At 38.3% G+C, this 288,358-nt stretch overlaps 5 protein-coding genes and 1 pseudogene across 13 annotated transcripts in view; 3 read left to right on the forward strand and 3 right to left on the reverse strand.

Annotated features, from left to right (window-relative positions):
* Positions 1-22,814: 22,814 nt before the first annotated feature.
* HERC2 (HECT and RLD domain containing E3 ubiquitin protein ligase 2) lies at positions 22,815-127,881 on the reverse strand. The gene is made up of 92 exons (XM_063305010.1): positions 127,781-127,881; positions 116,598-116,712; positions 115,012-115,149; positions 111,409-111,628; positions 110,998-111,098; positions 110,697-110,853; positions 107,881-107,991; positions 107,533-107,704; positions 106,592-106,765; positions 105,877-106,065; positions 105,118-105,269; positions 103,541-103,698; positions 102,471-102,584; positions 101,558-101,809; positions 100,076-100,269; positions 96,588-96,788; positions 95,908-96,136; positions 95,695-95,819; positions 93,853-94,031; positions 91,830-92,014; positions 91,527-91,682; positions 91,018-91,203; positions 90,174-90,344; positions 89,983-90,086; positions 88,946-89,096; positions 87,921-88,135; positions 86,210-86,342; positions 85,261-85,388; positions 84,970-85,165; positions 84,456-84,592; positions 83,462-83,635; positions 83,241-83,377; positions 82,444-82,595; positions 81,657-81,848; positions 81,276-81,463; positions 80,980-81,172; positions 79,662-79,844; positions 78,209-78,393; positions 77,155-77,302; positions 76,832-77,028; positions 76,346-76,576; positions 75,668-75,803; positions 74,240-74,383; positions 72,580-72,722; positions 70,220-70,487; positions 69,504-69,646; positions 69,253-69,345; positions 66,599-66,767; positions 66,375-66,500; positions 65,316-65,424; positions 64,940-65,079; positions 64,456-64,646; positions 64,136-64,241; positions 63,902-63,993; positions 62,739-62,914; positions 61,027-61,138; positions 60,142-60,223; positions 59,883-60,026; positions 58,185-58,275; positions 57,620-57,797; positions 57,109-57,190; positions 56,863-57,034; positions 56,057-56,201; positions 54,616-54,841; positions 52,643-52,814; positions 51,811-51,997; positions 51,231-51,371; positions 50,530-50,721; positions 48,521-48,674; positions 47,808-47,915; positions 47,043-47,174; positions 46,209-46,367; positions 46,002-46,120; positions 45,467-45,592; positions 44,816-44,971; positions 44,423-44,538; positions 44,092-44,290; positions 42,995-43,209; positions 42,075-42,252; positions 40,479-40,640; positions 39,010-39,101; positions 38,563-38,702; positions 37,345-37,532; positions 33,161-33,358; positions 32,779-32,862; positions 31,259-31,400; positions 30,482-30,676; positions 30,272-30,384; positions 28,913-29,103; positions 28,461-28,566; positions 24,955-25,167; positions 22,815-23,603 (listed from the first exon to the last, which is right to left on the reverse strand). The coding sequence occupies exons 1-92, from the start codon at positions 127,850-127,852 to the stop codon at positions 23,334-23,336; spliced, it is 14,511 nt and encodes a 4,836-aa protein (XP_063161080.1). The 5' UTR covers positions 127,853-127,881; the 3' UTR covers positions 22,815-23,333.
* A 22,586-nt stretch (positions 127,882-150,467) lies between these two features.
* Positions 150,468-162,651, forward strand: NIPA1 (NIPA magnesium transporter 1). Its single transcript, XM_063305011.1, has 5 exons — positions 150,468-150,662; positions 155,468-155,515; positions 157,500-157,590; positions 158,899-159,059; positions 160,586-162,651. Exons 1-5 carry the CDS (start codon positions 150,497-150,499, stop codon positions 161,095-161,097), a joined length of 978 nt encoding a protein of 325 aa, XP_063161081.1. The 5' UTR covers positions 150,468-150,496; the 3' UTR covers positions 161,098-162,651.
* Positions 162,652-175,461: 12,810 nt separating this feature from the next.
* Positions 175,462-198,144, forward strand: NIPA2 (NIPA magnesium transporter 2). 6 transcript variants are annotated; one of them, XM_063305013.1, is made up of 7 exons: positions 175,462-175,705; positions 176,491-176,588; positions 191,960-192,190; positions 193,075-193,131; positions 194,219-194,309; positions 195,931-196,091; positions 197,225-198,144. In XM_063305013.1, exons 2-7 carry the CDS (start codon positions 176,528-176,530, stop codon positions 197,857-197,859), a joined length of 1,236 nt encoding a protein of 411 aa, XP_063161083.1. In that variant the 5' UTR covers positions 175,462-175,705; positions 176,491-176,527; the 3' UTR covers positions 197,860-198,144. The 6 variants fall into 6 exon arrangements, with proteins under 6 accessions (XP_063161083.1, XP_063161084.1, XP_063161082.1 ...); XM_063305012.1 differs by lacking the exon at positions 175,462-175,705 and adding an exon at positions 175,734-175,977; XM_063305015.1 differs by lacking the exon at positions 175,462-175,705 and adding an exon at positions 189,344-189,411.
* A 2,372-nt stretch (positions 198,145-200,516) lies between these two features.
* Positions 200,517-262,455, reverse strand: CYFIP1 (cytoplasmic FMR1 interacting protein 1). Of its 2 annotated transcripts, none has more exons than XM_063305018.1 (31): positions 262,345-262,455; positions 254,002-254,125; positions 253,788-253,877; positions 252,059-252,136; positions 249,475-249,576; positions 248,987-249,168; positions 245,506-245,602; positions 245,174-245,302; positions 243,497-243,601; positions 242,538-242,629; positions 238,697-238,814; positions 237,704-237,826; positions 236,693-236,818; positions 236,434-236,600; positions 233,077-233,224; positions 231,418-231,571; positions 229,641-229,797; positions 228,803-228,899; positions 219,954-220,030; positions 219,610-219,718; positions 218,630-218,749; positions 217,604-217,803; positions 214,984-215,071; positions 208,877-209,020; positions 207,988-208,078; positions 206,233-206,363; positions 204,469-204,541; positions 203,622-203,716; positions 202,048-202,286; positions 201,116-201,263; positions 200,517-201,028 (listed from the first exon to the last, which is right to left on the reverse strand). In XM_063305018.1, the coding sequence occupies exons 2-31, from the start codon at positions 254,116-254,118 to the stop codon at positions 200,864-200,866; spliced, it is 3,762 nt and encodes a 1,253-aa protein (XP_063161088.1). In that variant the 5' UTR covers positions 254,119-254,125; positions 262,345-262,455; the 3' UTR covers positions 200,517-200,863. The 2 variants fall into 2 exon arrangements, with proteins under 2 accessions (XP_063161088.1, XP_063161089.1); XM_063305019.1 differs by lacking the exon at positions 231,418-231,571 and adding an exon at positions 231,801-231,948.
* On the forward strand, positions 210,069-211,788 carry LOC134498246 (uncharacterized; annotated as a pseudogene).
* Positions 262,456-264,089: 1,634 nt separating the features above from the next.
* Positions 264,090-288,358, reverse strand: part of TUBGCP5 (tubulin gamma complex component 5) — a 34,137-nt gene continuing 9,868 nt past the window's right edge. For 2 of the 3 annotated variants that reach the window (XM_063305020.1, XM_063305022.1), the window contains 16 exons: positions 288,071-288,160; positions 287,446-287,539; positions 284,394-284,640; positions 284,100-284,302; positions 282,341-282,456; positions 279,942-280,210; positions 277,686-277,884; positions 274,512-274,700; positions 274,101-274,283; positions 273,438-273,522; positions 273,229-273,349; positions 271,673-271,851; positions 270,790-270,915; positions 266,736-266,824; positions 265,539-265,639; positions 264,090-265,224 (listed from right to left, as the gene is read on the reverse strand). In XM_063305020.1, coding sequence (XP_063161090.1) covers positions 265,178-265,224; positions 265,539-265,639; positions 266,736-266,824; positions 270,790-270,915; positions 271,673-271,851; positions 273,229-273,349; positions 273,438-273,522; positions 274,101-274,283; positions 274,512-274,700; positions 277,686-277,884; positions 279,942-280,210; positions 282,341-282,456; positions 284,100-284,302; positions 284,394-284,640; positions 287,446-287,539; positions 288,071-288,160 — 2,338 coding nt within the window. In that variant the 3' untranslated portion in view covers positions 264,090-265,177. Of the gene's footprint in view, positions 265,225-265,538; positions 265,640-266,735; positions 266,825-267,753; positions 268,997-270,789; positions 270,916-271,672; positions 271,852-273,228; positions 273,350-273,437; positions 273,523-274,100; positions 274,284-274,511; positions 274,701-277,685; positions 277,885-279,941; positions 280,211-282,340; positions 282,457-284,099; positions 284,303-284,393; positions 284,641-287,445; positions 287,540-288,070; positions 288,161-288,358 lie in introns of those variants that run through there. The other variant, XM_063305021.1, reaches the window with a different exon arrangement.

Below are 288,358 nucleotides of genomic sequence, written 5' to 3' on the forward strand. Positions count from 1 at the left end.
AGGTTCATACAAATTTCTTTTTGTCTTTATTTCAATATAAGGGGAGGGAGTAACTGTACTTAATGATTTTTATAATATGCCAAAGTGGAATGATTTATAGAAATAATGTGGTTTTGGTTTAATATAGTGTAAGAGATTGATTATGGAAAAAAAATTGTATATCCTTGCTGTTAAAAGTCAGAAGTCACATCTTTCTGTAACTTTGAAAAAAAAAATCTTGTTTTTTTTACATCTTTTTAGTTTCTCTTTTTTTTTTTGTAGGTTTTGTTTTTTCGTAGCTTTTACCTTTGTCTTCAAACTTAATAAAATTCATATATATATATATATGCATGCTCCCCAGCTCTTCCTCAGTAACACGTTGAGTGCCATCCAACCAGAGGGAGCCTGTCGTCCAACACTATATTGTCAAACACTTTATATTGTATATCCATGTGATTTTCTTGTAAATCAGGGTTCCTCAACCTTGGCAAATCTAAGCTGTGAGGACTTCAACTCCCAGAATTCCCCAGCCAGCTTAGAGTTGCCAAGGTTGAGGAACCCTGTTGTAAATGAAGGAGTGGCTTACCATTGCCTTCCCCTGTGCAGTACGAAATGATCCCTTTGCTGTTGTCAGGGAAGTGATCATCTAGCATCTTCCTCTATCACTGCTGCTGAATATAGATTCCTGCTTGATTTAGCTGGACAGCTGGGAGGACCTTCACACCTTGGGTGCCCCTTCTGGGATTATACATTCTTGACATAGACTTCTGGCATTCTTTACTAATCTCCCCCAAGAACACCACACTGCTCCCCCATCCCCCACCCCTGCCATGATGAGATGGTATTCCAGGATATGAAGAGAAATAGAGTAATTAGCAAATAGCAATACCATGTTTGTGACCCTTAGCTGTAGTACTCAACTAATTTCAGTTTTAAATCATGCCTTCTCCACTTACCTGGCCTCACATTTTATATTCCAGCCAGTGGTAAGAACTGTGCAACATCCCTGAGAATTGTTGCATTTTTCTTAACTAATAGTTGCAATGTGAAACAGATATTTTTAATCTTCAGGATTAACACTAACTGCTTTCTGGTCTTAAAAGGATTTAACAATAACTTCTAATTGGTGGCTATGAGTTAATCCCTTAGATCTCAAAAGGGCTGCTAAAGCATTCCACTTAGAAAATATTTTCCCCAGCTCTTCTTTCTATACATCCCATACACACTCCATGATGTGAACGTAAAGATTTCCTGAAAGGAGTTCACGAACCAGACTTCTCCAACCCAGTGTCCTTCCAAAGAACATAACTATTAGAATCCCCATGCTTGACCATGCTAGTTGGAAAATCTGAAACTATATTCTCAACATATATGCAGTGGAAGATGTACAAGTCAGGGAAAATTCTAATAAACAATAGTTTAGACCTATTTCTTTTCTGTATCACTTTTGCATGTGCTGATTCATAATTTCCCCCACATCCTGCATTTATCTGCACATTTTTAAAATCTACATAAAATTTGTGGTTTAAATATTTTTCAATATTTAATTTAAAGATAAATATGTATCTAAATGCATCTATTCTAAAGTGGAACCACACTGCAAAATTTAGAATAGTGCCACCTCAGAAAACTGCTTGCAGTGGCATGGAACTCTGCCAGATGTTCCTCCTCTGCAAGGCTTCTTGGAATGTCCATGTGAATCGTATGCAATCATATAATTATTTGGACATTCCAGGAGAAGCTTCAGAAGTCGAAGTGCTCTAGCTTTTAAAGAACCAAAAAAACAAAAAACAAAGCCTCCAAATCTAATCCCCCACCTCCTCCTGCTGCAAGTTCCCCACATTTTTTAATGCTGTCTGAAGAGTTTTTAATCTGTGGGCCAAACACTAACATTTAGTTCCAGCAGAATCTGTGGTAGAAGACTATTGAAAACCTAAGGCACACTATAATCACCTCTTGGGCATGCTCTGACTGTGAAAATCTTCAGTGAAACTGTATTCATTGTAATTCCGATCAGCAGCATGTAAATATTGGCTAGGACATATCCCTTGACAATGGCTGAGTTGATAACTCACAGCTGAAAATATGAATCCCCTTCACTGAAAGTTACTGAGTTTGAAGAGGTGTCCGGGATGTCCAGATGTAAATGTGTATCTGTTTATTGATATACAGTACCATTTCTACTGCTGCAGGACTAGGCAACCTATTCCTGGGGGACACATGTGGCCCATAAGTTCCTTTTACGTGTGATGGGTAACAGAGAGCTTTATATAACGGAATGAACATGTGGAGAGAGAAACATTAACATTAAGAGTTAACATTTATAAGAATGTATTTTTTGAGGCTTGTGTTTGCATGAAAGAAGAACAAAGATAAGCTTCATTTAGAAAAATAAGGAGATAGGAAAGCCTGAGTTACTTAAACCTAAATCTCAGCTGGGTATTCAGCAGACTACAGTATCCACCCAATGAGATCAAAATACAAATCAACAGAGCTAGATCTAGTACAGGCACACCAAGGAAAAATACTTGCAAAAGCACTAATTGTCACCACAGCTTAGGCCACTCAAATATATCATCAATAAGCTGTAGTCTGTACTGGACAACAATACTGGGCTTTCACAGCACAGGTGTAAGGCCTGTACTTGCACTCAAACAACCACCCAATTTAAAATAGCCTCTCACTAGACAAGACAAGACAAAGCAACACAAACATGGGAACCAAATCCTGCAACAAACCCAGACACCAACTCTGTCCCATAATTGTGCCAATAACACCATCACAAGCCCCAACAATGTCACCTACACTGTTAAGGGCACCTTCACATGCTCATCCTCTAACACAGTGTTTTTCAACCTTGGCAACTTTAAGATGTGCGGACTTCAACTCCCAGAATTCCCCAGTCAACACCTGCCAACAATGCTCCTGTAGATTTTACACTGGAGAAACTAGCCAGACTCTGTGCCAGAGAATAACTAGACATCAGTTGCACTTCAGAGCTCCAAACAGTGACAATACAGGGATACAACATTTCAGCCTCTGGGGATACTCCATAACTGACCTCAAGTGGCTCAACAGATAAATTTCGCCACCACTCCACAGACCAGCTTTTTTTTAATCCATTCAATTGTGTCCAATTCTTGGAGACTGCCTGGACAAGTCCCTGCAGTTTTCTTGGCAGGGTTTTTCAGGTGTGGTTTGCCATTGCCTCCTTCCTAGGGCTGAGAGAAAGTGACTGGCCCAAGGCCAACCAGCTGGCTTTGTGCCTAAGACATCGTACCTGCCCTTGGAACAAGCTACCTCAGGGGTAAGATAGGCCCCCAACTCTCCCAGCCTTTCGGAAGGGAGTAAAAATGGTCATGCCACATGGCCTGGGATGGGAGGGGGGACAGTTATTCTTGGGGGTGGTTGGCCCTGTGAGGGTGCCAAGGTTAAGATCTTCCCATCTGGAATTTTATATTTGATATTTGATATTTGATATCTTGTATTTGTATTTTTATGTATTTATATTGAACTGTTTTAGTAATTTGCTAATTTTAATATTTGTAAGCCGCCCAAAGTCGTCGTACGTGAGATGGGCAGCAAAGAAATTTAATTAATTAATTAATTAATTAGGCAGAACTAGAACTCACAGTCTCCTGGTTTAATGTATTACAGACCAAATAACAAAACATTAAAAAAAATCTAATCCATTATAGAAGACCTGAATAGCAACAATGGGTTCTTAGCCTATTATGCATAAAATAATGCTCAGCCTCTTCCTCTCAATCTCCACTATTATGTAAATCCATTAACCTCTCACCTTGTTTTTCTCCACCGCTTCCTCCTCTTCTATTCCCTGTGTTTAAAAACCTATAATAGCACATACATTCTATGCATTTAATAAAGTGAGCTATTGCTCACAAAAGCTAATGCCCTAATACAGTTGGTTAGACTAGAAAATGCTACCAGACTCTGTATCTGCTCAGTTACTTAAGTCTATCTTCCTGTCTATATCCTTACTGACATATTCTACCCAAATCATTTTCTTTCAATGTAAAGACAAAAGCAAAATGGAAGTTGGGTTCCTCGGTTTTCTCTTGGTCATCTGTTAAGATTTCTCCATTTGAAGTAAGCAGTGAATTTACTGCCTCCTTTATGTTCTTCTTACTGTTGGTACAGTATATTCAAAGAAACCTCTCTTGCTGGATTTTGCTCTTTTACAATCCTTGGTTCATTTTCCACCTTTTCCTTCCTAGTTTTATCACTATATTTTTGAGCCAGAACTTCAGAGATTTTGCTGGTAATTACTGTAGGTCGACTTTTCATTTCCAGTAAACATTCCTCTTTAGTCTCAGTTCCATTATAAGCTGCCTATTCAACCACGTTGCTTCTGTAGATGTCTCCTAGTTTTCTTTCTCAATGGTATTGTTTGAGATTATGCCACCCTTAATTTCCTTTTCAAGACTTCACTAACCACGCCTCCTTTGCCTTTGTTTTTTTCCCTTAACATGCTCCTTATTATTTCCCTCTATTTATGAAAATCAGCCTTTCTAAAATTTATTTATTTAATTAATTTTTATCCCACCTTTATTATTTTTATAAATTACTCAAGCTGGTGAATATACCTAATACTCCTTCCTCCTCCTATTTTCCCCAGAACAACAACCACCCTGTGAGGTGAGTTGGGCTGAGACAGACTGGCCCAAGATCACCCAGCCGGCTTTCATGCCTAAGGTGGGACTAGAACTCACAGACTCCTGGTTTCTAGCCCAGCACCTTAACCACTAGACCAAACTGGCTCTAACCATGGTTTGTGTTTGTTTTTTACATTTTGTTAAAATCAAGAACTCTAACAACACATGGTCACTAGTATCCAAAGTGCAAGGAAGAAACATAAAACAAAGTCAAATAAAAGTAGTATTTATGGAATACTACCATACAGCATACACAACAGGTATTTGTTTATTTGTTTTTGGCAGTTGTTTTACCCAAGACTGTCATATTTTTGGATTGCTTTCACACACCTCATCCTGTTTTGGATTGCTTTCACACACCCCATCCCATATGTCTATCCTGGTCCTTTGATTAATTTTGCTGATTGAAACATTTACTATTTAGATGTTACTGGGTGTGACATGATTTAATGTCCTTGTTGCTCTTGGACATAAGGTGATTCCCTCCACTGAAATACTAAATGTCGGTGAATGGGACATGACCCCCAAGGTGGCTATCTAAAATCTCTGAGAGTTTCTGGAATTTGAATTTGATTCATTTGCTAAAGTAATCTCCAGCAAATAATGTTTTTCCCCATTCTTATCCTTCTAACCCAAGATTGTAATCATTCCCATTGCATCAACATACTTTTCAAAAAAAGTTTTGTTTTGTTTTTAATGTACTGATGGCTATAAAAATAAGCAGCCCAAGAGGAGAGATATTAAAACTGACTTGTGTTGTTCCCTGTCTTCCATGCAGACCTAAATTCAAAAGCTTGTGGTAAGCAAATAGTCCCAGTGCTTACATTGGTTAAAATTAAGGCAAATAATGCACACTTTATATAAAATTATTAGAAAATAAAAATAAATCTCTTTTCTTTTTTAAAAAAAAAATGCTTTGATTTATTTTGGATTATGATATTTTCATTCTTTTTAAGGCAAGTTTTCAAGGGGTCTGAAATGCTTTATGTTTATCAAAATGGGGAATGGGTTAAAAAGGTGTGCAGTTTCATGGAAAGAACCCTTCCATGTGAATATTTCTCCTATGACTGGAGATTGTCATTGTTTCTTGAATAGTTCAGAAACTATATTTACTCTGTTAGATAAAAGACTGAGCTGGAATGGGTTTATTTTCAAATGTTCTCCTAATTATTCTCTTTTGCAAATATTGGTATCAAGTATCATCCAAACTTTGCTGACTGTTTAACATTCAAAATATGTGAGATTTGATAGTTTCATCCAATTATATTTAATTTCAACATTTGATCTCATTATTTCATGTGCAGCCATATGGAGCAGATGACAGTATGAACATGCAGTAACAATAGCCAGTTTTCAAACTTACTATTTTACAGAAAAAAATAGAAAATTCTTTCTGTATCAGCATCTGTAAAAAAAAAAGCTTCTGTTTCTCGTCTAAGATCCACTGTCACAAACTCTGTGACAAATTGAACAGCTCATTAACACTTCAGGTGAAAAGCATTTGTCACCAGGGTAGGTTACATCCAGAGTAATTCAAGCAACTATTTTGAAATTTTAAACCAAAAGTAGACCTACTGTAGTATGCTTACTGTTCCATAATAACTTACTGTATTCAGCCATCTTATTTACTTAGCCATCTTATTCAGAAATAGCCCTCAATCATTAAAGGTTCCAAAGCAGCTGATGTAATCTTAGAAACAATAATTACAAAGGCCAGTAATACAATGGGAATGTATTCATGCTGCTGAATACGTAACTTATTTTCTTTATCAAATAAAGCAGTACAGATTTACTATATTCAGATTTGATTTGCATTGCTTCCTTTTTGAAACTGGAATTTCTATTAAATTGCTCACAAATTAAAATAGAACAAACTAAAATGTAATATAAAGGCAGATTTTATCATTCTAGAGAATATTTAAGATACTTTAAAGCGTCATTGCTAAATTGCTAAGTATGTAAAATACAAGTATATAGAATACTAAAATGTGAAGCTACTAGAAGGCTAAAATAGTGAAATTGTTTTGTTATTGGAGATAATTCAGATCTTAAAACTATCCTATTAACAATTATGATATTAAAATACTAGAAAGAATATGCCATAACCAAAATATGATGTGTGACTCCCTCTTTAAAACCCACTGTTTGAAAAGCTCATTCATCTTCCTCCCACAAAATTCACATTACTGTTGAAGACAAAATGTCTCTTAATTGGTTCTGAATGTTTCACAAATTAGATTAAAAGGGTTATTATACCTGGATTTTATGCATTTTATCTGTGACTTTTTCCATTAAGACTATTTCTAATGATTTAGAGTACCAAAGACCTAAAGATCAGAAAATTAGTTTCCTCTCATCACTGGGCTATGGATGCCACCAGCATAAATGTAATTCTGCCGTTATTTTTAATATTTTAATTTTATTCTTCAAACAATGATAAAAACATACTAGGACAGAGAATAAACAATAAATAGTAAGTATAGAAAACTAATTATAATTCATCCAATTTGTGTACTGGTCCAGCAAATGATAATCATATGACATGGTATTCAAAACTTTCATTGACCAGGGAAGATACAGCTATTGGAATACTTTAATTATTCCACTAACCATTTAGCAAGCATTGATAAAAATGACAGATATAAATATCAAAGCTAAAATAGAAATCAAATTTTCCCATCACCCTAGAAATGTTAATCAGCTCACCAAAGCAAGATTTTTTTTTGTGCTACATCCAGCAATACTTTTGAGAATGACTACTGCTTATAAGTAATTATCTATATCTGCATCTCGTGTGTGTTTGTGTGTGAACATACATTTTACCCTCTGCTTTGTGTGTATGCATGGACATATATGTGGTGCCCCTTTACACTATGCATCTGCTGAAGTAGATGTAGTCCATAGAAGATCATGTCATAGTAAATATGTTACTCTTTATGATATCACAAGGTCTTCAGTTTTCTGCTGCAATAGACTAAAACAGTTGCTTCTGGGAGCTGACTTAAAAATATTTACTGTTCAAAATAATTCTAAGTAGTCATCTTACTTATATAACATGAAGAAAGAATGTAATATCTGAATTTTATCACATTGGTTCAAATACCAATGTTGGAAAAGCAGTTAATTTCTTAAATATGAATCAGCACAGTGTAATTATTTATTTTTACCATTTGGCAATATCATTTTGCAGAAGTTGCCAAAGTGTTACACAACAAATTGACCAATGAAAGAACATTGTTAATATATAAAAAGAAATATAAATTGATCCTAAAACATTAAAATCAAATTTCATTTGAAATGAATCTATAAATAGAGTTCCAATAATCAAAGAGAAATAATAACTATGAAATAATTGATTATGGCAAATTATGTCCTTGAGCGCTGGTTTCAGATGTTTTAATCATACACTTTCAAGAATTTGTCACCTATATAGCAGATGAATAAAATATTTCTATGGGGTTTTTACCTGGTCTTGTAGATTTCTTGATGTCTTCTTCAAGTCCACAAAATGAAATAGATTGCATACAAGCACAGTCAGGCTTCTGCAGTGCTTCTGTAAAGCTCTAAGCTGTTAGCATTTTCCTGAAGGGAAACTTTAGGGATCTAAATGAATAGATCACAGAGAAAATGAGTTCAGCATCTACAGATCTACAAGTGCCCACTGCATGCTTGACATATATAAATGAAGCAAAAATTCTTCAGTCAATCATCATGTGATACTACCAACTTGGATGCTGGTGCTCATTTGACAGCCACTTGCAATATTCTGTGCCTTCACAAAGCCCTTTCTAATCATCCTGCAGTTCTTGACAAAGTCCAGGGAAAGAGGGAGGTGGGAGGAAGGAAAATGGATCACACACACACCCTTATATCATGATGTGTCCAGATCAGAAACTGGGAAACTGTATTGAAGAGAGCCTTAAAATTTATAGATCACTGTCAAATTATGAAGATTTTTTTTCAACCTTAACTATTCATAAAACATAAAAGCAAGTGAATATTAAGCTTCTCATGTTCACATCACATTCTTCATTTTGTAAATGATCTGTGCACACATCTTAAATCATCAAGGCTAAGAAGATGCTTTTTCAAAGAAGAAAATTGTGCTTGTAGTATTGGATCTTGAGTGAAATTGGTAACTTTTTAAAACTAGGTCGGAGACCCATGGGAAGGAACCTCCAAATCTAAGCCTTGGGGGAGGGGGTTCAGTTCAAGATCTCAGAGTGTTAAAACTCAGTTGCTGAAACTGAGAGCTGCATCTAGAGCCAGAAGTTCAATTATGTTGCCCAGCTGCATTTCTAGCAAATAAAGTTCCCACAAGAAAGAAAGTTAGCCTACAAAGGATTAGTCTGCAAGCTTTTACACAAATTTTAACCTTGGTTGGGTGTTTAGTTAGATTGTGGGGTTGCATGGTGTGTTGTTCAAAACAACAATTTTAGACTATGGTTCAATGTATTATGTGAATTAAGAACGTGGATTAACAACCAAGTGAAGATGCAATATAAACCCAGCTATAATGTAAGCCCCATCTAAACCCACTATAAGAATGAAATTGTATGGAGGGTAGTTCACCTTTCTAGGAAGAATGTTGGAAAGCTTTAATGGTCCTGCTATATTTTTTGTTTCCCTACAATTTGCTCATATCCAGTTAATTAGCCAGTCCTGTGGCAATTCAGGTTCGACCTACAGAGTCTCTATCATAACTAGAAAGCTAAAAGTCACACTGGCTGGGAATTTAGGAGTTTATCTCTTTAATCCAGTCCTACGCACCCTGCCAAACTATCACATTTTGAAGCAGTTTATAATGTAAGTTGACTGATTGCATTTAATTATTTGATTTATATCCTGCCTTTCATTCAGGAGTGCCAAGTAGTACACAGTGTGTTCCCTCCTCCTAGTTTTCCCCACAACAATGTGACATAGGTTGAACTGAGAGAAAGTGACTAGCCAGAGTCACTCAGTGTCAGCTGTCATGATCACCATTGCGATGCTTGTGACATCGCAACGGCTCACATGACAATACAGGGAAATGGGTCCCTGGCGGATAAAGGCAAAGGCAACTATGAAACACAAAGGAAAGCAACAGGTGCAGGAAACTAAGTAACAACCGAGACCGGCGGCACAGAAGACAGCGATACAAAGTTGCCAACAAGCAATTGACTAAACAACAAGAGAGGCACGCCCGAGCTGTCAAAGGATTAAGAGCCTGATTGCCCGGCAATGAATCATTACCGTTCAGGAAGGCGATCGAGGCGATGCCCGGGGCGCAGGGGGGCTTAACGACCTCTCACCTGACAGGGACGAAACCGGTGGGACTCGTGGGACGCACCTGGAATAAGGTGGGGTGGAGCGCTGACCGGCGCGGGCTATTTAAATCCCGTTCCGGCGCTCTCCCCTCACTCTCAGCTTTTCAAAGGCATGCACTCTGTTCCTCAATAAAGCCAGAACCTAAGCCTACGCTAGCGTCTGTGTCTTTACTGGATCGCAGGCAGAGCCTGACATCAGCCTTCCCAGGTAGGCCAGACAGGAAACATGATCAGATGAGCTAACTCTACTTTATTGTAAAGCTACATTAACAGAATCTTGCAAGTCTGAAAGTACAAATCTCCCACCGTCTCCTTTACAGCTCAAGAAACTAGGAAGGTTCCCTTCAGAGCCTCTTTCTCCACCTACTATCGAGCAGTGGGCTATGCCTTCTCTTATCTGACTGTTCCCTTGGCAGCATCTCTTCACCCCATCTCCCAAGGTCTTTCCCACATAACATTACATTCAGGGAGCTTCCGTAGTTGAGAGTGGATTAGAAACTGGGTCTCCCTGCTCCTAGTCCAACATTTTAACCACCATATCACGCTGGATATAGTGTGTATACCCAACACTATTAAGCCGTCAGGTTGGGAAAGGCTCTTCTATTGGTATACAATCCTGTGGAGGAGGACGACAATGCAGGAACCAGGGTTCTGTGCTGACAGAAGGCATGTTTCAGACAGTACTTTCAGCTGTGAATTGGAAACTGCTCTTGGCTGAATTTGCAAGTCTGGGGGTTGTTTGAAATGCTGAAGAGTAACAACCATCAGCAAGAAAGATTCGGGGGGGGCGTGCAAATTAGTTCCTGGCCTCCTGCTCAGAAGGTTCTATCTTATGACATGCATGTGGAGGTGAAGAGGGTAAAAACAAAATAGTTCATCTGCATTCCTGGCAGACAGAGTTCAGTGCAATGAATCAGAAGGGATAAAGTGGAGGAAAGGAAGGGAAAAACTACTCTGGGCCTCTGTCACGTTTGCATTTTTCCAGTAACTTCAAAAAAGCAATATACACGATAGCTACTCCAGAGGATGTCATTAGGACAGTCATCTAAGATACAGCTTAATGAATGAAAGCTAAACTAAATTTAGCATTGTTCTTTCTTTTCTTGGAGATCTCAGGTTCAATCCCAAGCATTACCAGATTTTTTTTAAAGGAAGCTTGAAAGTAAGAGAACAGAAAATACCCCTTTAGAGAACTGTAGACAACAGCAGCAGACTAAATTGGACTAGAATGATCAGTGTCCTGTGACAGTATAAGGCTTATTCAAATTATGTAATTAATTTATGATGTCACAGTTCAGTATAAGTATTATAAGAAAGCATTAAAAACTGTTATCTTGTGAGACTATGAATGGCAGCTCCTCCGGTGGTCATGTTGACTATGGATGATAAGAGTTGAACTCAAGCACATCTGGAGAATTCTTCCTGAACTACATATAATCTTCACTACAGCAATAAAGCATGGATGTAAAATGTTTCAGAATGAACACGTGGGAAATATTCACATTTAGGCAAACCTCCATCAGTACAACTTTTTTTCTGCATGAAAGCCTACAATTCAAGGCTGGTGGGACAAGCTGCTGTATATAAACAGTTAACAAACCTCACTTCCCCATCTCAGAGCACTGATGGTGTTACTACAGTGGTAATGAAGTATCTGTAAGAAGAAAACCAAGCTCAGAGAACACCAAGAACCCAACAACAAGGAGAACATAGTTGTGAGTATAAACCTAACTGAATTTAACAGGACTCACTTTTGAGCATAGGACTGTCCTGTAAATTAGTTTCTGAGTTCCAATTTAAATCAGTGGGGCCTAAGTAATAATTAATTTGATTCGCTAAATTTGGTGTGGTCGAAGTTCAAGATCAACCCCAAAGCCATAGGTGGTATTAATGCCTTTGGTTCATTAAACATACTTACCATCTCTTAAATATCAGCTTCTCTCAAGCTGACAAACTGCTCTGGCAGGTAGATTTTATGGGTATCAGCTGCATCATCCACAAACTGCATCTGATAATGTAAGATAACCTTGATCTGGAAGGAGCCAGCACAAAGATTATCCTACCCAATATCAAGGATTCTTAGAGGCAAGTGACTACGAATGCTGGCAATTCCCACTATAGTGTAAGGGGAGGTAGTGCTAGACCAGCATCAGGTCAAGCTTTGCCTACCCCAACACTTGATTCCTCAGAATGTTCTTACTTATAGAATCCACTTAAATTGCTTTTTAAGTGACTGCACAATACATGGCAAGACACTTGCCCTTGAGTTCTTCTTCACAATTAACTTCTTAAAAGCAGAGGTAATTATGCTAAACCAAATTTTGTCCTTGTGTTTTGTTTTAGGGAAGATCTTAGATGACCGGAGCCTTAGAAGCTCAGTTTCCCACTGGAGTTGTGCACCAGTTAAATACCATGGGTACATGTTGGAGAATTCCATTCATGTTTGCCAGTGTGTGTGACTTAAAGAGAAAAGGTAGAAAGAATACTGGGAGCAGAAGTGGCTCAGGCAGAGAAGAAAAGACTAGGCCACTTGCACAAGAAAGGATCTAGACCATCCATCAGATACAGCAGTAGCAGCCAGAGTTCTGACCTGAGTTATCTACCTAACCAGGACTGGTAAAAATGTGCTTGGCCTAAGAACAAGATTAATTAGAAGGGATTTAAACTATATCCTGTTGAGGATAAAAATGGAAAAACCGGAATTAAGGGCCTCAGAAATTAAGGACCTTGTCCTACAGAAGGGGCGAGTGTTTAGTAGGGGCTCTTAAACCAGTCAGTGAAAATTAACATAACATTGGTCCATAATCTTCATTCATGCTCCAGAGTATGGGAAGAAGAGGGGATGAGCTTGAGCAATTAGCCCAGAAAGGCCAATAGGATTCAGTAAGCATTAATAGAGACCAGGCAGGATGATTCTTGTGATAGGAATACATCAATTAAAGGATAGAATTTGTTCACAAGAAATAGATACAATGGGAAGAGAGGAGAGTTCACTGCCATCCATTCATTTATACAGGATGGTAGTAACCAGGCATAAAGCTTTCATTACAAAAGGTGCTTTATTATTCAATTAAACAAGACAACCTGTGACCTGTTGGGTCATCATTTCAGAGATATTTCCTTACCAGATTCCATAATGCCTTCAACAGTGGCAGAGCTTCCAATGTACTGCCTTCACTAGAAAAGTTCTTAAAAATTCAGGGAGATATTCAGAGATCTATCTGCCTTGAAAGTAGCCCATGTCATTCATATTGAACAGTATAGCACAGTCAAACATCAGGAGCTGACCACAGGAAATCTTTTATGACATTTTGTATTATGTCATAAAATGTTTTATGATAATTTTTATGTCATAAAAATGTTTTATAAAATTTGCCAAATTTCTATTCCACAGGAGTCATGGGTCCAGGATTTTGGACACATTCTGTAAGTCAGCCCATTTGAGGTACCTTGGTTCAAAAATTGTTGGCCTACGATGCACAGGCTGCCCAGTTAAAGGTCAGAAACAGACATGAGAGTTTTAGTAGCATATAGATGCAAAATATACTAAGTGCCAATATATTAAACACAGTAATTTCATATTTCTGTCCTTTTTAAAACTTCTCCGTGTTTCTAAGGAATGTGTTCTTTTCTATGTTACACTAATTTAATTTCCTATAGGTTTCAGTTTTGAGCCTTTAACTCCATTTTATTTATTTATTTATCTATCATACTTTTATCACCGCCCATCTCCCTCATACGGGGGACTCTGGGCGGTTCACAATAAAACAGTTTAAAATTCAATAAAATCATAAATAATATCATTAATCCATAAATATCAATATCAATATCAATATCAATCAATAAATATAAAATGTAATGAGTTCCAAGTAATGACAGATCTAATACCACCCAAAGGGGAACAAGACCGGCCTCGGCAGGACTAGGGAGCCAACCAACCCCAAGAGTGGCTCTTCCTCTCCCCACTCCAGGCATGGTGACAAAGCCAGGTCTTCAATCATTTCCTGAAGTCCAAAAGAGAGGAGGCTAGCCTCACTTCCGGGGGAAGGGTGTTCCAAAGGGTGGGAGCTACTACAGAGAAGGCCCACCTCCTGGACCCCGCCAGATGGAGTTCTCTTGCAGACGGGGTCTGCGGCATGCCCTCTCTGCATGAGCAGGTGGGACAGGCTGATGTAACGGGGATGAGATGGTCCCTTAGGTAACCTGGACCCATGCCATGTAGGGCTTTAAAGGTGATAACCAACACCTCCCACAAGGATGTATTTACCATCGACTGGGCCCAAGCACACATCACCTCCCGAGCTGCCTTCACCAGCCAGCAGGGACACGGGTCTAATTGACAGGTGGTGGCATTTACAGTCTGGAGGATCTTGTCCACTTCCTCAGGTCCAACAGGATCAAACTGTTCCAGATAACTGGGTAAGGTACGCTCCCCAGGCATCTCCCCAGACTCCGTCCCATGCTTGGAGTCCAACTTAGAGCGAATCCAAGTGATTTTATCCTGCAGATGCTCCAAAAACTCCTCAGCACGGCCCTGTAGATGATTTTCTGGGTCCCTTTTCCCCAACAGGGATTGGGTGATCCTAAACAGGGCCACTGGGTGGCATTCTGTGGATGCAATAAGAGCAGAAAAATACTGGCGTTTTGCCACTCTTACCACCACAAGGTAGGCCTTAATCACGGCTCTAGCTTGTGTCCAGTTGGTGTCATGAGCACTGATGGTGAGCAGGAAGGGGCCCCTATCCAGGGAGGAAAACACATACGTAGTAGAGAGAATTTGAGCTGTCATTCAAAGAGACACAGAACAGACCCGCCTTGACTTTTGGGGTTTATCTGTATGGGTTTTCTCACGCTTCTTCAGTTTGTTAGGATTTTCTGTCTACTGTAGCAGTAATAAAACACTAGAGACCTATTCTTCATCTCGGCGTGGTTCCTGCTTGTCAGGACAATCAGGTTCAGTCTTCATCTTTCTCCAGTGGTGCTCTAGGCGTCTCTTAAACCTCTTCAGAACCGTCAGCTCCTCCGTGAACCACGGGGAGTGTCAGGTTCGATAGGATAAGAGAGGCCACACAGGCGCAATCCTATCCAAGGCCCTGGCCATCTCCCTATTCCAGGCAGCAGCCAGGGCCTCCGCTGGACCATGCAACAGATCCTCAGGTATAACCTCCAGCTCCCTCTGAAACCACATTGGGTCCATCAGTTGTCAGAGGTGGACTGATCGAATAGGTCCTGCCTCCCTGTGGAGGGGGGTGGCATATGAGAATTCCAAGGTTACCAGGGCACGACCTGACCATGACAACGGGGAAAGATGTAACTTTCCCCTCAGGTCACATTGCCACTGCTCCAACAAGAAAACTAAGTCTGGTGTGAGGCCACTGTCTTGGGTCGGGTCCCAAATAATCTGACTCAGGGCCATGGCCGCCATGGTGGCCATGAACTCCCGAGCTGCCTCCAAGACCCGCCCCAGGGAAGGCAAATTGAAGTCTCCCAGAACCATAAGCCTGGGGAACTCCACCGCCAATCCTGAGACTGCCTCCAACAGCTCAGGCAGAGAGGTTGCTACGCAGCAGGGAGGCTGGTACAGCAGCAACACTCCCAACTGCTCTCAGGCACTCAACTCAAAAAACAGGGTCTCACAACCAGCTACTTGTGGAGCAGCGCCCCTGAAGGCCACTAGAGACTCTCTGATGACAACTGCTACCCCTCCTCCCCTGCCCCGGCATCTCAGCTGGTGCCACACCCAAAACTCAACCGGGCACATCTCCGACAAAACCACTCCCCCTTCCAGGCCCAGCTGGGTTTCAGTAATACACGTGAGGTCTACCACCTTCTCTGTGATCAAGTCACATATGAGGGGGGCCTTGTTTTCACTGACCTGGCATTGAGAAGCAGCAGCCAGAGGCCAGGGCCCCTATGAGTCTGCTGTCCAGGGCCTAGGTTTAAGCCCGGATGGTCAGAACACCCCAGAGGTAATAAACACCTGGGGCGTCTTCCTCTATGATGACTCACCCTCAGGCTTCCATCATAACATCTCCTGCCCATCACCACCTCGATGAAATGTCCCGCCCTATATCCCCCAGGCTCTACCAGTCCAGCTGCCTCCAGTTCTGGACCTCTAGAATTCCTGGCTTGAGGTAGGGGTCCCTCCATCCTCTCATACAATCATACAACCATACACACTTCGCACAACCACAAGGGGATGGTGGGTCCCCCAGCACACCAGCTCTCACTCTCAGCGCTGATAGGCCCAACCATCACCCAGATACTCACTATGCCCAAACCTCTCTCACTAGGCAACAGGGGGCATCACATCCACTACCCCTCCCCCCTGTCTCTCACTCAGGGGGGGAGTGCTCTGACACACCAGCGCATTCACACTCTGACTCCCCCCTCGTCTCTCACATGCAAGGAAGGAGCCCCCATTCACATTGGAGGGACTTGATTAATCTCTACCACACATTGTTGGGAGGATAAGGAAATTGGGAGACGATAGCCAAACTCTAGAGATTTTACAGTCTAGTGGTCAAAGGCCCCAGGCAGTTCCCCCCAGTGTTGTCCATGATGTAGCCAACAGAGATCTCAAAAAGTCCCTCTATGCAGCCAGCTGTCCAGGAAATCCAGATTAATCACAAGGTCCAGGCCAGAGTCCATCCCTCCAAGGCACCAATATGTCGTCCGCCACACCCAGCCAAATTGCTGTCACGGGGCTTGTCTGGTGGCCAAGACCGGTCCGGTCCACTGCTCCATCTCCACCAGGGCCGGCCATTCGTCATGCCATTCGTCACGCTGCCCCAACTAGCCCTCTTCATACTGCACCGCTGGGATTGATCTTCCACCCGGTGCTCGCCGGTGCTCGCTCCTGTGCTACTCAAAAGTAGCTCCAGCAGGACCGGCCCACTGCTCCGCTGTTCTGCTGCTCATTGTGCCGCCAGGCTGGAGAGGAAGAAAAACTCCAGCAAAGGCAGGGAGCTCCCGCTTCCAATGTTAGGGGTGGCAGCTACCAAGCTGCAGTCTAAAGGAGCCAACCAATCAATGTATTGTTTTCTCCACCTGAACACTAAATTCATGTCACCTCTCCTGTTCTCACTCCTTGATTATTTATGGCATTAATACTTTATCCATTTATTGTTTTACATCTTAATTCTGATACTTTATGACTTTACTATTTCACTTCTCCCCCTGAAGATGGTCTTTAAGGGCAGCCTCATGTAGAGTGTGGTGCAGTAAAAATGACAGGATACCCCCCCCCCCCCCGCATCTTCTTCTGTCCCAGGTCAGCCTATGTCAGCCTTGCAGGGTACTCCAGACAGGAAGCACACCCAGATGAACTAACTCTACTTTATTGTAAGGTTACGTTAACGGGACCTTGTAAGTCTGAAAGTACATTTCTCCCCCATCCCCTTTACAGCCCTATAAAATACAGAAATCCCTTCTGGGATGTTTGCCACACCCACATTCCTTCTGTGGGCTAAGCTGCCTCTTATCTGACCATTCCCTTGGCTGTGGTTCTTTCCTCTGTCTTCCAAGGTCATTCCCTCATACCATTACAGCCCGGGGCCTCTGAGGCTTTCTGGACAGCTGGACTAATTACCGTGTGTCTACTCCCATCTTATCTATTCATAGCCGCAGTTGCAAAACAATCTCTTTCTCATCTCTCCTTCAAACATCTTTTGAGCCTTGAAGTGCACATTTTCTATGGGCTTCATGTTTTCTGGTTTCCTTCTCCTTTTCTTCTTTGCCATCCTGCCATTTAGACACTCTCATGAATAGCATCCTTTCTTTAATACAACAGCTCTTCTCAGCTGCTAACTCTCAACTGACCCTATGTAATATTTCTCAGCTCTGCTTCCCCCATTCCAGAGGGGTACTAAAAGCCTAATTACAAACCTTTCCAGAGGGAAAAAAAATAGAGAACAGCTGAACAAGTCACTGTGGCTGCCCAAAAGGTTAATAAAATGAAGAAGTGTACAAAGTGAAAAAAGATTTATCAGAAAAGGATATATGTGTTTCAGAATTGAAGAAACTGTGACAGAAAGCTTAAAGCTTACAGGAAGCCGAGGTTGGGAAAGAATGCTAAGAACTAAAAGGGCATCTTGTATGTTCAAAATAAAAAGGAAATGAAAAGTATCAGGATACCAGCTGCTCAGTGAAGACAGCAAATATGAACTGCATACAAAGAAAATACAAAGCTACTCACCTTCTGTATTTATTTATTTATTTTCTACCCCACCTTTATTTTTCTTATAAATAACTCAAGGTGGCAAACATACCTAATACTCCTTCCTCTTTTCCCCACAACAACCACCCTGTGAGGTGAGTTGGGCTGAGAGCGAGCGACTGGCCCAAGGTCACCCAGCCGGCTTTCATGCCTAAGGCGGGACTAGAACTCAGAGTCTCCTGGTTTCTAGCCTGTTGCCTTAACCACTAGACCATACTGTATATATTCCATCAGAGCTCCTCCAGTACTAAAGGAGCTAGCTGATGAACTGCCCAAACTTTATGCATTCCCTTTGAGAAGTCTGGAGGCTAATGAAATGGCAGATGATTGACGGAAAGCAAATACAGTACTGCCCTATCTTCAAAAGTGGGTGGAAAGGAAGATCAAGCAAACTACAAGCCAGCCAACCAAACATCAACATCTGTTAAGATTCTAGACTATGATGTAGACCTCTTTATGATGTAATCTCTAAGCACTTGAAAGAAAGGCAGCAATAACCAGGAGTTAACAAAGATTTGTCAGACTAACTTATATTTTGACTGGGGAATTTCATTTATAGATTATGGAAATCCTGTAAACGTAATAACTTCAGCAAGACTTTAGGCAACTAAGGCAATGTTTATTAAGTGGCTTATTTTAAAACATTTTGAAAGAAGTTCATTTGAATCAATAAATTAACTGGTGGGGGGGTTCTGTCCAGCTGTGTGACTTTCCGGCAGCATGCTCTGCAGGAGGTAATGTGGGAGAGATTAGTATGTTCTTTTAAAAAGAACACGAAGTCTAGTTTCTCTTGACAGTCCTCTCAGTTAGAATACTCTGAGGGAGAAAGAAAAATATCTGAGTGCCAGACTAGAAGGAAAGAAATTGTTGCCATACAGTTTTTATAATGGGAGTTTTCAAATGTTTTAAACAAATCTCTTTGGCCAATTTTTCTGAAAATTGGTTGGTAGCATTAAGCATAGGCTGCCACTCTAGCTATTCTTGGGATCCTGAGGTGAAAAACAATGGAGGCTTTTTTGATTTCCCATTTCTCCCACAGCAAGAACACTTAAAATATTTCAAATTTTGTTTTAACAAAATATGGACCACGTGAGCTGCTTAAATTTATTCTGTTGATAGAGTTATCTCAGAATATTCCAGTGGAATATTTCTGGTAAAGCCATTTTGTTCAGTATTGGAAGCAAAATACATTTTTTATTTCAAGCATATCCTTGACAACAGCGTGACATCATGTTTCTGATCCCTGTTATCCGCATACCAGATTTCTGCATTTTTTTTTTAAATATAAGGTTAACACTTCTCAGGTGACAGTCATCTTGAGGACTGACTATATGTTGTGTCAAAAAAAAAAGCTCCCCCCCTCCCCAAAAAGAGAAAAACCTGAATCTACGCACCAATTTCCAAATCATGCCATGCAGCTAGCTTCCTAGCTGGACATCAGATTTTAACCAAAAGCAGAGCCACATTCAGCAAGCAGTAGTTCAAAACACCTGACAGGCAGCAGGTAGTAGTATCCTTCTAATAAAGCAATACAGTTGGAAAAGAGCATTTGTAACTGAAGCACTGTTAATGTTTAAGCTGGATACAGAGGAAGCAGGACAGATAAATTAAGTATTATAAAGCAAACCAGATAATTTCCCAAGGTTTCAGACCTATTTCTTCGTATCAACTGAGGCCAGCAGTTTCATCAGTGAGCTAATATGTACATGTTAGGTGCCCTCAGGCACAAACAGAAATTGACACATTATATTTTTAAGATTGTATCTTGTAAGATCTGTTCTTTTGCCCTTCTCTGGGCAGTGACAGTACATTCAACCTGAAGTATTTAAAGTCTTCAGGGACAGTCTCCAAATTAAGCTCAAACCTGTTTTCTCAAACTCACAAGCCATGTAATTATAGCTACCTCGAATAGCAGGGAAGTCACGTCATAAAACTGCTCTCTGAATTCTAAACACATTTCTGGCTATCACTAGATCCAAACATTATCGTAACCAATAGAATGGCTGCATGATCTAGTTTCAGTTTTTAATCTAAATAGAATTCCTACAATGGACCTCTCCTGCAGGACTGTGAGTAGGAACTTGTTAAGTGCTTTGTATAATGGGTCATGGTATTTTAGTTTCAGATTATTTTATCAGTGCTTCTATGGAGTAAAGCATGTATTTTTCATTCCAAGCTCATCCCATTAAAATGATTGGCAATTCAAGACAGACAAAAGCAACTAAACCACAACATGGAAAATTAACAGGCATTCAGAGGAAGATATTTTAAATTACCAAAAGCTAGGACAAGGGACAGCTATACCCACAATGTCTGACAAATTACTTTCCAGTTGGCCTCTCTTGAAATCCAGTAACTGTGAGTTAATTTTGGGTTAACCCAGCAAGTAAATGTTATTATGGCTAATATTCAGCAATACGGATTCCAGTTCCAACATCTCATTTGGTGTGCTAGTCCTGAATTCTCAATTCTGTATGATTAGTTATGTAAAAAATTCTTTGTCATGTGATTTTTGAACATAGTGCTCAAAACATAAGAGCAAGAGAGGTTTATTTGCAAGTCGGAAACTGAGCCGGCATTGTTTTAAAAAAAGTTAATGCAACAGCAAAGCCAAAGGAATTTGCCCTTTCAATGAACACTGAGGCCTCACACTGCTTAGTGAAATAGAAAAATACAAGATAGAATGTGATAATCTAAGATTGTTAATTAAAATCTTATTGTAGGGGTTCAGTTAGTTTTGAAAAAAACTGGACCTACTTTTGCAAAATATTCCTAGAGACAAGTCAAGGAATAGGCAGAGATTAGCAAGGTTTAAAGGAGCTTTTAGGAAACTAATTGTCAAATGCCAAAGCAAAACAAGGCAAGTATTATTAAAGCAGAAATTTGTCAGTGGACCTAACTTCTGGCTTAACATTTTGAAATATGAAGAAAAATTTGCCCTGAGATTAAGCAAATTCTACTACTAAAAACAATCAAGGGGTGATTTTCATTTTCCAACTACTGTATGCTGAGTTCTAATTGACCCAAGACTATGTTTCTTTCAAAGTATAATAGATAAAATATATAATCATGACTGACAAAAAACTGTCAAACTGTGTTAGACAGTATCTATGTATGTGCCCAGAATTCAGGACAATCCCTTAAGAAGACTGAATATACATTGCATTTTAAAGTACTTTTTCAAAATCATTTTAACACATTTTACTTATTCAGGGACCTGATCTAAATTTTTGTTAGCTGTTTCAGAATTAGAAAAATATGCTAAGCTACTAATTAAATGAAACAGTTGTTCACTTCATCAGAATAGCAGTTCAAATTTTGCCAAAAATATTCCAATACTTAAACCAGATTTAAAATTAAAGGAATGATTGGTGAAAATATAAATTAAGAAACAAAATGTAGGTTTGGAGGCTCTAAGAATATCAGAAACAAAGGCTCTTCCAAGAATATTCTGAAACGGGATGGATGGGACATAAAGTGAGAGAAAAATAAAGATTAAGCAGTGATTTGTCATGTGACTATGTTGTGGCAGATTGAATTTATATAAAATCAGATCTTACTCATCTCAAAAAGTGTTGGTGAAGTATTACTAGGAAGAACATATCAATTTGGAAGTATAAATGTTCTTAAAGGCTGCCGCCTTAGGAATGACAAATTATTTCAGTGCATAAAAAAAGCTGCTGCAACAATAGATGGGAATAAGGTGTGAAATTTCCTGATTCATAGCTAAAAACCTGAAGTTTGTCTGAGCTCAAAAGCTAAGTAGCATCAGGCCTGGCTAGTACTTGGTTGGGCAATATGAGAAGCCCAGGCAACATAGGAAGCTAAAAGTATATCCAAGAAGCAAGCAGTGGCAAATCACTTTTGTAGCATGCCAAGAAAACTGCACAGGTGTGTCCACATAAGTCAAGAGGAATCAAACTTCACTCAAAGGTGACTTTTCTTTTATCTTTTTTTAACTAATTCAGAAACAACTTTGGACTAACTAAGCCAGGGTTTCTCAACCAGGGTTCCATGGAACCCTAGAATTCCACGAGATGTCACTAAGGGTTCCCTGGGAGATCACAATTTATTTAAAAAATTATTTCAAATTCAGGCAACTTCACATTAAAGAGGTAAGTTTCAGTCTTTATTTTTAGTTTAAGAACACTGTTAATAAATATATACAGGCCTACCCAAAAAACAAATATAATAATTCTGTAACTCCTGGCCTATATTTGAGCCTGAATCTGCAGGGGTTCCCCGAGGTCTGAACAATATTTCAAGGGTTCCTCCAGGGGGAAAAAGTTGAGAAAGGTTGATGTAAGCCTTGAAATTTTAACAGAGCAACACCACTTCTTTACTGCAACTACAATGATGTTTTAGAAGTTGGAAGTCCCTGGGAAGGTTTCTCACCATAAAAAGCCCTCTTAAGCTGTTACTGGGTAGTGATGGCTGTTTTATTTAGAGAGAAACTATAATTTGGCATGGTCATGGCATAATGATGATTTTATATCTCACATTAAGAGTCCTTTTATTCAGAGAGAGAGGGAAAATGGGAGATGACATGACATTGGAAGATGGTAAACTTAATGAGATGTTGGCTAGTTATTAGTTAGTCAGCTAGTTGGCTACAATATAATGAATACTGATAACTGAGTGTTCAAAAAAGTTTTTAATAACCAAAACAACTATTAAAGTTAATTGAAATATTTATAATACTATTCAGTAATTGCACAGTAGTTCCAATATACAATCAAGAAGATGCAAAGAACACAACACTTAATTTGAAAAAAAAATCTATTGCACTGACAATTTAAAATATTTCAGTTTTTTAAATTCCATACGACCAATGTTTTATAAACATGTACAACACATCAGTAAACACCAAGTTCTATCTGCAGTGCAGCATAAAGGGGGTGAAGGGAATCTCCAGCCATCAAAACAGATGTTCAATGCCTATGTACGGCACCTGCTTATGCTAGAGAAAGTTATTTCCATTATCTGCCATTATTCCTATAATGAGTAGCACAATCTCCTTGATTAGTAATGATTAGTAGTTCTCTAGTTGCACGCCTTTGGACTGTGATCTTGAAATGACCGGTTGCATCAAAGCTACTTTGTGGCACGCTGTTCCGGGGCTGCAGCATTGTCACTGGCAAGGGGCCTTCCCTCTCAGTGGCCAGTTAAATAGTCTTGTGTGGAATCAGAAGCAAAGGAGTCAGCATCTTCATTGTCAGAATCATCACTGCTATCATCAGCAGTTGGCTCTCCCAGTGCTATCCGAGCATAGTCATCTGTGTCTATAGATTTACAGAAATGGATGGCATACTTTAGTTTTTCTTCTAGCACCTGTTTGCAAGAATACCTAGGAAGCTTCAGCAGAAAAAAACATGTGTATGACTCAGGAAGAAAATGGTCTGGAGGATTGTATTTATCCAGAACCTGTGAGAAAAAAAAAATTACAACAATTTCACCGAATGCCATTTATATAGCACAACATAATACAAAATTCAAAAACATAATACAAAATTCAAAACCTATCCATGCTTATTGAAAAAAATGTGGGAGTCCAAGAGGGCCAGGGTCTTGCTCCTAGGAAAGGGTTGCAGAAGGTAGCTATCACCTTCTTTTGCTTTCTTTCAAGTCAAATAGCAACTAATTTTGAAGTGGTTTCTGAAGTTGCTATACATGTAAAAGTAATCTAATGGAAGAAACACTGTGCAAGGGAGATTGTTAAGATGTTCTGCTATGCCATCAGCCATGCAAGCTTTAGTTAAGCATTTTGCACATTTTCTGCTAGTGCTTGTTGCAACTAATTACATACCAAGAACCCGCTTGAACTGACCAATGGGTTGTTATGGTTAGTGCTGGAAGAAGAAGTGACCTGTGCCACTGGAATGCCACCAATGTGTTCTACAGTAAAATCTCACTTTTATGCATGAATTGCGGGGAAGAGACGTCAAACCAAATATCCATCAAATTCAAATCAACATAATTGAGGTAACTAACATAATTTGTGGCAATTTATGCCATTTACCTAATTACACAAATGACATCAATTATGCTAATTACTTCAATTGTCAGGACTTCTTTGGAAACAAAGAACCTTGTCTGTTGTTTGGGGGTGAAGCCTGATCTAAAATTTTGTTTGTTGCATCTAAAGTCTGCTGAATGGCTGTCTGTAAAATCAAAGTTTTACTGTCTTCCTTAAAAATCCATCGAACATTTCACGCAAGTTTCTTGTTGAAGACTATTAATCTTTTCTTACCCAAACTACCTCACAATTTGTTATAGACTGATTTAAGCCATTAACATTAAAATAAAAATACCATCATTAAGGGTTTTTTTAATCTACCTGAAAAGAGGCAACTGTTTCTCATTTGAAGTACATCGCTATTCAGCAGAATAATCACAGGATCAAGAAAAATCTTTCTGTCCATCAGTCACAAATAATATACTGGGCATTACTTTGGGAACCATATTGGTTGCATCCAAGAAACAACATAGGAGAAAATCATGGCAAGAAAAAAATCAAGAAATGGAAATATTCAGAGAAACACCTAACAAGAACAAGCAAGCATTTAGTTGTGAACTTCCTGTTTTCTTTGAATACTCCATACCAGTGTTTCTGAACCTTGGCAACTTTAAGCTGTGTGGACTTCAACTCCCAGAATTCCCCAGCCAACATCTAAAGTTGCCAAGGTTGAGAAACACTGCTCCATACATATATAAACATTTCTTACATTGCATGAGATAGGTGGACTTTGCTCTCCTGAAGCTCTCCAAGTCTTACCTGGATGACAAAGTCCCTGCCTCTGAAATCAGCAATTGTTCTGGGAAGCCTGGTCCTGCCCCATACAAAGCGCAAAAACAGAGACCGTTCTGTGTTGGAGAAGGATTCCATCACCTCCCAGAACCACTGAATGAGAGAAGCACTGGGTTCGATCCCTTTGTAAGTAGCCACAGACTTCAAAAGGTGGAGAGGGATATCTGGACTTCCACACACCTGAAGGGGGGAAAAACAGAAACTTAGTTTAGCTTTTATTCTCATTAAAGTGTGAAAAACAGTTCTTAACAGGAATTTAATAAAAATGCTACTATTAGAGATTTCTGAATCCTCAGGTACACTTTGATATACAGGTAGTCAACTTACAACCATTTGTTTAGTGACCATTCAAAGTTATGACAGCACTGGGAAAAGTGACTTGTGACCGGTCCTCGCACATAACGATCGTTGCAGCGTCCCTGTGGACATGTGATCAAATTTCAGGCACTTGGCAACCAGCTCGCACTTACGACGGTTGCAGCGTTTCGGGGTCACATGATCGCCATTTGCAACCTTCCCAGCCAGCTTTCAACAAGCAAAGTCAATGGGGCAGGGTTTCTCAACCAGGGTTCTGTGGAACCCTAGGGTTCTGCAAGAGGTCACTAGGTGTTCCCTGGGAGATCATGATTTAAAAAATTATTTCAAATTCGGGCAACTTCACATTAAAGAGGTAAGTTTCATTCTTTATTTTTAGTTTAAAAACACTGTTCTGTTAATGCATATATACTGGCCTACCCATGAAACGAATATAATAATTTTGTAACTTCTGGCCTGTCTTTGAGCCTGAACGTGCAGGGGTTCCCCAGGGCCTGAAAAATATTTCAAGGGTTCCTCCAGGGTCAAAAAATTGAGAAAGGCTGCAATGGTGGAAGCCAGATTCGCTTCACAACCGCAGCAAATAAGGTCATAAAACTGGGTGTGAGTCACTTAGCAACTGCCTTGCTTAGCAACAGAAGTTCCAGTCCCAATTGTGGTTGTAAGTCGAGGACTACCTGTATGATGTTCTTTACCTATTAAACCAGATATGCCAATGTCCTCTTGCTTTGTTCCCTCATGTGAGTTATTAATTATCTCTCAATAGCTAAAAAAATCAGATCCAATGTTTGGAAATGGGCAGGGAATCATCTGACCAGAGGACAGAAAAATCCATCTTAACTTAGCCACCAGAACCCAAAATAATTCTGCACAAGAAAACAACAGGAGAAAAGGCAACTGAAAGACAGCTAGCTAAAAAAAATAGTAGGAGTTATCTCTTTCATCGTTTCATGTGTGAGAGACAGACAGAGAAGAGAATGTGAATTCACACAGCAGCAACAAGGAAATAACTGTGAAACTGCACCTTGGTGTTTATAGGGGAGCAGAATCAAAGGAGATATAGGGAGGGAAGGGACATGCAGTTCAAGAATTATCTCATAATTGTTGTAGTAGTAGTTTCATTTATTAGGCTCCTGTAACTAAGTGCAGTCCAACGAATAGAGCTACTGACACCATCACTTATACCTTGATAATATAAAATAAGGGGCCTCTAAACTGAAAGCTCCATGACATAAACAATACAAATCTCTATACAGTCAGAATAATGGGAAAGATATATTTATTTCTTGGAAGCAGTTTTACAGGGGCTCATGACATATATTTAGAGCTATTTAACTTTAAGTGATCTGATTCATAGTCAAATTCTGATCGGAATCTATTCCAAAAACCAACAGAGCTAGGTAAGAAGCTCGTAACTATGACAGGGCCATTTTAGAATGTGGCAGATCCAAATGAATCTGTCACAATAATCAGGTCAAGCACATAGATACATGGCCACCAATAACTGGGTGTGTGCCCATTTGCAGGGCGTGTACCTGCAGAAGACAAAAAAGATCTTGAGTCTTCTGCTTTCTAAGGTGGCAACAAATATTAGGCCCAGTAAGTCTGATACCATCAAAATTTAAATATCAGAGTTTGAAGTATTCTGGGAAAATACTGAACCCAGTCTTTCCCAACATGGGCATCCTCCAGATGTGTTGACTCCAATTCCCAGAATTATCAGCAGGCATGGCCATTACAGGTAGTCCTCACTTAATGACCGGTAGCTTAATGACCATTCAAAGTTACGACAGCCTTGGAAAGGGTGCTTTACAGCCAGTAAAGCACTTCTGGCCATCATGAAAAGTTGTACCACACACACACACCACAGTCACATGACTATTTCGGGCGCTTGGCAACCAGCTCACATTTATGACCGGTTGCCAAGTGTGCCACGATTATGTGATAGCATTTAAAATCTTCTCTGCCAGCTACCCCAAAAAGTCAATGGAAGGGAGGGGAGGGAGAGGGGAAACACTTCAGCAGGCTGAAGAAATAGAACTCAAATCCCAAAGATTTCTGCTTTGTTCCAGCAGCCCCACAAAAGACTTCCCCTCCCTGCAATATTTCACTCCATCGCTTAACAACCCAGGAGATCACTTAACGATCGCAACCGGGAATGCTGGGATTGCAGTCGTTGAGCAAAGGGGTCACATGGGCATCTACTTAACAATCAATTTTCTTAACAACCAAGATTCCAGTCCCAATTGTGGTCATTAATCAAGGACTACCTCTACTGAAAATTCTGGAAATTTAAGTCTGCACATCTGGAGGACATCCAGGTTACAGAAGACTGATCTAGCCTAAAAATGTTTGAATTGTTCTTGATCCTTGGATGTTAATTTTCACTTTAAGGCCCAGTAACTGGGAAACATTAACCATGTTTTATTGCTGTTATTTCTAGCAATTTCTTAATTTTCTCTGCCAGTAAATTCATTGTTATCAAACAAAAAAGGCTATCTTTAAGGTTCACATAGGTGCTGCAGAGGAGGAACCTGGCTCTACAGGTTCTAGGACAACTAGAATAGAGGTGGGCAAATTTCAGGATTGCAAAATCTACTACATCTAAGGGTTTCTATTTGAGTCTAAAATCTACCAAGTAGAGATCTAAAATAAAATGTCCTGAGCCCCAGAGCTCAGATTGAATAGAGTTTACAGTCTTCCTATACAAAAGATCCACTGATCCCCCCAAGATTTTTTTCTAACTTGAACAGAGCAATTTAAGGTGGGGATAAGTCATTGTTGCTATTAATAAACAAGAAAAATATCAGCAGATACACATCTATCTTCCACCAACATCTAGACAGAAAACAAAGAAAATTTTTATTCATTATCACTGCCGGTGATAATTTTTCACACATCTTCCTATTATACAGAGCTAAATGTGGTTTCACATACAAGTTCAAATTGTAAATTTACAGTTTAAATATTTTTAAAGCACAAAGTAGCTGTCTTCTTTTGCATTGTTCAGTTATGTAACTCAGCTAAACCTAACCTTTAGCAAGTAATGAGGCATAGCCTACTGTAATGCTTCTATTATGAGTAGTTATAAACCTTTTAAGTACAAATATAAGTTCTGATTTTTATTAAGTTGGCCAACAACAACTGTATATACAGACCATTGTTTCCAGTTCATATCCTGTGAAAAGTGAAAGAAGAGGAACAGGGACAACCCGGGCCATCCCTTCTCGAACAGCAGCCACTTGTTCATCAAATTCATGTAATCTGCCAAAAAAAAAAAACCACTGTATATTTGTCAGTAAGGGGAATTGCATTGCTTCATAATCATATGGGAAGACAGGAAGAGGTATTTATATATCTTCTATAATACGCTCTTGATCACTGATCACTGATCAAAGATCACTGATACTGAAGACAATACAAAGCAGTACTGAGTTTTTCAGTTATTTCAAATAAACTGAACTATAATCATCCTATCATTTTCTGGGTCACACTCTCTGTTTTCTCTGCTTGATTTCATCTCAACACCAACAGATACCAATGCACAAATTCAACAGTATAGGGCCACTTATCACAAAGGTTTTACCATAAATTTAACTATTTTACAAACCTGTAGTTTATTGCAAGTCTCACATATTCTGTTCGATTATCCAGCGTAATATGGGTATATTTGGAACTGAGTTGAATATCTTGGCCACTGGCATTTGGCACTGTAAACGGCAGGCTCATGGCTTCAAATTCTTCTGAGGTAGCTTCATTGTCTCGGATGTACATAAGTCCAGGAATAAAATCCTTATCAACCTTTCAAATATAAAACAGAACTAAGTGAAGCCTTTTCCACAGAATGTTCATACATCCAATTAGTAAATTATATGGCTAATTCATTAATTCACATTATGATCCTGCAAGCAAATATGAACACATGCTTAAAGTTAGAGATACTGGCATATGCTAACTGGAGATCCATTTATGAAACATTTAGGATTCTAAACTCTTAGGAACAATTAGAACAGGGAATGTCAAGTAGCTATGGAAGAATTAATATAAATACTCCAAAACCCATTTTCAAGCTTGGGGAAGCTATCATCTAATTTTTGGAAAGTGTGATAAACAGGAGAATGAATATACTTGAGGAAAGGAAGTAGCAAGCTAATGTTTCCCAAATTAAGTATTTTCCATACAGTATCAGTTTGCTTGTTTGTCCATTTATGCAGAAAGATCTAATACTAGAACCATCAGCAGAAATACTTGATTTTGACTATTCAAATCAGGTAGATTAAGGTTTCTCTGGAGCCCTGAGGTAGGGTGGACATAAAAAATAAATAAATAAACTAACCACTAAGAGTATACTGAATTATAGCAGGGCTGGTAATGTTTTGGGAACAGCCCTTAGAGGACTGTACAAATGTGTGAGACTGGTGGGTGGGAGCCATGACACATAAGCAGTCTGTTTCGTTTTCTCAGACACAGAGATGCACACATAGAGATAAACTCCTATTCTTGGGAGAGAAATTAAAGTCTTACTCTGCCAATAATCCTGACAACAATCAGCTGCCTTAGGTGATGGGGGAAAGGCTTTAATCTCCTCCTATGATCCAGATATAGGCTGGATTACTGTTTTCTGTCTGGGTGGACATACTTATAGCCCATTTACTTCCCTAAAATTTGAAAGTGTATTTTCCACTAAGCAAGCTTAGGGTTGTGTTGTTATCAGTCAGGCCAACATTTGTCCATTCGCTTTAAGAAGAAAGTGTGCCTTTGACTCCCACATACAGATGCTTCCTCTCTTTTGTTTTATCCTCTTATCCCTCACCACAGATGGAAAGCAACATTTTACCTAGCCAAATACAAAACATGTACTATGTCTAATACAAAAAGCATGGCCTTCTATCAGTAGTAGGATGTGACCATAACCAGGTAAGATCTTACTCTAATAAGATTATATAAATGAACATAAGCTTTTTCTTGCCTCACTGAGATCAGCAATTGTTAAGTTCATTCCTGCCAACTGTTTCCATACAGGTTCTGCCAGATTAAGGCTCAAGGGACTCCCAGTCCGAATACCTATCCCCAGCATAACTCCTAGGTAATCAAAAAAAGGAGGGGGAGGAAAACTGTTACATATATTGTACGATCAAAGCTTTGCCCAAAGTTTAAGAAACGCGACAGCACAATTTACCTAGGAAGCGAAACATGTTCATGTGCAACAAAGACTTTGCTGCAGGGTTTAGGAGAAAGCAGTCTCTGTTTGCTCCTGATTCATCCCTTCCATTAGGAGTCACTATGAGAAGTGGAGTCAGTCCATTCTGAAGTTCTTCACACATTTCTGCTATTGATTCACTGTAGCCCCCACCACAGTCATCCACAGATTCCCCTAAGAGAAAGAAAAAATGACTTTCTGGAACTGCTGTATTAGTAGTTTAAAGCTACTTAAGCCATTTTTGTAATAAACATTAAATGCAGTGAAAAGGAATACTTGCTGAATGCATTCATTTTGCCATTTGTTTAATTCCAGGCATAATAGAAAACATATTTCAAAACATTTATTGGTCTTTAAAAACATGCTTGATCCGTAAATGTACCACAGTAACAGCCAATTGAACTCCCTCAATATGGTCCATTAAATACAACATATCTTCCCTTAATCCCTCTTAAGGTTCTACCTATTTATTTTAAATTTCATAAATGTTTATTTACATGTATGTAAAAGAAAATGTCAAGGAAAAAAATATCCAGCAAGCAACATTTCTATAACTATTTTTTTTAGCCAAAGTAGCTTTCTGATTGAGAATGACAAGAGTACAATCAATCTGGGTTGAGAACCAGTTGACAACATTTAATACCAAGGAAAAATTATGGCTGGCATTTCTAATTTTTAGTACTTATTGTAATATATATTATGTGAGAGAAAAGGGAAGGTACTGTAAAATTAGATTAAGTGGAAAAAAAATACTACCAACAAACTTGACTTTCCAAACACGATGAGGTAGAAGAAGACTATCTGGACTAAATGAGCTCATTTTAGCACACATCTGTCCAAACACAGATTTTGTGCCATCAGGACCAGCCAATCCTCCTTTGCTTCTAGATCGCTTGACCTGATCGCAAAACAGAAGTAACCCAAATTAGAAAATCTAATTCTAGCAAACTTAAAAGCTTACAACGTATTGGTAATGCAAAAACACACATTCAAATGAATGGTCCTGGTAGCACGTTTCAGCAGCTGTTTTTGCAGGCACATACACAAAACTGGATGAATGTGAGAGAAAAAGACGATGTACTTGAAAGTTAGTGACGCAGTTCTAAATCTGTTCTATACTTACTCCCCCCCACTCTTAACACTGATTTTTCTTTGACGAGATAAAGTAATATGCTCCCTATTATTCCAAAACACCCATGCAATGTCTTTCATGTGTTTTGTTCAATGAAATAAAACAATACACAGTAGTATATTCAGCCTCTGAAGAAATTTCTCCTGAAAACATACATCTGGCCTAAGGCCTGACATTAGATGTGTTCACGTCACTGACATTTTTATGATAACCACTTCCTCTATGAAGTGACCACATGTGATGCCTATTTCCTGAACTTTAATGATGCCTGAAGGGTTTCTGAACAACAAGAAGTTATAGAAGTAAAGATGAGGAAAACAATAACAATGTGAGATGTTCTGTGTAGAGAGGTGTCATGTTTTTGTGATTTGAGCCTTCTCTAGATTCTGACATACAGGCAACAAAGACCTCACAGTGTCTTAGTGAGGTCTTAACAATCTGAGTTAGCATAAATATGTATTTGCTCTCTCTTCATCAGTGTCATGGTTATTAATATAACAAAAAGAAAAGTGTCCATGCCTTGTTTCTACTAGCAGCTGTTTGTGTTCCCAAAAAGCCTTTCTGGAAAGCTTAAACACGACAGTCATCAGGAAAAGAATCGCTCAGAATTAAGCCGGGCTCTGCTCAGCTGAGTTCTTTCCTCTCTCAGCTGTCATGCCCAGCATCTGTTCCACATTGTTCAGGATAGCCCTGTCTTCTTCCAGAAAGGCTTTTGACGAGGAACGTGTGGATGCAGGGAGAGTGGGAAGGAATGGAAACTCCTTCCATTCACAGAACCTATGTATAGTAGATCAGAATTACACATGCCGATCAGAGTGCAGCTGTATGCATATAGTCCACACAACTGTGAATGGTTTCACCAAAGCAGATTGGACCTTTTTAGATTAATGTTTTATTTACATATACCTTTATCTACCACAGAACCACAAAAACTTCACAGATGTCTCATGGCTAGTAAAATGTCTTATTTCTTACCTATCAAATAACACCAAGCTTTTAAAAGTAGAAAATCAATCAGCAGCTAGCCATCAGAAAAAAAAATAACAGTACTACAAGTGGTCCTTCCGATTTTCTAGCCTTCAACTTCAAACACAAGAAACACAGAAATCTCACATTCAACACAGTCATGTTATAACATTCTTACTTGTATTCTGTTGAGTTCTACAACTGGCCCATGCTGACGATCTCTCACCATAGTTGCTTGTACAACCTTTCTGAAAGCTGCCTCCTAAAAAGAGAAAATAAGAGATTTGGAACATAACTCTACGTTTAAAACATAAAATATAATTTTTGCTTGAATACTTGACATTATTCACTTTTCACTTAAAATACGAAGTCTTATATTAGCAGAAATACATTAATAGAAGCCTTATTAGTAATTCATACGTGAATTTCATGTATCTATGCCATGATCCTCATATACTATAAATCTTATACCTTGGATGAGATTTTAACAATGTGCACACTTCAAACATTATGACAGTAACTAATAAGTAATTATTAGTAGAATGTTTTGAGATACATGCCTTTCCTTGCGATATCAAAATTCCTCGTAATGCATCAAACCCCACTGAGGGACCCTGGCCAGTCTCATCAAGGCGTCCCTCAAGATCAAACATGGGAATACAAGGACAAAAGAGTTCAGAGATGTGATGCAGTAACAGCAATCTGTTTCTTAAGGCAATGATAGGAATTTCCTGTAGATGATTGTATTCCATAGGAACCTACGAAATTCACATAATTAGATTTTCATGTGCACTGTATGAGTGATCTGTCATGTAAGATAATGTAAGACGGAAAGGTCAGCTAATTAGGCACCTTATCTACTGAGTATTATATATTGCCTTTATGTGTTGTATGGTATTTCTATACCTTTACATAAGGTACAGCAAAACAAAGAATTTCTAATTAGGTACACAAAAGAGCTCCCATCAGCTCACTGGATAAATGCACAGTATGTAAAATGAGGGAACCATCCTTACATTCAACAACCCACTACCCAGAATCCACTCCTTATATTCAAGGTATTTAAGATTGCTGCAACAAAATATTATTTTCTTCAGTGGTTTTCTGCTTTATTACTAAACAAGTCTTCCTGTTTTGTTAGCTATAAGAAGGTATATTGTCATGGTCAGATCACACCCTGGTGGCCCTGAGATTCTCTTATGCCACCCCCCTCCGCAGGAACGCAGGACCCGTTCGATTGATCCGCCCCCGGTGACTGATGGACCCAGTGAGGTTTCAGAGGGAGCTGGGGGTTATACCCGAGGATCTGCTGCATGGTCCAGCAGAGGCCCTGGCTGCTGCCTGGAATAGGGAGGTGGCCAGGGCCTTGGACAGGATCGTGCCTCTTGCCTCATCCAACCCGACACTCCCCGTGGTTCATGGAGGAGCTGAGGGTTTTGAAGAGGCGTAAGAGACGCCTAGAGCACCGCTGGAGGAAGACAAAGACTGAATCTGACCAAACACAAGCTAGAGCCACTATTAAGGCCTACCTCGTGGCAGTAAGAGCGGCAAAATGGCAGTATTTCTCCGCTCTTATTGCATCCGCAGATTACCGTCCAACGGCCTGGTTTAAGATCACACGTACCCTTTTGGGGAAGGTGGGCCCAGTGACCCACCTACAGGGCCATGCGGAAGAGTTTTCTGAGCATCTGCAGGATAAAAACACTCAGATCTGTTCCAAGTTGGACTCCATGCATGAGGCAGAGTCTGAGGAGATGCCGAGGGAAAGTTTTAGCCTTGTTATCTGGAAGCAGTTTGATCCTCTTGAACCCGAGGAAGTGGACAGGATCCTCCAGTTTGTGAATGCCACCACAGTTAGATCCATGCCCCTCCTGGCTGGTGAAGGCAGCTCGGGAGGTGACGTGTGGTTGGGTCCAAGCAATGGTAAATACGTCCTTGAATGAGGGGTTGTTCCCGGTGGCCTTTAAGGAGGCACTGGTGCACCCCCTCCTCAAGAAGCCATTGCTGGACCCAACTGTGCTGGACAATTTTCATGTAGTCTCCCACCTCCCCTTTTTGGGGAAGGTGGTTGAGAAGGTGGTGGCGTTGCAACTCCAGAGGATTCTGGATGGAATGGATTATCTGGACCCCTTTCAGTCAGGTTTCAGGCCAGGATATGGGACAGAAACTGCATTGGTCGCACTTATGGATGATCTCTGGGGGGAGCGGGATGGAGGCAGTGCATCCATCCTTGCTCTCCTTGACCTCTCAGCGGCTTTCAATACCATCGACCACGGTATCCTTTTGGGACGGCTCAGGGAGTTGGGGTGGGCGGCGTAATTCTGTGCTGGTTCACCTCCTTCCTCCAGGGCCGATCCAAATCGGTGGTGATAGGAGAGGAGAGATCCGACCCTTGACCCCTCTACTGTGGGGTGCCGCAGGGTTCGGTTCTCTCTCCTCTCTTATTTAACATCTACATGAAACCACTGGGTAAGATCATCTGTCACCACGGGATGAGGTATCATCAGTATGCTGATGATACTCAATTATACATCTCCATCCCAGGTGAGGTAAGTGATGCAGTGACTGCCCTTTCTCAGGGCCTGGGGGCTCTGGGGACCTGGATGGGTAACAACAGGCTTCAGCTGGACCCTGGTAAGACGGAGTGGCTGTGGACTGATGGCGCCTCGCCATCCGGGAAATTGTCATCTTTAGTTCTGGATGGGGTTGCACTGCCCCAGACAGACTCAGTGTGTAATCTGGGGGTTCTCCTGGACTCACGACTCCTGCTCAAAGAGCAGGTGGCAGTTGTGGCCAGGAGGGCCTTTGTGCAACTTTGGGTTATGCGCCAGTTACGCCCATTCCTGGAACAGGAAGCCCTCCAAACAGTCAGTCATGCCCTGGTCATCTCCCATATAGACTACTGCAATGCGCTCCACATGGGGCTACCCTTGAAGAGTATCCGGAAGCTTCAGCTGGTCCAGAATGCAGCCGCGCAGGCCATTTTTGGTGCCCCTAAGTCGGCACATATAACACCTTTGCTGCACAAGCTGCACTGGGTGCCAGTTTGCTTCCAGGTCAAATTCAAGGTGTTGGTTATCACCTTTAAAGCCCTACATGGCATGGGGCCAGGCTACCTGAGGGACCGTCTCATCCCCATTACATCGGCCCGTCCCACCCGATCATGCAGAGACAGCATGCTACAGACCCCATCAGTAAGAGAATTTCATCTGGTGGGGTCCAGGAAACGGGCCTTCTCTGTAGTGGCCCCTGCACTTTGGAACATCTTGCCCCCGGAGGTGAGGCAGGCCCCTTCACTCCTGACCTTCCGGAAGGTCCTGAAGACTTGGTTCTGCCGTCTTGTCTGGGGCGGGAAAGTGGGTAACCATTCTTGGGGGTGGCTCGCGCCCTAGAGGCCCTCCCACCAGCTTGGAATTTTACACCTTGTTGGATTTTACATTTATTTATTGCATTTTATAATTGTAATGGGTCCGGTTTTATGAGATTTTAACATTTCTGATTGGAGTTTGATTTTATTGTAAACTGCCCAGAGTCCCTCTTTTGGGGGAGATGGGCGATAATTAAATTTGAATAATTACTAAATAAATAAATATTGGGCTAATGGAGGGACACAGCTTACTCTTTATTTATATATGTTTTCAAGGAGCTTTTGAGTTTTTATTGTATTGTACTGTACAGTATATGTACTGTATCTGTACATATACAATCTGTCATGAGTACTGATGGCGAGCTGGAAGGGGCCCCTGTCTAGGGGGGAAAACGCATGCGTAGTACTGAGGAATTAAGCAGCCATTCAAAGAGACACAGATCAGACCCGCCTTAACTTTGGGGGTTTATCTGTCTGGGTTTTTCCCACGCTTCTTCAGTGTGTTAGGATTCTGTTTTATGTAGCAGTAATAAACACTAGAGACCTACTCCTCGTCTCAGCGTGATTTCTGACTGTTAGGACAAGATCCATACACAGGGCTGCACAAAGGACACAGTGAAGAGAACTGACCCCAAACTACTCACTGTATTTTATGAATTTTTGTTGGAAGCATTAAAAACAAACATATTTTGTTTTGCTACATTTTCAGCAGTAATAGGAAGTAGAGCCAATTCACTTTCATGACTCCTTCCCCACTTAATTTGGGCATCCCAGCTTCATTTGTCCCTGCAAAGTCACATTTAATCATGTGGCGTGGTGGCATTTTCCTATTAGATACATGTTCTGCCAATCAGTGAAGTACTTCCTCCCTTTCCATGACCCCATTTCCCCTCAGTGATATCGTGTAGCCAAATCCATTATCTATATCTTTAGCTGTTTTTATGTTTTTTTAGTTTTGTGAGCTGACCAGAGTTGGGCGGCCAATACTGTAAATTTAAAATAATAATAATAATAATAATAATAATAATAATAATACACAGTTTTCTGTGATTAAACCCATTAAAAATGCAGTTTGCCATTTGCTACCTTTAGCCATGCAATTCACACCAAAATGGCATGGAGACAGCAGATAAAGAAGGGGAGGAAAGAATTCAAGCAATCAAGATTTTTAAAAGTTAATAAATTTCATAAGGAGTCTGAACAAACAATATTATCTTTATCATCAAATCATTCCTTTTGGCCCCAAGCCTAACAAGCTGTAGGATGACACACACAGAGAAAAAGAGAAAAGCAATCGTTCCACACTAGTGGCTACTATATTCTGATTTTACAGTTTACCAACAGATTAAAAACATGAGTTAAAAGAAACAATTTTACCTGGGAAGGGAGCTTGCCTGCATTAGCAGGCTTACTAGTAGACCAGGCTAAAGTATGAGCTGAACCACAAGCTACTCTGTTGATCTTTTTACCCTGAAGTGCTGCAACCAGACGTGGCCTTTGGATGGCATTAGTTGTCCCATCTCCAAGCTGCCCTTCATCATTATCTCCCCAGGTACAGACTTCACCTGTACAATTCAAAGTTATTATTTTACCACCTCAAGCAAATCAATCAATTACAATAATTGCTTAGAAATGTTACAGTTATTTCAAAAACACAGATTTCAACAATAATGCCTACTAATGAGAAGAAGGAGTAATTGGTCCACAACAATTAAAACATTTAATACAATATATATAACATGTATTAATATTACAGGTAGAGGATACTGTTTCAGCCATCTCAGCAGACATGGGCATTTCCTTTAATTCAAATTAAGGAATCAAATTAAGGAACTGTCACCTCTCGGAGAACAGCTGATGATATAAGAGAAGCTTCCAACTCTGGCTGATTGACTTGGAGGAAGAAATATTCTCTAAATGCTTGAGACTGAAAATATATGCTTGTTAAAAGTCAAAGGCACAGCCTCTACATTAAGCACAAAGGAAAAGCAGGGCCTGGATTCCTGAACCTGAATTATAATTGGGGAGAGGAGGGGAGGCCCAGGAAAGTTAAGCTATTAATATTTCTGGGATAATTACATACATTCATTTGCTGAAGCCAATTGTCACAACTCTTGCTTTTGAATATCCTGAATATTCAGGATAATAGTCTATTATTATCTTCTAAAATCCTGAAGTTTGAATTATACTATCACCTACACTTCTAATTTATTTTCTAAGTTCTGTTGTGAAATTTCCAGTTTACTGACTGCTACATGCTGATTCTATTGCTTCATTACAGCCTTTGGCTGAGGCCATTCAGCCTTGGGTAGAACAAAGACTTACATGTGCAATGCAAATTATACCACATAGATATCTTTTAAAAGTTTACCACTTTGTCCTGTTCTGCACAAATTGAACAAAGGACAAAGATAATTTTGGAAGATTTTCTTCAGAAATATTGAAAGGACATATTTCAAAAAACTGAAGGCTACTGGGGTTTGAAACACAGTATATCAAAAGACCATGGATGACATAACAGGCTTCTATAATGTGTTCACTTCGAAGTTTAAAGCTGTTCTTTTGTTTTTAAAGGAAGCAAGTTATTCCACGTACCATCTTCAGTACAACACACACAGTGTAAAGAGCCTGTTGCTATGGCAATAACTTTCTTTCCCTGTAAACCCTGGACTTGTCGAGGTCTCCGAACATGGTCATCTGATCCATGACCTAACCGATGGTAATCGCCTTTGCCCCTAAATCCAAAACATATTTTACAATTAACACATCCATTTTTTTCTTTAATTGTTCCTAGTTATACAGGAGTGACTTAGGTAAATTAGGAGAATATAGATTTTGATATAATTCTATTCCCCATATTTAAAAAAGCATATGCTAGAAAGATAGACCTGATCTTCCTAGATTCATTAAAGAAACATGACTATGTTGCTAAAGTGACACCTTACATCTCTTTGTAACAGCCTGCCCTGATTATGTTTTGTTCAAAAGAAGATAAATCACTAAGAGTTGTACTACATTTTTTGTAAGAATAAATGCACTTACCAGGTATACACTGCTCCAGATTTGGTCAGGGCCACAGAAAATTGTGAGCCACATTCTACTTTAACTACTCCAACACCTGTGAGAGAATCAATCTAGGAAAAAAAAGTTTGAAAGCAGCTCAACAAAGAAGGTAACTCCAGAACATGCAGCATGTTGAGGTATCTTAAAAGCAAAGCTCTGCTCTAAATAAAAAGATACTTAGTAAATCCAACTTTCATTATTTAAAGAAATAATTTAAAATATTCTGATCTCATTCTTTTTTAGCATCTACTGCTTAATCAAGCTACAACCCATTCTCCCAGGCAAATATAATCTGAAAAAAAAAAAGAAAGCCACATAGGAACCAACAATATATTGGTGCATGTTGCTTTCATCCCCATGAAAGCAGATGACAGCCATATAGTACAGTCTCACAAAGAGTAAAACAATTGTTAAAAAGAGCCTTGAAAATTCAGAAAAGATGGTTATATTTGTTTCTAAGAGAATGCCTTCATCCATACAGATCTGATCAACTGCTGTTATCATCAAAAGATATGGGTCACATCTTCTGCATATTCATGTTTGAGATCACCAAGGAAGAGGGCATTTCTGTTATGGCACCTGCTGTGTGGAATACCATCCTCCTAAATGTAAACCATTCACTCATCTTTTCAAATATTTCAAATACTTTTTTAATGACTTTTGCATCTGACTCATATCACCTCACAATGGTGCTGCTCAATTATTTATGGCTAATGGTTTTTACATATTAAGATATTTCCATGATTACTTCATAATGTTATTGGATTTTAACATTGTACACTAGCTGGAGGTGACACAGCATGACAGGTAGAGTAGAAAGGAATCTGAAAACTTTTCCTGCTTTTTAAATATTGATTTAAATTTCCAAAAACAAAAGTACAAGCCAAAGGGACCAACATTTCCAATCACAGGAGAAGGCAGAATCTTCTACAATCTTCTATAACTTGTTGGATTTTCTTCAAACTAGTTTGAAATACATTTGTTAAGTCTGAGAAATTATTGAAATAAACAGATTTGAATACAGTTGTTTTCTTGATGAAAATAAGAATTAACCCTTCTTGGACTCTCGATCATACATTAAAAAAAATGAAGCTAAACATCCTGGTAACTAGGCCAATGGAACAATCAAACTTAACTATATAATATATTCAAGTTTTTAAGACACTTGCTTGACTTTGCATTTATGATACCTTAATGTTTGCTTATACCTAGCAAGTTATACAGCAACCATATGTTTATAGTTATAGTCCACTTTAGTAACTGTATGGTACATTCATTCAAATCTGTGTAATTTTTGAAAATTGAGCAAAAAGAATGGTTCAGCTCTACAAATGAAGCTCATGTCATTCAACATTATTCCTAAATCCAATTGATAAGGCTAAATATTTTTAAAGTACAGAAAAATGAGACACATTTTTTCACATTTTTCTAAAGTATGTGTGAAGTACCTTCATTGGCACTTTGCAGCCATCACTCCCACCTCTCCCAAGCTTTCCATAGTCTCCATCTCCCCAGGACCAGACAGTGTCATCATCTGTCAGACAGAGTGTCTGTGCATCTCCACTGCCACAGGCTATGTCAATCACACGGTAGCCCTGGAGTGCTTCAACCTGCAAAACAGGCAATTTGTTAACAAATCTCAAATGATGAGAGCTTTAAAAAGTTAATTAGTAGAATAACACACACTCATGTAGGTCTTCTCTTCAGTGGTATGACGTTACATTGAGGAATCATATTACACACTGTTCTGAAAAGTTTGAGCATTTGCATGCATTTCATGAAACAGGAACATACGGCATATTAGAGTAACTTTTAGATGTGGTATTCATTTCATTGAATTAATATGTGCTTGTACTTTGATTTGCATGCATGTTCCACTGTTGTGTTTTATGGTTTTACAATTTTCTGGTAAAATGAAATAAAAAGGAAAAATTAAAAAATGAATTGAATTGAATTGAAATTCAAGCAACATTTTAAAATGTAACCCCCGTTACATCGACCCATCCCACCTGGTCAGGCATAGAGGGCATGTTACGGACCCTGTCCAGGAGGGACTGCTGACAGGCAGGGTCCAGGAAGAGGGCCTTCTCTGCTGTGGCCCCCGCCCTTTGGAACAAGCTACCCCCGGGGGTAAGACAGGCCCCCAACTCTCCCAGCCTTTCAGAAGGGAGTAAAAACTTGGCTATGCCACCTGGCCTGGGATGGGAGGGGTGACAGCTATTCACGGGGGTGGTTGGCCCCGTGAGGGCACCAAGGTTAAGAGCTTCCCATCTTGAATTCTATATTTTATATTCTACATTTGATATTTGATATCTTGTATTTGTATTTTTATGTATTTATATTGAACTGTTTTAGTGATTTGCTATTTTTATTATTTGTAAGCCACCCAGTCGTCGTGTGTGAGATGGGCAGCAGAGAAATTTAATAAATAAATACATGATGTTCGTTTTTACAAGATAAGCTTAATAAAGTAAAAGATCAACATGATAATCTGAAACAGAAGTTAAATACTGCTGATTGCACTGACTTTTTTACACTTGCCACAACTGTCCTAATACAGTTTTTAATATGAATTATTATTCAATGTTAATAGCTACAAAATTATCTATAGATTGCATTGACAATGGGCACACTTCATTCATATTGTATTGTATTGAATCTGTTGTACTAATCACACCTACCTGCTGAATGTGATTTTGTTTTATACTTAATTGGGTTTTTAATAGCGGTTTTAGAATGGCTGTATGTTTGGTGTTTTTATGTATATTTTTAAAATTATTGTTGTTGTTTAAGATGGGCAGCTGAATGAATGAATGAATGAATGAATGAATGAATGAATGAATGAATGAATCCTCCAAAAATAAGTCTGGCAAAATAGGAGGTACAAAGTTGTTTGTTTGTTAACTTCCCTTAAATCTTTTGGGGCCTGCTCCAAAGTTAGCATAAAATTTGGCATAATGAGGTAACATACTATAAGTTGTATTTATAAATGCTTTTTCAGTTAAAAAAGGTAGTTGAAATGTGCAACTTGAACACCATCTTACCAGCTTGGGTTTCAACTGATCCTCACTGTCCCCATGACCAAGACGTCCATATCTTCCCTTGCCCCATGTATAAAGATCTCCTGCAGCAGTAATACATGCACTGTGTGCTCCACCAGCTGCAATATCAACAACTTCTATGCCACGTAAAGATTCAATTACTCGAGGACGATCACAAGGGCTAAACAGAATAATTTTAAAGCACAAAGCAACATACATCAGTAAATACATTGTAGATTGCAAATAGACTATTCATTGTATAACAGAAGTTAATAGGAACAGTTAAAACATAGCTTGAAACTTTTCAGGGTAATCTTTACCCACTTTTTGCTGGCTGATTAAGGATTATACAGAACTCTAATATTTTGTCCCATTCCAATCTTATGGAAAAAATCCAGCAATAAGCCATGATAATGGTATTACCTCCTAGTTTCCCTTTCTCTCAAATGCACTACACAATGTTCTGAAGTCCGTCAAGAATGAGAGGAACTATGCCTGTTACCTCAAAATCTCTAGCACTGATTAATGCTTCATGCAACTCAAAACAGCATCATGCACCAATGTCTAACCCAGTTGGGATATTACATTTTTCCATTTCTTGTTAAACTACTCTTCGGTATCTTATAAACACGGAAGCTCCTCTGCTTTGTTATTATGGTCCAGCAAGTCAATCCTGGCTCCTGATGACCACAGAAACAAGTCCTTGTAGTGTTTTTGGCAACATTTTCAGAAATGATTGCTTAAGTAATTTCTCCTTAGAGTGACTGATCCTAAATTAGCCAACTGGCTTTCATGCCTAAGGCAGGACTAGAATTGGTCTCCAGGCTTCTAAGCCAGCACTTTTAACTACTATACCAAGCTGCTTTAGGATTTTACACATCTATGGAACATATATAATATTAGTTATAAAATTATTGTGCTACCTCCGGTTGCCATGGCCCAGTTTGCCATCTTCTGCCTCACCCCAGGAATAAACTTCTCCTTCTGAAGACAATGCTAGACAATGTTTTCCTCCAGAATTCACAGCAACTTTCTTGATAAAAACATGCTGAATGGATTCTAGTAATGTTGGAGTAGAAACAGACTCTGTCCCCCCAATTCCAAGCCTTCCACCTGCACCATATCCTGTGGCATAGAGCTAGAATAAAAATGGATGTGTTACTTGCATGAATTTCTCACACATGACTATTATTAAATTCTATTAAGAACAGTATTGCTATCTAAAATAAGATCTTTGCTGTTCTTTACTGATTCTGTTTGCTTCAACCTAGAAGTATTTCCTCTGTATATTTTGGGCTGATTACCATGTTCTCCTTGCTAGCTTTGTTTGTATTTTTACAAATCCTGCTGTTATCATCCACGTGTAGCACATTTATCTCAGCTAGAGAATGTTTCAAAACACTGCAATTCATTGTTTTGGCTGCAGGTCCTTAAAATTTAAAAGTGATTGTAAACAAACACTATGTAGCATCTGGTCTGATTTCTAAAATCACAGCAGCAGATAATCAGTATTACTTTTCCCATTATTGTCACTAGCCAGGCTGTTCTGATATCATGGAAGGCCAGGTCAGTTGCCATGTAGAAATCTCAATTCCAACATTCATAACGCACTACTGTGATAAGTCTTTTTGAATGACCCTTTTGGGATGAAAATTTGGTAAGTGATCCTGGAAGTGTTTGATGGAAATGAGGCACTATTTATGGAATATAACAATATATACCACACATTACAGATTCACTAGATCATTTAAAAAGTCCACCAATTACTTTTAATAAGACAATAATTTTCCTTCTACAGTAAATCTTTGCTTTTCATTCACACTATTACCTTCCATTCACAAACTCTTTGAGGACTTCCTGATACCTCCCCATTTGGCATGTTTATTGTTTTAACTGGTTTTATTGAATGTTTCAATCCCTGGTTTTATTGTACACCACCCAGAGTCACTTTGTGTGAGATGGGCAGACATATAAATTAGACAGACAGACAGACAGACAGACATATAAATATGCTTCTTACCTTCCCATCAGCAGTCACTGCAAAAAGTGTCTGTTCACCACCTATTAACTGTACTGGTCTAAGTGTAGCAAGGGCTTCACATGGTGTAGGAACCTTGACTTTTGCTCCTTCTATACCCCCAAGTTGTCCTCTGTGATTATGGCCCCAGCCATATATTGTTCCACTGCCTCCTGCAGAAAGTGTCCAATCGTCTGGTCTCCTGTTGAAGGAAAGGGCAAGTAGTCTGACAGTGTAAAATTCCCTGAAACCCCAATTTTTCACATATTTAGAAATGGAATATTGTTTATCAAAGTCTCCCCACCACCCACAAAAAAATATAGCTCCAAAGAACCTGTTCATCCACTGTACGAGCTGTTCATCTTGTTCCCTTTTAAAAACTTCATGGCTCTCATGCAGAGTATCAATATTTTCATGATCCGCCATTAATTCTTGAATTTTCTTGGCCACCTACAATATAAATTACAATACTTTTTGATCAGCTGAACTTAAGCATTGTTGGAACTTCTGAGTGTATAATGACTCATTAAGATCTCATTATGAAATAGGGCAAGTTATGGCCACAAGACCAATATTGACTTCAAACTACATACATCCTCATAGTCTTGATCCAATATAAAGTGGACAACCTGATTTAAAGGTTCATTTATATAACAGCCTTTTGTGCATTGTTTTGAGAACTGATATTTAAATATCCCACTAAATAAGTATGACATTAAACCAATACCTCATCAAGAAAGAGGCGAGGAAGTGGGGTTCTTTTATCAAGGGCTACAGCAACTCTGGAAGCCATGCAGTATCTTCTAAACCAAGCCCATTTGTGTGTCTCTGCACAGCAGGGAAGAGTATCCAATTCCAGATCACAAGCAAGGGCTACAAGCACCTGTACAAATAAAAACAATTGGGTTCAAAAGCACAAGCTCTCAGCTGGACCCATCAGACTGTGCTATTACTACTGGCTGCTCCTTGGGTTCATTTTATTATTAGTGGGGTGGGGTAGTGGTACTAGTAAATATTATGGCAGGGATGCAATGATAATTCAATTGATTTAATAGGAAACCACTTCAGGGCATGAAAATACATTAGAACAATTAAAAATAAGAGTATAAAAACCACAAGATTTTATTATTTAAATTATTGCACTGCTCTTTATTAAAGAATAGCAGCACAGTTCATACATGAAATAAAAAGAGCTGATTCTTTTAAAGCCCATGACTAGCTTTGTTGTAAAAACATTTCCCATTTTATTCTTCATTTTAATCCAATTCTATTAGTACTCAGGTGACATTTCAGGCTGATCATTCATGTCTGCTTGCAAGCAACGTTACAGGGTTCTCATTTCTGACTTTCACATTTTTTGCACCCAATGTTATATTACCTTAAAGAAAGGACTATGAAGTAGTTGTTTGCCACCTCTGACAATGGGATCTTCATAATCAAACTGCCGCTGTAAAGCCTCAGGAAGGCCTTTAACTAGAGCTGCTAAGGCACTGCCGGTGAAACTCTGATGCAAAAAGAAAAAAAAACCCAAAAGGACCATAAAAAGCAGTGATCGTTTTTGAATGTTGCATATTACCTGTATCTTAACACCAAGAGATAGTTATTTAGGCTGAAAATATTATCCAACCTAATCTTCCATAATCTATACCAAGAATTGGAAATATATAAGGAATTTTTGACAAAGCTAATATCCAATTACAATTTGTCAGCCTAAGTGGAATCAGTCAATCAAATATCCAGATGATCCCACAAACATTCTGGAATCAAAACATTGCTCAATTGTCCAAAGAGAGACAGGGATAGGGATAGGGATTTAGGACTTCAGCCTATATCTACATCTACAGGACTTAAGCCAGCATGACAGCAATTACTAGAGTTTATGATACTAGTATTGGAAGGCTTGATATTCTTACCATAGTTCGTGCTTCACCATCATTATCTCCCAGGATTCGATTGATATTAATTGATTGGCCAAACTCAGTAGTTAGTAACTTTCGTAGTCTCTGTAAAGCCCACATTCGGTGGCCAGCAGCTAAAAAATATATTAAAAAATGCACACAAGCTTAAGAAACAATTTTTCAGTATTAGAAATCAGAAGCTTGTTAGAAACCTGAACTCACCTAGAGCACTCAGCTGAGCACATGCTGCTAATGAAGCTGCTAAGCGAGGAACTATGCTCCTGTTTGAAGCTAAATTCAAACGGAAATCCAGTAAACACGTTACCAAATCCATTGATGGGCAAGAAAGAATACAGCGATCTGAAAGAAGATCTTTTGGACCTGTAGGAAAAAGTCAATAATATTAGCCATTTTCCAATCAAACATGTATGCTCTTATTTAAAGAAATAAGACAAACACAACTTAACTGTGTTGGTAAAGTGAAATGAGAAATTCACATATAGATCATAGTTTTATCAAACAAGGTAACAGCAACTTAACAGTTCATGAGAACTACTACTATTCCTATACTTTTTTTATATATATATAAGGTATGGCATAGCAGTTTGGTGTTCGTGCTGCTTTTCTTGCTGGGAAATCCTTGTGAGGTCCAGCAGCCAAATGTGTAGACTATTTAGCAGTGACAAGTCACGTTGCCCGGGATGCACCACGAGGAGGCTAGTCTACGTTGCACCGATTCCTATGATATTTGCAATTCTCATTCAATGCTTTATTTGTATCTAAGAAATAGAGTCAAAAGACTCTATTTCTTACATAAAAATAAAGCATTGAATGAGAATTGCATTTGGCTGCCATCAATGGATGAAAAGCTAAGACTGGTTTAGTTTAGCATTTTATGAATTAGATACCAACCGTAATATCTCTAACACAGGCGTACTCAAGCTCTCTCTTTTCTGCTATTGAAGCTACTTGCTAATAACTCAGGTGCAAAACAAAAAGAACAAATCTGCCAGTACAGAGAAATCCTTCTGTCCTGAAACAATACATGGGATTCACCTGCAGCTGGCATGATGGGATAAACTGTGAAGCGCCAGCCCCATCCATTCACAGAGCCATCACTGATAAATTTCCATTTTAATTCATCACCTGGAATGCGCAGTTCACTAGACCAGTCAGACCATTCGCGACCTGAAATATTTAGATAAAGCAGTCAATTGAATCGTTGACCTGTTCAGGAGGGGAATCTGTTATTTTCAATCCACCACCTAACACAGCACGATACATAATGACAATACTCCAGTCACAACATTTCAACTTCACTGAAGATCATGACTACAGCTGCAGCAGGTCATTAAGAGTATGTAAGAATCCAACCAGACTGGATTTTTTTTTTCTCCCAGACACTGAGGAGCAACATTAAAATCCCTAGAAGGGATGCTCAGGCCAAATGATTATTCCATTTCAGAACATCCTCCCCAAATACAAGTTTTACACAGCATAATCAGAGAACAGACAGCAAAATTAAAAACTGGGAACAACAAAAATAGATGCTTCAAGAAATTAACAATAAGAAAGAATGCCATAAAGTACAATGTACAGTTAAAGTAATATGGGGATTGGAGGAAGGAGGAGTATTTAATTATTATTTCCAATTTATGAAATGTATCTGAATTTTATTTAGTTTTAATTTTAATTGTATTTTATATAATTTTACATTTTAATTTAGTTACAATTCTGTTACATTTACATTTATAAATCTCCAACAGTTTAGCCACAAAAAAACTTTTCTTATCTAAAATGTCATACATTTTGTTTCATTACCTGATCTCACGGAAACTATCCGGTTGACTCCATCCATGACAGTGAGAGGGTCATGGCGTCGTTCTGTGGAGCACTGGCGGTCAAATTCTACTCTAAGACCTTCAGCACCTGAAGAATGAATGCCACAAAAGCAGAATCAAGACTCAGAAGGAGGAGGAGGAGGAGGAGGAGGAAGGTAGGTTTGTTTTCTATTTTGTATTCAGTATTTAGTTTGATTTCATGATCTTCCCAGGAAGGACAATTAAGTCTTGCATGCTGAATATCTGAAACCTAACTGCACATTATTATCTGAAGTGCATGTAGTTTAAAAGGACTACTCCACTCTTGAACCAAAACTCTAAAAGATTCTTTAACCGTGCTGTTAATAATCAGTAATATGACTTTATTAAACCAAGACAACTGAAATGATTTTAATAGATGATACAGGCACACTGCTTCTAAATTAATCTAGTGTTGCGACACCACCATTATGGTGTAATATAAGAATAATTATATTGCATAATGTTAGTGAAATAAATAAAAAGTGTGCCCTTTTGCTACCTCACTATTGTGTGCTCAGGGCTGATCAAGTATTCATTATATGATCTTAACAGTTTAGACATTTTGGGTCACTTTCATCAAAGCTGAAACCACTATGTATTCCCAGTATAACTTACAATGGTGGTACATGTTCTATTTCTGATTTTCAGGATACTCTTTATCAGTTTTAGTACCTGGTATTTTAACAGTGCCACTGGTAGATGTATCATCGGTATATGGATGACTACTTTCTACCACTACTGGCTGAGAAGAGAGACGACCACTTTGTGAATCAGTTGCTACATCTTCCAATTCAGTAACACATAGTTCCAACAACATATCAGCCACCTGAAAATATATATGTATTTATTTAAAGCATTTTTACTCTAATCTTCAGACAAAATGACTTACAAAGTATCAATCATTAAAAACTTTTATCATCTTATTATTTAATTGATTTATATGATTTATATCTTGCCTTTCTGCCTATCGGACAGCTAACAAAAACACCAAACTATTAAAAAAATTAAAACAGTTAAAACTACCATTAAAATTAACTGAAAATGCCTGACCGAAGAAGAAAAACTAAACTCTTATTCTTAAAAGCAGAAAGACTAGGTGCTGGACGCAGATGTCCTTCCAAATTTGCCTGAAACAAGATAGAAGATGGCCCTCTCTTATGTTCCTGCCAAGCAGATATCAAAAAGTGAGATTTTTAAAAAGGGTTCTACTGACTTTAACATCTTGATAGGCTTCTATTGAGATGGGTGGTCTATTAAATAATAAAGTCCTAGAAAGGCTTAAGGCTTTAAATGTTTTACACCTTAATTTGTGCTTGGGAACAACTGGCAACCAAAAAATGTCTTTCGTCATGAATATAATATATTCTTGATACAGGACACCGATTAGTAGACAAGCTGCTACAATCTGCAAAACTGCAAACTTCTGGATGCTAAAAGGTAGCTGCACAGAGTATACCACCGCAATCAAGGCTGGATGTAACCAATGCATGGCTAACTGTTGATAAATACAACTAGTTGCAAAACTCTACAAATGAAGTCTTTGCTACACCACCACCTGAGAATCCAGTGTTCAAGGAGCTCTCCCAAAACAAGGTACAACTCCATCTGGAACAGAATGAAGCATATCCTAGAACCTGGTTTTCTACAGATTAAGACCACTTCCGGATTGTCTGATTTTAATTTCAGCTTGTTCACCCCCACTGAACATAAGCACCAGTCATGCAAATCTACTGCTTCCTTGGAGGAAGATGGCAAGGAACAATGGAGCTAGACTTTATCAGAAGAATAATTGTCCTTCACTCCAAAGCTCCTGATAACTTTTCCCAGTCTTTTCATATAAATACTAAACAGCACAGTAGATAACAACAGACATTTAAGACATTGAGTTTATCCTTGTATTCAGTGTAAGTATCCAAATTAAAGAATTCGCCCCAAACCATCCAGCCCCTGCATAAACACATCCACTGATGGGCAACCCATAATTTCACTAGGCAACTGGTTTTACTTATCACCAGAAAGGTTTTCCTAACATTCAACTAGAATCTGTAATGAATGCCTATTCTAAAACACTCTCAGACTCATGAGCAGGAATTCAAAGATATCTGATTTATTAAAGAATAGTGTGCAGGATCACAGAGAAAGCTGAGAATGATGAAAGCGCGCCAAATTCAAACTAAAAACCCTCGGTGCAAATGAAATCCCTCCCCCTGTAGAATCTTCCCAGGCTCACAATCCCAGGTGCTCCTAATGGCTTCTGATGGTCTGAGGGAAAAGTCCTTGAACAGAGCACATAACCCAAACACATTCCATTGTAATGAACATAGATACAGAGCTTGGTACAAGGTTTCACAGCAGCTCCCTCCCAAACAGAAACGCGCATCAGCGCCATGGCATGTGAAACGTTACAATGTACAGTGCACATTGAAACAGTGAACATGACAGAATCTTACTTCCTCAAAATTAAGCCCATTATACCATTATACCATTATACCATGGCCTGTAATCTAGAATAATCAAGATCAGGTCAGGACTTTTTTCTGTGTGACACTCTTCAGGTATCGGAGATGTACTAGGAAACTCCTCTTCAGTCATCCATACCATTATTCTCAATTCAGCACATTTCAGAGCAACTAACACAGCAACCAGTACAGAATAAATGGAGCAGCAACAATTTAACTTACCTGAGGATAAGCAGTACCCATGCCAGACAGCACAGCAGAAAGAACATCTTTCCCCTTCTCTCCAGCACGCCCTGACACAGCCAACTTCAATAGGTCAACCATGACTCGGGTATCATCTGGTACCAAGAGACTGGTGAATTCATCCAAGTACTGAGGCTCTGGCCCAGAGACCTTACTTTGGCTTTCAGCATCCTTCAAGATAAAATGGAAGACAAGGTAGAGTACCATAATGATGTGAAAAGGCAGAAGTACAAATTACCCAATGAGGTGTTATATTTACAGCTTTGGATTATATAGCTTTAGAGATGTATTTCCAATTTAACTACCAACGTTTTAGCACAGAAAATACACAAAATACACAGAAAGTTTGTAGAGAAGCCAAATTTAGGAATTTTTAATAGGAAATACTTTATCTGAAGCTGTATTTTTTATTATTGGAAGACAGTGAAAGCAATTTGTTACTTGACAGCTCAACAGAATGCTATTAATTCACTTTAAATTAAATGTAGCAAATCAGGTAACTGCTTTTTGTTATAATTACAGAAGAACAGAGTCTACAGTATCTGGCCATCTTGCAGCCCAGTGTGCATGTTACACATCTTATTAGATATTCACCATGAATCTCTCAATCTTCATCTATATTCAATTACATTTGAAGAAAACCTAGTTAAGTGTGTAATCAGTACAAATGAGGACCTTACTTCTTTGGTTTTGGTCATTGTCTCTGCTATTATACTGGCTGCTCCAGGATCATCTGTGACAGGAATGAAAGGACGAGATGAGGCTGCTGCAGCAGAGGGTGTCACAGCAGAGGGAGTTAAGGCATCTTCCACAGAAGCCACCTACATAAGCAGAACAGCACAAGACTAATAAGAAAGAGCTTGGTAAGGCAGACAGAGTAGGACTTCGAAAATCCTCAACTGAGGAATTAAGGTCTTGCATTAATACTTAACGATTACCTAGAGCTTCTTTTCTGTGCACCCAAATCAAAACAAAATATAACTACAGCAACGGCCACCAACCAGAGCAAGCTTGATTGCCTTGTTACTTATTTTAGTGGCCTTTTCAAATCAGATTCTGTTTTTGAACCTTTCTGTCCTAGTTATTTAAACTAAAAACTTAACAGAAATTTTAAAATGTATGTTTCTTAAATGGTTGGGAACTTATTATTTCAGTAGGGGAGTGATTTAACCTACACAATTGTTTCTCAAGCTGGTTTGCAATGACACCACATTACGTTCAGTAGGACCCTTCTCATACTTTTATCTGGGAAAAGATTACCTCTGCCCTCCTGTCTTGCCAAGGTGTTGGGCTCTGTCTCTCCTCTATATCAATTGCTGTCATGCTTTCATCCACAGTAGGAGCACTGCCTATGGAAGTAAGGTCTGGAGGGGGTGCAGGAGACGAGGATAAACACTCCACTGGTGCAATCATACTTGCAGGCATCAGTGCTCCCACCACAGCATCCCTAAACCAAAAGAAAAACATTCAACAGATTCTTCCGCTGCATTGTGTCTTTTATGGCAGAAGAGGTGCTAACTTCACTATTTTACCTCTTACTCTTTTTTTTAATTACATTTGACGTAGTAGTTTGGAATCATGACAATTTATCTAACAGCAAAGCACATACATGCACACACCCATAGAAAGAGGACTCTCGTTCCATACATTTCCAATAGAAAAGTTCACAGTATAAGAATTTAGCCTATTTCTTTTCCAAAATTTTACTATTTGAAACACAGCAAAGGACTTGCAGGATTTTGAAAATATTTTCAAGCTCAAAATTTAAATGATTCGTCAACACTTTGAATGGCACATGCTCAGTTATGATTTTAGAAACATCAGACCCAAAAGTCAGACAACAGGAACTATATACACAATTCTGCAATCCACAGAAGAAGCAAAGGCAGGCTACTATTACACAAACATACAAAAAGCTACAGTGAAAAGACTTCCTAATAAATCTCAAAATATGTTATTTTTAAGTTTTTATTACATAAGAAATTTTTCTTCAGAACTTCCTATATGTAGTTAGACAATCAAAGCTAACATTCTTGAGTAATTTGATAATTTGTAAATGCATTTAAATATATATCTTTATATACATGCTTACCTCGCATACATGATCTGCAATGCTGTCAGTATATGAGATAATGACTGCTGCTTGGCAAGATTTCCATCTAATGACAAAAGGATCTTAGCAAGTGAAGGTCGGTTAGATTTAGAACTGTTTATACCATTGATTTTGTTACTAGAAGCAGAAGAATCGGCATCTGATGGAACACCTACAGAATATAAAAGATCTTCAAGTTCAACAATTCTGGAAGATGATTTATTACAGGATGAAACAAATCTTAAAGGCTGAATTCTCTTTCCTGTCAATTGTTTTTCTGCTAAATATCAGCAAATCTTATATCCTTACAAAGCATATGGTGTTAACTTTCTATATGGTAACAGCTAGCAGAACATGTTACGCCTCTTACTGGAAATCACATATAGAAGAATAGCAGATTGAGTTGTGGAAGTATGCATCAACATCAAAAATAACTTTGTATTTGAAAAACACATCTGATACAAAAAATAAGTTAATTTGAAAACTATTTATGGATTACAATTCTGCATATGGACTTGTGCTGAATTCAAAGTTTGGGTTTCTCTTATTATAGGGCTTTAAGATATTAAATCTTGATTGTCCTCTTAGATTCATCCTGACTCATGATTCTTACTGTACGGGCCATTATTGTTAATTATTGACCTGATTTTAATAATGCTTTTGAAGTGCCAATTGATATAAGATTATTTTTATATGCACTATTGAGCTAGTGTTAGTTCAAAAACATTTATTCAGTTTTATACAGCTTGTAAATCTCTTTACTTCTTTTTGCTTTTTTATTTCTTTTTCTGCTCTTTTTCTTGGTTGAGCTTTCAAATATTTATTAAAATAAAATGTTAAAACTTGAAAAGAAGAAAACAAAACATTTTCTATCAACTTCTCATTTACAGATTAAATCCCTAAGACAATTCTATTCATAACCTGTTTGTATCAAGTGTCAATTTACAGCAATACTTGCTCCCTTTTATTAGTAGCTTTTCACTTCTTTTGTACCTGTGTGCTTGACACCACTGATACAAACTCTCCCATATATATGTAAGTGCAGCAACTTAGATTTTGTCTGGAAGAATCTTATATTGTACTATTAAATTAATTAATGCATTATGCATTTGTTTTAAATTTGTGTGAGGTTTCATTTACGTATTTGATTTACAGACCCATGGAACTAGAAAGTCTATTTAAGATATCAAGTCTAACTCACTGCTCCATGTAGGAATCTAAATTAATACACACTGCATTTGGCTGTCTAGTCTTCATTTAAGCAGACTGAATGAGGCTGCCTACAAAATAAAACTGTTCTTTAAGATGGATTACAAATATCCAAACCATTTTTGGAAAAAGAGCCTGAACAAGAAGCCTTTGCATCAAATACATTTTTAAATCAAGGCCAGTACAAAACTATCTGCTCTTCTTCTTGTTTCTAGCTAGTCAGTATGGCTCTGGTTGGGAATGAATTTATAACAGAGGACATATTTTGAAGTAAAGAAGTACAGAGTTAGAAATACTGACCACTGCAATGACTATCACATAAACTAAGCTAAGCTAAGCTTTGTTTATTTTAAGAGGTGTTTGTATTCCTCTCTCTCACACATACATACAACAAAGTTCTTTTTCTGAGGTTTTCCTCCTGCATTTCAACCAATTCTATTTTCCTGCATCTTGGCCTTCACACAGTGATTAGTAGCTGGACTGCATAAACAAACATCTGATAAGGCCCCTCTGTTTCTCAAGCGGGAATACAGAGGATTAAATAAACTTTTACCTATGTTTCCATTTACACAGGAGAAAGTACTTGAACTGTATCATAAGAGGGGAAATGATTCATGACTTATGCTTCAGATTTAATGGAACAACCTACAATACTGATAAGAACATTATGTTTTCTTCCAAAACACTACTGTAATTTCTCTATCCTGCTACGTGCCCCACTTATATATCTTTTTAAAGGAAAGAAATCTTAGACTTTATAGTACCCAAATAAGATGCGCCTAAAGGGTCTCTTGCTGTTTGAAAGAGAACTGGCTCATGAACAGAGGGGGTAGCAACATCCATTGTTGTCCAAGCCACACTATGGGAAGATCCACATGCAACACGGGTTATTTTCTGGCCTTCTAAACCCTGCACCAGAGTGGGCTTTCTGTTGACTGTGGTAGTCCCGTTGCCTTGCTGTCCATGGTCATTATCACCCCAAGCATATACCTGCCAATAAATCAAATAATTCTGTACATCACTGTTTCCAGTAGTATACATACACTACTCTCAAAATATTTAGGAGAAATTAGTATGTCATTCATTTAATATTTAGCATGTAAATTCTTGTTCCACACTTACAGTATGTATGTACATAGAAGGTATCTTAGTCTCTTCACTGAACTGCACAGACTAATTATTTAACAACTTTGGTATCAACATTTTGAATGCTTTCATTACTTTAGTTGGATAGCAAACAAAAATCATGGGAAGTATCTCATTCAATAAATAGGCTTAAGTTTTCCATAACTTTCAGTCTTTATGAAAATGGGACAACTGCATGCAAATAATTCTAAAATGCAATGTTTCATTTCCCATTACCCAACATTAGAACAAATTACAGAATAGGAATAATCTGTATAGAGACTAACAGCTGCCAAAAACACTCAAATCCAGATTAAGCAACTACAAATAAAGCCAGGAAAAATATTACCCTACTTAACTCAGCATTTCTACACACAGTAATGTTTGCAGTAACTCCTATCTCAACAACAGCTTCTTTTCAGCTATGGTAGTTTCTGGAGAACAGTATTTCCTATCAAGGACTGATTGCTTCCCTCAAAAAGGTGAAAATCTCCTTTTAATAGAATGTGATATCCTGTTCTGTTTGTATTGTTGCTGTTTAATTTACTGAGTTTTTTAAAAAGTTTTATTATGTCTTTAGGTTTCTGTTTTGTTTGATGGCACTTTAAATCCCTATAATTAAGAGACAGAAGATTAATTAGTAAATATCTTTGTTTTAGAATATTTAAGACTGCAATAGAATAAACTGATTGTTCTTAATAGCTTAGGCAAAATATCAGGAGAAATATAATTCCAAAATGTGGATTTATTTAGCTTTTATAATATCACATAATGAACTACACAGCAAAATGTCTATGACATATGTCTCAGCTATTAAAATATTTAAAAATCTTAGAAAATATCCTAATGCTACTAGAAAAAGGGATTAATGCCTAATAAAGAGGGAAAAAAGAAAAAGTAGTCAATACTGGCAATGGTTAATCATACCATTTTATTGTTATATTCCATGCTTCAGTATTTACTTATAGCCAGAAGCTTAATACGCTCCTCAATCAGGAAAGTTACTCTGTTGTTGTTGTTTTTTAATGGGGCTTTATTGCCAAGTAATAGTCTCCAAAATAAACTGATTTTTTTCCTTACCTGCCCCGTGTCTGTGACAGCTAAGCAATGGAGAGCACCCACAGCTACATGTACTATCTTCTTTCCTCTCAGACCTTCTACTACTTGGGGTTTTCGTACATGAACATCAGTACCATGTCCTAGCCTGAAGTAGTCTCCTTTGCCCCTAAGGACAGCAAATTGTAATTTTAGAACCCTCAGATATCATTAAGTATTTAAAACAAACATAAATGAACAGCTAGAAATAAAAATAAAGATTTCTGCCTGCACTTGAATGGAAGGGTAACAAGGAATAGGTGAAGCTGAGATCTTGTAATGTTTTTCCCATACTCTACCCAAACCTCCCTTTCCCACTCCATTCATTGCTTTGTACAAATGATTCAGCAACTGAAGAGAAGGCAATGAGATGACATTCAAATGAGGGCAAAGATTTTGCTTACAGGTTTAAAGAACATATTCATCTTATTTTATATTTTTCATGAAGCGCTTATAAATCAAGGTTATCTTATGAATGGTCTCATGTATCAAAGCAAAGAACTAATAGTGAAGTGCTGGACATCAATAAAGCCAGTGAAATTTATGCACTCTTTAATTCTGCACAGAAAACATTCACAGAAGAAGCTGACATCTCAGACTTGATGGTAAATAATTAATCTCATGAATAGCATGTACCATTTCTGTTATAAAATATTCAATATGTCTATTCTGCCTTTCCTATCAATTTAGTTCAATCTAAGACAATTAGGTAAAAAATCTAATTTGAAAAGCAACAATATTGGCACATTTAATGTTATATAGTTGACTTTAAAATGTTATATGTGACATACCATGTCCATACTACCCCAGACTTCGTAAGAGCTAAAGAAAACTGAGCTCCGCATTCAATCTGGCAAACTCCCTGTCCATTCAGCCTTTCAATGTTCTGAGGAATGTTGCATCCTTCACTTCCTCCTCGACCCAGTTTTCCAAAATCTCCATCTCCCCAGGAAAATACTAGACCTAGTAAAATAGACCCACATTAAAGACGGAAACTGAAATAGTCATAATGTAGGAATACTAAATAGCTTTCTTACCCTCATCTGTCAAAGCCAGAGTCTGAGCATCTCTGCTTCCACAGGCAACTTGAACGACCCTGTGGCCAAGAAGCACCTTAACCTACAACACGGAAAGCAAACAAACTGAAGCATATTAATTTCAAGTGTTAAACAAAGTATTCATTGCAAAACCCCAAACTGTTGGTCAATATAGGTTGATTGGTTACAATTAAGGCCTTCCTACATGAAGGAAAAATGGACTGGAGTTTCCCAAAATGTGCACATGCTCTTCTCCCATGTCACAGTACTAGGAAGTTCAGAAGAAAACAGAAGCTGCAGTTTGTAACACAGGGACAGCCCTAGAAGTTGTCTTCTGGAACAGCGACAAAACTGTCTTGAAACCTCCTAACCCAAGCAAGGGTCAGAGGAAGCTTCCATGGAGACTTAATTTCCTTCCTCACTACATTTTGAGTGACAGTGTTTTGATAGTGCTTTCTTTTCTCTTATTTCAACATGTCCTTAGACAGGTAAGTCTTATCTATGGTTTTACCATCTTTGGTTTAAGTTGCGTAGTATTGTCCCCATGTCCTAGTCGACCATATTCACCAAGCCCCCAAGTATATAATTCTCCGCTTGAGGTAATAGCAGCACTGTGAGAACTGCCACAGGCAATATCTCGGATACGTTTTGTTTTCAATGCTTCTATCAGCCTTGGTTTATCACAGTTCCTAAAAATATAAGAAAAACCCCCAATTATTATTTGTTACCTAGCCAATTTACTTAATGAAATTATATCTTAACAAGAGATAGATAAATATTCTAGTGTATTGAACATTGGGTTTTTTTCATCTTCAATTTTTTTTAAGGACTGTTTGGTGAAATGTCTGTTAAACAAAACCAAATTTTACTCCTAAAGCATTGCAATGAAGGCTCATCACTAAAGTAAGCAACTGCCATTAAAATATAGTTACCATTAGCTCCGTATCAAACAAAACCGTTTCAGATTAACTTTCTAGTTCTTACTGCTTCTTGATTATTCTGAATGCTCTTCTCTAGCTACGGAACTGGACATGACAACAACCCAGCAACACAAACAGCAAAAATAGCCTCCTTACATTCTACTGAAGTGTCCAAGTTTCCCATCATCTCCTTCTCCCCAGGAGAATACCTTGCCATCAACAGTTAAAGCCATAGCATGGCGACCACCTAGAATGAGCAGGAGTACAAGAAAGTGGGAAAGTAGCATTAAAGGAGGGGGAAAAAAATTAGAGACTCTCCCAGCCTTCTGAAAGGGGTTCAAGATGTGGCTGTGCCACCTTGCTTGGGATGGGAAGGGGCATAGTTCATCATGAAGATGCTGACACCTTGATGTGGCCCAGGAAATTTTATCAAGACTACGATATTACCATCTTGGGTTTTAGATTTCGTATTTTATATTGTAGAGTTTTGAATTCTCTGTGTATGTATATTGCATATGTATATGCATATTGTATATGTATATCTTAGAAATGTATTTCTTGTAACCAATATTTAATTTTTTGCTGTTTTAAATTCGCTTGTAAACTGCCCAGAGTCATTGTTTGAGATGGGCCATGGAAAAATGTGATTAATAAATAAATAAATAAATGGAATCTCTTTCAACGGATATGGCAATAACTTTAATCTTGCTACACGCTCATTTATGACGAAGACCTTATGGCACATCACTAACAGTTCCTTAATATTAAAGTTTATTTGGCTCAATTTGTATAGTCAGACTGAAACTGAATGAAAATTACACTGTATTCTGAAGAAAATAAACTTGAAAACCCTTTGAAATTCTCAACTGAACTCAAAACCATAATGAGAAAATGTTTTTTAAATGGTTCTAAGCGAAGAAAAAACAAAAACATTTATTGTTTTTATACATTTTGCACATGGCTTAATTTTACCAAACCCTTCTGTTCTCTGAATGGTATCAGTCCTTCAACCGCTGAAACAAAGAACTTTCCCAGGACTCCTAACTGAGACCTAATTATCTGGAAATGCCAGCATAAGTATCATCTTAAGCAGAAAAAGGATGTGCTTTATGTTCAAGGTAAAGTCCATTCCCAAATTATTTATTTTATTTATTTTCTATCCCTTTATTATTTTTTATAAATAACTCAAGGCAGCGAACATACCTAATACTCCTTCCTCCTCCTATTTCCCCCACAACAACAGCCCTGTGAGGTGAGTTGGGCTGAGAGAGTGACTGGCCCAAGGTCACCCAGCCGGCTTTCATGCCTAAGGCGGGACTGGAACTCTCAGTCTCCTGGTTTCAAGCCCAGGACCTTAACCACTAGACCAAACTAGCTCTCATTAAACATTCATGTCCTTTTTCAAATGAGTTTGCAATAGCAACCTATTTTATACTGTGTCAGTAAATATAAGTATTTTCAACTGCTCTGAATGAGGACGAGAAAACACTTCAGTTCTATACCTTTCTATGTTGAGCTTATTGTTTTCTGCACAGAGAGCCCCATTTTCAAAACACAAATCTATGCTTCAAAACACTTTTTTCTATCTCAGAAGAAAGCATTCCAGAGAGAATCTGTTTCTAAGACTAAACCCTTCATGCCTCTTTTGTATGCATATTTCCTTCTGCTGAGTATAAGAGGGAAGACCAGCCTAGTGTGTGTGCAGAAGTATCTTACAAAGTATTTCTCACGAACCATCACCAGAAATATACAATGGATTACAAATAATGGATTACAAATAAGGAGACAATGCAAAGGTAGTTTCATTTCACTTATTTAATGATTCTCATGCAGAGAAAAATATAAAGTTAATACCTGAGTGAACAGCTACTTTCTTGACTACATAGTTACTGAGAGCAGTAATCTGTCGGGGAATAGGAACCGTTCCACTTGAGAGGCCTAATCCAAGCCTTCCATTCGTGGCCTCTCCGCAGGCATACACTTTACCTTCCACGGTCACTAAAACATAAAGACAATTTTGGTTCCAAGACCATGAAATTGGCACAAGCAAACAGCATTGTTTGCCATTACATCCAACTTAACTCTCGAACTGCATAGTAAAGAGCTTTCCTACCTGCAAAAAGACTTTTAGAACCACCCGCTACTTGCACCACATTCAAAGCAGACAGGGTTTCAGAAAAAGAAGGCACTTTGATCTGTAAAATGTAAATAAATAGGAGAATTTGCTGCTAAAGCAGACTGTTTTATTATTTTTCACATTCAATGATCTTTATATCCAGCTGGCTATTTTAGGTACTTTGAAGTAAGTTTTTTTTTAAGTTTGTTTCTTCCCAGCTACTTCCTTGAAAAATAAATATTTTGAAAAATACGTTAAACATTCCATCAGTTATATTTAGGTCCTTTAGTGTTCTTTTTGGATATTCACCACTATGTTCTGATTATTCCATATTCTTCTTACAAACTATGTGCTCTACTCTCTATTAAAAGCGTTCACATTCATTTTTATTTTCTTTTGAAAGGATGGTATTTGGGAACCCAATTACTAGAACAGGGTATCTGCCTTGTTGCCTAGTATACTTTAAACGGTATTCTGACCATTCAAGCCATTCTTCAAGTTCCATCCGAGTACTGCATCCTCCATTTTGAAACAAATGCCAGTAAAAGGCTCTTATTACATTATATCCTTTTGACTTGTAAACCACAGAAGCCACTAAACATCTACATCTGTCTGCTCTAGATCTCATGCTATTTTCAGAACCAGAATCCTCAATACAGCCAGCCTCGTTCATCTACATCTGAGATTGCCACAGAAATGCAAAATCCAATGTAATAAGCAGCCAGGGTGAGAAGTCCCAATCCACACAGAAGCTGCCTGGGCAGCCACCTACTACTGTGCCACTCACCATTCTTACAAGTTCCCTCATGTCTTTGCTTATGCCACTGAAATCAGGAGGCACACTATTAATTCCCATACACTTTAATTTTTAAAGATCCAAACCTTAGAACCTTTCAATCCTCCCAGCTGATCTTTATCATTTAGGCCCCAGACAAAGACTTTGGTCCTAATCGAAGCTGCAGATTCCAGGCCTGTAGTCTTCTTTCTAACAAGACTAAGAATGAAAACCATATTAGATTGGAAACTTTGTGCTAGGATATCTCCTAGCACTTTTTATTTGCTTTGTTTAAAAAAAACAGAAGGAAGAAAAAGATCACAAGACTCTCTCATATGTTAATCAACACTAGTCTTTCATATGTATTCATGTTATGTTACATGATTCAATTATTCATGCAACTTTACAGAAAAAATGGTTGGTTCCACACTTATGATTGCCAAAGACTCCCACCCCCTACAACAACTCTGATACTGTAACACTGGAAGGACATCCGTTTTCCAGCATTTTGTTTGTAACAGCAGCTCCATTTACAACTTGTTCTTCACGTAAAAGGTAAGCTAGAATCTCAACTACAATATGGTTAATTGTTTGGGAATTGCTAAAGCCCTTATAACCCAGAGGTTGAGAATGTACAGTTTTTCTTTTCATTTTGTGCTTGGTGTAAAAAAATATTATGTATTTATTTGTAAAATTTATCCAACCGCCTGAAACCAGCCAGACTCTAGGAGGCTTGTAGCCATGTCTACACTAACTTTTGTAAAGCCATGGGCATGGGGGCTGTATGCAATTCAGAGAGCAAGCTGTTCCAGAGAAGGGGGCTGCTACAGAGTGCTTGCCATCAGGCCCCTTATACTGTAATTGCTGGTAGGTGGGAGCCCTCAGCAGGCACTTCCTTGTTATCCAGGGGTGGGCAGCAACTACTGGGGAAGGCAGGCTCTAAGATACCCAGGCCCTGAGCCATATAGGGCTTTATAGGCAGAGATCAACACTCAGAACCTGTTGGTACTGACTGCTGCAAAGGTGTAATGTAGCAAATTCAAGGCCAACTGCTAAGCACATACACTGCTGTATTCTGGACCAGCTAAAGTTTCCTGATAGCCTTATCAGCCCAAGTACAGTGAGTTTGAGTAGTCTAACTGAGAGATGCCCAGGCAGGCCGACCGACCTTACTCTACCAGCACTTTGAAAATTAAAAATTGAATACAAGAAACAAACGGCATCAATAAAATCTAAGATATCGTAGACAACAGTATTGCCCTAGGTAGTCTTTGGCTCTCAGATGAATGTAATTGAAAGGGGTCTATGATAACTTAGATTTTATTGATGACGTTTGTTACTCGTATTTAATTTTTAATGTTTTGTTTATGTCTTGACTTTGTTGTGTCCTACCCAGAATCCACTTGAATTGAGGTGGGTTATAAATGTTGTAAAACAGATAAATAGATTCTAGCCTTCATTCTTTTAGAAGAATCCTTAAAACAAAATGACTGAATATAGTGTCTTCCCAGCCTATTTCATACCCCTTACCTTGCTGGGCGTATTTCTAAGCCCTTCTTCACTAAACACATTTTTCTGTATTTTGTTACACTATTCCAATGAGCTGTAGAGTATACTAGATATGGGTTATAAAAGGCTTAAGAGTACAATTACTCAGTTGCTGTAATCTGTTCATAAAATTAAATTAGAAAGTTTGATCTAAATATTCCCAATGCAGGGTCTGCTAGCACTAACCAAACAGTGGGATTTTATATCATAAAGTATCTAGTACAATTACAGAAAACATTTTTAAAAGACAAATTGTTTTAATATTCCATACCTCCCAGTGTTTGCTTTATCATCATCATCTTCTTCATTATCAGAAGCAAGGAAAGGAACTGCAGCGAAGTCTTCATCCTCTGCTCGGATACGTCCTAGTATACTCAGGCCATGTATTTTGCAATCGATACCAGAACTCCTGCACTGCTTAATAGCTACCTCAATATACCTGTGATACTTGAAGAAAAGAAAAGGTTACATTTCCATGTTTCCATTGTTTGGATCTTTAAAGTGCTGAACACCCTTAAGAAAAAGGATTCAAGACTTGTTTAATCTTTCCAACAAAACTGTTTTGCTAGCATAAGGGAAAAAGCTTTAACCCTTTCACATCCCTTCCTAAATTAACTAAGAAAAAAGACACAAAATTAGAAACCATGTCAGACAAATGCTTTAGCTTAACATTCAGATGTGTATTAGCTATTAACATGAACAAATTTGGTGAAATCAAATGAAGTCATAGAAAATAAATGACTAACACCACCAACAAATCTAATGATTATTTTCTCCTATTGCAGGATATACTCCCATACACTAATGGCATGTGGGAATGACCTTGGGAGACGGGGAAAGAGCCACAGCCAGGGGAATGGTCAGATAAGAGGCAGCTTAGCCCACAGCAGGAATGTGGGCATGGCAAATGTCTCAGAAGGGACCCTCCCTAGTTTCTTGGGCTGTTAAAAGAGGGGAGAAATGTACTTCCAGACTTGCAAGATTCTGTTGACATAACCTACAATAAAGTAGAATTAGTTCAGCTGGGCATGCTTCTTGTCTGGACTACCTCATGAGGTAGGCTGCAGACATCTTGCAAGTCTGAAACTACATTTCTCCCCCTTGTAGCTTTTTATTCTGTATCTTATAAGGTGTTTTATTGTATATACCACCAAGAGCCTGTTGGGAATGTTCATTATCACCAGCCATGGATTATGGCTAATACAGAAGTATCCTAATGTAAAGAATGCAGTAAAGTCCTTAAACTATCAAATGCATAGTAAAAAAAATCAGATCAGAAAACCATATTGTAAAAAACTGACTGAAACAAAGAGTAAAATTAAGAGTTGAGAATACAAGAAACAGTACTAAATCAGAAAGTATTAGTATTTCTTTAAAGATATTATCTTCCATAAGGACAATATTTGCATTCCCTGATAATCAGCAGATACTTACTTCTGTGCAATCACCAAGAAGTGGAACAGTTGTATCTGTAGGATTAATATTAATAGTCTTCAACTCTATGAGGTTATTTAAAGAACTGCCGCCTACAGAAAAAGTAAACAAAGCCATACTGAATTATTTATATGCTGCAGAATTTTTCAGTGTTATAAAGCTATGAAAAGTCAAGAGGTGGCTGATCAATAAGGGATTTCTTTCTTTCTGAACTCAACAATGGTAATGCCATACCTGAGACCACAACTAAAGAAGGCATGTAACTGCTGTCTGCAGGGTCCACTATCATCTTCAATCTGTGTACCAGGACATCAGGAAAAATTTCCAAGCGTATCCAATGCTAGAAAATGTTGTATTCAATTAATTCAAATCCTTTGAAGACATATTATTAACAGCAATTACATCTGAATAGTATTACTTCTTAAAGTTTAAAAACTATACTTCCTTAAAGACAAAAATGATAAAAAATATCTACTGCAACTTTGAACTATGGGGAATTATAGATTATACACAAATGTGGAGGAAATTTGCCATCCTTTTCTTTTTAAACTTGCCTTTCCTTGAGAGCCAGAAGACTGCCAACACTGTTCGCTTCCATCAATCAAACGTGAAGCTTGATTCACAGAAGATGACACATTCAAATTTTTAACAATTCTGGACCAATCATCAAGTAGCATGCCTCGCTGGCTACTATGACGTCTTTTTAGCTGCTTTCCAGAGCGACCACAAAATACTGGAGACTGACCTGTTTTAAAGTGTTGAAAGTTGGAAGATAGCAATATTTAATCCAACAATCCTAAAAGCAAGGAAATTTTATTGGACTAACTGTATTTATACATACACCTCACTGAATAATTTTGTGCTTAAGAATTTTAAACAGTTGAAAAGTTGGTTAGGGTGAAGAGTTATAATAAAACTGACCTTGTACATTATAAAAACTAGGAATCAAAAAAATACCCATATGTTCTCTGGAACATACATGAAATGAAACATTTCCTGAAACTGTAAGGAAAATATACTTGGTTTATTTAAATATACCTGGTTCATTTATTCTGCCAAAAGTGTGTCTTGTATTATGTTTCCTGCTTTTGAAGCAGGTTTCACAGAAATCGAAATCATCACAGTTTCTGCATTTAAATCTAGGTCCATTAATAGGGAACATCTGACAGCCATCACACCTAAATGATGACAAAAATTAAATGACTATATTAGCTATAATGTTAAATTTACCATCTTGAATACTTTTTCATTCTCTATAGGTTAAGAATTTCTATTGTTTCAGGTTTTTAGCTGAAACAATAGAAATTCACCTTGTGGAATTCAAACAATATTTTACATTACAGAAATAGCAAAGGAAAGATGCAAAGGTTCTAACAAAATAAAAAATTGTCAACGAAAAAGTGTAAAAACTTACGTAACACCTGGGTGGATACTGGGAACCAGTTCCATTTCTGACAATAATCCAGTCCAATGAGATTGTTGAGGGAAATCAACAATAACATCTTTACCATTGGCACTAAAAGCTTTGGCAAAAGAAGATCTGAAAGTTATTCATGTGTTTATTTCAAGAACAAATACAGTGATCCTACATGGCTCGCAACAACCAGTAAAAGCAACAATATAAAAATATACACGAGGTAAGTGTCAGAGGGTAAACATGCATTCACTACTGCATTTTGAGATACGTTGTACTGATAAATGGTACTTGAAAAATTTCTGGAATATATGTAATGTTAATCTATAGTGGCCCAAAACTACTACTTTTTCTATTTGTGGATAAAGGAGTTAAGTCCAACTATCAACATCAAATTTATGATGGAATATCAAAAACGTTATTTTTTTAAATAATTCTAAGAGGAATATATATCACCCACGGGTGACAATTCATCTGAAAGCATTTCATTAAAAAAATTGTATCAAAATTTCAATGAAACATCATCAAGAAGTCTAACAAGCAAACTTCTTTACAGTATTCAGCATGGATAAAGATCAGGTAATGGATCATTATGACCACAATAACTAAATAATATAAAGCACTGTTACTGCATTTTTGCAATTGTTCCTTGATATAAGCCAAAATACTGATTTATAGAAATCTCATTCCTTCATTCTTTTCAAAGAAGCAATTCTGCTCCCAAGATCAATTTAAACAGGCAGTATTTTTTTTTCTAAGCTTCCTCTTTTTCAATAACTCAGAAACGTTTTGGAACACAAGACATGTCACAAATAACTGCAGAACAAGGAAAGGGGGTGGCAAGAATCACTTATCACCACCCATATGAGAATTGTCTTCTACTAGCACACTTCTACTAGACATGCTTGGGCAAACTATTAAGAGAAAAATAACAAGAGGAGATCAAGCTTTGTACACAGTTGAATATTATTTTGTGGCAGCACAAACACTGTATAGTGACAACATCTGTAATTATTCATAATGCATCTGTCCTTTTTTTTTTTTTTAAGTACACATTACCTTTCACTACACCCACACTTCTGTGGGTAACAGATCCCCATTTGTATTTGGGCGTCATTACAGAAGTTTTTACACGAACTTTGTCACCAATCTTTATGTGTGATGGAGAGCTCTGTGGTGGGAATCCTATAAAGTATTAAGACCAGTAATATCAATTGGTTTGAATTTTAAATTATATCTCATTATAGATAAAATCAGAATAATGCTTTATGTATTCAACTCACCTATCAGTTCAACATGGATATATCTGACCCAGTAAGTGCCACCCTTTTGTTGCCAGTCACACTGCACATTGAGATCATGCAACCCATCACGATCCAATTTTATAACTTTACCCACATCTCCCTCACAAACTTCCTCATATGTTCTGCAACATCGAACCATCATCCCCACCTAAGATGAAAATAAATAAGTGAAAGGAGCAAGGCACCACTTGAATATTCAGTCATTTAAGTAACACTGTAAGCAATAAGGAAAACAGTAACAGGAGCAAGTACAACAGAAGAAAAAATTGTAGGTAAAAAAGCACCTTCATACTGATTTGGGGAGAAAAAAATTCTGTTAGCTCTAAATATAGAACCCTAATATCTTTCCACACTGGCATTTATTTAAAGGAAAAAGAAAAAAGAACATGCTCACAAAATATCTCATATACTAAACAAACCTAGTGCTACAGACGCCTGTATATCATATATAAATTAAATTGTTACTATTTCAATCAATTTACTTATTAAAAAAATCATTTTATTTTATTTATTTAGAGTATTTGTTTTCTAGCTACTCCCTTCCTAGTTCAAGGCAAACATTAAACATATATGGGCCAAATTTCTTAACAGTCTTCCAGTTGGGGCTCCTAAGAGCAAAATGCTTGTTCAAATGTAGCAAGAAGTGACTACTTTTAGCCTCCTATATAACTGACCGACAATGGGCATCCTTCCAGCATCATTTATTGAATCAAAGTGCATCATGTCTTTTTCTCTTGTTAGTTCCTAAATCACTGGCACACAATTTAAAATAGCATGAACTATAAAAACCCAATGACTTTTCCAGAACAAAATTAGTATGTGAACTTCTGCTCAAAACGGAGCCACTATAGCACATGATGATATCATATTAACCAATGCTGCATTTTGAGGCACATTGCCAGCATTTAAGCCTTATAAAAGAATTCATAGATGACCAATAGATACAAAATAATGCTTTTGTTACATTCATTGTAATTTAAAATCTATAATATGGTACACAGATGCTGAAATGGACATCCTTTATCATTCCTGTGCCAGATATTCCAACTCCTTAGTCCGTTCTTCTCTATATTCCTGAATATTTAGCTTAGTTTATTTCACATATATGCGCACAGACACACACACACACACAAATAGTAATTATAGTTTCATAATTTTGTAAATATCAGGTCACCTTCAAACGAAGCTCAACTCGTGTTTACTTCATGGACATGTCCATGCAGTTTTCTTGGGAACAGTGCAGAAACAGTTAGCCAGAACCTTCATCTGCAAACTTTTTCAATCTCCCAGTCTAGCCTAAAGCCCTGATATTTTCTGGTAGCAATTAGGAAGTTTGCTTAGCTTCCATATCCTGAGAAGATCAGCTAGGTAGTGCCACCTATTATTTTGTATTTGTATATGTATAAGAATCTATTAAAACTTTACCAGTAGAAAAGATTCTGAAACAGTTCGTGTTGCCAGCCCTCCTGTTAGATGTGAAACAGTGTTTCAACTGAAGAAGCTGCCACTCTACATGTTTTAGCAAATGCCATTTATTCTACAAATTCTCAAATACAAAAGCTGAACATCTAACCCCATTATTTTATTTATTTATATTTCAAATTTCTGTCACTGCTCATTTCCCCCAAAGGGGGACTACTCTTAGTTCATTAAATGAACTAAGATTTTCTACACTCTATCCAGGTTTTCCAGAAAAGCACAGCTTTCATATTTTCAAATTTGTAGTCTCCATAACATGATCATAGAGATTAAACTGTGGTTCGTGTTCTTTACTTAACAACTATTGAAAGCACAACATAAATTACTGTTTTGACCCATTACTGTAGTGGAGAACATGTGACCTTCCAGATGTTGCTGAATTCTAAGGCTGTGCTTTGGATTTGCACACTGCAAATTTACACTGGGGCACAGACATAATGCTTGTTTGGAACGTTTTAAAGCAGCTGCATTTTTTTATTAGAAGCATGTGGGAACTGCAGAAGACACCAAGAAGAGCTACACAGCCCCATTTAATTCTGTCTCCCATGAATTATAAGCAACATGGCCAAGGAGATGGACCCACATTCTAACAGTATCTGGAGTTATACATATTGCCCACTCCTACCCTACACTTTAAAACTTACAAAAGTTCTTATGCTCATGAACATGTACAGCAGACAGACTTTTTCATAAGTTTTAGAGTCTGTCTGCTGTACATGTTCATGAGTACAAGAAGCTAACTTATATGGAATCAGATCACTGGTCTACCTAACTACATATTGTCTACATGGATAGGCATTAACTGTCCAAGTTTTCATATAGGAAGCTTTTCAGTTCTACTGAGAGATGACACTGAAACATTTTACCTAAATTACTGGTTTGTAACTTTAAAATATCAGCCTCCCAAAGCCTTTGAGAACAGGCAGCATAAATAAAATAAACCTGCTCTACCATTCACTTCCACTAATAAAAATAGAGCAGAAGGAGCAGGATGATGCAGGCTACGAGTGCCTTCACAAAAGGCAAAGCGAGAGATTGAAATACCTGGGAAATAACATAAATGGCTTTTTGCACTTAATCTATATTTTCCATATTATCTACTTTCCTATATGCATAATAATTCTTTCAGAAAGAGAACCACACTCATTGCTTACCTGAATATTCTCCCGGATGTATACTGCATAATCATCATTACTTAAGAAATCAGCTCTTTTCTTATATGTCTGGCTTTCTGTTACAACAGCAGACTACAATAAAAAAACAAATATTCTGGTTGTCATAGTATACATGATAAAATGATCTACAGTGTCATGTCCATTAACAACCATAAAGAGTTTGTCACTATTTTTGTTTGCAAGTTAGAAAAATTGTATCAAAATCGTAAGTAGTTATTCCTAACATTTACCACTGGATATGCAGCTTCTGCTTCTTCTACTTCTTCTGACACTTCATCGTCTGAATATTCATCAGATATAGTGTCACCATCCGAGAAATCAGTAATCTGAACATCAGGATGATCCAAAAGCCAGCCCACCAAGGCTTCCACCCCTAGATTAAGACATCAACAGTATTGTTCATATGAGTAAAAGTTTTTAAAGTTATGCTTTTATACGTTTCGCTCACCAACTTCAAATCATCGTTTTATTTTTAAGGATTAGAGTTTTCAATTATGCTTTTCTGCCAAACTTTCATACTTACTCTTAGCTCTCAGCTAACATCAAAACTTATAAATGAAGAACAAAGTCTATGCCTTTTAACAGACACCTTATTTTCTCCTACACATTTTTGCATTCAGTGTCTCAAGAGTGCAAGCTTGGGGACACCATCAACAATTTTTTCTCTCTAGACCCATTCCATATCATCTAGGGGAATGTGGACTTGGTTTCATTTCCCTGATTTCCTTTCTTTGCCCTCCTATAACCACATTCTTCTCTGTTGTTAAGCAAAAGGGAGCCTTCCCCCAGCCTTTCCAAATCATCTTCCACAATTTTTTTTAAAGCTAATAGTTTCACTAATGCATCCAATCTTTATACTTACCACGGTATTATTTTGACCATCAGAACCAAAAGAAAGAGACTCCATTAATGGTAGTACACTGTGGATACTGAAAACATGAGGTACCTGGTAATCCAGAAGCACTTCCAGAGGTTCCTGATAGTGATTTCAGTGCAAATTCAATATTCTTTCTAGGGAATCCCATTTCCATAAGTTGTACAACAATTGGGAGTGGTGGAATGGGAGATACTTTGCATTTTTTTACTTTTGCAGGTCTGATATGTTGGACTGTAACAGGTGTTGTGGCTTCACTGGAGCTACATTCTTCAAAGATTGGAGTTGAAGGCTGTGCAGATTCTACGGCCAGATATTGACATACAGCAAGTGCAGCAGCCTATAGGAAATTATATACCATATAAAGCTCTACATAACACAAAGTAACATCAAGGACAATACATGCAGACTTTGTCATTTATCCTATGGCAGACTTAGAAATAACAGACAAAATGCCAGGAAGTCGAGAACTTAAGCTAGAAACTATATGATCTGTTGTGGCCAAAACCTGGCTCACCTAAAGCAACCAAATCACTTTGAAGACACAACATAAATTTATTAGCATGCAAACAATAAGGCAGTGTGCATAGAGCTCCCAGCAAAGCATTAGCAGCTTGCTGAGCAGCCCTGAGCAAAAGCAGAACCTCAGCTTGTGTACCTTTGGCCTACTACATTGCAAAGGCAAGACAATGAAAAAGGCAGACGCAGTGTAAATTACAGCATGATGTTGGAATATTTTAGATAAACCCATCTCTGGTGGCCTTCTCCTTAATCATCTCTCCCTACTAGGTCAGCTTGCTAGCTATACTCTCTTTGAGATCTGGCCAATGAACATAAACAATTTGGTTTTCTGGACCACTGATTCCTGTCTGAATCCTCCCCCTGTTGCTACTCAGGGCCAATCCAGCTTGCTGTGAATGTTTTCTTACAAGGGGACTTTAAGCGGTTCACATGTATGGGGGGAATGTCTCATAGGATTGATAGTGAATGCAGCTCACATGAGTAGGGGGGTACCTTTTACCACTACAGATCCATGATATTTTGCATGCAGCAAAATAGTAGTAGATGTCTTCTGAGAAAAACCGAATAGTAAAAGCACTGTTTTCATCTTTGCCTGCTTAGGAGAGCAGGATTTCCATTCTTCTGCACTTCAAACTCCAGTTGTAGCCCTATCAATGACTGAAATTTGTCTCTAATCTTCACTTCCTAATTTTAGATCTACTAAATGGCCTTATAAAAACAAGTGCACATACATACATGCATGGTCTCATTCTTGTTTCAGCTTACTCAATGATCTGATTCTGAACAAATTAGTAAGGAAATACTGTAGATGCATTTGACAAAAATAGCATATTGCCTTTTAAACTCACTTGAGTTTAAATTCAGTTTAAACTGCCAAATATTTGTTTTTAAATAGCCATATCTATCTTTGAAATGCCACACAAGTTTGTTATGAACAGACTAATCTTCTGGAATCAATATAATTATTACCATCCCTAATAAAACAATTGTGAAATCAGTGTCCTAAGAAAAAATAGAGTTACGTTGTTGCTATAATTTTAGCATTTTCTCTGTATAACTTATTTATGGTAGCTGCGGCTTCTTTCTGAAGGAATGGATATATCCAAGATAAAACACAACAAATATTAAATCTTTTTTAAAGTGCCATGTCAAACAATTTTTGTAAACAAATACAACTGAACTTAAGTAGCTCAAGTTCAAAACTGATAAGCTGTGATACCATAGAAATTGTCATGAGCACTGATGGTGAGCAGGAGGGGCCCCTATCCAGGAGGGAAAACGCATGCGTAGTAGTGAGGAGTTGAGCAGCCATTCAAAGAGACACAGAACAGACCCGCCTTAACTTTTGGGGTTTATCTGTCTGGGTTTTCCCACGCTTCTTCAGTTTGTTAGGATTTTCTGTCTAATGTAGCAGTAATAAAACACTAGAGACCTATTCCTCGTCTCAGCGTGGTTCCTGACTGTTAGGACAGAAATCTTAAATAAGCAACTTTTCAACACACATAATGGGTAACGCTGCCTAACCCTCTTTCACAAAAGAACCTCTCCTGAATGAAAAAACCCAAAATAACATCTGAGAGCAATAAAATCAGCAATATAACAAGACCTCCTCTGTCAGCCTTACTGGGATCAATCATGGTTTGGCTTCTCTGCTTCTTTCAACAGCTATTTCACTTGGCTGCTCCAGAGAGAGATAACAAGTCTCTTCCTACTGGAATGGCTGGGGCTAATAACCATTTGGCATTTTTCCTTTGTAGAAGTGTGTCATGTCTCATGATGCTTGAATTTGCCTCTTTTCTTTGTATTGTATTTAGTAAGTTGTAAACTGTTTTTTAAAAAAGCATAAACTTCCTTGGCAGGTTTACACTGATAGTATATGGTTTAAAACAAGGAAACTTAAACCAAAATACCTCAAGCTCTTGTTTATCAAATATTGCTTTTACTGGAGATGGTTGTGTTGCTGCTGTCAACAGTTGTTGCAGGAGGATCATGGGAGGCTGAGGCCCTTCTGGAGACATGTCTCCCACCTCAGGTGATGCCACTGCACCATCGTCTTAAATCAACAAAAAAAGTCTTTTAAGTTATAGAACATCCATACCAAAACAAAAACCCAGAAGCTTCTATAGTATTCTAATAACAGTTCATAATGTGTCTTATTTCAAATGCAATCTAATATTTCTTTAAGTCTTTTTTATATATATACATATTTTTAATATAGCAGATATTTAATACAATTATGAAGAAAAAAAGAACCAAAAAGAAATAAGAAGAGATTTACATACTATGTAAAACTGAACAAGAATTCTCAACATTAGGTCAATACTACATATAAAATAATCGTAACTGTTAATGGGATCAATAATATGTAACAAAAGTAGTCAATATAGTAGGAATCGTCAATCAGAACAGAGCATTAATTCAAAAAATCCATCAAATTTAGGAGATCCACCCTTATTATGACAAAACAGACAAGAGATCATTTTTAAAAACCTAGATTAAGAGAATCCCAATTTTGGATTCAGTACAACTCCAAGTACAGAATTATAATCCATAAATATATTTTATGTATGTTATTTACTGTAATCCTGAGCCACAAAGCTTTTTATTTCTGGCACGTTTTATGCTTAAATCCCTATTCCTTTAAGTACTATTATCCTTTTTTTATTACATAATTTAAATACAGCAGGGCCAACACTGAAGAGGCAGCAAGCACAAGGACCATGGGGCAGGACCAGTGCGTTTGTACATGTTTAAATACTGTTCTCATGTCTAATTCCACAGTTAGAGTTACAGAGCAGAAAAGATTAAACTAGCATCTGAATGAGCACCTCTGAGATATACTGGTTGGACTAAAATTAAGATGCCCTGAGTTCAAATCCCTAGAGAGCCACAAATCTGAGAGCCAAATAGACTTATCATATAACATTGCCCAAGGATAAGAAGGAAAATAATCATGGATGTCTCCTAAACTATTCAAAGGAAGTGTGGTCTAAAAATTTAATGCTTTATTGATTAAATAATTCTAGCAATATCTATGTATGCTCTTTCAGTCCCTCGCAGTGTCCCTGGCATCTATTTTGTTTAAATATATTAAGCATAGTCAGGCCACCACATATCCTGAAACGCTGGCGTTGTTCCCATTAATCTTATTTTTTCCTTCTTCCCCCTTTATAGGAATATATGGCCCCATAGAAGTCTAATTCCCAATACTAAAAGAACATACCCCTTCCTCTTAATCGATGAGTAAAATAGGGCCTATTTTTTCCATCTCATTTCTCTAGTCTCTCAACAAATATATTTTCAGGCAACTAGTGAACCCTATCAACACACACAAAACATTATACTTGAAAGAGAACAGCTTGTTGCTACCAAAAACATTAATGGAAGTTTGGAAGTAAGTGTACACTGCTGGACAATTCTAAACCAGATAATTATCATGAGGAGAAACAGGAAAAGATAATCATCAAAAACACAGTTCCCTCTCCATTATGCTGCTTACATAAGTAGGAGCAGAAAGAAATATGAAAAAAATGCTGAAAATTCTAAAAAGGTGATTAAGTGGAATTTTACCTGTGGGAACTATGCCAGCATCTTGTACTGCTGGTTGAGACAAGATCTGCCTTAATTTATCCTGGTAAGAAAGCAGAGCTCTGCCTGCTTTTAATATGTATAGTTTTAATTGCTGGCATCTCAACAGATCCAAGTCTATTTGTCCTGTTCAAAACATATTACAGGCATTTGTTAACACAACTGATAAGAAACATTAGGGATAAACATGAAACAGAAAAGATACTTTGTCTCAAGCCTGGAACTAAGCAGCTCCATTCAAAACTTTTTATCTGAATTTCTGAGTTGGCTGTGTTACAGTAGAAAAAAAGAAACTTGAGTGGTTTATGTTAATGGAACAATCTTGAAAAATGTTGACTATTCAGACCATTAGAAATAATGCAAACTTAAGACCAACTGCCGTTCTCTGACTTTTACCCAATAGCTGCAAAAATTAATGGGGAAGATGTTCACGCTAAAATTACAGAAGTTACAGAAATTTGTTAAAGGGAATGATTTTTAAAACATTTCTAAAACGATTAAAATAAATTCCCTTAAAAACCATAGGAATACAACTCTAATCTCACCCACTGAAAATCTGTTTAGATTAAAAACTTGCGGGAAACTGTTTTTTTAAGCTATCTTTCTCCCTTTTCCCACTTTCACTCAGGTTTCAGATCTGGACATGGAACAGAAATAAGCATTGGTAACTTTGGTTGAAGACCTCTGTCAGGACCTGGATGGGGATAGTTCACCCTTCTGGTCCTATTAGACCTTTTGGTGGTCTTTGATACCATTCTCCATGGTATTATTACAGATGGTACAGAAGAACAGATATTGGAGGGACTGTTCTGCAGAAGCTCTAGTCCCTTCCTTGGTAGGCAGTTCTAACCAATGGGGGAGGAGGAAGGAGAAGTCAGTCTGATGGCCACTCATATGTTCAGTCATCTCCTCCCTAGTTTTTAACATCTATGTGAGGCTGAAGGGAAAGGTCATTTGTCAGTTTGGGGTAAGATACTATCAGCATACTGTTGATACTCAATTGTACATCACCCTGGTCTGATCTGGATATGATACTGAATTCCTGACCCAGTATCTGGAAGCTGTTGGAGACTGAATGGGATGAAACAGGCTGAAGCTAAACCCAAATAAGATAGAAAATCTTGATGTACAAACATCAACTCTATCAGATCTGGAGACTGATTTTTGAAGGGGAGGCACTGTCCCTGAAGAAGCAAGTCCATGACTTAGAGGTCTTCTTGGATTCAGAGCTGCTGCTGGATGAGCAAATAGAGGGCCAGAAGGGCCTTTGCCCAAGGTTGGCTTAAATAATCCTTCAGCAATTCTGTCTAATGCTAATAAAGCTTTAACCCTCTTCAGAGCAACTGCATTTCTTATTTCCAGTCTTGTTATCTTAGAGAGAAGAATACTTTCAAATGGGGAAATATATACCAGAAAGGCCCTGGTTGGGAGTCTTCATTCTGTGTTTTTCTACTTTACTTCCGGCCAGATTTACCAACTGAGCCCAGACAGAAAGCATGGGTTCAGTGAAGGGCAAGTTATTCACATTAAATGGAATCACAGGGACCTAAGGGGGAAAATAAATTTTAAAGAATGTTATCAATGTAATTTTATTATAGTTTAAATAGCAATATTTACTTACTTTCATCAGGAATAACTATTTCCCATCTCTAAAAAGAAGAAACTCAAGGTATACTGTATTCAGCAAGGTCATCTTTTTTCTCAAAAAAGAAACCTATTGAGTCACCTCAAGGACATACACACACATGCAAACTTTGGGAAATGCAGTTCTCAGACTTTAAAGATACTCTGCTACAAACATGAGTATGCGGGAAAAAAATGAAGCAAAATGGTAAGAACTAAAGATTTTCACAGTAGACTTAAAGCTGCTTGTGATATTACAAGGAGCACAAAATATCAGTAGCCACTATCTTGTCCAAGCAGTAAGATCTTACGCTCAGTCCAAGAGGTTCAGCATTTAAAGGAAAGTCATAGTGTTTCAGGATACACACATTCCTGCTTCTTATCCACAAGAATATTTCCCAACCACTATATTAACCATCACATTTGCTTGTTCTCAGTGTCCCAACATCACTTAAATGCACTCACTGGTTTTAGCTGACTGAAAGGACAAACTCTGCAGGTTCTCATGTCATAAAATTGCACTGTGATTTTCCCTTTTGGAGTAATCCTTGTCACTGTGCCTTCTCCAAATTCGTCATGAACTACTTGGCCACCTAACCGCAACCGACTATCTATTCCACCAATAACTGCCAAAACCGCCATCAGGCCTCCCACTTCTGGAGTCTCAGAATCAGGGAAACAGTCTTCCAAAGCAGCCTATTAAAAAAATGATTACAATCTAATTAAACCACAAGAAGCAGTTCCCTTTGCAGAGTATACATGCATATATTTTAAAATAATAAATTTAAGTATTTTTAAAATCAACGCATATATGGGATATTAAGGCAAATTCAATGTTTAAGAAAGAATTTTAATAACTCATTACAGCGCTAATTGGAAAAAGTGTAATTGATTGAATTGTTTTCTTTTTAAAAACAAGAAATGAGTTGATTATAAAGATGTAGGAACTACCCCTTCTGACTCTTTTCCTGCAAAGATGTGGGTGATGGAGGTTAGCTGAGAGTTGATATACTTGTTTATGAGTCCATTCCACTGGCTCAGTGAATGCAAGGTCCTCAACAGGGCAACAATCTCCTCAGCTAAAGTACTGCTGTGAGTTGCAGTCAGAGAGGCCTGAGGCCTGGCTTTCCTCCTCCTCAGAGCAGATTCTGCAAGCAAACAAAAACAGCATTGAAGAGAGAGAAAGAGAAAAGAAGAAAGCTCACATAAAGATACAGCCATGAAGGATGAATGAACCAAAAACTATTAACAGTGAAGACAAAATATTCTCTTACCTCTGAGCAGTGGGATATCTGAAGAGCAAGTAGTAAGCAAGCTACCCAAAAACCCAAACAACTTTTCCACAAGGAATTTCATGTCTCGTGACCTTTCTGTTTTATCCCAGGAAGGAAGTACTGCCTGTAGTAAGTGCACAGCAAGGATCTAAAAATACAAAACAGCGACAAAAAGAAATGCACACAGGTGAAAAACATTTTCACATTTGTAAGGATACACACACTTTCTTTTACACAAAAATATCTACAACGTTCCCGTTTATAAATATGCCAAATATGAAATGCAAAGAAAATGTACAGATGATGTCTCTGGCAGGAACAGAGTCTGTTGATGGTGTCCATTCAAGCTGTCCAGTTTTATGGATCTAAATCTCACAGGGAGCACTTTAGTCAAAGAGCCAACCCTGAATTTAGGGTGACTGCCCAAAGGAAGTTTATAATCTTTGGAATTTTCCAAATATTATAAACACATACAAAAATCCTGCCTTGACAATTAACTTTCAAAACCTACTGAAACCATTCCCAAAATTTTTATCCCCAGGTAAATGTATGTATACTGTAATTCTACTATATATGAATGTGACATATTTAAAAAAATCTAGAAAAAACCTAATCCTCCTTTTGGGAAGTACAGTACTAAGTCATGGCCAGTCTTCAAAATTTGAACATACTCAGAGGATATCCTCCCCCTTTTTATTCTTTGAAAAGCAGGTTTGCCATGGCACATGCTTATAACTCCCCCATGTTTTCAAAAGAGGTTTGCAGGACAAAATATCTCCTCCTAAACAGAGAGAGGGATCTAGTGTCTGTTACGCATACATATTTTTCCATGTCTTAAGCACCCTTAACCAATAATTTTAGGCCCAGCCTGCCACAGCTCTAATGCCTCTCTCATACCTAAGGTAAATGCAGGGACAAAGCCACATGGCATCTTCATGCTCCTTGCCTGATCTTTTAATATACCCGGTTCTGAATTACAACAAGGATATGAAAGGCAGCTTTAAAACTATACCATGAGTCAACCACTGACTGTTAAAACATTACATGTTGTTACCTGTCGTTGCAGAGATGCAGCAGTGAATGAATCATGTCCCTCTACAATTTTCATTAGCAACGTTATCCACTGTGACGTACTAAGAGTGCTGCACATTTGAGGCATTAGTGCTATACTGCGGATGAATCCCAGTGTACACCAGCTCCGGTGTTGCTCTTCGTTAACTAATGTATTTGGCAAGGAAGCTGGAAATAATTAACAATGACATGAACACTTAACTATTCTTACTACCTAATAGTATTACAATTGTTCATGTTAGCATTGAGTTCTTTGCTGTAAAAGTGTGTCTTTAAGGTAAATCAACTTCTTCACATAGAATAGTCTTATTACTTTTGAATGTTGTAAGGGAAAAAGGGCAGGATATAAATCAAAGTATTGCTCTGGGTAATAATCAACATTGTGTAAGCACATTTGTGACCACACAGTAGAAATTCCCCTTGCTCCCCACTCTGCTCCTCCAAAGGGTGGGGAATATGGGCTTTAAGGGACAGTAGACTTCTTCCCCTTTTCTTTTTGCTTACTGAAGTTTTCCGTTATCAGAGAGACACCAGCTAGATTCCAACCCACCTGGTTTTACTTAATGATATTTTAGAATCAAGTTCTGTATTTCATTTTACTTTATCATGATGTAGCTAAACATCACAACTAAATCTCACGAAGTGTTATAAAAGCGAAGCATTAAAAAGCTAGGTCCTTTCATTCTGTAAAGGAAGAACATTCTTCTCTATTTAAGGCACATAACCTCATTATGATCTGACTGGACTACTGAAATCAACTCTACATGAGGCTGCCTTTAAAGGTTACTCAAAAACTTTACCGATCCAGAATGTGGCAGCCCATATGCTAACTGGCAGCTGTTGGTGGGGGCATGTTACACCTGTGCTTTGAGCTCTGCACTGGCTTCTAATAGGGTTCCAGGTACAAATTTGACATATAAAGTCCCTTATGACTTACCATCTAGTTACCTCCAGTACTGCATAGATGAATTAGTATCAGCTTGACCAGTGTGGTCATCTCAGGAGAAACAACTAGAAGTTCCCCTCTTCTGGGAAGTAAAGGGCAACAGCTAGAATGCCCTGCTTTTCAAAGATGTGTATTCTCTGAAATAGCCTCCCCGCTGAAATCAGGCTGGTCCCCTCCCTGATTTCATTCAGAAAATACATTGAAAACGGTACTCTTCTGTACAGAATTTGCAGCTTGTGCAATTAATATGACTGAATATAATTAATTGACATTATTGTTCATTGGGGGGACCTATAATTCCCAGTGACCTATAATTGTTTTTATATTTGTGGATGATTTATCTAGATCTTGTGAAATGCCAGATATCTTACTGGATTGTGCTAGGATATAAACTGAATAACTAAAATAAATAAATACATAAATACTTGTTTCACTGATATTAGGATAGTGAATACACACAGAAAGCAAGAATATAATAAACTGGATTTACATGTTTTCTCTGTCGTGCCACTTTCTACCAGCATACGGAGCAATCCACATAAAGTTCTTGTTGCTTCATTCTGCATTACTTCAGCGTGAAGGCCAGCAGAAAGGCAGAGAGTTTGCAGAAGATTCACTGTGCTGGTCAGCATCATGGATGTAGGATGGAGATTTCTTTCAGCATGTTCTCCTTCTGAAACAAAAGCCAAAGTAAATTGCTGAAAACGATGTCGTTAATATATTTCAACTTACTCATTTTCATAATCAGTCTACATGAAGTCCAAGAATATAAGCTTTTATCATGTATGTTAAAACACACACAGGTCAGAAAGAATATGTCAGGGCAGCCTTGCTCCGAATAAGACACGGACTCACTTAAAGGGTTTAAGGATTTCCGGGTTTATTGAAGCAGAATGCATGTGGAGAAAAAGACGGGAATGCGGGTCTCCCGTTTATACCCCGGTGGTGGACCTTGTTCTCCTCCACCCCCTATTGTCCCCCAAGCCAGGTCCGGATGGGTGATTAGCGTTGGTATGGGTCCGACGATGGGTGATTCGGGCGATCTCCGACGTTCCCCTTTGTCTCCTTGCCTTCGTCCGGTGCAGGTGCGTCCCCCGGGGTAATGGGTGGGAGTTCCCCCGATCTGTTAATGGTTTCCAGATCCTGTCCGAGGTGCGTTTCTATTGTCCTGTTGATCTATTTATGGGTTTGGGTGCTTAAGGGATGATGTGTGTGTTTAAGGATAATGGTTATCCCTTCCTCTTTCCTGATGTGCATGTTCCCTGTTGTGATGCACTTACGCCTTGCAACGGGGAACATGACAGAATAGCTAACACTGCTACTGCAAATAACAAAGAAAAGCAAACAAAGAGAATTCTTGTGCCTTTGCAATCTTATAGGGGAGCAGAAAGATAAAGGTAAAGCCTTTATCTTCCTTTAACTGACATTATACTAGTATCTTGAAAGGGGATAATGATAAAACATTACAATAAAATTGACAAATTCAGAAGGACCAACACCGAACAATTTTTATAACGTCCACACCAGGAAGAAATTAGCTATCATTAAATTTGTCTCCTCATTTGTCTGTTCCAATGTTGTCACACTCAAGAACTTAAGAACTCACTTCTCCTTAAGATTTAAGGAGAAGTGAGCTTTACTCCAGAAATCCTTGTAATCACATATTACCAAGTGTTTCTTTTAATACTTTGAGTCTTCTGATTGAAAAATGAGAGAAGAACAGAAGAAAATCTGATGTGATCAAATCAGTTTCCAGGCAAATGCCTAGAAACTCCAGTGCCAGTGGGCCCAACTCAGAACTTCCTTACCAGAATCATCTTCGGTGTCGGAGTCTTCAGTTGCAGGTTGTGAAGCAGGAGGAGGTTCAGCTAGCTTGAGATCGTACTTCCCCTCTTTTCCCATCCGGTAAGAATTGGTACTGCCAGTGTCCCACTGCACTCGAATCCAGCCATCTTCACCCAGTTCTCCAATTACCCGTCCCAAACCAGGAGGAGGCCCATCCTGAGGAAAGCAGAAATGTTTCCAATATACAAGAACTAAGATTATTATAATTTAAATTGAATAGATACAAGGCAAGTAAGTGAAACACAGACAAAAGTAATACCTGGTCACCCCACTTCCAATCTACTCCTCTCATCACTCTGGTGCCAATCTTCATCATGGCTGCCAATTCTGGTCCTGAAACAGGAAGCTGAACTGGAGTGCTTTCCTTCCTGGACTCTTCTAGGACTGTAGCAGAAGCACCCCGGGATGCAGCAATCATATCTTCTTCCACGTTATCGGAGCTAGGTCCTAATTCAACAATAGATTCCTTGAGATCTAGTGGTATACACACCTCATATTTACCCATTAATAGATAAATTCTAATGCCATTAAAAGGTTAGCACAAAATGAAGTGACAGGAAACAACAACAAAGACATTTTAACTTTTTGAAAGTTCTGAACAGGGGAGGGAAAAGTCAGAGGAAGACAGATCTGCAAATACCTATCAGCCTCAGCGTGGTTTGCATTAATGCCAACATGCCAGAATTGAGAAGAAGATTCAAAGTATTTGCACCATGTTGTAAAGTTAACATGCTAAGCATGACCAATAAGAAACGTGCTTGTGGGATGGTTCCAAGACTCGGTCCTGCAGGATTCTCATTGGTTATAGTCTGCAGAGGAACAGGCTGGATCCCTAGTGGAAACATAAAAGAGCAAGATATTATTTATTAGCTTAAGTAAACAGTATACAACAGTTCTGCCAAGTTTTTTATTATTATTTTGCCTCAAGTTGCTTTTCTGGTTGCAAACATTATGCCAGAAACTCCAAGACTGTATGTATGTATGTATGTATGTATTCATTCATTCATCTTATAACACTTTATCTGAATAGACAATGCAGATACAAATAATATTATGGTCCATGAGCCCACATTACTCAAACATACAAACTGGCCATATGTTCAAACAAGGAACCAGATCAGAAAGACTCCAGAGCATATCAGGTCAGATCTTCTATTTCTCTTTCTTTAATAGAAGTGTCTATATAACTCAGAAGCAACCAGGAAAGGCAGCATAGATACAAATCTAGTATGACCCATGGCTCCTTCCCTCTTTATGTCTATTATAATATCAACCAAAAAGGAAACTATCAGATACCCTGAAAGACATAATTGGCAACTATACTTCAAAACTGAAACCAAAGTTTGCCGTATCATACAAATTCATGCAAGAAACACCAATGAGTTTTAATAAATCAAAATGCAGAGTAAATAACTGGAGGTACTCACCTAATTCTTTAAATCTGCTATTAGCATCAAGCAGGATGTTTCTAACATTCTGAACAGCCCATGAATACAACTTTCCAAAGGTAACTTCCAGGAGCATACGGTTGAAGGGTGGAATCAGATCAACATCCTTTAAGCAGTCTGTTAAAGGCTCTCTTTGTAGGTTAAAAAAAAGGATTTCAGGATTTTGAAAACATGTATCATGTAACATACTGTATGGCAAATGGAGCATATGCTATGGAGCATATGTAGAAGCTGTGCTACTACAGGCAAGCATAACATAGCTGTACATCTGTTTTTAAAAGACTTCACATTACTGGTGCAGTTTATATTAGTTCTAGAAAAGCTAGGTGTCCTAACAAGCAGGAACCCTGCTGAGACGAGGAATAGGTGTCTAGTGTTTTATTACTGCTACATTAGACAGAAAATCCTAACAAACTGAAGAAATGTGAGAAAACCCATACAGATAAACCCCAAAAGTCAAGGCAGGTCTGTTCTGTGTCTCTTTGAATGACAGCTCAAATTCTCGCTACTACGCATGCGTTTTCCCCCCTGGATAGGGGCCCCCTCCTGCTCACCATCAGTGCTCATGACACTAGGTGCTCAATGACACTTAAACGCTGCACTAAAATTATAATTTTTGTTTTCTTCATTTAGCACAAGACTGTTACGTTATATTACCCAAGTCCCCAGCACGCTTGGCTCAGTTCTGAAACCTTTGGTCTTGATCTTATGCTCCATATACACAACACTGCAACATGCTCATCTGAACAGAAAGGAGGAGCTAAAGGAAGGATTACCCTATATTAATTCCTTCTGGAATAAGTCTTTGCCATCCACAGAACATAGCATATTGCACAGAAGGCAGCAAGAAGTTTTTGGCAGCCAACTTCAGAATTGTGTCAATCCCCTCTAATCGAACTTCAGCTCGCTCTAGCTGCAAAACAGAGATAAACTATCACCTCTTTGTAAGTTTCTTATGCAATAAAGCCTCAGCCACAATAAAGAAAACACAGTTTACCTGCTTCAACAAGCACTTCCTCATTTTTTCTACATCAACAGGTTCTTCTTTTAGAGCAAATTCAACTATGGTGTTGAGTAAAGCAGACTGGGGATATAAACCTTGGACGTTTTGCTTAAGCCATTTGTATTTGTGAACACCTGTGACTGTATTTATCAGTGGCTGCCATTTATCCTAGGAAGTTAAATGTACATTAACACTAATAAATTACTGAGGTCTCAGACTGAAAACAACGTTAATTCCCCAATAACACATCAACATATTGAACATTAGCAGCTTATGCTCCAAGGGCAAGGAAAAACTTTACAGGTATGCCTGATGATGAACACAATACACACAAAAACACCACAACTGCCTCTAAAAATAACCACCAAAAAAATGAATTGGCATAAAAAACTCATGGTTATCAACAGGAAGGCCATTAAAGACACAGAATATTTTACATTGTTGCTTGGGCAAGGACCTGTTTTGGTGACTACACTCAATTACAGGGCTACATAATTCATGCAAAGTAGATGGGAGCTATATCATATAGGTGGGTGAGAGCTGGGCTTTCTTTTTGGGGGTGAGTGAGGTTTTTTCTCTTTCAATTTTTTTAACTGTGCAAAGTTTATTTGAGGGCTTGTGCAACATTTCCCATCTCCTAATAGAAATTAGTTTCTGACAAAAGCAGTGAGAGATTTGAAAACCACACATAAGCACATTTGCAAGTGTGGATTGCCCACCCTGATGTAAATTATGGAAAGTAATATTTGATAAGGATATTCCACATGTAGTTTAGATAACTTCCATCTCAGAGTGTCTTCAGCAGCATGTGTGCATAAACTCATACAAAAACACGCCAACTAATCAGAATCTTCAACAGAGACTATAAAATCATCCCACAATACTTATGATGCATACACAGAGAATACATTAAAGTGGCTCCTATCTATATACTAAACATTCAGCAGTATCTACATTTTAGTGGCTGGATCCTTTTTTTATACTCTACCTTAGGTGATTTGACAGACAAGGGCCTTTTATCAGCTGTCACTGGACTGTGAGGTATTACACATGACTCTCCCAAATCACTTTCCTCATTTCCAATTTTGGATTCTTCCACATCAGAAGATTCCGATTTTTTAGGAGCTAGCAGGAAAAAGACAATTTTTAAAAAACCAGAAATGCAAAACATAGTTTATAAATCAATGTCTCCTAAGAAACAAAAAGTTTAAGTTTTGCTTAGTTTAAGTCACTGCTGAAGTGAATAGCAGCTGCATGTGGCAGAGGTCCATACTCTTCTTCTTGCTAACTGTATAGCCTTTTGAATTTACAAGGTGGAGCCCATGTGGAACAAGACACACAAACAGTGACAGATAAGTGATGATGCCATTTTTTCAATGAGATGTAAAAGTCTTACTTGGGAACAATCCAAAATTCATTGTATTCTACTACATGCCAACTAATAACAATCACATCTTCTCCGGCACATCTACTGTAAATCATATTTTAAGACATTGTTTTACCTCTCTTTTTTCTCTTATCTCTAATTATCTTCTGAACTACCCTTCTCCACTGGGGCAAAGAACTAAGACTTTTAAGCTTAGACATGATGGAGAGATCATTGCATACTGCCGGACGCAGTTCATTGAAGAGAAATCTCAAACGTTCAATAACAGGAGCACAAACTTCTTTGTATGATCTTCCTTGTTCTTGATGAGTCTTAAAATAATAATGCAAATGAATCAGTCCATAATTATAATAACAGTTATTAGTACTAAGAAAGAATACTGCTGATTTCTTAACTCCACACTTACTTTGATCAGTGAACATTTTGCTTGATAGACAACACGACAAACATCTGCTACAGATTTTGGAAGTGTTCGGTGTTTAACTTGGTCAACTCCAAGCATAACAGGATGAACAAGAGAAAGTGCTACGTGACCTTTAGAAAAGAATAAACAAAAACATAATATTAAATAAAACAGTAAAATAAAATAGTAAGACAATGAGCTCTTTGCTTCCTGATACTCAGATCTGAAATAGCAGGGAATTTTCTTCTGGTCTATTCTGGAAGAATATAAAAGACACCTGTTTCCCCGCTCCACAGCCATAGCCTGCTGTCCCATGGGTCCAACCAAAATTTTATTTTTTTCCCAATGTAGAAATAGAGGGTAATAGGATTGGGAAGAAAAGTTATCCAAGTATGTGCTAGACTAAGTTCTTTGGAATTTTGCTTTCCTCACAGAAAAATAGGATTGGTACCCTCCCCCTCCACACTTCTTAGTACTTTTATTACAACAAAGGTAAGCATTTTTTTTCTCTAGATTTATAAGTCCTCCCAGTTCAAACAATGTGACTCAACAATTTGGAAGCATGTGACTAAATTCATATTGGGAAGAAACAACGGTTGTCGCATTCTGCTCCTCAAGAGAGAGGATCTCCTAAAATATCTAAGAATCTGTGCACCATGTCCCAGCTCATCTTGAAGGTTGGAATACCAAAGGGCTATATTATCATAGTAACCCCAAGTTTCCCACCCAATCTCGTATTCCAAATGGAGACTAGAATGGTAAGTCACACAGCATTTCGGACTGCCAAATGACTACGTACAGTATTTTGCCCATGCCATGCTAGAGCAATGTAGGGCCTAGTAAATTTTTAGCACCTCATGCTTGATTGCATCTAATTACTGCCTTCTTCATCTCAGTGCCCTATGGTTTTTGTGGTGCTACTCTGAGATAACTGTACACCAAATACAGATACCTAAATCCTCATGCTTTAGGAGGCAACATAACAACAGACGTCCTACTTCTTCCACTGGGTGCTCAGGAGGGAATGTAATTGGCGTTGTCAAATGACACTGTTTGCAGTACCTCTCGACTTGACATAAGAAGTCCTAGACAAAAATATATATGCTTAGTGGAGTTTATGACATTGTAGCAATTATATAAATTCTATGCAATTCAGTGAAATCAGATCATTGAAAAAAACATTCTGTGAATATCACATATTGCAATATCATAGGTTGGAATATCATATATTGGAATCTCAAGACACATTCCCCTACATTCCCTTTTCTTACATACATATGCAACCATCTTCTCATAAGTTAGGATAATAACTGCATTCTTATCACACATTAAGGCAATAAACACCACAATGAAAACACTTTCAGAAGTAACAGTTAGACAAACAGCCTGTTTTGTATTTCTCGCATAGTTTTATTTAATATTCTTTAGGCAGAATTGTAGTTTTTACAAAATCAGCAGACGTTTCTAGCTTATTGTCTGGCATAGCCACACTGTGCAATTATGCAGGATAATGCTCTTGAACTATCTATGGAAGGCATGGAACAAAGCTAGACTCAGCATCACTTCCAGAATAAAAAATAGCAGATACAGGGAAAAAAAATGAAAATGCCAGAGAGAGAAATAAGATAATCATGAGGGACCCCTTTACTGGATTTTTCTTACATATTTTTAATTGCTCAGACTTTCCTATCCACCCTGGAAGTGATTATTGCCAATAACAGTGCGAACATCATAAAAAACAAGGATTGGGGGAATCCAATGGCATATATTTTACAGTATATGTTTTGTTTTGAAGGGCAGCGTTATTTTAAGCAAAGTTTGGTCTCCAGAACAAGTTGGGATAGTGTGTCTGTATTAATTGCTTTAGTTGATTGGCCACTTGCTTTAATGTGGTAGTGGGATTTTAAGCAGTGGGAAATTTAGCCTGGTTTAGAATGGGGAGTCTCTGAATGGTAGGGAAACATACCATTTGACATTTGGTGCTCATTTTCCAAATCTGCCTTGTATTTGTATTTTTTTGGCCATGCTATTTGTTTCTGGGTTTCAATTTCTTCTTCTGAAATTTGTGCTGGAGCATAGAACAGGCTCAAAGGAGTTCTAAAGTTCAAAAGCCTTGTACAGAAGCTCTTGAGAAATTTTTCTTTCTTTTAGCAGCACCAGGTTGCCTTTAGGAAACGGGTGTTTTGTGCCAGCCACACTTGTGGCAGCCATTCTGGGAATGAGCAAATTCCATTCATTACAGCTTTGGACAGGAAGATTGGGAACAACTCAGCCCACAATACTAGGGTGCAGGGACAGCATGGAGAGGAAGTTACGGTCTTGATAGGAAACTCAGAATCTCACATGTTATAAGAACCCATTTATTTCCACTAATATGATTTGTCTGGACCAGTGAGCTCTTACTTGTGACCCTAAATGGTATATAATAGTGTTTCTCAACCTTGACAACTTTAAGATGTGTGGACCGCAACTGCCAGAATTCCCCAGCCATGCAATATAGTAATTAACTCCAGCACACTGTTTAAAACTTGGAATATCAATCACTTTGGTGTAACAATGGAACAATCCAAGGGTTTATAAGCAGCAACATTTAAACTGGCAATTCCAGTGCCCAGAGCAGCCCAGAGCAGCCCATCTCAGTTCTTATGACAAGGTACTCTTACCTTCACAGTGTGATCCTGAATATTGTTGTCTGCAATAGCTTGCAGAAAAGGCTGTGAGTGGTCACTCAAAGTTAGTCGGTGGGAATACAGCTTTGACTTGTTTGGTGTGGTGTTACCAGGAGAGCTACAGTGGTCTTCGTCCTTCTCTTCATTATAACTATAATGTATCTGACTAGTTTGCAAGCCTCCAGAAAAAATAGAGGACTTCAACCATTCTATGAAAGGAAATACATTTAAACATTCTGTTTTATCATACTATTTCTGTTGCTTTGTTAAGTAGTTATTTAAAAATAAACGTAAAAGAAAATTATTTAAAAGCAGGAGTTTCTTTGTTCGATTGTTGTGAGCTGCCCAGTCATTGGGAGTTGGAGGGTATACAAGTTTAATAAATTATTGTTGTTGTTATTGCCAAACTTTAAAGGACAAGCATTTTAGGCAGTTTCTTCAGAAGTGCAAGAATTTTATGTTATCCCTTTTTTGCCTCATATAACCCCGGTAGTTAACACATAAAGCTTCCTTAATATTAAAGCAACACTATCGGCCTACCCAGTTCAATAAAGTGTATTCCCAGTTGGAAATATTTCCCATAGTCTGAGGCACTTGTCATTCTTGCTAATTTTTTTGTAATTTTTATTTAAATTAGAACTGCCAAGGAGTAAATCTGGCATTTTATTTAAATAAATCATGCAGTTTATCAAAGAGTGCTCTTTCTTGAATTTTACGATTGTCTTTTATTCTTTACACAGTTGCACATGAACAAATAGTAACATTTAAATCAGGTGAGCGGCCTCCCAAACTCACTACTTCAAGTTGTGTTTGCAACTAAAGAAGGTTCGCATTAACAAATAAAAGTATAGGGGGAGGGGGAATCATTTATTTATTTGGCTTTTGAAATAAATTACTGTAACGATCAGATGAATGAAAAATTAGCTCTTATTTTAAAAAATTCACTTCACTATAGAACACAGACTAACCCCTATATAAATTTACATTTACATTTAAAGTAAAAATATACAAATTCTTACTGGCACATTCAATCTCCACTGGAGAAAGTGGTGTACTCATTGCTAGATAGGAAGCGTGCAGTCCAAGAAGCAAGCCTAAATTTCTTTCAGTGTCTATGAGAGGTGATGAGAGACTGCCAGTATCTGGTGTTGTGATCACTTCCTGATCAGGCTACAGAAAGAAAAAATAAACAAAACCAGACCCCAATCAACCCCATGATGAATAAGCTTTGATGTATTGGGATAATTTTTGATTAAATAGTGATGATCACACTTTGTCAAGGACTTTAATTCAGTATTCAGCTATAGAGTATTGGAGACCCAGGAAAAAAAATTAGTGAAGGAGGAAGAGAACTATATAGAAAGAATAAGAACTACAATAAATTTAGGAAACCACTATTTCTGCTCCCTTATTCAGACTTATTCTTGTTCTGAAAACTGCAAAAAAGTTTACATATGCTCTACTGTGTCATTTATGTAATTGATTTTTTTCAATTGTACTTAAATTTTTATATCAGACCAAAGCTAATTCGTTCTTTAAATTTTCAACAGAAATCCACCCTAATTTGTAATGAAAGCTGATATGATTTTAAATCTATATTGTAGAAATGTTAAGAATAAAACAATGTTTAGCTTGTAAAACATTAAGTGATTCAAAAAGGGCAACAACTGTTCCAGGATACATTTGAATTTGAGTTTCTTTAAAGTCAGCTTAGTCCTTCATCTGAATCACATTTGGTACTAAGGATTATTTCCACATACGACCTTCATAATCCAAGCAGTCAAGTTAATTTTGTTTTGAAACTATAATAATGATAAACCACAATTCAAATGCCAACACAAGGCACTTCCATAGGAAAACAGAAAGAAGAGCTTTCAAAGAAGTGAGTGCATGTGAACCTAGGAGCACATTGGATTAATTCATGACTCATAATTCTTCAGTGTGATGTACAAATGCAGACATGTACCATACTTCTTATGGTACGGTATTCAACTAAGACCAGTTTTTTTTTATCTTACTTGGCTCAAGTTTGAGATAATTTCTCTAAAGTTTTTACCTCCATATATTGGCCAACACAGAAGGCATGCATTGATTCTCTTGTATCCTCAAATTGCAAAGCTGCTTCCAAAGCAACAACTGGATCTTCTCCTGCAAACTGGGCTAAAGGAAACAGAAAGCAATCTGTATAAAAGTACTTAACAACAACTTGAGTTTGGTATTTGCTTTGATAAAGCAGTGGAATCTCACCAAGTATACCACTCCCTGATAATGACTGGGTTTGGAAGTCTTTTATATCATACACTTTGCCATCAATCACTGTCCAAAAGCCACCATCTTTATTGTGGTTCTCCAAGTCAGCTTTTCGTATAAGTGTCACTTCCTCATTATTTCTGCAATTCTGTCCTGTAAAGAATGTACCTAAGAGATAGAGAAAAAAATTAACTATGCTTCATAACTATCAAACTGAAAAGAGTAAAACCAAAGTATCTGGAAACGGTAACTTAGTTATGTATTCCACTATAAACATATATTTTGTGGCTTACTTTCTTTTTAAAAGTATAGATTTGAAAGAGCCATTTTAGACTAACTTCCCGCTTAATTCAGGAATCCAAATTAAAACACCTCCAAACATCTACCTTGTCTCTGCCTAATGACAGAAGATGAAGGGGAGCCCACAATCTCTTCAGGTAGCTGGTTCCCCTGTCTTTTTAATTAGGAAGGGTTTTTTTAATCATATTCAGTCAGAATCTGACTTAAGACTGTTATTCCATGCTCTGCATTCTGAGATAAAAATTAGTAGATACGGCATTCTTGCAGAGAGCTATCATGTCCCCCACTCGTCTTTTCCCATAAACATACTCAATGTTCTCAGATTCTCCTTGCAATACTTAATTCCCAACCCCTTGATCCTATTCATCCTTCATTTTACCTGTTCCTGTTTGTCTGAATCCCTCTTAAAACACAATGCCTAGAACAAAGACGAGTGCTCAAAAAGGGGACTGCTAACTCAAAACAGAGAAGAAACATCTGAAAGTTATTTGAGAAGGTAAGTTAAAAGAAGTGTTTTAAATATTTCCAGGAAAGAGCATACCCATTATTCCAGGCCAAGCTAAGTCTTCACTGTCATCTCTCTCTTTACCAGGAGCTAAATGGCTCAATCTGTCCAGATGTTCTAATAAGCCAGCCAATAAAGGAATTGCTCCAGCTTCCTGAATAAGCCCAGCATTTTTACTGAGAAGGAGTACAACAGATACTACTAACTCTGGAAGGAGAACACCTAAGGAAAACAGGATGTTTAATAAAAAGCTAGAATAATATACTTTGTGCATCCTCCCAACACATTTTAAATGGCTTGGATCCAGACTTGCAAACTAGCAAATCAGCAAAATGATAAATTAGACAAATTTTGCCCATTCCCCTTAAACAGACAACCTTAACAATAACAGCTCTTCAAATTTAAAAAAAAATCACACACATCCTTCCTTGGAACAAGCAACATGGATCCAAATGTGTACAACTGGATCCACATCCATTATGTTTCTTATGTCTTACTTATCATTAAAAGTGATAAAATGGAATAAAAAGAACAAATATCAGTACCTGTTAAATCCCCATCTACAACACGAGATACTTCTGCAAAATGCCTATGGCTAGTAGAAGCAATGCTAGTTGCCACAGGCAAAATATCTCCAATGTGTGTACACAAAAGGGCTGTGTATTTCTTTAGTAGAGAACCAACTCCTAGAAGCTCAGGACCTGTCAGGAAAAGGAAGCATCACATTCTGTTCATCATCACAGTATTAAACCTTACCAAAATTTAGAGGACATTTCTGTGATTCCTCCTCTAATCCAACAGCAAGTCACGGCGTGCTTTCAACACTTTAAAAAAAATGCTATACTTACTGTATGTATTAGGGACCTGTCCAACATGATCTCCTGGATATAACTTACTAACAAGTAAGCGCTGAAAACGCAGCAGTAAGTCCAGAGAAGCAGACCTTTCTTTATTGTAATGTTCATGGTCTAAACAAGAAGAAATAGGACGAGCCACATCTTTCAATTTAGCAATTGTTTGTGAAGCAATGTTCCTGATGGGAATAATATTTTTAAAAAGGGTTTTAAAAAATGAGCAAAAACAAGATCACTAGCCAGCCATACACTAACATTTTGTTGATTTTTCTTAAAATGTTTTTTGGCATCATGGTCCCAAATTTGTAATTTGCTCTTTTTTCCTAAAAACCATTACATCTTTCCCATCCCTCCACCTAGTGTTTTGCTTCTATAAAACTAAGTGTCCACACAATAAACCATTGATAAACAAATATTGTTTTGAAACACTGTGTAATACAGCATTATTAAAACATTACATTAATATAGAATATGCATTATTAGGTATAAAAATGCTAGCTGAAAATACACTGCTCAAAACTGAAGAGCTTGGATGCCTCTAAGATTTGAATAACACTCCCCAAATAATTATTTCGTTGGGGTTAAGTCTGAGCAAGAAATAATCATGATTGTTATCTATATATCAAATAAATAACAAAAACTTGAAGCTTTACAAAATATAACCTCAGGAACGTTACATCTAAACAATACTTTATTATTATTTAAACTTCAGGCTGGCATGTCAAAAGTCTACAGGTATTTGTGGTTAAACAGGTATTCACCACAGTCTGGTACGTCAAAAGTCTGCAGGTATTTGTGGTTAAACAGGTATTCACCACAGTCTGGTACGTCAAAAGTCTGCAGGTATTTGTGGTTAAACAGGTATTAACCACAAACAGTCTGCAATGTCAAAAGATGCTTAACAACCAACAGAGGAAAATCTACTTTAAGGACTTAAGTGTTTCATTAACTACATAAGCAACAGAGAACAGCTTACACACACATAAACACAAAGACACTTGTTTGGATAACAGCACTCATCATCCAAACCAGCCATCCTAAAGCACACCAATAAGGAACTCAAAGTATGGGCATGGTTAATGGATGCTGTAACCCAACACCAGAAGCCATAAAGTAGAGGAAGGCTGTGAAAGGGTAATTTTTTTAAAATTAAAAAAGCATTTTTCTCTGTCTCCAAGGCCCTAAAATTTGCTTATAAGCCCAGGGGAATAGCCCCACCAGGCATTAGAAGGAGTGTGACACAAGGCGTCGAATATGGAAAGGTGTTACATGATCTGGCACACCCATTGTTTGGCCAAGTACCTCCTACAAAAAGATTGAAGTCAAGAAGGAGCTTCTTAGACTGCGCTGAGGAGATTGCTATTACACCTTAACAGGTGCTACTACACCTCTACAGAATGATTAAAAAGATGGAAATCTCAAGTAAAACATCTTCATAATTGGATAGAACCGCTTGAGGAGTTGCCTGGAGGTTCGGAGGAGGAGTGGACGGTTTGGAGATGTTTAAACAGATTGTGCACTGGTTTGGCCAGAACTGAAGATTATATGGAAAAATGGGGATTTCTCCCTGAGGGCAAGGATATTTGCTACAAATGCGGCAATATTCAAACTACCACCCAGCTTTTACAGTGCCCTTTGGGACCGACATGCACACAGAGTGACTCATTGATCAGAAACACCTCTGCCATCAGTATGGCCCGGCATCGGGCTAGAGTTATATAAATTTTGTATTTTTATTAAACATTTTTAACTTTTTAAAATTTAATTCTTTCCCCCTTTCTATTTCCTGCACTTCTGACATGAAACGAGACGAGCCCAGGGGTGGGAGTGGGGGTAACACCCAGTTTAAGAACCCCTGTCCTAAGGGCTTGGCTGTGACCCATATCATTAAAACAATAAAACAGAAAGTAAAATCCCCAGGAATCAAAAATAGAAAACAAAAGTGAAAACAAAACAAAAATTAAAAAATGAAGAGGAGCAATAATTCTGGAACAGCTTTGTTATCAAACCAGAATACCTCAATAACTGCTGAATTAATTGAACCAAAGGCAAGCTTTGTTTTCCTGCAGATTCATAGATCCCAGTATTAATGAGGTCTTTATCTAATGGTGTCTTGTTCCTATGAAGTGTTGATGCATTTGCTTCCTGCTCATCAATTTCTTTTTCTTTCTGAGCTTCTTTTTTTGCCTCAATATCCTACAAAGCAAAAGATTTAAGTGAAAGCACTGAACAATTTTTATTGTCATGTCTACTAAATGAGAGATGTAATGCCCCAATCCCTAATGATTTATTGGCTTTCCAACTTCCTGCCTTTCAGCTGAATCTGCAGAGAGGAGCCTAGCACTTCATAAAGCCCATATGGCTGGGAGAGATGAAACAACCGAAGCGAGTATTTGTAGCTCAGGGTTGAACTGTGGAGTCCTTGGTGCTCTCTGAGCCTTGTTGTTTTCTTGCAGACATTTCATTGCCAGACTAGGCAACATCTTCAGTGCAAAGAGGGAGAACTCCCAAGGAGAGAACAACACCCCCACCAACACAAGCAGGGCAAGCCACTGTATATAAACTGAGAGCAAGGCCCACTCCCTCTTCGCACTGAAGATGTTGCCTAGTCTGGCAATGAAACGTCTGCAAGAAAACAGCAAGGCTCAGAGAGCACCAAGGACTCCATAGAGATAAAAACAGAATGAAAGACAGTCTATACAAGGTTAAAAAAGCAAAGTTTCCAATGAATCACACCTAACTTCTTACAACTTCACAGACCCACCAGTGTACTTTCATTGGTAATAAAGAAATAACTTGCCATTGCCTTCTTTCAGGATTATTTTTTGCTTCGAGTCTAGACTATAGTCCTAATATTTCCTGGTGGTGTCACTGTAACATCCAGACAGGCCTGATCATGCTTAGCTTTCCAAGAGTAATCATGTTTGACTAGGTGCAACCACCAAGATACCAAATAAGTCATTGTGTTCCAAGAAAAATTCTAAGCTCATTAAGGTTGGAGAAATGTGGGTATTGGGCCATCTGTCACAGAAAACACATTACTATTATACTCTGAAACAAAATGGCTCCCTTATGTAAGCACCAACTTATTTTTGCTCCACATCCAAAACTCCACCTACTCTCCTGCAAACATCACTATCACATTAGATTAATGGATCTTGCTGGTGGACCAGAAACTAAGACCTCCAACATGCATATGAGAACAATCAGGCTTTAAAGTAAAAATGAGCACCTTGAACTGAAGCTAGAAACAAATAAGCAGCTAATGTAAATAATGTAAAATCAATAGAATATCATCAATGTATATCCCACAAGCATTTTAGCTCTCATATTCCATATTAGTTGTAGTTTAGGGCTGCTGCTGCTAAATCAGCATAAATAGGTTAAAAATGCCACCTGCATAACTACACACAGTATTGTCTCCAGGAGCATATTTGACCCTTCAAGTTGATTTTATCCAGAATCCCTTCTTACAGATTACTGGATTTCCCAACCCACAGTACTTCTAGTTAATGGGACAGACTATGCAATAATCTACACATACCATTTATTGATCAGTAAGTGACAATCCTTTCCCCGCATAAGCATTGCTAGTCTAAACATTCACATTTTACTTCAACAAAAATGATAAAACCCGATAAAGTTACTTTGTGAACAAATGAGTTTACAAAGTAGTTGTAAATAAAACTGCGAATGCAGTTTTTATGTAATGTTTCACTAATAAAACATATACTGTCTTTTCATATTATAACTATAAAACAAGTAAAAAAATCTGAGACGTGAAGCCAATCAGTTCTTGATATACTGTCAATCCAAAACTTGTTTTCCCCAATGTGTAGTGAACACAAAGTCAACCTACCTGAATTTCTGCAGTAATAGCAGCATTCAGTGCAGATTCTAGACCCCCATCAGCCATCAAACTTCCAACCAGTAGATCAATCATAAATCTACGACCTGGACTCACATTTGTTTCATTCCCTGAAACTAAAAGTTAACAAAACTCTTATGATGGATGACACATGAGCAATGTCTTTCTCTGTGTTATCTTCACATATCTGTGAATGAAACGTACCTGCACTGGGTAAAAGTGCCGAAAGAGCTCTTGCTCGTTCCTCTGCAGTTGGCAGCAACACAGACCACCCACTTTGCAACACTGCTTGGGCAGCCGACTGCACAGTATTAAGTACACCGGCATTGCTTGCTAAAGTTACCACCGTCTGCTTCAGGCTGTTGAGCAAGACACTGCCTAATCCCAAACCAAGGCATTCAGGATCGACTTGGTGACTAATTGCAGCATGAAGCTGAAAGACAAGCACAGATGGAGCAAATCCGAGAAAGAATTCTAATGTTGTAAAATAATCATATATAGTTGTGTGTGAATTTTAAACGTTTACTAAGGCATATACTTCCAACCTACCTGAAAGTTAATAAATAAATGTTGTAAATGTATCTCCAATTATATGGAAAAGGAGTGTTGGCCTTGAACTAGGATCAAGGCCCAGCTCAGTAAATGACCTAGTAATTACTTGACCATAGGAATGCTACACCTTTAAGTTGCAACCTACAGATACTACAGTGATAGTAACTACATATCACTCTTCTCTGAGGCCTGTACAAAGATAGTAACAATTAAAACACCACAGCATTTGGAAAATTACAAGTCAGTGTTAATTTCAACTATTCAACAGTTAATTACTACAACTGAGATTCTGAGATTCCATTCTGGATGTTACTACAATGATATTTAAATACCTGCAGCCTTAGAAGATTCAAAGTAGCCACAGCCATACATTCTTTCTCCTGTGGAGGTGGCCAATCAGAAGTGCCATCCATTCCTTCTGTAACTTGTCTCAGTAAGAGATCCAGCTGTTCAAATGTCGTTGAGCAAACATCTACCACAAAGGGTACACGTAAACCAATTGACCATTCTGAACAAGATGACCAGGCAAAGCTCTTTACCATGAGGAAAAGAAAAATCAAAACATATTAGGATTAAACATGATTATCTCTGAGAGATAAAACTGATGGAGGATATTTCCTTGGTCATCTCTCTCTAAAAGCTATCAATTTTAAGATAAATTATAGTAGGAAAATAAATGGGTACTGAGTGATACCAGTTTAGGGCAGAAGTACCACAATCTGAAATTTAAGGGCCTCACAATCAGCTCCCAAAAAACTAATCAATTAATTAACTTTATTCCTGCTTGCCACAATTGAAAGATTCTTTAGCTTACAATACCATCAAGTATACTAAAACATCAGTGGAAGAAAATAATAAAAATGGGAAATGGAAATGGAAAAACACAAATACATACACAACAAAATACCTTAAAAACAACCACAGTGGAGCTTCCTGTGGGGACATGACAGACTGAACAGCTGTGCCTGCGAGCTCAGTGGGGAGAATGACAATGCGGCAGTTTTTTTGGGCTCAGGCAGGTTTTTCCTGAAGCCCAGGAGTGTTTTTCCAGAAAAAGGAAAACACCTGGAATCACCCCATCTGTCCTCCAGATGGCTGCTTGCAGGCAGAAAATCACAAACAGCATTCACGTTTGAGTGGTAAGAGCTAGCCAGGAGGCTGGGACATCACCATTTCTAAGCCACGCTGTAGCCTTAAAGGGACACTAAGACCGCCATCCTCAACTCTAAATCACCCAATTTTTATTTATGTTAAGTACGTATACCCTAAGAGAGGCTTCTACAGCATGGAGAAGCAGGTTCTCTTGGTGCCTATCATTATTTTGGGGATTAATTTTTTTTTAAAAAATTCTTTTTAAGTTTTAAAGCTTTGTTTTCCCTCCAAATATTAAGGAAGATTGAGAGTAAATAATTGTCTCCCTGTTATTATTTCTGTACTAAATTTGAAGATATTAGCATTTTCCTACACATTGAATGGGCTGTTTTGAACTTTCAGTTTTCTGCTTCTACTTTCCCTGGGGAACTGTCTGCATATCTCACTTTCGCTTCATGTAAACACATTCCAGAATCCTTTCATATGTTCAACTTTCGCTGGTTAAACTCCTAAGGGCCGCCATAATCTACTGCTTGAGACATGGAGGATTTTAAACAGACTTTCTCTGACTTCCAACAAGATTTGAAACAGATTCTTTCTGATTCCTACCAAATGCAAGGCATTCAGGACATTGTGGAAAATATGAGGTCTTAAATGTGTCATCTGGTTGGGGATGTAGTGGATGAAACTGAGGAATTTAACAGTGACAGAAATGTCTCTTCTAAGAGTGAGATCTGTTGAAATGCTGGATGAAGATCGGGTAGTTGAGTTGAAGAAATTTAAGGGAGAGATTGAGTTGCAAGCCATAAGTGAAATTGATCTTCTGATGGAATACCATGGAAAAGAAGGGGTCATTATGTATGGGAGGTCTCCTGAAGAGAAGTCGGAGTTTTTGAGGGAGGCAGTTGGGCTCCCTGATTTTCCAAAGAAAAAAGCTCTGTGCACATTGTGGGGATATGTAAATGCTCTGGTTTATTCTGAAGTGGGATAAGGGTTGAAGAATATTTATCTGTACTGCTTTTAGGGTTTGGCTGATTTCATTTATATTTAATGATTTGGATTACAATTATTAAAGTATAATAAAAAATAATGTCTATCTGGATGGTTTTGGGTTTAATATTATTAAAATTGTTGAATTATTAAGTACAATGGCAGACAATTTATATGTTTAGTTTTATCTTTATTATAGTAGCAGAAATGTATAGAATAGTAGTAGGAAGGGAATAATTTAATAAATGTTACCTTTGGCGGGGAAGTTGATTAGAAGGTTTATATAATTTTTTGTTCTTTTAATATAAGGGGAGAGAATAACTGTATGTAGTGCTTTTTATAATGTGCCAATGGAATGATTTATAGAAATAATGTGATGTTGGTTTAATATAGAGTAAGGGATTGATTATCGAAAATTTTTGTATATCCTTGCTGTTAAAAGTTGGAAGTCACCTCTTTCTGTAATTTTGAAAAAAAATTATCTTGTGTTTCTACACTTTTTTAGTTTTTTCTCTTTTTTCCTTTGTAGTTTTTTGTTTTTCTGTAGCTTTTACCTTTGCTTGAAACTTAATAAAATTCTTATTAAAAAAAAAACCACAGTGATAAACCACGAGATGCAACCAATAAATAGGTGGCAACATTTCATAATTTAAACATCTCTCCTCAACAATTCAGTTTACAATGTTCTCAAAAAATATTACTAAGTAATAATTTTTAAAATGATTAAAGTGGGAAATTGTTATCTGTCTATCACTAGAGAATAATCATATTAAGTAGATCTGATTCTAATTACAATTAAATATTAATGAGATGGAATCAAATTAATTTTTGCCTAAATTAGAAATCAAATTTGGTTTTGCCTAAAGTAGCCACCTCCTACTTTGAGTAATATAGCTTCCAGCAGCCCATTCAGAGACCAAGTGCAGCCCTGGCCCAGCTTAGAGTAACTCCTGAGGTAGCTGATCCAATCTTACTTCAGTTGGGTGACAAGAACCTAATCATCTTTCAGATCATGATTAAATTTTCACCCTCCAAATTGCCCAAAGACTGAGTCTATTTCCTGGACATACAGGGTAATAGCATATCAGAAGACACACAAGCCCTGACTTTTTAAGTCATATACACAGCTTGGGAAAGAAAAGCAAAAATGTTATGCATGGGAATGGAATTATATTACATTCACTTCCTGAAATTTTAAACACCACTGATTTTTTAAAAACCTTAAGAAACTACATTTCAAAATAAGCTTTTGAACCAAAAGAAACAGTTGTCCCTATTTTCCTAAGTGTAATTCTGCTTCTGTTTATCTATCATCTCTACCAAGAAAAGCTATGCAGAAAAAAGTTGTTTGAAGAAGAGGATTCTGATACAGAAACATCATGCAGAGAAACAACTAATCCTAAAACCCCCAAAATGCCACTTCAGATTGCTCTGCATTCACACACACGCAAACACAGAAATGACAGTATAGCTGCTATATAGTCATGATCTAAGTGCAAAGACGGGGTGCAATAAAGGTTAAAAGCATTCTGAACGGCCATATTATTAAAAACAGGTGGCACATGTGAAAGGTAAAGTACATTAGATCTTAAATATGCAAAGAAATTATATTCAAAAGGGAAGAGTTAATAAATCTGCAGCACCAAAGAGAAGCATGCTCTTGAACCAATCCCTAACCCTGTTTGTAAACTCAAATAGGAAATGATGCCTAAATGAGAACTGTAAAGGGAAAACTTACCTGGGCAGGTCCACAGGCAATACCAACAACATGCTTTGAATCTAATCCAGGAAGAGCAGTTGGCTCTGGTTTAGTAATCCTCAAAGTGTCAAAATGCTGGCACTGATCATTGCTTCCCCAACTATAGACCTCACTATCTTCTGTGAGGGCTAAACAGTGAGTAGAGCCAGCTACGACATCTATAACTTTTTTTCCTGACGGCAAAATGATAAAAACACAAATTATGACAATGATTACTCTTACTATAATCTGAAAGCCAAATTAAAATAAGATACTTTAAATCTGATCTTGAAATCATTTTAGTTATATTTGTATATTATTGCATTAGGAACAATGGCTACTAGGGTTCTCCTTTTTGAAGTTAATAATTGCAGCAGACCAAAAGCCAAGGCCATTCCTGACACAGGCCAACTAGAAGGCTATGAAAAATCCCTAAATAGGGCATAAGAAATAGTCCATCTTCCAAAGAGTCTATAAAAAGTACAGTCACTATGACATGATAATCACAAATCTGTCTAATCCTTTTTTAAAAACCACCTAAATCAGTAACCAACTTAATTGTGGAAGCCAATTCTGTACTTTTAGTAAAGATTGTTATTACAATATAGTAAGCTTCCACTGAAAAAACAGTCCACTTATTCTTACTCTTTGCTTCTTTTATCTTTAACATATTAAGACATCTCTTTATTTCATAACTATAAAATTTCTATACACTTTAATGTGTATTGAAAATATTCAGTGTCTACCAAGACTGGGCAGTGCCTCTAATCCAAAGGTTCTGAGTCAGGTTTTTCTATAGCTGCTTCTATAAAAAGCAAATAGCAATTAAACAAAAAGGTAAACTGTGAAAAAAAAATGACTGTCTCAAAACTGAACTCTGATTGCAGGAATTTATGCAAAAGGAAGCAAGCTTCTCATTAAAAAAGGAATGGCTTTAAAATTTATTGGACTTTTTTTCTTATATAAAGTTGCATGGTTTTATCATTGTTTTATTGATGTTTAAATTAGTATTTCATTATTCAAAGGAAGTGGTATATGTAATTCTTGCCCAACCCTAATTCTCATGAAATCATTCATGGAGAAATCATACATTCATTTATCATTTTAGGGAGCTACGGTATCACGAAGTTTGAGAGCCCTGTTTAAGAGCTGCCAAGAAATGCTGGATGTGCATCCACATGTGTTCCAGAGCACCTTTGTTCTTTGGAATCCAATGAATTGCACAAGAATTCTAGCATGTTAACCACATCATTCCACATACAAACTTATTATCATGTTAAAAACAAAAGAATCTTCACAAGGTCAGTAAGAGAAGATTTATCTTGGTAGATGATGTTGACTCTTGCTCAATAAGAGGTTTCCATACACTGAAAAACATTGCTTTGATAACTGTTTGTCTGCCCAGGATAGACATTAAGTTAACAATTTCTGGGAGCTACCAATTTCTAGATTAACATACTAGGCAGTTTCCTCTCCGCTTACCTTGCAAGCCTTCCAGCAGTTTGGGATAACGAACATGTTCTTCTGTTCCATGCCCAAGCCTCTGATTGTCCCCCTTTCCCCATGAGTACACCTGTCCATCTTTGGTTAGAGCAAGCGAGAACTGACTCCCACAGCGTACTTTAACAACATCCAAGTCTTGAAGTTTTTCTATCAGCTTGGGAGTTTTGCAGCCATCACTGCCACCTCTTCCTAATTTCCCATAATCTCCATCTCCCCAAGACCATACTTGACCTGGAAAAGCAGATCTCATTAAGGGTAGCACTAGTAGAATAAACAACACTTGCACTTTCAGGCAACGGAGCATTATAAAATAAAGCAACATGGAAGTAAAAATAAATAACTCTGAATAGCTGTTCAAGTGACATGTTAAGATTCACATAAAAGAAAGCAATTTTTTAAAGCAACATCTCTACTATTATTTTTTTACTAGCTGAAAGTAATTGAAAATATAATTACGATTCTGGCTTGTTTATGTACAAACTGCAAATTCTTCTAAAACTGCTTCCTGATCTTACTTTATACCATTTTATGTCCCACTATCAAAAGACTTCAGCTTGGTAGAAATGAGGGAAACATTTTTTTCTGCGCAGCGTCCAAATTTTGGCCTAATCTCCCTCTTCTGTTTTGAAAGCTAGATCAGTCCCTTCATTCTTTAACAATTTAGTTTTTTTTACAGTTTAATATTTGTTCCTACAACATCCAAAGCACCTTATGACCAAAAGAAATCTATAAATATTTTAATTAGGATAAAACTATTTCACAGCAGGTAAACATACCATTCAATCCAACACGAACATCCAACCAAAAGTAGGAAAGACAGAAACATGATTTTCCAATTATCCAGCACGCCTAATCAGGTGATCTCAATAATGCTGCAGATTGTGCTACTCACCATTTTCAGTTACAGCAAGAGTCTGGGCATCACTACTCCCACAGGATACATCAATCACTTTCAATCCTTTCAGGCCAGTAACCAACACTGGGATTGTCTGGTCTTCACTGGAGCCTTCCAAACAGAAAAAAACAGTGAGAGACTTAAATCTTGTGACCTCAAAATTCACAAAAGTAGCAGCAACTGGGGCTCCTCAGGCCTTCTCTGGTTGTAATGGCTTGAATCAGTGTACGGATTTCCCTTTCACGTCTTGAAACACAGAAGACAGTGGTGCAAATTCTCAAGTAGTTTTAACCCATTAAAAAATGCAGTGAACTCCTGCCCTCCTCCCCCAAAATGCTCTGCAATAAACAGACTTATTTTGCTATCCCTGTCCCCAAACACATTAAGTGTAGCCCACAGCATCAACAATCTTGCTTGCTCTTGACTTACAAGTTAAAGCTGTTTGCGGGCTATGTGCAGATCCCAAAGGCCATTTTAATAGCCCCGCCCATCATAAAACATGTATTTGGCAGCAAAACTATTTACTTTCAGTGATGTGATGTGATGTTTGGGAGGGCGGGGGGCAAAATAAATGGCTAATGCCCATGCATGGTTTGAGGTACCTATTCCACTTTTTAAATCCACCCATCTAAAAAAATGAAAAGAAATGCCTTCACCTGTCAGAGTGCTATCAGCCACACTACCTGCAGCTCCACCAGACTGAACGATGGAAGAGGCAAAAAAAGGGGGAGCTGCCAGCCCTTCAAGGTAGTACAGACAAGAAGCACAAACCATTTGTACACTGCTTTTACTGTGAGGTTACTGTAACAGAATCTGCAAAATCTTGCAGAATCTGAAAGTATTTCTCCCCTCCTTCACATTTATTTTCCAGAAAATTAAGGAGGGTTTCTCCTGAGGCACTTCCCACATCCCTTCTGTTTCTGAGGGGTGTGAGACCATTTGCATGGTTGTCTAGTCTGCAGCTCTTCCTCCTGTCTCCCAAGGTCACTCCCACATACCACTACAGGACCCTAATGATGCCAAAAAGGCTGTCATCTTCTGCTTTAAAGAACATATCAGAATCCTACCATGACCCAGTCTGCCATAGTTTCCTCGGCCCCATGTGTACAATTCTCCATCAGCTGTTATTGCAGCACTATAGGTGCCTCCACATGCGATATGTACAACATGTTTTCCAGCCTGCTTCCCAGAGAGAGCCGAAATCATCTTTGGTTCTTCTAAAGGCCTGAGGTGAAGGGAGTGGGGCAGGAAAGCACAAATATCAGAATTCACAGACCACATGTTATAAAAAGGCCACAGACACCATGCACATAGTAGGAACTACAAACAAATCAAAATAGGTATCATATACTAATGCAGCCAATTATTAGAAAAACAAGCTATTCAAAGAAAACATCAGTCATTGGATATTTTCAAGCAATAGCCACATAGACACATGTAAACTATGCGTTGGTTTGCATTCCTACACTGAGCAGGGAGTTGCCTGATTTTCTAAACAGGCCCTTCCAAATCTATGATGCTGTATTTATCAAACGCTTCATGCTTAGTACAAAGATTTTACTGCTGTGTAAGAGGGACTTCACATTCTATTCAACTGTATGGCTGCAGAAATTTATAGCAAAATGGGTAGGTACAAATGTTGTTGTTTTAGAATGACTGTAGTTCAGTACCCCAAAATATGTTAACTTAATGTTCTGCATAAATTAATATTCTTGATATCAGGAAAATTTCTAGCATATGTCCCCAAATTTTATATATTATGCTACTAACTTTAATTTACTGTTCTTTATTTACTTATATTTAATTCTGTATGAAGTTCCTAAATTGCAGATTGCAACTCTATATACTTCTCAAGCTCTCTCTGTAAAAATAGAGCATTCTTTTTTAGAATGGGAAATAAAAAGCTTGGAATAATCTCCTCATAACTTATTCTTACACTTATATATATAATCACACACTTTGGCTTACTGCCTTCAAAGCTTTTGCCTCATCTGAGCCTAATACAGATCAATGTCCATCAGAATTACAAAGCAGAAATGCAACTGCTAATTTAGCATGCTAAAAATAAAAACAGAAGCAGAAAGCTGCCCATCAATCAATGATATGTTAACGTTTTATCTCACTACTGAAATAGGAACAAAATTATCATATTAACCTGGAGAAGACAACTCTGAATTTAAGACAATACCTCTAAAAAGGAAAATTAGACTGGAAAAAAATACAAATCCTGACAAAAATCATGGACGCTACTAGTTTTTCCTCCTTGCCAACCTGTTTGTCAACTCTAGCTGAAACCAATGAAACCAATTGTGGAGATTTCATTTCCCTCAAATATTTTCTTTCTCTCTCCCTCTCTCTCTTGTGTGTGCTTGTGTGTTCGTGTGTTTGTGTCTTTCTGTCTACCTACAAAAAGCCACACTCTAAAAAACACCAAGGCTAGGTTAAAAGGAGGCTAGGCTAAAAAACACCAAGGCTATGGAATTAACAACTCCTATCAAAATTGCCTATATTCATTTTACTACATAAAATTAAATACTCCTCAAGTTCATATATAAGTCATTCTCACACACATATACCACTATCACCCATAGAAACACAGTTAAACTCTTCCCTCCTATCATCACAAGCTATTTAAGATACCTACACAGTATCTCCATGGCCTAGTCGCCCACCATCTCCACAACCCCAAGAGAAAACTTCTCCAGTTGCAGCCAAAGCCAGATAATGGTGTCCATCTGAGTGTGCTGCAATCTTAACAATATTTCTAGAAGCAAGACTCTGTACAAGTTGTGGGGCCTGGAAACAAACACACACAATTAGAACACTTTATGCCTTGCAAAACGGCAGAAAAAGTAGAGTAAGAAAGAATCCTTATAGAAAGAAATTATAAAATATTCTCAAAATATATCTTCAATAACTAATTCAATAATTCAACATTTTTTACTCAAGCTAAGTATATTAAAGACCCTAAGACTCAAACTACATTCAACGTGGGAACAATAATCACATATCCTGATTTATATGTTCCAAAGACATTAAAACAAGGATTTTTTTTCATTTTCATTTCCTGTTCAACATCTATAGTACACAAAACCACCAGGTGAGATCATCCCTCACTTCAGGGTCCAATCTCATCCACATGCTAAACAGAACTGAAGGACCATGGAAGCTTTTTAAAAAAAATTATTTCAGTGCTTTAAATTCACTTGTTTGAATTATTGCTACAAGACAGAGTTCATTAACAAATGAACTGAAACAGTAAAAATATCTGAGAACAGATATAAAATATATGTTAAAGCTAAGAGAAAAGGGCAATTTCCCACTTACAAGCTTCAAATTTGTACAGTAAGAATGTTGTTTATTGTTATAAAAGGAAGTTAGAAAATAAATAAAAATCACCTACCAACGTGTCACTATTGTAGGCTTGTGTATAAACACGTCCATTTTTGGACAAAATCAGAAAACGCTTCTCTGCGCAAGCAATCTGTATAACTCCAAGACTGGCAAGTCCTTCACACTGAATTGGACCACTGACATTAGCATAATATTTCCATCCTATTAATCCCCATGCTATAAACTCCTGCAAAGAAGCCTAGAAGGCAATTCATTGTTTAAGAAAATACCAACAATTAATCTTGGATTAGAATGCATTAGTATCTTGCGTACATGATTCTATTGCTTCAACCATTTTCTCACTTAGGTTCAGATTTGCACCTAAACAGACTTCAGAAAGATAGACAGATAAATGAACTTGAATAAGTGTCAGTATATGGGACTTGGTTCACATTTGTTAGTCTGGTCTAATCATTATGAAAAGGATCTAGAAGATCAGGCAGTACTCTATAACCTAGCAATTACAAAACATACAGAAAGTCAAAGCAGCGTAACCTACACCAAAACAAGGAGTTCAGGGAACCCATCAGACAACCTGATTAACTGCTCTTGAAACTGAGATGTACATAAAAGGCAATTTATGACATGGCATAGAGACAGCCAGGCAAAGTTTAAAAATCCATATAGACAAAGTCCCTTTCATAAGCCTTAGCATATCCTCCGTTTAATTCATCCAATTTACTGTACCAACTAATACCCATAACTAAAGGACTTAGGTACATTACCTTATGAGATGTCGGAGAGCTACACTGTGGAGGCATGCAGGGAGTGGCCAGACGATCCAGGTGAGCCATAACCACAACCGCTGTTTGCCTTAAATCAATTGCTAGCTCGTTGTCTTGCGGCAGTACTAGGTATCTTAGGAAGTTTTCATTTGGACTTAGTGGATAAGCCAACATCTAAAATAAACACAAGCAACATATAAATCCATTATCTCAAATGATGCCTGTTTAAAGCTGCATATTACAGAGCTAAACATTTTAACACAAGATATATTAGCTAATGAGTTATAGATTTTACAATGGTTCCACTTATAAATGACAATCTTTTTACTAGAAATACCCACTTGGCAGTTTATTGTGCAGATCACAGACTCAGTGCACAGAACTGATCAACAGAATGATGCTTGTTTCCCTACGACAACAATAGCTACAGAACTATTTCAACTTTCATTTCCCTCTGTTTTATTTTTACCGCATTCAGAAGTTACAAATGATTCAGGGGATTTACAGATATACTGTATGCAAAATGCAATTTAAAATAGGTCCGACAACTGTCAATTTGAAGTATGACTATTAATATAAATGAAATAATTATACTTCTCATGGCACTTGCCCTATGTAACAGATCATTAGGATCCAGATGTTAACAAGTCCCCAGTCTTGTTAGACTTCCAGAAAACTTGACCTTCCCCAAAGATGTTGGTGCCAGGTTGCTAACTGAGTCTGGCACGTATGGGATTTTGACTGTGTAACAGTTTCTTGGGCCCTTGGTTACATTATAATATTGCTTTTTTTCAAGATGTAGTATTGTATTTTTATATTTATGGCATCACTAGGTGATAGGGTGGTTATATAAATTTTATAAATAAATAAATAAACAAATATTGTTCCAAGAATGTGCAAGAACATGCTCGTAGCCTAAATGGAAGTACGGAAGTACAAACCTGAATTTCTTCTCCTGTATTATTCATCTCTTTGTTACAAATTATACTCTGAAATCTCTGCAGCAAAGGAAGAAGTGGGGCACTGGTTCCCTGTGCTGAGCGTTCATTGTCTGTTTCTCTCGTACCACTATCCCAGAGTTGAAGCAACAGTATCACAGCAGACAACATTTGGCTGAAAAAAGAACTGACACTAAATTGAAGGCATGGAGGAATAAATCTTACCACTTCTATTTCTCTCTTTTTTCAAGAAATTCCCTCCCCCATATAAATGTTCCCCATGTTGTCACAGAAGCCTTTATGTTCAAACGTCGCTGGACTCTGCAGTGAAAGATCTCTTAAAGTATTTACCTAAGCGTGCCTCTCTGAACAGCCAATTCCAGTAAGATAGCAAGCGCTAAGTGCTGGTCTTGCAGTGGAATGCTTCCTGATCCTTTTAAACCTGGAGCTCCATGGATGTCTCTAATTTAAAAGCAGAAATATACTTACTTACATACACACACACATATATATACAGTATATATATACAGTATATAACTTAGTTTCTCAATACATGCAGATAAAAACTATCCTTTTATTCAGTGCTTTCCCTAAAAATATTTAAATACCACTGGGTCATACTGTTAATTCTACTTTTCCAATTTCTTTATATACAGACCATTAATAGAACATTGCTACTATGCTGACACTCATTTACAGAATGAATGTATAAATAAGTCCATGACATGAATGCAAACAAAATGAAAAGGAAGAAATGTAGGTCAGAATTCACATTCCTTATGTTGCTATTTTTAAAGCAGTAATAGTGATATCCAAATATTCAATTCCAGGGCTTCTTGTGGAAATGGCAGACTAAATGGCTGTGCCCACTGGTTCACCAGGCAGAGCTGACGACACAGTAACCTTTTTCAGGCTCAGACAGGTTTTGCTGAAGCCCAGAAACGTTCTCCGGATCAAGGACAATACCTGGAATCGTTCCATCTGTCCTCCGGATGGCCACTTGCAGCCAGAAGATCGCAAACAGCATTTCACGCTCAACTGGTAAGAGTCAGCTGGGAGGCAGGGACTTCATCACTCTCCAAGCCATGCTGTAGCCTTAAAGGGACACTAAGACCGGCCACCCCATTTCTAAATCACCAAATTGTATTTTTTTTTAAGTATACGTACCCCAAGAAAGGCTTTCTACAGCGAGAAGCTGGTTCTCTTGGTGCTTAACATTATTTTTGGGATTACTTTAAAAAAAAAAAATTCTTTTAAGTTTTGGATTTTGTTTTCCTTCCAAAGCAAATTCCAAAGATTGAGAGTAAACAATTGTCTTCCTATTATTTTTAGATTAAATTTGAATATATTAGCATTTTTCTACACACTGAATCTGCTGATTTCAACCTTCAGTTTTCTGTTTTCCCTTGAGAACTGTCTGCTATCTCACTCTCGCTTTATGTAAACACACTTTGGAACTCTTCCATATCTTCAACTTTCATTGGTTAAGGTCTTAGGGGCACCATAATCTACTGGGTAAGACATGGAGGATTTCAAACAGATTCTTTCTGACTTTCACCAGGATTTTAAACAGATTTCTTCTGACTTCTATCAAACCTTTATGCAAGATATCCAGGACATTGTGGGAAATATGAGATCTAAAATATGCCATCAGGTTGGAGATGTGGTGGATGAAACTGAGGAATTTAAGAGCGATAAAAAGGTCTTTTTTAAGACTGAGATTGGGATTTTTATCAAGATGCTGGATGAAGATTGGATAATGGAGCTGGAGAAATCTAAGGGAGAGAGTGATCTGCAAGCCATAAGTGAAATCGATCTCCTGGTAGAGTGCCATAAAAAGAACCTGGAATCTTTGAGAGGGGCAATTGGGCTGTTTGATTCTTTCAAGAGGAAAGCTCTGTGCACATGGTGGGGACATGTAATTGCTTTGCTTTATTTTGAAGTGGGATGATGGCTGAAGAATGTTCATCTGGTTTGCTTTAAGGATTTGATTGATGCTATTTGCCTTTAAAGATTTGGATTTGCTGTTTTGAATTGCCTTTGTTTTTTGGGTTTATTAAGATTAAAATTATTAAAATTGTTGTATTAGGGTTAAAGAATATTTATCTGGTTTGCTTTAAGGATTTGATTGATGTTATTCCTTTTAAAGATATGGAATTAACTGTTTTGAATTGTCTTTGTTTTTTGGGTTTATTAAGATTGGGATTGTTGTACTATTAAGTATAATAGCAGACAACTTATGTGCTTTTTAATTTGATTCTTATTATAGTAGACAGAAATGTACACCATAGTGGTAGGAAGGGAATAATTAAATATGTTTTATCTTTTGGAGGGGAGAAAGATGTTTAGGAGGTTTATATGAACTTTTTTTCCCTTCATTTTAATGTAAGGTGGAGGAGTAACTGTACTTAGTGATTTTTATTATGTGTTAAAGTGGAATGACTTATAGAAATAATGTGGTGTTTTGGTTTAATATAGAGTAAGAGATTATGAAATTTTTGTATATCCTTGCTGTTAAAAGTCGGAAGCCACATCTTTTTGTAAATTTGAAAAAATTTTCTCTTGTGTTTCCACACTTCAGCTTTTTTTCTTTCTTTGTAGTTTTTTTTGTAGTTTTTATTATTCTCTTGAAACCTAATAAAATTTACTGTTAAAAAAACCAAATATTTAATTCCATGTTGTTTAGAGCAGGAAGCCTATTACCTTTAAATCAGGGCTGCGCAACAGCCTTAAAAAATCAATAAATTCACCGCTGCCACCATTCTGAAAGAGACGCTGTTGAGCACCTCTGATGCCTTCCCGCCAGCTCCAGCGCTGCCACAGCTCCACTAACAACCAAACAACTGATTGGCACACCACATACTCCTTGGCAGCCCACAATTATGTTTAATTTATTAATTTGACCCTTTCCCCTCTACAAGTTCCGATGCCTGCTTTTAATGTTTCAGATTATAATTCCAATATTTACCAAGGGCCATGCTGTCTGGGAAGGATGATTGTTAGAGTCTTCAAACTATCTGAAAAACAGTAAGCTGTCTACACCAACTTATTCCATCAAAGAAGAAGGAAGAAAATGATGTCATGCTAAAGGTTCTCAAAATAATGTGTCAGTAGCGTGATTTTTATTAAAACATGGACCAAGCTCAAACAATATTTTGAAAACTTACCCAGTTACAACAGACCTTAGAAACTTAGTTGCTCTCTCCACAACTTCCAACCATACAGAGGATACTGTTCCTTCATCAAACAGGGATGCTTCGGATAGGGCTCGTAGGGCATCCAGAGACTCTTGTAACAATTCACTGCAAAGATCTGCATCCTCACCTAAGTATGTAATGTGTTTTAGCTGTAGTAGATATTTCACAGCACAGGAAAACGGGCAATTGAAGAGTTTGGGTTTTTTTCATCAAAACTGATCTGCAAATTTACAGTAGAACAGTTACGCCACACTCAACATGTAATTCATACCTGATCTCCAAGCTCGCCGTAGGAATGCAAATGCAAAAGAAAGGGCCGCTCTGGATCCTACTCGGGCAAGACCTTCAACACCTTTGCTTACAGATCTAGGACTACAGGAGAGAAATTAAAGAATTATCTCTTGCTTAAATCCAACACAAACCTTCCCCCCAAAAAGTGTTTAAACCAGGATTCAAACCCAACTGCCTCAAAAGATATGAACAATAAATGAGAGTGTCTGGCATGCAGTCAAGAAATAATGTGGTACCATTCTGACAAAACTTTATAAGAATTCATATTCTATGCAAAACAAATCTGCTAATAATTCCTTATATGCAGAAACAAAATCCTAATGATATTATTACAGGATGGAATTGGGGTAGTGGGGGAGAACAGACTGGATTTCTTTCATCAAGCTTTTACCTTTTCTTATCCACCATGGGCAATGGGATATTGCTACTTTTCCGCTTAACCTTGACATTCTCCAGAAGAACACTCCTATTTAATGCGATAAAATAGCGTTCTAATATAGCAAGCCTCTGTTTTAGCCTGAGAGCAGAGAGAGTCGTAGTCGCAGTTTTCTTGGCTAGAACCTGCTGCTCCTTTACTAGTACATAAAGACACTCTTTCAGTTCGTTCACATCTACAACAAACACAACAATAGGACACGTAATGCACTTAGCAAAATGTATAAAACTATTCAAAAATTGAATATAACTTTGAATTATGTTCATAGTTAAAGTATAACACAAATATAATGGAGAGTAATGTTAAATTAATATTTTGGAACATCACAGACATTATTATGGTATTTATTTAATTTCTGTTTAAGAAAGAAGACATTCTCTTATTTTGGCACTGATCACACTTAACCTTTCTTACATACTTTCAGATACTTCCTCAACAAAATTAACAAATCATGTTTTCTTCACTTTTGCTAATCTCAAGAGCATCAGTGGCACATTCATCATTTATAGGCAATTATACAGTACTCAAGACATTAAACAGCGTATCTCATAGATTCTCAATACAACAGCTGCAAAGGAATAAAACCAACTCTATTTATGTTTACATTTCTATAGCATAAAGTGTATTTATCTGCACTCTTCAAATAATTCTACAAAATGAAATAGAATGCAAAATACCTTATAGTAAAAAAAACCAAAAACTAAGACTATGCCATTCAAGGACCTTCTGTAATATAGATGTGTCCCCACCCAAGCCTTACTGAAATTTTGCCTCTAGTTAACCAAGTCAAGATGTGCAATAATGCTGGACAGCAAGCAGAAAATTTGGCCTGATGATGTTACAGCCACAGGAGCTTGTTAGCTCCAATTTGAGTGCTACAAATGTTTAATATTTACATACCCTTGTGCAATTTAATCACTTATGAAATTTTAAAATATGTTTGCCATAAATCTTCAACTTCTAATAGTAATGTGATGTGTTCATTTTTATTATGTATCTCACTCCATTACTGCATTTTTTAAAATAAACTGAAGGTAATGAAACCAATTTTTTTTACAAGAAAGACTTCTGAATAACAAAAAGCTTTTTAGCAAGAAAATTGATTGAACAGACTGATATAAGTGGAAATTCAAAACCTTCCAAAGAAGTGGCAATTTTAGTGAAATCTACCTTTATAAAAGAACAAGAGATTTTAAATTCTGCAAGTCGCTATGTAATGTTAGTAGTCAACTATGAAAATCCTCAGATGGCTTAGATAGATTTTCATGATTCAACAAACGATAAACCAAATTTTGCTAAACCTTTTGCAGATCAAATAAGAGTTGCTGGAGATTTCTGAAGGACCTTCCCCACCTCATCCCAATTTAAATCCTACATTAGTCCATATCACTCCATTGCATCGGATGACGTGAGCTGTAGCTCATGAAAGCTTATGCCTTTTAATAACATTTGTCAGTCTGAAAAGGTGCTACCAAACTCCTTCAGATTTTTGGCTACCACAGACTAATACAGCAATCCTCTTACAAAGAAAAGCCTCAGATTTACTAGGATTCCTTCCTATCCTCACTGCACCTGTTGCAATCCTACCAGATTTCTGGTACAGGACACCTATTAATGAGTCAGCTTAATGAGAAAAAGAAGGTATGTAAATATCTACAGTACTAAACTGGAAGTACATAAGATTTTCCTTGAATTTGATTTAGTAAACATAAACAATGATATAAGGCTTTTAAAAGGGATGTTGCAAAACAACCAATAAAATTTAATTATATAACTGCATAACAGAACCAAGCCAGCTTGCTTATGGCAATAACCATAGTAGGCTTTTGAAGGGTAAACAAAGTTAATATACTGCAGCCCATGCCATTTGCCTCTCAGGTATCTGCAGGAGACCTGTGCTGCTTAAGCTTACTGAGAACAGACCATTTTTTACCTGTATTAATTCTCCATATGCTTTGTAGGCAATACTTTTTATAAATTTACAGAAGTCACTATGTAAAGAAAATATTGCAAAATACTATTTGAGATTCTCAGGTTATTAGCAACAGTTAGTTCTTTTTAACAACTCCATGCCTGTGCATATGCATGTTTATACAAACACATCACACACCCTTCCCTTCCTGCATCCTCTTCTACTACACGCATGGACATTTATCTTCAATCCAAGTCCATTTTTTCCACAACAACCCTATGAGGTGCTCTGTGCCAAAAGCCACCCAGCCAGCTTTCATGTTGTCTTAACCAAGAGTCATAACAGAATACAAATAGACAAAGGATCCATACTAATTTAAATCCCTTTCATTTAATTAATCTACTCTAGGTATAACTAATCTGGATCCACACAACATGGGAAAGCTATGCTTTAAAGAAAGCTTAACAGTCTTTTTTAGCTAAAATAAATATAGGTAATCCTCGAGTTACAATCACTTGTTCAACAACTGTTCAAAGTTATGACAGTGCTGAACGAGGGGGACTTACGACCAGTCCATGAAGTTGTGTCCATCACAGCATCCCCGAAGTCACGCGATCACAATCCAGGCACTCAGTGCCCGGCTTGCAATTACGACATCGCAGTGAGCTGTGGTCATGTGATTGTGATTTCCAGTATTCTCTGCCAGCTCCTCACAAGCAAAGTCAATGGGGAAGCCAGTAGGAAATCAGAAGTCGTTCCTGCAGCTGCCACTTTTTTGCCCACCTGCGCTCCGGAGCGCCTGCCCGCAGCACCCCCACTCACCCTCCCACAGCCCCCACATACCCATCCGTACTTCCAGAGCACCTGCCTGTGGCACCACCCCACGGCACCTGTGCATCTGCCGGCCTACTTGCCTGGGACTCCTGCCTCTTCCCACTTAGCAGTCTGGGGGTTACAACAGCAACCAGAACTGCCAGGATTGCTGTCACTAAGCAATACTGTCACATGATGTCAGGCTTTATGACCACATTGCTTAGCAATGGAAATTCCAGTCACAATTGCCATCATAACCTGAAGACTACCTGTATTAACAAATTTCTTAAACAAGTGGGTGTTAAGCTACTATCTTAGCATTTAATACTTTCATGGCTGCAAGATAGCAGCTCACAATGTTTCTGTGGAACTAGTTTGGTAATTTAAGTGAATTCCTGGTTTAATATGTAACAGCTGCAGAAACAAAAGTATAATAATACCCAAAAAGAGTCAGTTTTCCACTCATACAGATTTATCATAGAAATAAAACAGTCAACTCCAAAATGTGTAACTGATTTGGTCAGCAAGGTCTTTCTGTATAATTGCTGCAAAAAATTATTGAAAGCCAGTTAATACTGCAAAGCAAAGAGATAAGAAATACTGCTTTAAAATCAGAGACCGCTCTTCCTGTCTCAACCAAGATTCTGGGTTCATCTTGCTAGTGTGCCAGAATTTATTTTCTGGAAATTAACTATTTATATTATTGTAGTATTTACTGTATTATTTAAAACAAAATATATATTAATTTGACTGCTTAAATTAACAGAACATCTTCACTGGAGTGGGGGGGGAGTTATCTTCTTTAAGCCCCTTTTTTTTTTTTAAGATATTACCTGGCTGTTTTCCCCAAATCCAACTCTCAACAATTGATTTGGCTCTATAGGTAGGCAGCGGTGTATCGTCTTCATCTTTCCTCTCCTTGTCATTCTGATCTTCTTTCTTTGATCCAGCCTGACCTTCAGTGTTTTCCTCTATAGGATTTTAAAAACAATACAACTGTGAAAATCTTTTTTTTTTAAGCATTTGTCAGTCCAAGCATTCAAAAGGTCATTCTGTGTCCCCATATTCACTCTAATATCACCACTGCTTGGGGAAGACAGGAGAGACAGAAGAAACTTAACTGTCACAGGTTTAACAGCTTCTCTTTCACTTGGCAACACATTTCTCTCCCGCTGAAAAACTTGTATCTCATTGTTAATCACTTCTGAGAATCAAAATGTTTACTTCACACACAAACTGGAACTTCTACCACTGTAACTTTATGAACGCCAACTTTCCCATTTATCTAATTTCATATTTTACACGATGTTTATTTCTTCGCACATTTTAGTCAAGGGTTGCTTAGTAGCACTGGTTTGTTTTCTCATCTCTAGACTGAGCAGCAAGACATTGTATTAACATATCTTCCTTGAAATGATTATCATTTTTGGGATGTATTAAAAGCCGGTAGTATACGTATAATTATGGCAAGTCAAATTTCTTAAATTATTCTTCTGGCTACCACTTCGAGGCTTTTAAGTAATAGAATGGATCCAAAACTGAAATAATTTTAGAGAGAGAACAGTACAAAAAAACTGTGACAAGCACTGTTTCGTAAAATTAGATTGTAATTATTCCTTTATAAGTAAGGTAGGTAGAAAATGATAAGGCCCTCTGATTCAGAATTGTTTAACAATAGCATCAATATAACTCCTCTTCTCTACCCTTTATTATGTGAAGGGTAAATGAAGAAAATTTGTCATTCAATTATGTATAAAAAGGCTGTGTGCTCTATTCAGGTCTAGCATTGAAAACAAAATCTTGTATTCATAATTCATTAATTCTAGTTGAATAAATTTTGGGTCAGATTATTTGATCTCAGCACACTAGTTAGAAAAAAAAAAGCAGTGCTGTATAGTGACTATTGCCAAATAGTGTACTGTACCTAAATATTCCCTCCTACCTTTCTTTTTCAAGCAGACTTCACATCATTAAATTCTGGTGAATCCCTTGTGTTTATTTCAAAAGCAGTAATGAATATAAACTGGGGAATAGCTTCATTAATAAACAAAAACATGACTAATCCGTATCATACATGCAGATGTATGAGTAACCTTTTGGTGGATGGTGCTACACCTACACTTAACATATGGGGGGAATCCACAGGCCCTAGCAAGTAGAACTACAATGCAAAGCAGACAGGGCTGTCACATATGAGCAGGGTTGTTGTTGTTTTTTTTAAAAAAAATCCTGGCTTTGAAAAGGGAAGATTTGTCATGTTTATGTTAGGGCTTGCTTAAACTGTTGTGTATCTCCCACTTTAAAATAAAGATAAACTGAAGTAATTATTTTCACTATTCAAGAGCTACAAAAAGAGATTCAGGGGCCAGGTGTGGCCTTTAAGCCTTGAGTTGCCCATATCTAATATTACACAATGTACCTTTTCGTGGAGATGCTTCACCACTTTGCATAACTTCTATTCCAGTATATACGATTTCCCCATCTTTGACCATTTCATTCCACAGACCACAGAGTCCATCTCTGGTAAAAGCAAGCTTTAAGAAATGGGTGACAAAAAAAGAGTTCTGATTGTCTGCTTTTTACAGTTATTACAAACAGAATATATTATGTTTATTATATTCAATCCTTAAAATAAATCCTAAAACTTAACAATTACACAAATAATCTCAGGCCCATACTAAACAACTCATTCCATTCGAAGTGTATCCTATGCGTTTCCTGAAGAGTGTCCTTAAGCCCAAGCAAGAGGACAGCTCGTATATGAAACGTAGGGGACCTTCAAAAGCAGTTTTACGGATTACATGTCAAAGGGGAAAAAAAAATCAAGAGTCTCTGGTATACTCAAAATCAGAATTTTTGACCCATAATCTTAGACAACGTAATTGAGGTCACACCAGTGATGTAATGCACAATTTTAGAAATAGCTCTCTTAATTGCTTAATAATATAAAAAATTATATTACTCTATTTTCAAACTGACTTTTTAAAATAAAAATCCTTGCCAGTTCACTGGCAAATAGCATATTAAAATCAAAGATTCCAAAGTGAACATTTTCTAGTTACTTATATTTATAGATCACCTTTAATGGCACAATCTTCCCAATTTGTCCAACGAAGATACAATGCAAGTGCTGCAGTGAAACTATAAGGAAGTGACAAAGCTAACCAATAACTATCAGCCAGCATCCCGTACAGTACTAAGATTAAAAATAATAACCCAGCACAAAGAAATAAAATCCTTTCAGAGGAAGGCTTGAGTGAACAAATGGGTTTGTATGCATTTTCATGGGTATGATCAAAAACAAAGATGGCAAGGACCTAACAGAAGAAGAAGAGATCAAGAAAAGGTGGCAAGAATATACAGAACACCTGTATAGGAAGGATAACAATATCAGGGATAGCTTTGACGGTGTGGTCAGTGAGCTAGAGCCAGACACTCTGAAGAGTGAGGGTGAATGGGCCTTAAGAAGCATTGCTAATAACAAGGCAGCAGGAGACGACCGCATCCCAGCTGAACTGTTCAAAATCTTGCGAGATGATGCTGTCAAGGTAATGCATGCTATATGCCAGCAAATTTGGAAAACACAAGAATGGCCATCAGATTGGAAAAAATCAACTTATATCCCCATACCAAAAAAGGGAAACACTAAAGAATGTTCAAACTATCGAACAGTGGCACTCATTTCACATGCCAGTAAGGTAATGCTCAAGGTCCTGCAAGGTAGACTTCAGCAGTTCATGGAGCGAGAATTGCCAGATGTACAAGCTGGGTTTAGAAAAGGCAGAGGAACTAGGGACCAAATTGCCAATATCCGCTGGATAATGGAAAAAGCCAGGGAGTTTCAGAAAAACATCTATTTCTGTTTTAGTGACTATTCTAAAGCCTTTGACAGTGTGGACCATAACAAACTGTGGGAAGTTCTTAGTGGTATGGGGATACCAAGTCATCTTGTCTGCCTCCTGAAGAATCTGTATAACGGCCAAGTAGCAACAGTAAGAACAGACCACGGAACAACGGACTGGTTTAAGATTGGGAAAGGAATACGGCAGGGTTGTATACTCTCACCCTACCTATTCAACTTGTATGCAGAACACATCATGCGACAAGATGGGCTTGAGGAATCCAAGGCTGGAGTTAAAATTGCTGGAAGAAACATTAACAATCTCAGATATGCAGATGATACCTGTCATGAGTAAGGATGGTGAGCAGGGGGCTCCCATCCAGGCTGTAAAGCGCATGCGTAGTACTGAGGAATTAGGTAGCCATTCAAAGAGACACAGATCGGGCCTGCCTTAGCCTTTGGGGTTTATATGTCTGGGTTTTTCCCACGCTTCTTCAGTTTGTTAGGATTTTCTGTCATGTAGCAGTAATAAAACACTAGAGACCTATTCTTGTCTCAGCGTGGTTCCTGGCTGTTAGGACAATACCACTTTGATGGCTGAAAGCGAAGAGGAACTGAGGAGCCTTATGATGAAGGTGAAAGAAGAAAGTGCAAAAGCTGGCTTGCAGCTAAACCTCAAAAAAACCAAGATTATGGCAACCAGCTTGATTGATAACTGGCAAATAGAGGGAGAAAATGTAGAAGCAGTGAAAGACTTTGTACTTCTAGCTGCAAAGATTACTGCAGATGCTGACTGCAGTCAGGAAATCAAAAGACGCTTAATCCTTGGGAGAAGAGCAATGACAAATCTCGATAAAATAGTCAAGAGCAGAGACATCACACTGACAACAAAGGCCCGCATAGTTAAAGCAATGGTGTTCCCTGTAGTAACATATGGCTGCGAGAGTTGGACCATAAGGAAGACTGAGAAAAGGAAGATAGATGCTTTTGAACTGTGGTGTTGGAGGAAAATTCTGAGAGTGCCTTGGACTGCAAGAAGATCAAACCAGTCCATACTCCAGAAATAAAGCCAGACTGCTCACTTGAGGGAATGATATTAAAGGCAAAACTGAAATACTTTGGCCACATAATGAGAAGACAGGACACCCTGGAGAAGATGCTGTTGCTAGGGAGAGTGGAAGGCAAAAGGAAGCGGGGCCGACCAAGGGCAAGGTGGATAGATGATATTCTAGAGGTGATGGATTCGTCCCTGGGGGTGCTGGGGGTGTTGACGACCGACAGGAAGCTCTGGCGTGGGCTGGTCCATGAAGTCACGAAGAGTCAGAAGCGACTAAATGAATAAACAACGATGCATTTTCACAAAGAATTTTTATTTGAAGTAGATTATTTTGCTCTAAAGTGAATTACTTGCATTTAGTTCCCCTTGAAATTAATAGGATGAAGTTATGATCACCTTGTCTTACCAACTTAGTCTGGAACTAACCCAATAGCTACAATCAAATGAGCTGGGAGAACATAAAGCCTATTCCATCCTAGGTCAGAGTTTTATAAGCTGTCAAGTATGCTAAAGAGCCACAGTAGATGTGTTATACGCATGAACCTCAATGTACCTATAACTACTCAGCTGAAATGTCTGGAGAGCCTTCAAGGCCATCCTCATAGCTACAGGGTCATGAATGCATGAGTGACTCTGAATAAAGCCATTGGATGCAGGAGAAGCAATAGTTGGCACATGAGATGTAAGTATGTAAAGAACCTCAGGGATACAGCCTCCACCTCAGCAGCCCTGATTCCAGAAGGACCCCCCAAACTGGGGACAAGTTCCAGCTGGGGAGCACTACCACATCCAAAGTCAAAGATGAACTACCTCCACCCTCAGTTTCCAAATCCACAGCCACTCCATCTTGGCAGGATTCAGCCTAAGTCTGTTTCTCCCTGTCCAGATCCTAACAGCGTCTAGGCACAAGTAAGAGCTCAAGTTCAAGTACTGCAATCTCCAACTGGTAACTTTTAAATGACAACTATAGCAAAGTAAATTAAATTTGGAAACAGAGTTCTCAGTGTACATACCACAACAGTCATTTGTCTTCCACTAACCTCAGCAAATGAAGAATTTTAAAAATGAGCATGCTATTTTAGCTGTACTGGCAGTTAAGTCTACTTTTTTCAATCAGCTGAGACAGTAAACCTAAAAAGCAACTATACAACTTCAAACCACTGAAAAACTTTTAACAAAAAAAGGAAAAACCAAAAATTATTTTTAAAAAAGAGAAGGATTAAAAAGAAAAAAGAAAAAATATACAGTAAACATATATACAATGAAGCTCAGGATTTAAACAACAATTTAAACCTTGACCACAGGGAATCATGTTGATTAGATTTTCCAAAATATTGGTAAAAGGCCAGTTCATATGCATGAGTATACACATCTTTCAAACCGAGTCTCAAATCATCTTAATTGAAGCCAATGTATGATCAGTTCAAAGTTGTTCATACTGTATTTCTGAAGGTCCTTCAAAACCAGTTATTCCCAAAATGGAAATGTTAAGACAATTATCATCAGAGCCAATCAACAACTTCATCAGTCTCTCTCCAGAATAATTGTGAGACATCTTCCCTAGCATTCTATTGATTGTAGAAAGTATAAAATAAGCCCCAAACACGCACAGTAATTTAGCAACTCCATAATGATCTGCATCATATTAAACAGCACCCATTTTAAAGAAATTCCATGAGCATATTAAAGTGGAAGCAAATAAATGTACATCAGCTGAATTCACAAGCTGTGTATAGAAGATCAACTTTGAAAACTGTTCTCTTCCAACAAAAAAATGCAAAACAAGGAAAGAAGCACAATAATTTTGATAACCTTGTTTTAAATTAGTCTGGGCTTTAGTATCTCTTCTTAGAATTTAGCTTATCACTGAACTCAGCAAGAAGAAACCTGCTGGCAGATCTTCATTTTCTGTCTTGTATTTATTTAGAATTCCTTTTGTTTGATTTAGGAGGACTTTATATTTCTAAGTGCAACTCAAAAGCATGAGGCATAGTTGCTCTTGCTCATGAAACACACTCCTTAAGTGGTAAAACAAAAAAGCACTCACAAACTTTAACATCAGATACAAATCTTGCAAATTAACCTTGTTTGGTTGTAACAATAAACAAATTATACATTGCTACCTCCATCAATTGTAATTCTTGACACTTTACGAGCAGAACATTCCATGTAGGAGCAGTCTGGTTCCTGAAGACCAGGATTCCATTCTTCTCCAAGCATCCAGTTTTTCTCCCAAAGTCTTGAATGTTCCTGAAGTTGTATGTACACAGAAGTGGATTGTCCATAACAAAAGATAGTTCACCACATTAAGAAATACCCAGAATGTTTGAGGGAAAAATGAAATGTTCCAGAGCTGAGTTGCTCCCACATGGAATGTATTCTACAGCAATTCTACTTACAGTAATCTATTCAAGGAAAATAGATGATATATTACTTTAGCTGTTTTTAAGTTCTTCCAAAAGTTTTTGGATATCTTGTCTCAGTGAACTTGACTTTCAACAGAATTAAACTACTATTAACTAGCTGTTCCAATGGTGTGCCAAGATATTATACTCAACAGACTGTCTGAACAACTATGGTGTCATGATCTCTGTTCCAATGTTCCTGGAAAACATCGTAACGTGTTCCCATGCCATGCTGGTGCTGACACAGGTTGCTGTACGGGAGAGGGCTGTTCCTGTTCCCTTGTACCAGGCTGCAATGCGAGGAGTGAAGAATGCATGTTTGGGTTATCTTAACTGGTCAAGGACATTTTGCGCAGACCGGCAGGAGCCGTTAGGGGCACCTGCAGGGAATGGAATTCTGCTGACTCTGGGGGGAGGAACTGGACACTGCTTGGGTTTTTACTGGGAGAAATCCCAGTGCTTTCACTATTCTCAGCTTTGCTTGTGATCCTGCATACTATTCATTATTAAATCAGATATCCATGAAAGCCCTGTGTGAGTCTGATAGTGATTTTGAATAGGCAATCATTACATATGGTAAAAAGGCCAAACTGCTTTTCACTTTTATGCCAAAGAATCAGATAAGATATATGCAACTTACAAAATATGCATGAAATATATCTTTATGAATGCCATGCTGTAATCTATTGGGAAACAGCAAAGATACAACCATGTAAAGAATTTCCCCTCGTGGCCCTATCTACACCCATTCATATGCTACTTGCATCTTAGTATCTTACGTTGTTGTTATTCTTCCCTCTCAAAATGCATCCCAAATTTTAGAGATTGCAGGTATCTTCCCCGCCTATTTCTGAGAACAGGCAGCTTTGTCTGGAACACAGTTATTGCTGAAATCATGATTTCTTCTATCACATATTATGCAGGTCAAGTCTTGTTCTTGTTGCCTATCTGCTATATGACATGATAAAATATGTTGGGGAAAGATCCTCCTGAAGAGTATGTATGTGGTCACTAACAGTCGACACCAACTTGATGGCACATAATCAATCAATCAATCAATAATGAAACATTAACAAGCCCAGTGCCAGTTTGCACCTATTCATGTGTTCCACTCTACAGTGGCTCACATGTTGGCTCACATGTTACATAAGCTGATGTCATTCCTTTTAACTCAAATAAAAACATACAGAAAAAGCTGAAAGCTAATTACATGGCAACTGCCATCAAAAGATCCTAGTTTTTCTCCTCTGGATAAGAGGACATTTGGCACTGACAACCAAGGAAAGTGTGCATGGAAGCTATACTATAAATAACCATGCTGTGTAAGATTATAGTACACATAATGCCACTTAACATGATGCTGAAACTAAGCTTGGGTGGCTCATTCCAACAGGTAGTGGCATATCAATAAACACATAAGCATCTAAATCATTCTCTTAAAACAAAAATATTTTTATAGCTCTGAACTGTCTTATCGTTGTTTTTCATACTGATTTTAAATAAAGCCAATTTGATATGTCAGTTGTGAGATGTGAAAACCTAAAGAATGGGGGAACAGAAAATACAGGGGGAAAAAAATTTCGCCTGGTTTGCCCCCAATAGCTCTTTTGTCTTGACTTCCCCACCAAGCCCCCAACAACTGGAAAAATTGAAAAAAAAGAATTATAAAATAGTTCTTAATATTTTGATTTTATATAATACATACAAAACGTTTAAAGAAACTGGTCTATGTTGGAAATACAGCAATTCCAAAAAACAAAAGCCAAAAGTTTATTTCAACACAAGCCAACTTTCATTTTTTACAACTTCAAGAAAATGTTTCAAGTATTAAACAGTACTATCTAATGGAAAAGAATTAGCCTCCTCTTACAAAAGATGTAAAGGAAAAGATATCTTTCACTAGCAAGTGGAAAGAATATTGCCTCATTTCCTAGTAAAAAAAATATTTTGAGATGTATAGAGACTTTCATTATAGTACTTTTTATTTCAAGTTTATTAAATGGATTTTTAAGCATTCCTGCTACAAACTTTAGATAATTCCTATCAATAATGAATTAAGCCAATTTACAGCTTGATCCTTGATAAAGATTTTAAAGTGTTTAATTGCAGAACTAACAAGGACAGTGAAGTTCAACTGTCCTCTTCATTTCCACAGAAACAGACCAGATAATTTGCAAATATGAGATAACTGCTAGGAACTCCATAGACAAATCTTTCACAGCCCCATTAAATGTACTGAGTAAGCTGAGACCAAAGAGTATGAAGCACTGATTACCAGATAAGTTCACATGTTGCAAACTACACCATAGTTTCCTTGGGTATGACTTACAGTACTATGATGTACAAAACCAACAATTCTCAGCTATTCAACAAAGCTTGCTTCGAGTAATTTGGTTTAGTGTGAGCACAGTCATTTCTGTGATCCAACATTATCAGTGATTGTGAGATATGTTGGAGCACAGGAATTTATTCTTAAATTGTCATAATATTTGTCCATTCATGACAGTGTATCAATTGGCAATAGTTCTCCAAATTTACATGCAATAATCTTTTTTGATTAGAGTATCCACTATTCAATCAATGTTTAACTGCAAATGCCTGGTACTGAAGCCAAGATCTTCTGAATGTCAAGCATGTGTGCTGCTACTGACTTTTTCTTTTCTCTGACCTTAAGCCATTCAAGGTACAACACTGAATTACAATGTAAGTTGCATCAGTGTTCAGTCTGTTCCTGCACTAAAACTTTCAAAAACCACAAATATTCAATAAAATGAATTAAATTTATTTTCATAAAATAAACGAAATACTGCTATGCTAATTTTTCACTAGAGTTTTATGCATTAAAATCTGATTCATTTTAATTTTTATAAAATACAAAAAAGTTATACAGCATTAACAAGTGCTTTCAGAAAAGCCCAAAAAGGTTCCATAACCAATATATATAAATAACCCAGTCCCATTTAATTAGGCTATTAGCAAAGTGTTTTGGTGGCTGACCTTCAGCAGGAATTGGACTGAAAGCATTAGTCCTCTTTTAACACTATCCTTCTGGGCCACCTAACAAGATTAATTCTAGGTGGCATTGGGTTCCAATAACACGGAGCCATCCTGTCAGACAATCCAGAGGACGGAGCTGGGAAACTACTGCTCGATGTCAAAGCTATGATAGATAATCTTCCACTGATTTGTTTATTTAGAGGATTATTTATTGCCTCAAGGGCCTAGGCCTCTAGGCAATACATGGAACTCAGCAAGCCTGTTGGTTTGTTCAAAAAAGAATGGCTTAGGACAGTGTATAATCCCAGTCAGATAATGTATCAGCTACAATATTTTCTGATCCATCTGAACTGGCAAGAGATCCGTTCAGTTACATTATGGTGAAACATACGCCACCCAGTTATTTATTAACTTCAATAAATGGAAAATGTAGCATCTGGATTGCTAATCTATACATTATATCATGATCACATCATGCTAATACTGAAAGATCTACACAAATACCTATTGTTTTCCCAAGTTCATTTTATTATTAAAAGTCTTAGGGCCTGACTCTGTTAAGGACAACTTGTCTCATTACAGGCTGCCAAAGTTGATAACTCTGAATATACTTTTGAATTCACCCACCCAGTTTGTTACACTATTTATGTAGAAATCTGACTACGTTTCCCACACACTATTAACTTCATATTTACAGAAGATGACCAGAAGATCCCATTGTAAAACAGTATTACCTAACTAGAAAAAAAAATAGCCTTATCTCACAAAACTTGTGAAGGAGAAGTTATCTGATTTTAGCTAAGAACCAGAAAGAATACTAATTTATTCCCTGATTTAACAGCCAAACTCTATAGCTAGTCTATTTATTTTATTTAGTAAATTTGTATGGCCACCCATCTCACAAGAAGTGACTCTGCATATAAATCAGTTGAACATGTTTTCAGCTTAACTGCCATTGAGTATTGCTCTAACACTACCATTTATTCAAACTGTTGAAAATATTTCACACTTCTGTTCTATGCAGTATGCAGCACTTGATCTTTGGAGATGTGCTCCATGTCCTCTTAATGTCTTCTAAATTACGTTTCCATGGCAATGATAGCCTGGCCTTAACTTTGCAATTTGGAGATTATATGCAAAACATGTATAAAGGCTTATGAGTATGGATGATACTGGAATTTTATACATTCTAAAAAATATAACCTGAAACATATAGTTAGCATGCAAATTCTTGTACCTCCTAACCTGAAAGAGAACAAATATCCTTTATTGAAAAAAATAAATTTCTCCTATCCTAAGAAACATGGAACTATAAAGCATTATGAAATGTATAATGAAATCTCTCTGCAGCTCTAGAAACTATGCCTAATAACTACCAGTGAAGTAAAAATAGAGACACCCCAAAAGCACAATATATCCACCAACAAACAGTAAAATTCACCTGGCCAACCTGCCATTATGCACACTGAGGGGGAAGTAAAAAGAAGGAAAACCAAAGCTGGTTCATCTGTAGAAAGGAAATTTAGTATTCTGCTCTGATCCTCAATCAGAAAAAAAGTCTTAATGTTAAATTAAATTGTAGCTGTTAAAACTTCATTACTTACTTGCCTGGTTCACACCACAGTAAACCACAATAAGATTTGTTTGTTAACCATCATATGTGAACCACCCATAGTGGCTTACTGCAAAGTATAAATCAAGCTACTATGATTTAACCAACATATTATGGTTAAAAAATCTAGACTATAATGTATGAGCCCAGCACTATGTTAATTCTTTGTCATTAGCCACTCGAAATGATGAATAAAACACAAAGACATCTAAATGGTAATGAACCAACCCCAAAACAAGCTTGTATTTGAATAAATGTGTATACTCCCAATGCATCACAACATTTGTATTTCCAGTAATTTCCCTTTTTCTACATATAGGAACCACAAAAATATCTAAGAACATCTCCAGTGATGTTAAAGAGACCTCCAGTGGTATAAAGACTAAAATAGATCTCTAGTGTCAGTTATTACAATTTTGGTGTAGGGATGTGCAAAACTTTCCATGCATGCAACAGCTAATTCTGGGTAGTCCATGTCTGGACTGAAACACACATGCTTGGTCCAGACACAGGACTGAAGCATGTATATTCTATGCAGAAGTGTTCTGGTAGTGGGTGAGGAAAAAAACAAGGATATCAGCTGCAGCACTGCACAGTAGCTAAGGAGAGGTAAGGTAAGGAAGCTATGAGAAACTTGGAGAGGACAGATGGATTAGGAGAATAGCTGCCACCACCAATATTCTTGGCTACACGCACGGTATATCTACCCGCCTTCCCATTTTCCTAGGGCCTTCCTTTCCCTACCTCCCTTTAGCTACAGGTGCCAGTGCCCTTGGCTTCATGTACTGAGACGATCAGAACAGCAGGCAGGCAGACCAGTTGAGTTCACCACACTTGAAACCAAGGACATATGCTGCAGCAGCTAAAGATGCTGGGAAAATCAGCAGGTTGACTATCCACCACTGATGTCCTTAACTTCAAGGATAGCATATCCAACTAGTCTGGAACTTCCTAAGTCTTTCTCTACCTCCTCTTAGCTGTCACCAGTGATAACAAAGTCCTTGGCTTTAAGCATGATGTACTGGGAGGTACAGAAATGAAAATGCTGGGAAGTTGAGATGGTGGGCTAGCACACAGGCATTTGCAACAGGGGAGAGAGAAGTGAGGTGCACCAGCAAAACTCTGACCAAATGTGGAAGAACTAAAATGTTCCAAGTTTCAGTTCAGCTGAACCACACCCAATTAAAATAGTCTGGCAGAATTTGGAAATACTATGTGCTTCAAGTTCAAAACAAAGTGCACATCCTTACTTTGATGTTTTACAAAAGTCAACTGACTACCTACCCCTACTCACTTTTGTTGATCAACAGGCCCATAATTCAAACATTTAAAATTAAAATGTTTCAACACTAATGTTAGTAACTTTTTTACTATATTGTCATCACATTAATCCATATAATTCAAATCTGTGATAGAGAGCATTGTAAGAAAACAAGCTACCATAAAAATTAAAAGACTTATTAAATCTACTTTCATAGGAACACTGTATCTAATGCAGTTCCTCTTTTAACATACAAATATGACAAAGGTAAGGTTTCATTATTTCTCCTGAGCAAATTATCAGGTCATTTTCAATAGAAACAGCTAATTTCAATCTCTTTTTCAATTACCAAATAAAATTACATTGCTTTCAAAAACAAAAGCTCTCGTATTACATAGCCATTAAATATAAACACCGAGGAGTTCTTACCTGTAAATCTGTCTTCAGCCATTTGGAATCAAATCTAATCTGAGCAGCCAAACAAAAGGATTCAGAAGACATTTTCTTTTCCAGCTGTTTTGGCTGGCTTGGCAACCTATCATAATATATATGTATATATGTTTTACTGGGAGTGACAGAATAATCTACTCAAGTGTATTTGCACATATATAATCTCCCCAGATGATGTCATGCTCTCCTAACAACCATTCACTACAGCAAGTTACAGCAGTCAAGTACTGTATATTGTAAGCAGAGAAACAAGACCATTAGTACTCTGTTGGCAAGAGTTGTTTATATCACAGAAGAGCCCTCCCAAAGCTGAAGTGAAAAACATCCCCTTCTATTGCACCATACTATACTTTCAGAAGCTTGTGCTGCTGCTATCATTCAGGTTTGTAATTGGTGCATGAAATAAATAATTAACAGTCATGCAAGACAACAAAACCAAACCAATCATCCCTGCTCACCCTGAAAAAGCAAGTGATGGCCTGGAAGAATCAAACTGCTTTCACTAGGAGAACTCCACCAGTCCTGTGTTTATTCTCCAGTCTCATCTTCAAATTCACTTTTAAGAGAGGCTGCACCTATTATTATCATGCATGTATTTTTTTTGCTATCTATTTTAAGATGCAAATCTTTTTGCTAACCAAAATACACACATGTGTAGCAGGGGGAGAAAAAGTGCCATCTTGGACAGCAACCTCGAAGGCTACAAAATAATAGTTCATTTTTGGAGAACCTTTTATCCTTGTAATTATTTTGTTACAACAGAGTTATGGGGTGGGGAAAGAGACCACACCAAACTCTGGAAATACCCCGTATGTTAACGCGGGTACTATTTTTGTCTTGTAAGCCTTTAATATTCAAATAAAAAAATTTTCCTGAATCGCCCATAAAAAAAAATTAAACATGCAATCTTCCCAACTCGAAGCCAAAAACGCTCCTTAGGAATGAAAGTCATGTTCATGCCCTTTCTTTCCCTCCTGTTCGTTCTTTCATATGGGATGAGCTACTGGCCTGCATTTGGTGTTTTCTAGCGTTGTTGCCGCCCCTGACATCCAAGGACGCCCCCCCGCCACACGCCTCCAACAAACAGATGCACCAGCCTCAGCCTCCTTGGCAATGCAGGGGAGGCCCGACTCCAGGGGAGGGTGGGGAAGGCGAGGCCTCTGGCCACCCGAAACCCCCTCCCCAAATCGCGGGGCTGCTCCCGCACTCACCCAGCCAGCCAGCCTCCGTCGGGCCTCCTATTCCCGGAAGGGACGGGTAAGGCTGCAGCGACCGTGAGGTCTCCCGCCGCCCCGGCAGCCTCCCTCCCCGCCAGCAGCTAATCCCCCCATCCACCCTGGCTGAACCGGATAGAGGAGGAAGACTCGCTTCTCCTCTGGACCAATTAGGAAACAGTAGAGCGATCCGCTCCCACCAATCCCCTTTGAGGGGGCGGGACACTTCGTCTCCTTTGGCAGACCATAGAGAGGATTTGGCACAGCGGCTTCTGCTTCCCGTAGAGCTCCGGTTGTGTTGGGTTCCTGAAGGGGGCTCTGGCAGGAACCGGGGGTGGGGGGTTGGAAGGTAGAGAAGGGATAAGTCCAAATTGTGCTGGAGTTTGCTTACCTTTCCCCTTCCTTCCTTTGCCCGCTGTAAGAGACCCACTGAACGACCTCTTTGTATCGTGTTTTGCATTGCAACAGTAATGCCGCATAAGGCAGTTCCTCGAAATGCAGCTTATTTAGGACTGTCGAATGTGGGTGCTATGTGAACCTGCCTTTCTTAAAGAATCAATTACGAGTCAATAGAAGCATATATTTTTGACTCCAGAAATGTATTATTGGCCTTGCTTGTTAAACTCTGTGGTTTGTATAATTTTGAAGCAACAAATCCCGTCAATACAGAATCTTACTATACGGTGGTCCTTTTTTTTTTCAGACACATAAACCTGGAATAAGATATTATCACCTCGTGAGTTTGGCAACTGTGTTTGGAATGTACTGAGTGTTATTAGTTATCAGTAATGAAAGTTACAGTTTTCAAGGATTTACTACTGTTTCTGTCACCATTCACCAATCACAGCCTCAACAATTGAAGGAGCCATACCTGCAAGTAACTATCTCATACCGGCAATCCTAATATCTCCATTTTGTTTTGCAGCTAATATTTGACTATTGCACTTGCCATAACTCTCAGTTAAGACAAAATTGTAATGCTAAATTAGTTGATCCAGCTGTATTTTTTTAATCTTGCATATGTCTTGGCAAGTTTGTGTACCTCCCAGTATCAGGTCTGCCTTCCAGCCACTCTCACCACCATAAGCCCAATTATCAGCCAAACACACCTTGTGCTCTGGTCTCTCTGTGTAAACAAGCTGAACTTTTTCATCTAGACTGGCAGCTGAATATTTTAGAAATGAAGTATTTTCAGTAACTTTTTCTATACAGTACTCTGAAATATTGTCTGCAAAAAGTTTTTCTCCAATACTTTACTCAGAGGTTTTATTTATATGACTTCAGCCAGCTGTGGAATCTTAATGCATGTATAATTCCATTCTTATGGCCCCCTCATCTCTCACTTCTGTCTGATGCTAAGACAATTTCCAGAGCTATGTATTCAAATCATCGAATTTTTCCCCTATACTTATCAGGATAATGAGAGATCTTTATCTTTCATAAATATTTGAGATTTCCTGTAAAAGTGAGGCATATTTAACATTTCTCTGTTGATGTATCTGTAACATTTCTCATTTGTAAATATGATCATCTTACTAAGAGCTTTCGAAGTATGTCAAAATATTAGTTATTGTTTGTTAGATGTACAGTACTGTGCGAAAGTCTTAGGCCACCATTAGATTTGTTGTTTTAGCAATGGTATAAGGACCATATATAATTATTTCTCGGAGCCCAATCCTATGCATGTCTACTCAGAAGTAAGTCCCATTATACTCAATGGGTAGAGGTGTTTGTTTCCTGTGAGTAGGATAGGATTACACCTGCTTCCTGCTAAATACAATGGCTGCAATCCTATCCACACTTACCTGGGAGTAAGCCCCATTGATAGAGGTGTTTGAAAATGGTGTTATTTACCTTACTCAGAAGTAAGCCCATTGTATCCAGCAGGAAGTAGGTGTAATCCTATCCTACTCAATGGAAACAAACACCTCTACCCATTGAGTATAATGGGACTTACTTCTGAGTAGACATGCATAGGATTGGGCTCTGAGAAATAATTATATATGGTCCTTATACCATTGCTAAAACAACAAATCTAATGGTGGCCTAAGACTTTCACACAGTACTGTATATGCCACCTTTCCTCCAGGAGTTGGGTTGTTTTTTTTAATTGTTCAATTGTGTCCAATTCTCAGAGACTGCCTGGACAAGTCCCTACAGTTTTCTTGGAAAGGTTTTTCAGAAGTGGTTTGCCATTGCCTCCTCACTAGGGCTAAGAAAAAGTGACTGGCCCAAGGTCACCCAGCTGGCTTTGTGCCTAAGGCAGAACTAGAACTCATGATCTCCTGGTTTCTAGCCTGATGCCTTACCCATGCCAAACTGGCTCTCCCAGGAGTTTAAGGTGGCTTATATTGAAAACATCCTTCACTTCCCTCACAACTTCCCTGTGAAGAACAATGGGCTGATTAAATCTTGTTAGATAGCGTTCATGATACACCAAACATAAGCAATGCAATATTTATTCACTAATTTTAAAAATGTGTATGCTGCTCTTCTTTTCCCAGGATAGAATATAATACATAAATATTTAAACATTCTATACATTTTGTTCTCAACCTATAAATAATTTCTTTTAAAAGATAATATTATATTGCTTTTAAATGTAACCTTCACCACTTATCCTTAGTAGTCTTAAATTTAGTTAGTAAGAATTAATCCTCCCTTTCAAGTACAGAATCTTATCAGAATGATAGATGAATATAAATACACAAAAATTAGCTTTGTATGAGCCACTATTTTGGCCTTTGTATATGTTGAATCACACCCTGGAGAAGATGCTGATGCTAGGGAGAGTGGAGGGCAAAAGGAAGAGGGGCCGACCAAGGGCAAGGTGGATGGATGATATTCTAGAGGTGACGGACTCGTCCCTGGGGGAGCTGGGGGTGGTGACGACCGACAGGAAGCTCTGGCGTGGGCTGGTCCATGAAGTCACGAAGAGTCGGAAGCGACTGAACGAATAAACAACATATGTTGAATCACACATGTATATGTTGAAAGGAGCCATTTGGATCATCAGTTTCCACCCCCTCACAGTGCAGGAATCTAAATTAAAGCATTCCCAATAGATGTCTATCTGAACACATCCAATGTAAAGGAACATGTCATCTCCCTGGGCAATTGGTTCCGCTTTCAAACCATTCTTACTGTTAAGGTGGTTTCTAACATTCAGTTCTGAAATGATGAAGAACAAGTCTTGACCTACTTATGACATCCTTTCACATATTTGAAAAGTGCTGTCATATCCTCCCTCAATCTTCTCAAGATTAAACACTTTCCATGTTCATTTCACTTTGCCTTGCTATATCTTAGCTTATAGTGCTTTTATCATCCTTTTTCGATAAATCATCAGCAAATTCTTTCCTATGATGTAAGTAATCTAATTCTGGACATTTAAACTCATTCAAGGTTTAACTCTGTATGCATCTTCTATCACTATCAAGATTCAATCCTGCACCGTATTTTCCTTTACAACAATAAAATGGAAAAGCAATATATAGCAAAGAGGAATTGAATACATATGACTATTGCCATCCCATCTGGGCTAAAAACAAACACAAACATTATTCCTCCATCCATTTACAGTGACAATAAGTTTGTGCAATGAGTTTCAGGAAAAAAAACACAACAGAGGGGCACCATCATACTAATAAATGTAGGAGAAAAAACTGCCAGTTACATTTAAATATCTTATTTTAGAATCTATTTCTTTAATGTATATGAATAACATCATTTTAAGCTATGATTTAACATTTTTAATGCATCTGGCTGGGTTCACACAGCACACTGAGCCAAACTCAAAACAATTATGGTTTAACATGGCATCTGAACCCACTGCATGAACTTCCAGAGTCTATAAGTTCATATAAATCCCTCCTTTGGGGCAAGATGGGCAGTGGCAAAATTTGATAGATAGATAAATAAATAAAATCTCTTCCTATCTCCTCTCTTCCAGGATCTAAGAGTAATTAGAGGTCTAATTAGATGCTTTAGCCTGAAAACCTAGTGTATTCTCCTATGTAGCCCTACCTAGTATCCATTCCCATTCCCAGCTTAAACACTGTAATCACCAACACACTTGCTCTGCAATGTTACTTACATATCAGAATAAAGTTGTTTGCCTGAAATGTATTTTTATGACTTAATTTTTTTTTTATTCATGGATTCAGGAACATTTGTGAAGCATATATGTTGAGCTTAATTTTTCACTTCCATTATTGGCTCCACCAGACCATTGCCCTACACCTATTCAATTGAGAGAGAGGTGGTAGAATGGAAGGCTTAGCAAGCAATTACAGAGGAGAGCTGAAATTGCACACTGCATTCTGTTAAGTGTCCCATGTGAGCCTAGACTCATTATCACAGCAACTTGTTTCCAAGATCAAGTGCTCCCTTTCTGGGAGCTTCTGAATAAGTCTGCATAAAATAGGGTTACATCATCTCTCTCAGAGTGAAACTGTTGCAGTCTTTTACCCTAAGGAAAAGGTATTAATATTTAACTCAGCTGAAAAATCACACGTTTTCCTGAAAGTAAGGTTCCTAGGCTTCAGCAAAGGATCGTTACCTTGTCATGGTGCTGGAGCTTGAGCACCTCAATGATGCCATGAGCTAAACCGTGAAGGGCCACCCAAGACGGGAAGGTCATGACAGAGAGGTCAGACTAAATGCGATCCCTGGGGAAGGTAACGGCAACCCACCCCAGTATTCTTGCCGTGAAAACTAAATGGATCAGTACAACCAGAGATATGTCCGTATACCATCGGAAGATGAGACCCCCAGGTCGGAAGATGGTCAAAATGCTACTGGGGAGGAACAGAGGATGAGTTCAACTAGCCCCAGACGTGATGACGCAGCTAGCTCAAAGCCGAAAGGACGGCTAGCAGCCGACGGTGCTGGTGGTGAACAGTGAATCCGATGTTCTAAGGATCAACATGCCATTGGAACCTGGAATGTAAGATCTATGAGCCAGGGCAAATTGGATGTGGTTATTGGTGAGATGTCAAGATTAAAGATAGACATTTTGGGCATCAGTGAACTGAAATGGACTGGAATGGGCCACTTCACATCAAATGACCACCAGATCTACTACTGTGGACAAGAGGACCACAGAAGAAATGGAGTAGCCTTCATAATTAATAGTAAAGTGGCTAAAGCAGTGCTTGGATACAATCCAAAAAACAATAGAATGATCTCAATTCGAATTCAGGGCAAGCCATCTAACATCACAGTGATCCAAATATACGCCCCAACCACAAATGCTGAAGAAGCTGAAGTAGAGCTGTTCTATGAGGATCTGCAGCACCTACTGGACAACACGCCTAAAAGAGATGTTATTTTCATCACGGGAGACTGGAATGCTAAGGTGGGCAGTCAAATGACACCTGGAATTACAGGTAAGTATGGCCTGGGAGAACAAAACGAAGCAGGACATAAGCTGATAGAATTTTGCCAAGACAACTCACTCTGCATAACAAACACTCTCTTCCAACAACCTAAGAGACGGCTTTATACATGGACTTCCCCAGATGGACAACACCGAAATCAGATTGACTACATCCTTTGCAGCCAAAGGTGGCGGACATCTGTACAGTCGGTAAAAACAAGGCCTGGAGCTGACTGTAGTTCAGATCACTAACTTCTTCTTGCACAATTTAGGATCAGACTAAAGAGATTAGGGAAGACCCACAGATCAGCTAGATATGAGCTCACTAATATTCCTAAGGAATATGCAGTGGAGGTCAAGAATAGATTTAAGGGACTGGACTTAGTAGATAGGGTCCCGGAAGAACTATGGACAGAAGTTCGCAGCATTGTTCAGGAGGCGGCAACAAAATACATCCCAAAGAAAGAGAAAACCAAGAAGGCAAAATGGCTGTTTGCTGAGACACTAGAAGTAGCCCAAGAAAGAAGGAAAGCAAAAGGCAACAGTGATAGGGGGAGATATGCCCAATTAAATGCAAAATTCCAGAGGTTAGCCAGAAGAGATAAGGAATTATTTTTAAACAAGCAATGCGCGGAAGTGGAAGAAGACAATAGAATAGGAAGGACAAGAGACCTCTTCCAGAAAATTAGAAACATTGGAGGTAAATTCCAGGCAAAAATGGGCATGATCAAAAGCAAAGATGGCAAGGACCTAACAGAAGAAGAAGAGATCAAGAAAAGGTGGCAAGAATATACAGAAGACCTGTATAGGAAGGATAACAATATCGGGGATAGCTTTGATGGTGTGGTCAGTGAGCTAGAGCCAGACATCCTGAAGAGTGAGGTTGAGGGCCTTAAGAAGCATTGCTAATAACAAGGCAGCAGGAGACGACGGCATCCCAGCTGAACTGTTCAAAATCTTGCAAGATGATGCTGTCAAGGTAATGCATGCTATATGCCAGCAATTTTGGAAAACACAAGAATGGCCATCAGATTGGAAAAAATCAACTTATATCCCCATACCAAAAAAGGGGAACACTAAAGAATGTTCAAACTATCAAACAGTGGCACTCAGTTCACATGCCAGTAAGGTAATGCTCAAGATCCTGCAAGGCAGACTTCAGCAGTTCATGGAGCAAGAATTGCCAGATGTACAAGCTGGGTTTAGAAAAGGCAGAGGAACTACGGACCAAATTGCCAATATCCGCTGGATAATGGAAAAAGCCAGGGAGTTTCAGAAAAACATCTATTTCTGTTTTATTGACTATTCTAAAGCCTTTGACTGTGCGGACCATAACAAATTGTGGCAAGCTCTTAGTGGTATGGGGATACCAAGTCATCTTGTATGCCTCCTGAAGAATCTGTATAATGACCAAGTAGCAACAGTAAGAACAGACCACGGAACAACGGACTGGTTTAAGATTGGGAAAGGAGTACGGCAGGGCTGTATACTCTCACCCTACCTATTCAACTTGTATGCAGAACACATCATGCGACAAGATGGGCTTGAGGAATCCAAGGCTGGAGTTAAAATCGCTGGAAGAAACATTAACAATCTCAGATATGCAGATGATACCACTTTGATGGCTGAAAGTGAAGAGGAACTGAGGAGCCTTATGATGAAGGTGAAAGAAGAAAGTGCAAAAGCTGGCTTGCAGCTAAACCTCAAAAAAACCAAGATTATGGCAACCAGCTTGATTGATAACTGGCAAATAGAGGGAGAAAATGTAGAAGCGGTGAAAGACTTTGTATTCCTAGGTGCAAAGATTACTGCAGATGCTGACTGCAGTCAGGAAATCAGAAGACGCTTAATCCTTGGGAGAAGAGCAATGACAAATCTCGATAAAATAGTTAAGAGCAGGGACATCACACTGACAACAAAGGTCCGCATAGTTAAAGCAATGGTGTTCCCCGTAGTAACATATGGCTGCGAGAGCTGGACCATAAGGAAGGCTGAGAGAAGGAAGATCGATGCTTTTGAACTGTGGTGTTGGAGGAAAATTCTGAGAGTGCCTTGGACTGCAAGAAGATCAAACCAGTCCATACTCCAGAAATAAAGCCAGACTGCTCACTTGAGGGAATGATATTAAAGGCAAAACTGAAATACTTTGGCCACATAATGAGAAGACAGGACACCCTGGAGAAGGTACTGGTCCTAAGGAGAGTGGAGGGCAAAAGGAAGAGGGGCCGACCAAGGGCAAGGTGGATGGATGATATTCTAGAGGTGACGGACTCGTCCCTGGGGGAGCTGGGGGTGTTGACGACCGACAGGAAGCTCTGGCGTGGGCTGGTCCATGAAGTCACGAAGAGTCGGAAGCGACTAAATGAATAAACAACAACAAAGGTTCCTAGGATAGATAATGTTTATAGTTTCACAAGCTATTTCTATTAGCTGTGTAATGGTGCTTAGAACCAATATTATTGGAGGCACCAGAAACAAGCATTGTAATTATAGAATGAGACCCAGCTAGCTAGCTAATCTTGGTTTGTTTGAGCAGTGGATACAGATAATTATACGACACATGAAAATAACACAAAAACTATTTCTATAAGAACAAAGCAGAAATATCCACTGAAGGACAGGTAGCCATTGTTCTCCAGTTCAGAAGCACTTTGGTTTTGCATTCAAGGAACATAAAAGAAGATGGCATAGGAATACTTGCCAATGAGTAAGATACACACAGGTATCTCTTTCTAGCAGGCATGAGACTGCAATTCCAATCTCTTTGTGCTTATGAATCATGGTAAGAATTGCTTTCTTTTCTATCTATTGAATAGTTGGAAGCAGAGTCCCTTTAGGCTTCTCGCCCATTCTTGTGTTCAGCTTTTGTGACCAATCTGTTCTCCATAGACATAATTATTTTAATAGAATTAGTAGCACAAAGTAGCAACAACGCAGGTAAACACTAAATCGTTTTTACTGATTGCTTTCTATAGAACAGACACATACTGTAGTCTTACATATTAATCTCTACATACCCATCATGTTATTGCCTTTCAGGGTAAGCAACATTAGGCAAAGCACAGAAAAGAAGCAGTAAGCCAAAGACAGGTAAGGAAACATAGCTAAAATTAGTATACACCAACATTCATCGCTATAACTCTTCATACTTTTCTACCTTATCTTACAAATCATTGCCTTTTGTAGTTTAGATTTCTTCCCTCTAATCATTATACAGTCAAAGGGATATCATGCATCTTTGCCTTATTCCCTGCTCACTGTTGAACTTTTCAGTAAGCCTTCCATTTATTCCCCCGCATGCTTTTCTTCCATCATATGACAGAGATGGTGCACTTCTGGGACCCACCAGGTAACACTGTTTCACTGAGGGTACTTGGAGCATGCCCACTCTGGCAGATCTGATGGGCTGCAGGAAAACCACCAGGAAAGGCAGTCCCATAAATTACTAAGAAGCTGCGTTATAATGTTTGACAATAATGTTTCAGACTTTCAGACAGAAGTTTTTCCAGCCCTACCGAGCGCGCTCAGGAACAGAATCTCCAATTCTCTGCATGCAAAGCATACATTCTACCATAGCTGGGCCGCTAGCCGTCTTCAAGGGATGTAAAAACAGAGCAGGCCGTTTTCACAGTGTACCACGACTGCTCCCTAAGAAAATCAGAACTATATTTTTCTGTTCTATTCTTACAAAGCCAGTGAGTAGTTAAGGGAGGCTTTTTTTATTGATGAATTTTATTCATTATTTGATTTTGGCAATGTTTGTGACAAATGTTGCATAGCTTCAGGTTTTTAAACATTCTAAGAATTTTTATGGGTACAAAAGCAGATCATACATTATATATTTACTTTATTGATTAGGATGATTAAAACAATCAATGCAACTGACAAATGAGTCAAATATAACCCTGGAGTATTCACAAACAAGTAAGAAATGGAATGAGATTGTTTCCAATATTCTCATTCAATGTTCTGTTACAGGAGCTGTTTTTAGTTCATAGTTAAAGATGCTTTCAAGATGTTTTAAGCTTCTCTGAAAGGGACAGAACTAGAAATCTGGATAATATTGCTTGATAAAATCATGAAGGACATATAGCGAGCATATATTGCATAATTATCTGTGTGGATCCGAAAAATACCATTGACAAATACCACGGTGAAATTCTCTGAGATATGTAAATAAGATGACTAAATATTAAAGTTCAACAGTTATAAATTAGTCAGTATCTGGGATATGAAACTGAAGATGAAAAGATTCTGAAGGAGCAACCCAAGATCTTTCAGCTATGTCATTATTATTTATTTTAAAAGACCCACCCAATTCAAAGGTGCACTGAGATTTTTAAAATGTACTTTCATCATATATATTGGAGATTGCAACACCTCTTTGTACCTCTAGGGCAAATGGCTAAGCATAGAGTGAAGGGTCTTCACATGCTGGTCTGTTTCTCACCTGATCTATTATTAGTTACATTAATCTCCATTTTAAAAGATAAAGGAGAACTCTCATTCCCTTTCTCCTTTTCAGGGTATAGTTTAGATAGAAGTGAAGCTTTTGTATATTCATGTATTTCCTCATAAATCAGTCTTTTATTTTAAATTTTAATTTTAATTTAAGTTGGAATTTAACTTAGAACTTCTTAACATCTCTATCTTGGATTTTATATTTATATTTTTATTTAAGAACATTATTTTACTATATTTTAATCTTTATTTTTTCCAGTTTTATTGTAAACCACCCAGAGTCACTCTTTGAGTAAGATGGGCAGTGACAAAATTTGAAATATAAATAAATAAATATGTCTCTTAGCATTTGTTGAGAGCTTGGCTAAGCTTATCCCCTGCATCCAAGACAAATGTGAGTATGGTATGTTGCTAGAGGTCTCTGACCTAGTTTTCTGGGTTGCAAGTGTCACTATCTTAGGCAACATCACCAGTGTAGGAAAAGTGAGGTTCCTTGATTAGCAAGGATTGTATATATTTTTCTCTTATATGTTAATGCATATCCATGGGTGGGAGAGTTCCATGAATGGAACTAATTTGTATATGAAGTCCTTGCTTATAACTTTTGATAATAGATAGGATTCAAGTCTATGTCCATTAATCATGGCGTGCCTGGAGAATTCTAAGCATTTTCTTGCATTTTTATCATTAAAAAAATGAGCATTTACATTGTTCTTTCTGTGAGATGTTCTGCCTCTGATGTATTCTTTTAGCATTCTTCTTATGTTCAGGAGCAGATGCCCTAAGAAATGCTCCTGCTGAATTCTGAAGCCATCTAGTGGCCTGCTAGAACCACCTAATGGAGCAGAGCTTATCACAGCAGAGGAGCTGTGCACAGAAAAAGAACATTATCTAAAATAGCTTTAATGAGCACGTCAGAGAAACACAGGTTATTGATCTTACACATTCAGCCCTCCCAAGCATAAAGAATCACACACTTAGACAAAGTAGGTTTAAGATAAGTAAAAAGATTCTTCCTGACTTTATTGTTGGTTCAGTTACATCCCTCTTTGGTGGAAAAATGATGTTCCTTGTATCTTCTGTTCTTTCTAAACTTGATTCACCGTAAACTTTCAGCCTTATAGCTGCCAAGAGCTGTGTGGAAGAAAATGTGAGTTCCAGGCCTACTGCATGGCGTCCGGAGATATGGAGCAGCACACAGCCATGTGCTTATCTCCCGGTGAAGAAGGAGGAAGAAAAAGAGAAAGGAAGTGGGAGTGGCAACAAACAGCTTCCTCAATAGCACAGAGTGTTTGCATCCTAGAGCAACCATCCATATGCTAATGAGGCATGCTGGATTTACCAGGACTTCCAACAAATTCAAATTCTCCATAAATATAAGTACTCCTCTGACAAAAAAAAAAATCATTACTGGTTTGTCAGTTAATATTTTTCTGTACTTTTTGAAACTGCTTTTTCAAAACTTTGATGAGCTATGTTACTATAATTTCTGTTCTGTATTTACTTCCTACAGTAACTTCTGAATGACGTATTATGTATTTTAAAATATATTATTAATGTCCTAAAGGAGAAATCTAATGTGCAAGGTAGAGTAGTATCAGATAGTTTGCCACCCCATTTCTTTTCTGTGAGATCCTTCGGTCTGCTAACATAAAACACAACTATCCCATTTCTTTTATTTTCCCTTCCTAATTTAAGCACTGGTTAGATTGCTACACAGAATGCTACGGGGTAGATGGAAACAGAGGGAAGCTGGCTGACTGGTTTCTCCAGCCAGTGCTTAGGAGAAATATTAGGATATTGGGTGTACTATAAAGCAGAATTGTTTTTACGATTAAAAATGCAGCTTGATACAGATAGCTGGCCAACATTTTCAATATTATATTCCCTTTAGATGAGCAATAGTATTCATATCTTTCTTGAGCAACCTACAGCTTAAACAACTAACTAAAAGCATATTATTAAAGAAAAATGAACTTATATCTAGGACCTTCCTCAGAGCAGTTTAAGGAGTCACCTTAAATCCTTTTCTGCATGGGAGTTAAAAAACTAACCAAGTAACAATTGAATTATTTCCTACTACAGAGCAACACTGAGATGAGTTGTTTCTACCTGTCCCACCAGGTCTGACAAGAGGGACACGGTCTGAGTCCCCTCAATTAAAGAATATCATCTAATGGGCCTGGGGAAACAGGCATTTTCTGTTGTAACACCTGCCTTCTGGAACACCATGCCCCCCCCCCAAGATTAGACTGGTTCCAACCCACTGGCCTTTCTGTTAGGTTTTGTTTTGTTTGGTGTTTTTTTTGTATTTATTTTTAATGTATTGTTAGCCACCCAGAATCCCATTTGTGAAGTGGGTAGCCATATAAATCAATGAAATAAATAAATAAATTGCCCACTGGCAAGAGTGGGAAAGTGCCATAGCAGCTTGCCACCCTATCTCCCTCACACACACTCATATTGTCTTTTCCTTGCTGAGAAAACAAAGGTAGCAAGGAAAGGAAAGTGAGATATTGAGTGGAGCACTACATTTGCTACTCTTCTGCCGTGGGCAGACTGTCCTTTCAGTCCCCCAGCCCCTTCCTCAGCCATCCAGGCCTCAGATAGAGCATTATGTGCCATTAAACTGCAGCACAGAGTAAGAGCAGCAGGGCCAGTGGCTGTGTGGAAATGCCCTCAAAAGCACTTCAGCTGCATCTCCACAGCTCCATGGCCATAACTTCTGCTAACAGACTGTAATGGTATGTGGGAATGACCTTGGGAGGCAGGAGGAAGAGCCACAGACTAGACAACTGTCATGCAAGAGGTATCTCAGCCCGCAGAAAGAAAAGCAGCACTGGAAGAGACTCAGAAGGGACCCTCACTGGTTTTCTGGAGAGTAAAAGGAAAGGAAGGAAGAAATACTTTTAGACTTGCAAGATTCCTTACAATAAAGGAATCACAATACAGTAACCTTAAAATAAAGATAGAGCTAATATTCATTGTTGCGCTTCTTGTCTGGGATACCCTGAAGGGCTAACACACACAGAGAAGAAAATAACTTGGACGTAAAGCCATAAAATCATATTTGCCTGAGTTCTTTTGATATTGATGGATTGAGCATATCTGTGTTCTTAGATATTATAAACCATATAATAATCCATTATACAACCATTATATATACATTTAGCTCACCTCTTCCCTGAATGTGACCCTCTGAAGACCTGGAATTGTGTGGTGGACCTGTGTGGAACTGCACCCAGTCCATGTGCAAGACTTGTTCCTTCAGATTGGGAGGCAGTGATTACTTCTCACTATAATTTTACTATATGAAGGGTACTTGTACCTAATTTCACAGCAAAACTGTTGAACATTACAAAATGAGTGTATTCCAACAACACAAATGCACCAAACACCATTTTGTTCCTAATAATCTCAATGACTCCTCTCCCCTGAGCTCTGTATCTGCCATCCATCCATGTGGGATTATTTTCCAGCAGCTACATCAGTGAATTTAGTCCAATGACTCCTTCCTATTAAAATAAACCAGACAGAGACCCGTGGTTCATTTTCTATTGGCTTAGAGTTTTCCCTCTGAATTACTTCAACCAGGAGAAATTATCTTAGTAGGTACATACAACAAAGACACTGAAAAATAAACCAAGGATGGGTGATTTCCAAATACTGGAACCTGGGGTGGGGGGTGTTGGCTTAGTGCGATTGATCAACTCAACCACTGTGATATGTAAATTATGGTTTATGGCTCCATGTATTGTGCAAACCCAGCCAATCATAGTTTATTTGGAAAATCACAACTTTGCACAATGGGTAAATCCAGCATGTGAATGCTGTGACTTCTAAAGGCCAGTTTGGTGTAGTGGTTAAGGTACCAGGCTAGAAACTGAGACACAGCAAGTTCTAGTCCTGCAAAAAGCAAGCTGGGTGACTTTGGACCAGTCACTTTCTCTCATTCCTTTGGAAGGAAGCAGTGGCAAACCTCTTCCAAAAATCTTGCCAACAAAACTGCAGGGACTTGTCCAGACAATTGCCAGGAGTCAAGACTGATTTGAAGGTGCATACACACAAAAGAATCCATGGGAAGTGATGGTCCACTTCATCAAATGTATGTATCCTGAGATATCTTCCAACCATTCAAGTAAGTCATGAATTTAGACTTCACGTGATGGTATAGTTTTGAGCTCAGTTCAAACTTAGGATGCCATAAAGATACAAATGTTTTTTCAGCCCTACGCTTATGTGCTAAGACTGCATTCCTAAACAAAACATAATTAAATTGGATTTAATTCCATTTAAATGTAATTGATATAACTCCCCTTGTATTTAATAATTTCCTCCTTCATTCCTCAGGGGCCACAAGTTGTGTACCCCTGACTCACACAGTTTGAAACTTGTTTATCTAAAAGATGATGCTAACCTATCCAAGCCCTGCAATTGTATTAACTTATTATGGATATGTAAAGATTGTATTAACCTATCCAATCTCTACAATATTATTTTATCTATAAAGTTCTTTACAGCTTGGGACTGCAGTTTCTGAAATAATGACACTTCTCACATGTTCTCCTGACATCATCTTTAGAAGGCCTGCTCCAGGGACCTACCATGCTGAGATGTGGTGAGTTACTACTCAGAAGTGGCCTTTTTAAAAGTGACCTTCCAATTTTGCAGTTCTCTCCCAGGTGAAGCATGCCTGATGCCATCCTTGTTGTCTTCTTGATGTCAAGTAAACACAATGAAATTCTCCCAGACTTCCTAATAATGATGCGTCTATCATTTTTAATTATCTTTATTGTTGCTTTTACCTTGTTACTGTTACGTTAGGTCTTACTGTGAGTTTTTATTGTTTAAACATTTTGATTTTAACTGTAATTTCAACTCTTAATCATAAACTACTTATAGAATTATTTTAATGGGGAGTGGTACAGAAATAGCTAAATAAAGAAGGAAAAATAAATGATTATCAAAAGAAGAACTTCTGTCCTTCTCTAAGGATAAGGGATAATTTTACTTCTGGGACTCCATTGGTTAAATTATTGCATTTAAAATGTAATTATGTTGTGTACTTTCAAAACTATAAAGACAAAACAAGCAAACAAAAAACAATCTTTTATCCCTAGTGTAAGTGAATAATTTGGATAAATTTATAAGCTAGTTATGCAATGAGAATAATTTGAATTTTCAAACTATGTGCATATTGTATCTTCCAGATATTTGTTTCTTACAAAAGTACATGTTATCCACCATTGTTCTGCAAGAGCTGGTTGTTGACTATCTTTATAAACTGCTAGGAATAGGAAAAAAAATACAAGATTCTGAGCCCAGTCTAGCTTTTAAACAGCTTTAAGTTACAACATGGAAGAGTTTTGCTCTTTTTAAAAAATTATTTTATTATATTATTATAAGACATGCATAATACATTATATTATTTCAATACAGTGGTATCTATACCATATTGACTAGAGATTATTAAAACTCTAATGCTTATATAACTTAGATCTTTAAAGATAGGGGGAAAATGGTATTACATCAGTGTTAACCATGATTAGAAATGTCAATGTTAATAAACGTAAGATTGCTTAGATTTTACATCCTAAGCTGAATATAACATTACTGAACAACAGTAAATTACATCAAAATATTTGTTGTACAATAAAGGTTTCTGTCTTAAGTGGAATACTTAATGCAAAGGTCTCCACTGTATAGCTACTTATTATTCTTTGTGCATTTGCCAACCTCATGAGCTTTGCTCTAATGTTGTCAGCGCTCTGAAATTCTCCTGGGCAGGGGATCCAGCACCCTGGGCTTTTTTTCTACTATAAGTGGTCTTCACTCCGCTGACTAGGTTGGTAACTTCTGAAGTTTACCACTTTCATTGACAATCCTTGCCAAAGCCATTGTCCTTCTGCTGCTGTGGACCCTCCCCTCTGCCTTTCAATGTTCCTAGCATCCCCTTGGGACCTCTTTTTTCTTTCTGCCCTCTGATGCTCTTTTCCAATTCTTCTTCTTCTTCTTCTCCCATGTTGCCACCTTCTTTGAAGTAATGGAGACCCTTTTGAATGGAGGGAGGAGCACAGGGGTTTCCCCTGTGGTATGTGTTCCTTCCACACGGCTTCTATTACATGCGTTCCTAGTCACTGCTGAATATGGTTGTCCTGCTTTATGAGTGTACTCATCGTTATAGGCAAGATGAATGGATTCCTCCTCTGGCTTTGCTATCATGCCCTTTCCACTTGCCTCTAGCCAGCAGGGAAACATCCACCAATCAGAGCACTGTAGCAGGAAGAGGCAGGCCTCACTTCAGGACTTTGCGGTGGTCGACCTATCCACCTGCACCCTATTTGAACAGCTGCTGAGCTAAAATAATGTGAAATAAATGAAAGAGAAGACATCAAAGCAGAAATAGCCCCAGAGAGGAGGGAGGTACAGCTGCCCATGACTGTGCTCTGGCTAGGTTCTTTATGGTTGGGTAACAGAAACTGACCAGGTGCCAGGGAACTTACTGGGTTGGGAAACATCTGAAATCAACAAATATAAGCAAACTGGCAAATAAGCAACAAAAGCCCACTTGATTATCATGGCACACAAGGCATAGAGCAAACAATTCAAAACAAGTAAAATATCAGAATATTGAAGGCAGCCCATAATACAAATCTTCACACAATGAAATTCTAAAAACAAACATTGCAACCTAAGAAAACCAACCCTTTTACAATCGTCAAATCAGTGAAGCCAACATGTAACCCCATTCCCTACTAAAATACCAATAAAAGGATTAAATTAAATAAAGAAACCATAAACAACCAAATATATAGGCATTATTCTCCAGACACTGCAATGAATAAAAGCAATATACATTTCAGAATCATGTTAAAGCTGATTAGGAAGAGGAGATGAGAATAATTTTCTATGGGCCAAGGACAAAAACAGGCATTGTAGGACGTGACTCTGCCAGGGTAAAGTGGAACTGGAGACACCGTCTTAATCTTCCCTTGAAGAATTTCTGTTCAGGTGACAGAAGAGTAGTCAACTGTCTGATGCAATTTATGCATCCCAAAGTCTAGAATGGACATCTGAAAAGATGTCTCTCTGTCACCGTGTGTGTGCACGTGCGATATACTGTAGATATAGTTGTTTTTTGTGCTACGGTGATGCCATGTGGTTGTAATAGTCTGCTGGTTGTTTCTGAGACATTTCTGATGTATGGCAGTGTTGTTCTTTTCATAGCGTGTGTTGGTTGTGCTGTACTGGGTTGAGTGGTCAGGCACTTTTGATAAAGTTGCGTGGGTATCCATTTTGTTGGAAGATGCTATATAGGCAGTCTGTTTCCTTCTGGTGTTCTGGGATGCTGCAGTATGTTTGTGCTCATCTGAATAATGTTCTTACACAGCTACTCTTGTGGGAGGTTGGGTTGTTGCTTAGGTAATGGAGCACTTGATTAGTGTGGGTTGTTTTTTGGTAGACTTGGTTTCTAATTTGCTGTCGTCTCCTCTGCTGATGAGGATATCCAGGAAGGGTAGTGTGTTGTTGTTTTCTTCTTCCCTTGTGAATTTTTGTTTTATTATAGCACCCAAACCAATTAAAGCCCTCCAAAACATCTTAAGCAAACCAAAAGATCCAGTTGTGAGATTCCAGCCACCCCGACTCAGGAAACAAAACTCTTTCTGACTCAGAGGGGGAAACAGAAACTTACCAGGCAGAAGCCAGGAAAGCAAAACCCAGAAGTGACTCAGCAGCATGGGAAAAGTCACAGACGCTGGTTGGTCAGTCTTTGGAGGAGGATTTGAATCCTCCAATCAGCGCGTGCAAAAGACGTGCTGAAAAGCACGCAAAGGAGAAAGCAGCGTGATTGGCTGCAGGAAGGAACAGGCGCACAAGGGATCGACATAAAAGGCAGACGCGCGAAGAGCAAGCTGCCGGAGACAACCGATCCTTTGAGCTCACAGCCCCAGCGGAAGAGTCCTTACCTGTGTCGGAAACCTCGTCTATAGCCAGAGAGGAATCAGCGCCTGAATTTCCTACCGAAGAGGACCTGTATCCTGCACCCGCTGCCACAGAGGATCTTCTCCCTGCTGAATCCAGCAACCTCAGCCTTGCGTCCAGCTTCGGACCTCACCGCCGCCATTCTGTGCATTCCAGGCGCACTTCCATCCATGCTTCCAGCTCCTAGCCTCATTCAGAAGCTCCAGTCCAGCTTTATCGTGCTCCCAGCTTCCAGCCTCATCCAGAGTCTCTAGTCCAGTTTCATCAAGCTCCTAGTTTCCAGCCTTGCCTAGGAATTCTAATCCAGTCCAGTCTTGCTTCAAGCCCGCAGCCTTGCCTTGAGTCCCCAGCCCAGTCCCACCTTGCTTCCAGTTCTCAGCCTAGCCTAGAATATCCAGTCAAGCCCAGCCTAGCCTCCACAGGCCAGCCCAGTTTGGTTGGTGTTCCAGATTGTGGACTCTCGCCTTCAGTTCCAGCCTTGCCACATTCCATAGAGTCATCTAGTCTCACAGCTACGGTCAGCGAATCCTGCCCTGCGTTTTTGCCACAGTGTGATTCTGCAGCCTCGCCAATTCTTCCATTGTTGCCTGGGTGGTCTTGATTGGAACCAGTCTACCTCTTGATCATAAAGACTTACTTACTGTAAATAGTTACATTAATAAAGAGTGTTTTTGATAATAACCCTGTCTGGCCACCTCATAGTCTAAACAGGACACCAGTAGCCCAAGAGGAAAAACAGTCATCATCTACTATAGTGTAAGGACTGTAACAGCCACTATGTAGGACAGGCAGGCAGAAGACTAGCAGAGCACATCCATGAACACCAACCAGCAGTCAGAAGACACAATGAAAACTCCTTAATCTCACAACACATGGACAGACTCAGCGATAGTTTCAGCCGGGAAACTGAGCATCCGAAACCAAGCTAAATCCAAAAATGCTAGGGAATTCCTGGAAGCTTGCAATTCAGACAAATCAGCCATCAACAGACACATAGAGATAAATCACATTTATACACTATTCAAAAGAGACAATAGAAAAGCTAAGAAGGAAACAAAAACACCTGAACACATCATCTCCAGCAGCCAATACCCAGATAAGCAGGGTTTATAAACAAACAAGCAAGCAGAAGACAATACCCTAATCAAGGAACTACCAAGGAGAAAACCACACACCCCCCAACACTGGCAGGGCAAGCTAATGTATATAAACTGGGGGCAAACCCCACACTCACTAGCACTGATGATGTTACATAGTCAGGTAATGAAATGTCTGCAAGTAAACAAGCTCAGAGAGCACCAAGGACTCCACAAAATTTCCCTTCCCAATGAAAGGATAATCAGATACTGTATTATGCTAATACAAGTCTTCTTGCCGAAACCCCATTTTCATCACTCCATTGGGTGATGAATATTTTAATTTCTTGTCTCAAAGACACTGCACATGTGGGTTTTGTCACAACTCAGTACATATTTTTCCCCAATGAAGAGGCAAGGAGGTAGATATTTGAGCAATATGGTCAAATCTGAGTGGTGGTGGTGGTATTCTCTTCATAACATAATTTCCCGGGCTGGTTTGCTGGCTTCCTTCCTCCATTTATTTATGATTATTAATTTTCAGATCATAGTATATTGATAATCAATATATATATATATATATATATATATATATATATATATTCATTCATTCATTCATTCATTCATTCATTCATTCATTCTGTTTATTTGTTTGATATAATAAAAAAGTGAAAAGACAACAGGAAAAAAAATAGCAGGAGCAGAAGAGTTGAGAATGTTAATCATATGAACAAAGAAGGGTAGATTTATACAGGTATTTGTTTTTTGCTTATTAAGGGGCATTTCCTGTAGTTCTAGCTTAGACACATTTGTCTAAACTAAGTGGTCTAAAATAAACCATTTTGTCTGGACATTATAAGAGCTTAAAACTTTTTTTGCTAGATGGGACTATTCATTTCTCAAGTTCAAGGTAAGATACTGGACTCTCCTACATTGGAGGTGTTTAAATTAAGGCTCAGGTGGTTATCAGTCAGGGATGCTATATCAATGGATTCCTACGGTGGGCTTGGGGGGTGCTTTTTTGATCGATTGGATTTTTAAGGCTGCCCAACTCTGCAAAGACTCTGGGTGGCTTACAGTATTTCAAATACATAATTCAGAAACACAGTTAAAAACACAACCACCTGGACAAAATAACAATAGCATTCAAAAAGACTCCACAAGGGCTCCACAACCACCCTAACCCCAGGCCTGGGACCAGGGCCAGGTCTTAGGAAACTTCTGGAACTCCTGGAGAATACATGGTCCAAGTCTCCATCCAGCCCTTACCCACTATGATTCTAAGTAGGGTTTTAAAGAAATGTAGTAAAAGTTTGGGATTCCTTTATAATTAACAGACATTTCTACTGCATCGTCATTTAGCCATAGTTTTTTGTGTGTAGACTGGATTGTTTCAGATTAGAAGTGAACAGAAATAAAACCTTGCATCTTCTGAATTGGCCCAATGCAGAAAATCCAAATTTGGATTTTTAGTTACAGTAAATGATACATCACCATTTTAAATTCTTTTTTTTAAATAAGAGTTATTTTCATGCTCATATTTTATAAATGCTCAATCACTACTTAAGGATAAATGAAGGAAAATGGTGTATTATATATCTCTCCTTCCCCCAAAGTTCAAGATAAAAGGCTTTTTGTGAAAAATCTGCCTGTAGCCCTGGTGAATGTTGATAGGTGGAGTGGAGACAGGGTCTCATTCTTCAAATGAAAATATCAGATAACCTTTACAAACAAAACAAAATTGTATCCATTGCCCTCTGCTACTTATGTACGTATATTTAAGATCAGTAGAACATATTTTAGGCAAGGCGATATGGGTTGATTCGCTGGAATATGCTCACCAGCTCAGGGAAAACTTCTATGACTTTATAATTTGAAGCTGAAGCAGAACAAGGTTCTTTTGGCTTAATGAGTTTTTAAACGTCTTTCAATTCGTCTTCTAAAATTGTTAAACTGTTTCCTGGAAGTAAGCCTCGTCTTCATGGGACCTGATGTCTGGGGGAGAAAAACCTGCAAAGAATTGAGCTTTTAAAACATGAAACTCCCTATAAAAAAGATTCACTTTGCGTGCGAGGATTGCATCCCTGCGCTAAAAGAGCACTGGCTCCAGCCCGTAACAATATTCTATGCTCTGAGTGACGCCACCAGCCTGCATGGGCATGACGTCATGGTGCAAGGCCATGATGTCATGGTGCAGAGCCCGGGCCACTTACTCACTCGCATCGCCGCGCCGTTTTCTGACCAGACTATTCTTGCGAGGGGCTGCTGATGCTAAAAACGGACCGAGTCCCCTGCCCGCTCTCTGTTCTCCTCCCGCCTCCCTTGGCTGTCAGGGCAGAGCCCGCCGGGGGCACAGGCCCCTCAGTTTTACTGCGGGGCTTCTGCTGCCAGAGGGCGCTGAGATCGCGGCGGCGGCGGCGGCAGGAGCAGCAGCAGGAGCAGCCGGCGCTGGGGGAGGAGTTTGTGGTTCAGGGCGGATCCCGCAGAGCCGCTGCCGGTTCCTGGCTGGCTTAGGCGAAAGAGGAGAGAGGAAGCTGGCCGAGCAGCTGGGCGTCCTTGGTGCTGGCACCGCCGCCCGGGCATGAGGATGACTGTCGGCGCAGCAGTGGCTGCAGGAGACGGGGGCTCGCCGAATCCCGGCCCCGCTGCGGTCTCTCTGGGCTTGAGCGTGGCTGTGGTGTCCAGCCTGGTCAATGGCTCCACGTTCGTGCTGCAGAAAAAAGGAATCGTGCGGGCAAGAGGACGAGGTAGGGGGCTTCCCCGGGCCTGCTCCCCCTGCTCCCCGTCCCTCTCTATGCTTCGGGCTGCAGCAGAAACACTGGGATGCCTTTGCAACAGCTAGCATCCTCTTCGTGATCTCCTCCCACTTGGCCGAGCCCACCCGGCTTTTGTACGCCGCCTCTCCGGGAGCCCCTGCTTCCCTGCCCGGAGGTCACCCTCCGGGAGCGAATAAGCGAAACATCTAGCAAATCAAGGCCTCACGACTGCCTTCTCCGACCAACCCAGTACCCCCAGGGTTGTCGGACTACAACTCCCAGAATTCTCAGTCCGGGCGCTAAGTTGGGGAAGGCTGCCTTAAAACAGACTGCTGCATTCCATGCTAGAGGACAAATTCAGTTGTTTCCCCCTAACCTTTGAACCTCCCAAGGCATTATTTTTGGCTTTAGGCAGTATCAAACCTAAGAATTTAGCATGAGCATGTTGGAAATACAGCTTGCGATCTTCCTCCAGGAGGTGGAGGCAGTGGCTAACCCTTCAGCAATCCAATCCAGCCACTCCCCCCCCACCCCGCTTTATTGTTGTTTTCTTATTCAAGTTTGTTATGATCTCTGTAATCATATTACTCTTTCAAAAGTCAGCGCTTTTATGTCTGCATGATGAGTGTAGATACTTGACTTGCAAAGGATTATAACTGAGCATGAATGCTAAAGAAAATCTCCCAGTTGTCTGGCTGGGGGTTCAGGCAGCCTCTTCAAGAATTACTAGTGAGATTTGTCCCTTATTCTGGCAGATGCTATAGCATATTACACACTCAGATGAAGTTTGCAGTTTAGCATATTACAGACTCAGATGAGTTTGCACTTTGCACTTATAATCTGAGTTTATGCTTTCTAAAATAAATTAGCATTGAGGGGTTTCTTATAGAATCACAGAGTTTGGATGAGACCATTTAGACCAGCATTTCTGAAAGTAGTCAACATTAAGACTTGTGGCTTCAACTCCCAGACTTCCCCAGACAGCCATGGGAATTCTGGAAGTTGAAATCCATACGTCTTAAAGTTGACTAGTTTGAGAAACACTGGTTTAGACTGTCAAATCTAATCCATGCAGGAATCCTAAAGAAAGCACCCTAGGCAGAAGGCTACCCAGGTTCTGCTTGAATACATGCAGTGAATGGAAACCCACCACCTCTCTGGGGTAATTGATTCCATTTTCACATTGGCATTACTGTGAAGACATTTACCTGGATTCTGCCTTCCTGTAATTTAAACTACATTTATAAACTGGATTCATATAAAACACTAGGCCAAAAGCACAGGATACTATCATGTCACTTGATGCATTATGTAGATCGGATCACAGTTTCGAAATGGTTTGTCAAGTGGCATACGGAGGACTTTGTATTAGCAAAACACACACTTCATGCAGTGCTCCCATAGGGCTCTATAGCCATTTGCACTGCTCTTTGGTAATCATTAATTCTGCTGTCAGTACAAAGCATGCAAGCCCTGAAATCCACCTTTAACTGCATTTCTGTTAACGGGCCATTTTTGTGCAGTAAGCTCATTCACTGAGGAAAGACTATATATTTTTATAGAAGTGCCTAAAGTTAATAGCAGCTATACGCTGAAATCAGATATAGGCAAAAAGATGGTACTGGCATTTCTAATATAAGCTGTTGCATGCCAAAGCTGGTCCTTGGGGGAATTCTTGCATTCAGTCTGTTCCCAGCTCTGTTACAAGGCTATTCAGCTCTGCGCCCCAGAGAAGTCCTACTGTAAGATTCTACAGCAGTGTTTCTCGACCTTAGCCACTTGAAGTTGAAGTCAACACATCTTCAAGTGGCCAAGGTTGAGAAACACTGCTCAACAGTATTGAATATTTCCCTGATCCCCCTATTGGCTCTAGCTATTTACATATACACCACGATATTAATCTCTAAAATCCAGCTATTTGATTGCTTGAGATTAATAAATGTTCAAACAACAACGTAGTAACTTATTTTGAAAGGTCTCTCTCCAAATTAGAGAGTAATTTGTATTCAAAGTAACAGAAGTATCATCATAACTTTGCCATATTTTTTTTATCAAGTTGCCATGAATTCTTATTATTGACAAATAGCAAATCCTTAGAATTCATTGGCAAGTTATTTTGATCATGAGGAGTGTGAAAATATCACAGGCAGTTGCAGTATACTTTTGGTCTCAAAACTGCAATACCAGTTTTATTTACTAGTAGACTTTGCTAATACAAGGAATTGCTACGCAATGTGCTTGTTCCATTCTAGAGAAGGTGATTGATACACAGAACAATTTCCATGCTTGCATAAGGAACTGCAAATATAAATTATTATGCCTCTGAATACAGAAATTTTTTTGCATTGCATTACTTAAGAAATATAGTTGGATGCACACTGAAATGACTATTCAAATGTAGTAGGAATATGTGTATTCAGGTATTTATTGTATTAACAGCAGGAAGATCCAGGTTCAAATCTAGATTTATGCTGCCTTGTGTTCCTGGGAAGAACAAAGGAATTAAGAGTAATTAAACTATCTGAGAAATATTTTCTACTTTCTTTGGAAGAGAATATGGTGTAATATGCTCTACAATCTATGCCTACCACATGGACTACATGGTGGCCTGTGAACTGTTGATATACACAGGACCTTGATTATTTATTTATTGGCAGGGGCTATTACAACATTTTACATACTGAGTAATTTTTAAGTTCTCAAAAATAAACCTTATATACTGACCTGATTGGCATAACATTTGAAGCCATGTTTTGGTTTGATTACTGACTTGTCACAAGCTATAGATTAAATTGTGGTCAAGGAAGAGTATCTTAACCACTAGTTATACTGTGATATAAACAACTTTTAACCACATCCATCTTGTAATCTAAACCCAGATTAGTACTTATTTTACAGTTAAGCAGCTATGAGTCCTCCAGGAAAATGAGATAGAAGAGCAATGTCAAATTTGGCCCACACATGCAGCACCATCTCTGTTGTTCCTGCTTTGTTAACTCTTGTGGACATGCATGTGCCATTTCCAAAAATTAATTAGTGGCATTATATATAGATACAATGTCAAACACGTTGGGCAATATAAAGTTGTAGTTGAGGGTTTTTTTGTTCAGATGTCTATCCTTGAAAGTCTTCCCCTCTTAGCAAATGAGATCTAAGGGTAGCTATTCTATGAAACAGCAATTTAAAAGAGGGGGAAAAAGTACTCTTTGTAAAAAGATCTCTGATTGTTTGCTTCAGAAATCCATTTCACCTGATTTGTGCACAGAAGCTAATTATTCGAAGCTCCATCCTGACCAGCTGACAGTGTTCTGTAGTTGTCTAGCATGTCTAGTTTGCATTTTCCACAATCACTTACTTGTCATGAATTTTGCTTTGTGTAAACAATTTTGAACTAAAAAGTAGAAGGATTTTTTAAAAAGCCTTATGCTCACTTGTCATTGTTTTTGTTCTCTTTTGAAGATTATATGGGAAATAATATTTATATGCATAAGTTTTTGTCAGGCTTTTTAAAAAAGAAATATAATTTGGAGACTAACAAGAACATAAGAACAACCTACTGGATTGAAACTTAATCCAGCATTTTGTTTCTTACAGAGACCAACCAGATTCCTCTGGGCTTTGCAAGCAGAACTTGGAAACACCCCCCTTTCTCACTGTTATTTGCTTGCATTTGGAATTGGGAAGCAGCTCCCTCCCACCCACCATGAACACTGAGTCTTCAAGACTTAATAGGTCTATTCTCCATACACGTCTTCAGCTTCCTTTTAAAGCCAGTCAAGTTAGTGGCTATTACCATATCCTATAGTAATAAATTCCTCAGGTTAATTATCCAATGAGTGAACAAATACTTTCGATTGTATGTTCTAACTCTCCATCCATTGGATGACTTGTCCTGGTGTCTTGACAGAGAGGGGAAAACATGTTAGACTAACATTAAAAATGTCAACTTTACAATGAAGAGATGGCTGTTCACATTAGTGCGATAAAACAAAGCATTGGGCTTCATGCTTTTCTATACCGAATACTTGTAATTTGCTATTTTTACTACTCAAATACTGAATTCCTCCACAATGCAAATTTTGGATAAAAGATAGAAGTTGGGTCCTGATTAGGCAGCAAAGACTGAGATGCAAAATGGAAAGTTAGGCAGATGTGCTTGTTTCTACCATCATCTCCATTTTCATTTTTATCCAAATCTGTAGAATACAAGAATAGATTAACTCCCAAAAAGGCCTACAAAGATTATAAAATATATTTCAGATCATAAAAGCAGGTATAATGGTTATGTTAAATTCTACAAGAAACAAAATATCTATGCATTTTTGAACAATTCAAATTCAGCCTTTTCATGAATATTGAAGGCATACTATATGTGTGTATCTGTTTATATCCATATTTCATTTGATGAGGCGCCATAATGATACTCAAGAACAATTTCAGGAATCTTTTTTTTTTTTTTGGTTTTCCGAATACTTTAATCCCAATAATGTGATTTAGAGGGGAGAATGCATATCCATTTTCTTAATAGTTGGATTACTAATAATCATACCAGTGATATTGATTGATTCATTAGAAGCAAACTATATAAAATAATACAGATTCACATGGTTATACAACAAAGGTTTGAATTGCTTCATATACTTTAGCTAAATAATTAGTTGTATAAGGTGAGTAGTGATAGAGTTAACATATGGTTGAAGCTGTGGAAAATTGTATCTATAAAATTTATTATTATTATTATTATTATTATTATTATTTAAATTTGATGATCTATTTTTGATTCTTCACTTATCCAGGGACTTCATATTTAACTGATATAGTATGGTGGTCAGGTACTATTGCAAGTAAGTATACCTTCTATATTTGAACAATTTTATATCTTAACACTATCTTGGGGAAGTGTACTATTCTACACAGATGTGTTGGACAACAATTCTTAGGCATATGATCAGCAGTGATGGTCAGAAATCTAGTCCAATATAGCTGAGTGCTCTACTTGAAGGAAAGCTGCTGTCATGCTTAGTCTAGCATATTTTGATATGAGGATAGTGTTTCACTGGTGTTTTTCTTGCTGGCAACTCATTCATTCATTCCACACCATAGACTATGGTGGCCCTGGCCAAACTGTATAGTCCTCTCAGTCAACATAGCTGAAGTACAAAATTGTTTTTATCCAGGGATGTCTAGAGGACGGAGTCAAAATCTGCATGATTCCAGATGTATTGGGTGATAATTTATGGGAGTAATTTTCAAACACACCTGGAGGGAGCCAGACTGGAGGAGGTCAGATTAGAATGTATTTATTTATTTATAGATACATACATACATACATACCTGAAATCATCTCCTTGGTAGACACAAAAATGAATTGGCATATCTTTTTTTTCTTAATATTTATAGTTCTGCAGTCAAATTTTCAGGAATAAAAAAGGCAGTTTCTCTCAAATTAAATTCAACTCCTTTTATGAATTTGTCCATGTAATTTATTAAACAGCAATATTAAAACTGGTTTTCCAGCCAAGGTTATTTAAGTGCTGTCATCTGGAATGGGACTGATGTGAAAAGAGCAAAAAAACAAAACAAAACCCCAGAGTGTGGCAATTTAGATTGCTTGTAATTCCTTTTGGTTCAGTTGATGACATTATGGCAGTCTTCACCAATTTGCTGACCTCCAGATACACTGGAATTCCAGTTGTCTAAGTTTTCCAATCAGTGTTGCCTTGCAGGTTAGAAACACCCCAAAATTGTAATCCAGACACGCCTGGAAAACACCGGGTTAGGAAAGGCTGAAATATGATGCTAGGAAATGCGATGTTCAGCTAGCCCAAAACCCACTGAGCTACTTTATACCAATGCAGAGCGTAGTCATTTTAGTTCAGTATCATCTACACTGACACTATTCAGGATTATTTACCAGGCGGAGGCACCAAAGTTTGCAGAAATAGAAAATGGAAATCTGTATCCAAAATAAACAGTTTAGTGAGGTCTGAGAATAGTCAACGAGATTTTGTGGGAAAGAAATAGTAGCCGTTGGCATCTGCGGAATGATACATGATGTCACACACATTATGACATCATCATACCAATGGCAGGAATTACCTGCAGTATGTTATTTGCCTCATGATGAGACTGGTGCAAAATAGCTAAATCTGTGTCATTTGCATGCCTGAGGTCAGAGTCCAGAAGCCTTCCACGTTGTTCTGCTGATGTCAGTCTTGATGTTACTTGCATGTGAAGCACTGAGAATGGCTGCAGCTTCCCAACATCTTCATTTCCCCACTGTCCCTCTGGCTTATCAGGGTCTGAAAAATATCTAGGCCCAGAAGGAAAATCAGAGTGCCCTAGATACAGCTTTGTTGCCTCTAAGTTCCAGAGCTATGGGTGCTCAACTTTTCCCTTCTGAAAATCCAGATTTACTGGATCATTAGCCAGCTAACACTCAGCCATTGTCTAGTTTTGGGGGGTGGTATCAGTAGTGTTGTGATTTAGATACAGAAATACAGTGGTTATTGCTTTAATGACAGGGCCATCATTCTTTCTGCCTCCTCTTTCTGCCCCTGAAAGCTAAAAAAGAGTATCCGCTCCTTGCTATTTACTAGTTTCCCTGCCCATGAATATAAGGTACAATTCTATTAATTAATTAAAATGCAGCTGGAAAAACTCACAGCAGGTTAAAATAAGATGGCAAATCATAAACAATAAAGCTGCCAAACAGTGAAGTAATAAAGCAATAGAGTGCTGAAACCCTGCAGTCTAAATCAAGCATTCCAAAAATAATGAAATGTTTTGTTTTGTTTTCTATTCACATATTTGTTTTTTTTCCCACAGTGGCGCTTGGCCAGATTGGGAATTTCTTAGCTTATACTGCAGTTCCTACTGTTCTGGTGACTCCGCTTGGAGCACTTGGAGTTCCATTCGGGTAAGGATTTTTTCTGTTCGGCTTTTTTTTTTCTCCTTCAGATCAGACTATCCATCTGGGTACCTGTCTTCTACACAGCTGCGTTCAATTGCCATTACTGGTTTTTATTACTGTCACTGCCAATAAGTATTTAATTTTTTTCTCTGCTCTATTAATTTGCATTGAAAATGACCTAGTGTTTTTTTTTCCTATCTTCCCTTTTGATCCTTATTTTAAGGAAGAGATACCAGTTGTGAATTTTTTTAGGTTCCTTTCTACTCTCTGAAATGTGCAGATAAAGCTTTTTTTTTTTTTTTTGCGCAAAGAAAGCCATTTTCAAAGGTTTACTGTGAGCCTGGACAGATGTTTACAGCCCTCTAATACTGAGATGTAAATGTGCTTAGACCACTCAATTACTCAAATAAAATGTCCTTGGATTCTCAGAGATCCTATCTAAATGAGGTGCATTCTTTGAATTTTTCAATTAGTTAAGTGGCTCTCCTGGTGTTACTTTTGAAAGTTCATGTTCTGGAATTGTAAAAGGTAAAGGTAAAATTGTATCCAGGGCTAAAAACTGATTTAATCCCCAGCAAGTCACAGAAAGAAGACAGGCTGATATTTCTATGACTTTGCGGCAGATAGCTGTCCTTTCTCAAATAAATCTTTAGGTTACCATCCAGATATTATAATCCTGTTGGGCTTTTTTGCCACGCATGGCATTGTCCTCTCTCTATCCAAAGCATCATGAAGTGAGCCTCAAGGGCAGTTGGTGTTTTTAAAAGAGGTGTCACATCTCTGATGCTGCACATTCATGGTGGATCTATTAAGAAAACAAATCCTATATGAGCAGCTGCAAGAAATGTTCTCAAGCTTTAAAAAATCCCACATGTAATTTGCAGGAGAGATCCAGTCAAAGGATGCCTTTCATTGATACAAAATGCAGCAGGGAAGCACGCCTTTCCTATTTTGCGTTCCCACTTGCCAGACCAAACTCAAATGTTAAAATGTGTCCCAGGTTACTGGCTGGGGAATTCTGGGAGTTGAAGTCCACACATCTTAAAGTTGCTAAGGTTTAAACCAACAAAGAAAGCTACCTTCTGAAACAAAGGTTGTTGAATAATATCTTAATTTGCAGCAGGGACATCCGCAGGGGGATCAGAACAGTCAAGAAGATGGCCACAACTGAATGATCCATGATTATGTGCATCACATTAAAAAGGATCAGGACTTTGATCACATGGTTGCCACTTTGATTTTTGGAACTCTCCTTTGTGCCTTACAGCACAGAAAACTTGATTCAGATGTTCTCTTTGACCCTTTCTTTCTAAGGTCCATTTTAGCTTCCTATCTACTGAAAGAAAAACTGAACATTCTGGGCAAGTTGGGCTGCCTCTTGAGCTGCGCAGGTTCTGTTGTTCTCATCATTCATTCTCCGAAATCTGAAAGTGTCACTACTCAGGCTGAGCTTGAAGAAAAGCTTACAAATCCAGGTATTTAATGATTTGGATTAACCATGTTGCCAAGTAAATCTGTGTCACAAGAAAAAGACGTAAAGAAGTGTAAGTTGTTCCAACATGTGCTATTGGCTCAGTTTGTGATTGTTGCCAAACAGTTTGGTGTTGTGAAAGGAACGCATCAATTCTTTCCTGTTCTTTCATCTTTAATTATGGGAACTCATTTGCTCCACAATCCTAAGCATAACTTTTTTTTTTTTTACCAGTGATTGGGAAATAAGTTAGACTTATTGAAAATAAGGCAAGAATAACATAAAAATAAGAAATAAAATTTAAAGAAAAAAATGAATGGGTCTTAAAATAAGTTTGCTATCTTACCAGGTAAAGATTTTTCTATAGTTCATTGGATAATAAAGAAGAAATTAGTTGTACTTCTGCATAATTTCAGTCAATGGAGTTTAAGCAGCCTTATTACTCGGGATTACAAATAAGTGCTATAAATGTATAATTTCACCCAAGGAAGGCTGGAAATTAAAAGTAATGATTTTAGATGTAAAAATTGTTAGAATTCATAGAGTAAAGGAGAACGTATTGTTCTTGCATTTATTTGAGTACGCTTGAGAAGCAATCCATTGGTCTTTTCCAGTTGTGTTTGGGATTGCTCCCCAGATTCTTAGCCAAAGACCATGATAGCTGGAAATTCTGGAAATTGTAGCTCCAAATGGACCAGATTGGAGAAGATCTATTTACAACACAGTTGATTCAGTGGTGAGCAAACCACTGACTGCTTCCAAGAGTAGGCATGACTAGCAATCTGTTTGTGATTAACATAGCACAATATGCAAACTCTGGACTGGAGTTTTGTCTCCCTGAAGAAGTAAAAAGATAAAGCCATGGTCGATGCTTAGTTACTTATGGCTTCATTCTCAGACGTTTTCAGATGTACGAGAAGATATGGGTCACAAGCTTAAATGGCTTAAGTAAGCCTGATGACTGAGCAGCCCGTGATGAATAACATGGAATATGGTTTAAATATGCTCCACAGTACTCAATTTACATGAAAACAAAAATATGCATTTTGAAAGAACATTTATTTTTAATCAAAAGCATAATTTGCCATGATCACAAGCAACAGACTATCAAAACCAGGAGTACAAATTAGGATTGCATATTATGGTTTGATTCCGATGGGAAACAAGGACTCAAGAGAAGGAATGAGTGTCTGCGGATAACCCTCACAGTCCTTCAGGTGGTAGTCTTTCCAAACCCAAACCTTTTCAAATGTGTTAGGTACAGTTCCCATTACGCTGGCATGCCAGCTGGGAGATAAAGGGCATTGCAATCTAAAGGCTATAAAGCTGAAGAAGTTTACTGCAAAATACAATTTGGAAGGTTATCTGGTTAAAGCCAGTATGAGTTAATGTCCACTATATAAACAATATGCAGTATGGATCATTGTGATTTCCAGAATTTTGTATATACACCATATAATATGGAAGTGTCTTCATACAATACCATTTGGTAGAGCTTAATTATGCTATTATATTCTCTTTGTTTTTCAGTATTCGTGGGTTACCTCTGTATTGTGCTTCTGATGCTGCTTCTACTTATCTTTTGGATTGCACCAGCTCATGGACCCACTAACATTATGGTTTACATCAGTATTTGCTCATTGTTAGGAAGTTTCACTGTGCCTAGTACAAAAGGAATTGGACTGGCTGCTCAAGATATCTTTCACAATAATCCATCAAGTCAAAGAGCATTATATCTCTGTTTGGTTCTGTTAGCAGTATTGGGATGTAGTATAATAATTCAGTTTAGGTACATCAATAAGGCACTAGAATGTTTTGACTCCTCAGTGTTTGGTGCCATTTACTATGTAGTATTCACCACTCTTGTCTTGCTGGCCTCAGCCATTTTGTTCAGAGAATGGAGTAATGTTGGTGTCGTCGACTTCTTGGGGATGGCTTGTGGGTTCACCACTGTATCTATTGGAATCGTTCTTATACAAGTTTTCAAAGAATTCAATTTCAGTATTGGTGATTTGAATAAGCCTAATATGAAGACTGATTGAGTTCTTAATGTTCAAAGGAATTGGATAATCCAGAGAATGATAGCGTCTTCAATTTTTAGGCCAGAGAAATGATAGAGCCTTTAATTTCTAATCTTTGAGAATAACACCGCCTTTCATTCCTTGCTGGAATATGTGAAATGAATTAGCATTCTTAATTCAATTTCTCTAGGACTATTGTCATGCTTTGTATCTTATGGTATCAAATGAATGATTTTATAAACCTCATAGCAAATGGGATAAGAATTGCATCACCACAGAAGTTGATGTATTTCTTTACCCTAAAAGATTATCTATATAGTGTAGGATTGAATTATTTTGGCCTATAAAGATCCAGGAAACTTTTTCAAATGGTTACCCAGAACCTTCTGGTTGTATGAATCAACTGTCAGCATTTTTGTCTACAACTGAGCAGGTGCCATGAGTGATCAATAGCCCTTTTTAAAAATGTAGATACGCTTCAAAAACTAGATTGCATTTTATTTCTATTTACCTTCTCAGTTATGTATCGAACTTCATTATTCTTCCAGATGTATTTGAAGATTCCACAACTGTTGCTACAGACGCTGTGTGTTGATATGGTTCATTCTTTCTCTGACTGCCTTTGCAATTTGGACTGATGATGTGGAATTCATAACTATGTCCAAAACTAGGGCAGTGTGTTTATATCTTAACATGTCTTCTCTCTCATACCAGCTGAAAGTTGCTCACAAATCTAAGTATTTACAGCACTTAGTTGACAGCTATGCCTTTTGTTCACATGAAGCACTTAATGTATGTTAACATGTTGCATTAATTCAGGAGCTTTTAATTAACATAAAACAATGTGAGGGATGTGATAGATCATAACCACTTCCTACCATTTTTTGGTAGGTCATTTGTAAACAGCTGGAAACTACTTCAGTGCCTTTTCTATTCTAAGATCACTTTCATGGGGCAGTGTGTGTTCTCGTAACATTTGGGTATCCTCATGCTTATCAACCTATAAAAGCAGAGAGAGACTAAAATGATATTTGAAATACTATGGGGTAACTTCTATGCACTTCCAACTGGTATTTGTTTAGAACAAAAGTATTTTATTATAATAATATTCCATTATGTTCCCTAGACAGTTTTCCCTGACAAATTCCAATAAACTGTTGAATAGCATCTTTTGTCAGGTTTTGAACTGGCACTTTTAGAGATAAACTAGGCGTTACGAAAGGAATTTGTAAGAGGAAAGAAAAATGTTGATTTTGGTTAAGGGAAAAATATCCAGGTTGACTAAGTGATTCTTCAGCAGGGCCTGGAAATTGTTGTCACTCACTTGGAAGAATAGAGGAAAACAATGGGCTTCTGTTCCCACTATACTAAGGTACAAAACCCTCAGTATAAAAAAACTGCTAAGTTAAAAATTTCTGGTTCAGAAATTAAGGGTTGTCTTTTTCCTAGACAACTTACTAAATTTGATTCAGCAGCTTTGAGTGTGTTTGCAGGTTCCTCATCATGACTTGATCTAAAGATAGTCTGTCATAGAAATATCAGTCTCATGTCAGTTTCAAAGAAAGGTTGTATAAAATAGGTACAGGAATACTTTGTCAGACCAGTTTTTATTTATTATTATGTATGCCCTTTTGCTGAACTTGTATGCCTGCATTACTTTTTAAATTCACTGCATTTGAAACAAGTTTCTGAATTTAGGCACGTGAGCCACAGGTGTTTGTGAGAGGAACAAGAAACAAACCGTGCACCCAGTGAAAACTCTGCCTTTATATACTTGCTTGTGATGTCATGATGCAAGTACAAAATACTGGTGCTTGTGTCATTATGTCATGACACACATTGTTGTTTTGGCATCATCAGAGTTAGGAACAGTCTCTGGCCAATATCATAGGTGTCAGTCTGCACCTTCAAGCATTTTTAACCATACTTTATCTTGAAAAAGCAGTTTCTGACAATAACATTATTTGTAGTGTAGGCAGGAAGTTGTATAGAATGGCTGCTTTTCTCAATGGATATAAGCAATCAGTGTAGAAGTCTTACAATTCTTCTTAAATTCTGAAAATTGCAAATGGGAGGACATTTTCCAAAATAAAGTAGCTTATTCTAAGGGCCCTTCACACATTATGGATTAAGATTGTTTGACTGTATGTCTATATGTATGTATAAAAAGGGATCAAAATCCATATTAATAGCTGGTTGAACATTTGGAACATCGGAAATTTGATAGTGTGTTATGGATGCTGTCACTTAATGGCAGCCTGAATGGGGGTTCTTACTCCCTATAATGGACACCATGGGAGGGAAGGGGTGCATCAGAATGTAGCTAGTCATAAAAGGGCAACTACTGACTCTCTCTACCACACTGAGCTGTCCCTACTACCCCACCTGACTTGGTTTTTATGGGTAGGTGGACATGCTTCAGAACAAAGCATTGGCCTGCAGCCACAGACCCTTTTTATTTTCTGAGAATGCCCCTGGGGCCATTAAGGTTCAGAGACATTTTTGGAAATAAACGATATTAAAATCTGGCTTTCTTTTAAAACATACACACATCCCCAAAGCCAGATAGGGCAAGGAGTCTGCTGAGTGCCAAGGGAGGAGTCCACAGGCAGACTGGCATCATTGGCATCATGTTGCCACTTCTCCCCCCATCAGAATGATTTAAATGTCATGTTTGAGTTGGACAGACTCACTTCACCCTGTGCATACATGAGTAGAGGAAATGCATGCTATAACTCCAACAGACTGGAGGTTAGTTACTTCTTAAATAACCTTTAATCAACCTTTAATCTGCAAACACTGGTTTGGTTTGCTTATTTATTTGCAGTATTTATTTATTTATTTGCAGTACGTATGTATGTATGTATTTATTCGCAGTATTTATTTATTTATTTGCAGTATTTGAGAAATATCCATGCAGTCTTCTCCCAAATGGCTCTGGGTAGCTTACAAGCCAGCCATTATTTCTAATGATCATTAAAATCTTCCTGCAATGTGTGGCGTGCAGAGAGAGGTTAGAAGAAAGGCGTGGATATGGAGAAGATAAAAATGTTTGAATCGCTCCCAGAACTGGGAAGGGAGTTTTGCTTGAGCAGAGATCCGCTCACTAGGTATCATGCTTACCAGAGGAAATCCTGAATGCTTATAGCATTTTGCTCTGACAAGCTGGCGTGGGCTTTTAGCTCCTGCCCTTAATCAGTAATCATATTCATAATCAGTATTATTAGTTATAACTATTTTCCAATGTTACTTTTTAAGCAAATTATGCTTGACATTTGACAGCTGTCCAGTCACATTTTATTAATTCTAGCTTTTCAGTTTGGGTGATTTCAGTTTTGTTTTCCTTGAAATATTATTTAGGTACAGGGTTTGAATGTTTTAGAAATTATCACAAATAACAGCTCATTATTTATGCCACTTTTCTGTCTGTGAAAAAGTACCTAACCTAGCATGCTGGTACTAACGCACCCTTAAAATTGTATACATATTTAAAATTCATCAGCTGTTCTTTCCTGAGTGAGGCATTTGCTGGGGCAACTTAGCTGGGATAACAATTATTTGTTCAGAATGGTGAGAGGTATGTCACTATTCTCCAAATAAAGGTTTGGGGCAAAAGTGTATTTTGTCACCCAAATTTGTAAGTGATGATACAATTTAGAAGTAGTTTTGTTTTATATGTATGTAACATTAAAGACTAGAATCTTGTTCTTACAAGTTAAAATGTTTTAGAAAAACCACACTTAAAGATGAAACTCTGGACAAGCTATTACCAGATCTTGATCTAAAATGATTAAGCTACTAGATGACACTTACCAGCCAGCCAGCCAGCCCTAGCTTTGGCAGCAGTGGGTGGAGAGTCAGCTGACACCATAACTGGGTTATACACTAAGCCACATATAGTTAGTTTGGCTTTAGCTTTGTTATATGAACTAGTCATTATAGCTTATACAATAAACTAGGGTTAAGCAAACTATGGGTGTGTGCCCTATGCAATCCAAATTTCCTTGTGCTGTTGTTACCCTTCAGCAAGGCATTCTAGATACAGAAAACTTTTTGGTAAGGATGACATACATACTATTTTGTTACTTATAATCTTAGTTTTGAGTTTGATGCCTGCTAGGTTGAGACAGCCTTATACCTAAATTCCAGAAAGTTGTAATGTATGTTTCATTGGCATTCCATGTAATTCATATCTGTAGCATCTAACTTTCTAGATGGTAAATATAGAAATACTTATTTTTGCTACTTATTTTAACAAATAGTATTCCTTCTTTCCCTTTTGATTTCCTCTCCATAGAGTTATCAACAATAATAATGATGTTAGCACTGGACCTTGCTTCGATTTCCTGAATTTTTAATGTTTCTTTTTTCTGTTAATATTTTGCTATGTTTTTTAAAGATGCAATGATTAAATGATTATAATTTTAGGTATGGTATACCATACTGGGCAATAAATGTGCTGGTATCTCTTGAACTTTGGTCTTCCTTAAACCTCAGCATGCCCTTACCAGGGTATTACCTGATTCATATACACTGGCTACATTAGTTAGATTCATCAGGAGCAAACCATGATTGGCTTGTTATGGAAATGTCAGCTAGAGTTCCTAGTTTATACATAATGCCACACAAATTGGATTGTTAAGACAGGAAGAACTAAAAAGGAGCATTCACTGCTGTCAAAAGACTTTTGCTTTATCATAATTTGTAAGCAGGGTTGATGATAGGAACCTGCCTGCTTAAAAGAATTAGAACTCATGTTTATTAACATGTTTTAAGTGGGCAGTGTGGGCAGCATTATACTACAATCAAGCACGCCCTTAAAGCATTTTCATTATAAAGTATACTGATGTACCAAAGACTCTTAATTCTCTTGAGTAGCATGTTGCAGGGTTTACATACGTAGCTCCTGATACAGCTGTATACACACACAGGCTCCCATAGTCAAATTCTTTGTTTCATTGAATTCTGAACAGAAACTAAAGCTACCTGTGCATGGTACAAAGATAAACATATTTTTCTGCAAATTTGAATGTATTGATTATTCAAGTTAGTGTTGACTCTTGCATTCAAATATGCAGAAAGGTGTCGTGACCATATAGAGCCTGTGCCAACTTCTGTTTACTTATGAATTAATTGAAACGTATAATTTGCCCAGGGACCTAAACTTTTGCAGAGTTGGTAAGAGGTTTTAGAGAGACCAGAAATTTATGCTAATTCCCTTTCTAGGTAAGCAACATAATGCAAAGCACAGAAAGGAAGTAAGAAATGGTAAACCAAAGAAATGAAAGGCATGAGATAAGCAAAGGAAAAGAAATAGAGCTACATCAACTTTATACCAGCACCATTCACTATTTTTTCCCATATTTTTCAGTGCTTGCAGAAAATGCTGCTTTCACCATGTTCACACATGGTTTCATAGACTTTTGCTCTTTGAACTTACCTCCCCTTTCTTTTTGAGGATCTCATCAGCTCAGCTAACCACAACTCAGTCTTTCCCTTCCTCTCAACTCGTTCACTCTTCCTTTATATATTTGCCCTGCAATCCAATCCTTATTCATTCTAGCTACACGAACAAACCACCTCAAAGTAGTTCTTTTGTGTTTAACTGATGATGATTGAACACCCACCCTTTCTTGACCCTTTTTTTCTTGTTTTAACAAATCAAATCAAATTTTATTTTAAAGCTTAAGTACTCCATTCCTACTCCATTCAACTTGCTTTTATGTTTTTCCTGATATACCAAACTTTCACTTCAATATAACGAAGTGGGCAGAAGAAAACTTTTATATACCATCATTTTTATTTCTTTCAACAAATATTCCTCACAATAGAAAACACTGTCTACTACTGTTCTTCCAGCATTTGCACATCTTAGATGTTGCCATTTCTCACATACTCTACCAATGTATATAAATTCATCACTCGCTCTAGTTTTTCACCATTTATGTATAAATGGTCACCTCCTTTTCCCTGTCAAACAACTATCTTGGTATTTGATATATTAATTTTTAGATCCATACTCCTCATTGCATCCCACAATCTAAAATTCACTGCAAATCTTTCAAGTTCTCAGCCAACAACATGGGACTATCTGCATACAAAAGTACATTTATATTCACATCCCACCAATGTACTCTGCCTTCACTACAAATCATTCTTCCACAAAAAAAACAACCAAAGTGATATAGTAGATCTCTATTTTATTCCCTGCTCAGTAATTAAACACTTGGTAAGCATTCCATTTATTCTTACGCATACTTGACTTTTCATCATACATTGTTCTGTCGCATTCAGCACTAACTTTCAACTTCATATTTTTTCAGTAAGATTCATACTTTCATTAACATCTACAATAACCTTTGTGAGACCAGTTCATACTTTTTGATATATATTTTGGTTCATACCTTCTCTGTATGCATTGTGTAAGGGCCACAACTGATAGGGCAGGAACGTGCACCACTCAGACCCGATAAAACTGTAAAAACCCAGAACATGTACATTCCAGGCTCAAGGTAGAGCAAAAAAAGGCCCGCTGATCTGAAAGGGCAGAAATAAATTTATTTATATATCAAATTTAATCACCACTCATTTCACTCAGAAATGCTTAAGATTTAAACACTGACTTGATTCTTTTGTTATGCAGTATTTATTATATGCTGCTTCAGTGTAGAGCAGCCTTTCTCAACCTTTTGACCCTGCAGGAACCCTTGAAATATTTTTCAGGTCTCAGGGAACCCTTGCACATTCAGGCTCAAATATAGGCCAGAGGTTACAAAATTATTGTATTTGTTTCATGTGTAGGCTGCTATATATGCATTAACAGTGTTCTTAAACCAAAAATAAAGAATTAAACTTGCCTCTTTAATGTGAATTTGCCTGAATTTGAAATAATTTTTTAAATAAATCATGATCTGCCAGGGAACCCCTAGTGACCTTTCACAGAACCCTAGGGTTCCATGGAACCCTGGTTGAGAAACCCTAGTCTAGAGGGAGCCTGAGCATCTTACATTGCCTTCTTTTAGTAAAATTAAAATAGCAAAACAATATCATGAAAGGACAACTCTTACTAATAAAATTACAAAGAAAAAGGTGGCCACCAAGGAGTAACAAAATATTCAAACACAATCTAGGATGGGGGCTCCCAACTCATACCAGCTGTCCTTCTAAGTTTTTACAACTTTCCTAAAAGTCATTTAGATGGGGGCTAGCCTGATCTCAGGAGGTAAACCTTTCCAAACAAGAGGGGCTGTAACTGAGAAAATTAACTCCTTGGGTCCTGTAGATGATAGTCCTTAAGAGAAGGGACCTTAAGTGAGCCTACTTTATTGAATTTATTGGATGGGCAGAAGCCACTGGGAGTAGGTGGTCCTGAAGATATCCAGGTCCTGAGCCATTAAGTACTTGAAGATTGTAACCAGCATGGTGAATTGCACCCTGAAACCAGCTGGCAGCCAATGTAGCTCTCAAAGTAACAGTATTATTTTGAAGAAATTTGGTGCTCCCATAACTACAAAAGTAGTTGTATTCTGAACTAGCTTAAGCTTCTGGATAGTCTTCTGGGGCAGCTCCATGTAGAGCTAATTAGAATAATCCAAATAAGGTGTATAAAGCATGAGTGACAATAAGAAGAACCTCCTGCTCCAAGAATGGTTATCGCTGGCATACCAGTTATGATTGACTTGTCTATAGTAAAGCAACTAATTTATCAGTATCAAGTCCTTGACATTTCTGCTGGTATATAGTCCTGAATGTGTGGGTAGATTTCTGTAACAACTGATGACATAATCATCAGCTTCCCTGCGTAAAGACAGGCTTCTTCATTCAGGTCTATTATGTCTTTCTCATTTCTCTCTAGTTTCACAGATACTCAACATACCCTTTTTTCCTCTTTTCTTTCATTTTCATTCATGTTCCTTATTCCTTTTACATTTCAAGTTCCAATCTTCCATATACCATGGTTATATTCCAATGGAATTGGTTCAAGAAATGGCATTAGTAAATAGTGCTCTGCCTATATAGAACTACTCCAGAATTATTTATTTTACAGGATTTCTATACCATCTCCGCTAATAGACTCTTACATAGGACACAGGCTGCAATCCCAAACACACTGGAATATTCTTCAATTGTTAATTCTGTGATGAGAATTAAAATTGACACATGCATGATTGCTCTGAAAATTCCTCTTATACTCTCACTACCCAAATATCTTTCCTAAAAACTGTTTTGGTTGCTGATTGTAAGGGTGTGAAAAAGAGAAAATTGCTTGTTTGATTTGGTGTACAGTGAAACCTAATTTTAATGGATTAATTGGGGGGGTGCCAATTATTCAAGAATTTCTACTGAATCAGAATTGAGCATAGCAACAATTGCATAAATGATGCAAATTGATACAAATTCTGTTTGTGTAATAATGTTATTAAACAAAGTAAATAGAAATTTGTTAAGCTGTATACGCAGTCTGATGCACTGGTAAAAAGTCTGGTAAAATGAGATTTCACTGGATATGACATTGCTTAATAATAGTAATAGCCTTGATTAATCCTGAATATACTTCTGTTGAAGCAACTAGCTCCAAAGATGAAAACACTAGATTTTGACATATTAAAATGGAAAATATCCTTATAGTTTTTAATTTACCTAATTAAAAGTTAGGCTGCACTGCAGGATAGACTCCTTTCATATTCTTAAAGCAGAAGATTTTAAATATGGCAGAGAACTTTGGATCTTTGGAGAGTCAAATCTGCATACAGGTAGTCCTTGCTGAATGAAAATTGAGACCAGAATTTCGGTTGCTAAGCAAACGGGTCATTAAGTGAATCTGACCCAATTTTACCACCTTTTTTGCAGCAATCATTAAGTGAATAACTGCAGTCATTAAGTGAACCAGGTGGTCGAAAACCAAATCACGCAGTTCCCCACTGATTTTGCTTGCCAGAAGCTGGCCAAGAAGGTCAAAAATGGTGATCATGTGACCACGGGATGCTGCAATGCTCATAAATGCAAGCTGGTTGCCAAATGCCCAAATTGTGATCATGTGACCGCAGGGACGCTGTGACGGTCACAAGTCTGAGCACCGGTTGTCAGTTTTTTCAGCACTGTTGTAAGTCTGAACCATCACTAAATGAATGGTCATTAAGTGAGGACTGCCTGTACACTGTTGATGTACATCTCTCACTACATTTTATGGTTGGGAATATTTAAACTCCTGCTTACGGAGAACATTTTAATCCTTTGCAGTACAAATTAAATGCTATACTGTATAAATTATTAGAGGCAAATAATTGTAATAATTTTCTGGATATTTTTCAGAAACAACTAACTCACTGTCACCCCAATCCTATGTGTGTTTGCCTAAACATTAGCCAATTTATTTTAGCAGCATTTATTAAAAATTTACCAATGGTAAACACACATTTTCCACACAATTAATTTGCAACAGGAAGCTATGACCAATCTTGGCTTTTTGGTACATATACTTGTATGGTGTGTGAATCTGCAAACAAGTATTTGTTAAAATGTATATTCCATTTACATGTAAATTACTTATACACATCTTCTAAAAGGTTTATAAAACTGATCTAGAAGTGTTAGCAGAGGTTAATTTCTTTTAAAAAATGTATTTGCTTTTGGGAAAGAAGGTTTTACGTGGAGCCCAATAACTAGAAGACTAATTTGATCGTTGTTGTACATGTTGTAGGATGTGGTGGTGATGAATAACATGCTTTAAACTAACATGTGGACACAGTGGAATCTATGGGAACATGTGAATGTTACAGGCTTAATTGCTTAAATGCTATTGTGTTGCAATATAGTTAGTAGAAGCAAATTTAAAAAGGACTATTTTATTAGCTTCCAAAATAATGTATATATAGATTTGTTAAATGCTCAGTAACTTTAGCTTTGCTTTAAAAAAAATAGATATAGGCATGTTGTATTTGCCTTGTAAACTAGCAAATTACAAAGGCTATTTATTAAGGTTTCTGACAATCTTATTTATTAATATGTAATGTTTTAAAATAAAAAAGATGTTTCTAACTCAACTACTGTTTTGACTTCTTTCTATTTTGGCCTATTTGGCTAATGAGAAATCCTATATGGAGGTAGTATCAGACATTCCTTTGTTTTATTTCTTTCACAGAACTCAACATTGTAATAGCACAATACATATTACAATCATGTTAACTCAGAGCATCTGTAAGAAGGGAACTCAGTAGTTTAGTATTTTGGTTGGGGTTCAGAGGTGAACCACAAGACAAGAAGTGAAACATCTATTGCCCTAATAATGAGCTTTCTGATTGCCAGTATCACATTGCTGGAAATCCAACTGAATGGCAGTTCATCTCGACTGAGCACAAACATACAGAGCTATTATCTGATTACTGCATATTCTATTAGAGTCTGTCATGCTATATAGGTAAAACTTGATCTTCTCCATTTCAACACTTTGAAAATATTGTGCGTTCCTCCACCGCAAATAGCAATTTATGAGGTCCTGACCTTCCTTCAGTTCCCACATGCCAGCCTTTTTTTTGTTATAAAAGATTGATAAATCCCAAAGCAGTTGAAATGTGAATCATAGAAACAGTTGGTTTTCCACTTTTGTGTCTCTCTGCCCACTTGCAAGAAAGGAACAAAAATATAAGTACTGTAGTAAACACACAAATCTTTGATACTCCCTTTCAGAATTCTTGAAATAGTTAGTTGAAATATTTCAAATTAAATTAAGAAATGCAAAATGATACTACCAATAGGAGCTAGTTGAAAAGGAATAAAAAGAAACCATCTCTAAATTATGCAGTGAGTAGAATACTTCAGGTTGCCTGCATTCTTGCTGGCTGTGAGAAAAAGTCATCTCAAATGGCTCACAATTAATGTTCATTTATTTTATTAATTAGATTTATATCAGTCATAGGCCCTTGGCAGCTCACAATAAACATAAGAATACTAAAAATATATAAGATTAACACTTCAGAAACCCAAACCAATATAATACCTGGTACAAGGCCCCAAAAGGCCTCTGGGAAAGCTTTTTTCTGAAAGCAGATAACGTTGGGGACAAACGAATCTCCAGTGGGAAGCTATTCCAGACAGCCAGACTAGTTACGGAAAAATAATTTCTGTGGAGTTTGCCTTCTCCCCCACAATGTCCTGAAAATAGGCGATGACCAGCTGCTTCTCCTGGCATGATCAAAGTGGTCAGGGTGACTCTAGCAGGGCCAGGTGATCCTGTAGGTAATCCAGCATCCCAGCATAGAAGGCTTTATAGACTACAACTTTAAATTGCACCAAAATTAATAGAAGCCAGCACAGGACCCCAAAAGTAGGTGTAATGTATGGCCACTGAAAAACATCCATGAGCACCTGGACCGCTTCATTTTACAACAACTGAAGCTTCCAAGTGTTCTTTAAAGGCAGACCCATGTAGATAGTGTTGCAATAGTCTAATTGGGTGACATGAGCCACTGTAGTCAGGTCCCAAGTAAGGCCACCCATGGAGATAAAAACAGACAAAAGTCCTCCCACCCCCATCACCCTATCCCAAGGCCTGGGGGAAAAAAAGCATGTTTTCAATGCTCTTTTAAAGGCCAATAAAGTGAGGGCCATGCAAATCTCCAGGGTGGTGCTGTTCCAGAAGGAAGGTCCCACAACAGAGAAGGCATGTCTCCTGGGTTTTGCTAGATGACATTGCTTAATTGAAACAATTCTGCCAGATCTTACATGGCAGATAGAAATTATGGGAGACAGGTGGTCTGTCAAATAACTTAGGCCATGTAGGGTTAAAGATGATAACCTGCACCTTGAATTGCATCTGGAAGCCAACTGGTAACCAGTGGAGTTCACAAAACGTGGGTGTTACATGGGCATGAAATGGCCCACTCATCTCTGCTCATGCTGCTGTATTCTATATTAGCTATAGCTTCCTAATGGTCTTCAAGGGCAGCCCCATATAGAGTACCTTGCAATAGCATATCCACAAGATGACCAAGGCATGACTGACCATAAGGGCTTCTCAGTCCAGGAAGGGATGCACCACTAGGAAGCTAAAACACCCACCACTACTCAGTCAAGGGCTTCAGGTGTGCTCTCTCTCTTCCTACCAACACCAACTGGAACTGGCCATGAAGAAGGGAGGAGAACCACCATAACACTCTCCACAGTCAATCCAGAAGGATGCTATGTCCAATGTACAGAAGCTTAATTATGATAATTAGAATAATATGGAGAAGTGCCTATATGTAAGAAAACTATATACTCAGACTGTAAGTATGGCCTGTACCAGGAGTGTCTGCAAGAAGGGTATCAAAAAAGTAAAGAAGGCAGCCACGTAGTATGTAAAAAAAAAAAAAGCCAGGGCACAGTGATGTGGCTGTGGCCACCATTTTATTTTTTTGACTGGTCCCCTTTGGATGCCCCTGCCTATACTCTACCATCCACATAAAAGCTAGCAGTAAGTTCAGGAGGCATGACCTTTTCCATGGCTGTACTCATGATCTCAGTGTCAGAGTTAAATTATTTATATTACTATTATATATAGAACTGAATATACAGCTGAACAATTTATTGTACCTCAGTTTTAAGAGTTCCCAAGTCTCTCCTTTTTCTTCAGTCTTGGGTGATTGAACTTAGAGTATTTTTTCCCCCACAAATAAGTGCCTTAAACCTTCCATAAGATCAACACATCTAAAGTCTTAACTGGGAAAAAAACCCCTAAATGTCCCTGTTCCCACAAAACACTAAGATTTCTTCTGGCAACACACAGCCACACTATCTGGGCCACCATTTTGGAGTTAGTGGAACTCTGCCTATTTTCTCCAGGAAGTATTTAATATGAACCTTTGGAGAAAGAATGCATTGGCAGAACTATATGATATCATTACTCCTTTCCCATTTGGCTAGCCAGCAGCTCTAGTTGTGGCTTGGCTACTTCAGCCAACTGGCATGCTTCCAGACAATTTTACAATACAATCACCTTGGTATCAACAGTCGAGGAGCAGAAGTCGGGGAGCAGACGCAGAACACTTACTGTATTTGAGACATGGTTCACTCAATTTAACCTAATTTCAAGGTTTGCATAACACTGAACCCTAACTACATGGGCTGGGTTTACTTAATGCTAGGCTAAAATGTGATCTGTGGTTCAGCATGCCATGTGAATTCAAACAGTCTTCCAACTGAAATGTTAAAAGGTCAGTGCCTAGGAACTTGCACTAGAAAGAACTCTTAGTGATGGCTTTGTCATTATGTTAATCCTTGAGAAATAAAACAGTGAACAACTATTTAGCATTTCAGTCCCCACACCCTCTTTCCCCCCACAAAGGTTGTTTATGACATAAATCAGAATTGAATATGCAAGTACACATACCAAGTTCCTTCCCCAAGTATTTAATTTTGCCCAAGACTAATTCTACACTTTATGTCCAGCAAATAAACCTATGTAATATGATATGAAACCTTCCAGGTTAGCTTTTCTGTTATCTTTTATTTGTATCTGGTGCCTAAACTTCAAGCTCATGTTTCTAACATGAACTCCGACCTTAAGCAATTAGATTTTGCCCAGATAAAAAGCAGTAGCAAGTGTCTGGGGAGATACGATCAGCTGCTCCTAGTGAACTGGGCTGCACATTTACATCTTTGGGTCAGGATACATTTCTTTTGCAAATATTCTAAGCATTTCTACTATGAAATTCCACTGAATTATTTGTCAATCGCAGGTATTCAACAGTCAAGGGTTAGTATGATACCTAACAGCAAGCATGCATAAGCTGCATGTGGAACTCAAAACAGTCTCCGCCAGTGTTTCTCAATCTCAGCAACTTTAAGACGTGTGGACTTCAACTTCCAGAATTCCCCAGCCAACCATGCTGGCTGGGGAATTCTGGGAGTTGAAGTCCACAGTCTTAAAGTTGCTGAGGTTGAGAAACACTGGACTGCGCTTATAGTTAGTATGACGGAGACCGAGGGCGTTATTTGAAAACATTGCTGCTGTTCCGAGTAAACGCACAGAAACCCCAGCAGGAAGGCTGTAATCCTGAGTGCTTTTTCCGGCGCATAAACCTTTTTGAACACGGCAAGACTCGCTTCCCAGCACTAAGCGCAGGCTTGCGTTGTAAAGCAAATCTTTACCCAGGGGATCAGCCTACCATGCAAAGATAAACCTTCCCCAAACTAGAGCCAGACGACGCACCGCTTTCAGGCAGAACAGACACACTGGCAGTGGGGAAAGATGGTTGCAGACAACGCGCACCAAGCGGCCCCAAAGGAGAGCCACGGCCCGCTCTCTCCCCCTCAGCCAACCTTTAGGGGCAAGGAGGCGGAGCAAACGGCAACGCGACCAGGCAGCTTCCGCCAAACCATTTGTTTTTCTCGCTCCGCCTTTTCCGGCCGCGGCGGTGTGAGTAGGAGGAGGAACGGCAAGAGCTGCGCGGATTAGCGGCGGCGCGCAGCTCGGGTGCCAGCTGAGGGGGGTCTCCATGGCGATGGCGCGTGTTTGGGAAGGCTCCTCTGTTTTCCCGTCCCTTGGTGGTGGTCGTCGCCGTCGCCGTCCTCCTACGGCTGCAGCCCCGCTCGGAGCGCACGGGATGTAAGAGGGAGGCGCTGCCGCGGAAGGGAACTTCGCCCAGAGCAGGTGATTCTTTCTTCCTCACTTTCTTGCGGAAAAGAGAAGTCGCACCAAGTGGTGCTGCGGTGGACCGGCCGGCCGGCCTTGCTTCCCCTCGCCGCCTAAGTTCCGAGTTGTCTCGGTGTGGATCAGTCCTGGATCTCTGCTAACTGCTGCGCCTTGAGAAATGCGCGCGTAATAGACGCCGTGCAGAAGTTAGAAGAGGCTGGGGTAACGCAGTCGGTGGCAAGGTTTTTTTTAAAGACAGACCAGCCCCTTTATTCGATCTGGGCTTCCAAGTGTGATTTTCAGCGGTCAAGATTGACAGCCATCCTAGTCTGGAAATATTAGGAGGGTACTAGTTTTGGGGAGGTGGCTTCAGTCCCTTGATGCAATTTTAATTGGGCTGGTGCTGTCTAGGTTTGACCTTTCTAGGTCTACTGGCCCGAAGTTCATGGAATTGCAAGTTGCCTCTCCTCTCCTCTTTGGAGTATCTCACGATTCTTTTTTTGTTTTGTAAACATGCCGCGATTGCAATATGCCTGTCCGGGACTAAAGGTCCTTGAACTTCTTTTACTTTTCAAGGACCATGCATGAGATTGTAAAGTACCTTGGTAATCCTTTTGGGATTTGTGTGAAAGGTGAAAGGTCCCCTGTGCAAGCACCGAGTCATGTCTGACCCTTTGGGGGTACTCCGCTTTCTTAACCTTTTCTTGGCAGGCTATTTTAGCCATTTCAATTGTAAAGAGCAAAGGACAAGAGAGCAGAAAAGTTTATCTGCAAGGTTCAAAATTGTATTTTTTTTCTCCTAGCTCACTTAGTTTTCATCAGAATACTTGGAATAACTTAATGTGGACTGGTGCTACCATCTGTTCCAAGATCTGCTTATTCTTTAAAGGTGAAGGAAAAGGTTAGCCAAGAACTTCATGATGTTTAATTTCTTTTGTATGTCTGCTAGCTATTTATTTATTTATTAGATTTATAAGCCACCCAAATCTCGAATGACTATGGATGGCTTTACAATGTTTTCTTGTTCCTAATATCTGTTTCCTGTTCGTACTCTGTAAAATGTGTGTTGTTATCCAACTAGCAGCTTTTCATAACAAAATTGCTTCTGTGTTAATATCAGATCTACCATTTTCTGATCAACCCATAATCTCATATATTCATTTATCTTTTTCCTTTGTAGCTCCTTTTTAAATTGCTGCCTGTGTTTTGGGCAGCCCTACCTTTTTAGGTTCTTGTCGCTGAATGTTTTACATGTGACTACCTGAAGCTAAAAAGAAAATTTTCCATTCTGTTTTCCTTTCTTAAAAAAAACAAGGTCTCCTTTTTTTATTGCTTGTGAGATTCATCCAACTCCCAAAGCAATAGGGCATGATTTCTCTAGTTAAGTCTCATGTTACAGGGTGAAGAGATGGTGCTGTAGTAATGACTTCATTTTCATCAGTTTTGTTTCCTTTTACCTGCTGGTAAGATGCACAGACTGTGAGACCCCTATCTAATTCACACACCAGAGTTAGGGGGAAGGATGCCAGGTAAAGCCTTAACTTGGAAGACAGCTGGTGGAAACACCAAGCAGCTGCACCAAGACAGGAAGCTGGGACCAGGCTGTGCGGGCCTGGAGAGCTTCTGGGAGAGGATGTTGGACATCTCCAACCTTTTACTCTGTGGGCCTGGCTCCACCAGTACAGTTTTTAAAATGTTTTTTTTTAATTTGACCATACAGCTTTAATGTAATAAATTATTGTATCACCTAGTGATAAAACAGAAATCATAAGTACTCAAAATAATATGTAGCAGAAATAGAAATAATGTGTATTGGTACATATTTGAACATGAAGCTACTATGGACTTGTCCTTCATGCATTTCTAGAGAACCAGACTAATAGTTCTTAATTCTGTCTACGTGCCTATGGAATTTGGGGAAAGGATTAACTTAATCCTGCTCTGGCTTTTATGAAGAAGTTCACATACCCAGAGTCTGAATCCAGTTCTAACTTCTTTATTATACTCTTTCATCCATCCATCCATGCATGTATAGAGTTATTTATTTGTTTTATATGATTTATATGGCTTCCCATTTCCCAGTGGTGACTCTGGGTGGCATACAAAGATTAAAACAGCCTACAACCTCTGGCTCCCAAAGATAAAACAACAACCCATTCATAAAGAACCATGTCAACAGCAGCAGAGCTCACCTAACCTCCTGATCCAAATGCCTGGGGAAACAACCAGGTCTTCAACAACTTGCAAAAGGCTAACTGGGTCAGGGCCATCTGGATCTCCAGGGGGATGCTGTTCCGTAGGGCAGGTGCTGCCATCAGCAAGGCACAACTCTGGGGTCCAAGAAGGTGACTGTTTGAGAGCAGGAACCTGGAGCATGTCCTCTCTGCTAAATCTGGTGGGGCGAGAGAGACAGTGGAAGAAAGGTGATCCTGCAAGTAGCCTTATGCCATATAGGGATTTATAGGTGATAACTTGCACCCTGAATTTTCTTACTGGGAGCCAGTGCAGCTCACAAAACAGCACTGTTACATGGTTGTAATGAAAAAAATCAAAAATCACCTGAGCTGTTGCATTCTGGACCTGATAACAGCTTCCAAGTATGCTTTAAGGACATCTCCACTAGAACACAGTGCAGTACAGTAATCCAGAGAGGAGATGACTAGGGCATGAACACCATGAGCAAGGCCTCCAGTCCAGGAATGGGCACAATTGGTGCAAAAGATGAACCTGTGCAAAGGCCCCCTGGCCACAACTTCCAGCTGGTATTTGAGCAGGAACTGTGAGTCTGGGAAGACCCCCAAATTGCACATGTATATGTAAAGTATACACAGTGCAGTATATATTCAGTGTGAATACTTCTGTATGTTCCTTGTTTTCTAGTCATAGGTATCAGTCCTTTGGCTTTATCACAAGACTTGCAAAACAAAAGTCAGTAGCAATGTATCACCCTTTTTATCAGCTATAGGTTTGTTTCTTTAACAAAAAAATACAGATTGAAACATCTTGTATGTGTTTATGAAAGTATACATGAGAAACTTCCAGAGCATGAAAATTAGAGCATGCCCAATTTTCAGCCAGTTATGCTGAAGGGACAATGCCATTTTTGATTTGATTTGTGGTTTAAATGGTCATTAGGCACATTTTATCTGTTGATTTCCCAGTATTATTGCTGATACTCTTTTATATTATAAGAAACCATTGAAATACATTATCTGGAACTTTAAAATGTATTTACTTACTGGATTTATACTCCACCTTTTTGTCCAAACAAGCACTCATGGGTAAAGACAATCCTTTGTTATTCTGAGACAATTTTGAATGAGAAACTTGTCAGTCTACTGCAAATACAGTGATTTGTCAATACATCCTAATCTACTTTTACCCAGTCCTGTATTATTTTATTCAGACTCATCTGATCTCACCAAAGTTCTGCAAGATCTACTTATGTATTTGGCTTTTGAAGTTTACAGCGTACGGATGTTGCCCGTATATTGATCATACATTCCTTTTATTAATCGTTTGGGAGCATTTGTCTAGGACTTGAATGAGTGTCTGGAGGCTTTGAGCAACTGACTGAGGCTATACAAATTAAATTTAAATCTAGATGAGGCAGAGGTGTTGCTGATCTGCAACCCAGAGTCCCCTGATCGGAGGAGATGGGCGGGGACAAATTGAATAAATAAATAAACTCTCAAGCTTCAAAAGGGACGTTATGACGATCAGAAATCCAGGCCAGTTGCTGTGCACCTGAATTGCAATTGCGTGATCATGGGGGCACTGTAATAGCCAGAACGGTCCAGTCATAACTACCACTTGCTCAGCGCCAGCACAAGTTTGAATGGATCCTGAAGAAGTGGTTGTTAAATGAGGACCACCTGTAGAGGGTTTATGAGAGCTAGTTTGGTGGATTAAAGGTGCTGGCTAGAACCCAGGAGACTATGAGTTCTAGTCCCGCCTTAGGCACAAAGCCGCCTGGTGACCTTGGGCCAGTCCCTCTCTCTCAGCCCTAAAAAGAAGGCAATGACAAACCACTTCTGAAATCTTGCCAAGAAAATGGCAGAGACTTGTCCAGGCAGTCACCAGGGATCAAGAGTGACTTGAGTGTATATATGATAAAGAGGAATTACAAATGGTATAAAAGCTGAAAGGGAGTTGTTACTTATGAAGAGTCTGAACTGGAAGAACTAGAAATACATCAGGTGTATTTATGTGAATGTTATTCATTTTGGTTCAGTTTAGATTCACAATAGGTTATGCAGGCTAGAAAAAAAATATCTTGATGTCCTTGAGATATTTTGGACTCACTTCTGTCAGTCTAGCCAGCATGATAGCAGTTAGTGGTATTTGGGTTTTCCAATAGTTAAGGTAATATTTAGAGCAGGGAGCCACAATTTCATGAGCTTGTAAGCACATTTAAAATGCTGACAGATACCTGTAAAATGGCTGTATAATGGATATTGAGAAGCTTATTTCCATGAAGCAGATAGGTGAGACTGAATGAAAAATATTTTGCTCAAGAACAATTTAAAAGGCAGAAATGAGTCTGATTTCCAAAATACCAAACCACTGTTTTTGAGCTGAGGTTACTGTACCATACTCTGATAGGATCAAGAAAAAGAGTCAGTAAAGAAATGGTCCCCGATATGGGCTTGATTTCCCAAGTGATAAATTTGTCCCAATAAAGTGCGTGCCATTTCAAAAAGGCACACTGAGAGACACATGCATGAACGATAACAAACCCAGGACAGATACCTCTTCCCTGTACCCATACATCAAGGCAAAATACGATTGCCCATGTGCCAGATCTCCAGAACACTTGCAACCATCAACATTCTGCTTTGTTTATTGTTTTAATTTTTTGGTGATATCGTATGGAGCCCAAAGTGAAACTCTAAAATAAAATGTCTACAGACACAAATTTTGCAGACCTCGCATTTAGAGGAAACCATGTGGTGAATAATACTTTATACTATCTGAGGGCATGCCTTTACCCATGAAGTAGCCCTACCCTCTCACAAGGGTAATCTGCAGTAATCTTAAGATTTTCTTCAGGCTAAGCAAACGTTGTTTGGAAGGCTAGAAATAAAATAGAGCTGGAGGGAGGCAGTATTAGTCTTGGGGAATCAATACCTTGTGAAGTCAAATGGTTGGACTCTAACCATAGACAAAATGCTTTTTGTAACCATCATTGGTGGCTGTTGAACTTTAGTAATGGATGACTAAAGGTCAAAGGGAAAGTATTCTTAGACATCATAAAGGTAGAATGTTAAAATGCTAATATTCTACCTTTATGATGTAGGCTGAGTAAGAATGTTTAGGAGGATAATATTCCTCACAGGGCTTTTGAACAGTAATGCTGATTACTAGTTTGTATATGAGGAGTACTTCAGTACAGCTCGTAAACGATGCAGTAGATCACAGTTAACATGGCACATTCAGACTCAAAGACCGAGATAATTTTGGAAGCCTGGTTTGAAAAACTTTTCTTGTTTGGAAACTGTTATATATGAAGACATATTTAATATTTGTTTAAAAAAATAAGTAGTTTACTGTATATACTGTAGATGAAGTGCCATCAAGTCAGGGTTGACTCTCAGCAATTATGTATATGTATGTGTGTTTATGTCTATGTGTAGGTATATAGAATGTACCCAAAGTCAGGCCCCAAAGGCAATTTATTATAGAAATTACAGTAAATGTTTGAATTGGTTGCCATTTTTTCTAAACACTTCCTTACTTGTTTGATGCATGACTTTTAAACATTCCTAAGTACGGTAACATTTTCTCCGGGGGGAAAAAAAAAAAAACATATTGTGATTGGCCTCATGGGGCCTGGTATGTACTGCTATCTATCTATCTATCTATCTATCTGTATGTATGTATGTATGTATGTATGTATGTATCTGTGTATGTATGTGTGTGTGTGTGTGTGTGTATATATATATATATATATATATATTTGGATATAGAATATTGAATTATAGTAATGCATTTATCTTGAAATGTACACGTTGCATTCAGATATTACAGTGTTTGTGTTTTAGCATTGCTGCATTATTGTACATCAAAGCTATGAATAATATTGCAATTACACGTCTGAACTCAGTATGACTACAGTAGAATCTCGGTTAACTGGAACTCAAGCAACCAGCACTCTCAAGCAACTGGCAAAAAAATGAAGAAATAATACATTAAATAAAAATTTAAATAAAATCAATTTTTAGTGGAAAGATAAGTTTAAACTTGGCGCACCACACTGCGGTGCGCCGATCCGATCCCCCCCCAGCAAAAAGGCAAGCCCAAACCTGACTTTTTAAAGGTAAGCCCAAACCCACCTATCTCCCAGAAAGGGATCAGCCAATCTCTCTGGAGCAGAAAGGCAAGTCCAAACTTGGCTCGCCTATTTTTAATAGCAACCCTTAAGCAACCGGAAACTACATCTATCCAGCATCTACCAATCCCCATGTGTGCCAGTTAACCGAGATTCTAATGTAGTAAGATTAAATGGTGGTTCCATGTCTAAATATCTTAATGGCTCTTCATGTAGACTTTTTAGTGCCTTAATCAATGGCAATGCTAACACATAGCCAAACATGCATGTCTTTTGTATGGACCTGTGTACATATTTAAAGCTGAGGTGTGTATAGTCCCATTTACTCAGCTTGAAGAAAAACTTTCACATTTTTGTGTGCTATAACTAATTAAAAGAAGCAGCCTTACACTGAATCAGGGTGTGCACTTTGCTCTGTATTGCTTACATCAGAAATGTTCAACTTGTCAACATTTGCAACATGAACCCCACTTCAAATTTTCTGTACTCAAAGCTCAACCATAAAAATTAGAGTCTATGCATCCTGGGAGGAAGGAAAATCTTAAATTGTAAAGTTTTTACTGTAGTTTCCCATGTTCTATGTTAAGTCTATAAATGGTGTACATCCCAGTTGGTGTCAAAACTAGACTCTTACCTTGGAAAATAATAGAATCTACCTTTGTATAGCTTGTCCCAACTTGCAGAATATTATTTGGGAAAGCTAGAGCCCTTACATACCTTTACCTGGCATAGGAAAATGTGTCAGAACAGGAAGAAATGTGTATGAAATTTAGAGTATTATAAGAGGACCCATGCCAAATTTCATAGAGATCAGTGCACGGGCTTCTAAGTTACACAGCATTAACACCTTTTTTGTTTTTTTAATGCTTGTGTTTTTTGTTTGAGGACAGTGTATTAAAATTGGCAGCAAAAATGAATTATTTAGTTAGAATTGTAGCAAATGCATTTTGTTCAAAGAGAAGAAATGGCAGCAAGAAGAAAGTAAAAAGATTAACTCTTCTTTTCCATAAAAGAAAATATGTTTATTGAGCCAGTCATAGATAACCACAGATATACATTCTGCTTCGAATGAGTTAAAAGCATTAATTGCCTCATTTTTTTAAGGCAGTACATATTCTTACTAATTAAGAAACCACTAGCAGCATCACATAATCCAACCTTAATCTTTGTTGCAAATCCAGTGTGGTTTTCACATGTGAACTCTCATTTACAAGAGATGAGATAAGAATGAGAATTGAACTGTCTAGTAAGAGGAGAATGGGGCCCCCTTTCATCTGATGAACAGAATGGCAATTTGTTTGATCATAGAATCATAGAGTTGGAAGGGACCCAAAAGGTAATCAAGTCCAACCCTCTGCACTACACCATTCTTGATAGATGATTATCCAGCCTCTGTTTGAAAAACCTCCAGTGAAGGGGAAGAAACCATTCCATGTGGTAACATATTCTACTGATTGACAGCTTTTACTGTCAAAAAGGTCTTCCTAATATCTAATCTATCTACATCCGTGAAGTTTTGTCCTGTTAGTTCTAGTCTTACCCTCTGGAGCAGATGAAAAAAATCCAAACCCTCTACAATGTGACAGCCCTTCAGATATTTGAAGACAGCTATCTCAACCTTCTCTTCTGCAAGCTAAACATACCCAGGTCTTTCAACTGTTCCTCATAAGACTTGGTTTCTAGGCCTTTCACCATCTTCATCACCTTTCTCTGGGCTTGCTCCAGTTTGGGGTGATCTGCAATGGGGTAAATACAAGTGGAAGAATTGGGACCGCCAATAATAGAAAAAAATGGAAACAAGTAAACCTTAGTAGATAGAAAGCTGTGTTAGTCTATAATGGCAAAAAATCAGGGATCTGGTAGCTACCAAAAGGTGCTACCAGATTCCTGATTTTTTGGTAGATAAGGAAATTCTTGGAAATTGTGTGTTCGAAAGAGTAATTAGTACAGCTATGAGAAATGTTGCTTCAGTGATTGCTTCGAAATGTTATCTTGGCTTGGAAAGTAAGTTACTTACACTTCAATTCATCCAGCTGCTTTGCTCAGCAGATTGCTTAATTGCCTGAATAAAGTGCTACTTTAAACAGGTGCTTCCACCTATGCTTCAAATTCAAGTGTCCCTTTTTTGTTCTTCTCAGGTTTCTTTGCAAATATTCCCATTGAGACTTCCCTCAGAGGTCTTGCGGGACAAAGAAAAAACTGCACCAAGTGAAATGTACAATCAGATTTCATGGATGGGCTTAGTTATAGGATATCAAAATAGCTTTGCTTCTGTTCTTAATTTTCTTTTCCCTTGCCTGTCACCCAAGGTTGTCTGTAGGAAGGGGAATATCCATCTAAAGTTCTCCTATCTGAAATTCATGGGAGAAAGCATTGCAGAGTCTAAGGACCATCACTGAGAGAACCTATATACAAGTGACCATAGCATTACTCTGGTTCTAGCTAGGTTCTCAGCGATCAGCCATGCCTGTAAGGGCAAAGATAGTCCATTAGGTGTCCTGATCATCCTAAATTGTTTAGGACTTGCACATTATAGGTAAAACTTGATGGCACCTAATCAATCAACCAGTACACTATCACTAGCTACTTTTGATGGAATAATTTGTGCCATACTCCTGAAGGTCTTAAGCAAAAATAGATCTAACGTTTGTCTTTGAGGTAGAATTCATCTCAAGTCTAAGAAAGGTTTATTTTATAAAATGCAGATAGCAATAGTGGACCTTTTAGGGGTACAGCATGAACCTGTGCATCAGTAGTTATGCAAATTATACTAATTAACAAAGTCAGATAAATTAACTTCTGCCTTTTACTTGATGGAATCATACTTAAGAATGAGTGAATGCTATAAAGAATTCTTTATGTTAATATGAACAAAAGCTTGTTGTTGTTTATTCGTTTAGTCGCTTCCAACTCTTTGTGACTTCATGGACCAGCCCACGCCAGAGCTTCCTGTCAGTCAACACCCCCAGCTCCCCCAGGGACGAGTCCGTCACCTCTAGAATATCATCCATCCACCTTGCCCTTGGTCGGCCCCTCTTCCTTTTGCCCTCCACTCTCCCTAGCATCAGCATCTTCTCCAGGGTGTCCTGTCTTCTCATTATGTGGCCAAAGTATTTCATTTTTGCCTTTAATATCATTCCCTCAAGTGAGCAGTCTGGCTTGATTTCCTGGAGGATGGACTGGTTTGATCTTCTGGCAGTCCAAGGCACTCTCAGAATTTTCCTCCAACACCACAGTTCAAAAGCACCGATCTTCCTTCTCTCAGCCTTCCTTATGGTCCAGCTCTCACACCCTTATGTTACTACGGGGAACACCATTGCTTTAACTATGCGGACCTTTGTTGTCAGTGTGATGTCTCTGCTCTTAACTATTTTATCGAGATTTGTCATTGCTCTTCTCCCGAGGATTAAGCGTCTTCTGATTTCCTGACTGCAGTCAGCATCTGCAGTAATCTTTGCACCTAGGAATACAAAGTCTTTCACCGCTTCTACATTTTCTCCCTCTATTTGCCAGTTATCAATCAAGCTGGTTGCCATAATCTTGGTTTTTTTGAGGTTTAGCTGCAAGCCAGCTTTTGCACTTTCTTCTTTCACCTTCATCATAAGGCTCCTCAGTTCCTCTTCACTTTCAGCCATCAAAGTGGTATCATCTGCATATCTGAGATTGTTAAATGTTTCTTCCAGCGATTTTAACTCCAGCCTTGGATTCCTCAAGCCCAGCATGTCGCATGATGTGTTCTGCGTACAAGTTGAATAGGTAGGGGGAGAGTATACAGCCCTGCCGTACTCCTTTCCCAATCTTAAACCAGTCCATTGTTCCGTGGTCTGTTCTTACTGTTGCTACTTGGTCGTTATACAGATTCTTCAGGAGGCATACAAGATGACTTGGTATCCCCATACCACTAAGAGCTTGCCACAATTTGTTATGGTCCACACAGTCAAAGGCTTTAGAATAGTCAATAAAACAGAAATAGATGTTTTTCTGAAACTCCCTGGCTTTTTCCATTATCCAGCGGATATTGGCAATTTGGTCCGTAGTTCCTCTGCCTTTTCTAAACCCAGCTTGTACATCTGGCAATTCTTGCTCCATGAATTGCTGAAGTCTACCTTGCAGGATCTTGAGCATTACCTTACTGGCATGTGAAATGAGCGCCACTGTTCGATAGTTTGAACATTCTTTAGTGTTTCCCTTTTTTGGTATGGGGATATAAGTTGATTTTTTCCAGTCTGATGGCCATTCTTGTGTTTTCCAAATTTGCTGGCATATAGCATGCATTACCTTGACAGCATCATCTTGCAAGACTTTGAACAGTTCAGCTGGGATGCCATCGTCTCCTGCTGCCTTGTTATTAGCAATGCTTCTTAAGGCCCATTCAACCTCACTCTTCAGGATGTCTGGCTCTAGCTCACTGACCACACCATCAAAGCTATCCCAATATTGTTATCCTTCCTATACAGGTCTTCTGTATATTCTTGCCACCTTTTCTTGATCTCTTCTTCTTCTGTTAGGTCCTTGCCATCTTTGTTTTTGATCATACCCATTTTTGCCTGGAATTTACCTCCGATGTTCCTAATTTTCTGGAAGAGGTCTCTTGTCCTTCCTATTCTATTGTCTTCTTCCACTTCCGCGCATTGCTTGTTTAAAAATAATTCCTTATCTCTTCTGGCTATCCTCTGGAATTTTGCCTTTAATTGGGCATATCTCCCCCTATCACTGTTGCCTTTTGCTTTCCTTCTTTCTTGGGCTACTTCTAGTGTCTCAGCAGACAGCCATTTTGCCTTCTTGGTTTTCTCTTTCTTTGGGATGTATTTTGTTGCCGCCTCCTGAACAATGTTGCAAACTTCTGTCCATAGTTCTTCCGGGACCCTATCTACTAAGTCCAGTCCCTTAAATCTATTCTTGACCTCCACTGCATATTCCTTAGGAATATTAGTGAGCTCATATCTAGCTGATCTGTGGGTCTTCCCTAATCTCTTTAGTCTGATCCTAAATTGTGCAATAAGAAGTTTGTGATCTGAACTACAGTCAGCTCCAGGTCTTGTTTTTACCGACTGTATAGATGTCCGCCACTTTTGGCTGCAAAGGATGTAGTCAATCTGATTTCGGTGTTGTCCATCTGGTGAAGTCCATGTATAAAGCTGTCTCTTAGGTTGTTGGAAGAGAGCGTTTGTTATGCAGAGTGAGTTGTCTTGGCAAAATTCTATCAGCCTATGTTGTGCTTCGTTTTGTTCTCCCAGGCCATGCTTACCTGTAATTCCAGGTGTCATTTGACTGCCCACCTTAGCATTCCAGTCTCCCGTGATGAAAATAACATCTCTTTTAGGCGTGTTGTCCAGTAGGTGCTGCAGATCCTCATAGAACTGCTCTACTTCAGCTTCTTCAGCATTTGTGGTTGGGGCGTATATTTGGATCACTGTGATGTTAGATGGCTTGCCCTGAATTCGAACTGAGATCATTCTGTCATTTTTTGGATTGTATCCAAGCACTGCTTTAGCCACTTTACTCTTAATTATGAAGGCTACTCCATTTCTTCTGTGGTCCTCTTGTCCACAGTAGTAGATCTGGTGGTCATTTGATGTGAAGTGGCCCATTCCAGTCCATTTCAATTCACTGATGTCCAAAATGTCTATCTTTAATCTTGACATCTCACCAATAACCACATCCAATTTGCCCTGGCTCATAGATCTTACATTCCAGGTTCCAATGGTGTGTTGATCCTTAGAACATCCGATTTGCTGTTCACCACCAGCACCGTCAGCCGCTAGCCGTCCTTTCGGCTTTGAGCTGGCTGCGTCATCACATCTGGGGCTAGTTGAGCTCATCCTCTGTTCCTCCCCAGTAGCATTTTGATCATCTTCCGACCTGGGGGTCTCATCTTCCGATGGTATACGGACATATCTCTGGTTGTACTGATCCATTTAGTTTTCACGGCAAGAATACTGGGGTGGGTTGCCATTACCTTCCCCAGGGATCGCATTTAGTCTGACCTCTCTGTCATGACCTTCCCGTCTTGGGTGGCCCTTCACGGTTTAGCTCATGGCATCATTGAGGTGCTCAAGCTCCAGCACCACGACAAGGTAACGATCCTTTGCTGAAGGAACAAAAACTTACAATTATACAAACTTTTGAAATCTTGATAGATATCAGCATTGCAAGTAATTAAGGTACATCAATTTCTAAACATGACAAAGGAATCAAAATACATTTAATTAGAATATAATTTATCCCATAGAAAATGTATTCTCCTTTCTTATAGAGTAGAAAACTTGAAACTTGATTGTCACAGAGACTTCACTACCACGACACTATAAAGTCTAACAGAATGTGATCAGCTGGGCTGAATTGTGCACATTTCCAAATTATAACTTCCAAGATGTTTACTAAGCTAATATAGTCCACAGTGACCTGGTTCATGCATTGTGCTAACCCATGGTTTGTTAAATTGCTAAGCCAGGTACCCTGATTTAAAAGCTTCAGTAGTGAAGTTCATTTATCCTGCCAAATATAATACTCCACACATTATGACCTAATAGGTTTTGTGAAATGAGCCTGGGTTGCTAAACCTTGTTTTCTAGTGAGAATTTTGAATCCTAGAGTAGGAAGAGCTTAAGCTTTCAGTTTTGAAGTTACCAAAATTCTCTGTTATAACTTGACACTTCAGTTGGTTCAGACTCAAGATATTTTTTAAAAAATAACTGGGTCAGAGAAGCTTACTTTAATTGGTTTATTTAGTAAAGTTTAAACTAGAATCATATAACCTGGAATTCCAGTTAGTTTTAGCTTTCCATGTATTGTAGCTAAGCCATTGTTTACAGTACAGCAGAGTTTCTCAACCAGGGTTCCGCAAGAGGTTATTAGGGGGTTCCCTGGGAGATCATGATTTATTTTAAAAAATTATTTCAAATTTGGGCAACTTCACGTTAAAGAGGTACTTTTCATTATTTAAGAACACTGTTAATACATATATACAGGCCTACACGTGAAAGGAATATAATAATTTTTTAACTTCTGGCCTGTCTTTGAGCCTGAATGTACAGGGGTTCCCTGAGGCCTGAAAAATATTTCAAGGATTCTTTCAAGGTCAAATGGTTGAGAAAGGCTGCAGTACAGTGTTATGGCTGAATTTCATGGCACAAGTAGCAATATATGCAGTTCAGGGACTTTATTATTTGGGAAAAAACAATGAGAACTTATTGTTCTAATCACTTTAAACAGCTTAGAGAAGATGATACATTATATGAGTTCTGCTCATATACAATCTTAAAAAATAGGGATATACAAAATAACTTTGTGGCAGAGTTCAGTTTGGCATTTTTCTTTTTTAGCATCACATCTTTGATTAATAGTACGAAAGACAAATGGCTTGAAAAAGTGTCTGTAAAATGTAACCAAGGTAAGGTACTGCTCTTTGTAAGAATATTGGTTTAATAAAAATATTCAAGTGATGTAGAAAGCTGCCCTTCTTAAGGAAATTGTGTGTTAAGTTTTGTCTAATGAAATACTAAAAGCTGGGAGCCTAGGGGAAAAAAGTACAATGGAAGATACTTGTAAAATAAGAAAATTCTTCTAGTTTCAAGAAATTGTTTCATCTTCTCTTAAAACAATGTTAATAGTAACTACTGTTGAAACAGCCAGTGTAGCCCCATCAAACATTATACTGTTATTTATTTTTATTTTATTTTATTTATTTTCTATCCCTCCTTTTTTATTTTTATAAGTAATTCAAGACAGCGAACATACCTAATACTCCTTCCTCCTCCTATTTTCCCCACAACAGCAACCCTGTGAGGTGGGTTGGGCTGAGAGAGAGGGACAGGCCCAAGGTCACCCAGCCGGCTTTCAGGCCTAAGGCGGGCCTGGAACTGTCAGCCTCCTGGTTTCTAGCCCATTGCCTTAACCACTAGACCAAAGTGGCCTATAATATTATAATATTTATTTTGTATTTATTTTATATGTTAACTGTTTTAATTATACTTGTTTTAATGGTTTTATGGTTTTATTGTTGTAAGCCGCCCAGAGTCACTTGCTGAGATGGGCGGCTATAGAAATCAAATAAATAAATAAATCTGAACAATTAAGTAATTTGAAGTACTTTCCTCCCTTTGTCAATTTCCCATTTTGAAAGGCATTAGAATGACATAAGTTAGGATAGTGGTATTTCCAAAGCCAAATCATGTGTCATCCTATTATGAAACTTCAAAAAAATAGACTTACAAGCGTAATACACACAATCTGTGCTGCTTTTATTCACTGCAGGACAACCATAGTGCTTTTCCTGCTTAGGTAGATTTTTTTTTTTAATGTATAGGTGTGGTGGTGTGGCAGTTTGCAAGAGTAATCTTGTTGGCTTTTATGACTGATCAGTAAACATGCAGCCAAAACAATCAGGAAGGTTCACTTGTCACTTCCTTTTGGTGGATTCTTCTAATCACACCCTGCTCTACTTCTCTGTTGAAGAGTGACTGTGTTCGGACTTGGCGTTTCGGAGATTGGTGTTCCTTTTAACAGGCATCTCTTTTATTATTGTGCTGCTTTTAAAATGTCCTTGAAAGTTTGAATTTTTATAATCTCTCTTTTTTTAAACTCCACTGATTCTTTCTGAATATTTTTGAACTCTTGTTTTGAGAATCTCAAAACCTTTTGAGAACTTTTGACCAGGAAGTTATCTAAGGATTTTGGACTTTCCAGTGGAATGGTAAATATACAATACTTCAGGATTGAGATGAGGCTTCATAAAATTAGGATTTAATTTCTTTTTTCTTATATTGTGTTTCCCATTATTAATATCTTGGATTATCTGAACATTCTTTCATTTATTGCAGTGTTCATTTCACTTATTGTATTTTTATTTTGGTATAGTATATCATTGCATTGTATAGATTTCACTATTTTTCTTTAGCTTTCCACTGTTTGGTGTCATTTCAATTTTTAATTGATTTTCTTCTTAGTGTAGTTCTGGTTTATTGGTCACCCCATATATGCTTATGGGAGCAAATTAAAACAAAGGAGAAAAAGAGCCTGTTTTTAAGTTTGATCCTTTATTTTGAAAGAAACCATGCATGTGTTAAGAAAATCAATCATGTGTTTAAAAAAAAATTCAAGGTATACAATTTTCAGAGTGTTGTGAAGTTTAAGCCTATGGATCATCTATTTGACATTATTTGGGTATTAATTAGTATATAAATCAATGTTACGCAGAAATATAAAAAATGGAATATTAGGCATATTTAAAAATAAGTAGACATAATTAAACAAACACATTACAACTGTTTTAGATTACCCAACTTGCTTGATGAATTGCAATAAATCAAGTATTTTTGAAAGCCTTTTTGAATGCAAATACTAAAAGGGCCAAATCAGTATTAACTGAATGCAAGAAACACAACTCTGAGCCCACAACCAAGATTTTCTGTGTTGTGTACCCACTGACAGAGTTTAGTAACTTAGACACGAGGAGGACCTCTGATACATTTAGCATGTAGACATGATCCTATAGGTGAAGACAATCATGTGGATGACAAAGGTGTATAATCTTTCTGAACAAAATTTTAAAAGAAATCTGAAATTTTTTGAACTGTAAAATTCAGATATTCAGACAGTGCTGTGTTGAGAGATTTGTTTTATGTGCTCTTTCTGTATTTGCAGTTTTAAACAAGTGGGACTAACCCTGCTATTGATTGGGACAGTTAATTCCTTCATGAAATAAATGCGCACTTTTGAGACAAAGGATTATCATGCCTATATGAAGCAAATTAATGTATTTTACAGGAAAATTCATGCTTAATTGAAATGGATGTGGCCATGGGCCTATCTTTATGTGGAACTATGCCTTCCACTGAAATTAACGGGGAAATCTTTCTAAACAAGGCATAAGTTATGTACCACACTACATATTTTATCTCTATGATGTGGTGTGTTATAACAACGCATACTTCTTTTAGGTTCCAGTTTGGCATCATCTTGCTTCCAATATCAGCAGCAGCTTTGTTCCTTGATCAATGTGACAGTTTGGAAAGCTTTAGCAGCTGACGAAATGATTGAAAGTCGTGGAAAATATGATTTCTACATTGGTCTGGTGTTGGCAATGAGCTCTAGTCTTTTCATTGGAGGGAGTTTCATCCTGAAGAAAAAGGGTCTCCTTCGATTAGCCCGAAAAGGCTCCATGAGAGCAGGTAAAAGTTTGAGGCTTTGAGGTTTAAGTAAATGTTTAATTAAATTTGAGTTCTTACAGACATGTAAGATTTCTTTTCTCAGTGCTACATAAAATCAGCTTTTAAATAGGTATTCTTTGATTTCATGAAGAATTCAGCATATGGGACAAAATTCCGAGTATTTATTTCAGTACTTTTTCTTTAAAGCTAGCTTTCAATTGTGTTTTCAGCTTCCTCTAGAATCACAAAAAATGGTTTTGGTTTACATGATGCAAGGAAATTTCCTGTTTCTCCATAGATGCCTTAATTATGAATGTGAGGGTTACCTTTAATATTGTGTAGATGATTGAAGGCTTAAGTAAGTAGGGTAATGATATAGAATTGGGGCCAAATTTTGCTCTCTCTCTTTTTTTTGAGTTTTTGATGGGAGTTTAGGATGTTTTTTTTTCCTGTAAAGTATATAGTCTGTTTCAGAGAATGTATTGTATGTTTAGTGTGCTTCCTACCTCAGAATTGCAGGAAGCCATGCAATAGATTTTGGGCAAACTTGGTAACAGCTGGCTTCTGGGAATGCACAAGGGCCTGAGGCCTCAGGTTGCCAGCTCATGATAGTGAATGAAAGGACTCTCTACATCCTTGCTGACATGGCAGTCATTTTCCCTCTAAAATGCAAAAACAGACATCTGTTTTTTCTAACATGCACACAGGCCATTAAACTCTCAATCATGCCTTATCAATTAGACTTAATAGCCACATCTGCTTTTGTAACAACAATATGACCTTCAGTATTAAATATGACTTGACTAATAATTTTTAATGAGTAGCTTGAAATGTTTAAAAGAACTTTTAAAGTATAGTAATCTGAAATGGATCATAATAGCATCCTTTCTTTTTTTTAAAAATAGGACAAGGTGGCCATGCTTACCTTAAAGAGTGGCTGTGGTGGGCTGGACTTTTGTCAAGTAAGTAATTGGAAAAACTAGAAATTGACTGTTAGCGTAACCACTCAGCAGGAGAGAGTAGTTCATACATTGTACTAAGCCTGGTGTAGTGGTGAAGGTGCTGGCCCAGAAACCAGGAGATTGTGAGTTCTAAGCCTCCCTTAGGCAGAAAAGCCGGTTGGGTGACTTTGACCCAGTCACTCCCTCTTAGCCCACCCCACCCCACCCCACCCCACCCCACCCCACCCCACCCCACCGGCTTGTTGTTGTGGGGAAAATAGGCAGAAGTATTAGGCATGTTTGCCACCTTGAGTTGACATACATACATACATGTATATTTGAATGGCGGGATAAAAATTTAATAATAGTAATAATAATACAATGTGTGAAGCCAGCCAGAAAGTGGTCTTAATGGCAACAGCCAGTAATGAAGTGCTGAAAATCTTTACTTTCTGATGTATGAGAGGCATTGGCTCAATGTTCCTTATAGAATTAGAAACTTTCCAAGGTTACTTTGATGTAAAGATTGCTATGCATAAAAATAGGTCAGAAATTAGTCTGACATCCTTTTCAGTGAAATTCAAATGCTTAATACTAGATATAGAATGGTGAGATCCAAAGCGGGCAAGATTTGGCATGTTGAAGCTCCTTAATTCAAAAATGTATTTTCCTGAGCCCACAGAACTACCATACGACCGCAAGAAAATGCACAGCTGCTTTAAGGAGTAGTCGGCAGGTACAACAAGGGTGCCTGTACTGGATCCACAGCAGTGTTGTTAGTTTTGGATCAAAGTATTGCACATCTCCGTTTAATAGCAGAAATGTGGGAGGTATATGGCATTATTAAACTCTGTCATCTTGCAAAGCAGTATTTTCTATGGCTAGAAGGTAGAATATCAATTGTAAAAATATGTAATAACATTTGTTAATCTCCTTTCTACCACAAGACTATACAGTTGCTGCTCTGTATTTGGCTTATCTTCTCCTTTCCTTATTTTCTAATGTATTTTCTCTTTTCCAAGGATGAATTTTACCTAAAATAGTAGGTACAGAGATGAAAATTGTCCTTCAGTTTATCTCACCTCTTCCCTCCCCGCCTTTCCTACAGTGGGAGCTGGTGAAGTTGCAAACTTTGCTGCATATGCATTTGCACCAGCTACGTTAGTGACCCCATTGGGAGCCCTCAGTGTTCTTGTAAGGTAAGAAGGTTGTATCTCCTTAAATGTCATCAAGAGGCCTGGTTAGGCACTTGCTTTTGTGCTGGCAGAGAACTGGACTTCTTAGTTTGGCTCTTTTGAATATTTCAGTATAATTTGCTATCTTAATGTCATTGCTACTATCCGGTTTTCCTCCCATCAATCAATTGCTTGTAAAGAAGCTACAACATGGATGATTTTTAGAGATAAATCTTGGTACATTATAATCAAAATTTATCAGCAATTCAGTTTAATATTATGTGTGTGAGAGTATGCCCACATGCTTGTAGATTTAACATTTGTTTGAACTGAAATTAGATACAGTATTTTCTCTTTGGAGTAACCATGATCATTTTAATTTAAAAACATCTAAAAAAATGAATCTAATCAAAGAGAATATTTGTAGCTCAGGGTTGAACTGTGGAGTCCTTGGTGCTCTCTGAGCCTTGTTTTCTTGGAAATGTTTCATTGCCAGGCTAGGCAACATCAGTGTGAAAAGGGAGTGGGCCTTGCTCTCTGTTTATATACAGTGGCTTGCTCTGTTTGTGTTGGTGGGGGTGTTGTCCTCTCCTTGGAAACTACGAACAGACTGTTACAACCTCACGGCATCACCATAGCACAAAAACCAACTAATGCCCTCCACAACATCTTAAGCAAACCAAAAGACCCAGTAGCCCAAGAAGAAAAAACAGGAGTCATCTAAAACATACAGCGTAAGGACTGTAGCAGCCACTATGTAGGACAGATGGGCAGGAGGCTAGCAGAGCATATCCATGAACACCAACTAGCAGTCAGAAGACACGATGAGAACTCCTTAATCTCACAACACATGGACAGACTCAACCATACTTTCAACTGGGAAACTGAGCATCCTAGACCAAGCTGAATCCAAAAACGCTAGGGAATTCCTGGAAGCTTGGCACTCAGACAAGCCAGCCATCAACAGATGCACAGAGGTAATACCATTCAAAAGAGACAATAGAAAAGCTAAAAGACCAGAACACCTCCTTGCCAGCAATCAGCAAAAATTAACACCATAATTAAGGAACTCCCAAGGAGAGAACACTACCTCCACCAACACAAGCTGGACAAACCATGGTATATAAACAGAGAGCAAACCCCACTCCCTTCCACTGAAGATGTTGCCTAGTCAGGCAATGAAACATCTGCAAGAAAACAAGAAGACTCAGAGAGCACCAAGGACTCCACAAAAATGAATCTGTCATTAAAGTGACATAGCCAGAAATCCCTTGCTCACTTTCTCTTAAGCCCCTATGAGTGCCTTCAAAACCTGATCTGGAGAATTAGAAACCCTCTGAAATTGGATTTGAAAGTGTAAAATAGCCTCTTCCTTATTTTCCATGAAAATAAATGGCTTCTGTCAAAAGAATAAGCTTTTCAATTTATTTTAAATAAGGTTCTTTCATAACTATTTCTTTAGAATACATGTATCCTGCCTTCTAAGCCAGGTAGAAGACCTCCGGATGGCTTTCAGCATTTTAAAAAATGAAAAAAATTAACATGGTATTTCTAATCTGTAACAATACTTATATGTAATTGCTACAGCACTATGATTTAAGAACAGTGCTTGATGTCTAACTTATGTTAAAACTGTATGTTTTAGTGCCATTCTTTCATCATACTTCTTAAATGAAAAGCTTAATCTACATGGAAAAATTGGGTGTTTGTTAAGTATACTTGGTTCAACTGTGATGGTCATTCATGCACCCCAAGAAGAGGAAGTTGAAACCTTGAATGAAATCTCCCACAAGCTAGGCGATCCAGGTGAGAGAAAGGGTCAATCTGCTCAAAATTCAAGGGGAAAATACCTCTCTGCCTAAGTGAGGAATGTAAATGCTAGCCCTGCTATAGGTCTCCCTTCACAGTCAGCTGTAGTTCTGCATGAGATTTGTAACTGCATTCAGTTGCATGTGTCAAGCTGCCCCACAGCTGGAGATCCTGGTAAGACAGGATTACCAATTAGGCTTTTGAATGATTTTAGCTGGACATGCTTACAGTGCTTGTGCATACTTTAATGCTCAATACATGAAGATCTGAAGAGGCATTTGTGAATGTTCAGAATGGGGTTGGAGTACATCTTCAACCCCATAGCTCATTTTTAACCCTGCCTATGCTCTCTGAACACTTGTGGAGGACTACTAAATGGTTTAGGGCTGCAACATTTGAAGTTGTAGCAATAGCTTAAACAGACAGTAATTTTGCTTTCCATGATACAGCTTATTGTAAGATTTTCCTTTTTTTTTTTTTTTACCTCTAAGCTATCAGAATGGCATTGATATTTAAGAACTGAGCATCCAAGAAAGCAGCATTCCTCCAATTTTTATTGGGAGTTAACCCAGGTTTAGCTGAGAGCTTAGAACTAAAAAGGCTTTAGGTATCCTTATGAAGTAATATATGTATTCTGAATGATGCAATTATTTAAATTTGCATCATTAGTAAAGGCCAGATAGGGTAGAGGTACTTTTCCATGCATTCCTGCCTTTAACTCAGGGGTAGGCTACCAGAAAGTTGTATGACTCTCCCTCCACCCCCAATATTATTTCATCAAAATTGGCAAAATGCAGAAATTTGGAGAAGTTTATTTATCCAATTTGTCCCCACCCATCTCCTCACATCGGGGGACTCTTAGTTATTATCCCTATGCTGGAAAATATACATATTAAACCTATACACACCTACTACCCTTGATTTCCTACCCCACCCCACCCCACCCCACCCCACCCATCACGAAAGAAAATATCACCACTTTACAAAGTATAACTTTTGGCCAAATTGAGTTCCTGCCCTTCTTTAGCTGATCATTTAATTTTTGACAGACTCCAGGTGTTTGTCTTCAAAATGTGTTATTATTTAGCATGTGCAATTGCAGCATGCCATGTTTGTTTTTAATATTTCAGGTTTTGTGGTCTTTGCAACACTCATTGTCATTGTATCCTTGATCATGATCTTTGTAGTGGGACCCCGGCATGGGCAAACCAACATTCTCGTGTACATAACAATTTGCTCAGTCATTGGAGCTTTATCTGTATCCTGTGTAAAAGGTTTGGGCATTGCTATAAAGGAACTTTTTGCTGGAGAAGCTGTGCTGAAACACCCATTGGCCTGGATTCTGCTGCTAAGTCTTATTGTTTGTGTAAGCACACAGATTAACTATTTAAATCGGGCCCTGGACATATTCAACACTTCTATAGTGACACCAATATATTATGTGTTCTTCACAACATCTGTTTTAACCTGTTCTGCAATCCTCTTCAAGGAATGGCAACACATGGCAGCTGATGACATCATTGGCACATTTAGTGGCTTTATCACTATTATAGTGGGGATATTTTTATTGCATGCCTTTAAGGATGTCAGTGTTTCCCTATCAACTTTGCCTGTGACACTGCATAAAGGTAAAGAAATAAATGGCTGTCTGCCAAACACCTATGAACTATTTAATCATGATGAAGAAAGTGCAAGCCGCATAAGTGACCTACAATCCCCTGATGGAATATCTTCCAGGAGAAATGGAAGCCTGTCAGCATCCTAAAAAGACCAATTCTGTAACTTTTGTTTCATTGTGAAAAGCCAGTTTTAAAGCATTTTTCAAACAGATGTATTTAAATAGTACTATAGACAATCATTTGTTTCTAGGTTTGACTAGCTTGGACCAAGAGCAGTGTGGATTTTTATTTGCCTTACTCTTAATTTAAAAATACTAAAGAACTTCACTCTGTTTTTTGCTTCGCTTAGTATGAACATGTAAATATTCCATTTTGGTTTAAGACTTCTTGCACTAATGACAATTTTAACAAATAAAATGCTTTATTTCTGATGAGGGAGTGATCTATTGGCCATACATACCTACCAATCTTTTGTGCTAATTTGCTGAATTATGCAATGTCTTGTTTTTGTTATGAGGCACTGCTATTAATAAATATACAATCTGTTCGTACAGTTTATGGTTGGTTGCACCCAAATGTGCTAGATCCTAGGAACTAATCTTCAGTTGCAACCAAGTGTGTTTATATTTAATCAATGAACCAGACATTCCTGAAGAACAAGACTGGGTGGTATCAGCTCACAAGTAAGATTACTTAGAAAAATGCTAATATTTTTCAAGAGCAAACCATGTTTGTATATATTAGCACATAACTAAAACACAAATACTTAATGCTTTCAGACATTTAAATGACTTCACGTTGGGGTTACTACTGGATAACGCATAACAATTGACAAATTAAGACACTCCCTTATTGAAAGTGGGAGGGAAGAATAAAATGAATTGTTGCCTTTTGCTTCTCTTTCCAGTCTTTCTGCTGTAGCTCCTATTACTTGGATAGCTTGAGTCCTCTGCTCTTCTGAAACCCCCAATATAGTACAAAAAGCATGTACCTTTCTACTCCATCTAAAGCAGAAGTTATCGGGCAGAAGCCAGGAATGTGTGTGTTTGTAAATGGCAGTATGCCTGTAGGTTGTATTTCAGCCTCTCTATGGAAGAGAAAAAGTTGAGAAGCTGACCTCCAAAATTGGGAAGGTAGAAGCTAACTATGACTGAGCTGGGAAAAGCTCAGATGAGAATGAATTAAATAATATCCTGCTGAAATGTAATGGGAAAAGAGCATCAAATGCCATAGAACTATAATTGCTTAATCTACTTTCACCAGTTTGGAAATCAATTGCATTCTGAGAAATCACTCTCAAAATTTTGAAAACAGAAATGCAACGAAGTTAGACAGATGCTTGCTTAGTGATTGAAGGCATATGTTGTGGGAAATACAGTATGGAGTATTTCTTGTAGCAGCTTTTAAGTGTTCTGAGGTACAGAAAGTCCTCACCAATGGTAATTGGGAACGGGAACTCCGTCACTAAGCAATGACGTCAGTTTAGATGTCACCTGACTGCACCAACTTAAAATGGCAGTTGTGGCAGTCCCAGTTGACCTTAGCTTGCACGGTCGCAGCATCCCACAGTCCCATGATCACCATCCCTTGCCAGCTTCCCCACTGACTTCGCTTGTCAGAAGCCAGCAGTGAAGGTTGCAAATGGTGAGTACGTGACCGCAGTACGCTGCAACGGGCAGAACTATGAGGCCTGGTCATAAATACCCCTTGTTCAGTGCTGTAACTTCATGACATTAAACAAGGGCAACCTGTATAATCTTTTTAAACAGAGATGGACAATCTTTGAACTGGCAGGGCTGCAGTGAGCAGGGCTATATCATGTAAATGAGTAGGACAATGATTTCCCATTATTCTTTATTTCTGAGGGGTATCCCAAGTAAACCTATTTTAGGATTTACATTATAACATTTATGGTAGAGTTCCATAACACATTACAGTGGGACTCAATAGCTGGAAATTCAACACATTGTGTGAACCAGGACATATACTGTTTGGGCACAATGTATTTTGTGAACCTAGCTCATGTGTTTCCTGCTTCAAACTAGAAGGAAACACTGTGGCTATGGGTTGCCCATCCCTGCTCTTAGGTATGATCATCTATAATCTTAGAATAACTTATCGTATTAGAAACTTTAATATTACTACCTACATTAAGAAGCACAATTAGACTTAGAAAATTGGGTACAGGGGGATCATATCTCTTGCAAACGTATCTTGACTTGATACAAAGTTGAAGCAATGACTCAGACCAGGCAAGCCAAACAATACTTTAAAATTAACATTTAATTCAGAATTTTGTTAGCAGTTCTCTAAGGGCAGTTTGTTAGTTTTCTAACTATTGAACCATGATTCATTGAAGTATAAATATTCTTGAAGAAATAAGAGTCTGAAGGCAATTACTTTCTCTAAGCTGAACCAACCTTGAAACAGGTATAATTTTAAGCATGTAAGCAAGAGTAAGGTGTGCTCCCTACATATCATTGCACAATGACTCCACCTTCAACTTTCTTTGCTTCCAATGTGATGTAAAACATGGGACTCAGATTCACCATTTATATTAGAAGCTAAAAAGCAGCAGAAGTAATTTATTCTAACTGATTCCCTAAACCTGAATAATATACACAAAGTATTAATGATTTCTATCTTACAATCTTGCTTTTAAAATCTCATTAAAAACTTTTATTTCCAAAGCTGATTATATATTGGGGCTAAATAGTTTTCTAAAGAGAACATTCTATTGATTAAAAGACAGCAAATGGAGTGTCCTTAAAGGGAAGTCGAGCAACTTAATATTTTTTATTCAAAAACATTTCAAGCACACTCCGATAATAAAACTTATTTTTGTTAGCAGCCCAAGGAAATAAAGATCCCTTATATTAAACCTCTAAAACAATTACAAGAAGAATGCAAAGAGAAATGCAAAGATTTAAGCCTAAAATAGCTGCATTGCAAAGTGTTTTATCAAAAGTATTTAAAAAGTAGTCTAAAAACTGAAACCTGTATATAGTTATTGAGCTTGGAAACAAACATTCAAAAGTTTCAGTTGATAGTGGAAAGCAGTGAAGATCAGGACAGTCTCCCGTAGGCAGCAAATCTAGTTTCAAAATGTGCTGGCACTGTCCATTATTTTCAAAAGAGCACTGGTCTTCTCTAGTTGCTGGCCAAAGACTGATGAATGGGAGGTTGGAAACAGCGGACATGTTCCACCGGCGTGCTTTCTCCATCACCAGATTTCAAATACTTGTCCAGTGTAGCAATAATCTCATCGTTCAGGATCTGGAACTTGCGGATTCTCTCAACCATTTTTTTTAAAGGCTGTAAAACCGAAATTGTAGTCAGAAGGCGGCAACAATATCAAAATGAAACACAAAGTGAGAAATAAACCTGCCTCTCTCAACCTACCACATTCTTGATGACTTCATCTTTGCCATCATGCTTCTGTACTTTCAGTAAGTGGTAGCAGAAATCAAGCACATCAAATCGACGCTGCTGTCCCAAGAGCACAATAATCATACAGCCAGCCCAGTGCAGTCCATCTCCAAAACACTGTCTGCAAAGAGAAAGTGTAGAGAAAGCAGTGTTTTCAGCAGGGTAAATCAGGATGCTGGATTTATTCTAATCTCAGATCTCTCACTAACCCCCCCCCCCAGAATGAACCATGCTGACTGAAATTTTTTGCTGAGTTTAGCAGTATCTTTTTATTACATGGCAGTGCTAATAAGTACGCAGTCAAGGACTACACTTCAGAACTGGGTAGGCCAGGGTCTGTTTAGGATGAGATTAGATTTAGGGGGTGAAATGGATGCCTTAAGCATCTGCCCCTTTAAATCCATTAAAAGTACAAAGAGCCAAATGTTGGAATCTACCTACTTTAGGTTGGTCTTTTGGGGTCAGAAAAGCCCCTGTCCTATACTATGCTATCTTTGCCTCAGTATACCATCCATACAATTCCAAAGAACAGAATTGCATGGCTGACAACAGAATCACCAAAAACCTGAAAACAAAAATTGATTTGAAATCTCCATAAGGCTAGATGCCGAAAAACAAAGCATCACAGTAAACATAGTCAACTGTGGTTCATTAGACTATGACATCTACATTGATCAAATTACATTTAAAATACATATTTTAACATGTTAGTACAACCTCGGTACCTATTAAAATCTTAAGATGGATCATTCAAATGCTTCTGGGTGAATGCAGCAGTACTGATATTACTATAATGGTACAGTAAATTCTTAATTACTTTATTATACCATAGCCACATCTAACTTCTGAAATAAAAATAAAGCACTATTAGGTAGCAAAGCCTTAGCCAGCATTTGGATACATACTCCACAGTAAATTCATGGGTTCCCACTGGAATACAGTATACAAACTGCATTGCACTCCACAGGCGGTGAAATTCCACACACTCATCCACATGCATCACACCATTGCTAGGGAGTGGGCCACGCCATATGGGATCATCCAGGAACATTCGAATCCTTGTTAAGATGACTTCAAACATAGACAGTCCACAGCAGAGGCGCTCCTTGGTTAGCAAATCTCCTTCTCTTGCAATGGCAATTTGCTACAGTTACAAACAGAAATACAGCATCAGTCTATAGCAAACTTATGAACATGGAAATGACTTACCACGTTTCAAATACATGATGGAAAATTGTATTTTCCTATCCTACTTTAAATTGGTTTTATTACTGAAATTTAGATGGAAGTCATAAAATACTGTATGTGTAATAAAAATGAACTAAAGCTTGTAAGAAAAATAAAAAGATCTATATAATATTAATATACAACTAGCTCAGTCTTTTAACACATTAGATGATACAGAAACATCTTCACTTTCTACAATTGAAAGGATTCAAAAATCAGCAAAGAACTGAATCCACCGTTAACACAGAAAGTGTTGTTTTCTTTCCACCTACAGAGGATGATTCTCTTGGCTGAACCCCAGGCTCATTAGACCTAGAATTCTTCATAAAGTCATGTTTTTAGAGTGAAATTCCACATCATATTTACATCTTTAGCTACTGTGGTTTTCCCCAGTGTATTAATAGATGTAGTGATTTGAGTCCAAAAAGAGCCATAAAGGAACATAACCGTATTGGCATTCCAAATATATCCAGAATGAGTATCTCTCAAACAATATTGACATCAATATTGGCACACAATATTGACATCAGCAACATTCCTAAAGCCATCTTAAGCAATCCATTCTTTCACACATGAATGGAATTGAGCATAAATAGTGCTTTTTTTTTTTTTTTTGGAAACGAATATGCTAGCACAGTTAATCATTCAGTGCTTTTTCTCCCAATGAATTATAAGATGAAAATAATGTTTTTGTAAACATTAAATATATGTAAGTTTTAAAAAAAAAGGAAAGTCGCCTTTGATTCTTGATTACTCATATGGACGTATTTGTACAGTTTCTGGTATAATATGAAAATGGTTTCCACTGCCTTTTCTTCAATTCCCCAGTTTAGGAAAGTTTTGCAGCCCTGCCCTTCCAGATGGTTTCTCCATCCAAGTATTAATTGTGGCCAACCCTATTTCGTGTTCTAAATCACAAAATCTGGCTAGCTGGTGTTGTATAGCACTTAGCTCCCTAAAATTAGAATTATGAATCCACTGGGATAAAATATAGTTCCTTAGAAATTACATTACTAACTCAACCAACAGGGGATGTGAAGGAGCTACATCAGTGTTTCTCAACTTTGGCAACTTTAAGATATGTGGACTTCAACGCTGGCTGGGGAATTCTGGGATTTGAAGCCCACGTATCTTAAAGTTGCCAAGGTTGAGAAACACTGCTGTACATCATGGTAAGCAGGTAGATATGTGTATATACCTACATATCATTATTTGCACAAAATGGCAGTACTGTAAAGAGTGTGAAGACTACCTGAGGTGTTCCTAATCTTTCAATCAACGGAACAAGGTGGAGTGGAGCATATTTTGATTCTAGTCTCTTCATTTTAGCATCAAGTCTTTCCCCCTCTGGAAAGAGACAAAGAGAGAATAATAAGTTTTAAACAAGGTACCTTTACATATGACCTATTTTTCATTCTTTATTCATTGTAGTGTTTTTTCTCTTATTTCAACTTTCTGCATACAATGTCCTGAGGCTAACAAAGTCTGTTTCAGCTTACATTTTGTTTGATTTATTCCTCCACCACATTTTGAGCATTCAAGAGTACAACAAATACTAAGAGCTTTTTATTTCACTCCTAAAATCAAGCTGTTAAGTTCAAGCATACATTTGCTCCCACACACATTCCAGGTTTTTTTTACGTGCAGCAAAATATCTTAGTTTTTAAAACGTGCATGGCTTATATATCTCATGAAGAGGAAATGTTCTGTGGCAAATAACTGACAAAGATGACATACTTCCTTAACTATCTACTGAGCTGGGAGAAGGAGTGATGAAATTTCAGTTTGCAAACTAGCAGGGTATGTAAATGATACAAAAAAAAATAAAGTGCTCAAAACAAAACCTTAATGAGGAAGAAGTATAAACTGCAGAAAGTGCCCTTCAGCATCCCATTTATCACACACAGTTGCTCCAACAATTTAAGTTGTTTAATCTATTGTCCTCACAATAGATATGCACAATTTCTAATTGAATTACTCAATTCTAATACAAATACGTGCTGTGCTTCATTAGCTACTTGTCTTGATTTTGCAGTCCCACCTTGACAGCATAATTTGGGATGAGTATTCTGGTTGGAAGGTCGTAGGAAAAGGCATACCTTTGACATGAACTCTTGGTAGAATATTTTGGAATGGTGCTGCATGCAGTAGATCACAAACTTCCTCCAATGACTGCAACAAAGAGAATGAAGTCACAACACTGGGGAGCTACGACTGGATCTCTGACTGCAGCATTGGCTGTTTTTGAACTGAAGTAGCAATATCCCAAAAAGAGAACACTTTTTTCCCTTGCTTTCCTGATGGAAACTGACCTGTGTGGCCCCTGGCCCCCCATGTATAAGAACAGTATTAACTTCATAGATGAGGGAAATAAGGAAAACGCTGAGAAAAATGGTTAATTCTACCCAAACCACCAGCAACGATGCGTTGATCAACATCAGGGTAGCAAGTGTTAACATTTTTTTAACTTGCAAAATGTAATGATGGTTTTCTTTTGGTAGATTTGCCTCAGTCCAAAAGCTTTTTACCAGAAGAGACAGGTAGTTTTACGGGCAGAATAAAATCTTCAAAATTTTATGGACAAAATAATTAAACCACAGAGCGTATTTTATCAAAAAGCATAACACAAATTACTAATTTCCATTGTTCAAGCAGCAGATGGAAAGATGTGAACTGGGCACTGAATTATGTTTTCCTTTTCAAAGTTATTCTAAAATCCATTATCTCCTCCAGGATAGCTTCCATAATAGAACCAAAAATCCAGGAAAGTAATAATGGGGCTCTCATTTTTCAGTATCTTCAAAATCTGCTGAATTCTGTAATAGCTCATACAGAAACTTAGCAACACTGATGAAACGATTCGTGCCAGGAGGCTGTTTTATATTCCGACAGCACCAAGATTCAGGCAGACCACCTTCATGCGGTAACAACAGGGATTGTTTTCAGAAGATACTTTCAATGTGCTGGATGAATGCAGGAAATACACAGATAATGCTACTGGGCATTTACAGCACAGGTATTTCTTCCTATTGATTATTCCAGCTGGTTTGGCAGAACTTCCATATAAGAATGTACAGTCACCACCATGCAAAGCCTCACCCCTTTGTACATGTATATGTCAAGGCACATACAAAAGGGGCGAGCTCTCAATTGCATAGTTGCAACTGCCATCTTGACTTCTTTGACCACCCATGTAGATACCTTGGATGGTATATATAATTCCTGGGAGGCCAGGAAAAATGACTGTTGAAGGACTGCTTCTCTCTGGAATTGCTCAGTAATAGGTATATTTAATATTTTTAAAATGGGAAAATATTTTAAAAGCGCTTAGGCAATCCCAGGAAGAACCATTCTGATTCCTAATTATTCAGTTATCTTTAAACACTGGTAGTGCTTCAGAGAAGCTTCTCCAAACACAGATTTAAAAATAATCATAATCATAATCCCTTTTCTAAACCAAACAGCAGAGGGCATTAAGGGAATAGGACTCTTCCTTTGAAGGGAAAAAGAAGCAAAGAAGGAAAGAAAGTAAAAGCCTGTATTTCTGCGATTTTGAATATGAATTCTTACGAAAAATGCTAGAAATGTTTGAAAGTTAAGGCTCTTAATTGATGGTTGATTTTATGCAATAAGCCAAAATCTTTAATGCGTGAAGGACACAGAGATATAATAGCAGACTGGCATCTGTCACGGGGGGCAAATGCTGAAACATTCATGACAAAGTCATCATGCAAACGGTGCTACTTATGTACTTGGGACACAAATACGTAACTGTGGCATTTGCATGATGGCACTACAATACGTGTGCCCTTTTGGCTTCATTGAACAGTAGTTTGCTGTAGACACTGCTTTTCCACACCTACCAAGCTTTGCTCAATGAGGAGACAGAAGAGAATAGCATTTCCCACTTCTCTCAGATTTTGGAAACAAACTGTTTTCAGTTCGGCATACTCAACAATATCCTTCAGCTGATGATGAAAGAATTCCAGAATACCTGAAGAATCAGGTGGTAATAGGAGAGAGAGAGAGAATAAAAGGCAACATTAATCAGTATCACAGTATGTCATTCACAGAGAATTAGTATTTTGTTCCTCTGCATTCATTATCCAGATAAGGAAGCCACAGCTGTGACAATACTGTATACACCTTGGGCCTAAATTTTATTAAGACAATCTCTCTTCACTCAGCCTGCTCTGGGATACTAGGATTGATCCCTTTTTGTACTGTTTTTTCCATACATGTGGGTAAAAAAGGTTATTCTAGTATATCATATGAGCTAGAGACTGGCTTTTTCCAAGAGAAGCAAGCCAAAAGCAGATAAAAAATATATTTTGCTTTCAGAGTTAAAAATTAATGTTTCCAAGTCTGTCATGGGTCAGCTTTAAAGGGAAAGGATTGTGCATTTTCAGTATGCTGAAATGGGCATGCTATTATACCATTTACAATTTTATCCAAATGCATAAAAGAAGCAGAGTACCAGTAGGGAACAATCCTGATACACCAATGCAGGAAATGTATGACTCTGATATTTCTTCCTTGAAAAGTTTGTTATTAATTTCTCTCTACTACATTATTCTGTATATCATGAAAAGGAGGGTGCGTTATGGACTCATTGTACTCACAAACCAAATGTGTCTTTTGGCCAAATATTCCATTGCTATTTTGGGAGTTTAGCTTCTATTTGTAACTATGACTAATGAAGCAATTAAGCAGCATTCCAGAACTAAGAAAATTTACTCTCAGCATATTTTGATCTAAACAATGGGAGTCCTTACATTACATTGATTTTGCATCATAAAAGCTGAAAAGGACTCATTATAAGTAGGATAGTAACAAGGGGTTGGGAGGGAAACTAAAAGGCACTCAAAGCCAGGAACAAAGGAGAATATGTCAGAAAATCACAGTCAAACAATAATGGCTTCTTATTTCTGAAGTGGCTTCCCAGAGCAGCTCCTAACTCTATAGCATTAAAAGGCTGCAGCACCGACCTGCTGTTGAAGTATAAAATGATATATCAAATTTTATCATTATCCCAGATGCCAAGATCGTTTACCTTATATCTAGCACAGTATTGATTTCTATCATGCCCTGTTGTCCGTTTCTGCAGAAGGTAGCAAATAATCAAGACTGCCTACAAATGTTCTTGGATGAAACCAGGCCACAACGGATTGTGAACTGGAAGGAGTGATATGATAGAAGGACAGGTGGTTAAAGCAAGGAGGAAAAATGGAGTTGAAAACACAACATCAGTGGGAAAGCCTCCAACAGGTCCAAGGGGGAAAAGGATGATAATAAAGTTGGTAGAAAGTAGCCAAGATGCAAGACAGCAGGTGACAAAAGGGCAAGACTTGCTATTTGGCTAGACTGATTTTTTTCCCTCTAAGCCTTGAGATTATTGTAGCATCAATTTGAAACAAAGGTCAATTATGGCACACCTGATGCCTTCAGAATATATTGGAGGAAACCTGAAAATATATTATCCCAGTGTATGACAAACTGAAAACCAAAATAATATAGCAATATTAGTCTTTTTAAACACTACCTAATTTGTTTATTAAATATTGCAATAAAAAGAAGAAACAAAAACTCATTATTAACATGATTAAAATTGAACTTACCTGGGGAGCCATACTCATGTCTAGGCAACCTACAGATTTTTGGCATTACTTCCATTAAGGTCTTCACATACTGAAGAATTGTGCCTTGTAACTAAGAAAGCAAATATAAATAATATTGCTAAAGAAGCATAAATCAAACTGGAGTTCAGAAGACACATGCACTGTTCTAATCATATTCCCTTCTTGAGCAGGTTTATTTGTGCAAAAATGTGAACACTGCCATGTGAACACTGCTTCAAAGTGTGCACATTTATGATAAGACATACAAGCGCAATACTTGTGCATGACAGCGCATTTGATTTGGTCTCTATACCGGTATATTTGTCTAATAAAAAGGGGAAAGTGAGTAACGATGGAGTGAAAGCATGAATTGTATTGCTTACTGCTAATACAAGATACAAATTTAGGCAAGTTAGCCAGGTATGAATGCTATCCTAAGCATACTTTGATGCTATCCACTGGAAACAATAGGACAAGCTGAGTTTCCAAAATAAAATGGTAGAAAGATGTCTTAAAGATTTTTAATTAATAAACTGAAACTTCTTGTGATTTTCTTCTCTAATCAATACTATACTATGAAATTCTGTACTTCAAGATATACATGCAAAGGAAGCACAGCCCTAGAACAGGTAATGTTTATGCTTCTAAGAATCATGTAATTAAGACTTATTTTCACACAAAATTACCATTCCTATTTTCATACCTTCTCAGTCACTTATAGTTTCTGATATTCCCAGAGATACTCCTTTAGTGGCTGGGCCAGTATGAATTGTGATCCCAAACATGTAAAGAACATCAGGTTCAAAAGCTAGCAATTAAATGAACTGAATAATGGGAACCTATTTCTATTTTACTGAAATAAAAAACAGTAACTGAATCATCCACGTACCAGACTCTTGACAACTTTCAGTAATTCTTCCATTACCACGGCAATCCCTTGATATCCCAGGAGTCTGCAGATCACTTTGAAATGAGAGGGGCCTACAAAGTTCCTGTAGTTGCTATAAATGCTAGAGTATGCCAGATTCAAAGCCTAAAGAGGAAGAAAACACAAGACCCTCAGATCAAATTAGAAGACATTTCTCCCTTCATTGCAAGATCCAGGAAAGAATCCTTTCATGGGGAATGAAGTTACATTTAATTTTTTTTTTAAAGTAAAGAGATGCTTGAAATATATAATACTTTTAGTTAATAGCAAAGGAACAAACATAACTAATTTTGCAATCAATCAATCAATTAGTTATGTTTGTTCTTTTGCTATTAACTAATTAGTCCTGCAAAAACCTGGACCTATGGCATTCAGGGCTTTAAAGGTGATAACTAGGCCCTGAATTGCACTCAGAAAGAAACTGGAAGCCAATGCAGCTCACACAGCAGCAGTGTAATATGGGCAAACCACAGGCCACTCAGAACTGTATGTCCCACTGCATTCTGGACTAACTGTAACCTTCCGATGGTCTTCAAGAGCAGCCCCATGTAGAGCACATTGGCAGTAATCTGCTACCCTTATTCTTTTAAAATTTTTCTTGCAATTATTACAATAATATTAGAATGAATCAACAGGAACCACATTTAAAAACAAAATTGTTATACGTTCCTTTTTTTCTACAGCTAGATTCAAAATATGGAAAGAAATAACAGTGGCTCTGAGATCACTAAAACAGTTGCAGAGTTGAGAAGAAGTAGAAGTTGGGTCTCCCCAGTCCTAATCTGACACTCTGCCTATTATTACTTCATTCCGGCAAACACTTGGCACATGAGTTTTACTACTATATATTATAAGATTTTAGGGATAAAACAATGTAGAACATAAATTTCCCATTTAATGAATCTAACACATACTGTAATGTACAGTAAAATCATTTATACATTGTTATCAACCTAATGTTACAAAGACTGCTTTGCCACAAGAAATATAAGCGAGGTACAGATAATTAACTGCACTGTGAAATAAGGATAATAATGTCCAAATGCTTGCTCTAATGTGACATTTCCCTCCACCTCAGACCAATAGTTCAGTAATGCTGTCACTAAAGAATTGAGAGTTATTCACTTGAATCACCAATGAGGCAAGCAGAGTCTGGCAAGACTACTTCAGCAGTGCCTTTGCATTAGCAAGTAAGAAGAAAGGAAGTGAAAGTTGCCTTAGGAAACAGAACACTTAGGATAGGCTACTCCTGAACAGATGTAAATAGAAGATAACACATAACCCTCATCACTAGAACCCCTGTAGACAAAAGGTCAAATAATGAGAACAGTCATGTAGCAGCAACTATGAAGAAATCTACCTGCTCACTTGAAAACCCATCATTATTTTACTCAAATGTTTTATGACAATCTCAGGATTTTTACTCAGAGGAAATTATGGTGAATATGGGCTTAATTTTTATCTATTTTTATTTATATGGCATTTCCTCTCTGCATTTTTGTGCAATAACCCTCTAACATACTCTATACATGTGCAATAAGTCATTTTAACTAGACTTAAATTCAAGAGATGCTCATCTTGAAGCTTCAAAATAAAAATCAATTCTTGCATTTAATATTAGGTAGCTAATATTACTAATCATAATGCAACTGAGAAATGCATATTCACAGCAGTAGAGCAATGGTGTAACTGGAAAGATAACATACAACAATTTCTCTGTATTATGTATTACGGTAACATGTCTCTCTTCATCTGATGTGTTAAATACAGTTCCACATGTAAGTATTGGCCAATATTGCTAATTTAAGGGGGAAATCTTGAGAAAAACAGTCTTCATATATTTGTATATCTGCTTTGCTTTCTTGAATACTTAAATAAGATGTTATTATATATTAAAAATATTCTGATTTTGTTCCATTTCAGTTTGGCGCAAAGGAAAAAAACCTGTATTAGAGAGATATAAATTACAAACTGCACAGGAGAATTTTGATAAGTCAAATTCTATAAATTATGCTATTTGTATTATACTGAACCTTCACTGTGCTGTATTCTGCAAAAAAATAAGTAAGTCCCAATTCTTTATATTATAAATTACAGTGGTTCTGTTTTACACTTGAAATATTCTTAGAAATGTTTTAAAATAGATTTCCCCCTTTAAATTCTAGAATATCAATGACTGGTGAAGTTCTTTGGCCTGCTTTTAAGAAAGCCAACTAAAGAGATATTCTGAAAAGGCCACAGTATATCTCAATGAAAGTACTGGTACAAAATGTAACAGAGAGCACTGCTCTTGTTATCTGGCCCCAAATGGTGAGCTGTATTAACAAATTCTACACAATCCAAACTGGGACAAGATGTTATCAGTGTATACAAGAAAACATTTTCAGATGGAGAAGAGAGTTCCTGCTAATTATTTTTCCATTTGTCACTGGAAATCTAATTCCATTAACCGTTAATATTCTCTGTGTAACTTGCCAGCTGGCAAACCCATCCGCTGATCAGTGCAGAATCTTTAACATCTTTGAATAAGCCACAACATCCCAAAGGAATACTTGGAAGGTATGTATTGGGTATATGGTTAGCTAGCACCATTTTGCTTCTCATCATGTTGCTATCTTTTTTTCATGGGTGATTACAGGTATGGTGGCACAGAAAAAGAGAGAGTTCAGAAAGACACAATGTTACAACAGAAGACAAGGAAGAAGCATGGCCAAAAAATCAACCTTGCAGTTTCAAAAAAAAGCCCTGGCCAGTCAGCTCTAAGAGCTGAGATTAGAAATACAGATAGTGCCCAACTGGCAATCATTAATGGAATTCCTTTAACATCAAAGAAGTCCACCCTGATGTCTTTTAAGCTGATGTCTAAGTACTGATAAGTAAGATATCCATAACCAGGGAATGCTATGGCATGTGACTTGATATGCAGAACATGTATACTTAAGCCTTCCGGATGGCTCTGTAAGGAAGCACTTGCACCACATCATAATTCTTAAATAATAAACAGTGCATAGGACAGGGAGCTAATAATTTCTTTGTTCTTTGGAGCATAGTATGGCAAAGAATGGAAAAGGATTAAAAGTTGGATTCAAAAAGCTACTTTCTTTGTGCTGCAAAACCCTCTGGTACTCAGTAGAATTGTTGGATATTTCTTCATATAATACCATACATAGAAATGATGATGAATATCTCCTAGATCATGAGCAAGGGACCTGTAATGGGGGGGGGGGGGGAGAGGGGAGAAGGACAATGTAACACGGTACCAAACATTTTCTAGATGCAGAGAACTAGTTCTGGTTCTTTGGGTGTAGTCAGCACACATATAGTATGTTTGAGCAATTATGTACAAAAATATGCTGGAAGACTTGTTCTGAAAAATACAAAATGGTATCCGTGTAGATATCTGAAGTCTGTTCATCAGACTTTCTTCTCCCCAGCTTCACAGGCATCAGTGGCATCATATTAAAAATTAGGAGTCTGGCAGCACCTTTTCAGACTAACACATTTTATTAAAAGGCATAAGCCTTTGAAGCTGCAGCTCACAGAAGCTTACACCTTTTAATAAAGTTTGTCAGCCCACAAACATCAGACTCCTTCTGATTTCTGGCTACCATAGACAACACAGCTCACTTTCTTCAATATCTAGATATTAAAAATTATTATATTTTGATGAAAGCTACCACTGATATTTTTGATGTTACTGATGTTGCTTAATTTATGCTGTAAAGTAGTATAGCAGAGTACTGTGTAACTACAAAGATGTACTGTATTGTACCCTAGAAGTCAGCTGTCATAATGTACTGTCTAAGGCACAAAGCAGAGCTTCAAAGCAAGTAAATGTACTGACCTTTTGGGCCGCTGTACAATTTTTACAGAATTATACGAAGATTATCTAATTGTGGGTGTACACACAAGCGTGGATGAACGAGACACACGAAACATTTCTGGGGAGGGGGCTCATTAGCTTACTCTTATACTGTGTTTAGTGTCATTGTTTTCAGTGATACTATCATAAATAACTCGTTAAAAATTAAAGCAGATATTGTGTTGACTATTTAGCCACAATGCCACTGCTCTTTCAGATAAATACATCAAATAAAATGTGAATTAAAGTTTAAAACTTTCATAATGAATTCCAAAATCTGACACTGGGGAGTTTTATTAGTACGGTGTTCCTCTGATTAATCTTAAAGTCAGTTAAAGATGCTAAATATTCTTTCCACTGAACTTCAAAACATTGTTTCCATTTCTTATCCAAAAGAAAATTATTGTTCCAGAAAATTATGTATTTCAATAGCCCTTTTGGGGCATTCTAATCTGGCATGTGATTATAATCTCATGAGGCAGAGCATGAATGAATGTGCTACCACCATGATCTTCCATAAACTGAAGACTGTAGTAGAAAGCCAATGCTACTTGTTTAGAATCTGCACATAAACTGGATCTTTATTAACCAAAGTTTCAAATCAGGTAGAACTGACTGCCTTTTGAAGCCCTTTCTAGAACTTGACCTTGCTGAAGATGGTGAAAGAGAACTTGCTTCTGTTTTCCCCATTCTGACTCAAAAATCTTTGAAACTTAGAAGGCACAATTGGTGCTAATGTTGTAACAAGTTGTCCTCTGCTCAATTCAGGAAAGGAAAGGGAATCAGAACACACAAAGTGTCCTGTTCAAACTAAGCACCAGACAGGTTCTCAATGAATATTCTTTATTAAATAACTATTTACAATAATTATATCCTTGATATGCGAAGACTTGGTTAAGCAAGCCCAACTGGGCCACAATAAGACAGTGGAAAGGACTCCCCACGGGGAGGAGGGTAGACTGGATTTGACTGGAACATGAGGACTGGAGGCAACAGTTCTAGAACTGGAACAGTACTGGAACAGCACTGATGCTGAATCTCTGACTCACTGGACCTGGAAACAGGACTACGAGCAACAGACAGGGATGAACTGAAGACTTGGAGCAGAACTCGAACTCAGAGCAACATTAGACTCAGCTGGGGGTTCTGGACTAGGCTGGGTACTCTGACCTGAAGACTTGAAGACCAGGCTTGAAACTGGAGCAAGGCTGGACTTGGCTGGAAGCCCTGGACTAGACTAGATTCTCTAGACTGGAGGCTTGGAGCAAGGCTTGGAACTTGGAACTCAGCTGGACTCGGCTGGAAGCGCCAGACTAAGCTGGCAACCAGATCCTGAACACGATAGGTGTGAAATTCCTGAACACAACGGAGCATACAAAGTGCAGGTGTGCAGGACTGAAGGCAAATGGCGGCACTGGAACGTCAAGGCTTGTCCACCCAGCTTCACGGCTGGAAGCAAGGCAAAGGATGCTGGGCACGGCTGACGCTGATTCCTCGCTGGCAGCAGATGCAGGATTCAATTCGTCTTTAGAGTGGAGGTTTGACGTTGGTTCCTCTTCGGCCAAAGACGCTGACTCCGACGCCGGTAAGGACTCTTCTCCCGAAGCTACAGGCTTGGAGGATCAGTTGTCTCTGGCAGCCCGCTCTCTGCACAGCTGCCTTTTATCCCGATCTTTGGCATGCTTGGAGTCCCCTGCAGCCAATCAGGCTGCCTTCTCCTTTGCGCGCTTTTCAGCCCATCTCTGGCGCGTGCTAATTGGCGTATTCAAATCCTTCTCTGGATCTCGCCCAATCAGCATTGTGGATTCTTCCCACTCTGCTGAGTCATGCTGGAGTTTCGTTTCTCCGATTCCAGCCTGGTAAGTTTCTAATTCCTCCTCTGACCCAGAAATAGTTTCACTTTCCAAGTCAGAGGCAGGCTTGGTTCTGACACAAAGGGAAGAGGGAATGAGGGTCATAAACACCCTAAGCCGTAACTATGGACTTGTCTTTCTGAAAGGGAACAATGTGTCTGCATATCAAGCTTATTTGTAGTACATTGTTCTTTCAGAAAAAATTGCATTGCAGAATTTATATAGCACAGCTATTCTTAAAGGGGACTTCACTGAAAAAAGTATAGACTGCAAAGTTAAATAATACACATAGCTACAGCATGCAATTTTTCAAGCACCTACTACACGTAAAAACAAATTAGGAAAATATTAACCTTTGATCCATGTAGATACTGAGGCTGTGCATTGGGCTGCTTATCTCTCTGGAATTCCTGAGAAAATGGTAGTACTGTTCGAACAAACCTATGTAAACCAAACAAGGCAACACAATTTATAACTGTATAATTTTTTTCCACCCATGTATTTGTTAGATTTATATCCTACCTTTTTTAAATCAAGAGCTCAAGGTGGCAGACATAGCCACCATTCCTGGTATGGTGCCGTGTTATCTGAGGGATTGCCCCTCCGTAATTATATCTGCCCGTCCCACAAGATCTGGCAGAGGAGGCAAGCTGCGGGTCCCGTCTCTTGGGTAACTACACTTGGTGGGTCCCAGGAGACAGACCTTCTCTGCCATGGCTCCCGCCTCATGGAACATTCTCCCCCTGCCAAAGCAAGGTTAGCTCCATCCTTGTTAATGTTCCAGAAGTCCCTCAAGAGCTGGCTGTGTGGTCAGGCCTGGGAGCCCTGGGGGACTGGTGAAATCTTAAGGTGGCCCCATTACTGTGGTTAACATCTATTCTCTCTTGTGCCCTGTGATTTTTTACACTTTTTAATAATGACTGTTTTTATATGTTTATTATGTTATCAATTGTTGTACGCCACCCAGAGTCACCTTTTGTGAGATGGGTGTCCTTATTAATTTGGTAGGTAGGTAGGTAGGTAGGTAGGTAGGTAGGTAGATAGATAAATATCATCCTTCTATTTTTCCACAAAATAACTTAGTGAGGTAGGTTGGACTGAGAGAGAGCCAGAGACTAGCCCAAAGTCACCCCATGAGCTTCTGTGGCTGTGTGCGAGTGCAGGGAAGCCGGGGAAAGAGGGCGGGGGGTGCATGCATGTGTGCAAGTGCAGGGAGGCTGGGGAAAGAGGGCGTGGTGTGAGTCCAAGTGCAGGGAGACCTGGGAAAGAGGGTGCTGGGTCCATGCATGCGAGCGCATGGAGGCCGGGGAAGGAGGGCTTGGAGTGCGTGAGAGCACAGGGGGGCCGGGGAAAGAGGGCGGGGGGTGCGAGTGAAGGGGGGAAGGAGGGTGTGGTGTGTGCAAGTGAAGAAAAGCTAGGGGTGGGGAAGACTTACCTGAGCAACTTGCAACTTTCCCTGCTGGCTTCCCTATTGACTTTGCTTGTGGGAAGCTGGCAGGGAAGGTCACAAATGGCAATCACGTGACCACAGGACGCTGCAACCAGTCATAAGTGCGAGCTGGTTGCCAAGCGCTCAAATTTTGTTCACGTGAGCGCAGGGGCACTCCAATGGCCGGAACTTCGAGGACTATTCGTAAGTCCCTTTGTTCAGTGCCACTGTAACTTCGAACAGTTGCTGAATGAATGGTCGTAACTCAAGGACTACCTGAATGTGTAACGTAATAGAAAAGCATCACTACAAAAGATTAAATACTAAGATAAGAAAGGGGAGGGGGAAACCTCCCAAGATAACACATTGTTTGCTTATAACTGGGATGCCTTTCAGGATAAAAATAATGTTTGATATTGATACAATCCCACTAAATTTTTGGTTTTGCTTTGTTTTCTGAGACTATCCAGTGTATACACGATACATACTTCAAAATCTCACCCATGTATTCGTCGAGATTGGATTATGTTGTACAGATGGCTAAATCAAAATTTAGATGCTACAATCTTCTTTTCTGACATGCTGCTTAGTGAAATGCAAGAGCTGAGAGCTTAAGTCCTCTTCAGTTTTATGAAACTGGACACATTCTTATGAAGCTAAAAATTCAGCCTGCTTTGTCACATCCAGACCGCCACAGCCTTCAGACACTAGGTCAAGATACTGACAACCTGATGTAGTTATGTACAATTGAATATCACCAGCATAAAACTGGAGTGGTATGTGCCAAAACTGGAACACAATCCAACCAGGTCCTTCCATTTGTGCAAGACCTTATTCTACAGGGTACAAAAGGGAAAACGTAACCCTTACATATATAAAATAACCTAGTATAAGCTAGCATATAAGCATGTTATATGCAAGCACTGGCAGAACTGCTACCCTGTTATTTCTTTTTAACCCTTAATTCTTTGAATTTACCAGATTGTTCTAAAGCCTTTCTTTTACACAGCTTGTTCTAGTTAAATGAGATCAAGAGCTCCATTCATATTTGCTCCCTCTGCATCCACACACAGTTGGGCTGTTGTATGAAAACTGTAGGCTAGAATAGAACACCAGGCTCCACACAGTACAAACAATTTTACCAACACAAGCACATATATAAAAATGCACACAAGAGAACACATAGAAGGGTCTAGAAACTGCTTGGAAAGAAGCTGCAAAAGGCTAGGAAGCTATTAGCATTCTACAGGTCATTCTCCAGTATTTATGCCTCAAGCCAACTGCTGTTATTCAGCACAGAGTACTGCAGGAGCTGAATCTCTTCCCTGAAAAGGATTACCTCAGATACTTCAGAAAAGAAAACAAGAAGTCCCTGTCCACAGACAGCTCAGATATAAAGAATCATGTGTTCAAAAGCTCAGAATCAAATCAGTCATTGCTTAACAATAATATGGACATGTAGCTACCAGAGCAAACTTGATTATTAGCAGGGTCATGAAATTAAGCAGTGTTTAAAAACAAATATTTAAAATTGTCACACTAACCTGTTAGTGGACCCATTGTAGCAGTAATTGGGAAGGAAATCATAGTTCAGCTCCCAAAAGACGTGAAGAGTGATTCTTCCGTAGGGGGCAGATACATTATGGTTGGCTTCTCTGAACATGGCATCAAAGCTGTCCAGGGTCATATATCTGCTGAGGAGCTTGTGTGTCATCTTGTTTATTTCTACCAATCCATCCAACTCCTGATAATTTTTTATGGATAGATAAAGGTCATAAGGAGAGAAGGAAGTAGATAATCAGAATCTTCTTAAATCTATGTTAGTGACCATGCACAACATGAAATGTTTCTCTATATTGGAATTATTTCTTGCCTACTTACTTCAGATGTACATAATGGACGAAGAGCAGGAGCCCCAAATTGTCTCTGTGGCAACAGTTTTAAATACATGATACATTGGCTTCCTATCTAACACTGAAATTCCTAAACACAGGATAGCCTACACGGTGACACATTTCAATGCCTTTCCCTCAACTACATTAGAAGATACAGGAAGATTCTTTTCAAGGACTATTTAGGTCCTCGCAGTGATGGTCAAATTGAAACTATTGAACATATTCTTCTCCATTGAACGTATTATTGAGACATTTGCAGTACATTTATTCACCTTTTACTCATAAGGATACCAGGCTCTACAAATTAATTTTATACCCATTTATTACTTTTGGATATTACATATAATATAGACAAATTCTGTGTAGCAGCAAAAAAAGTAGAGGAACTGAAATCCAGAATTAACTGGACTTGTTAGTTGTATTTTGATATTAAACCTAGATATATGAACTTTTTATTAGAGATCATCTTAGGTTTAGTATGTGTTACTATGGTAGAGATGTTGTGATATTTTACAATAATATTTGTATTGATTGTATTATAGCAGTGTATTTATTAGTACCACACTAATGCTCTCCTGCATTAACAACTGGCTTAAGGAATGTTGCCAAATTTGGCATTTTCTCTCAATTCCAAACCCAGTGGAAAATTAAATTCTACTGCTTTTCAGTACTTACTACAATGGAGGTCAAATCTTCACTTTCAAAACGCCCAATTGCCAGTTCCATTGATTTGTACACAGCTGCTGAAATTCTCTGAGTGATTAGGCGATTCAGATCAATTGACCGACCAAGAAGCTGAAGGAAACAAACAAACCAAAATTAAATGAAGTTGTTATGTAACTATACCAAATCTGTAGGAACTAATGTCCTGAGCCCCACATGTGTGAAGGTAACTTTGGTTTGTGCAATTGTTATACAACAAGCCTGGAGAATTTTTTCTGGCCCACAGTGCATTCCTGAAGATGGTAATGTCACTTAAATCCATTAATTCTACTAGCTCAACCACATTAATCTTTTTTTATTGTACCAGCAACCATGTATTAAAAATAGACACCTACCCAAGTTATCTTTGATGGGTGAAGTGTAGCAAAACAACTGCTAAGTATGACATACTCAAGTTACTTTAATTATTCACATTCTATACTACATTGTGACAAGTTATTTTAATTATGCACATTATCAAGTTACTTTAATTATTTACATTATATATTACATTGTGGCATGTGTAGGCCCAACGATGTCCAAACCTGGGGAATAGGTTAAACTCTGATTAAGGTGGATCACCTTCACGCTATGACCAGGATTACTTTCCTTAACCATGAGTTAACTGAGCCTGGACTGGTGGACGGTTTAGCCTAAAGTTAACTTCACCTCATCAAAGAGGTGCAAATAGCACAGCCATTCTCAACCATTATTTCAACCTCTGTAAGATAAGAGCCCATCCCCACTACATGCACAGGGTTCTTACAGTGACTGAGCAACAATATATTTTTTAAAAATGTAATAGTTTTTTTAAAACAAAACAATACAAAACAGGAAATGTCAGACAAGCATTGGTCATATTGGCTGGGCATGATGGGAGTTGTAATCTAACACCTCTGGAAAGCACCAGGAAAAATGCAAATGAAAGAATAGCATAGGGATCATTTACCAACCTGGACATGTCTCTGTTTTAGCAATGTCTCATACCGGTTAGATGTTAACAATGGAATTGTTGCACCCTGATTCTTGCATTCTGATCTTAATCGTTTATCCAGAAGTAGGCTACAAAAAAGTGAGAATATTAAATAGCATTCTATAATAGAAGTTATCTTTTAAAATCATTATGTCAATATTTTAAAATCATTCAGTGTATGGCCATGTATCGATGACCAATATATGTCCCACAGGATATTGTTGAACAACAACTCCCAACATCTTTCATCATTGGTCATGCTGACTCAGACTACAAGGAATGCAACAACCCAGGCTACCATCGGGCTTTAGTGGAGACACATACCTTCCTGCCATAACTTTGTAATATGCAAATATCTGGTCTGCCAACTTGTAGACAAACTGATCAAAACATAAGTTGACCTAAAGAAAATATGAAATGTTAAACACAAGTTCTTTACTCAAATGCATTTTCTTTGGAGCATTTTAAAACGGAGCATGAAAATGCAGCATCCCCAGCACTTTAATCTCTATAATCTATCCTTGGTTGGCATCTAACTATAGGAAATTTTGTCCCACTTACATAATTATTAAGAAGATATCTATGGTATTCAATCTTATTCCCTGCATGTGACTTATCAAACTATAAACATATATGCCTAGACATTCTAAATTCAGTAGTAATTCATTAGTTCATATTTTTTTTCACCCCCACCGCTTCACCTTCATTCCCTTGTACTCTTCTTAAAATATTTTTCAGACAGGATGACACAGTCTACTAACTTACATCTCTGTTCTAAATGAGTATCACATTACTTGTTATTTTGCCTCATAATCTCTACGTTTTGAACAACTTTATTTTCCCTCCGACGATATATTAACAACTGATCAGGCCTTAGTGGCTGAGTTTACATACTGTGCTAAGCTGTAAAGTGATTAGTATGTTGTGCGAACGTAACTAATTGTGGCTTATTCAACATACCATGATTAAACAAAACATGCCTTAGCGCAATGTGCAAACCCAGACCCTGTGCGATTGTGTACTGTGACGTACCTGACTCCATTACTGCACAGCTAGATTGCATGTCTCTCACGTAGCCTCAGGGCATGACTTGTATTTCCCTATTCTCTTTGTACTCACTCCCCCGCCCTGATAGAACTGCTGAATAAAAGGAGGTGGGGGCGTGGCCCAGGAGGCAGTACCAGCAACCTCCTGAGATGTAGCGTCACTCGCCACAAAAGAATCCTGTGCCTACCGTTGTTTTTTCGACCTCACCCTTGCGAGGGAATCGTTGGCTCATTCCCCCCCAGGGAATCCCATAGACCGAAGGGCGAAGGACTGGTCGCGTGACGCGACAACTGGGGGCTCGTCCGGGATCCCTTCGGTCTCACGGTGTGATCTCTGTCTAGAGGTGCACTGCCTTCACTCTCGTTACTACGCACCTGGAAAAGGCTCTGCAATCGTAAGTAATGGGCTCCCCACTCTCCAAAGTTTCGTCAGTTCATAGGGACGAACTTTATGATTTAGTGAAGAAGGCTAACTCTTGTCAAAAGGCTAACGGTACGACCATCTTTCCCATTTCAAAAAAATCGGTGACTCAACTCCTACTGTACATGGACAGACACTGCCCTGTCTATCCTTCAGAGGGGTCGCTCAAAGCATCCACTTGGGAAAGGATAGGAAAATATTTTCATGATACCCCACGAGCACCCGTGCCTATTCTGACTGCCTGGAAGGCTGTTATGGCGGCCATCAACACTCTTTCCCCTCCCCCGTCTTCCCCGGAAACTTGCCCTTCTCCTCCCGGCCCAAAAACCCCACCCCCTCTTGCCGCCCATCTCGATGCTGCCTCACCACCACCCCCTCCATACCCAGCCGTTCCTCCTCCCCCTTCAGCTCCAACCCCCGGATCCCCTCAACACCACCCCCTAGGAGGCGCCATCACTGAACTCCTCTCCTCCCCCCTCTCATTGGAAATGGAGAGTCCCTCTGCCTTTCCCATGACCATCGGCCTAGGGGCGGCGGGAGGAAATTTGTATAACAATATTGAACTTAAGGTTTTGAAACAAATCAAAGATGCTGTAACCACCTACGGCTTGCACTCTCCTTTTACTAGGGGAGTTTTAGACTCTTTAGTTACTGCTAACACTGTTATGTTATTGTATGATTGGAAAATGCTTTTTTCTATGCTTATGACCCCGGCGCAATACGTTGTGTGGCAATCTGAATACGACAAAGGGGTGGAAGTAGAAATTAGAAGAGGTCTTCCCGCAGGGGTGACCGCAAATCAATTATTAGGAAAGGGACAATTCGCAACCTTAGTCCAGCAACAGAACTCCCCCCGTCGTTGTTTTGCTATTATTCACATGTGCGCCATGAATGCTCTCAAAAGAGTGGATGATTCCGACTCTCAATCCACCCAAACGTTTTTGAAAATAATGCAAGAACCAAATGAACCATATGCTTCCTTCATAAGTCGCCTTCAGATTGCTTTAGACCGACAAATTGATAATGCCACGGCTAAACATGAGCTGCTAATGAAACTTGCTTTCTCTAACGCTAATCATGACTGCCAGACCATTCTGCAACCCGCAGTCAATCAACCGGGTGTAAAGCTTGCAGACTTCCTGCAACTCTGCAGAATCGTTGGTACCACCTCTCACAAAGTGAGCGCTCTCGCTGCCGCCATTACCACCTCGCTGCCTTCTACTAACCCCTCCCCTCAGCTCCATTCCCCGGAAGCCCTCGCAATCACTCGTCATGGAAATTGCTTCAATTGTGGGAAGCCGGGCCACTTTAAGAATCAATGCCGTGCACCCGGGGGAGGTGGGGCGCCCCCTTCCACTCAAAGGGGGCCGCCCCCCCCCTCCAAACCTAAAACTCCTTGTCCCAGGTGCCGCAAAGGCTATCATTGGGCCTCGCAATGTCGCAATAACTCCTCCCCTCACCAGCCTTCGGAAAACTAGATCGGGGGTTGTCAGCTAACCCCGCCCCAAAGGCTGAATTACCCATCACCAGCTTCCCTGTGGAGTTGGCAGAGGATCTTTTGTATGACGATCCGGGGGCTGTCCTTTCCCTTCCTCTTGTTGTCACGCTGCATAAACCCCTCCCTCCTCTTACCCCTGCTTTGCTTATTCCCAACTCCTCGCTTACGCTTGAGGGAATGGTTGCTGCTCCCTATTTGTATGATTCATCAGATTTGACACAAATTGCTCTGGCAGGAGTGGGAGATAGGTGCTTTTCCTTAAATAAAGGAACAATTGTCGCCACGCTCATACTTCTCCCTTCTCCTGATATGCCATCATTGTTTGCCTTGCAGCAACCAGTCCAAACCTCTAAACCCACCCTCCTTGTCACACTAAATGGTCGCTCTTTCGAAGGCTTGATTGACACCGGCGCCGACGTCTCTGTCATTCGTTCCGCTGAATGGCCCTCCTCCTGGCCTATCGCTGAAGCCTCCTCGGTGCAAGGAGTAGGCGGAGCACAGGCCGCTAAGGTCAGCTCTCATTGGCTTTCTGCTGTGACTGCTCATTCTCATATTACAGCTTATCTAAAGCCTTATATCTTGCCTTTGCACTGTAACCTATGGGGCCGTGACTTGCTTTCACAGTTCCACGCTTTTATTCAACTTCCCTAATGGCTTTACAGGACCCTTCAGGGTCTCTCTCTCTCTCTCTCAAAACCTCTGTGCCGGTATGGGTTGATCAATGGCCTCTCACCAAAGAGAAACTGGACGCCTTACATATCTTGGTCCAACAGCAGTTAATTGAAGGCCATATCGAAACCTCCACCAGCCCATACAATACTCCGGTATTTGTCATCAAAAAGAAGTCTGGCAAATGGCGCCTCCTACAGGATCTTAGGGCTATCAACACCATCCTTCAGCCCATGGGACCTTTGCAGTGTGGACTTCCCAACCCCAACTTGATTCCGGAAGGACACGACCTTATTGTAATAGACCTCAAGGATTGTTTTTTTTCCATACCTTTGGCACAAAAGGACAGAATTATTTTCGCATTTACGGTACCGGAACTTAACAATTCAAAGCCTACTGCTCGGTACCAGTGGAAGGTCCTCCCACAAGGCATGTTGAACTCACCCACAATGTGCCAATTTTTTGTTGATAAAGCATTGCAACCCTATAGATCCCAATTTCCGCATTTTCTTGTGTATCATTATATGGATGACATTTTAGTCGCTGCTGAGGGCCCGAAAGGGACAGTTCAAAAAACTTTTCCTATTCTTTTAGCCACCCTAGCAACGGCAGGGTTGCACGTTGCACCAGAAAAGGTCCAGTCTCGTTATCCAATGCAATATCTAGGCCACAAAGTTTTAGCCTCCACAGCTGCCCCACTTCTACCTATGCTCACGCTTCCCCAGCCGACCACCTTGGTCCAATTACAACAATGTCTGGGGGTCATTAACTGGGCCCGCGCATACCTTGCTTTAACTACACCCATGTTATCACCTTTATTCCAAGCGCTAGTGGGTTTGACAAACCCAGCTGACAAGGTATACCTTACAGAACAACAATTGCACGCCCTACAACAGGTCAATGCCGTCCTTACGACCCAATGGGTGGACCGTGCGCTCACTGACAAACCACCCTCTCTTGCCATTCTTTCAACACATCAATTATTAACTGCCATCATTGTCCAAACGTCTGATAACAAACATCTACATATTTTAGAATGGCTACACTTGCCACACACACCTAAGACATCCATCATCACCAGAGCAGCACAAATGGCCTCTCTTGTTGAGAAAGGCCGGAAGAGGATTAGAGCCCTAATGGGACTGGATGTTTCCACCCTGTACATTCCCCTTAAGGTTACTCAATGGGAACCCCTCCTACAAAACTCCACTGCACTGCAGGATGCCTTGGAGGACTGGTGTGGCCAGGTGTCATGCCATCTTCCCCCTGATCCTCGATTGCAACTGTTGCGAACAGTACCCTTTACACTAACCTCGCCGTTCGTTCAGCAGCCACTCAAGGAAGCCCTCACTGTTTTTACAGACGGCTCCAAAACCATAGGGGCTTGTACATGGCAAAATAATTGCAAATGGCATAAACGCCTAACAGGCCCACAAGCATCTGCCCAACAGGCTGAGTTAGCCGCCTTTTTGCTAGCCTTGTCTCTTTTCCCAGAACAGCCTTTGAATGTTATATTAGATAGTATGTATGTCACTCAAATGGCTGTGGCCATGTTTGATGCATATATTTCCCCTGTTACCCCCCCCTCTCTCATGACGCTTTTTTTGCAGCTTCAAACTCTCCTGAAGGACAGAACATCCCCTTTGTTTGTAGCGCATATTAGAAGCCACCAACAGCTACCCGGTTTCCTGTCCGAAGGCAACCACATGGCAGATGAGGCTTGCAAAATTATGGCCTCTTCCCCTCTTCCTCCGCCGCTTTCAGCAGGGGACAGCCATGCTTATTTCCATCAAAATAAAAAAGCCTTGGTGCGCCAATTTGGCATTACATATCAAGAAGCTACCGCCATTCTTCAACAATGTCCAACCTGCAGTTTGCAGGCAAAGTGCATCCCTGAGGGAGTTAATCCCAGGGGTGTCCATGCTTGTGACACATGGCAGATGGATGTCACTCATTATCCCTCTTTTGCACCTTGGAAGTATATCCATGTATCTGTGGATACCTATTCGGGATTCATCCTGGCAACTTTGCAAAGAGGAGAAGCCACGAAAAACGTAATCAATCATTGTATTCGCACTTTCGTCACATCGGGATGTCCCAAAACTTTGAAAACTGACAATGGCCCCGCTTACGTCAGCACTCCCTTTGCTGAGTTTTGCCGTAAGTGGTCCATTACTCACAGATTCGGTGTACCATTCAACAGCCAAGGTCAGGCTATTGTGGAAAGGGCTAACCAGACCCTAAAGAATGCCCTTGATCGGCAAACGGGGAAAAAGGCCTTAGGCCCCCCAAGCCTCCCGATGTTACAAAATATCCTTAATCTCACCTTGTTTACCTTGAATTTCCTTAATCTTACCGGTACCCCCCCTGCTACGGCTGCATCTCGACACTTTTCCAAGCCAGTAGTTCCCTCTTCCCGTCCCCTTGTTTATTTTAGGCAACTGCCCAGCCCTGAGTGGAAAGGCCCTGCGCAACTCGTCACCTGGGGAAAAGGCTACGCTGCTGTGCAACTACCTGATCGAGTGCTCTGGGTTCCTGCTCGCTGCATCCGGCCATATCATGGGCAGCCTCCTGACAAGCACCTTCTTGACCCTCCTTCTCTGTTATCTCTCTTCCATCTCTGCTCCCCTCACAACGAACCCTAAAACAACCTCTCTCATTCGAACCCATCGTTTACGCTACCCTGCCACCATTGGCCGCAGCTCAGCATCCAACGCCATGGAATGTCTTCAACGCTCTCCCATCAAAAGAAAAGGCACCTTCTGGCGCTGGTTCCGCAACAACACCCTTCTCCAAGATGGCGATTCCTACTCCATCACTTATCACTTTCGCCAAACTACCCTTGCTATCACCAACGTACAGTTGACCGATCTAGGACAATATCACTGTGAAATAACAAAATTAATTAAGGGGTTCGCCACCTCATCTCGCCTTACGCTCACCTTATTTTTACTCTCCCTTCCTGAGCCCGCCCGTTGGCAGGGACGACGCCTACTGGCATTTGACGCCCAGGGATCGCATCGCCCTTACAATATCACCTGGACAATCCGCGATGCCTTGGGACAGATCCTGAATACCTCCTTTTGTTATAGCCCAATTATATCTTGTTTCCCTAACCTGTATTTTGACTTTTCAGAAATGCTTTTAGGAGTGACAGCCTACAGGAGGCTGGACGGCTTCCCAGAGCCCAGCCACTCCACCGTTAAAAGGTATTCCCTGTATGTGTGCCCAGGACATGACACCAGCCCTGATCACGTGCACGACTGCGGAGGCATAGCAGATTACTTTTGCAAATCTTGGTCCTGCGTTTCCACTGGCTACATCTACTGGACCCCTCCATATAAGACTGATTACATCACCCTCACTCGGTTGAGAAAGGACATTAGGTGCACCGCAACCAAAAAGAATGCGGCAGGACAGGGGGGTTGGAATAGATGTAATCCGGTTATTGTACAATTCACTGCTGCAGGAAAAGCTCAGGGGAATGCCTGGGACTCAGGTGTAAAATGGGGAGGTCGTATATATGCCGGATGGCCCGGGTATCATTACGGCAACATATTCTACATTCAACGACAGGTCACTCTCCCTCAGTCCCCACCTGTTGGGCCCAATGCCGACGACATTCACTCCACCTTTCTTAAACCCCTCACCAAACAAAAAAACCCCCTTGTCTCTCTTCTTAACTCCTCCTTTTCCCTTGTTCACACCGCTTCTAACACATCTCGATGTTGGCTTTGCTTGTCTTCCTCCCCACCATTCTATGAAGCAGTCGGTTCTCCTGACCCTATCCGAAACTCTACCTCAGCCGCCTCCTGCCGCTGGCAAAACACCACGTTGACTATCACCTCTATAATAGGGCAGGGCTGCTGCCTTGGCCGTGTTCCTGCTAACTATATTCAATATTGCCTTAATTCTTCTCATGATCACTGTGCCCTCTATCTTCCAAAAAATCGCTTGAACATCAACGGTCACACCGGCCATGGTGGCTACGGTGTACTCTACACTACCTCTGGTAATATCTCTGCCCGATTGACAGGGCAATACTTTATCCCTGGGAACAACTCTGTTTGGGCATGTTCTTCTGGCCTCACCGCATGTGTATATGGTGATACCTTGTTACAAACTAACGCCTTTTGTATTCAGGTGCTCCTACTCCCCAAGGTTTCTATCTATTCCCCTGACGAACTTCTCTCCATTTTAGAGCCCCCTCATTATCCCCTCAAGGCTAAGCGCGAAGTAGTGACTGCTGTAACTTTATCAGTCCTACTGGGCTTAGGTGCGGCTGGAGCCGCCACTGGTGTGTCAGCCCTTGTTGTCAATGATCAGAACCTGCGTCACCTTAGCGTTATCATTGACACTGACCTTCGCGCCATCGAACAATCTATTGTGGCGCTACAAGATTCCCTTACCTCTCTATCCGAAGTGGTTTTGCAAAATCGTAGGGGTCTCGACCTTCTGTTCCTCAAACAAGGGGGACTGTGTGTTGCTCTAAAGGAAGACTGCTGTTTTTATGCCGACAACTCAGGAGTAGTATTGGACTCTATGAAAGAGCTCAATTCCCGTTTAAAAACAAGGGAATTGGAGCGCCAACAATCCATGTCATGGTATCAAAATATGTTTAGCATTTCTCCATGGCTAACCACACTGTTGTCCGCTCTGTTGGGGCCCCTCCTGTTATTGATTCTCGTATGCACCATAGGCCCCTGTGTGCTGGGTCGCGTTCTCCGCTTCTTAAAGCAGAGACTTCATACATTGGACTCAGAGGTATCCGAGACAAAGCTTGCTGTTCAACACCTGGTCACTGCTGTAGGTATGGAGAAAACACCACTCTTGGGATGGTCCTCCGATAGTGAATCGGAAGTGGAAAAGGACCCCCGGTCACACTACCCCCCGAGAGAGGACGCTGGGATGGGTCTCCTTGGACTGAAGAGTCCCTGGCTCCCCGACTCAGACCCTCTGGGGGAGGAACAAAATTAAATAAAAAAGGTGGAATTGTGACGTACCTGACTCCATTACTGCACAGCTAGATTGCATGTCTCTCACGTAGCCTCAGGGCATGACTTGTATTTCCCTATTCTCTTTGTACTCACTCCCCCGCCCTGATAGAACTGCTGAATAAAAGGAGGTGGGGGCGTGGCCCAGGAGGCAGTACCAGCAACCTCCTGAGATGTAGCGTCACTCGCCACAAAAGAATCCTGTGCCTACCGTTGTTTTTTCGACCTCACCCTTGCGAGGGAATCGTTGGCTCATTCCCCCCCAGGGAATCCCATAGACCGAAGGGCGAAGGACTGGTCGCGTGACGCGACAGTGTACCTACTAATTATCTTTGGAAATTATTTCTTACTTCAGTCCATTTTTCCACAACAAAAATAAAATATTTTTCTGGGCCGATCCTCTACTAATTTGAGTTACAGCTTAGAAGGTCCTATCCTTGCAAGTCCTACCCTTTTCAACATCAGTCATACAATTTCTTTTAACTTAACCTGCTCTAGTTAAGTATTTATCCTTTGTGTTAGTTATTTGTTGTCTGATGACTTACCTCTGCCTCAATTTCATCATAGAGAAATTGTTTTTTGAATTTGGTGAGTGCATAATGAGCACTGTCATTATAGAGGTCCAAAGAGTAAAGAACATATCTAAACAAGAGATGAAAACACATAGTCAGAGTGCATGTAAAATATTCCTATTGCTCTTTTAATATACCAAGCCACTGTTCTGGAACAAAACTGTTAAAACTTTAACTGGATACAAAGAATGGGAAAAGTACAGCATTCACCTGACCAATACTTTGTGTACAAGCAGTCATAGAAAGCTGGTGATTCATCACTTCATACAAATCTCCCTGCCCTTAATTAGTCCCCTTCGCTACTGGGAAAGGGAGGGGCTAATCAATACAACACACTTTACGAAACCTTTCCCTGGATCAAAACTTTGACTGGATATATCTAAGAATGTGTTTACACTCTTTTCTCCAACTGGAGCCCTTATAGATCCCTGGCACAAACATAAGCTTTGGGTGGGAAATAGAAAGGGAGGGGAGCAGGTAGAATGGAGGGAAATTAGGTGGCAAAATTGAGCCTATTCCTATTCTCAGTCCAGCAATAAAATAGTTGATTTCAGAAGAAGGAATAAAAAGCATGGCCTGAAAAGATATTCATGAAGGAAAGGATCCAGGCAGAACTCACCCATTCAAAAAAGTTTGCAAATGGGAAAATGAAGCAAACTCCAAGGACCCAAATCCCTTTCCTCTCTTTCTTATTTTAAAAAGGGGACTCTATTCCACAATTCAAACCACTTCAAATACTCTCATCTCACTTTCACTAGAATTTTTAAAGTCTATTACAAAACAAGAAGAGAAAGAAGTTTATTAGTCTTACTCCATCATTGATGCTTCCTTGGTCTCCAAAATGTGGTCAGTTAGAATCCAAGGCATAGACATCTCAATAGGGAATTGGATTCTTCTGCCCATTGTCAGCTCCAGAAAGAATTCCCTGAACCATAGCTGGGATAAATCACAGCACTGCTGCAGGGTTTCTTATTGAAAAGGAAATTATACTGAATTAATTCTATTCTGATTGGGAACAAAGGAGAACAGCTACTTTAACAGTGCAATGTTACAGAAGCAGAACTGTGAAAGAGACACTGCAATAGCATATGAAGAGGAAAGAGAAACCAGCATTCAGATGGAGGGCCAAAAGAGTTACTGTAAGCTGCTGCTAAGTCAAATACACACCAAAAATACAAACGGGTTTCTTACTGAAAACACTGGCAGAGGAAGTATCAGCAGTGTGGTAGCGCAGAACACCCATACGCATGTTCTAAATTATCATCCCAATTTGTGCTAAACATTGGGAATGTCTCATTTTCAGCCCTTGCAAGAGGAAATGGGAACTTCTTGCAACAACCATCATTATTCTATTTATCTGATTAGATTATTTATCTTATGGGACTTATTTGCTACCATATGCACTGATCAGATGGGCATTTAATGAGAAATAGTATGTGTATAGGCATGGGTAGAAGGAATAGTTACAGAAAATAAATTGCTTTCAAAATGGGATCAGAGATGCTAAATATTCCTGCTGGACTGCCATAATAGAAGTGTTTTCAGTAGGTTAGAACACTGATTCCCAGACATCTTATTAAGAGACTGCTTAAGAGTATTTCCTGGTCTCTAATGTAAATGGTATATACAGAATTTCAAAGCACATAGTGTTTGGGCTCTGTTACCTTATCTAAGTTAGTTAAGTTACCTTATTAACCTAAATAACTTAAATAAGGTAACAGAGCCCAAAGAAGGATAGGATCTGCAATCATATGCACCTTTCAACTCTTACCAGGACTGGGTATATAGTGATTTATAGAGAGCTTCTGTTGTGCACATACAGGAAACCTTGCTTTGCTGAAACATCTATTAAGCTGGCTAAGTAGAGATGATCTGGTCTCTTATAGCAATGTCCAGCCCAAACTAATAATGCTAATGGCAGACTCACTCAAAAGACTCCAGAGACTCTCAATTCAGTGCTTGGGAATCACTGTACTAAGTAACCAGTACTGTTTCTGAAGGGCACTAAAATACAAACTCTCTCTTCCCCATTCAAAGCAAAGACATCCAGCCATATCACGGATTGAAAAGACAATGCAATGTGATGCAGCTTGATTAGACACATGTCAGTAGGTAAACCCACTTGAACAACATGCTTCCGATTAAAGTCAACAGTATTGAGAATAGTAGCCAAACAAGGCAAGGTACTTAACTTTTCTCTTCAGAAAAAGAAGGGAAAACAAACAAACTAAGCAAACATGTTTGCTATTTTCACAGAATCAGTATAAGGCCTCTTATTTGGCAACTATTTATGAACAAAGAAATCATTCCAACTAGAAAAATCTACGAAGCATATCCGCTTAAGTCTAGGGTTTTACGTAATATTCTCAAATGTGAAAGACTTCATAAAAGTCCTGTTGGATCAGACGTAGGGTCCACATAATCCAGCATCCTGTTTTTCTCCACAGCAGGTGAACAGATGTCAAACTGCTAAGCTCTGATAGGCCAATATTTTAAGTAAGTCACATAAAATCGGAAACATTTTCCCAGGATATGTTAGAAGTATTAGGACATGCCAAAGCTGGACGCTGATCATCTATGTTTCTTACCACTGAAATTTATCAAGTGAGTGTAGAAGAAAGACTCTCGATGGAATTTTTCAATGTCCAATATGGTAGGCCCTTCAAGGCTACTTCTCAGGGTTTTCTTGGAACCACTTTTGTCAGCAATGAGTGACTCTAACATGGTTCTCACCATGTAAAGCTGCATTATTAAACAGAACATTCATGATGGAGGAAAAACACACATGGCACATTAGTTGAGCATTACTTAATCTGCCAAAAGGAAGATTACTCCCAGTTCAATTTGCAACCTGATAAGGAAGGTAAAAAATAATTAACCTGAAGGAAACTCAAAGGGGAAAAAGCACCAGAATTTGCAGTGGAACAGTTCATGGCATGACATTATTTAAAAATAATAAGTAATGCCTTACCACCAAAGTTTAAAAGAGTGGGATAGATGTAGGATTGCCTCAGAAACGTGTTTATCACATGCAATAACTTTTCCATTCCCAGAGATCTGAGCTGCTTCAACAGCTCTGCATAGTTTAAGGACTCTGTCATAGAACGAACCATGAAGAGCTAACAAACAAGGAAGAGGCAAAAGAGGAGAAGAGAGACTCCATTAATAAAAAACACGAGGGTAAATAGAGAAAAGGAGAAAGCACAAAAATCAGAAAAATGTATATTAGTTTGTTAAGACAGGAATAGCAAGACAACGAAGAATACAGAACCCTTTGATCAAAAAGAAGGTAAGGAGATTTATTCATTCAGCCTACTCATTTTGTTAGGGCCCATAAAAAGGTCTTAATCCTGTTAAGGAACCTCTCATCAACCAAATTCAAAGATAATTTCTTTTCCTATTACAAAGATTTCTAGTTCTAACGCAGCAATATAATAATATAGAACTGAAGATGCTGCACTAATACATAAACTACAAGCAATATTATTTCACAACTGCTTGATTGGAGTAATTTTTATTTCTCTAAATGAGTAGGTAGTTAGATACAGAACTGTGAAAGAAAAAGTAAAAGACAGTCAAAGAAAGCTCAAGAAATGAAAACTGATGACAGGTAACCTGCCCAGGTAAATTCCATTTTGAGAGTGCCATGAACACCAATGAAACTGGGACATGCAGCACACTCAAGAGGATGTTCGCAAGGAAGAACGTTCTCTCTACATACACACTGGCTATGGAATTCACCCTCTGTTCATTTATGATTAGCACCAAGCCTTGTAAGAATCTGGCACTAGCTTAATACGTATCTGTTCACTTAGATTCTAATTAATCAATACTTGTTTCTTCTGTTCTAGCCAGCTAAGCCACAGAGTTTCTAGGGTTTAACTTTACAGGACAAAAGTTATATTCAGAGTTCTGAGGGAAGTATTCCTCTCCTCCACCTCAGTATAACAGCCAATTGAAAAACCCACCAAAAAGATGCAATTTAAATGGAAAATAGGCAATGAAGTTTTCCAGGAGTGGAATCATGAGTGTATCAAAAATATGAATCCCAAAACTTGTATTTAAACTAAGAAATATTCACATTGAATATAAAAGCAGTGGAGGAAAACATACTCAGCATAGAACATTAAAAATAGGATCCCTGCATGAGATTATTTTCTAATCCTGATGGACATTTTAAATGGGTTTTGCAGTAATTCCTGTTATCAGTCAGTGATACCCATACCGGAATTAGCAGAGAGAGTTACCTGGGTACTGGAGGGACCCACTGCACGCCTTGGAACTTTAACATCAAAGCCACTTTTGGGGTCTTTCTCTCCCCTTAGTGCAGGGTCATTAAATGGTTCATGCCCACCTTCCCAGTCGCACACGGTCTTTCTGATAGCCTGTAGGACACTAACCAAGATTCAAGAGGGCGTGTGAGCATGAGCTATTCCTTAAGAACTGCAAGCAACTTGATACGTGCTTTCTAAAGTCACTATATACTAATAATTGTGACACTAAAAATACATCTATTATAAAATACATTTATCAACTCATAGAATAGATAATCCTATTATTTCATAAATCAGTCTGGAAGCATGCAAATTTTAAACCATGAGAAAACAAACATTTCTTGCCACAATAAACTCAAACGCAACTAAGCCCTCCTTCCCATGTAATATACGTGATGTTGGTGCGTGAGGACCAATCCCTGACATCCACAACTGGGAAAACTTACACCTTTAGACCTTCATACCTAGTGACCCCACACAAGATGAAAGCATGAGATTTCTAGCTGACATGAAAAATCTATGCATATACATTTGGAATGGGCAAAACACATGTGCATGTAACAGGCAGTCCTGGGATCTAGGCCTGGACCAAACATTGTGTTTTATGAGGCACAAATTCTGGATACACACACAGCCGTGGGTTCTGAACTGGCTGTGGACATTTTGTTTGCACTGTTTCAGATTTCCAGTGGTAGGAATATGTGCACAGTCATATCCAAGGTTGTGGCCCTGGATCATGCTTTTAGGATGCTTAGGCTGGCATTATCTATATGACTGCCACTCTGACCAATTTTCAATCCCTAGTCCTTGGGGAGAAGGTAAAAGAGCTGCTTGAAGGAACACAGAGTCCACTTTAATTGCTTTGGCATAGACTTGTTAGGCCTCCTTGAAAGAACTGCCCTGCTGACTTTTGTGAAGGTTGGACTATCCCTTGAAATTATGGCTTCTTAAACTGTAATGCTAAATCAAACTAGTAGGATTTTTCAATCAGCTGAGAAGATCTGCTGTGGGATACAGTAGCACTCCGGTAGTCCTCTATAATATCCAGGACCTATTCGTTGGCCCATCTGCCTTTCACAACTGTCATTTGGTTTTCATGCTTCTAGAAACGATGTGCCTGCTAAAGGATTAGAACAATTACAAAATGTCTGTTTACCCCAGAAGTGAAAGAAAGTAAGGTAGACCTGATCCATTGCAGTTAGCGGAGTCCTGGCCCTCTTTTGATACAGTGGAAAAGTCTCAAAGGATAATCTAACATTTTATGCAGATGCCTGTGCATCATCTTCCTTGTCTGCTAATAATTCTTCATTTTTATCTGATGGAGGAAGGCAATCCTGATTCCTCTGAGACAATGGTGCTGGCCAAGATACCTTGCATTTTAGTTCTCATTTTGTTGAGAACTTCCAACTCCCACATTCCTGTGTTCCCTGTAGTTACATCCACTGGTACATTTCCAGGTGTATGTGACAAGGCAGGAGATCTGGAAGAGGATGATGGGTGCTTGCATGTGAAATGGGTTTTGCGGTGACCCTTGTTTGTGTTGCTGCCAGAATGCTGTTGCAAATTGTTGATTTTAATTCTTCTCCCATTGGAAAGTTTGAACTGGGGCTGGGTGTATGAGAAGAGCAACCATATTTCCTGGTAACAGGAGCGAGTACAAGAGGAGATGCCATCTAGGATTAACAGCATGAGCCACTGGCAGGATCCCAGGCCCAGAGTCAGTGGAAGTGGATTCAGGCAGCCTCCATCTCTAGGCTCTATCCCAATTAACCAGTTCCTTAAATTCCCATGATGACTGCATGCCCGACATCCCTGGAGAAATAGAATATGCTTCTTCTCCATTACTGACATACAGTAACTGCTGGGATGAGTGAGAGTGAGAAATAGTTTCTGCTGGGAATCAATCTGTGTCTTCAGATTCAGAACTGAAGAACTTCATCAGACTGAGCCTCAGCCTGCTCCACAGGAATTAGCTTAAGAGAGTGCTGAAGAGATGCAGAGAGGCAGGTACAGACTGAGTCCACCAACCCAGAACCAGAGCAAGGCCCTGAGCTAGCAACATGTTGCAAATTACAAAAAGAAGAGCAAAAGAAGTCAACAGCTTACTTGAAAAAGAAAAAAAAAAAAAGAGCACGACTCAGCCAATTAGTGAAGCTGATAGTCAGGGCTATATAAAAGGGATGGCTTTTGTGATTGCCTCTTTGTAGTAAGCAATGTTCTAATTTCCTATCTGTGCAAGCTATTGTTGGATTACCTGGATTCTTGGACTGAAAATGAGCTATTCTTAGACCTTCCTGAACTTGTGATTTGTCTCTTTTAACTCTTTTGCAAAAATAAGGTTTTCTGTCTGCTTTCTACACAGAAAGCTTTGAGTTTGCAGTGTGCTTTGTGTTACTTTGTGTTATGGCTGCAATACACACTTTAAATTCATTATCAGAAGCTGGTTGTGTCTGTGTAACTGACAGCACAGAATAATTTTGGTTTCTGGGAACACACTCAGGCAGAGGGGTGTCCTTTGCCACCTGCAGTTCTATCCCTCTCTCAGGTACCTGGATGTAAAAAGATTAGACATCCAGGTCTTCTTAATTAATGTAGATAGGAATTGGGGTGCGGGGGAAGCAAGCAAGCAAGCTCCATTAGCAATCACAATCCAGAGCAGACAATTCCAAAACAGGCAGGAAGGTATTCTCTGATCTTCAAGTGACCTAAAAGAAAGAAGTTGCCCTACATTTTGGGGGAAAGAAACCCATCTGCAAGTATCCCCCTCTACTATAGGAAAATCTGTTATTTACTCTCAGGAAACCTAAGAGATTAGAGGTAAGTAGGGAAAATTAATTCTCTGCATTCTTCCTAAGGATGTATTTTACCAAAGGCTACTGTTATGTAAACACAACATCCCATTTCTTCTTTCCCAAGTTTTGACAAATACTAGGCCCATCTTGGATTAGTATATTGCCATCCAATATTGCTAACTGGCCAGGGTAGTTGGCAACAACTTTTGCACGTCTTGGTCTGGAAATTGCCATAATTGCTTTAACTAGTGGCAGCAGCTATGGTAATGCTACACAAATGATGGAGCTGTCTGTCTGAGATCCCAGGTAATCTTCTATCCTAGATAGATTAATGTCCTGGAGAGGAGCTGAATATATAGCGGAATTTGTAAAATTTGAAGTTTCACTGGACAAAGCCATGACAGCCCTACTGCCCTTTAACTTACATCAACTGCATCATCATCATCATCATCATCATCATGTTCCTGTATATTCACAGTGATAAATACTAGGTGCTTAAAAGAAAAACAGAATGCCGTGAGATAGTGTCAGCCACCACCTTTGGATGACGTTCTTCTTCTTTTTGATGGCTTGTCTTAATGGTTCTCTAAGTGTGATTTGAGCAAAGTCTTGGAGAGCAGCATAGATCGTATGACGAATGGCATGATTGAAGACACTTTCCATCCTCCCCATCAATACCTGCAATCCTTTAATCATTGCAATGACCTGCATGGGAAAAAATGTTAGTTTTGTATAATGAGGCAAATTTATAGGAAGGCAACCTAGTGATTTTGCAGAACTCATCTGTACTCTCTTACCTCTACAAGAGCAAATTTTTCTTCACTTGTGTAATTATATCGGGTTGCTCTTTCATACTCCTCAGCATTGTCAGGGCAATCTTTGTTAGAATATTTGTCAGTCGGATGCACTAGCTTCCATGAATACTGAAGTTAACAAAGAAAATGAGAATGACACAGAACTGAGCAAAAGTAAACTGAAAAACTACAATAAAGCTTCCCATGGAATTGCAATAAATACACACCTGCACCTCCAGACTAGCAGTTGAAATGGGACTGCATTCAACCTATTATTGCCTATCTTAAAAGAAGAATAATCCTGCAAGCTGCCCCCATAAAATAACCTGAGCAGGAAAGGAACTTCTACATTTGCACTGCTATGTTTATCCAGGCTCTACTGAACTGGCTTGATTCATCTTTCAGTCTAGATGACATATCCATCCCAATCTTGGCAACTAGGTGCGTGTAAGACTAGTTGCAAGTGTTTAAATCCAAATACCTTAAAATGAAATAGCATTATACAGCATACCAGGATCAAATATAGTACAGCAAAATAATATTCACATTCCTACCACAGTGTATTTCAAAAGGCAGTAGTTACTCATTTGCTTATATTTTAAGTACCAATGCTATAAAATCTCTCAAAATAATTCCTATCATTAAGTAAAAAAAAAAAACGGCTATAATTTATTGTGAACCATAAGTGATGTTATACTGCTAGAGGTTACGGAGCTTCTACCCTTTTTCCCAGAGTCAGGACATAAAGTCCCATGAAAACTTCTTTTGTCTTTAGCTCTTGGTCTGCTCCAGAAACCCGAAACCATGTTGAGTTGACTGGTGAAAAAATTCCTTCACAGTCCACCAATGATACAGTACAATATCACATACCATAGCTGCAATAGCTTTAGATCTGCTGAAGATGTGACCATCTATCACATGATCCCTAATTCAAAAACCAATCAGATTTTATTATTAAAATGCTTTTTCTTAGCTTCTCCTTTAAAACTGCCTACTGTCTATTCTTCCACATACCACTTCCATAACATGTGCACTCCACTGTGATAGAAGTTGGAGACCCTGAAGAGAAAGATCAAAAAGTTTCCGATACTCAGCATCTGTTTTCTGAGCTTCTTGACGTCCTGATCCAGTCACCACCTACAATGGAAGCATGACTGTTAAATGATTTCACACATATAACATGAAAGTCAAGTTTAAATGTACAGAACCAACTACTTATGCATACCCAGAAACATTTTTTATTCAAATTTAAGTGAGATTTTGTAATGGTCCAATAGTTTCTCTGTTCCATTTGGTACCCTCAAAATATGTTGGATTACAAAATTAATCTCCACCATCAAAAAGATCTGGTCTAGCTGGATACGCCGTCTGGAAATTACATGGATCTGTACCATAGTAGTCTATATTTTGACCCAATCATGCTTGCAAGGTTTCTTCATTTAAAGAGAATGCATGTCACCATGGTACAGGACAATATATTAATTTATAACAAGGATGCATTTGCATCATTACTTCCTCCTACAAGGTTACTTTAATCTAGAATCCTTGTGACTTTGTAAGAGGATGGGGAGAGTGGGGAGTAAGGTTAGAAAAGAACATTCAAAGATATTTTGCTGGTTGTTTCAGGATCGAAGGGAAGAACCAAAAACACATTTGGGAACTGAATCCAACAATCCTCAAAACTCTCATCAATGGAATCTTGTTCTTCAATAGTTCATACCATTAACAAATCTGTGCCTAGGTTTTAAGAAAAAGCCATCTTCAAAAAGAAAGCATTTGTTATGAAACAGAAATTCAGAAAACTGAATTCATAAACAGAATTGTACTTCAGGCCCAAAGCAAACCTTTTATTGACATAGTTTAGGAATAACTTTAAAGGTCTGCATAAGGAACAGTTTACATGCTAAAGTCTCTAGCGCTAGAGTTTCTTGATTGAGGCAGGCAAAACAATAAATAATAATGTAAAATTATCTCTGTTTAAAATGTGAACTCCACTAACCCACATACCTCACTGTTGCTGTAACGAGCCAGTTCTGAAATAAAACGCATGTGATCATCTCTTATCTGGATCATCTGCTCGCAGATGTTGTATTGGGGACTACTGCCAGAAGAAGTACACGTCCATCTGCAAGAGAAAAAATAAAATAAAAACAAAATGTGAAATGACCATAATGAGGAGGAGGAGGAAACTTCCAATTAATAATTATTTCAAAACATTTTGAAACTATTTTTGCAGGAACTAAGTGATGTACAAGTATCCAATATTTAAAAATAATATAATTTAAAACATAAAGCAATGTAACAGTCCTAACAACTAATACAATTTAAAAGGCTACATTAAGAAGATGCAACTTAATCAGACTCAATATTTTAGGAAGGTACAGGAAAACCAGGCTCCTATAAACAAACTTCTTAAAACAGATCACTCCTGAAGATCTTCACATCCAAGCACATCCACTCCCTCAGATAAATGTAAATCTTTGAAGATTAAAACCAACACTTGAACTGAGATCAGAAAACAATGGCAACTACTATTCTCCTTATAGGAGTTGGTGCTGTATTTTGCACCAACCAAAGCTCTTCAAGGACAGCCTCACATAGGACAGCCTCCTATTGCTGGGATGACACAGCCTATTATAAATGTAGGACCCTGAAGTAAACAATGTCTTTAAGAAGGCCTGGACTTATTGGAGAGATTATATACAACAAGCCATGGGGCTTCTCCTCCTTAGTTTTGTTCCACTAAATTGTTGCTGAACTGGAATCTTTGAAGACTCTTATAGCTAGCAAATATAAGCCATCGTAAAAGGAAAATATGTATGTGAATCATAATATAAATTTCGCAACTACCACAAACAGTAATAGAGTTAAGCACAAACTCTTGAAAACGACCATTTCACATACAAATTCATTTACTAGATGAGAGAGATCATGTGATCCATATAATCTTCAATTTGGGCCTACGGTATATCATTCCAGAATGAATATATTGGCATATTGAATGTTATTCCCTCCAAAGGCTGCTTAGTAGTTAGGAGAAGTTAAATGTCATGCGCTGCCTGCCTCTGAATAATGCTCAGACACTGGTTCGATGGATCAGGCTCTGGTTTATTCACAGCGCAGTTACAGCGTCGGAAGAAAAAAGCTGAGAGTGACAGGAGCGCGCCGGTGCGGGGTTTAAATACCCCGCGCCGGTCAGCGCCCCCTCACTCGCGGTCACGTCACCCCCCTTTGTCCAATACGTTGCCCTGCCGGTGGGTGAGGGGTTGTGAGGCCCCGCTGGCGTTCCAGGATCGCCCATCATCGGGTTTTCTATTCATCCGGTGATTGCTGTCAGCTGGGCGATCCCCGTTGTATTGGCGCTGATGGCTCGGGTGTGCTCCGTGATCCGTTTAGTTATTGTTTGTTGGCCGTTAGTCGTTGTGAGTTGATGGCTACTTATCTTGAGCCCCTTCTCCTGTTTCCTTGCTATTGTCATGTGTGCCATTGCGCTGATGACTTCAGCTCAACGGCACTCATGACATTAAATGTAAGATTTTGATAATATACTGCAAGGATGCAGTAGGAGAAAAGAAAACCACTGAACATCTACTTAGTAGATAATCTAATACTTAGTAGTATTAGATTTATCTACTGTTAGTAGTGTATGATTATGCACATTTCTGCTATCTTTCAGCCCTAACCAAAAAAGGAATAATTATACTCTATTTTATTCAATAGCAACAACAGGATTTCCTAGTGTTGCAGTCTTACAAGAATTAATGAAAAGAATGAGACTTCCAGTGGGGAAATGCCAGACTGAACAGCTGTGCCCGCGGGCTTAGCAGGCAGAGCTGAACACGAGGCAACTTTTTTCGGGCTCAGGCAGGTTTTCCTGAAGCCCAGAAACATTCTCCGGATAAAGGAAAACACCTGGAATCACCCCAGCTGCCCTCCGGATGGCTGCTTGTAGCCAGAAGATCGCACACAGCGTTTTGTATTCAACTGGTAAAAGCTAGCAGGGAGCCAGGGACATCATCATTTCCAAGCTGCGCTGTAGCCTTAAAGGGACATTAAGACCAGCCACCCCATTTCTAAATCACCCAAATTATTATTTTTTAAGTATGCATACCCTAAGAGAGGCTTTCTACAGCGAGAAGCTGGCTATCTTGGTGCTTATCATTATTTTGGGGATTACTTTTTAAAAATTCTTTTTAAGTTTTGGATTACATTCTTCTTCCAAATATTAAGGAAGATTGGGACTAAACAATTGTCTTCCTGTTATTATTTCTGTACTAAATTTGAAGATATTAGCATTTTCCTACATGTTGAATTGGCTGATTTGAACCTTCAGCTTTCTGCTTCTACTTTCCCTTCGGAACTGTCTGCTTATCTCACTTTCACTTCATGTAAACACATTCCAGAACTCTTCCATATCTTCAGCTTTTGCTGGTCAAGCTCATAGGGGGTGCCATGATCTACTGCGTGAGACATGGAAGATCTTAAACAGACTTTTTCTGGCTTCCACCAAGGTTTTAAACAGATTCTTTCTGACTCCTATCAAGCTTTTATGCAAGACATTTGGGACATCGTGGAAAATATGAGGTCTGAAATGTGTCATCTGGTTTGGGATGTAGTGGATGAAACTGAGGAATTTAACAGTGATAGAAATGTTTCTTCTAAGAGTGAGATCGGGAGTTCTATTGAGATGCTGGACAAAGATTGGACACTGGAGTTGAAGAAATTTAAGGCAGAGAGAAATCTGCAAGCAACAAGTGAAATTGATTTTCTAATGGAATGCCATGAAAAAGAAGGGGTCACTATGTATGGGAGGTTTTCTGAAGAGAAGTTGGAATTTTTGAGGGGGGCAGTTGGGCTGTTCGATTTTCCTAAGAAAAAAGCTCTGTGCACATTGTGGGGACATGTAAATGCTCTGGTTTATTTTGAAGTGGGATACGGGTTGAAGAATGTTCATCTGAATTGCTTTAGGGTTTGGCTGATGTTATTTGTCTTTAAGGATTTGGACTAAGATTATTAGGGTAAAAATGCTTATTTGGATGGTTTTGGATTATTAAAATTCTTGTACTATTAAGTATAATGGCAGACAATTTATGTGCTTTTTAGTTTGATTTTTATTATAGTAGACAGAATTGTATAGAATAGTAGTAGGAAGGGAATAATTAAATAAGTGCTATCTTTGGGGGGGAAGTTGTTTAGGAGGTTCATATGAATTTCTTTTTTATTTCAATATAAGGGGAGGGAGTAACTGTACTTTATTATTTTTATAATGTGCCAAAGTGGAATGATTTATAGAAATAATGTGGTTTTGGTTTAATATAGAGTAAGAGATAGGTTATGAATTTTTGTATATCCTTGCTGTTAAAAGTCGGAAGTCACACCTTTTTGTAACTTTGGAAAAAAAATTATCTTGTTTTTTCACATCTTTTTATTTTCTCTTCTTTTTTTGTAGTTTTTTGTTTTTTTGTAGCTTTTCTTTGTCCTGAAACTTAATAAAGTCTATATTTAAGCCAAAGAATGATTTCAGGTTGAAAACTAAGCCTATGTCAAAAATGCAAGTACCATTAATGATTAAAAAAATAAAATTCCTAGCTTATTAAAGTTCTTATATATCCCTCAGAATAGGGTTGAGGAACCTATGGCCCACCAGATGTGTCTGAACCAGAGTTTCCATCATTTCTTATCATAGCAATGCTGATGGATGCTTATGATGAAAATCTGGTATCTTTAGCTGTTGCTATCAAGATAACATACATTACTCTATATCATGATTTGAAGTGAACTACAATAATGATATGCAGCAATTCTGTGGCATGCTCAACAAAGATCGCTGGGTTTTTTTCACTCTTACCTAGATTTATTCTCCTCGTAATGAGCGCTAGTCTTAATGTACCTTGCCAGTTCGATTTGCATGTCACCAAACAGTGGAACTACTTGCAGCTGCTATACAAGAAAAGAGAAAGAAAGAAAAGTAAAATCTTACACACATTTCATGCCCCCTTATTTTTCATATGGATCTAGCCAGGCTATTAGCAATCACATGGAGCACTACTCTTCTGCAGCAATTGTACAAGTTCCCCTTCTGTTGCACCATATTAAATCCATATGCAATGAAATATGGGTGACTGGCTCCTGCTTATTTTAGCAGAGATATACTAGTGAATGGAGTACATAGCCTTCTATAAGGAAAATATAAATTAAAGGAGGTAAGATACTGACGATATAGGCAGCCATATCATTGTTTGCCACTTTCCTATATTAAAATAGTTCAGCAGAGCTGCTTATGCACCATTAAAATATATACAATTAAAACAAAGCAATCATAAAATCATGGATCCGAATGAAGAGTTGTCATACAGCAATGTTCACAAAATTAAATACAACACAACTTAATTTTGATAGAATTATCTTCTTTTCTAAGACTTCATAAACACAGTGATGCCAGTAAACAGTGCCCAGTATACCAACACCACCCAGCACTGTTCTAATTAAAAACCAGGGCAAAAACATTCACAAGGGAAAATGCCTCCTGGACAGGTTCTGAGCCTGAATTATTTAGACCTTTCAAGGATAACAGGTGGGAAATACTATCAGTATATAATTAGAGCTTGAAAAGCTGTGAATGACTAACCACCCAAGTATCTCAAAAGATATTGTTCTGATTACTCAAAAAACTGACCTTTTCTTTCTCTGCACAAAACTGACCCTTATAAGCCTGTTGTTTTGTTCCCAAGGCTTTAGCGTGTTGCCTAAGAAACCAAGATGTTCATAAAGATACGTAGCTACTCATGTTAACAATTCTTAACAAACCTTAAAAAACTTGTCAATCTTTGTAAGATTTATCCTTTTTTTGGCATCTAATTTATAGATGTTACTGACACTGCCATCCATCAGGTATAAACCAAAGCCCATCACCTGCAAAGAGAACATAGGAACATTGCTTGCAGCCCAAGAATGTAAATCTATTTATCTGAAGCACTTCTACCTTGCTGTTCAACCCAAAGATGTTCCAAATGAGTTTACAAGAATTAGTAACAAGACAGCTGTTGCTCAGGAGTTTACAATCCAAAAGACATGGCATTAAAAAAAAAGATCAGAAGGGAGAAAAAAAAATTGACTGCAACAGAAACAACAAATATAGGCAGCTGGATTCCTTTCATATTTAATAACAATGCTAACAGTCAGATAGATTGGTTTCTGCAAAAATAGGACCAATATGCACTGGGATCAATAAGAACATCCTACCCAATGTTAGCCTCCTATCATATGCAATTAAAAGCATTGGGAGATGCACGTTTTAGCAACTCCTATGTTCGCTTCTTTGCATAATCTCTAATTTTTCAATTTTAAAGAGAACAACTACCACTGAGAAATAAATGCACTGGTTATTTCAGCATTTCAAAAATTATTACATTTATTTTGCTAAAAGACAATGCAATTAATAGATGCTGAACCATTTGCCTCCACTAAGCACTGAATCCGGAAGAGTATCCGGAAGCTTCAACTGGTCCAGAATGCAGCCGCACAGGCCATTTTTGGTGCCCCTAGGTAGGCACATATAACACCTTTGCTGTGCAAGCTGCACTGGGTGCCAGTTTGGTTCCAGGTCAAATTCAAGGTGTTGGTTATCACCTTTAAAGCCCTACATGGCATGGGCCCAGGTTACTTGAGGGACTGTCTCATCCCCATCACATCAGCCCACCCCACCCAATCCTCCAGAGAGGGCATGTTACGGACCCTGTCTGTAAGAGAATTTCATCTGGCGGGGTCCAGGAAACGGGCCTTCTCTGCAGTGGCCCCTGCCCTTTGGAACAAATTGCCCCCGGAGGTGAGGCAGGCCCCTTCACTCCTGACCTTCCAGAAGGTCCTGAAGACTTGGTTCTGCCGTCTCACCTGGGGCGGGAAAGGGGGTAACCATTCTTGGGGGTGGCTCGCACCCTAGAGTCCCTCCCACCAGCTTGGAATTTTATAGCCTCTTGGATTTTATATTTATTTATTGTATTTTATAATCTTGTGTGTTTTATAATCTCAATGTGTTTGATTTTTATGAGATTTTAACATTTATGGTCGTAGTTTGATTTTACTGTAAACCACCCAGAGTCCCTCTTCTGGGGGAGATGGGCAGCAATTAAATTTGAATCATAAAATAAAAAATAAAAATCCAATATATTTACTTCTGCATCCCTTTCGCCAACTATGGTAAAATCGCATAGGTGTATTCATTCCATTCTGGTATTTTCCCCTGCCTCTCAAAAAAAGAAAAAAAGATATTTATCTTTTTTTTAAGGAGGAGGGGATACAAACAAAAAAAAAAAGGTGAAAATCCTTAGGTAGAATAATTATTCTGAATTGAGTGGCAGGGATGCATTAACATTTCAAGTGAACTGTTTGCCAGCACCTCCCCCCACCACACCCCGTTTTTAAGAAGTTTCCAGCAACATAAGTTACTTTAAATAGTTATAAATAGTTTCCAGCAAAACAACTTACTTTCAAAAGCATGTGCTTCTCACTAGGTGTTAGGTACATTTTGTTTTCATAATAATCTACACATAGATTCACAATATCAGCCAGCAGCTCCTCATAACCAGGAATTACTTCAAGTTGCTGCTGCAAAGACTAGAACAAAGAAAAACATATGATTTAACATTGTCTTAAATATATTAAAACGATGAAGAAAAGAATCAATGAATACCATTCACTGTTTTTAAAGTAATACTCAGCATGCATGTATAGAAGTAGCTATACTTTTATTAATTACATAGCAAAAATGCTAAAATTTACAGAATTTATATCCTGTTAGTGTTAAATATAAAACTTACTTGTGTAATCTTGTTGTGATTGGCAAGAAACATGGAAAGATTCTGGGATTCTTGGATAGACTGAGGATCAGCCATTTTACGCAAAAATTGGGCAGCCCTTTCAAGAAGATGAGAGAAAGTAAGTTAAATCTATGTAAGTAATTGGTATTCTAACTGTACTATTCTATGATTTCCCTGACTCTTCCAGCAAATTGTTTATATTAGCGGGTTAATGTTATTTCACAGTCAGTTATATACATTAAGAATAATTGCTGTATCTTTAATGTATCGCTAAAAGGAAAGATTCATAGTAGCTACATGACTATGACTGTGTGTTCTCTTAGCTCCCCAGCCTAGCCTACAGCCCTGGGACTTTCTAGGGTTTCTATCTAAATACAAATTATGTCCTGTCACACACAGCACTTTTTAAATCAGCCAAGGTCACCTAGATGTTACCATCGGCTCAGGCTCCGTGAATGTGTACCAAGTAGAAAAAATAATTACAATGTTTAAAGTAAAACCATGGTATTACTATAGGTTTATTATAAAATATTATAGTTTTAATTATAGTAAAAATGATTTAAAACGTTCTAATAAAAACAAGTACTTAACTCAGCAACCAAACTTGTTTATACATGATATGTATATGTAAACAGATATGCTTTTGTTTTCCAGTGAAAGGGTAACAGTGAAAAGGTGAACCTTATTCCTTGGTAGGTGCTAATGCGAGAAGCAGGCACTAAAAATGCTTCATGTAAGAGGGTCACTGGAATTAGTAAACCAGTTTTCCTGGTTGCATTTATTGACATTACTGACCCAAGCATGGAAACTTTCCTTGCAACAGTGGTAAACTTCAGCATCAGTCCAAAGACAGCAATAAAATGTAAGCAGTGCTATCTGAATTCAGTAGCAAATGGTTATGTATGCATGGGTGCCAAAAGTGTATTGAAAATTTAATTGTAGAGTTACTTATTCCTTATCCTCAGAACTTACACATGCATCCTCCTTAAAAATAATATATTTTTTTTAAAAGAAAATATTCTAATTTTGGCTCTCTCTTGTACTGACTAGCTAAACAAAGAATAGCCACACTGTCCAAAATCAATAGTCTTCTTTTCTCTGTTGCTTCTTCTTCACACAACAAGCCCCTATTTAGATATTTCATGTTATTAACAGATCTTTGTTAAGAATAAAAGCAAATTTAAGAACATGTAACCAAAATATACTGGAATGCAAGATATCACTCTTATGTTCTGTGAACTGTTTTATTACACTGAAGTTGTATAAGTACAGAAGAATATGAATAATAGAATAGTACATTCAGATAAAAAATTATATGAGATAAGACGCTAGACTTCAGAGACACCACCATGACACCTAAAGGGGCAGAGATCCAAACTCCCATCTTTTAAGAACATATCAGATAATTAAATGACAACAGAAATTTGTCATTTTCAGTTGCCAGCTAAGAGCTGATTAAAAAAAAAAAAAGCTTGAGCTTGAGTTTACAGTCAGATGCTAAGTGACACTAGGTTTCCTACAAGGAAAATCCTGCATGGAATGTATTTGTCAAAAAAAGAAATAATACCAAGTTAATGAGCCTGTTCATTATAATTAGCATCATAATCAACCACCTGGCTTATTTCTGTCAGGCAAATTTTGGCAGGTGCAATCTCAGAAGAGATTGTTTCCTACAGCTTGTAACAACTCAGAAGCAAATCCTTATGAATTCAGTGAGTAACTGTGCATTTGACTACAGAAAAAAATGCAGACCTTGTACAGAACATACATGCCCTCCTTGTGTGGGGAAAAAAAATCATCTTCAGTGAATTGAAAACATGATGAATTGAGCGCTTGCTTTTGTTGAAGGGTACAGTACAAGACTTCCCACAAGTCAGGAGTGACAACCTTCTGCCATCATGACAGATTCACAATACTCAGGTTTTAGTCCAAGAGAAGGGATAGGCTGAAAGCAGAAAATCTGTCTACATGGTCTAGAGGAGATATCAGAGCCATTTCCCTAACAAAGGTTTAGCTTCATTAATGTTTCAGCTCTAACCTAGCTCTGGAGTTCTTTTACAAACAGAAGGCATATATCAAACTACTATATCAAAGTTCTATGTACATCTTTGCAACAAACACATATATTTTATCTGGCCAATGAACATTTTTCAAGAAAAAGAACAAGAAATCCAGATAAAGGTGATGTGAAAATATAGGTTTCATATTTTCAACTCAGTGTTTGAATATTTTCCAAGTAACAATGAAACCAATTTGCAAGGTTGCTTTTTTTCTTGGGGGTGGGGGGTGGGGGGAGAAGAGAGGAACAATAGCTAGTTTGGTTTAGTGGTTAAGGTGCTGGGCTAGAAACCAGGAGACTGTGAGTTCTAGTCCTGCCTTAGGCATGAAAGCCAGCTGGGTGACCTTGGGCCAGTCACTCTCTCTCAGCCCAACTCACCTCACAGGGTTGTTGTTGTGGGGAAAATAGGAGGAGGAAGGAGTATTAGGTACGTTTGCCACCTTGAGTTATTTATAAATATAATAAAGGCAGGAAATAAATACATAAAAATAAAAAATATGACTAAAGCAAACTATTGCCACCTTGTGGTCAAACTGTCCCAGTGCACTTTTATCCTAAAGAGCCTTTTTTCCCTTAAAGGGAAAATCCTGCAGAGTCCATGATAAATACACAGTGAGCATCAGTGGTATCTGACTCCATTTAAATTAAGCAAAATATACTGTGACAATCTGGATTCTTATTAGAGATAGCAAGCAGATTTTCTTCATAGGTTTTGGTCAAATGTACTTACTACTCTGGATTGATGTCTTATGCAATATTCAATAAATGATCTGCTACCAGTTACTGGGAAATTCTAGTCACTCTGATGTGCTATTTAAAAGACACCTGTAGATTTACAACATATATTCATTCTACCAATAATAGCAAAATAAACATTGTACAGTACAGAAGAGCATTAGAAACACCTAAATTTATCGACTGGTATAAAAAACATGACAGACTTGCCTTGACCCTGCTGGCTTTTTCCAAGGCCTTAAAGACCTGGTTTTGCTATTGAGCCTGGAACCCTGACGGTTTGGGTGAGCCCGTTTCTTGGTTGTATTAACTGGGAAGATTGTTAGTGTTGTAGGTTGGTTGCTCACTCGGCCCTATTTAAGTTATCTATACTTTTATAGTTTTTATTCTGTTTTTAATTGTTAGCTGCCCAGAGTCATGTATTTGAGATGGGTGGCCATATACATTTAATACAAGTTCCTCCGTAGGGGAGAGACGGGCAGTGAATAAATTAAATAAATAAATAAATTAGAATTGTTTGTGAAATTAACTTATTAGAAGTCAGCAGGACCCAACAGTAAGCCTACACAAAAATGACCAGTATTTATAAAGTTTTTGAGTGAATTTATTAGGATAAGACTAGTTTGCTTATTTTTTCAGCATTATATTCATGACTGTACTTTTGTTATTCTTTTAAAGACCTCTCACCGCTTGTAGGCTGAATGGTCATTCTTCACACTGCATTTCATATTTTTCAGCTCATCTAAAACAGCAAACATGTTGATAAATTTTCCAAGAGTGATCAAATAAGCTTCAGATACAAAGTCCTTCCTCCTCTCTGCATGACACAAACGCTTCACCTCTCCACAGAATCTTTCAATGGCATTTCTCTGTGCATAAAAAGAAATCCATGTTTTAAAAAACAACACAAAGGGTAAGCTGTGTCCCTCTTAATTGCAAGTATAATATGATGCCAACAGAACCAGACTATATTCACAAACCGCACTGATCAGATTTTTCCAGGCACATCCAAACACATAAAGTACTCTTCATGGAACTTCTGTATTTAAAACAATATAAAACATCTATCTTCTATTCAAAAGAAAGACATGGCAGGGACAATGCCAGAACTGGAGCACTGAAAACAGCGGGGGTGGGTAGAAGATAATCTAAGCTAGCAATTAATAACTACTTACCTGAAAATACATAAAATTCATCAGTTTTGTGACCTCGGGTTCAAGTACTTCCACAGTTTTTTCATAAATCTCCACTCTGTTGGGCTGCTCATTACATTTTACCTGAAAAGGAAGATAAGTTAAAGCAAAAAAATTTCCAACTTCAAATCATGTTCTGCCATATTATATGGCTTCTTCATTTTTAAAAAGTACCTTTCACACTGTTTTTATTAGTAGCAGCAGCTTTCATAAATATTTAATTTTATAAATATTTTACTTGAGTGCTAATTTTAAGGCTGGATTATACAAATAAAAACACTTGGAAATACTGTCTTACCCTGGGATTGGAGTATATATATTCCAATGCCAAGGATCTTATATATTCTTAGGAGCTGACTGATTACCACGTTGGAAATAAGAGAAAGCAGTGTTAATTTCAATGAATTTATTTCTTTTCCCAAGAATGATACTTCTCTGTAATTCTTGGAGCTGTTAGCAAAGTAGTACAGATTTTATCCAATACAACGATTTCCAAGTTATGTTTTATTCTTAAGGAAAGTCCATGAGTTTTTTTTAAAAAAACGTTTTAGTCATTTCTGCACCATGTTGGAGCAAAGAGTGAATCAATCTTTCATGATTCTTACAACAAACAGAAAATACCACTGTCAATATGTTATGCCTTATCTGTTTTCCTCTCGTTACCAGGTTGTAATAATATAAAACAAGTTGGAGGAAACAAGAAATTCACAAAGGTGCCTGTTTCCATAATAAAAAGAATCAGGCATCCTGATTCAAGTAAAGAGATCTCAAACAAACTTGACTAGTGATGTTCTCTTCTCTTCAGTATCTCCTGTGCCAAGGTATGCAGAATTTAAAAAAAAAAAGCTATCCCCAAATGATAAAGAAACAAATCTATTTGCTATTTCTTGTATTGCAACCAAATTGTGGCAGCAGAAGGGCTGCAGACAGGCCTAAGTATTTAGTCCACTGGATTGGCAAACTGAAGGGAACAAACTGTCTTCTGCTTACTAGGGCTGAAAAGGGAAGGTGTATCAAAGATGTAAGCCCAGAAGCACATCTCCCCAAACGATCTCTCTCTCCATATCAAAGAATCTCTTAAACCAGGGTTTCTCAACCAGGGTTCCATGGAACCCTAGGATTCCATGCGAGGTCACTAGGGGTTCCCTGGGAGATCACAATTTATTAAAAAAATTATTTCAAATTTGGGCAACTTCACATTAAAGAGGTACTTTTCATTCTTTATTTAAGAACACTGTTAATATATATATACAGGCCTACACATGAAAGGAATATAATAATTTTGTAACTTCTGGCCTATATTTGAGCTTGAATGTACAGGGGTTCCCCCAGGCCTGAAAAATATTTCAAGGGTTCCTCCAGGGTCAAAAGCTTGAGAAAGGCTGTCTTAAACGGTGAAAAAGAACTGTCAACTGCAGATTAAAAAATATGGGAGGCGGACCAAATTTTAGAGGATGCTTGTGTATACAGCTGCTTCTCCAGTATTAATTCTGTCCCTTGGCTAGATACTTGTGGAAAGAAACAACAGATAGGTAAGCAAGAACAGCCCAGCTAGATGGCAGAATCTATCTGATCTTGGCTGATTTTGAAAAGCTAAGCAGGCAAGGACAGGTTTACAGCTTGGATAGGAGACAACTAGGAAATTCCAGGGCTGTAGACTAAACTGGGAAACTTAAAAAAAAAATCCCTAAAGGTGGCAGTGGCAAATTATTCCCATACTGTTGTCCAGAAAACTAAATGAATGTGACTATGAAATCATGAGGAGACTTTACCTTAAGCTTCACTGAAAGGAGCTTTACTGAAAAGGGAGAAATCTGAGGAGGGGATCCCACTTGACATTATTACAAAATTCATCAAATTTAAAAGATTGTGAGTATATGGATGTGACATAAAGTAGCAAAAGAAGAGAGATGATGACAAAACATGATTTTTTCTCTCTCAAAATGGATTTACACACAAAGATAAATTAAATTGGGTTCTGATTTCAAACTTCAGCAAGGATGCCATTATGGGGATTTTGCATGCCAGGAGATTGTAAGACAGTTTTTACTATCCCCTGAACCCAAGATTAGTCCACATATTGTCTGGGACTAGAGGAAAATAGCGGAAAGGGTCAGACACGTTCTCTCTTAGAAATATGCATGATATATTTTTGGCCCCCCAAGACAGTACAGGGCAATTCAGCTCTGCTTTTTAAACAAAGAGGTATCTAGTTAGCTGTTATTTCCAAAGTCTGTGCAACCAAGAAGGGGTGGGGTATGGGGAATCTTATTTTATATTAATCCAGTACATTTATAGATTATAGTTCAGTTCTTCCATCTAAACATAGTGGGTTTAGCAATTATGTCCAGAAAGCAGGAAATGATTGATAGGTCACTGAAAGCACATATGTGTGGTAAATGTATTATTAAGCTATACAACAATGCAGCCTACAGGGGAAAAGCTCAGATATTTCAGACTGACCCATTTGTAGAAGGTCTCTTATGCAACTGCAAGATACTATTTGTCTATAAAAGTCTCTTACACAACTGTGGGACATTAAAGTAATAGTTCTAAGGCAATCTACCTGTGGGATAGCTCTTGAACAGCTTCTCCATGTGTATAGCATAACAGCATATTCTTGACCTTCTTCCAACATTTCATTCTATAATAAAACCAAAGCTAATAATTAAGGTGTAAAATACACAGAATGATTGAAACTAACAAATATGAAAAAAATGAAATTATTTTGCATTATTTTTCTAAATCTTAAGTATATTACAGAAATCAGCCCTAATTTTTCCACATATATCATTTAAAATCACAGACTTGTTAGGATAATTATTACTGTTTTAAACAATATTGAGCGTCTTATCAAAAAGTGAAAAGGGCAAGTTTCTTAGGTTGCTGAATTGGTATGTGACTAAGGCAAAATCATTATATTTGAGCAAAGACCCATCTAGATACTACATAAGAAGCTGCTTTCCAGACAATCAGATTATTTGTCCATCTATATTCCTATTCTAACCAAACACATTGCCAGGGTCTCAGGCAAAAGTCCTTCATGTCACTTGCTGCCTGGCATTCTTTTAAACTGGAAGTGCCCAGGATAGAATCTAGGGCTTCTTCACACAAACCATGTATACCATTGCATATGGTTCCCATCACAACCACCTCTTGTCAATTTGGACAGAGCTTTTTTTTTTCCAGATTTTAGCCTAGGACCATTTTATACCCTAAGCAAGAATCATATGTGTGCTGTCACGGTCCTCGTAAGTAACTCATCCCCAGGAGATGAGAGCCACAGGATTTGGAAGCTAATGAAGTCACTGACTCCTGGCCCATGGCAACAAGAGTGTATTGGCTTGTATATTCATGAAACTTCTATACTCCTTCAGTGATAAGAGTCAGTCCATGTAAGCAAGAGGCTCTGATCCAATTTCCTCAGAGCAACCTCCAAGCCTGCAGGAACAGTAGTACTGCTAGGTATACAAAAGACTGAGAGGTACAGAAGTGGGAGATTATACAAAAAAGCTGAGATTAATGATCTCCTCAGAGTCACTCCTGCTGTCAAGTAGGCCTGCATTCTGACTGAACTACATGCAGTCTAGGTTAGGTTTGCCCAATGTGGAAATGTCTTTGCCTAATGTGCTCCTGTGATCCTGCACATCGGCCTGGACCCTTGGATTGACTTCTTAGACTCTGACCTGGATTATACTCTGCCTTTGTCTTTCCTTCTCCCTTTTAACCAGGCTACCTTTTAAACTGTCTCTAGATGTTTTCTACCAACTCTCTAGTTTCACATTAATTGCCTAGCAGAAGCTTTAGATTAGCCAGCTAGGTTTGCTTCCACTTTGCTATGGCTGTGGACTGAGTAAGGACACTAGTAAAGCCAGTGACAGTCTTAGGATTAATAACTGTAACATTCACCTGGTATTACATTCCTATTTAAATGGCAAAAATGCTTGAACTGGCACTTCACCCAGTGCCATTGTAGGAGGCAAACAACTTCTGGGGTTGCCTCCTACAATGCTTTATAAAGGAACACATGAAAATGCACAAAACTTCCTAGAACAGATGATAATTGTGTATCAATGCTAAGAATGAGATATTTTTAAAGAAATATTATCCTCAGGTAGTTAAAAATAATTCCTAAAATACATGAAATATTTCTGGATGAAACAAACACACAAACTTAATTCCTTATTTCTTTCTACTATAATCAAGCTCCACAAGAAAGAAATTCATTATGCTGCAAAACATGTTTATTGTTGTTGCTGTAAAGAAATTAAAACCTAATAGAAAAATATATTTACCATGCTAGAATGAACAGTTGCTTGTTCAATATATCTTGCAATGCCTGTGACAAATGCATTCCTGTCTTCGAAATTGGTGTTGAAATTTGGCTGTATGGAATGAAAAATGACCAGAATGATGAATAATCATTAAAAAAATGATTCAACTGTGTTAATCTAAAACATTTCTAAGTATTACATTTGCTACAAATATTTATTTTAACAGAAATCACACCTGATAAAGCAATGATGATGGAGGGGGCTCAATACATGGTTGTTGATCTGGCAGTGGTAATTCTTCCAGGAGATCTACATTGGACAAAGCATCCTCCAGAGTAACTTGGGCAGTCATTCTGATTCTATAAAAAAGTAAATATGCGATAATACAAGGAATCAGTAATCAGATGTATGAATCTCCCTTACAGGATACCCCAATTTGTTCAATGTATTGGGTTCTTATGACCACTGCCTTAGTTATAAACTTAGCAGTTCTCCATACAATATGCACATTAGAAACCAGAAGGAAGTAAGACAGTCTGTGGCCTGGATCCCAGTGTACTGCTCTTTCTAATGGGATGATAGATATTTAAGCCTAATAGGTACATATAATTGGCAATTGAACAAAATATGAAAAATATTTTTAATGGCTCGTGAGCCACATATGCAGGTTCTCTCATGATATGGCAAGTGGTGGAAGTGCCCATATTTGCCCATGGAATCCAACAACTCAAATCTAGCTCTAGAATAGGCCCTTCTTAAAAATTGTGGCAAGCTCATTAATAAATATTTTTCGAGTTGAAAAGTAATTTTATTCTCAGCCAACCTTCTTAAAGATCTATTTTTAGTTGATAATTCCATGTCAGTTTGTGCACTAATATCCAGGACTCGCTGCTTAAAAATAGTATATAGTATATAGTATTACTGTATTTTATCTATTTTCTTTTTGGAATTAGACAAGGTATTGTATTGTATTTTATTTAATTCAATTCAATTTTATTTTACTGATAAGATCAAAAGACTAATCAATTAATAAACTACTACTATAAAAAAGTAGGCAGTTTTTTAAAAAAAATAACGGAAGAGTGGTGAATCCAAACACAGGTACAATCTAGTTCTTGGAATACAAGTGAATGAAAATAGTCTGGGGACAGCCCCATTTAACAGAAAACTCAATTTACCTTCAGCCTAACTCCCTGTTTAAAAACTGGTCCATCACATGTAGGAAATATTTAATACAAGTATTCACTAATTAAAGATGACATTTAACAGTCATATGACTATCGCATTTAGAAAAAAAATCATAACGCACACTCTCCAGCTTAAGATGGCTGTAGTATACCCCACAATTAAGTTCTTGATCCTAAAATGTGCTTCCTAGTCACAGCCCTTGACTCAGAAGTCTAGATGTAGTGGACTACTTTTTCAATAGGGCAGTTCACTTGTTCTATATTGTTTTTTATGCTTCACTGCTTAATCTTGGATCTCCACAGAAATTTTCATACTAATTTTTAAAACCACAGAATTCACTTAATGACCACCACAAAAAAGGTCGTAAGATTGGATCAGATTTGCTTAATGATAGCTTCACTTAGCAACTGAAATTCTGGTCCCAATTGTGGTTGTTAAGCAAGGACTACCTGTACTGTACTTCCCTGATAGAATAACAATATAGGTATGCATGATACAGTGAAGTAAACTCCCAAATTCTGATGTAGAGGGATTACAAGGTGCTATAACTACATACATCTCAATGATGGAAAAACAAAATAACCCGTTAATGTAAGTTGTATGATGAAACCCACCAAGTATGTTTGTATCACACACTAACCCAAGTATAGGCACCAGATGAGACAACAAACTACAAACAGCGTAGCTTGTCACCCTCCATGTCATTTGGTGGCTACCCCACTGAGACTTCCTAACTGAGCTTCCTCTCCCATCCACCCCTTAGATGTTCTTATTTTAACTTCCTGGTGCACTGACAGGAATGAAAATGAAGCATTTTTCAGCCGTTCCTATTTCTCATTTATGCCTAGCAATTGTTTAACTTTAGACAAAATTGGTAAAGTTAGATAAACATCAGAGATCTAGGTTTCGATGTCATTTGGAGCCAGCCAGGCTGTAATATGTACAGTAAATGTACCACACCTCACATACATACACTGTGGTTAAGCTGTTACTAAGCAAAAAAACAACCAAACCACATTATACTGTATATTAATGCAGTGTGTGAACCAGGTCAGACAATTGTATAGGATATGTACAAATGTAAGCAGTAGAATGATTATAGCTGTTTTGTCAACTAACAGGCTAAGCTATTTCTATAATTCAAACCTAGAAAAATGCAATAATTACCTAATATGCTGATACGATTACATTTAATTGGGAAAACAAGCTGATGCTTTTAGTTGCTTTGACATTCCTTGTAACCTCTAGAAATGCTGATTGGAAGGTCGGCGGTTCGAATCCGCGTGACGGGGTGAGCTCCCGTTGCTAGTCCCAGCTCCTGCCAACCTAGCAGGTCAAAAACATGCCAATGTGAGTAGATTAATAGGTACCGCTTCAGCGGGCAGGTAATGGCGTTCCGTTTGGTCATGCCAGCCACACGACCATGGAAGTGTCTACGGACAAACGCCGGCTCTTCGGCTTTGAAACGGAGATGAGCACCGCCCCTTAGAGTCGGACACGACTGGACTTAACGTCAAGGGAAACCTTACCCTCTAGTCCTCGGTTAGAGACCACAATTGGGACTGGCAAATTGGTCGTTAAGCAAAGTGACTAAGTGAAACTGTTACTGTGCTTATGATCTCATTTCAGCTTTCCTTTGCTTTACAGACCTGCAAAGGTCATAAATGCAAGGATTGGCCATAAAGTTACTTTTTCATCACTGTCATAACTGCAAACAGACACTAAATGAGGCAGTCACTACACAAGATCTACCTGTACTTCACATAGTTTGAAAAGTGGAAACATGCAAAACACAATTAAAATATTGCCTTGAGAACTGAGAAACCAGAATATGAATATTTATAAGTACCTTCAGAATAAATTGTATCTTTCAAGTTCTAACACCAGTTCAAATCTCTGCTATTTTTCAAGCAAGATGTAAAGGAAACTATGATATTCTATCAATGAAGACTGACATAAGCAGCATTCAGAGGACATGCTAACCTAAATATATTTATAGCTAGCTTGTAATTCAAACCTAGACCTTGACTCAACTATGATTAAAGTTGATCACTTTAACTTGGTTTTTACCCAAGATTTACTGTAGATATACTCACTAAAACCTGGGCATATTAAATGGTCCAGATCCAGAAGGGAGGTTATTTTGAAGTTAATCCCTACCTTCTGGCCTCTAGACAGAGAGACTACAGTGTCTACAAAACAGAGTTACTCTAACATACTATCTTTTCTCCTGATTTTTTTTAATGCTCTGTTTCCTTCTTAGGATTAGGTAAAAACCCCACCAAAAGGTTCTGACTCAAACGGATCACTGCACAAGTTTTGTTAATGAAGAAACAAAAAGCAAAAGCACAAATTATCAGCTGGAATATCAGCCAAGATAAGCAGCTCCCTACAAATTGGGCCCTTGTTTGCTGGGTTCTCTGGTACTGAATCTCAGGGTATGCAAAGCTCTTCATTCTGAAACATTTCAAGTGAAAAATATCATAAAGATCTATTTTAAATGTGAAACTGGACATCTTGCACATTTTTGAAGATTTGACATTTGAAACAGAGCTGTTGTGAGTGCAAAACACCTCTAAAATGCTGCAAAGCATGCACTTCACACTCAAAATAGTAGTTTCATACCTTGAAAGGGATGTTTCATGAAATAAAGATCCAAAATGCAATATGCTAAACAAAGATTTACACAGAGTGCTACGCTAGCTTAAGCTTGCTGCTATCAACAGAACTAAATCTAGTGAGTAGTCAGTAAACTTACATAAGTCACACAAATAGCTTGTGACTCTCGAAGTTGCAACTGAGTATTTCATTTCCATGTTGTTCCGCAAAACTGCTATCAATTGTCTCCTTGGTTCCCTTTAGCCTCATGAATTTTATATAAAAAAGGAACATAAGTTTAACAGTTTTCTTTAAGAGGTCAGCATGTGCCTTACAGTTCTCTATTTTTGGTATAAGGAAACAAGAACAACCATTATCTGACCAAAAAAAAAAAAATCTAGAGAAAAAGAGCCATCAGCACAAATGCTTTAATTCAAAAGAGAAGAAACTAGCACATTAACGTATAGCCGAGTATTGTTTATTTTAAACTGCTTGAATTGAGTAGCCTGTTTATTATTATAAATTACATTGGCATTAGATAACAAAAACTGCACCCTAAAGGTGACGTCTATATCAATTCAAAGCTTCTTCGCAGATGCACAAACAGTTGTGGGCCTGCTGATATCTTGGTGTGGCAGAGGAAGAATGCAGGCTGAAGCTGCAGGAAGCTCACATGGTGTCTCAAGGGAGTTCCCTCTCACCGCAGACCAAGACTCACTTGTCAGTCAAGCTATTTTGGGTACAGGCTTATTGGTCTTCCAGAAGACCAGAAGACCCATATTCAAAAACAGCTCAAGTGACAGGTCACAGGTTCAGTGGATGAGCTGCAAGAAACTTTTGAGGGCATTCATTTCTGATCCACTGGTTGCACTTAGGGTCACTCACACTACAAAACTGGTAGGATATTTGTCAATTTCACACCAGCTCCCAAATAACCTATATAGGATAATCTGATCTCAGATGTTTACCAGCAAGCAGCTTGACAGCAGATTAATCTGTTACCAAAAACATCCCTTCTTTCCAAAAACAGTATTAGTTTGCATACTTCTGCTCAGTTTTTAGGAAAATACTGAATGCAAGTGCAAAAAACCCAGCAAAAGTGAGACAATGATTAAAATGTCTCCCTGTGCAGTGCTGATTTTCTACTTCCATTTTTTCCCCTCTCTTGTTGTATTTCATTTGCTAAACAAAGGAGCACTAAAAAAAAAGCTTACCTCCCTACAGTTCACTACCACCTTCCACTGTACTCTGTTGCATGTGTAAACCAGGCCTCAACTGTGCCTTAATCACATCCAGCTTAGGCCAGTACAATGTATTCTACAAAGAGGTATTTATGGAAGGCATACATTCAGAATAAGGGACGTGGTGGCGCTGCAGGTTAAACCACTGAGCTTGCCGATCAGAAGGTGGGCAGTTCGAATCCACGTGACCGGGTGAGTTCCTGTTGCTATTCCCAGCTCCTGCCAACCTAGCAGTTCGAAAACATGCAAATGTGAGTAGATTAATAGGCACTGCTTCAGCGGGCAGGTAACAGCGTTCTGTTTAGTCATGCCAGCCACATGACCACAGAAGTGTCTACGGACAAACACCGGCTCTTTGGCTCTGAAACGGAAATAAGTACCACCCCCTAGAGTCGGACACAACTGGACTTAATGTCAAGGGAAACCTTTACCTACATTCAGAATATAATTTACAGGGCGAAACTAAGCCTCTAATATTACTCCATCTATTCTGTTACATAATTTGATTCTAAGCCCAATTCAGTGTACTTTAATTCCTGATACTGCCTGAGGCTAATATTTTAAGAACCACTTACTCTATGTCTCTGCTGCATCTGAAGCACAATACTGTATAAATTGAGTTACAGCCTTTCCATTTGATGCCTAGGCTTTAGAATAGCACTCTTTTAAATAAGCCCACATTTCATGCTGTTTAAAACAAAATATACAGAACTTCACACTGTTCAAAACAAGATATACAGTGTTTTAGTTAGAGAAACACATTTGACCTTTGCAGAGCAAAATAGGGGGTACAATCCAAAAAATATGTGAGGCCAGGAAGAAGCATTGGGCAGGATCAAGATAAACACTGGGCTTTTTTAGTTAACCTGATTGAACATGACTGCTTCTTGCATATTTATTTTCACCTTATCACACCTTAAGAGCACCGTCAAATTGTCACAGAACCGAAGCTATTATTCAAGCACTTCAAAAGGATGAAAAAGAGCTTGCCATCCATCTGAAAGCAGAAAGAGTGGGTACTAGTTGCAAATGCAAGTCCAAAGGAAGTCAATTCTACAATCTGGAAGCAATCCAGAAGACCCTTTCTAAATAACAGACGTTTACAGCTAGGAGAATTTTCAAGGAAGACAAGCAGAAGACGACCATCTTACAGCTCATTCCAACAGGCTGTTCCTTCCCTGTTGCCACCAGCTGCAATGTGAGAAGAAGAAAGGCAACCTCAAAGACTGCTCCAGCTAGGCATTCCACACGTCCTGCCCACAGAGCCATCTGCCATGCCATGTTCTGGGGGAAGGTTTTTGATCAGCTGTAAATATACAGGCACATTTTTCCTGCCTAATCTTCCTTAATTGGGTAAATCTTCCTTTTACATAAATATAATAAATCCACATTAGGGTATTGGACTAGGATTGGAGAAATCAGGTTCCTCAGCCACGGAATTTCATTGAGTGACTTTGGAGCAGTCCTTCTCTCTCAGCCCAACCAACCTCACAGAGCTGTTGGTGGGGGATAAAATTGGAGAAGTGCTACATACACTGTCTTGAGCGCCTAGGGAAATGAGATATAAATGTAACAAATAAAGCTTAGAAACAAAACCTGAAGAAAATAAAACATTTACTGCAAAAAGACCGGAGGAGGTTCTATCAGCTGCTTCCTCTACTAGCTTTCTTACCACCATCAGAACTGAAACCAATGGTGAAATAAAAGCTACACAGCTACTAACAATGTACATCAATTGCACAAACACTATGGTTAAAGCTACACCAACAAACTAGTTTCTATATTAGTTTAAGGGGTGAAAGTAACCATTAACTTCACCACATTTACCACAAATCTGTTATCATATTACAAGGACATGAGACATTTATAGCAGTTTCTTACTATCTACATTTATTGATTTTAACAGTGCATTGCTGACTAAATACAAATGGCAAAGAAAAACAGAATGCATTTGTAAATTACACAATTTTGTAATTTAAAATTTAATAACAGGGTTGCTAACTATGCACATCACATAATGAAAAACATATAGGCTTTGCATTACCTTACCTTGCCTTACTATAATGTAAGAAACTGATTACTGCAAAGGTAATTCTAAAAACTCTGAAATAAGGAATTGCATTTCTAACAGATGCAGACTGCTCAGCAAATTTTCCCAGGCTAAGCTACTTAAAACTGATCAGTTCTTTTTTTAATTATTTCTGCTATAATCATATGTATAGAAAAACAGAAGTAACTCTTGACTGTTACTGTCAAATTCCATGATAAAAGCTGTTGCTTTATTAAGTCAACATACTGATCACAAAGTAGTATGCAGTCTTTTGAACTCTACAAAACTGTTTGTCAGATAAAATAATAAAAAGGGAGAAAAACCAGCAAATATTGAAGGTATGTAGTCTGCATTTCATAGGTTGTGTTCCCACGACATACTAACCCAGAAGCTAGCCAACCAAATTAGAAACTACCTTCTAGTGCAAATCCAAACATGAGGTTTGCTTTAGGTTCAATATATTATGGAAATACAGAAAATTGGTCAAGCAATTAACCTACAGTACACAAGATTTGCAAAAATAATTAGTCTTGAAATATACTTGCGACTTTCAAAGTAAATACACTCTGGATTACAGCCTTGATGTACTTCCTCCCATACTGTAAACATTAGCAGACTATTTCCCACTCTCTCAATGAATTCTAATCAGCAAGTGTTAATTATGGTGTATGATCCCATTATTATAATAGGAAAGTTTATTCCCAGCTTTTAATGAATACTTCTTGATAAAAATGGCTACTTTTTTAGACAATCAGTAGCCACAAATAATAAAATATCTGTGGATGGGTTGGCTAACAACTCTGAATTTATTCACAATCCTGAGGTGTGAGATTGGTGGAAGTGGCTGAGATTTCTTTCAAATTTAGGGGAAAAAAACACAATTATGTAGTTACTACGCTGCAATTTCTGTTATGGCAAACGGTGAAGGAAGGGCATTCACATCTTAATTGTTTCAAATGATTCACAACCTCAGTAAGATGGAAAACTAAGAAGAGCCACTGTGCATATTAATCATTCCCTTTCCACAACAGTTCTTGGAGCCGACCTGCTTTCTCCCTCCCTATTTATCTCCCCAAAGCCCCTTTCCAAAACCGCTGGTCATCCCACTTAAACGACGATGCTTCCAAGGCCTCACATCTGCACCGAAACTGGACTTGCTTTATCCAACCTCTCGGTATTCCTCCGCGGACCTTTTAGCGCAAACTAATTAGGTACCGCGCGGGAGCACGGACGAAATTGTAATTTTATGTCCCGGAAGCCTGAACTTTCACGGAATTTGGGATTTGAGCGAGGCCCGCCCAAATCCAGGAGAAGTGGGCCGCCCCGCTTAGGCCTCACAGTGGAAATAATGCATTTCAGGTGCGTTTTGCCACTTGCATACACGCCCCTCTAGGGACTGGCACCGCTACATAAATGAAAAGAAGAGCCGTTTGGCGCAGGGTCGTTTCCTTCGCCTACGGAAAGGAGAAGGAAACATCTAAGGAAAGGAAGTTTTTCTCACCCAGCTTCGTGCCGAGGAGGCCTGTGGCTTTCTTCTCCTTTTAGCCACCCAGAAATACAAATCGCTCTGAGGGCTGAGCTCGCTCTCCTTAGGCTTTACCCCCAGCACCCCCTTCGGCTGCTGCCCCGCCGGATTATCACCGCTCTCCTTCGCAGGGCCGCCAGACGCTCGAAGTTTCCTGCCTGAGTCAAACCGGGAAATAGCGCCAGGAAACACCCTTCCTCCCACTCCAGCTCCACCCCCGTCCCGGCTCAAACCCTCGGCCATCCCTCTCGAAAGCCGTCAGTCCGCCCAGCACACTATCCGCGGCTCCTCCTTCCGCGCGAGGGAATCCCTTCCGATTTTCACGCCGGCTTGCAATGGGAGGGAGCGGAGACCTCGAGCGCTCCTTCTTCTCACAAAGAAAAGTTACTTTCTAGATACAAAGCTGTGCATATATGGTCGTATGTGATGTCATTGGGTTAACTGCCACTCTGGAGTGTTTACTAAGGGAAAACAGAAGCCAAGTTTGCTAGATTAGTGTGTCCCGCTTAACCATAAACTGAACTTGCAATATGCTTGACTGATAGGTACTTCGTGGTTTTGGCTTAGTAGTGGGAATCACACACCCAACCGCATCTTCCATGAGCACTGTGAGCTTTAAACTTTTGCATCTAGTATTATAATCTTAGCAAGTCCTTTTTCAATATAGAATTTGAGATGGATCCTGTATCAGCAGGCATAATGAAAATGTACAGTATAGCCAAAGAACCCTTGCTCTATAGAGCTCCCACATTTTTATGCTCGCAGCACCCTCATTGAGGGGAAAATTGAGCACTGGTTGAGTGGAGGTGGCATATTAGATGGTCCATTTTTTATGAAAGGAGGACAGGTGATTAAAAAAAAATGAGATAACCAAAGGCAAACAGCCTGAAATGGTATGATCTTTAAGGATTATAGGGAGACTTAACCCTTTGGCAGATGCCTTCTTATACCAAAAAGTGGGGCCGCTTGCCACACTGCGGCTGAGGGGATTCTTGGTGCGCCGTGACCCTGGAGCTGCAAGAAGCCCAAGCTGCAGCACAAAGCCACCCCTGGAACTCCCAGCTGCCCCAGCCCAGGCCTAGCTGCAGTTCCCACCCTGCACTTTGAGACCTCTGCTGCCCTCCACTCCACCACCACAGCTGACCTTCGCCAAGTTCTTGCTCCAACTGCTGACAAGGCATGCCCAGTCTGGCCCTTTGTGCCAAGAAGCCCCTTTATGCCACACTGGAGCAAGAATTTGGTGAAGGTCAGCTGGGGTGGCGGAACACAGGGCAACCCTAGAGCCATGGCATGCCAAGAAGCCCCTTTGCACCGCGCTGCTGGGCCAGGCTGGAGCTGGGCTTCGCACTGTGCTGCAGCTCTGGAGCTCTGTAGGAGGAAGGAGGAAGCCTCACAAATGGCCAGCAGCTTCCAACATGAGCTGTAGAGTGTGCACCAGAAGCGCCCCTGGAGAGTCTGCGGATGCTTCTGGCATGTGCTCGCTGCTGGCCTTTCTCCTTCTGCATACCTTAGAAAATGACTTTTGTGTTTCCTTCTGATAATTCTCCATGCAGATCACTACTGTATAAGCAATACTGTACTGTGGTCATGGAGACAGTCCAGTGTTAACTAAAATTTTCAGCAGATCATTTATAGTGATCTGTGGTTCTGTTTTGCAGAATGACCAGTTTGGGGCCAGTTCTCACTGAGATTTGTTTGTGGTCTTCAAGCCATGTGCCGTAATCATTGAAGGGATTGTATATTTGCAGTATAAGGAAAGCATTACATTCACATTATTTGTGAATTGACAATGCAGAAAACATCACGTCATACAGCTAGTCCTCAGTAAATGACAGTAATTGGGATCGGGAACTCTGTCGCTAAATGCTGTGGTTGTAAACTGCACATAAAGTGTCCTGTGAATGCACTGACCTACAAGGGCAGCTCCAGTTGTGGCCGTTATCCCGCACGGACATTAGGCACAATGTCACGAGATTGCCATTTGTGACTTCCTGCCAGCTTCCCCACTGACTTTGCTTGTCGGAAGCCAGCAGTGAAAGTTGCAAATGGCAATCATGTGACTGCAGGATGCTGCAACCATCATAATTGCAAGCAGTTCCCAAGCACCCGAATCATAATCACACGTTCTTGGGGATGCTGCGACGTCTGCAACTTCAAGGACTGGCCATAAGTCTACTCAGTCAGCACCGTCGTAACTTTGAAGGGTCACTGAATGAATGGTTGTTAACGAAGGACTACGTGTAATTAGAAAATTTAAAAGCTTAGTAATATTTACTACGAATGCCAAACAATTAACTATATACAGCATAATAACAAATCCTAAAATACTTTTCCAGTGCTAATTTTACTGAAATTTGGTATTTATCACAGCCACTACAGTTGTGAATTTAATTTCATCAGAAATAATTATATATTGAAGAGTGGAAAAGCAAACTCAATCCAACATCACTAGCATTATGTTTAGGGATAATTGGTAATTTATGCACTAGCATACACTTAATGGAAAAATTTAAACAGTTTGTTTTACAACATTTGTTTTGCAGTTTGTGCCTCACAGAGGAAAATAAATATATGGCTTGGTCAGACAAACATTCACATATAAAATTAATGATAGTTTCATTATTTACATTTGTACAGTTTCAAGTGTACTATCTATACATTTGTACATATGTATGAGAAACCTAGGACTGAAATACTGTGACCAATCAAAACAAAATGCTTGCCACATAAATCAAAGGACCTTTAAGCTAATGCCACAATGTTTCAAAGAAGTTGTTGCTTGAGTATAATTTCATGCTTGTATGTCACGCTAAGTTTGCTCCATCCCAGCCATGAGTGACAAAGCTAAAGATTCCACTGTTAATTAAAAAAAAAGTAAAGTATTTAGGATCAAAATAGAGGAAATTGCCTTTTGAACAAAACGTATCACAGGTGGATAAATCTAAATCTAATTTGTTTTTACAAATTAGTGTCAAGTTACACATATTTCTAACAACATTCTTATTAAAATATACTAATATTCCACAACATAGGATATAATTATTTTCTGGTAGCTATTACTATGATTAAAAGTATTTGGGGCTACAAGTATTAAGAAAGTAGTATTGCATGCTTTATTCTAAATGTTTAACAACGCTTATAAAAAAATACTTTTCCCCTTAAATACTCACAATGTGGAAAAGAGCCTCTACAGACTGCTTTGTTTAGTACTGTCACAAGAAACATATGGCAGTTTTTAAAATCTGATTCCATCTTTGTTATGGATTCCATTCTAAAAATAATGAAAGATAATTTAGGCAGACAGTATAAACAAAAATCAAGTTGTTTTGGGAAAAAATAGTTATTCCTTTTTAAGTGATAATATAAAAATATTTGTAGTACAAAACTTTGAACAGGAAATGTTTTTATTACAAAGGTATAAACACTTTGTTAACTGGATCTTTTATTCTTTGTACTACATTCAATTGCAGTATCATAGAAATCAATGTTTTATCACTTGCAACAAGTGTACCTTGAAAACTTGGTGGAATAGTTCACTCTACTCTGTAAACTCTAATTTTATTCTTATCATGTTATGGTGCATATTTTTTAAATATGTGATCTTTACCATTCAGGCTGGATGGCTGGTATGTTATCTACAGCAGATTCAAGCGTCAGTAGAGATGGGATATAACTCTATTCCTACCTCGTATGTTTTATATAGTTTGCCACAGATGCCCCATTAATGAAGTCAATGTATTATCATAGTCATGGCTGCTTCCCAGTGGCAACCCACAAACCATTGCTGAAACTATTTTTAAGAATCACAATTTGAAATAAGCAACAGAATTAAATTGTTATTCTCTGGATACAGCTGATGGCTATGTTTTCTCCAGCATTATATAGGAACTAGATGAATACCCAGAGACAATACCAAATTATCTGATGCTAGAAAGATGCCTGTGCATCTCTACAGGACCATATTAAGTAACAGTTGATAACCCCTAATTTTCACAAGCTGAAAACACTTCAAATGGTATTTCAAGATGTCCAAGATTTCTCAATATAAGAGAATTCTAACCAAATAGCTATTTGGTACCATAGAGAAAAGGGCTCTAATAATGTAATTCCTTTTATTGTTGATTATGTCTAATTTATTTTCTGAATGTACAATTTACAACATTAAAAGACACACTGATTGTGAAGCTAACATGTGTCCAGAAGTGATAAGATCCAATGTAAATGAATTCCATTGTGGCCTACACAATTAGTCTGTCAACACTGTACTGCATCTTACTTGTATGGCTTCACACAAAGAATAAATGTCAGTAAAAAAAGTCCCAATTTTGTAAACTGATTGTGATGCATATGATTGAGCAGGTACTTACTTCCAAGCTCCCAAACCAGCTTGCCAACGATCTGCAAACATCAATACTAGGTTCAGAACTTTCATTATTGCTTCTTTCACAAAGCTAACCTGGAAATGAAATTTAAAATACCATGTAGACAGACTCTTTTCATTAACATGATTAGATTATAAAGCCAATGTTCCTTGCAAAACAAACTGTTTCATCACAAATTAGAACTTCACATCCCACTGTGGTTAACTTTTTGGAAAAAAGGTAAAAACCTAACTGGAAGCTGAGCACGAAATCAACATCTAATGACCACAATCAAGCCCTGTTACACTGAAGTTCACAGACTAAGTGCTTCCAATTCTGTGCTAGAATGTGGCAAATTTATTATATAATTCATGATACAGATGTATAAGAAGAGTTCTCCAGAATTAAAAGAATATTTTTTTCCAATTTTAGTTTCTATGTGAAACTATTTGAACTGTCAGACTAATGAAAAATTTTGAGTGTATTAGTATAATGTGTATTTATTGGTTTAATATATCTTGCTATTTGATTACTTTTATTTAGGAGAGAGGTATTTTTGTAAATATTTCTTTCTACAGCACAGTAAGATTGTTAGCTACCCAGAGTCTTCAGGAATAGGTAGCATAAAGAAAAGTAAAGCAAAATCACACTATAGAAATACCCATATTCCAAACACATCTACAGGAAAAAAGAGTTTTGCTCACGGACCTATACAAAATACATTATACTTCTAAATACACTAAGCTAAATAAACCAAAGGAGCAAAAAGTCCGGAAAACTATAGATTTTTTTTTCCAAGGAAGATGGAGAGAACTTTATGTCTACAAGCCTCCTTTTATTTATTATCCTCGAAAACTAAACTTATTTTCCCAGATGAGCAAAAGTTTAAACAGGAAAATAACAATCTAATCTTATAAATGAATTCTGTGGTGCCCTGGATTATCCATCTATCCATCTCACATCCCTTTTAGATAAGCAATACTACCCCAAACAATGAAACAGCAGTAAACAATAAAAAGTAGTAAACAAAATGAAAGGCAAGAGATAGGAAAAAAAGAGGAAATTTAACTAAATCTAGTTTACAGTAACACCATTTGCTATGCCTTTATACTTTTCTGCCCTTGTACTATCCTATTTTTATTGAAAGCTTCATAATTCATGAAGGAAATGAAACACAATTTTGAAATAGGAATTCTGCAAATCTACTCATTGGGGTGATTTTAAGGCAAATATATCAAACTGGAAAAAGAAGAAACAAAAACTGGAATATGAAAAGTTAGAAAAAGAAGTTAAAGAATTATATAAAGTTTTTAATTCTGCTAAAATGGAACACTATCATGTGCTAGCTACCCAATACTTATTTAATAATATAAAACAAGATTATCAGGAGCAATGAGAAAAAAGCAGTAAATTACTGGCTTCTAGACTGAAAAAATACCAACCAAACAATAGTATCTCTAGTAAGGATTATCAGGAAAGTATATGATGACTAGAATTTGATAAACCAGCAGTTTTTTCATTTTTATATATGATTTTACAATGCAGATTCAAGGGTCTTAGAAAAACAAATTAAAGATTGGGGGGGATAAACCTCTTCACAATTATTTAGCCAGATTTTTATCACTTCAAGAACAGATAACTTTCAGGTTAATGACAAAAGGTAAACTTCCTGGACCAGATGTTTTTCTTACTGATTACTGTAATACTTCTATTGATTTTCTTGTTCTAATACAACTGGAGGTTTATAATGGCACATTTCTGAATAAAGTTCTTCCTTTTTTAGTTAACAAACCTTTCATAACTGTTGTTTTGAGGCTGGTCTTGATGATTATGCAAGTTATCACTTGATTTCATTGTTGAACATTGTTGCTAAAATTTTAACAGTGACTATGGCACAAAGACTTGAAAAGGCATTACTTTCAATAATTTTTCCTGTGCAATCTGATTTTACAAACATTACATCTTGGATAATATTAAATTATCAATCAATATATTTAGAGACATAATCAGATCAATTGGATTTGGCAATGGTTGTTTCATCAGTTATGGAGATGGCTTTCAGTATGGTCCAATTTAAATTTCTAGAATATTTTTTGGTTAAAGACCATTTTCCTTTTGATTTTATTATGTGAATTAAGATGTGGTAATTGTAATCCATGCGACAGGGTTATCACCAATGGAATTATTTTTTCATACATTAAGATGCCTCATGAAACTCATCAAGGACGTTAGCCATCTCTTGTTAATTTGACTTTGGAACTTCTGGCCTGTTTTATCAAGCAGTTGAAGGATAGTTCGAGTATTAAGTTAACTGAACATTGTTATTATATTGATGATACATCTTGTCTATAACTATCAAAATGTATGGATATAATACAATTAGGTAAGCTATCCAATTATTGAATTATTTGAAAAGAAGTCTAATATATTTCCTTTAAGGTAGTATATTAAGGTATCTATAGATAATAATAATAATAATAATAATAATAATAATAATAATATGCCACCTGACTTCCAGGACCTTATATATAGCTTTAATCCTTTTAAATATCTTGAATTATTCCAAAGAAGATGTCCTAGGTGGTAAAGATATTATTAATAAAATGAATGTAATTTCAAGACTAATACATACTTCCAGAGGGATTCCTATGTTAAAACATGCCAGATATTTTAAAAAGATTGGTAAGATGCTGAGTAAGTTTATACAGGATGGAAAACATCCAGGTTTTTATTATTGAAATTATTGTATTATTGAAATTAAGGCTTTCCTATGAAAATGGGGAGTTGAACTTTGTCAATTTTAAGGCCTGTCACTTGATCTCTATTTCCTGTTAGGCAAATCTACTACAGATGCAACTAGAAAGTTATTATTGGACCCTGCTGATCTCCTTGGCAGGCGTTTGGCTCCAAATTAAGACAAAAGTCAACTATTTTTCCAGCATTAAAGGCTGCAAGACATATTTGGATGATATTTGGAAAAAAGCTTAACTTTCGTCTCTCTTCTCATGACAACCTGACACTTCGAGATAATCCCTGTTTGAAGACTGGAGGTAAATCTGTTTTGGAACAAAACAAAAAATGGCACTACAACTACTTTACATCATCTTATTGTTAATCCTGCCTTCAAAACATTCGCTGTGTTGTAGGAAGAATTAGGAACCTTTTGTCCCTGTTTTCACAAACCAATTAGTTTTTTAAAAATTATTAAAATATGTCTTATGATCTTAAAATGAGATTTATTCAACAGAAGGATGTTTAGCAAGGGTTGATGATCAACATCAATATGTTGGAAGTGTAATATACTGGAACTGCAGGCCTGTGCCACATTGGACTGTCTTAATTATAAAGCTTGGTTATCACTTTATTAAATAAGTTTTGGGGAAAATAACACTTGATAGCGAAAGGTCCCCTGTGCAAGCACCGAGTCATGTCTGACCCTTTGGGGGCATGCTGCTTTCGCGAAGTTTTATTGGCAGACTACAGAGCGGGGTAGTTTGCCATTGCCTTCCCAGTTGTCACCTTCCCCAGCAAGCCGGGTAACTCATTTTACCAACCTTGGAAGGATGGAAGGCTGAGTCAACCTGAGCTGGCTACCCAAGAATCCAGCTTCCGCTAGGATCGAACTCGGATCATGGGGAGAGTTTCGGTTGCAATGCTGCTGCCTACCACTCTGCACCACACGAGGCCATAAAATAACACTTTAAAATGTCAATATGGTTTTGAGCTACATACTAAAAATTTGGAATTTGCCAATCCATGAAGAACTCTGGATTACCATGCGTGAGATGTGGCCAAACAGACTGATGGAAAAAATCTGCTATACCTGATTTACAATGCTGGATTGATATGTGCTCAGTCTTTACTGACATAATACTGTCAGTCTGTCCAATACTTCAATAGAAAACAAGTTCAGAGGTGGTCAAACAAGTTCATTCTATGTGGTCAATGTGACATTCCAAATATCAATTTGCATTCCTTATGGTTCAACTGTTAGAAATTAATACTTCCCAACCCCTTACAAATGTTATACACATTCTATACCAGTAATATTTGGTGTTACCTTTTCTCTCAGGAGACAACGATCATGGATTGTAGAAAGATATCTATAATGTATTTTGATTAATTGATCTAAATCTTTTGCTTCTTCTACTTGATGTTGGAACTCCAAACCTGTACTGTGAAGAATCTTGTAAAAGGAGGCAAAATGAATAATGAACCAAAATTTGCATTTAAATCCATTTTCTCTAGATTTCTATGAAAAATCTTTGCTCAGAGAGTTCAATTTTCAGAGTACAAGACATTTCATATTACAACAAGTGGCAGTTAGATAGTTAGGGTAATGAATGTATTTCCCAGATTAAAATAAACATAGTTTCAGAGCTTAACCCACTATTTTTAAAATAGTTTGAAACTACATCTAAGAAAGAATCCCTAAAATGTAGCTAAAGACTGGAAATGTTAAGCTTTGAATATTTGTCAGCAAGTATGACTCTAAGTAAGAATCTGAATTTCTTCTTTCCAATCATAAATATTATTTAGGAAGGGTACAGGTTATTGTTATTATATGGAGAATAAATACTGGTTTTCTCTCTATATTCCTATTAGCAGATATAATGACAATATGCCTGGAATAGTTTAGAATGCAAACTAAAACTAAATTGACGTAGTTAATAAATTTACTTGGCAGTGTTTGGTATTAGCAAGGATATATTACAGAAGTAATCATGTATTTGAAAAGCATTTTATTTTAGCAGAATTTGGTATTTAAAATCTAAAGAGCCACTAAGCTGAGCATGGCAATCATATACCCAACTTTTAATTAAAGCCCAGATAAAGATGTACAGTACTTTTGCTGTACAAATTAAGAAACAGTCCAAAATCACTTCAGATTGTTTACAAAAAGTTATTTTTAATCTTACTGAAATGTACTGTACATCACGTACCCTAGTCATAATGTAGTTGTGCAGGCTGTTGACAAAGTGCATGAGTTTCATTCTTAAAAGGAACATGCGATGAGTTTGTTGTTTAATGGGTTCCGACTGAAATCCAAACTGAAGAACTGCTTCTTGATCAAGTACAGAACCTCTATTACTCTGGGGCTTTTCTGCCGCTCTGACTAGTTCTTAAGAAGGAAATGCAATAAAATAAAATATTAGGAAAAAAGCAAAATATTATAAATTACAACAACTCTTACAACTAAATGTTTTTAAGTGAAATGTTCAGCTTTCTGAATGTACTGCTCTAAATACATATTCAAAGAATAGAGGAGGATTGATGTAAAGATGGCAAAAAGCAGGACAAGACTAATTAAAATGCAGTAAGAACCTGTAAAGTGACTGTATACTACCCAGAGTAATTTGATTGGGACAGTACAAAATTTTGCTAATTACTTCAGAGTGGTAGGCGGCAGTATTGCAACCGAAACTCTCCCCACAACCCGAGTTTGATCCCAGCAGAAGCTGGATTCTCTCTCGGGTAGCCGGCTCAGGTCGACTCAGCCTTCCATCCTTCCAAGGTCAGTAAAATGAGTGCCCAGCTTGCTGGGGAAGGTGACAACTGGGGAAGGCAATGGCAAACCACCCCGCTCTATAGTCTGCCAAGAAGATGCCCCAAAAGCAGTGTCCTCCCAAAAGGGTCAGACATGACTCGGTGCTTGCACAGGGGACCTTTCACCTTTACCACAAAACAAACAAACATTAATATATTTTTGAAATCCTCCCCAAAATAATGCAGTGGAGAATATGCAGCCTTGCTTGGTAAAGACTGACAGCTTAGGTGTATGAAGAAGCAAAGGGGGATTAAATACAGTATTCTGATAAAAGGCAGAGCTAACTAGAATGATGACTGTGCATTGCAATGTTACCTTGGACGTTTTTTATGTCCTTTTTATGTTCAATTGATCTCAGAATTTAAAGTTTTTACACTGCAGTAAAACCTTGATTTAACAAACTATTTAGGCAAAAGGAGTATTTGTTGAAGCCAAATGTCCATTAAACCCACGCTGATGTATCTGACATAGTTTCTATCATTGCACAAATGTATAACCAGTGTTTTACATCACATGGGTCAATTTTCACCATTTGCACAAACGCATTAAAATGTCCATTGTTTCAGGTAAACTCTAAAACAAAATGTTGCCTGATATGTTTGAAGTTCACTGAATGGAAAATCTAGGCTCTACTGTAACTTCTCCTTTCATACCCCCTTACATTTTAATTTTTATCCTTCACCCTTTTCTATCCTTAAGGAGATAATGTAAGAGAAAGAATCCCTTGGGCACCAGGTGTTAAATGTTGTGGGGAGGGAGTTTGTGTGTTTCTAATCCTAGTGCACCGCCCAGAGTCACTTGTATGAGATGGGTGGCCATATAAATCATATATAACAAAACAAACAAATAAATAAATAAATGCATTATACTTCCATAGGAGCTGGAGGTAGTATGGTTTTTAGAATGATATTTCCATTATAGAGAATTAAACATACCCATCAATCCTCTTACCATGAAACCTCAACACATCCAGACTGTATTTGGCCCACTTTATTTGTAACAACAGGAGAAAAACTTGATTATAGATTTTCTGACATTCAACACTTATAACTATATCCACTGGCCAAGGGACCTAAGTAGGAAAACAAAACAAAAATATTTTTTCAGTAACCATTTACCTTTAATATTAAACCCTTCATTTCAGTACAAGCCAGTATTACCTTGTAACTCAGTATTAAGCCATCTAGTGTATGAACAGGCAACTTCTTCTTTGCTATATCAACATTTTCGCATAGAATTGACAACCTATATACGAAAACATGTTCATTATCAACTATTTATTCCAAAGTAGATGATTATTTGGTTAATGAAATTCAACACAAAAGTTTTCAGATAAGATCCACCATCTACAATTACTTCTGTTGCAAACTTTGTAATGGGAAATTTGATTTCGACATGGGATATTAGATATTACAGAAATTGTTACATTCTAAACCAGTCACTGGTACTTGCTCTTAAACTGACGTAATTAGTGGCTGCTTCAAATAATTTAAAATTGAGGTTTCCTAGTTATTATATCTGAACTTTTCTTAATTTTAACCTCTAAAAATTCACTCATCCCAAATTAAAGCCATATTACAACAAAGCCCATTACCAAGATCTCCCTTACTATTAGCAATAGCCCGGGTAGTAGTAACATGCAAATTTATGTATTCACATTTAACTTACATTAACTTAGTTTATGTTAACCTCACAAAAGTAGAATATGCAAAGGTTAATGCTTCAAATTCCATTACAATGCATTTAAAATTCAATTCCTTTTACAACAGTGGCACATCTATGGCAAATCCTTCCTTCTCTACTAGATATAGTTACTTTATTACCTTAAGCTATCCTCTGGATAACGTTGTCCAACTGCTTCTTGAAGCTGGACATTTAGGAATGCTTCACTCTGCCACGTGTCTTTCTCTCGTATTTTATCAAAAATAGATGTGTAGAAGTCATACATTGTATCACCAGCCTCAAGTAAGAAAAAGTTTCTCATTGCCTGCAAGTATTCTACCAGCCTAAGCAGGAAATACAAATTTCATAATTTGAACACTGCGATCTAGTCCCCTCTTTGAAACCATCCATCACAACAGCACATAGAAGAAATATCCTAGTGGCTGTGACTAACAGCTGAAGAATAAACAAGAAGGACTTGGACTTAAGCTGAACAAGGAAATGTCTACTGCAGCATACTGAAAATATACATTAGCTACATGTCATAATTGGCAACTTATGTAAATTCTTACCTGTAATCTTTCTTCAAAGTTTGCATTAAATTCCCACAACAGTCTAGATACTGCTTGTTAATGTGAGGATAAAGACAAGATCTCAGCGTCAACTCAAATGTCTGGCATGTTACTGATTCAGATGACCTATCTACACAAACATCACCAGCAGTAAGCATCTCATGTATGTTACCCTGATCCAAATATAGTCTGCAAAAAAATACACACACATACATACATACATACATATATATATATAAATTTTAGATCCTCCATATTAATTCCAATAAGTAAATACAAAATTTGTATAAATATGCTAGAGATAAGCAAACCATACAGAAATTACATGGATAACAAACAGTCTCTCATTTTGAGAGACAGATTTCCACAGGTTCTGTAGCTGTGTCGACTCTTAGCGACCAAACAGATAGTTTTTCTCCATGATTATTATTTTTCCCGCATTATCGCCAAACATAGTTCCTGAAGACTTTGTATTATCTAGACATATCTGACATAAACTGGGGTATACATGCAGTTAGGATAAATAAAGCCTCCCTAATTTTCACATCTATCTGGACAGTTTTTTTTCAAAAAATATGTAAGATATCAGACTATTGTGATTTATGTTAGGAACTAGCTGTATAAGAAGAAAAGGAACTGCTCCTGAAAAATTGGTTATTTACAAATATGATTCTAATGTATTTATTCTATCATTAAATATACATTTTAAGAAAAATAAAGTATTTGAAAGATCAGGATTTTATGATTTGGAAAAGACTATCTTATGTTCTCATACCTTCTTGCCCGTTTGCTGGTAAGAATTATTTACCAGAGAAGCCTTGATACTGGTATAATGAGGTATAAATTATAACTTTGAATATATAACTATGCTATATTATATAGCATAGTTCGAAACCGCGCGGCGGGGTGAGCTCCCGTTGCTCGTCCCAGCTTCTGCACACCAAGCAGTTCGAAAACATGCAAATGTGAGTAGATTAATTGGTACCGCTTCGGCGGGAAGGTAACGGCGTTCCGTGAGTCATGCTGGCCACATGACCCGGAAGTGTCCTATGAACAACGCCGGCTCCAAGGCTTTGAAACGGAGATGAGCACCGCCCCCTAGAGTCGGACACGACTGGACTTTACGTCAAGGGAAACCTTTACCTTTTATATTATATAGAGTTACTACTCAAGTCTATTAATATTGATACTGTTACGATATATTTGATTCTGTAATATTAATTTAGTAAAAAGGCAGATATTCTCTGCCTTAGCAAATAACTTAACATATAAATTATTCTGTATTTAAGACCAGGAGAAAGAATTACGAGGGATTTTTGACTGTCTTCTTCAAATATCTTAATGCAACTTGTAACTACTATGGCTTAGCTAAAACCGAATTCTATCAGGAGCAGTAACTCACACTATATGCTGGAACTTTTTGCACACAAGAAAGCATACTAAAAATTAAGCCGATTTCAGTATATTCAACAAAATGAAAAAGTCACTATAGACAGAAACTAGCATTGATGTGAATACCTTTGGCATATAATCCCAGTGCTTGCAGAGCTTTAATTTAAGGATTTATTCTAAAAAAAAAATTCATGGCCTGACATGGGAACTGAACATGACAGCAAATAATCATTTTATAATAATTTGTGACTCTTTTTTTCCCTTCTGGAAGGCCCCAACGTTAGGGGGGAACAGTAAAAAATTAAGCAACTTGATAATACCCTCACAAATGGAACACTGTTCAGTTATTATGAAGAAATAAGGTTATTTCTTATTCCGTGTAAAGGAGACATCCAAATATAAGTGAAACCCTCCTACCACCCAGCTAGGCAATAAAACCATATATTTAAGGTCTGCCATTTTATTAATTTCCTAGATACTTTCTCCAGTTCTTTTCCATAGCCAGATAGAAAGAGACTTTGGAAAAATTCATATGAATATAACTTGAATAAAACAAATTAAAATCTTACTGTATCTTCGGAAGAGGTTGGCCAACCCCCACCCAAAAAACACGGGGTAAACTTTGGCCTCCTTCACACCAAACCCAAAGCAACTAACATTTCGTTTTCTGTTGGTGCTTGGAAGCATCAAAGTAAAAGATATATACCAGCTATTACTTATAGTGTGGGAATAACTGACTGAAACTTGTGAAGCTGAAAATGTCTGTTCATAGCTCAACATTTGAAGGTTGCTTCTGTAGAACATAAAAATCCAAACCATAACATTTGGTAAATGTGGCAGGATTACACCAAGTGGCAGCCTTGTATGTCTCCAATAAAGAGCATTAGTTGGGAATGCTGATCAGGTGATTGCGATACTGTACTAGTAAAGTGTAAGTGACATCAGAGGGCTTAGAACATTCTCGCTATCATAGGCCTTATAAATGAAGGTTCTAAATTATCTGGTCATGCTGGCAGTGTAAACTTTTTTTTCCTAGTTAGATGAAATTGAATTCAACAAACCAGGAATCTTTAACCAGAAGAGTTGTTTGGTTTATATACATTTTTAATGATTTGGGACATCCATTCAGAAAAATATCCAACTTCTATGAACAGAGGGAGAGAATGAAAGAAATACAAGCTCCTGGAACCTATGAGAGATCGTATGATTAATTGCCTCCAAGCACCGAACTGGCAACATAACTTTTCTAAGAGAGGAAATACTGAAAATTAGAAACAAGTTATGCTTCTGTATATGTTTTAATAATAGTATCTCCTGAGGATTTCCCAAATTATTTTGACATTCAGAACAGGGAACTCTGGCTTGGAATTACATTTTCAGTCATGACTAAACTGAATCATTACTGAGTTTGGTCTGGAACCAGTTCTTTCTCTGTTACTCAGCTTTGGTTTATTAAGCAAACTTCATTTTCTATTGCATTTTTGCATACTGTCATACTTTTATTATCTTTATTTTACTTTAACCAAGTTATTATCTTACGTATTTACATTCTGTGTACAAAATCCTGACAACTGTTATAGCAGACAGTAATTAGTGTTAATAAAGGTTAACAATGTATGACTTCTAAAGATTTAACTTCTTGATAAGCTTCCTGGTACTGTGTTCCAAATCACATAGATGCTACTGGAACAGCAGGGAATCTCCTGTTTTTGTCTAGTAGAATAAGACTGATGTTTGAAAAATTAGAAAGGGCAAAAAAATATTCTGAATCTGTTACATTACCTTGCAAAATTAATAGCCAGTAAAGGATCATGAATATCATCCAATTCTAAATGTCTTTCTGCAATAGACTGCATCTTTATTAGGCTTTCCTTAGTAGCCTGTTGTTCTGTAAAAGTATCTTCAATATGTTCATCCCCATGACGTAGACGCAATTGCACAGACTCCAAAAATAGCATATACAAGCTCTTCCTTTCTGCACCTGAGTTGAACATTGAAACATAGATTACTTCTTCTTCAATTCAATTGTTCATATAAACCAGAAAGAAACAAGCTGCTAAAAGTTTTTGCCTACACTGACAATGAAATCAGTCTAATTGGTCAAACAAAACATAAGGGGGAACCTGAACACTGAGCAGTAACAATAATAAAACAAGACAGTGGTTTCATATACTATGTCAGCTAATACTGACACATTGTATTAAAGATGTTTTTCATTTCATCTTCAGATGTCCAAGTTGCAGAGACTTAACAGCCCTAATCACTTAAATATGCCTAAGAAGTAGACAGTGGCTTGCTAATTTTGCCCCGTATGTTCTTCTTCAGATGAATGTCTATTTTGACCTCTTAAACATAGTTGAGATAGTGCGTGTTACAGTATAAAGATCCAAAATGAAATACATGCACATAATGATGCTGCTGAAGTCTAGTCCTGGTGTCTGGAGGCTACAAGGATCTGGATAGAGGGAACAGGGTATGAGTCCTAGCAAGATGGAGTTACTAATTGCCCATTGGGGTTTTCTGACAGCATCAATGGTATCTCCAAATAGAGAAGCAAAGGCACTAAGTCCTGGTTGTTCCCTCAGTCATTTGGTCTGGGGTGTTAGGTGAGCCCTGTTTGATGATCGTTGTTTATTTAACTATTTGGACTTCTGGCACTTGATAAGCTGATTATGGTTGTAATTTATTTTTTAATTAATCTGAGTTAATCAAATTTCTTGTTAGCCAGCCAGAGTTGCAATAGTAAGATGGCAACCAAAAGCAAGCATTACCATGAAGGAGCAGATCTATGAATGGGGGGTCTTCCTGGGCTCACAGCTCTTGCTGGAAGCTATCACTAGAGGGGTCTTCACCTGGCTTCAGCTGATGTGCCAGTGACACTGCTTTTCAGCTGATGTGCCAGTGGCACAGCCAACCCTCTGGAATGGCCTCCCTTTGAAGCTTAACTTAGCTCTGACTGTGGCTGCCTTCCAAAAGCAACCAAAAACAGAACTCTTATTAATACTACCACTTATTCCATGTGTGGGCAACCTAGTGATCTCTAGGTGTTTTGGACTGCAAATCCTATAATCTCAGGCCTTCATCCACATCAATTGGCTTAATCCTGATTTATGTTAATAAACATGACAAAATGTTCTGAGCTGACTAAAAAATCTCAATAAAAATTCTACTGGATTAAACTCAGGCATGCTGTTTCCATACTGAACCAAACTGATACCAAAAGTAAGCCTTCATTCAAGACACACACACACAAAGTAGCAGTCTCTCATCCATGTTCACCAATATGTAGCATTAAGAGGCTAACCACTTATAACACTGGAAGAAATATACAGCATTCTGTGATTGTATTTACCAACAGACTTCTGCAAACTGGCTGGAAAATCTGCCATATCTCTGATAGACAGCAACTTCACTGGCCAGGGTAACATATTTTGAAGGGCAAGCAAGTTTGGCAAAATACCAGGTAGACAAGGCCTTGTTATATGCACGACAGGTCCTGATTTTCTGCTTTTTTTTTTTCCTGGGCTTGTAGTTGTTGGTTGTTTTTTAATTTTTAAACAATGTTAAGCATTTTAGAGCTTATACCACAGTTCTCTTGTGTTTACTGCCTTAAAGTGGCAGTAAACCATGCTGTTGATTTTCACCAGCTGTAATAGGAGAAGACAACTGGGGGCTACAAATAAAGAGACCGGAAAGCCACTAAACCCCAGGGTTCTCAATTCCTGTTATATCATCTGGTAGAAAATTCCATTAGTTAGTAATGCACTTTGTAAAAAACAATAACACTTATTTAAATTCAAGTAAAAGTCAAGTCAAATGTTTTGTCTAATCACTGTTTAAAAGTGGCTTAAAATTAAATAGGCATAAATTAGGCAGAAACTGTAGAATGTTTATCAGAAATATTACTTGTCTATTTAACAATCTCAACAGTTGATTTTTTAATTTATATGCAAGTTATGCAGTGCTACAAGAATTCTAAAAATCAGGATATACAACATTACATAGCAAAGGAGCATTTTGCAGAAATTCAGTTTTCACCTCGTGCTGCAGCTGGCTGTGGAGAACCATCCGTGCACTGCAAATTTTTTAACAACTGCATGGACTTCCCAGCCATAATGATCTGCTTTAATACAGGTTTTAAAAAGGAAACCATGGTATGCTGTCTGCTTGATGGTGCTTGATCACTGCCAGAACTGGCACTAGCATTATCACTCATTTTCTCTTCATTCTCAGTCTTTTCTGATACACTATATAATGTGTAGGTGGCATACCAAAAATCTCTATGATTTACTGAAACATTTTTGTTTCTGCAGAGAAAAACATGTGATTGTCAGTTATTTTTCAGGACATTACATATAGTTCTTTATTAACAACGTATGTGGTTACAATTACAATATTAATCTAAAACAGGTTTTCCAACTAACTGGAGAAGAATATTCATCCACCATCTGCAGCTTTCAGTTCTGCAATTAAGGGTAAGGTCCAGAGCAAATAAACAGATTTGAAGAACGAGGCTGATCACAGCCAACTAAAATTTCAAAGGCACTACATACATTCTGACCGAGAAAACACCAAGAATTAAGATATAGAGATCAGTTGCCAAAATAGGAAGGCTCTTACATATTTATATTCTGAATTTAAGTAGCTGTAGTAACCGTGGTGTCACACCATGCAAAACGGCAATAAAATAACTAAAGCACTGAATCCAGTTTTAAATATTCTCCCAGAAATATGTCAATTTTTAAAAATGCACTTACAGTTACTAGAACATTAAAATGTGTTTTAACTAGTCTTCACTGAACTGTATTATTTTTACTTGCAGAATGTAAATAACAGTTTAACTAATCTTGTAAAATATAGAGTATTATTCATTAAAACAATTATCCGAGATATAGCCTGTTAGCTATTTTCTTATATTAGGTTGATAGTCAGATACCACTGAGCTATCTTCTGATGTATGTGCAAATGCATGCCATATTTAGTAATAATCTGTAGCTGTTTTAAAGACGTCAATATTCTCTTTAATCCTGTCCATCCATTCATCCACTGTCTTTCCCTTTGATTACTCTCAAATGTTGCCAAGCATAATCATTTTTGTTAGTCTAGCTCCTGCATACATTATGCCCAAAGTATAATGTATACTTTGCTGAACACCACTTCAAGGGAACAGGCAACCTTTATCTGATCCAGGACTGGTTCTATTTATAATCCATATTCCCCAAATCCACAATTTCAAGGCTTGTATCTTCTTTCTCTTTCTCAGATTCCATTTTTCACAGCCATATATCCTATGGGAAAGACCACTGCTTTAACTTTTCTGATCATTATTATAACCAAGATGCCCTTACCCTTCATGATCTTGTATTAGTTTTCATTGGTTTCCACTCTTCAATTAATCTCATTTTTACTTCTCCAGCATACTGTCCATCTTTATCTAGTCTTGCACTCAAAAAAACTATCACCTTCCTTTCATCAACATCAAATGTCAATTAGTTGAATATTAATTTGGTTGTCATAACTATTTTTTTTCTTCCTAGCATTTTTCCCATGGGTGCAGGGTCCATTTTTATTTTCAAATTTCTAGGCTACAGTTTTATTCCCTATTTATTGACAAATAGCTATCAGCACTTTAGCCTTTTTTAATCTTGCAGTTTTGAACAGTTCAGCCAGTATTTCATCTATGCCTACTGAAGCCCATTTAACAACTGGTCTGTTAACTGTAGTATCTCACAATTTTTAGTGGAGCTGATATCTGAAAATATTGTCTAAACAAATGTTTTACGCTTGACAGAATCCTATTTACAAACTGTTTCAATAAAACCTTTTCATATTCCTAAAACCTCATTTGCCTCTATCAAAATCCTTCTGTAATTACTCTGGAGTAATTAAAATATCTCTTTTTTCTTCTTCTATTCCTCTATTTGTTGACATTCTTGAGTGAGAATTCTTTCATTGTCCTTGCATTCAACCATCAAGCATCCTTTTTTTTTTTACCCTAGGCTTTCATCCTCCATCTTTCCCTAGTAACCATGTTAGCGACTTTGATATTTTCCTCTTTGAAATTTTGAGAGTATTTTTCTTTTCCAATTTCATGATATTGCTTGTCTCTTCTCTATAGCTCCTGAGATTCTGTTTCACTTAAGTTAAGCATACTGACTATAACTCCCCAAATTACAAGTTTTTCTTGTCTTGCTGAGTAATAAATTTCACAGCAAAAATAAATCATGTGATTATTTTTTGTAATCCTAGAACTTCATGGACAAATGAGTTTTCCTATGCTGGATTACACATTTCTCTAACTGCACATGATGTGGATACTTAGCAGTATGTAAGCATACTTAGGCAGGGTTTCTTTGGGGCCCACCGCTATCACCCTCAAGTCAATAATCTATACCCTAATAAACATCAGTATATCCACAAGATGTTACTATCATTACCTCTGAATTATAAACTCTTTAGCAGGATCAAATAAATTACCATGGACAATCCACTCATCCACTGTCTGTAGGTATGGTCTTACTGTTTCAACCCACAGAGAAAACAAAAGAGAGACCTGAAATGAAATATTAAAGAGAATTATGGAGAATAGGGAGAAGTAGATAATAATACATATTAAGTGACTTCATTAGAAAACAACAGCACCAGCACAGTGTTTATGAAATACAGCCAGTATCTAGAAAAGCACACAACCTGAACGTTGAGGGCAGCACGTCTTTAAAGATCAGTTGCAGGGAAACAATGGCAGAAGGATCTGATTGATCACTGTGAGAGAAACAAAATGCTGAACTAAGGTGGACTTTGGCTTGAACCAGCAGGGCTAATTCTTAAGTTCGTACATACAAGGCATTATGCATATTTTATATTCAATATGTATTCTGGAGCCCATTTTTTCCCACATAATGCTGTAGGATATTATTCTAGCAAACCTCTAATTCAGGAAGCTGCTATAAGAATGGGAGAGTAGAAAAGCTGCTGTACAGTGCTCTATATTCTGTGTGGAGATAATATCACACATATTGTTTAGCATTTCAGCCAAATCTAAAAATAATTTTAAAACGTCATATTTAAGCAATATGCAGATGGCTTCATCTGATAGGTCTTCACTGCTTAATAGATCTGTGCATCTATAATACGTGTATAACTGCCTACAAATGAATTTCCAGTCTTAATTTAATATGCTGTAAGAATATGTGCAGCTTTATAGTATCCATATGTCCTCGTGTCATACATAGACCATCTGTACATACAAACAGAAGAATGTTTAGAGGTACTCAGAAACCAATCATTCTGGAGGATCATGATGATGATAATTTAACTTGATTTCAGCTAATAAGCAAAGAATATCAAGTTTTTCTAATTGGTTAGGCAGCATGGCAAGAGCCCTACCTGATGATGGGCACACATTCTGTATAGGAAGCCAGAAGCAATTGTTTTAAGTACCTGATAATGTTTAGACTATTAAAATGGTAATTGTGTTATTTCTGTAATCCTTATGAAAACAAAATGAAACAGAGTTATGAAGAAATTTTCACCTCACTGTTCTAACTCAGCCTCTTTTTGCTCCTGTGCAGCTCAGCATTTTAAAATTTGTTACACATCCTAATTAGGGTGCTGCAATATCGGACTCAAGAAGAGTCTAATTATTTTATAAAACTTCATTTCTGACTCTTTAACTCTACAGCTTATGGAGTTGTCAAAAAAGAAAATACATTGACATGAGCTGTGAATTTTGTAAATTTTGAGAAATTTAAATAACTTTGCATTAAAAGCTCCAGGACAGGAAAACTCAACCAGAACTTTTCCCCTGTAGCTCTGGATAAGTCCTGCTGTCCTTTATATCAGTTTATATCATTACAGTTTATAAGGTCTTGTTATTTATGTATGGTATATAGCTGAATTGTTGCCACTGAATCAACATATGTTAACTCATATGGATAGGACATTTGAGCAAAAGAGTATATTGGTAGCTAGATTTATCAATAAATGGGCAAGGGACAGTTGGGGTATTATACACTTGGGCAGAGACTTAACAGCACTCACATATGCCTGGCTAATATGATGACATTAGATCAGAACAGCTATCTGTGAACTAAAAGAATTATAGATTTAACTTGAAGATATAGTTTATTTTTCCAGTATGAGTAGTTATTAAATAAGTAATAATTTATTGTTTATTAAATAAGATTTTTTACTTACTGTCTGTTCAGAGGCTTCTCCAATATTGTCATAGTCAAGAATTGCTTTGTACAGGGTATTGAGCAAATGAGATGCTCTTACAACATTGCGAGTATCAGGTGGAACTTCAGCAACTCCAGTGCTAAAAACCTTATGAAGTACTTTCAGTTGCGCTAATCGATGTGACAACTTATCTATGACTATGGAAAGGGTAACTGTAGTGTCTACGAAGAAGTACAGATTCATGTTTTATTATCATAGTTTGTACTTCAGAAGATTAAAACAAAGTTTTCAGTTAAAATACAATTCTTTTACCTTCATTGATTATGCATCTCTCAATTTCTGTAAGTTCTTCTTTGAAATTAATGAAATATTTATAAAGAGCTCGCACAAAAGCCTGATAGGTTCTGAAAGGGGCTTCTGCAGATTTCTTGGGAGTGGATATGGTTCCATGTATCCCACTTTCTGAGCTGTGACCCATGACTTCATCAATAAACTTCTGTAGCCTAAATACAACTTGCCCATATGCAGCTATGCGTTCCAGCATTGATCGTAATGAACTCTAGAAAATAAAAAATTTATTTTTATTTATCTATTTTAAAAGGAAAACAGAAAAAAGCTATAGAAATTACAAAATGCAGATATTACATCGAAACATTTGTAGAGTAGTACAGTAGAAGATACAAATAAAATAAAGTACAACTTTCTTTTATTTGTATAAATAAAATATACAAATACAAATTTCCAAATGTATTGGAAAAAACACATCACTTTTATCCTTATATATCAGCTTGGATTAAAACAAATATAGTTTCACAACAGTTTATCACTTTAGCATTTCAAGATTGTTAATTACGGCTTCCTTTTTAGTAATATCCTTTAGTAAGAGTTAAGCATTCCTCAAGTCTACAGCTATGTTCTATTCCGTTTTTGTATTTTATCCCAATAGAAGTGTCACTTACATGAAATCTCAGGATGGGACATCATGGACAACCAGGTATGCAGGGATATTTGGGAGGAGAGCTTATAAGTACAGAATATCTACATCTCTGTGCCATTTTAAATGCAATATGCATGGAAATACCTGTGTCACACTTTTATGAAGCACACAAAATTCTTCTAATATTAACGTCTAATACAGAAAGTAATTTAATTTAAAGTAATTTAAAAACCTGCCACCACTACTCCTAAATGATAAACTTAAAGAGTTTTATACTGATATTTTTGTTTCCTACTTGTTTTTTACTGATAATATCTGAGGTCTGGGAGACTTATATTCTGTCTTTCAATTAGTAAGAAGGCCAGTTATTTATTAAAAAAATAAAAACTTTATTTAACAATAATATTGTACAAATGTAAGCTGTTTCTGTTACAAGTACCTTAATGAAACTCTATGCTTATTTACAGGATGAGTTTACATTTGTTACAAGGGCCACCAATACTTCTTTTATTATATACTTGTCATTTTCTGTTCCTTCCTTTTCCTCAAATCAGTTGCCTTTTTTCTCTTTTAAACAACTCTCTTCAAGTTTTCAGCTTTCTGCCAGCCTTCCTAATAAGGAACTGCCCTTTTAACCCATTCTACTAATGCAGAAAACTTTCACAACACATAGAAATTTATATCCATATACCAAAATCAAAATGCTGCTTTACCCTGAGGCTCATAGGCTAGAAGCATGGCTGATTAGAATATAAACAAGAGCCCGGCTAGTCATATTTAATTATTGGCTTAAACTCATCTATCTGCCCATTGGGTTAACCCACTCTGTTTTAACTACTTTTCAATCTATTTGGAAGAAGCCCCTTAAGCACAAGCTATTCTTATGTGGTCTCTCCCAAACTACTTTTTATATTCTTGGTTGGGTTCAGACAATTGAAACAGTTCCAGTATTATTTGAACCGACTGCCCAGCCTTTACACAATTCCAGAAACAATTCATCAGAGAGGCAGGGCTCCCTCCCTTTATTCTCTGACTCATTCAAACTACCAATGGGCCTTTACTAGAGCTCGCTGAAATGCCCAACCATCAGCATTTCATGGCAGATATCACAGTCTCCCTATGGGTCATCATCTCTGCCCATGTAGCAACCAATAGGTATAATCAATTACACATTTCTTTACACTGTAGGTTTTATACATATTGTGCCCAAATATTATTTCCCCCCTTTTACCAGCAATCCCTGGTCAATCTTCAGTGTTGATTTTCTGCTTGCTGATAAGGTCTTTCACACAACATATAATGTTGGAAAGTTCTGTTATTTAGTGTCAAGGGTCCAGCAAGTGGTCCAAGGAAGGAACCAAGATGGATTGCCCTATGTGTTTTTGTTACTTATCTACAGGTAGTCCTTGGGTTACAACAGTAATTGGGACCAGAATTTCCATCACTAAGCAATGCGGTTGTAAAGCACAACGTCATGTGACAGCATGGCTTAGCAACGGAAATCCCAGCAGTCCCCACTGCATCATTAACTGAATCCCATCAGTCATTAGGCAAGGACCTACCCCAATCCAAGACATTCCCGGTTTAGTCCCTCCCAGCCCTGAGCCCAGTAAGGTAAGGGACTGCCTCCTCTTGAACTCCCCCCACCCACCATCACAAAAAGGCTGCATGTGATTTGGAGAAGCATGCACGTGCTATTTGGAGAGGGGAGCATGCAGCCTTCTCACAAACTTTTGAAAGGCCTCAGAAGCATTGTGAGGAGGCAGTGTGAAATGTGGAGAAGGGCATGCACAGCCTCAGGTAGGCCTAGTGTGGCCAGCAGCTGCCTTACATAGGGCCAGGCTGGGTGCGCCTTGTCAGCAGCAGCAGACAACACCGAAGGTCAGCGGGGGGGCAGCAGGGCCTGTGGAGCACAGGTCAGCAGAGGCAGCTCGGGCTTTGTGCTGTGGTGTTGGGGTGGCTGGCCGCGGTGGGGGTCTTGAGGCAGCACTCTACTTCAGCACTGGGGCTGAAGTAGATGCTTGTGGGGGCGGCAGCAGCAGCTAGCTAAGACTGCTGAAGGCTCCAAGCCCCTACTTCGGCCCCAGCGGTGCGGCCAGGGCGGCCAAAAGAGCAGAGATGGGGGGAGATATGCAGGTGGGGGGAGTGGAAGCGCCCCTGCAGTCTAAGTGCAGACGGACTGCCAAGCATCCAAATTTTGATCACGTAACCACAGGGTTGCTGCAACAGTTGTAACTTCGGGGACTGGGCATAAGTACCATTGGTTCAGCGCTGCCATAATGTCAAACAGTTGCTGAACAAATGGTTGTTAAGCAAGGGCTACCTGCATTGTCTTTGCTCCTTTTATTTTATTTACTGGCTAAATAATTAATATTAAATTGAATTGCTATATTTGCTTATTTCATATGCACTGATCACTTCACTTACATGTGTCAAATGGGTTACAGTGATGTCATTTCTCACAGTTATCTTTCCATCATTCAGCTGAAATATAAAGAGTTTTTTTACACCTGAAAGAAGCCTGAAAAAATAAAAATGAGTTCAGCATGTTTTAAGCAAACACTGCTTTTTAAAATAGAAGCATATAATACTATACATATTCAGAAGACAGCATTACATACTGAAACCATGAAAATCCTAGATTTTTCAACAGATACTTAATACCTTATGTATTGGCAAAATGGTACTATATAATAGACACAGACCCATCCATTATTGGAAACAGAGAAATTTTAAGTTTTTTTTCTTTTAAAAGCAACATTTTATTACAGCTCCTTTTTACAGAAAAAGATTTAAAAACAAGTATTAATGCAGGCTATAAAAGTTATAGCATTGTTTGCATTGTGAAACTCATTTTTCTTCATTTGATTAACACAATTTCAAAATAATTGCTTTAGAAATAAGTAGTATTGTTAATACTGTAATAAAAACAAATAGCATTATAAAGCCACTTTTCTGAATTTTAAAATTAATCATAAAGACTTATAGATAGTATGGATTATTCAACATGAAACAGACCTCAAGTGGTTTTTCTTTGGTAATTTTTTCTTACCAAATTGTTTCACGAATGACCTGTGTTTCAGTGACAAGAATTCTCTCTTCTGGGACATATAATGGATCACTATTATATAAGTGCTGTTCCCTAAGAGAAAAGAGTATTTAACATTTTTAATTGATTTTATTGGTAAAGAACATCCAACATTTCATTCAGGTGCAATGAACTTACAGAACTACATCAACAAATCACTAGTAACACTTGAAAGACAAACTGCATTATATTCCTATCCTGAAAAATACTTCAAATATTTATTGGAAAAAGTATCTCAAAATTCTATTGGTG

The sequence above is a fragment of the Candoia aspera genome, chromosome 5 (assembly GCF_035149785.1).
Source record: "Candoia aspera isolate rCanAsp1 chromosome 5, rCanAsp1.hap2, whole genome shotgun sequence".
In the NCBI taxonomy this organism is placed as follows: domain Eukaryota; kingdom Metazoa; phylum Chordata; class Lepidosauria; order Squamata; family Boidae; genus Candoia; species Candoia aspera.

Bases quoted from the DNA above. Each gene is read 5' to 3' on its own strand.
- CYFIP1 (XM_063305018.1), bottom strand. From the start codon at position 254,118: ATGACTGCCCAAGTTACTCTGGAGGATGCTTTGTCCAATGTAGATCTC. The intron at 242,630-243,496 runs GTTTGTTAAGAA...TTTCTTGTATAG, and splicing joins AGATTGACAAGTTTTTTAAG to CAGCTGCAAGTAGTTCCACT. The intron at 236,819-237,703 runs GTATGTGGAAGA...TGTTAACTTCAG, and splicing joins GTGCACATGTTATGGAAGTG to TATTCATGGAAGCTAGTGCA.
- NIPA2 (XM_063305013.1), top strand. From the start codon at position 176,528: ATGTGGACTGGTGCTACCATCTGTTCCAAGATCTGCTTATTCTTTAAA. The intron at 176,589-191,959 runs GTTAGCCAAGAA...TACTTCTTTTAG, and splicing joins CTTTAAAGGTGAAGGAAAAG to GTTCCAGTTTGGCATCATCT. The intron at 192,191-193,074 runs GTAAAAGTTTGA...TTTTAAAAATAG, and splicing joins AAAAGGCTCCATGAGAGCAG to GACAAGGTGGCCATGCTTAC.
- HERC2 (XM_063305010.1), bottom strand. From the start codon at position 127,852: ATGTCTTCTGAATCCTTTTGTTTGGCTGCTCAGATTAGATTTGATTCC. The intron at 60,027-60,141 runs GTAGGAAAGCTC...TTTATGTTTTAG, and splicing joins TTCTAAAAGTCTTTTTGCAG to TGACCGTGGAAGGTAAAGTG. The intron at 57,191-57,619 runs GTAAAACCATAG...TCCGTGTTGTAG, and splicing joins CGCAACTTAAACCAAAGATG to GTTAAGGTGCTTCTTGGCCA.
- NIPA1 (XM_063305011.1), top strand. From the start codon at position 150,497: ATGAGGATGACTGTCGGCGCAGCAGTGGCTGCAGGAGACGGGGGCTCG. The intron at 150,663-155,467 runs GTAGGGGGCTTC...TCACTTATCCAG, and splicing joins CGTGCGGGCAAGAGGACGAG to GGACTTCATATTTAACTGAT. The intron at 155,516-157,499 runs GTAAGTATACCT...TTTTTCCCACAG, and splicing joins GTGGTCAGGTACTATTGCAA to TGGCGCTTGGCCAGATTGGG.